At 35.0% G+C, this 288,358-nt stretch overlaps 16 protein-coding genes and 4 pseudogenes across 19 annotated transcripts; 8 read left to right on the top strand and 12 right to left on the bottom strand.

Moving 5' to 3' along the window:
* Positions 1–6,518: 6,518 nt before the first annotated feature.
* Positions 6,519–9,640, bottom strand: LOC143566456 (uncharacterized protein At4g28440-like; annotated as a pseudogene). Its single transcript, XR_013141232.1, has 3 exons — positions 9,600–9,640; positions 8,123–8,350; positions 6,519–6,935 (listed from the first exon to the last, which is right to left on the bottom strand). The product of XR_013141232.1 is annotated as an uncharacterized protein At4g28440-like (transcript).
* A 23,632-nt stretch (positions 9,641–33,272) lies between these two features.
* LOC143566455 (putative WRKY transcription factor 40) lies at positions 33,273–34,840 on the bottom strand. The gene is made up of 4 exons (XM_077053154.1): positions 34,732–34,840; positions 34,100–34,399; positions 33,780–33,896; positions 33,273–33,565 (listed from the first exon to the last, which is right to left on the bottom strand). The coding sequence occupies exons 1-4, from the start codon at positions 34,795–34,797 to the stop codon at positions 33,311–33,313; spliced, it is 738 nt and encodes a 245-aa protein (XP_076909269.1). The 5' UTR covers positions 34,798–34,840; the 3' UTR covers positions 33,273–33,310.
* A 45,025-nt stretch (positions 34,841–79,865) lies between these two features.
* LOC143566454 (putative phospholipid hydroperoxide glutathione peroxidase) lies at positions 79,866–82,025 on the bottom strand. The gene is made up of 6 exons (XM_077053152.1): positions 81,737–82,025; positions 80,952–81,028; positions 80,805–80,866; positions 80,528–80,646; positions 80,236–80,403; positions 79,866–80,086 (listed from the first exon to the last, which is right to left on the bottom strand). The coding sequence occupies exons 1-6, from the start codon at positions 81,989–81,991 to the stop codon at positions 80,057–80,059; spliced, it is 711 nt and encodes a 236-aa protein (XP_076909267.1). The 5' UTR covers positions 81,992–82,025; the 3' UTR covers positions 79,866–80,056.
* Positions 82,026–85,008: 2,983 nt separating this feature from the next.
* Positions 85,009–87,282, bottom strand: LOC143566453 (putative F-box protein PP2-B2). The gene is made up of 3 exons (XM_077053151.1): positions 87,121–87,282; positions 86,906–87,006; positions 85,009–85,458 (listed from the first exon to the last, which is right to left on the bottom strand). Exons 1-3 carry the CDS (start codon positions 87,277–87,279, stop codon positions 85,017–85,019), a joined length of 702 nt encoding a protein of 233 aa, XP_076909266.1. The 5' UTR covers positions 87,280–87,282; the 3' UTR covers positions 85,009–85,016.
* Positions 87,283–93,597: 6,315 nt separating this feature from the next.
* LOC143566464 (uncharacterized) lies at positions 93,598–95,735 on the bottom strand. The gene is made up of 6 exons (XM_077053160.1): positions 95,604–95,735; positions 95,352–95,464; positions 94,932–95,259; positions 94,645–94,830; positions 94,457–94,557; positions 93,598–94,137 (listed from the first exon to the last, which is right to left on the bottom strand). The coding sequence occupies exons 1-6, from the start codon at positions 95,727–95,729 to the stop codon at positions 93,648–93,650; spliced, it is 1,344 nt and encodes a 447-aa protein (XP_076909275.1). The 5' UTR covers positions 95,730–95,735; the 3' UTR covers positions 93,598–93,647.
* A 14-nt stretch (positions 95,736–95,749) lies between these two features.
* LOC143566471 (receptor-like protein kinase ANXUR1 pseudogene) lies at positions 95,750–96,638 on the bottom strand (annotated as a pseudogene).
* Positions 96,639–105,759: 9,121 nt separating this feature from the next.
* Positions 105,760–109,307, bottom strand: LOC143566470 (uncharacterized). The gene is made up of 6 exons (XM_077053164.1): positions 108,258–109,307; positions 107,997–108,112; positions 107,597–107,924; positions 106,885–107,052; positions 106,666–106,766; positions 105,760–106,261 (listed from the first exon to the last, which is right to left on the bottom strand). Exons 1-6 carry the CDS (start codon positions 109,305–109,307, stop codon positions 105,820–105,822), a joined length of 2,205 nt encoding a protein of 734 aa, XP_076909279.1. The 3' UTR covers positions 105,760–105,819.
* Positions 109,308–113,366: 4,059 nt separating this feature from the next.
* Positions 113,367–114,446, top strand: LOC143566469 (receptor-like protein kinase ANXUR1 pseudogene; annotated as a pseudogene).
* Positions 114,447–114,540: 94 nt separating this feature from the next.
* LOC143566452 (putative F-box protein PP2-B12) lies at positions 114,541–116,459 on the top strand. The gene is made up of 5 exons (XM_077053150.1): positions 114,541–114,653; positions 114,741–115,068; positions 115,171–115,356; positions 115,458–115,558; positions 115,887–116,459. Exons 1-5 carry the CDS (start codon positions 114,556–114,558, stop codon positions 116,374–116,376), a joined length of 1,203 nt encoding a protein of 400 aa, XP_076909265.1. The 5' UTR covers positions 114,541–114,555; the 3' UTR covers positions 116,377–116,459.
* Positions 116,460–130,942: 14,483 nt separating this feature from the next.
* On the top strand, positions 130,943–131,980 carry LOC143566468 (receptor-like protein kinase ANXUR2). Its single transcript, XM_077053163.1, has one exon. The coding sequence runs from the start codon at positions 130,943–130,945 to the stop codon at positions 131,978–131,980; it is 1,038 nt and encodes a 345-aa protein (XP_076909278.1).
* Positions 131,981–132,291: 311 nt separating this feature from the next.
* Positions 132,292–250,389, top strand: LOC143566450 (F-box protein PP2-B10-like). The gene is made up of 6 exons (XM_077053149.1): positions 132,292–132,399; positions 132,491–132,821; positions 132,899–133,093; positions 133,272–133,372; positions 135,890–136,374; positions 250,377–250,389. The coding sequence occupies exons 1-5, from the start codon at positions 132,302–132,304 to the stop codon at positions 136,326–136,328; spliced, it is 1,164 nt and encodes a 387-aa protein (XP_076909264.1). The 5' UTR covers positions 132,292–132,301; the 3' UTR covers positions 136,329–136,374; positions 250,377–250,389.
* LOC143566463 (protein RRC1-like) lies at positions 136,612–143,699 on the bottom strand. The gene is made up of 19 exons (XM_077053159.1): positions 143,632–143,699; positions 142,941–143,085; positions 142,720–142,852; positions 142,509–142,551; positions 141,089–141,146; positions 140,826–140,978; positions 140,616–140,732; positions 140,366–140,531; positions 140,054–140,166; positions 139,853–139,924; positions 139,548–139,769; positions 139,141–139,199; positions 138,920–139,001; positions 138,685–138,822; positions 138,381–138,605; positions 137,568–138,307; positions 137,282–137,445; positions 136,963–137,193; positions 136,612–136,808 (listed from the first exon to the last, which is right to left on the bottom strand). Exons 2-18 carry the CDS (start codon positions 143,013–143,015, stop codon positions 136,982–136,984), a joined length of 2,772 nt encoding a protein of 923 aa, XP_076909274.1. The 5' UTR covers positions 143,016–143,085; positions 143,632–143,699; the 3' UTR covers positions 136,612–136,808; positions 136,963–136,981.
* LOC143566449 (enhancer of rudimentary homolog) lies at positions 147,631–150,438 on the top strand. Its single transcript, XM_077053148.1, has 4 exons — positions 147,631–147,722; positions 148,371–148,464; positions 149,286–149,406; positions 150,254–150,438. The coding sequence occupies exons 1-4, from the start codon at positions 147,720–147,722 to the stop codon at positions 150,342–150,344; spliced, it is 309 nt and encodes a 102-aa protein (XP_076909263.1). The 5' UTR covers positions 147,631–147,719; the 3' UTR covers positions 150,345–150,438.
* On the bottom strand, positions 166,928–193,379 carry LOC143566448 (uncharacterized). The gene is made up of 6 exons (XM_077053147.1): positions 192,301–193,379; positions 169,073–169,179; positions 168,610–168,976; positions 168,333–168,530; positions 168,138–168,238; positions 166,928–167,401 (listed from the first exon to the last, which is right to left on the bottom strand). The coding sequence occupies exons 1-6, from the start codon at positions 193,348–193,350 to the stop codon at positions 166,930–166,932; spliced, it is 2,295 nt and encodes a 764-aa protein (XP_076909262.1). The 5' UTR covers positions 193,351–193,379; the 3' UTR covers positions 166,928–166,929.
* On the top strand, positions 241,246–243,655 carry LOC143566447 (cyclase-like protein 2). The gene is made up of 6 exons (XM_077053146.1): positions 241,246–241,623; positions 242,163–242,207; positions 242,523–242,595; positions 242,695–242,792; positions 242,924–242,994; positions 243,530–243,655. The coding sequence occupies exons 1-6, from the start codon at positions 241,269–241,271 to the stop codon at positions 243,653–243,655; spliced, it is 768 nt and encodes a 255-aa protein (XP_076909261.1). The 5' UTR covers positions 241,246–241,268.
* On the bottom strand, positions 245,622–247,360 carry LOC143566467 (receptor-like protein kinase HERK 1 pseudogene; annotated as a pseudogene). The gene is made up of 2 exons (XR_013141236.1): positions 246,316–247,360; positions 245,622–245,775 (listed from the first exon to the last, which is right to left on the bottom strand). The product of XR_013141236.1 is annotated as a receptor-like protein kinase HERK 1 pseudogene (transcript).
* On the top strand, positions 249,717–251,407 carry LOC143566466 (putative serine/threonine-protein kinase PBL28). Its single transcript, XM_077053162.1, has 2 exons — positions 249,717–250,625; positions 250,747–251,407. The coding sequence occupies exons 1-2, from the start codon at positions 249,717–249,719 to the stop codon at positions 251,395–251,397; spliced, it is 1,560 nt and encodes a 519-aa protein (XP_076909277.1). The 3' UTR covers positions 251,398–251,407.
* An 8,405-nt stretch (positions 251,408–259,812) lies between these two features.
* Positions 259,813–262,988, top strand: LOC143566461 (ubiquitin-like-specific protease ESD4). 2 transcript variants are annotated; one of them, XM_077053158.1, is made up of 10 exons: positions 260,299–260,330; positions 260,382–260,645; positions 260,710–260,789; positions 260,885–260,978; positions 261,062–261,160; positions 261,250–261,342; positions 261,417–261,533; positions 261,633–261,736; positions 261,848–261,920; positions 262,711–262,985. In XM_077053158.1, exons 2-10 carry the CDS (start codon positions 260,463–260,465, stop codon positions 262,771–262,773), a joined length of 906 nt encoding a protein of 301 aa, XP_076909273.1. In that variant the 5' UTR covers positions 260,299–260,330; positions 260,382–260,462; the 3' UTR covers positions 262,774–262,985. The 2 variants fall into 2 exon arrangements, with proteins under 2 accessions (XP_076909272.1, XP_076909273.1); XM_077053157.1 differs by having other exon boundaries at positions 259,813–260,645; positions 262,711–262,988.
* Positions 262,989–264,072: 1,084 nt separating this feature from the next.
* Positions 264,073–269,346, bottom strand: LOC143566460 (kinesin-like protein KIN-13A). The gene is made up of 14 exons (XM_077053156.1): positions 269,258–269,346; positions 268,233–268,502; positions 267,901–268,122; positions 267,466–267,657; positions 267,098–267,199; positions 266,940–267,017; positions 266,714–266,795; positions 266,449–266,611; positions 266,018–266,347; positions 265,708–265,926; positions 264,987–265,638; positions 264,815–264,880; positions 264,520–264,727; positions 264,073–264,346 (listed from the first exon to the last, which is right to left on the bottom strand). The coding sequence occupies exons 2-13, from the start codon at positions 268,440–268,442 to the stop codon at positions 264,545–264,547; spliced, it is 2,499 nt and encodes an 832-aa protein (XP_076909271.1). The 5' UTR covers positions 268,443–268,502; positions 269,258–269,346; the 3' UTR covers positions 264,073–264,346; positions 264,520–264,544.
* Positions 269,347–273,011: 3,665 nt separating this feature from the next.
* On the bottom strand, positions 273,012–277,475 carry LOC143566446 (bZIP transcription factor 16-like). The gene is made up of 12 exons (XM_077053145.1): positions 277,358–277,475; positions 277,213–277,269; positions 277,042–277,116; positions 276,005–276,094; positions 275,853–275,912; positions 275,596–275,768; positions 275,439–275,493; positions 275,310–275,352; positions 274,997–275,232; positions 274,313–274,390; positions 273,406–273,531; positions 273,012–273,291 (listed from the first exon to the last, which is right to left on the bottom strand). The coding sequence occupies exons 1-12, from the start codon at positions 277,433–277,435 to the stop codon at positions 273,229–273,231; spliced, it is 1,134 nt and encodes a 377-aa protein (XP_076909260.1). The 5' UTR covers positions 277,436–277,475; the 3' UTR covers positions 273,012–273,228.
* Positions 277,476–288,358: the final 10,883 nt, after the last annotated feature.

The raw sequence follows: 288,358 nt of genomic DNA, 5'->3' as shown, positions 1-288,358 counted from the left end.
AGCATGTGGTTGTTTCGACATAAATATAGATCGGATGGATCTTTGGAGCGCTATAAAGCGCGTTTAGTATGCGATGGTCGAAGTCAACATGTTGGTATTGGTTGCGAGGAGACGTTTAGTCCGGTTGTTAAACCGGCTACGATTTGTACAGTTCTTTCGTTAGCTTTATCTCATGCATGGGCTGTTCATCAACTTAACGTCACAAATGCCTTCCTACACGGGAACTTAAACGAAACAATATACATGTATCAACCCATGGGGTTCAAAGACAAGACACGTCCAGACCACGTCTGCTTACTTAAGAAGTCACTTTATGGTTTGAAGCAGGCTCCACGTGCATGGTACCAACGGTTCACTGATTTTGTACTATCGTTGGGATTCACACAATGTCGGAGTGATAACTCCTTATTTATATACCATCAGGGTCAAGACACAGCGTATCTTTTACTATACGTTGACGACATCTTGTTGACAACCTCTTCTGAACAGCTTCGTCTTACCCTTATGGATCAGCTCAGCTCTGAGTTCGCTATGAAAGATCTTGGACCGGTTAGTTACTTTCTGGGTATCTCTGTTAAAAGAACGGGTAACACAATGTTTTTATCTCAGCAAAGCTGCACGCATGATATCATTAATCGGGCAGCCATGACATCATGCAAACCCGTTGCCACACCTGTTGACACCAAAGGCAAGCTCGGTTCTTTCGGACCTGAATTTGAAGACCCTTCGTTATACAGAAGCTTAGCTGGTGCCCTTCAATATCTTACTTTCACCAGACCAGATATCTCGTATGGCGGTCCAACAAATTTGCATGCACATGCACTCCCTTCGTCTTCCTCACTGGGACAGTTTGAAGAGATTATTCGTTACCTGCGTGGCACGTCTGATCTTGGCCTCACTCTCGGTCCTGTGTCTTCCCCCACGTTACGAGCATATACCGATGCCGACTGGGCGGGTTGCCCAGACACACGACACTCGATATCAGGATACCGCGTATATTTGGCAACAATCTTATTTCATGGTCGTCAAAACGACAACCAACGATCTCACGTTCGAGTGCAGAGGCTGAATACCATGGTATAGCTGACGTGGTTGCTGATATTTGTTAGATCCAGAATTTACTTCTTGAGCTTCATCGCCCTCTTTCACGAGCCTCTCTGGTCTACTGTGACAACATCAGCTCCATTTACTTATTGGTAACCCGGTGCAACATCAACAAACAAAACACATTGAACTTGATATTCATTTCGTTCGTGAACAGGTTCATCGGGGACTAGTTCGCGTACTACATTTCCCCTCACGATATCAGGTAGCAGACATCTTTACAAAGGGCTTACCGAGGGCATTATTTGAAGACTTTAAAGCCAGTCTCAGCCTTCATAAACCTCCGGATTCGACTGTGGGGGTCTAATAGAGCATGTGTTAAATATAGAGTTTATCTTGTTAATTTGAATGTATATCTAGTTTATTAGAAACGTGATTTTATCCCAAAATAGAGGGATTCTCTCCTTGTATATATAGGGCAATTATGTTAATGAAATATTCAAGGTTTCATACTCCTATAGTTATATAATGTTTGGTAAATATATACAAGGAATCAAGTTTAGTGCAATCACTATCATTAGCATATTTTGCTTTTGTGGAATTTGTAGTATGCTTAATTGGCCATGAGTAGAATTGTAGAAAGTAATATTGTCGTGGGCATTGGTGTTGATATGGTTTAATTATTTCGTGCATGTCATGATGACTGTCGGCTATAGCCAACCAAACCTAATTAATGAACTTCAAGATCTAAGATTGCCACTAGTCTCATGCAAAGTTTCCAGCAACGGTCTGCCGGTCTGCGTTTGTAATCCGGGTAAAACATGGTTCATTGTTAAAACTGCTGCAGGATGTTCACGCTCCGTTTCGAGGGGGTTTGATAAAATTATAGACCGAACCACCAACCACACTTTTGGAAAAAGATAAGGGTTTGGTCTATTTTATGATGACATTGCAGTGAACGATGTTTGTGCCGTACCATTTATTTTTTAGGTAGAAGTTTAAGTATAGGGATGAAATCCAAACTGCAAATTAATTGAAATTAACCGAAAACCGACCAAATCGATTGGTTATGGTTAAGGTATTTTCGTTAACTAACTTCAACCGAACCAATCCCAAGAAACATTTATTTTACATAGAAGTATTTTCCATATTTAAATTTCAACTTTTGATCATATGCTAGTCAATGTAATAGATTTGTGAATAGTTGCTTGTCATACTTTGAATTTTTTTAGAGTTTATACCTTGTCAGTTTCCTTCTTTGTAGCACAAACTGTAGTTAGTTATGACTCATACGTTCGTAGTACCTTTGAGGTCAACCTATGATATGCACACAAGCTACATATCTAGACATTAACCTTGCAACGATTCTTCTTCAGGCCGGCTTGTCATTACTAGATCAAACAACTTCAAACTGAATCAAAGACCAGGAAATGAAGGACAAAATTAAAGTTCTAATATTTACACCGACCACTTTGAATTGAATCACCCTCATAATTGAAATATGATTCTAACCATCGATAACAAAAGTGGAAAACTTAGGTTTAATTATGCACCATAAACTCAACGCAGAAAAAAACCCCGAAATAGCCATAACCGCTCGTTTAACCGAACCATGGTTGACTGACCATCAATTATCGTTAAGAGTTTTCGATTAACCAAATCCGTCAATTAATCGAACCCACATTTAACTGAATTTGAACACCCCTAGGTTGTGATTAATGAATCGTTTGTCACTTTGAATTTTCTTCGAGAAAGAGATTAATTAGGTCGTGAGTTATAATTTAATAAGGTACAGAAAATGATGCATTCTACAAAGAAGTATTTTATTCTTTCGCGTTTCATATAATTATTAAACATGAAAAACCTACAAATAGTCGTTGCTGCAGTTGATTTGCTTTGATCGCTTAACTATCACCGATTGTGTTCCTGCTTTACTTGCAATCAAGCATGTATCTTCATATTTTTTTCCGCCTTTGTCTAAGTTTTTGTTTTCCTTCCGCTTGAATATTTGGGAAAATATATTATCAAAGTTTGGTGTTACATTATAATCATAGTTAGGAGATATCATTTGATTTTATTTACTTTATAATTATCTTTATTCTACTACTATTGATAGTTGAATAATACATAACTTATTAAAACACGTCCAAAATCATTTATTAAGTGAAACTGAAGCCTAAATCAGTTTTCGACGTACATCCGACAAAATAGAAAACACCCCCTTCTTTTCTTCTAGACCCAATTACAAATTTTGTCCTTTAAAATAAGACGAATTACGGTTCGTGTCCTTTTTTTAGTTTCCTTGCAGGCGGTGTACTTTAAACTTTTTTTTCCTACAAGTTTTGTCTTTTACGCTAACTGGGTTAGAAAAAGTCAGTTAAATCCCATCACGTGAGGCACATGTGAGGGTAGTTTTGTCCTTTCATATAATAGCAATTAAACAAATTGCACAAATAACATAATTAATCTTAATCTTAGAACAAAAATCCAAAATCCCTTTGAATTAATCAACGCATACTTACAATAACCAGATTATTATCATTAATTCATTATCACCATCTCGGCATTCCACTCTGTTCTTCAAATATCAAATTCCGGCTTCTTCTCGATGTAATTCGACCGAAAATCAAACTCGATAAGCTCCGGCTGCTACAGTCCGCCAGATCTAATTGAAGACAACCATAGTCCGGCTGCCATTACCATCCACCGGAATACCGCTACTCCTCCACCACCGTCCAGCTGTCATCGGAAACCTTGCACGATGCTTTTCGCATATATGAAATTTATTGAGGTCAGAGTTTAACCGTCCGGTCCTCACCATCGACGTCACAATTGATTTTCCGGCCACCATTACCATGGCGACCCACGCGCAGCCTCCACCACCACGTTGAGGTTAGAATTATGCCTAGGGTTCGATTTTTGGCTTCAATGGTTTTAATATCGATCGATCCATGAATCAAGCTTACCCCTAATTAGGGCTAATTTAGGAACTAGGGCGAGAGTTTGACGATTTGTGTTCGCTGTGGCAGTCGGTGGATGTCGTAGACGGTAGATGCAGTGGTTGTAAAGGGTTTTTTAGAGAGATATATAGAGTTTTAATGGGTTTTTAGCTGCAGTGGAGGTGAGATACGGTGGCGTCGTTGGAGCTGGGAGACGGTGGCGGCAGTTGAGTGGGGAAGACGGTGACGGGAGGTTGGAGACAGTGGGTTATATCTTGAAATATTTAAATTACATTTGATTTTGACATATTAAAGATGATTTTAGGGTTTTGATTGAGATATGCAAAATGAAGAAGAAGAAGAAGAAGAAGAAGAAGAAGAAGAAGAAGATGATGATGATGATGAAGTTGCAGGGTAGACGAAAAGACCAATATGCCCTCACATGCGTTTCATGTGAGGGTATTTAACTGAGTTTTTCTAACCCAGTTAGCGTAAAGGACATAACGTGTAGGAAAAAAATGTTTAAAGTACACCGCCTGCAAAGAAACTTAACAAAGGACACGAACCGTAAATTGACTTTTTTTAAAGGACAAAATTTGTAATTCTGTCTATACTATTTGTGCTTTTCATTTTCATTAGATGAAGAAAGATGGCTTATTCAAGTCAAAATATAGGTGAGTTTTTTCTTGTCGACATTTTCTTATTGTCTTAATATTCATTTTATTGTTTTTTTATATGGTATAGTGTGTCCCTAATAAATTTTGTTCGTTGAAACTTTTGGGAGGCACGATGGTCCTTTGTGTTTTTGTTTGGTTAGTTTTGTTTTTTTTACGGTCTAGCTTTCAAAATCTAAAAAATCGATGAAGAAAACTTTCATTCATATTGTTTATATATTTTCTAAAAAGGACATTTTATGAACATATGTAAACAATTTTAACCCAAAAAGAACATTTTAATTCATAACGAATTGAATTCTCAAAAGTAAATTTCTTGAAGTAATCATGGTATTCATACATTTAATATGTTAGAATTGATGAGTAACTCTAAAGCAGCATACAGATCTCAAAATGATTAAAAATTTTGTTTATGTTATCTTTTTCTCACACCATAAACACATAAATTAATATTGTCTTAAATTTTTCCGTCCATGACCACAAATTCTAATAAAAAATTATTCTTTCATCCCGTTGTATAGAAGTAAAGTTTGTCTACATCCATCTTTTCTCAGATTATACCAATAACTTTTGCTACTTGTGTGATTTATTGGGTACGGATGTTGCCTGCTTTTTCTTATGGATTATTGTTCTTCATGATAGCATGCAAGACTTGTAAGGCTTATAGTTCTTTGTAGGTTGTTTCGGTTGCTGATTTAATTGGCACTAGAGGTTTACAAAAGAACTGGTTCCGGACTTGGCCCGGCGGTTCATACCCGGAACCGGACCCGACCCTACCTTACCCACGGGTACGAACCGGGCTTTGGTTTTCCCCCAAGAACTTCACCCGGAACCAGAACCGACCCGGTGGAACCGGTTCCGTCAATACCCGGCCCTACCCTACCCGAAACCCCAAAAAAACCCGATGGAACCGGTCCATATGTTAATTTTTCAAACACTATTATATGTACTATATGAGCTTATTAAACCAGTTAGTTCATATGTTAATTTTTCATTCTATTTTAACAAAGGACATTTATATGTTTTTTAGTTCAACATTTCAAATCAAGTAAGACCAGATTGATCTTACGGTTCAACGGTCAAGATCGGATCCTATGCAAGGCGTGACCAACACGTTTACGTTTGAGAGAAACATAATATCATAAAAGATTTTAAGATAAAACCAAAATCATACAAAAAATAAATAAATTCCAAAACAAAATGTAACTAGTATTAGGATCCCGCGTTTCGCGACGGGACTGTTAAATTGACAAAAAAAGATATAAGTAAAAACGTTAAACCATAAACTCGTTGCAAGTCGACCCGAAGTCAGTCTGTATCAAGTTACGACATCGAAACTAAACAAAATAAATAAAACCACCGATGCTAAAATACAACAAATTACATATGTAGACCCAAAAAATTGGCACGTTACGGCTGCGAAATAACACAATTTCGGTTAGTATCATCGGTGCCAACACCAATTCATAAACATGAATTAGTAAGCCAAAAAAATATTTAAAGTTGAGGTATTAAACGTTGAAACACATATATAAAACCATGCGACGATTGATACTTTTAAATCATGAAAAAAGTTTCGTTCATTGTAAATACGAACAATAAAAAAAATATAAAAGCAAAGTTTAAGAAAATTGTTTAACTGACATATAAAACATGTAAAGTCAATCCTTATCCAAGTTTAGTGTTTAAAAATATAGTTTTGTAAAATATTTTAATTAGTTGAAAAAAAGTAAAATTAAGGAAATAAAAAACATTATTACTATGCTAGTGATTTAGTGGGTATAATAGTTAATAAAATATTTAAAAATTGAATAGTAATCTTGTGAGGAGGATTCAATTCTCTTTTTAATATGTATATTAATGCATAAACATGAAACTTTTAAACTAATCAAGTACTTTTACAGTTTTACCATCCTCAAACAACTATTTCTCAACTCATCATAACCATAATAACCACTACACAGTCATTGACTCTTAACTTCAAAAGCATAAAGGGTAAGTAAACTTACAGTAAGCCGTAAATAAACCACCCATTAACACAACACATAAGTTTAAAGAGTCGAGTACAAGGGCAAAAGGGTAAAATCTCACTCTTCCACTGTGACAATAAGTTCAAACTCGATAAGTGACAAGTTGTTGTCTTCCTTAACAGAAAAAGCAGCCGGCTCAGTTACTTCAACACGCCCCCATCTGTCCACTGCAAGCCTCATGGACCCTTTGTACATGTCGATTTTTGCATTTCGTAAAATTACAGTACTGCCCTCCTTCATGGCGTCCACTGAAAAAGTTGTGTATTTTATTAATAAGATAGTTAGGCGTGTAAACGAACCAAACGAACACAAACGAGGCAGGTTTGGGATCGTTCGTTTAACTTTAATCGAACACGAACAGATAAACAAACAAGGTTTTCGACTTTTCGTGCTCGTTCATTAAAAAAATCAGCGTGTTCGTTTGTGTTCTTTCACTAACAATATAAACGAACGCTTCAATAATATAAATGGACAAAGTGACGAACATAACGGAACATAGATGAACAAATATAAACGGACATAATTGACGAGCACTAATAAAAATAAACATGAACGTTAACCTGTTGAGCCTCAAAAGATAATAAAATTAGACTAAATTGTAACGACCTAAAAAAATTAAATGAATATATAAATTAGCAGACTTATGCAAACTAAATTAACGAACATTAATATATTTTAATAAACGAACGTTCACTAACATACACTAACATTCACAAACAAATAAACGAACAAGTTTTGACACCACAATTTTCCATATTTTTTTTAATAACCTTGTGATTGAAATCCAAATGAGAATTATTAGGGGTGCAAACGAGCCGAGCTGCTCGGGAGCTACTCGAGATCGGCTCGTTAAAAAGCTCAAACGAGCCGAGCTTAATCGAGCCGAGCCCGAGCTCAAGCCTAAAAGTAAGCTCGTTTAATAAACGAGCCAGAGCTTCACTTATCGAGCTTGAGCCGGCTCGCGGATACATATATATTTAATAATTATTAATTGGTATATATATATATACAATTTTAAGGAAAAAATAACTAAATAACATATATTATTTTATATATAAATTTATTATGAAAATAAATATACAAATATAATTATAAATATATAAAAAATTAATTAATAAATATTAAACCAGCCGAGCCGAGCTTGAGCTTGAGCTTGAAAAACTACGAAACGAGCCGAGCTCGAGCTTTATTAATAAAGAACAAAACGAACCGAGCTCGAGCTCGAGCTCCGTATAAGTTAAACGAGCCAAGCTCGAGCCTGGTCGAGCTCGGGCTCGGCTCGTTTGCACCCCTAAGAATTATAAGGTAAATAAACACGCGATTTTAATGCCAATAACATAGCAAAAGCTCAACCAATTAACATGTAACAATTCATACGCAATTAACACTAAACGTTAGATATTATATATAAACAGATTAAAGTAGTAAAACATACCTTGATCATTTCTAGCAGTGAAGACAAACAATTCCCGTTTCATCACCAACCAAACATTCAGCTAGACGCATGTTTCTACCTTGATTCCCGTTGTGACCTCGTGTCGTTATTGCTTTTGAGCTAACCACTGTTACAGTTAGGTTAAGACCAAAAGCATTGGGACAAAGCTCACTGATATTAACGAATGCTGGTTGTTGCTTGATTTGTTCCACCATTTTCCAACAAAGCCTATAGTAATATAGTGTTATATACATGGAGAAATCTAATAATAAAGTGGTGCAATAAACATTTTTGCGAGATGTAACAGTAACAAGAAGCCCTTTTTTCGATTCAAACACCAAAGCACTACTATAAAAAACTAAAAAAATGATCTTTTCGCTGTTTTGATTGCGTTAAACAAAACGGTCGTAATTGACTGCCAAATATATCTTACATGCATCTACTAAAACCACAACCAGTTTTTAGATTGAATGTGATATTGTGTATGATTAGTGTTGTAAAAAACGCGAATAGGCGCCGATTAATTGGTGATCAATCAGAAATCGGAGGGATAACGATTTGATCTCACCTAATCGGCCCCTAAAACCGGTACCGGTCAAAAATCGACCAACATTGGTCAAATTTGGCCAAAATCGGTCAAAAACTTATTTAAAAAACTATACCTTATTATTATTGAAATTTCTATATATAAAGATTTGTGTGTGTGTGAGTTTACATATAAAACTCCAATCCAATTAATCCCGATTAAGCGCTAGCTGATACCCCATAGCTAGGGGTGTAAACCAGCCAAGCAGCTGCTAGTGAGCTACTCGAGATTGGCCTATTAAAAACTCAAATCGAGCTGAGCTTAACCGAGCTCGAGCTTTGGATATTAAGCTCAAGCCGGCTCACGAGCTCAAACAAGCTTTTCATTTATAGCATTTTTATTCAATATATTTATAAAATAACTATCATTATGCATAAAATTTAGATAAAAATAATTTAAGTAATATATATTATATTATATTATATAAAAATAATAATTATATACATAAATAATAATTAAAGAATTAACAAATTACAAACAAGCCGAGCTCGAGCTTGGCTCGTTGCACCCCTACCCACCGCTGACTAGCGCCTAGTAAGTTCTACAACACCGTGTACCGTAATCATCAATAATAAAAATCATTAACATATAAAAACCTAAAATATTTAATCTTTCCCATTTTAACTCAAACTAAATCACAACTAAACACACAAATTGACTATTAACAACCAATAAGTTGACTTCTTCACGATTTAATTCAACAATTAACAAACTAAGACATAATTCAATACACAAATGCATGCATCACAGACTAATTAACTATTTAAACCTAATCATGTATTAATTCGAAACAATTCAACATTCTAATTTGAAGAATATAATTGAAAGCATATGAGATCGGATACATGTGAATTGAAAATTGGATCGGTTAATAGAATTGAATTTACTGACCTGAGAGATATGTGTACGGAATGAAATGAAGTTGATGAGAGTATAAATGGGTTTTTATAGTTAGGGTAAATGAATCTGGATCCTCAATTCGGATCCCCCGTGGATATTATTAAATTATTGATTACATTTGTTTAGTTTGATGCATATATAAAAAAGTTAAAAAGGTGTTTGCTGTTAAAAGTTATAAAATAAGTGTAATCCACTTTTTTAAAATTTGGTTGATTTGGATTATGGAATTTTTGAACATAATTTGCCAATGAGGTTGTGGTCGAGTGGTAAGAAAGGCATTTGGTATTTCATGTGACCCATGTTCGATTCATGTTCATCGTTATTTAGTTTCGGCGGCATCAGGTGATGATGAGGGACTAAACATGTAGGTGACGTTCAATAGTTGGATCTTTCAACTTAACTGGTTTATCTCACCACATTGTCGTGTCTCCGGTCGAGTATTCACGGGCGTTGGCCTTAGGTGAGGATTTTCTCCGAATCAAAAGGCTAGTGTATCCCCATATAATGAATTTAATCAGTAGCCAATTTGAAGGATTCGTTGGACGTTAAAAAAAAGAAATTTGTATATAATTTACTTTGTTGATAGTTAGGAATATTGTCCAATAATTGGTCTAAGTCACTATTATGAAATGAAACGTATTATCTTAAGATGTGTCCAAATGAGCTGGTATCAATATCACCACCAACGCTAACACCATCAACACCCCCATTAGTGTCGTTGTCACCGCCTTCTCCATCACTTACCATCATGGGCCATCACCATTCACCACCATCTTATAATGGTTATCACCACTAACTTGTCATCACCTGCCGCAATTATAGCACGTGAACTTATTTTAATATACTTTTTTCTACAACTACTTAGTTTGACCGAGTCCATTTTTGTCAGGATCATGTTATGACCCACACCAAGTTTTTACATTTTTAGACAACTTGTTTTGATGTTTTGTATTGACTTGGCTATGTTTTGGCCCATTGTCCAGCCCGCACGATTTAGCAAGTTTATAAGCTTTCTTGTTTTTGTTTAGTTGCAAATGCTAAATCAATAATCTTGCTTGTGAGTCTTGAAACCGGGTTTGAGTCATCTTTGTAGTCTCGAGTTTGGATCTTACTATAAACACATAAAGAAACTTGCTAAAATGGGACGTGCGGTTAGAGTATCCGGACATCCTCCAACAGTTAGGTACTTAGGTTAGTGTTCATACGAGAATAATGTATGGCAAAATAGTTTTAACGTTAAAACCTTAGAAGGTGTTACGGGGAATGGGCCAATACATATGGGCCGAACCTATGTGAACCCGGTCTAGAGCCCAAACCACCTCAACAATTGGCATTTGAGTGTAGGGGTGCACAAATCGGGTTTTTCAAATACCCGGTTTTGCAATGGAGTTGGGTTCGGGTATGACCGGGTATTGGCAACACCCGGGTCGGGTTTGGGTCCTTTACAAAAGATGGATACAACAAACAGAAACATACCCAAAACTTTACAAAGAAAGATAATAGGTGTAAGCATATTTATATAACTCTTTCTTTTGAGAATTACATGTGAGTAAAGTACTCTGATCAAAATATCGAAAGTTATACATAAAAGCAACATTATTCGTAACAAAGATAGATACAACCAAAATGAAAACAGATAAATAGAAAATATCAAAAACTGTAAGCATATATTGACATAAAACTTTCTTTAAGGGAATTACAAACATATCGGTAAAGTACTCCGATCAAAACAAGTTACACATAAAGCAACGTTATTCGTACCGAAAAGATAGATACACCCAAAACGAAAACACATAAACAGAAATATACCAAAAACTGTAAGCATATTATATAAAACTCTTTAAGGGAATTACATGTATATCGGTAAAGTACTCCGATCAAAACAAGTTACACATAAAGCAACGTTATTCGTAACAAAAAGATAAATACACCCAAACTGAAACCACATAAACAGAAAACATACTCAAAACTTTACAAACTTGATGCAACCCAAGACTTAAATTAAGTTTTTTTTAAGCCTCTATAGTTATTGTAAAGATGTAAACAAGTGTTGTTGATGAAGAGTGTGAGAATCCATTCATTTATATGAGAGATGATGAGATGCCAAAGTCAAGATTCCAAAGGTCAAAAGATCCATTCACAAAGTCATAATGTCCACCCTTTAGTGAAAGCTTTTTGTTCACCACAGCTTCTCTCACAAAGGGGTATGTTAATAGGTTCCCTAGAGATACATTCACAGCCTCCTGTGTTTGTTGCACAATACATTAAAGGTGGTCACACATTCATATTCTAAAAGGACATGAGCCTGATTAGGGGTGCAAACGAGCCGAGCCCGACCTCGATTAGGCTCAAGCTTGACTCGGGCTCGACTCGTTTATTATTTATTAATTATTTTTTATTTAATTATAATTATTTTTGTATATTTTTTCTATTATAAATTTATGCATAAAATAATATATATTATTTAGTTATTTATATTTATGTTTTCATAACATTATACATATTAATTAATAATTATTAAGTATATATTTTAAAAAATTATATAAATGAAAGGCTCGTTTAGGCTCGCGAGCTGGCTCGAGCTCGATAAGTGAAGCTCGGGCTCGGGTTCGTTTATTAAACAAGCTTACTTTTAAGCTCAAGCTCGGGCTCAATTAAGCTCGGCTCGATCGAGCTTTTAAACGAGTCGATCTCGAGTAGCTCGCGCGCAGCTCGGCTTGTTTGCACCCATAGTGCCCTGACATATATAGTTATTATTAATAATTTGAAAAAAATGGCAAAAGGATACTTGCGGGGCCGACCTTAGCCTATTGGTGAAGCTTATTTAGGGCCAGGGGCGGCCGGGGCCCTGTTTTTCTGCGCAATAGTGTAAATTTTCCCGTTCTAAATTGACCTACTTCAAGACGAGCCCATTTTCGTTACAGCCCGTTTTGATAATTTTTTTTCCAAAACGACTCATTTCAAGGTGAGCCCATTGTGGTCAGAACCCATTTGACCAAAATTATTACGAAGCTACTACCCGCCATAAAACAACCCGTTTCAAGATGGGCCCATTTTGGTATGACCCGTTTTAGACCGAACCAAATTGATGTTTCTTTAAAGCAAATCACTTTGACCCAAACACAACTTGACCCGTTACCAAACTTACACATTATGTTGCTGTTTGGTGTACTTATATGCTCTTTTTATGGTTTAATTTATACAAAGTTTGGTAAGTTGGTGTGTAAATACCTTCTCACACTTGGTGCAAAGCTCCGAGTACTCCAAATCTCTGCAATCTGCTTTCACTTTGCTCTTAGCTGGCAAACCGATTTTAACCCATTGTTCTATGAAATCACTGCCCATTCAATATGCAACACAAAACTGTTAGTTTGTACTTTGTATTAGTTTAAGTTAAGCAAGTTCAAGAATATATTAATTTCCTTTTTGTAGTCTAAACATACAATATGTATGACTAAAGTAAAAGTATGCAAATCTAATGGTTTTTATTTAGCTTTTCATCATATTGAGCTGGTAATGCGTCAGTCAAAATAATAATAATAATAATAATAATAATAATAATAATAATAATAATAATAATAATAATAATAATAATAATAATAATAATAATAATAATAATAAAGGAAAATCTTGATTATTTGTTTCATATATTTAAAGATCAAGTTTATTTCCTCAAACAATAAATAAATATTATACTGTTAGTTGTTGTCAATAATAACATATTAACATCTATTTGAAATGATAACTACTACTAACTACATGATCTATATGACATTCTATAACGAAAATATGAATACTATAATACTCGTCAATCAGTCAATGGCATGATCTATTAATATTATACTGTTACGTTGTTATCTGTTGTCAATAAACATACCTTTTTTTGAAATGATAGTTACTACTAACTAAATGATCTACATGACATTTTATAACGAAAATATGAATACTATAATACCCATCAGTTAGTCAATGGCATGATCTATTAATATTATACTGTTATATTGTTATTTGTTGTCAATAAACATCTTTTTGAAATGATAGCTACTACTAACTAAATGATCTACATGACATTCTATAACGAAAATATGAATACGATAATACACGTTAATCAGTCAATGGCATGATCTATTAATATTATATTGTTATCAGTTGTCAATGAACATCTTTTTTTGAAATGATAGCTACTACTAACTAAATGATCTATATGACATTCTATAACGAAAATATGAATACTATAATGTCTTTCAATGGTATGATCTATTAATATTTATACTATTATAGTGTTATCTATTGTCAATAAACATCTCTTTTTGAAATGATAGCTACTACTAACTAAATGATAAATATGACATTCTATAACGAAAATATGGATATTATAATATCTTTTCACAGTATGATCTATAAACATTATACGGTTATAGTGTTATTTGTTGTCAATAAACATATATTTGAAATGACAACTACTACTAACTAAACGATCTATATGACGTACTGTAACGGAAATATGAATATATATGTAATACCTTTCGACGACGATATGATCTATTTTTTGGATATTTTAATTGGTTGAAAAATATTTGTATGCAAAATAATAAAGTGACAAGTTACCTAGCAGTGGTTCCATCATCTGGTATGGACATGAGTCCTTTAATCCCACCACAACAGCCGTGTCCAATGACTACAATATTCTCCACCTGAAAGCACAATACCAATATTATTATTATTATTATTATTATTTTGAATGACCAACAAATATAATAAAAAGAACACTAGCAAGAAGCTAGCAAACCCAAGAACATACGCCAGTTCAGTTCACCAAAAACAAACAGAGACAAACGCAGACAAAATACCAATATTATTTAAGTCATAGCTATATTAGGGTAAAAGAATATTTAGAAATATAAAAGAATTAAAACTAGTAATTGAATATGATTCACCTCCCAATTGCTAGGATGACTAATACCTTTAGGTAATGGTTATTCGCACACCCTTTTTGGATATTCACACACCCTTTTAGACCAGGTGTAGTGGTCACGTTGTTGGCCAACGTTTTGTGAAAACGCGGGGTACACCGCCCCCCCGCGTTATGTTGAATTTTTTTTTTGTGCGTTTTAGATACAACGCGGATAATGTCAACAAAAAACAAGTGCATAACTCTGGAAACACTGCCCCCCTCCAAGTTATGGAGGCTTTATGACTACACTTGTTTTTTGTACAAAATCATAACTCTGACTGAACGCCACGTGGCGCATAACCCCTGGATGTGAAGCTTTACGACTACACATGGTCTTAACACACATATTATATCTATATACACCCTATAAAGGGTGGATGGATAACACATCCCTTCCTTTAATTGGCCCATGAATTTTTTTTATTAATAAAATAAGGAGAAAAGTTATTGGATTAGAAAAGGATAAGTAAAGAAATGGGCCCCACTGAATTATTGCAAAGGTAAACCGTTTAAGGCAAGGTAACACATTCTTTTTCTCTTTACAAAATATGTGAAAATGAAAAGATGGAATATGCTAATATGCTATTGCCTTATAATTTTTATTTCATCTATTACATATATTTACATGTATATAAAAAGTAGAGGTTTTATAATATGGTTAAATGTTGTTTTAAATAGCTTACTTTTTAAAGTTATTCTTTTATCATAGAAGTTATAATATTAATGCATCAATAAGGCTTTTTATGAAATAAAAAGGTAAAGTTTTATTTTCTCAAATAATAAGCTAATATTTTAAAAGATGCTTGTTAGGTATACTCATAATTTAAAAAAAAAGTAAACAAATATTAGATGAACAAAATAAAAACAAAACTTATATAATAATTAAATGAATGTCTAGATGCCCCTCCTCTTTGACTAAAAAAAATCATGTCTAGATGTCTTATATTCAAAAATAAAAGAGACATGATAATGAGATATGATGAATTTAGATACCCTTGTACCCATAATTTCATTTTGACTTAAGAGAATCTTCTTAAACTCCGTGATGAGCATATTCCAATATATGTGACTCATAAAGAGTTATGGAAATTGTAAAGTGATAGGTGGGCGGTTGCCACTATTCCACTAGACAAACCTTTTTTTTCTTTCTAAAGATGACACTAGAGAAAATCTCTCTCTTTTTCAGAGGTGGTTATTATTTATTTATTTTTTTAAGTAAAGCCAATCACCCCATTATTTAGATTTAGACGACAAAAATCACTGCTTTAAAAGTTTTTTAATATTCACCTTTAAGTGCAGTACTGCATATTCAATGGCGGCACCTGCTCCAGAGTGTTTAATCTGCACAAAAGGTATTTTGATAAGTCAACTAAAGTAATAACTAATCCCACAATTATTGATCCAAGATAACTATTATTCAAAGCAACCACTTGCTTAATAAGTTTAATCATTAGTTTCTATACATAGGAATCTATGAGTTATATAGTAGGGGTGTGCTCAATTTGGGTCGGTTTTGAAAATCTTTCGGTTTCGGTTCTAGTTTTTCGCTTTTGTCATTTGAGCTTAAAAATTTCTGGGTCGAATATTTTTTTTGGGGCTTTTTCAACCTAAATCAATTTGTTGATTAATAACTAATTGATTTTATACATTTGGGGAAAAAAAATACCGGAGTTACATATTTAATATATTTTATAAATTACTTATAATAAAATATAAAATGAAAATCCATAAACTCGTTCAGTTTTTATTTACCTAACCGTAAGTTCAGTCTTAACAAATAAATAAACCAAACCGTCGATTTTTGTTTCAGTTTGGTACTTTGGTTTTTTCAGTTTTTTCGGTTTTAGTTTATGCACTCTCAAACCCCTAGTTTATAGCATTTCAACATTATATAATGTATCCTTATGTGTATATAGTTTGACCATGTGCTGGACAACATGTTAGCAATTATGAATTTATGATTGAAAGATGGGTTTGACTTCTTAGAGAGAAAAAAAACTATATTAATTAATCAAGTATTCTAGAAATGAATATAGTATTGATCAGTTAGCTAGATCTATATGTAAAATCAAGATAATTAATTAATTGTAAAGTTTTGAGAGATCACCGTGTCATAAGGAGGAACCAAGTTAGCAATGTTTCTAACCACAAAGGCTTCACCAGGTTGAAAATCCAGGATGTGTGATGGGCAAACTCGAGAGTCCGCGCAAGCGAATACCAAAAACTGTGTTATAGTTAAACCAAGAAATTAAGAACATGGATGTAGTGTACATTGTCCCATGTAAAAAATTTTATGTTAGATTTCATCTGTATTAATCTCTTCCATTGATAAGCTAAGTTATACTGTATTATAAATAATGGAGGTAAATAATATGATAGGCATGTTTTCACTTTTCAGTATCATTTAACTATTTTTATTGTGCAATATTCACATGTGTTAAAAAAAAGAACTGGTAGTTTTTTAATAGGTATGAGGAAAAAATATATGAATTAAAAAAAGAAAGAAACAATTGAGAATAAAACAAGTTTTATACATTTAACACTTTAAATACTTTTAAACATAAATTTATAAATAAAGTGGGACATGATAAAAAGTAAGAGATTCATGTAAATAATTTTACATTTAAAGTAATCAATCCTTTTAGTTCAATTTAGAACAAACTTCAATTTTTATGTTTATTGAGTAAAAATTAAATTTGATACAAGTAATTAGTAAACTCAATGAAATATGCAAGCAGTCATTCTCACACATATAGTTTTAAAGTATCTGTCCTTTTTTAGTAACTAGATCAAAAGTTGATTATATGTATCTCACATAAACACTTTTTATACAATTTGTTAGCTTTTTGTGCACTTTTCTCAAAATCATTTACTTTATATATATATGATATAAAAAGATAAATGTAAATAATGTGAAACAACTAAAACTATAACTAGTGTTAATAATAATTGAAAAAAGAGGTGACCTTGGGGCTTTGGCCTTTAGCAAGCTCACCATACAAAGTGGGGTTTGTTCTGCACACACACAAAAAAGAAGCATTAATGTCAAGTGATAGGTAAGGGACTAAGGGTATATATTTCTTTTGGGATAAGTCCTTTTCTAGATCATTAAAGATCAAACTAAAACACTTTTAATGTAGACCCGATTACAAATTTTGTCCTTTAAAATAAGACGAATTACGGTTCGTGTCATTTTTTTAGTTTCCTTGCAGGCGGTGTACTTTAAACTTTTTTTTCCTACAAGTTTTGTCCTTCACGCTAACTGGGTTAGAAAAAGTCAGTTAAATCCCATCACGTGAGGCACATGTGAGGGTAGTTTTGTCCTTTCATATAATAGCAATTAAACAAATTGCACAAATAACATAATTAATCTTAATCTTAGAACAAAAATCCAAAATCCCTTTGAATTAATCAACGCATACTTCCAATAACCAGATTATTATCATTAATTCATTATCACCATCTCGGCATTCCACTATGTTCTTCAAATATCAAATTCCGGCTTCTTCTCGATGCAATTCGACCGAAAATCAAACTCGATAAGCTCCGGCTGCTACAGTCCGCCAGATCTAATTGAAGACAACCATAGTCCGGCTGCCATTACCATCCACCGGAATACCGCTACTCCTCCACCACCGTCCAGCTGTCATCGGAAACCTTGCACGATGCTTTTCGCATATATGAAATTTATTGAGGTCAGAGTTTAACCGTCCGGTCCTCACCATCGACGTCACAATTGATTTTCCGGCCACCATTACCATGGCGACCCACGCGCAGCCTCCACCACCACGTTGAGGTTAGAATTATGCCTAGGGTTCGATTTTTGGCTTCAATGGTTTTAATATCGATCGATCCATGAATCAAGCTTACCCCTAATTAGGGCTAATTTAGGAACTAGGACGAGATTTTGACGATTTGTGTTCGCTGTGGCCGTCGGTGGATGTCGTAGACGGTAGATGCAGTGGTTGTAAAGGGTTTTTTAGAGAGATATATAGAGTTTTAATGGGTTTTTAGCTGCAGTGGAGGTGAGATACGGTGGCGTCGTTGGAGCTGGGAGACGGTGGCGGCAGTTGAGTGGGGAAGACGGTGACGGGAGGTTGGAGACAGTGGGTTATATCTTGAAATATTTAAATTACATTTGATTTTGACATATTAAAGATGATTTTAGGGTTTTGATTGAGATATGCAAAATGAAGAAGAAGAAGAAGAAGAAGTTGCAGGGTAGACGAAAAGACCAATATGCCCTCACATGCGTTTCACGTGAAGGTATTTAACTGAGTTTTTCTAACCCAGTTAGGTAAAGGACATAACGTGTAGGAAAAAAATGTTTAAAGTACACCGCCTGCAAAGAAACTTAACAAAGGACACGAACCGTAAATTGACTTTTTTTAAAGGACAAAATTTGTAATTCTGTCTTTCTTCTATGGTCAAAATTATACGAAGTTAAAATGGCTAAAGGTTTAAAAGTTTGATCAAAAGAGCTTTTACCATTCGTCAAACTGATCATTTATATTATTTTCTCTAACCATATCATAATCATATATAGTCGTATAAATATAACTTTTTAAGAATATTTGTATATAATATTAGTATTGCGTGATTACGTATAGACATTATTCTTAGTTAAATAATGTTCTCTCAATATATAAATATACTTTTAATGGTGACCAAATCATAAAAATTATATATAATATGTGATTGTTTATTGGATTACATCGAAACAGAAGGCAAGCGGGCAACAAGCTGCGCCGCTACCCATTTTTGAATCGCAAAACCCAATCTTTTAAAAACTATATTTGCTGATCTTTGAGTCATAACATTACTATGCATGACCCGCTGAACACGGGTAAGTAGCTCCACAGCTTCAGGCGCGATGAAACCAAAAGTGTCAAAAGCAAAAGGAATAAATACATGTTGGTTGTCAAGACACGCCTTTTCATGTTTTGCCACCTTACCTGAAGCAGCTTTTAATGCGGCTTGACCGACCGCGAAACCACTACTCCCTAAGCCCACCAAAGGAGAAACCCCTGTTAAATACACACACACGTGTTTCCCTCCTATCCATCCAAACACCAAAATGTCAGCCGGTCAAAGAGATGATCTTCCCTCCGACGGGTCAGTCAGGAAATTCACAGGTGCTTCTTTCTTAACAGAAATTTCAGCTCGCCTGAGTATATCAAAGAGCACATCCCTAACCAGATCGTGTCGGTACTTGAACCCCGGGAGCTCTTTACAGTGCACCGCGTGCTCCCCATATGAGTCTAAACACACTTTACGACAAACAGGACATATCTCATCAACCGGAAATAGAGGAATCATAAGGCGATACTTAAGAATACTACGATACTCCACTGGAGACATATGCTGGCCTAACCCATCTATAAGGATAGCAAGAAGAAAATCTTGAGCATGTGGTGCTTGTAGACACTCAAAAATGGCTTTTTGTCTACTTGTCATGTTAAAGTGTGACTCCATGTCGTGAACAATTTTACTAAAAAGAGTGCTCGCCAATGCATGCTGGGCTTTAGAGGGGGCGGTCTCTTTGTTAGAGAAACTGCTAAAATCGAAGCTTGGAATCATATTACGAAGACAAGCCAGAGCACAAGAATAATCAGAATCCATCCCACATATACCACTGTCTCGCAAAATGTGATCCTGAAGCACCCACGATTGGGCTCTCGAGGCCACAAACGCATAAGAGGAAGCCTCTACTGCCGAATACAACCCCAAACCCCCATTCTTAATGGGTAAGGAAGCAAGTCGCCATTGGAGGTCTCCAAAGAAAGGACCTCCACAAACTACAATGTCCTAGATCGCCTCACGCAATCCCTTGTCAAAAAACACCGCTGCCTCCATCATGTGTACAGGTTGGCATGTTCTCAAACCGAAGAAAAGTTTAGCAATACCCATACATGATCGAAGCAAAAGTAACTCACTCTGCGGGTCACCAAGTTTTGGGAGAAGACGCATCAAATCAACAGCATTAGTAGCTCTCTTCTTTGCAAAACCCTTAATAAACCCGGTGTCTTTACTAACAGCTCCCCCAAGAAGCTTCACCCCTAATAATGGTCTCCCGATGTCAGCAGGGAATAAACCGTCACGAGACTTCGTACCATCACAAGAAGACCAAAATAGCTCAGTTTTCTTAATATTCAGTTCAAGACCCAAAGTTGGACCCGTCACCTTAATGATATCCAGCACTTTAGCCACCTCCATTGAATCTCCAATGACTGTCCCATCATCAAGATACCATGCATGAAGAAGAAGCTTGCAATTGTCTCGAATATGATGCACAAGGGGGTGTAAAACCAAGGAAAAAAGGAGTGGTCCCAATGGGTCTCCTTGTTGAACCCCTATGGTGGACCAAATATTATTATCCCCAAGATATAGTCTTGATGGCTGCCCATATAAAAATTCCACCCACAAGGAAATAGAAGGGCATCTGATCCTTACCTCATGAAGTAAAGCTGATCTATCCACCATATTAAATGCATTGGAAAAATCAATTGTAAGCATTGCAAGAGACCCATCAGTGTGGCGCTCACTCAATACCCTGTTGGCGCTATGTAATATGGCATCCGCACCACCCGACACACCAACCCCAAACTGGAAATCATTAAGGTATTTGGTCATTTCTTTGCCAACCCCTTTCATAGCCACCTTAGAAACCAAACGCCTCCATATAGTACCCACTGCAATAGGTCGGATCCCGTTGTCGGGTTTTAAAAGCGGTGTAAGAGGAGCAGACGCGACAAACTCTGCAAAAGTAGACGGACATCTCCCTCCTAACCATAAATTAACCACTACAGTGATAGCACATATGAGGTCAGTGGCAATAGCCGACCCTTCTCCACAAAGAGCATCCAAAATATGTTGCGCTCTCAAACCGTCCCTCCCACACGAAGTTCCTTTGGGAAACGATTTAATGCAACCAAGGACACTATCAACCTCTGTCACAAGAGGAGGCTCGGAATAAGTCATGTTAGGCATAGCCGACGGCTTCTTGTACGGGTGTTTAGCTTCTAAAGCCTTTGTGGTATCAGAATTGTAAGGTGCAACACCAGATGAGCATAACACCTTTACTGCAGCAGTAAAGTGACCATCCGCAACTTTTCGAAGACACTGTTTAACGTTATTGTTGACAAGATCCCCCTCCTTTTGAATATCCATGTCACCTTGGCCTAAGGACCTCAAACTAGAACCATTTAACAGATTTTTAATTAACATGGTAATACCGTCAACTTTCCCCCATGTGGCTAAAGAACTCATTATTGAATGATGTTGCATGGCTTTCCTATTCCCGGACCTGCTTTCGTGCCTATTTTTGGGTCTGAACACCTGTAAAGTGCAACGAGGAAGAAGTAACAGCCTAACCCACGCATCAACATAATCTGGTTGAGCAACCACTTTATAGAGTGTTGTTTTCAAAGCTTGCGAAAAGGCCATCCGACAACTATGAGGGATACTCTTGACGGTAACGATAGGTGCCTTAAGTAGACGATCAAGGAGGGAGACATCCAACACGAAGGACTCATGAACAGTTGTCTCGGGGCCCTTGATAAAAGGTTTCGAAATCCCAATAATGTGTGTATCCGAGTCAATTGCATGATCATTAAACTTCACAATGCCATCAGGGTGATGACAAGCACGTTTCAAGCTATGAAGGTTCATGCAATCCCCACACAACCATTGATCCAACACCTTCAATGTTTCATCCACTTTCAAAAACAAGCCATGGTCTGTAGAGACCGCCTCCCGCAACACACTTTTACGTTCTTCTTTAGTAAGGTGCACACTCTTGAGATGAGAGATCAAACGAGAAATCCCCTTATTTCCCGCTCCACCATTCGAACAACAATGAAACGCACGGAACGGACACGGCCATGAGCCGTTCAAAGTAGAGGAATGAGTTGTCATAAAATATGACAAAACGATACTAAAACTTAAAAAGACATTTCATCGAACACTTGGCGCGTAGTTATAAAGAAAACCCCGTTTCACATGATTGGAGGAAGACCATTTGGGTGCCTCTTGGGGATAAAATATGTTTTGAACATTAGTATGTCACATTGTGATGGTCATTAGAAGGAAGAACCACCATAAAAAGATTCTTCGTGTATCATTTGTAGCAAAATTATGCACGGGAGCTAGCAATCCGGACCGTATTGAAGAGGTTCCTGAGACACAGCATGGAAGAGTCATAATATTCAGAAACGAGGTCCAAGAATGAAGAAGGGGTAGAATTACTGAATGAATACGAGCTGTAGCTAATACCCGAGGCATAAAAGAAGCATTTTCCACGGGATCCCAAAACCACCAGCCACCCCGACTTAATTCATGATGAGCCCACCAACTTCCTGGCAAAATGCCTACGGTTAAAAACCACCAACATGTCAAGATCAAAATTCGAATTGGTTCTGGTCCTTGTCAAAACCACTGTGTTCGCGCCGACGATCCAACAAAAAAGCAAAGTAGTGGTCTCTTTCTTTCCATTACGAACGACACGCTTCGCCTGCTCCCTTTAGTGAACTATGTTTGTGTCATATATACCGTTTATTTGTTAGGTAGAACTTTGAATTTTGTTAGAGAGATTAGGTTTTGAATTATAAATAGTTTGTGTTTACGTCACATATAAAAAAATACGCAATTTACAAAGAAGTATTCGATTTTTCCTATGTTTCATATAAAGAGATAATTTTTGTATATTCCTGGAAACATGAATAATTCACATAAATAATGAAAAGGATACGAAGATTTAGCATCTTGCATGCAATTTTTAGATGTTCAATTTTAAGAAGCTTTCTAGATTTTTTGGTGCTATCATATAGAACTAACTAGACATGACACATGCATGTAATAATAAGGAAATTTAAAAGTTTTGTTGAAATTTTAAATACATATAATAATGATAATAGATAAGTGTTCAGTGAACTTGAAGTTGTATATCTAAATTTATAATATACTAGATTTTATTCCCCGTATTACGGGGGTTGTTTTACATTATTCGTTTTTAATATTTATATATGTATATTTGGATTATAATTTTATTTATTTTAAGAAAGTTAATAATTAATATACTTGAGGTTTGATGATGAAATTTAATATACTTGAGGATACCATGAAACAAAGACTAGATTGTCTAATGCTGAGACGAAAAACAAAAAAAATTGCCTAGTGAAAATGTATGATCCCTTTTTGAATAGGATGTATCGTGGAAGAATGAAGAAATTTTTTTCTTCTTCAATCATAAATGAAACTTCGATAGAAAATTGCACAGAAAAAGCTGAACTAAATAAAATTCATGGTATCCTTCTTCCCTATCCTAATTCTCCAGAAAATGAACAGAAAATCGAAATATCAGAAAAAAAACAAGTCAAAATCGATTCAAATAATAGGTTAAAGTTTTCATTGAACGCAATTCTAACTAACCCTAAATGTGAAAAAAAATATTTTGGAATAAACGAAATAGGTAAAAAACTCCCTCGATGGTCATACAAATTAATCAACGAGTTGGAACAATATTTTATAAAACGACGAAAAGAACAAGGCATAATGCAAGGGCTGGATCACCAGCTTCGAACAAGAAAATTTAAACATATAGCATTTTTAACTCGTTCCACACGAAGTTTTAAGAAGTCTAATTTCAAGAATTTTAATCATTTTAAAAAATTTAATAGAGATTCGGGTTTTATAAGTAATTTGGAAGAACCAGATTTTCATCGAGCCTTAATCAAAACCTCTGTTGCCGTCTTCAAAGGCGTAAAATGGTTATTTGGGGACCGTCTCAATGAAATCCCCATTCCCCGCTTTTTTTGGAAAAAACGGAAGATTTTTCTTTTCCTATATCTGACCTAATGAAACTTTTTTTTTATTAGAGATTGGTCGGGCAAAAAGTCAGAATTCGAGATTTTAAATCAACAATTCCAAAAAAAAAAACGACCAGGAAGATGCAATAGAATTCTGGGAGAACATTCCATATGCACAAAAATCAAGAAGTGTTCTGTTACTAGCTCAATCAATTTTTAGAAGATATATTAAATTACCCTTATTAATAATAGCTAAGAATATCGGTCGTATTTTATTGAGACAATCTCCGGAATGGTACGAGGATTTCCAAAATTGGAATAGAGAAATTTATCTAAAGTGTAGCTATAATGGTCTTCAATTTTCCAAAACAGAATTTCCTAAAAATTGGTTCAGCGAAGGTTTTCAAATCAAAATCCTATATCCTTTTCGTTTGAAACCTTGGCACAAATCTAAGCTACGACTCTCTGATAGAGATCAAAAGCAACAAGATGATTTTGATTCTTGTTTTTTAACAGTTTTTGGAATGGAAACGGAATATCCTTTTGGTCATCCGCGAAAAACACCTTCCTTTTTTGAACCAATTTTGAAAGATATAGACTATAAAGTCAAAATAAGAAAATTTAATTTTAGAGTTCGAAGAGCTTTAAAAAAAATAAAAAAAAAAGAAGAAAAAGCATTAGTATTTGTAAAACAAATACTAAAAGAACTTTTAAAAGGAAAGAAAATTCCATTATTTATACCGCGAGAAATATACAAATCAAATGAAACTGAAATAGAAAAGGATTTTATAATAAGCAATCCGATAATTCATGAATCACTTAGTCAAAATCGATCTACAGGTTTCACAAATTATTCACAGGCAGAAGATGAAATGAAACATAGAATTGATAAAAGAAACACAATCATAAATCAAATAGAAATAACGAAAAAAAAAAGAATAATGGAAAATCACCGCCAAAAATTTGAAAAATATTCAAAATAAAAAATATTGAATTATTAATTCAATTTTTCTTTGAAAAGATATACATAGATATCTTTCTATGTATCATTAATATGCGCAGAATCACTCTACAACTTTTTATGGAATCAACAAAAAAAATTATTAAGATATACATTGACAATAACGAAACAATCAAGAAAAGAAAAAAAATGGACTTTATTTCGACTATCAATATGAAAAAGGCTTTTGATAATCTTAGAAATAGTAAGGGGAAGTCACATATTTTTTTTGATTTATCTTACTTGTCACAAAAATATGTATTTTTCAAATTATCACAAACCCAGGTTATTCGCTTCAATAAGTTCAGATCTATTCTTCAGTATAATGGACCGTCTTTTTTTCTTAAGAATGAAATAAAGGATTTTTTTGGAAGACAAGGAATATTTGATTCCGAAGTAACACATAATCAACTTCCAAATTATGGAATGAATCCCTGGAAAAACTGGTTAAGAGGTTATTATCAATACGATTTATCTAAGATTACATGGTCTAGATTAGTCCCACAAAAAGGGCGAAATGGAAAAAAGAAATGCCAGAAGTCTCAAAATAAGGATCTAAACAAATGGTATTCCTATGAAAAAGACCCATTATTTGATTACAAAAAAAAACTCGAAAGTCTATTTATTACCAAATAAAGAAGATAATTTTCAAAAAAACTATAGATATGATCGTTTATCATATAAATATATTGATTCTGAAACTAAAAAGAAGGCCTATATTTATAGATCATCATTAGAAACAAATAAGAAGCAAAAAAATTCCACCAGAAAGAAAGCAAAAATTGTTAACATACTCAAAAATATTCCTATCAAGAATTATCTAGGAAAAAGCAATTATATATATATGGAAAAAAATAAAGATAGAAAATATTTGGGTTGGAAATTGAATAAAAATATTCAGGTTGAACCTAATAAGGACAAAAACAAAATAGGGGATAAAATTCATAATAATGGTCTTTTTTATCTTCCGATCGATTCAAATTCCGAAATCAATTACAAAAAGGTCTTTTTTGATTGGATGGAAATGAATGAAAATTATTAATCTTAAATCGCCTCATATCAAATCCGAAAATTTTTTCCTTCCAGAGCTTGTGATACTTTATCATAAATATAAAGAGAAACCTTGGTTTATCCCAAGCAACTTACTTCTTTTTAATTTGAATAGAAATCCAAATTTTAGTGAAAATCAAAATAGAAAGGGAAGGCAAGAGGAGGGTGAGGATTTTTTAAATTTTAGCCCATCCAATTCAAAACAATATTTTGAATTAAAGAATCAAAACAATATTGAAGAATCTTTTTTAGAATCAATTGAAAAACTAAACATATTATTTAAAGGAGATTTTCCTTTGCAAATAAGATGGACTGGACGTTTGAATCAATTGAATCAAAAATTGATGAATAATATCCAGATATACGGTCTTCTGGTTAGCCTCATTAATGTAAGAAAAATTACTATATCCTATATTCAAAGGAAAGAAATGAATCTGGATATAATGAGGAGACGTTTAAATCTTACACAATTAACGAAAATGAGAATTTTGATTATGTAACCTGGCCGTCTATCTGTAAAAAATGATGGACAGTTTTTTATGTATCAAATCATAGGTATTTCATTGGTTCATAAAAGTAAGTACCAAAGTAATCAAAGATACCGAAACCCCCAAAATGTTGCTAAGAATCATTTTGATGAATCCATTCCAAGACATAAAAGAAAAACTCTAAATAGAGACAAAAAGAATTTTAATTTGCTTGTTCCTGAAAAAATTTTATCGTCTAGACGTCGTAGAGAATTGAGAATTCTAATTTCTTTCAATTTAAAGAATCAAAATAATGTGCATAGAAATCAATTATTTTGCAAGGAGAACAAGATAAAAAATTGGAGTCAATTTTTGGATGAAAGTGAAAATTTTGACATAAAAAAAATGAATTAATTAAATTAAAGTTCTTTTTTTGGCCTAATTATCGATTAGAGGATTTAGCTTGTATGAATCGCTATTGGTTTGACACCAATAATGGGAGCCACTTTAGTATGTTAAGGATATATATGTATCCATAATAGAAAATTTTGAGTTTCCTATATATTCTGTTGTTCTATCAATCATCTTTTTTCATTTTTTCCGCTGTCCGTGATCTGTAAATATCCATGTTATATGCAAGTAACCCGATGCACACATGTACTGTCCTATTAGGATAAATAATAAGGAAATGGCGTATCAATTCAAGCTATAAATAAATAAAAAGATAAACTATTTGGTATCGTCTTTTTGTATCACTAGGCAAATGAACTCAAAAATAGGTTAATGATAAAATGAATATAAAGAAATTATGATTGTTGTGTATACTACATGAAAATTTATGACATTATTATTACTGATCAATAAAATCAATATCTGCAAAAAGGGGAGTATCAAATTATTTTATGGTAAAAAATTCATTTATTTCAATTCTTTTGAAAGAACAAGAAGAAAACAAAGAAAACAAAGGATCTGTTGAATTTCAAGTAGTAAGTTTCACCAATAAGATACGGAGACTTACTTCACATTTGGAATTGCACAAAAAAGACTATTTATCTCAGAGAGGTCTGCGGAAAATTTTGGGAAAACGTCAACGGTTGCTGGCTTATTTGTCAAAACAAAATAGAGCGCGTTATAAAGAATTAATAGGGCGGTTGGATATTCGAGAGAGAAAGAGTCGTTAATTTGAAGAAATTGAAGAGTTCATTTGAATTCTTCGCTTAAAGTTTGATGAACTTCTTTTCGCTTTCAGCAATTCATGAAAGAATGAATCAGGAAAAACCTATGACTGTACCATCTACAAGAAAAGACCTCATGATAGTAAATATGGGACCTCACCACCCATTAATGCATGGTTTCACAATTAAATGATATGTTATAATCCAATTTAAAAGCTATTTGGGTTTGGTGATACCTATTACCTCTTTATTTTCTTTATTATAAAATTGTTTCTTAATTATAAATAATATATATTTTTCTAAATAAAATAGGATATTAATTTTTAGTATATCCCTCATTTATAAGATTTTCATATCAAATATTTGATTAGATTAATTTTTAATATAATGAGATTATAACTTGTTTTAGAGCTATCTGGGTTTGGTGAGGCCTTTACCCGTGAATTAGGTTTAAATGCGTGAGAAACCTTCATTTACAAATAAAGCAATATGATGGCTTGAGAGAATGGTTGTTTTACATTTTTCGTTTTTTAATATTTATTTTTTGGATTTTAATTTTCTTTATTGTAAGAAAGTTAATAATATACTTAGGGTTTGATGATGAAAATGTTTCATAAATAAATTATATGTTATAACTCGTTTAAAAGCTATCTAGATTTGGTGACCCATGACCAGTTTATGTTTTTTACTATAAAATTGTTTATTAGTTATAAATAATATCTTTTTCTTTTTAAATTGAATATTAAATTTTAGTATATCCCTATTTTATAGGATTTTCATATCAAATAATTGGTAAGATTAATTTTTAATTTAATGAGATGTTATAACCCGTTTAAGAGCTATCTGGTTTCGGTAAGACCCATACCCATGAATTTGGGTTAAATCAATAAGAGACCTCAATTTAAAAATTAAGCCATTTGGTGGCTTCCATAAAAGGGGGGAGCGATCACATCGCGACACGTAGGATTTTAGGGTTTTTGTTTATATATATTATAGATATAAACGAAACTTTTAAAAGCTCTCTGGTTACTTGTTAAATTTTCTCAAGCCGTCAAATTGCTTTATTTGTAAATGGAGGTTTCTTATGCATTTGAACCGAATTCATGGGTATGGGTCTCACCAAACCCAGATAACTCTTAAGCGAGTTATAACATCTCAGTAAATTAAAAACTAATCTCACGAAATATTTGATATGAAAATCCTATAAAATAGGGTTATACTAAAAATTAATATCCGATTTATTTAAAAAAATATATTATTTATAATTAAGAAAAAATTTTATAGTAAAAAAAATAAGCGGGTAATGGGTCACCACATCCAGATAGCTTTTAAACGAGTTATAGCATATCATTTATTTGTGAAACTCTTTCATCATCAAACCCTTTTTTACAATAAAGAAAAATAAAAATTCAAAAAATAAATATTAAAAAACAAAAATGTAAAACAATCCACGTAATACAGGAGATAAAACCTAGTCACTTATAAAGTTATCAAATAAATTTATAGCTAAAACAATAATATCAATTAAAATTATATGATTATCTACCATGGAAATTTAATTGAATAATTAATAAGCATAATAATATTAATAGTTATCTAGTGAATGTTTATAGGTTTAAGGATATTTTTTATAGACCTAAAATATATGAAAACTTAGATAACTTAATATAAAATTAAGGAAAATAAAAAAATAACAAATTTTACACACACATATAGACAATATTAAGATAATCTTATAATTTTAAGACCATATGTAGTAGTAATCTTTTTATGGAAGCGTGTTATGTCATATGACGTTCATGTCATCAATAGGGTTATACCTAAATAAGTGTGTGATGGACAACCCTCATATTAATCTTGTAATTAATTAAATATAAATAAAATAAATATTTTATTGGTTAGAGGTGTGAAGAAAAACACGATTGGTTGGAGTTTGTGAAGGAAAACATGATTTTTTGAAGTGGGTGGGGGGGAGGCGCTATGTAAATAACACCGGAGACCAAAATTAGACCCATAACACCAGTTGGGTGTAACGTCAGTTGGGTTTGAGGTGGGGGTATTTGAGGCATTATGGAGCATCCAACACTTCACTATGCACGGTCTCGGTGTCAACTAGACTGGTTGTGATAATATTGCAGTGATCATCCGGCCTAATCTCCACAACCAATTTTTAATGCCTTGGGTGTATAGCATACGACCATCTAACCATGTCATGTCGAAATCTCCCCATCTTTATGTTCACTATTACACAAATTCTGGATCTATATATCCTTTAGACGCCTTCTCTTCGTGTAGAATTACTGTTATTCCTAGTGGCTTGAAATTGTGTCTCACTTTTGTGGCTTGAAATCGAAAGCTAAATATGAATAATAAGTTAGGTAGTTTAATGTTTGTGTTTGTAATAGTGAAAAATTTTTTAAAATAGGAAAGTGGAATAACATAAAATGGTTTATAGGAGAGAGAAAGAAAGTTGAGTGAATATAGGACATCCGCCATTTCAAATGGCGGATGTCAGATTGCACATAGGGGGTGTCAGTTATTGCCTGGTGATGTAACGAGAACCATGTGATCTGTCATTTGAAATAGCGGATCATGAATATTTTATTAGTGTTAAATGGCGGATTTCAGTTGAGAAGCTGACTGCCGGTCACCATTACTTTTTGATTTACATCCGCCATTTCAAATGACGGATGTGAACAGTAACTCGTACTACCCCTATGACCCACCTATGTATTTTTTATTGTATTTCAGTGACATCCGCCATTTGAAATGACGGATGTGAACAGTAAACCGTACCTCATATGTTCCACAAATTCTAAGTATTTTATTATATTTCAGCGGATGAACAGTACCCGTACTACCCAGGTTTGACCACTTGTTCTTTTAATATATTAATGTTTCTTAATTTTATTTATGATTCTTTTATATTTAAAAAATATGACTAGTAATATACTAATATCAATATGTTTTTACTTTTATTATTAAAAATTCTAATAATTAGTATTATTAGTAAATATTAATTAGTATATTAATATTACTTTTATTAATAAATATAAAAATTTAGTTCAACAATTGGATATGTTTTTTTTTTATAATATTGAGTTCTGCCATTTGCAATGGCAAGTGTTGTCTGGACATTCGTCATTTCAAATGGCAAGTGTGAACAGTAACTGTACTGCCAAATCTCATTTCCTCAAATTATAAATAGAGTCAAAATCAATAAGATATACCACAACTATAACCCACAATGCTTCCTCATACTTGCTCAATTTCGTGTAACAATTTCAATACTACACCATGTTCGCCTCAAAAACCACCTGATTATGATTTCATCTCATTTCATTGTTTGAATAGGTGGCCTCGAAAATAGGATGTGTGCCCTCTGGGTTGAGACGGAAAGTGACAGCTGACCCTACGGGTCATATTCTTAAGAACCATTACCGTTGGGTTGCCCGTTTTTTTAGCCGCTGAGGTTGTCTCCGATAATCACTACCGGTGGGGTAGGGTTTTAGCTAGAGTTCGGCTGTAATTATCATGTAATTTGCTAGAGGTTGTCTTAGAAAACCACTGTCGTGTATTATATTTGTATATTCAAGTGTAATTATCATGTAATTTAGAGAAGTCAATGTGTTTAACATTAGTGTTTTAGTAATATAATTATATTTAAAAGTTTGGTGCCACAAAAGTTTTTTTTAAATATTTGGTTCGTTGAATTTTATTTAACAAAAGTTTTTTCTAAAGTTTTTTTTTTAAAAGTTTCCATCAAATGTTCGTGGTTGTCAACTTTGATAATACCCACGGACCAAACTGTACGTATCTTAAATCAACACTTGAATTATTGAAGGACCACAACTTTGTAATAACTAGTAATTACTTGAAACATAATTTTATAGCAGTAATTACTTGAAACATAATTTTATAACAATTAATTTTATAGTAATTATTGAAAGACCATCATTATGTCTTAAATCTACACTCTTCAAGATTCTCAATAAAGAGCACTATTGTAAACTAGCGTCCATATAAAAAACATGGCTTAAATCTGGCTTCTCAACCACCCAACCATGTTGGCAGTTTAAAAAAAAACCGTCCTTTTTGTTAAAAGATAAAGGATTGTCATGTCAAGTACAGGTACTGTTCACATTCGCCATTTCAAATAACATATGTCACTGAAATGTAATAAAATACGTATGGTTTACTTTATCTTTTGTTAAAAGATAAAGGGTTGTCATGTCAAGTACAGGTACTGTTCACATCCGCCATTTCAAATGACGGATGTCACTGAAATATAATAAAATACTTAGAATCTGTGGGACATAGGAGGTACGGTTTACTGTTCACATCCGCCATTTCAAATGACGGATGTCACTGAAATACAATAAAAATACATAGTTGGGTCATAGGGGTAGTACGAGTTACTATTCACATCCGCCATTTGAAATGGCGGATGCCAATCAAAAAGCAATGGTGACCGGCGGTCAGCTTCTCAACTGAAATCCGTCATTTGAAATGGCGGAACACTAATAAAATATTCATGATCCGTTATTTCAAATGGCAGATCACATGGTTCTCGCCACATCACCAGACAATAACTGAGATTCCCTATGTACAATCTGACATCCGCCATTTCAAATGACGGATGTCCTATATTCACTCAACTTTCTTTCTCTCTCCTATAAACCATTTTATGCTATTACACTTCCCTATTTTAAAAATTTTTCTTGTAATAGTTGTACAAGTTTCTTATTCCATGCATGCTTGAAATACATACTTGTAGCACACAACTTAATATTTGATTAACTTTTGGTAGTTGGTACCGTAGATTATTTCTTGTTCCATCTGTATTATTAATTCCATAAAAATAAACTCAAAAAAGATGTTAATTTTATATTATATTCAATGATCTTCGTTGGAAAGATCCTTCAGATCGAATGAGTCCTGGTTAAATGAATATGTACCGGTTCTTCCACAGATAGCATGCACCTACATGGATGACAATAAAGATATCTACCCTCATATCATAGAACATTACATTTAATTTCCTAGCCCAAAATTTAAGGAGTGCTTGTCGTAAATGCCCTTTTGCGAGTGTTTTCTTACCGATTTAGGCTTAAATTTGTTCATGAACGACTTTTGTGACCAAGTTTTCAACCAGTTACTCTTAGCGACTGCAATTCGGCCAGAAAGAGCATATGATATGGCTAGGTTACGTTATCTCTGCAAGAACCAAGACCTATCCATTATAATGTGTCAAGATAAATCAATATCTTGTTCAAAAACTTTGGAGAAAATGGCCTCGGCAAGCTCTTCGATGAAATCAGGGTTTCTTTTTAAAGAATTAGCCATATTTTCAACAAAGACCTCATCAAATTTCTGCACATCCGTTGCAGAGTTGAAACTTTTGTTTATAGTATGATTCTTGTGTTCTTTCTCCATGCTTTCGTGGTTGTGTTCCCCTTCATAGATCACGACTAGAAGGTCGGCATCATCCACACTTCTCTGTACCTGAAATTAAAGTCTACTACATTTAGTTGTCTTGAAATCTTGATCAGTAAGTAACATGTTATCAAAACACACCAAGAATCATTTATTGATGTATAGCCATTTAACTATTTAAGTCGTTATTCATTAACAGTTTTTCCTGTCATCATGTCATATATTTAGTTTATTTAAACGAGGTTAAACAGACGATTGATAGACATACAGAAAGACATGCAACCTTCTTTTTGACCGGGCAGGATGGTGCAAAAGAACACTTGTAATAAGCTCTAGGAGAAGGGTTATCTTTGGTCACTTTCTGCCCATACTTTCTCCATTGATATCCGTCTTCTACGACCTACACCACACATTCAAGAAACCTAAATTTTGTTACATATATAACTAAAAATCTTTAGTGTTTTTGCCAGCTACGTCTTCAAGGGGTTAAAGATAGAAAACTAGTGAAATCTGGATTTGAACATGAGACCTTGCTAAAGGACTCAAGCGCTCTTTGTTGCCCTTAAAGATTGTAAAAGAAAATCATGAAAACATGTGAAGTACCATGCTTTTGTCAGACGGATCTGTCCGTCTATAAATTTGTGAGATGCCGTTGTTTGGCCTTTTCAACGATTCTTGATGATGATACTCCTTGCTTCCACTTGTGTTGCACTGATCGGCACACTCACCAAACTTTCTTTTAACAGAATTAGATGTCAGTAAATCATGGTCTTTTATTAATTTGTTAACTTGATTTTCGAGGAAATTGTTGTTGTCCCAAACAAGTGTTAGCATCTCCTTTAACTTCTTGTTCTCTAAGCACATTTTTTTGTTTAGCTCTCCAACCGGATCATCATTGATATTCTGAATTTATATACACACAAATTACACATATAATACCTAGATATGCATATGTATAAACCATATATGTAGGCTTATATATGATCACGTAACATGCTAAATATTTGTGAGTTGTGTAAGAAGTTGTGCATTAAGTGCCTCTTTTTCTGAATCCACTAACATAAATAATGTTGTGCATTAGTAATTAAGTTATTAATAACTTTGTAAAGCGGACACTTATTTTCGCATTCTTCTCACGAATATTTATCTTAAATTTGTATCTGATTTGGATTCAGTAAATATATTGATATGAATCATATGATCGATTTGCATAGACCGGATAGAGATATACTTACATGGGTATCATCAGTTTTGTGAAAGGGGGTGACGTTAAGATCAATACCATGAGAAGTCTCCACCATTGTTATTAACCAAGTCTTGTGTTGGTCAAGATAATGAAGAACCCAAGAAGGATATCTTGAAGTTTTTATAGAAAGATATGGATAACAAGTCAAGGTCTTCTTTTCCTTTTTTTTGAGGGGATTAGCTAGGGGATTGGATTGGGATGCACATGGAGAAAGTTCCAGGAAATTACTATAGTACTTATTTATTGTAAGAAAAGAACTTGTTAGTGCGTATACGGCAGGCATGTATAGGGTGGGTATTAACTATTAAATAAGAATTTTTGTTTTACCCGTATCCGGCACAAACAAACTACGATTGAACTTATTCCGGCCAACGGTGTTGGAAATGGCTCGTCGAATTCTATTATATTAGCTTTAACTACGATTGAACTTATTCCGGCCAACGGTGTTGGAAATGGCTCGTCGAATTCTATTATATTAGCTTTTGGATTTAGTTTTACAGTTTATGGTTTAACTTTTAAAGTTTAGTGTCTAGGGCTTAGCATATATGGTTTAGCACTATGATTTTAGCTTTAGGTTTTAGCTTTGGAGTTTAGGTTTAGAGTTCGAGGAGGTGGTTATGTTGATTAGTTTTTCATGTTGGTAATGGAAAACATGAATATAATATAATAAACTTATAACTAAAACATACATATTACAACAGAGAGAGAAGCCACGATTGATGAGAATGATCTAGACAACATGATTTATTAGCTTGGTCGAGTTCCCTTTTAGGATGTATATGGTATTAGGGTTCTTGAGGAAACCGAATATATGCAGAGAGAGAGGGGGGGGGGGGGGGAGAGATACGAAAATTTGTAAGTGCGTATTAGGGTTATGTTATGATGTTAAGTAATCTCTCTATATATTTATATACTTCCAAGGGAAACCCTTGATTAGCAAGAAATAGTAATATGGTTAATCAACAATTACCTAGCTAATATAATAATAATGTATAATTTAATTATTTTGATCTATTATTATAGAAATGATAATGATGACCATATATAAATATATAAATACATATATTTATTCTTACATGTTACACACCGCTGGAATGAGTTCAATCAGAATTCGTTTAAGCCGGTTTCAATCCAAAACCAAAAATCATTTATAAGATACTTAGATAAAATGGACTTTTTAGAGTTTGAGGAGCAATTTTTCCTAAAAAGTGTAGAAACGCTCTTGTAGCGATGCATAGCAAATAGTTTATTTAGAATAGAAGGCTTTATGCGTGTTTTATGTCAACTTCCACACGTCAATGTATCTTGATTTTCAAGGATCTAGTTTCTTTAAAGATATCAAACGATTCTCGTCTTCATATTGGCGTGTAGGTCCCGATACGGATCCGAAATATATGAACGATTCTATGAGCACATCGTAAGCGTGCGGAATCTGTTTATGGAGCTAATTGGTAAGAGAAAACGAATGATAATAAGCACGTGATGTAAATAATGACTCGTTGAAGCTCATTCATCAATTGGACAAAGCAACATCACAATCAGTTACAATGAAAGTGTGTTCTCTACCATATGCTTACAACGAAAGAATTATTTATAGCCATGCAAGTCATACGCCTCATAACATAAGTCCCATTCGCCTAGTTTTAAGCAAATGGATCGACCTTATTTTGCTTACATTTAAGCAAGTGGGCATTCAAGTAAGCATATGGCCCTCAAACTATAAGCGTATGGACATATTCTAGATCCTAAACATTATTAAAAGACCTCATACAAAGACTAAGTGACTCGTCGGTACAACTCTCAGCACTTGTCACATTTAGTGTGTTAACTAACTCCCCTTTGACAATTGCTGGAGCTCGTTAAGCTTTAGTATTTGTCGCTTTGCTTTTGGTTGATCTTTCAGTTAATCTTCACATGTGTTTTATATAGGTAATGACACTTAGAAAATTCATTAACATGGTGGACTATATGCCTTTTGCGAGAATAATGAAATTGGATGCTACCTTCCACGAGAATTGCTAGGAGTATTAACAAAACATGAGAATGCTATTTTATTTTTCGTTTCATCTAAAAAAAAGCCTTTAAATTTGTTGAATAAACCCATATATTAAACAGACATAATAAAAAAAAAGTAATCTGTTAACATATACAGTCGACAAGATATGTCTTTAAAAGATGAACTTTAACGTGATATTTCTAAATTATGTTAGAAGTTAATTTTTGAAACATTTTTTTCAATTATGTTATCTTGTTTTTATGCAATTGACAAATATTAAATAGTTCAAAGGGCCAAAGATGACGATGATACCACAACACCACCAACACCTTCACCACTGTCATCCTCCATCAATGATAACCTTTGCAAAGGGAGTGCATATCGTATACAACCATCACCAACAGCAAGATTTTAAAAGATAGAATGCGTAACTATCATAAACTGTTGTTTTTAGAAGAAACTAGCGATTTACCCGCGCGTTGCGCGATAAATCGGTCAGTAAAAATCGGGTGTTGCAGTGACGAATTTAGTTAATAGTAGCTACGTTCGTTATGGTATTGGAATTAAAACAAAATGAAAACAAAAAAATAAGAATAAAAATTGAGGTAAGCCAATGTGGTGGCGTCGGTTGGTCCCGGACAACAGCAGCGAGTCAACGGGAAGTTAGTTAGTATTATCTACGTGCGTTATGGTACTGTAACTAAAACAAAACGAAAACAAAAAATAAAAATAAAATTAAGGTGAACCAATGGGGTGACGTCGGACGGTCCCAGACGCCGAGGCAGTGACTCTACGACACTCGTATAACATATTATAATTTTTTTGTTAGCATATTTAAACAATGTTTATTTGGTGGGTAAACCCAGGCGTTGGTAAAACCTGATCGTTGAGACGTCGACTCGACTCGTCTGCAGGCGGGTGAGTCGGTAAAACTGGGGCGCTAGTAAAAGTCTGAGCTTTTCGGCGGTGGGCAACGCGAATTTTGTTGTTTTTGTTCACATTTGTTACGGTATCGATTGTTACAGTATCGAAACTAAAATAAAGTTTGGCAAAAACCGGGCGTTGTTAAAACCCAGGTGTTGTCGGTACTGGACGTTGCGCGGTGAGTCGGTAAAACCTGAGCATTGTCGATCCCGAACATTATGGTGGTGTATTGACACGAATTCAGTAAAACAAAAGACATAACGTTTGTTACGAATCTAAAAAAACAAAAAGAAAAACATTTAAACAATAAAAAAAAATTAAAAATAAAATTTTGGACCAGTGAGATAGTGCCACTTGGCCCAATTAGGGTCTTGCGGCACCAACCTTCAACTTTACTTCTATACTAATAATTTACCCGCGCGTTGTGCGGCTTCTGGGCGTTGAGGCATTAACTAGACATGCATTTGATCAGTTTCGGTTACATTCATTACACTACCATAACATAAACAAAACAAAAAATATATAAAAATCGAAGAGGACCAATGGGGTGATGCTGGTCGGTAAAACTCTAACATTGGTAAAGCCCAAGCGTTATCAGTCACGTGTGTTGAGTCGGTGAGTCTATGCAAATTTGGTCGGTTTCCGTCATGTTCATTACACTTTTTGTTACATTTGTTACAGTGACGTAACAAAAACGAACACAAAAACACAAACAATATAAATGTTGATGTGGGCAAATAAGGCGTGCCAGTCGGTAGAATCAAGTGTGGTAAAACCCGAGCAATGTCGGTCCCGAGCGTTGAGATGGGTGAGTCTACGTGAATTTGGTCGATTTCTATGATGCTCGTTACGGTATCAGAACTAAAATAAAAAAGTTTGTTCAGTTATGTTCGTTACAGTACCAGAAGTATAACTAAAAATATATATAAATTGAGGTGGGCCAATGGGATGACGTCGGTCGATAAAACCAGACGTTGGTCAAACTCAGGCATTGAGGCAATGAGTGTATGCAAAGTTGAGTTCCATCATGTTCATTACGCTTTTGGTTACATTTGTGACGGTGACAGAACAAAAACAAACACAAAAACACAAACAATATAAATGCTGATGCGAGCAAATAAGGTTGTGTCAGTCGGTAAAATCGAATGTTGGTAAAATCGAGCAATGTCGATCTTGGGTGTTGAGGCGGGTGAGTCTATGTGAATTTGGTCGATTTCTATGATGTTCGTTACGGTACCATAACTATAACAAAAAATTATATATATATATATATATAGGGGAAGGTTCATGTGCATTTTAATCTTAACATGAGAACGTAGGAAATAATACCAATTTATAAAAAAAGTGAAAACGTAAGATACAATATCAATCTACATAAACAATGATTTATAATAACAAAGAAAAAAACTAAAAATTACAACAAAAGAATCAAAATCAAGAACTAAATAATAACAACATATACCAACAAATACTTATAACATCAAAAGAAAAAATCTAATAATAACAACAAAATATAAATAAGCAAATACTTATAACGTCTCATAATCGAAAATTAGCAAATACGAATAAAAAATAACAGCAAACACCTATAAAAATAAATCTAATAATAACAGCAAATTGGTTCTCACTGTTCTCATGTTAAGAATAAAATGTATTTGATCATGTTTATTTATATATATATATATATATGTGTGTGTGTGTGTGTGTGTGGGAGATTTCAAATGAGAACCCTTTTGAGTTTTAAGAACTCAACGTAACGATTTTTTTTTCGAAATTTTTTTTACACATGCGTAATATATGTAGGTTACATATACGTAAAAAAATTACATAATTTTTTACGCACCGAGTCGATTTTTTACACATGTGTAATGGATGTAAAAGTTTGTGTAATCACTTACATATTCATTCTCTCTCCTACTTTGACTTTTTGGTCAGATTTAATCTCAACCATATATTCTAATCCATTTAATTTAATGTGTGGCCAAGAATTAAGTTCTTTAGTTCTTAAAACTCAACATGGTTCTCAAAATATCCCTCCCCTATATATATATATATATAGGATTGGGTTCATTTCAGAAGTATTTTTAGTGTGAGAAGTGCGAGAAGAGGTTCTGGCCAATCATAAGTTTTCTTTTTAATTTTTGATTATTTAATTGTAGAAGTATATTAGTAAAAAGTTTAGGAGTTTCTTTTGATAATTAATACTAATTCATGTTAAGTTACAAATGATTATACATTTATTTTTATTTTTTAATTTGATTTAATCTTTAAACAATTCATAAAACAAAACCATCATACTCATACTATAAAATATATACATATATTAACCATCATAAAAACAAATACCTACACAAATCATAATATTAACCTACACATACAAAAACTAGTTCATGTTATCACCTACACAGGTCCAATATTTATATACATGCACATAACTAGTTCATGTTAACCTACACAAATCACAATAATAACCTACATATACAAATTTACTTCATGTTATAGCCTACCAATTTGTATTTATCTACATATATCAGAATATTAACCTATACAAATAAACCTTGTTCATGATATCACATACAATTAATAGTATTAACCTAAACTTGTAAAATATTCACAATGTAGGAACACATCATATTTTTTTTATAATTTTAATTATTTTATAATCTATCTTTTATGTGTAGGCAAATACGAGTTATATGTAGATGAATATTATTTATATGTAGGTGAAAATAAAATGAACTAGCAAGTTGTGTAAGTGAATACGATATATGTGTAGGTAAATATTACTTATGTGTTGGTGAAAAAAAATAAAATTAGTATAGGAGAAAATAAGTTGTGTTAGTAAATACGAGTTACATTTCGATAAAAATAAAAATAACTAACAATTTGGATAATTGAATATGAACTATGTGTAGATTATTATGTTACTTGTGTTGGTGATCAATTTAATACAATTTACCTACATATACATTTTTTATACGTAGGTAATAGATAATTTAAATTTGTAACCTTCTACAAGAATTAATGTGGAGAATATTTTAGAAGTAATTAGAGGAATTAATGCATTGAACAAATCAAAGATAATCAATGGTTGTGATCGACTTCTCGCACTTCTCGCTATAATATCACTTCTCGCAGATCCATCCCACATATATATATATATATATATAGGATTAGGTTCATTTCAGAAAGATTCTTAGTACGAGAAGTGCGAGAAGTAATTACGACCAATCATATTTTTTCTTTTTATTTTTCCTTTAAATTATATATAAGGGTATGTTTGTAATCTAACCTAAATTTATATATAGTAACTCTTAATTGTTGGAGGTTTCAATTATTTTTTATTACTTTGTTAATTAAATTCTATTTATACGACGTCAACCAAACAAAACATAAAGATATCCCTGCTCACAATCCCAAATTTCTAGCACCACAATTGTTATCCAGTAGAAGATGAGTATTGAATCAAAGATATTCGATTATGCCTAATCTTATTATGCCCCAATTCGAGATCGGATTTGCCTAATTCAGTATGCCCTAATTTTATCACCATACATCAAATCAGTCTCAGCATAATCAGGTTTAATTCAATTCCTTTACATCAATTTCAAATTTGTAAACATTCATTTTTAGCCCAATAGGATGATTATGCTCATCTGCATTACCTTTAATTTGATATTTATAATGGATTATCACTTAAAATATAACTTAAAAAAGACATTTAATGTGACTATGTTTACTTTTCCATTTGATTTCTATTGAATTTCCCATTGATTTCTATTCTGATTTTTCAAGTCAGATAATACCCAAATCAAGATTCATAGATTTCGTTAATGTTATTACTACTTAATTCCATACAGTCACAACTTCAATTTCATGTTGATTCAAGCGAGATGCCTATTAACCATTATTGTATAATATTATGTAGTTTATTGTATTTTCTTCATTGTCAAGTTTATGTTGTATTTACACCGTTGATGTTTTCTGTAGATTATAATTGTAGACGGTTCTTTATGTTGTGTGGGATATATATATAAGGTGTGTATGTAATTCTATTATGTTATGTTAACTAGTGTAGTTAGTTGTATTGTTCAAGAGACTAAATAGCATCTTGTGTAGGGTGTTTCATAAAAATATAGGTATTAATCACAATTGTGTAGGATTTTTTTGTTTATTGTGCATGCTCTTTATATGACTTTCAACGATATTAAGTAAGAAGCTATGTAACTGTTTATTGTACTTCATGTAGGATATGGAACATATGTTATGTTATACATAACAGTTGCATATAAAAAGAATCGTTTCTTTTTTTATTAGCGAGTATATGTTCTGTTATTTTGTGTTTGTAGTTTCATTATTCATGAGAATAAATATTTATTTGTGTAGTCTGTTATCTACAGATTTAAGCATCAATCTAGTAAATTATGTATGTGTTTCTGATTACTGTGTAAACTGTCTAGGACTTTTGCCATGTTAACTAAGATGCAGTGTATGGGTTATTGTACATTCTGTAGGATTTGTGAAAGATCAAGGACAAAGTATATCTAAATACCCGAATGAACCGGCATATAGGAAGTAAGAAGTTATTCTAAAGTTGCGTGGTTACTCTGCAGTTGTTGGACCAGATGATATGAAGGTTTCGGTACTTGTCGTTGCATGATTGGCCTGGCGAAAAAGCTGCAGAGAGAAGCAAGAAATCAAAAACGTGTGTCACACATGCAATCTATATATAAACGCTCATTACTCTCGCAACTGCAAGAAAAGATAGTTTTACCTTTTCAAACTTATGTTACTATCATTGTTTTTGGGATTTTTGTTTGCGTGTGCTTATGCCTTTTTTTTGTTTTGAGCGTTGCTTGTTTCTAAAGATTTGACATTTATGACATACAATATTCTGTAGTATTTTTTTACTTGAATTCATTGGTTACATATTGTTTAACCATATATAAATCAAATAAAAAACAGAGATAATAATGTCAAAGTATGTAACGATTGAAAATTACCCGATTGAAAATTCATTAGTTACATAATAATGTGACTATTAAGAGTAACTTGTAATGTAACCATTAAGAGTAATTTGGGTATTATTAACTTTAGGATAAAATGCAGAAGTATGTAATTCGATTGAAAATTACCCAACTGAATTGTAGGACATCTTACAAATAAAAAAAATACCCTGCACAATCGAACATAAATTGTAGGGGCAATTGGGCACTGCAAATTATTACAGTGTAGGAACAATTTTATGTAGTGTATGGATAATTTGCTACAATGTAGGAAAAATTTGTTGCAGGAAAAAAACATACCACACTAGTAATGGATTTCTTTTGTTTAGAAATAAACTTTATAGTAATATTATGAATCCATCACATTAAAAAGTAATTTAACCAAAATATAGAGTGCAAACTTTTGTCTACATAGTTTAGCTTATTCACATACATAATTTAAAAATAATGGGAATAAAACTAAATAATATCAAATGTTCTTAGTTTCGTTTTGTTTTTATTGTCCTTAACAACGTGTGAAATCATATTTCTAACCAGAGCATCCCTTTGTGATTTGGCATACTTTCAAAGGCCAAATGTCTTCAAAATTGTTTTAAGTCAAAACAAAACAAATTAATTTACCACACAACTTTTTTAAAACAACTGATAAAATACCCAACATAAATGACACCAATGATACACAATTGTATTTACCATTTTATCTATATTTTAAATAACACCAAATAAACTATATAAGCGTACTAGTTATACAAAAAAACTATTCCATTTCAACTATAATCCCAAACTAGTTTTTAACCTGACACGTCGCGTCAGACAAGTTCTGTTTTCTGTTATGTCACAACAAAACTCAAATCAAACAAAAGTAGTACACTAAGAGTGAAATTCAACTAGGTATCAACAGAAATTGACCAAATTAAAAACTAAAATTTTTCAAAAGCAAACATCCAACTTCGAAAATAAAAATACCAAATCTAATTAAAATAACAAAAGCCAATAAAATAAATAAGATGAAAGAATATATGTTCAACTAAATTTCCTTTCTCAATTAAAATGTATACATTATCTAAAGTAACAGAATTTTCAAAACAAATGTAACTAAAAAGTAAAAACAACAAATAAGATCTAATAATAAAATTTTATCTACTATATGTTCTAAATCAAGAATAAAAAACATATCAAACAACAAAGAAAACAGTTTGCAGAAGTTGACTAAAGAACAACTTAACATGTTAAGTAACATCAACCACACTCCTAACCAAAAATAAGAACTAAGATTAACAGCTAACCTCAAAACATTTATTGCAAAGTAAAAAATAATAGTACTAAGCACAAGAATGCCTCGAACAACAAAACTGAACCCTAACATAAAGAACAACACATATATCGATTCAATCAAAATCTAAAAATAATTCGATTTCTCACACGGACAAACACAAAACAAATACGCCCGTTAATTTAAACATAGATTAAATATAAAAACAATCAGAATCGAAAATACCTAACCTGCGCAAAGGTTGTCGGCCTAAGAAAATGGTGCTATGATAAAGAACGCATGCAAAAAATTAAAACCAAAACCCGTAAATATAAAAGAGGTTAGTGGAGTAAGATGTGTGGCTTAGACACGTGCCACAACGGAAAAAGAACTTAACATCTTCTGACCAGTTAGGCGAAACCAAAAAACACATAAGCAAACAGGATTTGATCATGATAAAAAAAATAGGTCATACGATATTCGACAACCACCATCACGCCACCACATATAACATATTATCTGCCTAGACAACCAATACTTACACTCAAGTACTCAAAATGATGGCTTTAAAGTTTCTATGGCGCCAACACTTACTATTTATCTATATGTATAATAACCTACATCTTTAGAAAACCACATACACAATCCATAATGTTCCATAGATAGATAACAATGACCTAAACTAAAGAAAAATAAAATTATACATAAGTTTACAGTACAATAACCAAAGAACATATTTTCCTACACAAATCAGAAATAGGAATCTACAGATCAAGCATACAACACCTACACATAGCATCATGTATTTACACAAAGCATCATACACAAGCAACAAATTACTATACCACACAAACAATAAAATAGTAATCTACATATAAAACACCTACACATACAACTAGTACAAACCAATTGTCATCTACAAAGGTATGCAGGTAGGTATGTACCTATATACGTACGCTACTTCATGAATGTATGTAGGTACGTATGTCTATACATGCCTATGTATGTACGTACGTATGCACACAACACTGTTCGTATGTAGGTATGCACGCATGATGTTTGTATGTAGGTGCGTACTCACGCATGACTGCTTGTATGTAGGTATGCCTACGTATGTACATATATACGCATGATGTTCATATGTAGGTATGTCTGCCTACGTATGTAGGTATGTATGTCTGTCTGTACGTTCGTAGGGACGTACACACCTGGGTATGTCCGTGCGAAGGGATGTACGCATGTAGGGACGTAGGTACGTACCATGTACGTAAGTATGTCTTTATCGTTAATTATTTTATGGTTTAACAAACATACACCTATGCCTAATCCTTATTTATTATTATTATTATAACTACACAATATAAACCTGTTTTTACACAAAAAAAAACTACCAGATTCATAAACTTTGAAAAGGAACTAAATCTTGGCATCCTATGGATAAAATAGCATCAACCATTCACCTTACATAATATTCATGTTCTTTAAGTAACGAAGCATCCACCTAGTTATTTATATATTACTAACAACACAACACACACAATTTAGATGTATTAACTCTTTGTAAAAAACGTTTTACCTACTGTTGTGGTATGGAAACCTTATATTACTATTAGGTGTAGGGAACTATGATGAACTACAGCTAAATAATCTAATTGTATGCATTATTTAGTTTATATGCTACTTTGATTTTAAAAAAATACAAATTATCCAACACACCTTTAATTTCTTGATTAGGGTTTGTCAATATAGCATATGAAAAGCCCCCAATTAAACTTCAAACCACACCGATAAACAACATAGATGAACGATTTCTTCTTATAGACACCCAAACAAAATCAACTGACCTTAAACTCATCAATTCTGTGTATCAGTTTTATGTGCTGAGATGGATTGAATTCGCGTGAGAATTTACGTTGAGCAGTTTTGGAGTGAAAGCAGGGATATACCATACGTTACTTATTGTAAGCTGCAGGATATTGACAATCGTACCCTTTTAAACATAAAACATCAGTGCAAATGTTCAAACTATTTACAAAAATACCATTGTGTATCATGAACCATTGATTTGTGTAATGAATGGTTGAGACTTACTTCTCACACTTCTCTCTCTAATATCACTTCTCGCAAGATCCATCCCCAATATATATATATATATATATATATATATATATATATATATATATATTGAGGTGGCTCAATGGAGTGACGCTGGTCAAGCTCAGGCGTTGAGGCGGTGAGTCTACGCAAATTAGGTCGATTCTGTCACATTCATTACGGCACCGAAACTAAAACAAAAGAGTTCGGTCGGTTAGCGTAATGTTTCGGTCGGTTCTGTCAAAAAAATTTGTTTGGTTCGTTACGGTACCAGAAGTAAAACAATTATTATATATAAATTGAGTTGGGCCAATGGGGTGACATTCGTCAAACTCAGGCGTTGAGTCGGCAAATCTACGCAAATTCGGTCGGTTCCGTCACATTCATTACAATACCGAAACTAAAACAAAAGAGTTCGGTCAGTTCATCACATCCATTACTGTATGGAACCCACTTAAAAATAGGTATGTATAAGTCAAAGGGTGTATGGATAACCTGAGCCTTTATTATTTACACCCTAAACAAAAGAGCACGAATGGCATGACGTCAGAATATGCATCACCGGTGACGTATAGACGATGACATATACATGCACTTTTATAATTATTTCCCTAGACGATGACATATACATGCACTTTTATAATTATTTCCCAAGAGCCAAACAATTATAGAATAGAAGTATACATACATAGGTTGGAAACACGTTACCTATTGTGTAAAGATATTAACTTCCCTTTTCAACTAAAGTTGTAAAAATTTTTTTAGCGAAATATAACATCGAATCTTACGAAATGAAGCTGAAGAAACGTGGATCTACTCACTGGTAGCAGATCTACTTTCCTCGGGTGTGATTAAACTATTTCACCGATGGTTCTTCTGGATCCGAGTTCTTCCACCTACAAAATGAACAGCGCCGTTACTTACCCCTCAGAAAGGGACAGAGGGGTCCTCTTTGGGGTAACCCTCCGGCGTGAGAATCAGTATCTTTTTGAGAAGATAATAATGTTGTATGTAAGTGAATCTCAAGAGTATTGCTGATCGCTGAATACTCTTGATTTGTGTGACTGTGTGTTTTCTCTGTAACTGACTGTGAGTGAATATAATTCAATGTGATTGAATGTGATATCACTGCTTGTAACTGTCAATGATTGAGTGTGAATGAATGTCCCATCAAAGTGGAGTTGATGCTGTATTTATAGTGCTAGGGTTTCCACTGGTTGGGCTCAGCCTCGTTGGCCTCCTCCAACCGCACTGCGCCATGTGTCCTCTGGGACACCTGGCGCTTTCTCGTTGGTTGTAATTATGTGGTAGCACATGTGTCATGCTGAGTTGTCGACCTTTCATTTGGCAGCTGTCAATATCAGCATATTCTTACTCCTTAAAAAGATGCCTTCTAGAAGATTGTCTGACGTGCACAATCAAGGTCGCCCTAATCCTGACTTGAATAAGGACGAGGTTGATTATGTGCACGTGTGATATGCGCCCATCCTGAGGATGCGCGAAGTCTTCTTTTTATTCTCACGCGCAGATATTTCATGCGCAGGTGTGATATGCACGAGCGTGTGATATGCGCCGCGCGATTGTGCGCCGCGCGCATATGCGACGCGCGAGCATATGTGATGTGCAAGAGCATGTGATATGCGCCGCGCGTTGATGCGCCGCGCGCATATGTGATGCGCGAGCATATGATGCCTGAGCATGTTTTGTATGCGCCATGCGCCTAGGTTTTGGCTTTGTGCCTTGATAATGTCTTTATCTTGTGGGTTGACCCGCCTTGATTGGTGTTGAGGCGGGTACATACCTCTTCAAGCCCCCCCAGTCTAATGTGTGTCTTATCTCGCGCGAGCGTGGTAAGATAGATATTAGACTCACTGAATTGTCCTATTATAGGGGGTTTTGTCGTTTTCCTGGTTGTTTCCATCATCGCGCGAAGTTCTATCCACTTTGTTGAAAACCAAAGGTCCAAACACGTGGTTGGTTGGTGGTGACGTGCGCCGTAAACGTGTCAGACGTTTCGTGTGCTCGAGGTGCTACAGTTGCCTTTCACGTCCTCTCACAGCTGTCTTGAACACGTGTCGCGCTCGCATTGGTTAGTACCTGCGAGTGGGGGCGCGTGTCTGTTCCGTGGCAGGTCGGTTTGTCACCTCACACAGCTGTTAGGGACACGTGTCGCGCCTTCGTTGGGTTGCCCCTGCGAGTGGGGGCGCGTGGAATCCGATCAGCTGCCACTTTTCTCTCTCCTGGTCCTATAAAAGCAGGCCCTTAGGTAATTTTTATCCTCATCTTTATTGTTATTCAAATTCGAATTCCTGCTTTCACATTCTGATTTGAGTGTTTACATCGATTCGAATCCTCGATTATCGGCTATTACAGTTGTATGTCTGATAGTTCATACTCGTCTAGCCCTTCAATCACCTCCGTTGCCTCTCGAAGACGCCGTGTGAAGTCTGTGGTGATGTCGACATTGAAGCAAAAAGGAAAGGGGAAGAAGGTTGTTGAAACCACATCGGAGGAAGTAGGGAGGACCAAGGCGACCAAAAGGTGGAATGAAATCCCCTGCAAATTGAAGCAGGCGGATCTCGACAACCTCATCACCTCTCAGGGGTTTCCCACCCTGTTTGGCTGCATGTTGCCTAGGTCCGGGCAAACGGCGGCGAACCCGCCTGCCGGCTATATATCCCTATATAGCCACTTTTTCAGCCACTGCAACCTTCGTCTCCCGATGACAAGGTTTGTGGGTGCACTGTTGAAGTTCTATGGGATTCACATATCCCAAGTCCATCCGTTTGGACTCGTGCGCGTGACTCACTTTGAGTTCATGTGCAAATCCCAGCGCGAGGAACCCACTCCTCGGCGCTTTCAATATTTTTATAAGGCCAAGATCCAAGACAATTGGATATCTTTTATTCCTCGCAGTCAGAAGGTGAAGTGCTCCACTGTTTCATTCAAGAGCCTTCATGACTGGTCAGAGAGGTTTTTTTACATTAAGGCCGGTGTGATCCCCATCCGTATGACCATGCGCTCTATCACTTCTGCGCCTGCGGATGAGGATGTCCTCAAGAACCCAACTGGCGCATGGGTTAAGAAACTGACCGCCGAACCATCCCCCGCGAAGAAGATTTGCGAGGAGGCGCTGGTTGGGGTCGGCATGAGCAGGCTCTGGGCCGACAGCGCGCTTGAGCCCGTTATCCAAGTCGACGGGTTGTGTAAGTTTTTTTTTTTTTTTTTTTTTTTTTTTTTTTTTTTTTTTTTTTTTTTTTTTTTTTTTTTTTTTTTTTTTTTTTTTTTTTTTTTTGCGCTAACATCCTTCTTTTGCTGATATCATTTAACTCGTCTTTGCGCAGTCACCAAGGATTACATCCTTGCCGCTTATGATGAACATGTGGAGGGCGGCTCCGTCGAACTTGGCATTGGGGAGGTTGGTTTCCCGGATCGCTTCGATGACATGTTCATCCCAGTGGATCTGGATTTTGACTTTGACGGTGACGCGCCTGGTAAGCCTTCGCACTCTTGCTCATTCCTTTAGAAGACCCAAGCTTATTGACACTTCTGTCGCTTGTTTTTGTAGATGCGCTTGAAAACTACGAGCTAGAGCTCGCGGAAGAGGAGGAGGAGGAGGAAGAGGAGGCGCCTCTACTAAAGCGCAAAGCTAAGGGGAAATCTGGCGCAGGGGCCAGTAAGAAACAGAAGAAAGAGGACACCCCTGTCGCTCATCCCCATGCTCAAACGAAGAGACCTAAGGAAACCACAAAGGTTTCTTTAAGTTCTCTGCCTGTGAGAGTGGGCAGACCTCCTGTCCACTTGAGGTATGGTGCCGTCGCCTCCTCCGTTCGCGCTGCTGAAGAGATAAGCCGCGCCGCGCCTGCAACAGGTATACTTTGCCTATCTTCATCTGATTGAGTTATTATTAAACCGTTGGTTATTTGAATGTTTGCAGAGCCGGCGTCGGTAACAGATCAGCCGCAGGCGCCACAAGGTGCTACGGCTGCGCCGGGGACTCCATCGAAGTCCCCTGTTCTACCCTCTGAAAAGGGTAGAATGAACTTTATGGCGATGTTCGACGCGCGAACAGAGTTGCGCCAAGGTAAGTGTTGCACATTTGTCTTCTGAATTTTCCCTTTTGGAGTTAGTCATAAACCATTCCTTGTTTATTTGTTCATAGGAGTTGTAGCTGGTACAACAGTTGCTGATGATACTCCTGGCGCAGCTGCCGGCGCCGCTGGTTCTGGTCCTGCTCCTGCTAGTGCTGAGTCTCCCCTTATTGGGATTACCAAGGAGCAGGAGACGGTGTTGCGCGCCGAACTGGCGGCGTCTAGACCTCCTTCGCCTCCTCCTGCACGTAGCCCTCCCCGCGAGGCTGGTTTGGAGCCTTCCAGGTCGCAGCAGAAGAGGCCTGTTGAAGAAGACGAGGAGGACGAGGGGGTTCAAGGTGAAGACTCCTTAGGAGATCGCGCCAGCCCTGCGATGCCGCAAGTGTTTGCAGCGCAGACCTCTGGTGGGGCTGGCGCAGACATTCCTGCTTCATCCCCGCAGGTATGTATTGATTTGTTGGTCCGCTGCGCGTATCTCCCTATAAGTATGTTTTATGACTTAGGATTTTTCTTACATTTTTGCAGGAAGGTGACCACGTTTACCGCCCGAGATGGAATATTAATGAAGAAAGTTCCTTTCAATCCTTGGGCGTATGCGAGGACTTCTGGGCTCATGCCGTGCCTCCTACTGAAAGGAGGTATCAAGAGGAGCGCACTCGCGCGGACTTGCTGAACGAACATGTTTTCGCTGGGTCGGCTTTTTTCGCTGCTTCCCAAGAGCTGCGTCGTGATTATATTAAAGTACGCGACGCTCTTGTGGAAGCCCAGCGAGAGGCTAAGGTGGCCGCCTGGAACCTGTCTGATGCTCGCGCGCGAGCTGAGAAACTCCAGGCGGAGCTCAGTGAAAACCGAGCAAGTGCCAACACCGCATACATCAAGCGCGGGCATGAGCTCCAGGCTGCGCGGGAGAAGCAGCAGTTGGCGGAGGCCGAAGTTGCCAAGTACGCGCGCAGAGTGCGTGTCTTGGAACAGCAGGCCGAGGCGCGTGACCAAGCTATCATCAAGAGTATTACTGAGAAATCATCGTTGGAGAGCGAGGTCGCGCGCCTGAAAAGGGATTTGGCGGCCGCGCAGGCCGATAGAGATGAGGCCTTGGCCACGGCGGCGTCCAGCCAGGAAGCACTTGGTGCTGCGCAGGCGGAGAAAGAAAAAATTTTGGCGGCAGCAGCGTCTGACAAGGAGGAACTAAAAAAGGTTAAGGAAACTGTTGAGTTATTAAACTCTCAGGTTCCTGCCCTCGAGACGTCTGTTGCTGGCCTCGCGCAGGATCGCCAATGGCTGGTGTCACAGGGCATGGCTCGCTGCGCTTTGGCGATGAAATATTCCGCCGAGTTTCAAGCCCTTGTGATGGACTGCAATGCCGCCGCGCGTTTGGTGGGCCGAGCTGAAGGGTTTACGGATGGGTATGAGTATGGCATGTTGAGGAAGAACCCATCCGAGTACCCTTACAAGTTCGATGCGGCCTGCGCGGACATGGCCGCGGTGGGGGAAAAGTATATGAATACTCCCATCCCCATCCTTATGCAGGTACCTTGATCTTAATGAGTTTTACTTTACTAACTTTTCTAAGTGTTTGTACTCATTACTTTTCTAATGATTTACAGATAGCTGCGCTTGCTGACCAGCCCGACCTCGGCGCACTAAAGAAGTTGCTTGATGATTGCGAGAGGGCTGGTGGCGATGATGGTGGCGCGGGGGATGTTGCCCCTGCCAGCGGCTCTGGCGCGGCGAAAGAATCTGCTCGTGACACCGTTGTGATCGAAGACTCCAACGAGGAGGAAGAACTTGACTATGGTCAGTTCGGAGATGAAGAGCAGACCGCGCCAGATGCTGCGCGAGATGATGAGGATGATGAAGCGGCTGACGTCGACGTGGAGACTTGAGAAGCCCATCATCAAATTTTGTATATTTATCTTTTATACTTGTAGTTTGTAACTCATGATACTTGTAAATTTCGATCCAATGAAATGAAACTTGTTCTCTCCTTTTCGTATGTTGCGCATTTCCATTCATCTCTTCATGTTTGGTTGTATAGATATAAGATATGCTTGAACGTTAAAATAAGAACAAGGTTGTAAGGAAATTATTCACTTAACCTCTGTTCTATTTTGTTTGTGGCTCTCACAGTATCTTGCTCATGCTGACATGCGCGCTAATTTTTCGTTAATTCCTTTTCGCGCGTTGGTGTCACGCGGTATGGAAGTATGAGTTTAGCCATTACATGTCAGCTTGTGTTACTCAGATATCCACTATGGTTCCGCGCGCGGCCTCGACCTGAGACCTTAACATGATATGGCATGTAGTTTGCCTTAGTTTTGTTTAAGGATTTTTATGATCAGGCTGCGCGGGGTGTAAGATGGATGCATGTGAGTGTTTTGAGCTAAGGCTCTTTGTTTTGGGCTAAGGCCCTGACGATTTTAGAGTTAAGACTCATTAACGTGTTTGAGCTAAGGCTCGTAATTTTGGGCTAAGGCCCTGACGTTTTAGAGTTAAGACTCGTTAACGCGTTTGAGCTAAGGCTCGCGCATGTATGTTTTACTTCGCTTTATTTTGTTTTGAAGTCAATATAATGTTGTCATATTGTTCCAATTTAATAAAGGAAGTGTGAAACATGTATGCAAAGGTAATAGAACCAATATTGAAAGATAGCGCGACAAATATTGAAAGATAGCGCGAATCATCATTAATGATGGCTTAAAAGCCTTGATTACAAATTTGAACTTTTTACATGAAGCATTTTCTAAGCTGTGCCGCGTTCCACGCGCGCGGTATCTTTTTTCCGTTCAAATCTTTTAAAGCATACGCGCCTTTCCCCAGGTCTTCTGAAATTTGATAAGGTCCCTCCCAATTGGGGGACATTTTTCCTGGGGGTATTGCGCGACTAGCTTCATTGTTTCGAAGGACAAAATCATTTTTCTTGAAGTGGCACTCTTTAACGCGCTGATTATAATATTTTTCCAGCTTTTTCTTGTATCTGGCTTCATTAATGATAGCCGCTTCTCTGCGCCCTTCAAGCAAGTTAAGGTCCAACCTTCTTTCGTGGTCGTTATCAGTTTTGCTCATCATGAGTACCCTATGGGATGGGCATCCAATTTCCGCTGGGATCATAGCCTCTGTCCCATAAGTTAGGCTGAACGGGGATTCGCCATTGCTAGTTTTGCTTAATGTCCTGTGCGCCCACAAGACATTAGGTAACTCTTCGACCCAAGAATGGGATTCTCCCTCCAATCTTTTCTTCAGCCCATTTAGTAAACTTTGATTCGCGCGCTCCACTTGGCCATTCCCTTGAGGATGGTAAACGGACGTAAAGATTTGGTTGATGTGCAATTCTTTGAGCCAGCTTGACATCTTCCTGTCAGTGAATTGTTTGCCATTGTCGCTCACAATTTCCATAGGAAGGCCAAAACGGCAAATGATGTGGCTCCAGATAAATTGCTTCATCGCCTCAGCTGTGATTTTTGGTAGTGGCTTGGCTTCAACCCATTTTGTGAAATAGTCTATCGCCACTACCAAAAATTTCACACGCCCTTGCGCTTGCGGCAGGGGCCCCACAATATCAATGGCCCATTTGTGGAAAGGCCATGCTGAGGTGACTGGAATCAAGTTGTTTTTTGGACGCATGGTGTTTGGCGCGTAGCTCTGACATGCCTTGCATTTTTGGATTTCTTTTAGCGCATCCAAGTACATGCCTGGCCAATAGTAGCCTGAGCTCATCGCCTTGGCAACCACCATGCGCGGACCAGCGTGAATTCCACAGATTCCTTCATGAATCTCCCTAATCACATAGCTTGCTTCTTCCGCATCCAGGCATTTCATGAGCGGTCCAAGATAAGAGCGCCGATACACTGTACCATCAAGTAGTTCATAGTTCTGCGCCTTGTGTCTTATCTTTCTCGCCTGTGCGCGATCATCCGGTAACTTCCCCTCTTTCAGGAATTCCATTATTGGAGTTATCCAGGATGAAGGAGTTGTATGAATTACCAGGACCGATTGCGTTTGCACTGACGGGCTGCTCATTATTTCCACCCTGACATCTTTGCCAAAGTGATCAAAATTAGTTGATGCCATTTTACTCAACGCGTCTGCGGACTTGTTTTCGCTTCGCGAGATGTGTATGATTCTGAAGAAGTCAAACTGCTCAACGAGCTTTTTTGCCTGCTCTAGATACATAGGCATTGTGTTCTCCTTGGCGTCATATAGGCCGTTGACCTGAGCAGCTACCAAGTAAGAATCAACATGCGCCTCTAGTCTTTTAACCCCAAACTTGCGCGCGATGCGCAGACCAGCCAGCAGGGCTTCATACTCAGCCTCATTGTTGGTACTCTTGAAGTCCAACCTGATAGCATAAGTATATTCATGATTATCAGGGTCTACCAGTTTGAGACCTGCGCCAGACCCTTCGCTGTTGGAGGCTCCATCAGTGAATAGCCTCCAAACATCTTCTTCATCATTTGCTCGCGGAGGGTCTACCTCGCGCTGAGCTTCTTCAATCTTTCCCTCTGGGATTTCCGTGATGAAATCCGCCAAAACTTGACCCTTTATTGCTGGACGGGGCTTATAAGTGATCGTGTGTTCACCTAATTCCAGCGCCCACTTTGTCAGCCTTCCGGAGAGCGCGGGACGTCGCAAGACTTGCTGGATGTTGTAACCCTCCGGATGGCGCCAATGAAGAAACGTGGATCTACTCACTGGTAGCAGATCTACTTTCCTCGGGTGTGATTAAACTATTTCACCGATGGTTCTTCTGGATCCGAGTTCTTCCACCTACAAAATGAACAGCGCCGTTACTTACCCCTCAGAAAGGGACAGAGGGGTCCTCTTTGGGGTAACCCTCCGGCGTGAGAATCAGTATCTTTTTGAGAAGATAATAATGTTGTATGTAAGTGAATCTCAAGAGTATTGCTGATCGCTGAATACTCTTGATTTGTGTGACTGTGTGTTTTCTCTGTAACTGACTGTGAGTGAATATAATTCAATGTGATTGAATGTGATATCACTGCTTGTAACTGTCAATGATTGAGTGTGAATGAATGTCCCATCAAAGTGGAGTTGATGCTGTATTTATAGTGCTAGGGTTTCCACTGGTTGGGCTCAGCCTCGTTGGCCTCCTCCAACCGCACTGCGCCATGTGTCCTCTGGGACACCTGGCGCTTTCTCGTTGGTTGTAATTATGTGGTAGCACATGTGTCATGCTGAGTTGTCGACCTTTCATTTGGCAGCTGTCAATATCAGCATATTCTTACTCCTTAAAAAGATGCCTTCTAGAAGATTGTCTGACGTGCACAATCAAGGTCGCCCTAATCCTGACTTGAATAAGGACGAGGTTGATTATGTGCACGTGTGATATGCGCCCATCCTGAGGATGCGCGAAGTCTTCTTTTTATTCTCACGCGCAGATATTTCATGCGCAGGTGTGATATGCACGAGCGTGTGATATGCGCCGCGCGATTGTGCGCCGCGCGCATATGCGACGCGCGAGCATATGTGATGTGCAAGAGCATGTGATATGCGCCGCGCGTTGATGCGCCGCGCGCATATGTGATGCGCGAGCATATGATGCCTGAGCATGTTTTGTATGCGCCATGCGCCTAGGTTTTGGCTTTGTGCCTTGATAATGTCTTTATCTTGTGGGTTGACCCGCCTTGATTGGTGTTGAGGCGGGTACATACCTCTTCAGAAGCTGAATCAAACGATTATGATTTCGAAATTGTTACGGAGGATATGAATGTGACTGATAATGAGGTGTGAATTTGAAATTGATTGATAATGAGACAAGAATTGGCACGTAACTGAAATTGACTGTTGATTAACAATAGTATAAATGGATATGCATGGTACTAATGAATATTGTGGAAGAATAAATTTTGAATTTGATGAATTTTGATTTTCAAAATACAAGCTTGGACTTTTGAATCTGATGAAGTTTAGCGCATGTATTTGTATAATTAGAGTAATTGTTTAATCATAAATAGAGTAAGAGCATCCACAATACTAAACCTTCATAAATCGTCACATCAGATTTCAAAATCTTTCTTAAAAACCTTCACTTTTATTCATAACACCAAATCTCCACAAACTCACAAAAAGTTAATAAATTATGTATATGATATGTATGTGTGTATATATGTGATGTGAGAGAGTGAGAGCGGGGGACCGCCTTCCCCGTCTGCTCATCCGTCTACAGCAACAAACCCTCCCCTGCCGGACCTCCATCCAGATCACTTCCCTCACATTCGTTGCTTGGCCACATCCTTCGGACCTCGGGTTCGTAGCCTGCTGTGGTTGCTTTAAGTGTTTGCATAGTTATATTAAGGGTATGTTTGATATAAGGTAATGGATTAGATATGGAGTGAAATGGATGAGTCAATTAATGGAATCTTATTATTCTAATAAATAACTGCTACTATGTGTCACTTGTCAACCTCTTATCAACTCTCACAATTTTTAACCCGTTTTCAAAAAATGGTATCTATTTCGGATCAATCCGCCCTAATAATACTAACTAGATCCTTTTTAATTATTCTTCTTTCTTTTCCTTCAACACCAAAAGAGAAAAAAAAAAACCCTAATTCCCGTTCATCCCAACCGCTGTTCCTCTCTTCCATTGCCACCTCCGTCATCACCACCTATGATATCGCCATCGCCACCTATGATACCGCCATCGCCACCTCAGTCTCCTACTTTCAGTTGTTGAATCCATGTATTTTCCCCAACTACGAGATCGTCGTTGCCACCGCCGTCTCCTACCATCATCGCCACCGCCGTCGCCTACCGTAAGAGTTGTTACCAGTAGGCTGTGAAGTTTATCTTAAAGGGCAGTTTTTGGAAACTTCTTTGGTAATCGGGGTATATGTAGGTGTTATGTTTTTATTATTCTACAAGTTAGATGGGTTATCTTTGTTCATTGTATGCATATGTTTTTTAATCGTTGGTTCATTTTATTTTTGTGTCATATTTTATATTATTTTTAGGTTCTAATCAAAATTGGAGACTATGATTTGCAACAAGTATTTTGTTTGATCTTATTATTAATAATGTTAATTTAATAATTTAATATGATAAATTGTCAATCATGGTGATTTGATGATTGAATAACTTCCTAGAAGCTGATTGGAGTGTTTTTGCAGCTATAACAGAGTTAATTGATAATGCAGTGGATGAGGTAATAAAACCGCATTTGATTTCACATGTTTATATTAGAAATTCTATTCACATGTTTTTAAAAAAATATATATACTCTGCACCCCATGGATAAAAGAGCAAAAATATGTCTTCACACCGTACTAGAAACAAGTTAGCCAGATCGAATTGAAGTAAAGAAAATCATTAATATTTAATAGGAAGTAGAATGGACCAAAATGACAATTATGCCCCTTTTAGAAACTTTCACATTTTGTTCAAAGTTGAAAACTGGATGACCTTTAAGCATGTTTAAAAATTAAAACATTTTCCATACTTTGGTGTAGGAAAACATATTTATCGATAGATTTAAAAGTTCTTTCAAGATAGTCAGCATACTTAACATTTTCCATACTTAACGATATATTAAAACAATTTCAACCCGTTTACTAATGAGCCCGATTTGGCAACGGATCACAACCAAGATGAAAGATCTTTAACTATCATTGTTTTTAAACCCGCGAGAATCGGCCCTTTTAATTTTAGGCTGGGTTCGTTTATTTTGGTTAAGAGTTTGTTTCGATTTCACGCACATCTGTTAGAAGCTGCCCATTCATAAGTGAATGGTAAAAAAACTTATAATACTATTCTCTTTTGTTTACTCTTTTTTGTATCATGTTTTTTCTTAGTCTTGGATTAATCAACTATGATGACATCATCATGAAGTTATGAGGAATTCAACTTCCATCCCGGATGAACTTGGCAGTCCAATTACAGTAGAAGGATAGAAGGTATTAAGCAGGTGACGGTTTTACCCGTATTCAAGTTTTGAGTTTAGTTATAGGGCAAATAGTTTGGAAGTCGTCTCAGTTGTGTATTAAAATTCACGAGAAAAACTTATAAGATTGTTGTAAACTTGTAATTATATATATTATCATTAATATTTTTTGTTGTTTTTATTTTTTTACTAACCCGTGTATCACACGGGTTCTAAACTAGTATACAATAGAATGAAATAGATCACTATTATTAATTTGTCTTGTTTAGTTGACTTATGGGAATATAATAATTATTTATGTTATTTGGTATATGTGTAAAAAGACATATGAATGAAATACAAATGACAAAAATATCTCACCTCAAAACAAAAAATAAATGACAATGGCGACGAAGGTGGTGGCGGCGAGAACAGCGACAATGGCGTAGGTGGTTAGGAGGAGGCGGTGGCAGTGTCGAGAAAGTAAGATGAAACTAGATTGGAATTTTTATAAAAAAAATAAGGAGTAATGTGAATGAATAGTTTTGCTGGAATAAGATTCATTGTATAATCGTTGATTTCATTCTATTGACCAATATTATTCTTTTTTTTTTATCATTTCCTCATAATGGTCAATTCTATTATCTTTGTCATTAATACGTACCAAATGCCACCTAATTATTTGCATAAGTAGAGTCATTATTTAATCGTAACTTATTAATTGTATGTATAACCAGAAGTCCAGAACAATTATTTAATTGTAATTAGAGTAAATGTTTGTGTAACTGGAGTAATTATATAACTAAATTATGTAAACCAAAGTAATTAAGTTGTTTAACTAGAGTATTTGTTCTTTTCAAAAAACTAGAGTATTTGTTTGTACTATTATAAATTCTAAATTAGAGTTCTAAATTAAAGCAATCGTTCTTACGTAAATATATAACAAGAGTAATAATTTTGTTTAACTAGGGCTTTGTTATTTCGATTTATCGAGCACACTTTGTTTTATACACTTTGACACATCCCCCTTTTATCTTTGATTCGTGCACTTCGCCTAAAATATATTATTTGTATTTTTTTTTTAATTTCAAGTCTCTTTTATTTGTGTCAAAAACTGGGTTCCAATATGTAGAAACATAGATATTACATCAATATAGCAGGTAGAAGGGCAACAAGCTGCGCCGCCACCCCTTTCTGAATTGCAAACCCTAACCTGCTAAAGACATACCCCTGCCCCTTTGGAGTCGACACATTGCTATGCACAACCTGTTGGACCCTGGTTAGAAAACGGATATCTTCCGGTGCCAAGGAGCCAAATGTATCAAAAGCCAGAGGGACAAAAACATGTTGGTTCTCTTCGCAGGCTTTAGCATGTTTCTCCACCTTCTTCGTTTCAGCCATTTTCATTGCTTGCCCAGCTACAAACCCATTATCCCTCAAACCAGCTAAGGGAGATACCCCTGTGAGGTCAACACAAGCGTGTTTTCCCCCGGCCCAACCAAAGACGAGCAAATCTGCCGGTCGTAGAGTGGATCTCCCTTCCGTGGGATCTGTAAGGAAGTTTACGGGGGCTTCCTTTTTAGCTGATATCCCAGCTCGCCTTAAGATGTCCCAAAGAACGTCCCGCACCCAATCATGTCGGTATTTGAACCCAGGCATCTCCTTGCAATGAACCGCATGCTCTCCGAATTTATCCAGGCAGGCCTTACGGCAGATCGGACATGTTTCGTCTTCTGGGTACATTGGGACCATCAAACGGTACTTAAGAATGGCCCTATACTCGACCGCATACATGCTTTGGCCCAAGCCATCAATTGGGATAACCGTCAGAAGTAAATTGCAGTTTGTGTCAATGTGATTTGGGGCGGGAATCACTTGTGTCCCTCCCATAAACGGTTTGTCCTGTTCTATTTAAGTAAAATTGAAATATATGTTATATAAAGATAGAAAAATAAATGTCTGTCTTGATTTAATTAAATTTCAAAGAAATTCATTGCTAATATGATTTTTTTATATACTTATTTTTCTTGTCAAATGTTCAAATTAATAGAAACTATTTGATCGTTCGTCCAAAAGTCGATGCATGTTCGATGGTTTTTTCTAGGAGTACACGTGGATCAAGATGAAAAGTCGATGCATGTTACGAGTTTTCTACTAGTACATGCATGTTGATCGATATTGAAACCATGATCGTTTTACGTGTTGAATCTTTTAGACTTGTGACTTGAATACATGTGTTTGGATGTGTCTCGTTAGTCAATATACCCTTTATAAAAAGAAAGTTATAAAGACTATAAACCATGATCCATTATAAACTAGTCGCATTTAACTAATTATATATTTGCTACTCTAATAAAAATAGAAAAACTTTGTGTCATTTGTCACTTTTTCATCTCTTCTTATATTTTTTAAACCCATTTTGTTATCCTATGTGGGTTATTACCCGACCTAAAATAGCCTTATTCTTATCTATATAGAAATAACCATGTTTGCTTTTGTTTCAACTTTCAACATAATCTTAACCCTAGGTTCATCCCAAATGCCTTTGAAGTCGATTACTTCACGTACCGCTCCATTTCTTTTACCACGTAGATGTGTTGGGTTCCAGTGGTGATCAGTCAACGGTCTAACAATTAAACTCGGTTTTAATTAAAAGGTTTCATATTTATTAATCATATTAATAAAAGATTACGCGGCGGAATATTAAAACCAATAATCATCACTTTTAGGAACCGTACAGGATTCAGTTACAAATAATACGAGTACGAGTCAAACAAATAAATATAAAGTGTAAACTGACAATATATTTAAGTTTACCTCGGCTAATAAATAATCGGTTGAAACGCCGAGGGCTAACGAATTGAGCCAGGTGACACAACGAGACAAACTATCGGCGGTGGCGGTGCACGGTGGCAACAGCTGCGGCAGTTGTGGCTGGTGCGACGGGGTAGCGAGCAGCAGCGGCAGGTGGCGGTTGCAGTCGGCGACAGGCGAGCAGCGGCTGTCCGGTGGCTTGTGTAACATCTTGGATTTTTCAAACCCGTATTTGTTTGCGTTTAACCCGAACGAAACATTTTTTTAGATCTTTATTATTATTGAAAATCCAATATTTATAAGTAAATAAGTTTCCTAATGTTCACTTTAGGCCCCTGTATTTCAAACAATGTTCAAAACCAAATTATCAAAAACTAGTTCAAGTAATGCTCAAATAACAAAGTATAGGGACCAAAATTGTCAAATTTCAAACTTCTCATCCCCTACCCCGGAGCGCCGCGCGTTGGACTGCCTTTGGCTGGCCGCGCAGCGCGAGGAACCACCTGCACCAGATTCATTAACTTTAGTTCGTTTCTAAACTCGTTTAAGGCATAAAATCGTTTATTTTAAGATTAAGGACCAAGTAAACATCCTATAACTAAAATACAAATTCTAATTCATTATTTACTGCTCCATATCAGATCTTTATGGATCTTTTGACGATTCTTTCCTTGAAACTATATTTACTTGCTTAAACGGGCCAAAATTCCATAATTAGTTCGGTTTAGCTATTCCTATATAAACGCATCATAATTCCCTGCTGTAAACCTTAATCTAACCCTAAACAGCATACTCCAGCCGTCCCTTACCTCTGTTCATCCTCCAACCCTTCGGTTTTCGCGTATGCGTTAAAGATTCAAGACGTGTTCGTTAACTTTGCTTGCTTTGGATCTTTGACTTCCGTTTCTCATCAACCCTTTCACTTTCTAGGTAAGTTGTAAACTGCAAAATCGTTCATACATCTTCCCTAGTCAGTAACCTTCAATCAATTTCTGAGATTGAAGGGTATTGTCTGGTCAATTGCTTTAAAACCCAATGAAGGGTAAAAAGTCAACAAGTTTGACTTTGCGTTTTCCCATGCTTCTGGTCGGATTCAACGTTCGGTCCAGAAGACTTTTCTTCTCGTAATTAAATTTTAAGGGTTCTACCCAAAACCTGACTCCCGACTCGAAGTTCGGATTCTGGTCAGACTCTACTCGTTTAAACATTAAAATCAACATAACTAGAGTTCTACTCATCCGTTTGGATTGATTCCAGCGGCATTAAGTTCGTTTTTATTTATAGTTTCATATAACAAAGTTTTAGATTCTGATCATTAATCTCGTTGGACGCGTATTGGACGACTCGCTTAAATCATTAGTTCGTTTGTCAAATTTATTAATCACTTGCCTTCCATCTAAGGTGAGTTTGATCATTCCCCTTTTTATACACTGTTTTCTAACGTTTTGGAGACATATGCGTACTTACTCATATTTTCTATTCTATATATACACTCAAAATCACAAACATAATTATTGTGTGAATATCAGTTGAATGTTATTTGCTAATTGCTACATGTTTAATTATTTACTTGATAACGTTTCGGAGAGGTCCAACATATCCCCTTTTGTATAGGGTTCTCATTAGTATGATCATACGACCGTCTTAGAAACCAGAGCCCGATTCGCTTGGCGAAGGTAAACCGACAATATTGTCATTGTAATCAATGCCCGATTCGTTTGGCAATGATTCATTGGCACACGAATATACTTGATTTTGGTTTGTTAAGGTTTGATTGATTATTACCACATAGATTGGTTTGCGCATTTATCATTTATCAATTATCTATATATATATATATATATATATATATATATATATATATATTATTTGTTGTTTCAAAATTAGTGATCATCTCACTCAACATGTGTTGTTGATCAAACTCCATTTTCTACGCATATGCAAGTTGATTGAAGATTGAAGTTTAGACATTTAGAAAGACCTTAGGATTATAATGAAGACAAACTTGAATTTAAATGGTTGTATCTATTTATTTGAATTGTATCGTTGTATTTGATTATTGTGTGTGTTATTTGAACAAAATAATTAATTAGATATTGTCATTTATATTTATGATAGTATCTTCGAGCTGTGAGCAATTGGATCACGCCCCGACATTTCTGCCTTAAATTGGGGTGTGACAACTTGGGGTGGAGAAAGAGAGAATTAGGAACTTGTGTTCGGATCTTAGGGTTTTATAATATCATATATTATATAACCACTAATTAGGTTAAACTAATCTTAATTAGTTAAAACCCAACGTGCCATTAAGTCCATCTATAACTCCAAAGCCCACTCCATGTTATTTTGTCTCATTAAAGTGTTCATCCTAGTTAACTAACATAAGTGGGTGGATTTGTTCGTTACCTGTAACATCCTAAAATTTTAATGATGAATAAAGAAAGCTATGTTTAGTGATTTCGCGTTATTAATTGATATCGGGTAAGGAGCGGATCATGGACTTAGATTAATTGAGATGGGTTAAATGAGAATGGGATCTAAGGGATATAAATATCCCCTAAACCCAAGATATCTTTCATTCCTTTCATTTTCTAATACTCCAAAAAGAAAAACACACACACCACACACCACACTTCGCCGGCCGGACCAAGGGAAGAACCGGGCAGATCCGAGAGAGAGAGAGCGATTAGTGTGTTAACAAGTTAAACGAGATCCTAACAAGCTCAAAAATGTATGATTCTTGATCTTTGAAGTTTAAAGATCCAAGCTTTTTAGTGTATAAGCGACCGAAAATGGTCGGGAAGCGTAGTGGGTGATGTTGAACCATAGCAAGGGTGTTAAAATCGCTCGAAATGCTGGTCAGAAACCGAACAGCAGCTGATCTGGACAACTTCGCCTGCAACTGGGCAACTTCGCCTTCAAAGCGATGAACTTCGCCTGCAAGCTAAGTTCGCCTGATGAACTTCGCCTGCAAGCTAAGTTCGCCTGATGGCAACTTCGCTGTAAAGTTAAGTTCGCCCAACTGGTAACTTCGCCTGAGTCCAAGTTCGCCTAATTGATAACTTCGCCTAAGGCCAAGTTCGCCTAAGGCCACTTCGCTGTAAAGCTAAGTTCGCCTAGCTGGTAACTTCGCCTAAAGCTAAGTTCGCCTAAGGTTAACTTCGCCTAGAGCTAAGTTCGCCCGAGGGTTAACTTCGCCTAAAGTCAAGTTCGATTAGAAAATAAATTAAAAATCTAATGAAAAATGTGTTAAGACAGTTAATGGAAATAAAATTTTTCCAAGCTGACCTGGCAGCTCGACCCCAGCCAGGGGCGCTGCCCCCGGACCCCCGTTCGTTGTGGGTCATATAAAGATAGAAATACATTATGAGAAGTGATAGTTAATTGATACGTATACTTGTTATACAGTCAGCCGTGCACAACTGAAGAAAGGGATTACGATTAACGGTGAACGTAACCGTGTTCAGGTGAGTTTCTAGCCCCATTTATGTGTTATGTTTTCGGAGCTGTGTGCATACTCAATATGTTTGTTAATACACTTATCCTAAGAGATAAGTGTATGCCTTATGTGGATAATGTGAAATGTATGAATGATTGCTTGATGGCACGTGAACGATCTTCGGATATTGCACGTACTGTCAGGTTGTAACGCTATGTATAAGGTAAGTATGTTATGTATGTTTATGTGTATGAACATGATAGAGATAATAGAACAAAGAAATGATAATGTATGGTTGTATGGTTACGAAAAGGGTACCGAGCCCTACTAATACTCGAGGTATGATGTATGGTTGTATGGTAACGAAGAGGGAATCGAACCCTACTAATATTCGAGAACTAGGGAACCGAACCCTACTAATATTCGAGGAAAGAAGGAAACCGAGCCTTAATAATACTCGTGGAAAGAGGGAAACCGAGCCCTAATAATACTCATGGAAAGAGGGTACCGAGCCCTAATAATACTCGAGGAAGGAGGGTACCGAGCCCTAATAATACTCGAGGAAGGTAGGGCGTAATGCTCTTTATAACGTAAGATATGAAGGTAAGTTAATACAAAAGAAAGAATGAAAGTATGAAAGTATGAAAGTATGAATGAAAGAATATAAGTTTATGTGTATTGTATAGTGTATGATTAACTAGAACTCACTCAGCGTAGCTGACTTTTAGTATGCACGCAGGTGAGTAGGATGAGGCAGCTCGCTTGAGGAGACACGTGGCATTGAACAAGAGTCTGGCATCTGAAGACTTATGATGTTTTAATTTTAATGCTTTAATGTTGAAAGACAATGGATGTTTTGAGACAAGTTATGAATTATGTAATGTTTAATGAAAGTTTTATATTCCGCGTAAATGTTTTAATTAACTCTGATATTTAGAACTGTGTTTATGAGTAAATCCAACACGAAAGTAGGGCTACCGGTAACGGGGCCTTACATTACCTTACGGTGTAACTCTCACGGGTCATAACCTGGTTGGCTGCATTGACTTACCCGAACCGGTCCATATATCCAACAAGATGGAGACGAAGATTAAGCCGATCTATCCCTCTAAGTTGTTGCAGAAGTCAACGATCTTCTTCACATCATGTATCAAACACCCCTTAATCAATTCCGGTTTGAAATAGAACTGTCTGTTAGGTATATTGAATTAGGTTGTGTTATTACCGGTTGTGGTTTGAGATTGAAGTATATTTCCTTTTGTGATTCGAATTAGGGTTGATATTTACTCCCTCCGTCCCGGTCAAAGTGTCTTAGTTTGAAAAACACAAAGTTTAAGGTGGATTGAATGATTACTTTTTTTGCTAACCAAATGACAATAATGCCCTTGAAAAATGGGTCCACCATATTGTTTATTAATGCTAGTTGTGTGTGCTTAAGGGTAAACTTGGAAATTGACTAATAAATTTTGAAAGTGGACATTTGTAATGGGACAATTAAAAAAGGAGGTATAGACACTTTTAATGGGACGGGGGGAGTATTTGAGTATTAAGTTTACTGATTCATTTCAAGTGGTCTAATTGCTTTTGATTTGCAAAATAATGGTAATTTTTAGGCCTATTTGCAACAACAAAGGTTAGTTTGTAGCTAAAAACAAAATGATTAAACTATTTAAAATTTATGCTCTTAAATAAATACTTTTGACCCAGACCATGGTTTTCTTGTTATATAAAGCTATACATTCAATTTTTCTAACTGAAGGTTGACCATTTCCTCTATGTTCTTGGTTCGTATGGATCTTTTGTTTTAATTACACTATTTTAGCGAAATACACAGCTTTAATGCATGAGATATAGTCGAACAGGTTTATTTATATATTTCACACATATTAAATTATGTAGGTTAATAAATGGTTGACGTTTACAAATACAATATTTTAACAACAATATATTAATAGACTTCATAATTTTATCATGGAGGCCGTATGTACTAAAATTTAAAAGGATTTTTGCATATATCCCTTTACTAAGACCACTAATTACATATTTCCAAAACCTTAAAAGTTTAATTACATATTTCCCCATCTCATCTTAAGTTACCTGTTTACCCTTTTAAAAGGTTTAAATGTCCATTACAACCAATACATAAAAAAAACAAAGAAATTAATCATTAAAGAGTTTAACCACCACCACCACTTTCTCCAACCTAAGCTTTGGGGCTTGATTCTCCGGCGAGTTTCCGGCCATTTCACACTATCAGGCGCAATCATCATCTTCTCGAACCTACTCTCTTTACCTCCACAACCTCTCCTCTTTCACTGTCTCCCTCCACCTAACCCCACCGGTGATGCTGATTCGTCCACCCCTGCTACTGATTGTAGATCGTACAGTTGCTTGAATCTTGAGCCTACTAGTTGTTTGGAAGAGGTTTCGCTTCAGATCTTAAAAACTTGACTATGGTGGAGTTCGCCGGAAATCGGTTCGAGCAAAGCGGTAAAACGAGAAGGTGGTGGTGCTGGGCTGTGTTTTTTGGTTCGTCGTCTTCGGAGATGAATCAAGAATGCAGGAGAGTGGCTAAGGGAGCGGGTGAAGTGGTGGAGGTGTGGTGGTTCCTTGTCGGTGACAATATGTACTCCATTATTTATCCTTGTTTCTTTGGTTCATCTTTTTTAGCAAAGAATAGTTGTAGAATAAAGAATACCAACACATCCACATTCATATGTAATTTATATATTTTATTTTTATTTTTTAGTGTAAAGGGAAAAATAGGCAACTAAAGGTTAATTTTTATAAAATGGACAAATATGTAATATATACGTTTTAAAGAGGAGAAATATGTAATTGATTTTTATGATAGGGGATATATGTAATTGAAGATGTTTAAGAGAGAGAAATGTGTGAATACCCCAAATTTAAAATCACCTTTCTAATATTGAGAAAGAACATGACATTTGAAAGCAAAATTCATTCAACATCTCATTATAAAAGTTAAATTTGCAAATTAGTTATTTGGTACATTATGTTTGCAAATTACTATCTTACTATAAAGGTTGATTGGTGCTACTTCTTATAGAAGGTCAAAACAATGTTGTTAATTCTCATATGTCAAATAATCAACCGAAACTTAAGAACCAAAAAATTATAGGTGAAGTATTAATAAAATAATGTTATAAATAATTTTAGACTGTGATTAACTTGAGCTCTAACATATCAATGTTAGGTTTGAAACTCTACTTATAAAGTCTCTTATTACATATTACACCTAGCGTGCTACAAATTTAATGTATTTAGTTTTTACGTGCAATATTCGTTAAGTTTGAGAGGTAACTTTTGTTGTTTCACATTAGGCTTATTGATGTTCACTAGTGAAAGCTATGACTATGATCTTGCACTGCTGCTCATTGATGGAAGCTACGACTTTGAAATAGTGAGTCTTCGTTGTATATGAAGTTATTAGTTTTTATAATTCTTTGAAATGTGTAGCTTTTATTTTATGTTAAATTCATTTTGTAGGAGGCATTTGACTTAGTTATCATAATGTAAGTTCATGTATTTCTTAAGCTTATGGCGTTCTTACACATCTTGATAAATTCAAGATGTGCTAACAAGCCTAAAAAGACAAAACAAAGTCTTGAGCATCGATTCTAGACTAATACATGGAAGGCAAGTGTATTAATGTTTATTTATATCTTCTTCTTTTTTTCATATATATATATATATATATATATTTTAACGTCATGATTATCCTTAAGTAATAAAATAATACAATTTAGCTATAGAAAAGAACTTGTCAAATGGGATTGAAGTGGTCGGAACATTACTTTATTTTATTTTATTTTTAGTATTTTCAGGTTTATAAAATAAAAGTCAATTAAAATAACTTCTTCCTTAAATATTTTCATTATATATATTGACTTTATTGCCATAAATTTGTTTATCAACATACTAACCATTTAGTTTATTCTTTTTTTTTTATTTTGGAAAGCTAAAATCATGAAGTTTTTTTTAGCTATCATATAATAATTTAAAACATAATTTTGTTTTATTATTTATAGTTAGCTTGTACTTGAAAGAACCCGTCTTTCACACAGACAGCATGGACTAAAAATTTTGATTCTTGATAAACATGGTATATTGACCAACTAAAAATTTTGTACAAGGAAATTTGTTCTTATTAGTAAACTATTTGCGTAATATTTCTAATGTAAATTGTAATTTTATTAACAATATATGATATTTGTGTTGTCGATTGTATTTTGCTTAATGTTAAAATTTTAAAATTTTCATCAATTCTCCATACAATACACGAGGCTCAACCTGGTATATTATAATTTACAAGTATGGTATGTGAGGGAGAATCACTATTCATTCATTTTCCCGTGTTAACATATGTACACTATGTTTCATATGTGATCCATCTAGTTATATTCCTCCAAGATAGATCTCATCATCAACAATCTTCTTCATCCATCCATAATTTCAGTATGGTGACGAGTAAGGTCATACAATTGGTCTATAACTCTTAATCTTTACTTATCATGTAAATTTCCAATGAGCAGTCCATAATTACAATGTTTAATTGGAGGATTGCTATTAATGTTGACATATAATGAGTTTAGGGCTAGAGTAATCCATAATTTCAGTATATAATTGGAGGATTGGTATGCTACTATGCATGTATTGATCCATATCATGAATGAATTAAAAGCCACTAAATCCTTTAGTTCTATATGTGAATGTGTAACTAATGTTTTTTTTTTTTTTTGAACTTTCATAAAATTTTAGTTGTGGTCTCTGTAATTAGGCAGAATCAAAAAATGAAAATTTTCATGAAGATATTAGTAAAAAGTGGCCTCTTTCCCACAAGCATACACACACATGTGCGCGTGTAACTCTTGAACTTAATATGACATAGTGGAGATTAACGATTTATTTTTCTTTACAGGTATATTCAGTTTGTAAATGGATATTTTAGGCCAACCCTAACCAAATTATCACTATAAAGATCAACAAAAGAAAATCTAGCAACAGCTTCGACTGACGTGTACTGTTATTATTGACTGGATCTGGGCTGTTTGTGGTTTCATTCAATGGGTATGTGATCAGGTTCTAATTGGTCAAAACATGAATTTAAAACGACTTCTTTGTGGCTCTGTTCACCGGACTTGTGATACGATGCTAATGGGTGAAAAGCCTGGCCGTCTATGGCGTTGGCGGGCCTTCGAAACACAAATTCGGGGTAATTTGTCTTATAAATTGGTTCATGGCTGTGATGATTATTCGGGGTTTGGCGTAACAACTTTTGTTGCAGCCATGATAAGGTTATGAGCCTTTTTTTCAACTTTGGTTGTTACTCACGATTGTATTGTTCCTTTACAATGGTGCTTAAACAGTTGTATGGAGTGCGTTGCACTTTGTACTTATTCCGTTGTATTCGTTGGGTTACACGTGCATTAACATGTACAACCGACAGTTAATTGTTTGACAAAAGGTCATGACGATCATCCTACCCTCATCTGAGCCTCCAGAGCTTTTTTATGTTTCGGTTATTTTTGCCTCTTGAAAGTCAACAAGCTATGATGACAGGTTGCTTTATGTTCTTCTTAGGTTGTCGCTTAAATCTTCAGTACAAGCTATGATGATGCTCTGCTAATTGGCGTGACAACCTATATTGCAGCCATGGCGGAGACCTGCGCCTCGAGTAATTTCATTCACATTTTGAGATTTTTTGGTATTTATGCATCATGTAACGAGTTTCGATTACTGATTTATAGTTTGGTTATGTATTTTTTCACTTTGTCCTGAAATTTAATTTTACATATTTGATATCAAATTGCATTTAGTTTTGGCGCGGTAAGAACATTTGGCTCAAACTAATTTCAAGTTGAAATGTGTTGCATATGTTAGTTCATTCGATCAATGGGCAGAGACATAGTCAAACGATTTGGTTATACAGTTGAATTGGGCCGTGGATAAAATGTTACATAATGACAAATTATTTTTTTTTTGTTCCTGGTCAAACATGACACAAGGAATATCCAAAAGGTTTGGATCAATTCTGACAAAAAATCGAGAGCTCAAGCTAGTAGCAGCAGCAGCAGCGCGGTTAAGAAACAAAAAAAAAACTATTATGAATTTTAACAAAGTCACTTTAGAATTGCTAAATTTGGTAGGTTTGAATTTTACACACTTTTGTATTTTCGTATTCAATACGTTTCGATATTTAAAACCCAACCCTTACAACTTTGTATGATTCTCTTTACATACTTTACCAGCGCCACAACGTGTGGTTATTGTTACTTGAAACAGATCCATTTGATTGATTTTCGTATCAGTTTCATGGAGTTATAACATAAAAGTACCAATAATAATTTAAATATAATTGAGTATTCGAATTTTTTTATCACAACGTAGACATGGTTTACTTTACTTGTGTGCAAACTAAACACATCTTATACAATAACACCCAGCTTCGTGTTTACGGTATGTATCATGTTGACAAACCCCGCTGTCATATCCGCTTATCATGCATGCAGATTCACATTTGCTATCTTGACAAGACCCTGGCCATTTGAGAACTCTGCACATATCAATATGATTCAGCAGAATCTCTTCTTCCACAACTATATCAGTACATGTATACATACAAGTCAGATTATATATATAAGCAAAATACAAGTTATATGATAACCAAAAGAAAAGAAGACAAATGAATCTTCATTTTTCAATATAAAATATCTAAAAGTAAAATAAAAAGATATGCATGATGAGCGCGTTACCGGTATCAAAAATGTTTGGTATGGTATAGCTATACGGATCCTTAACTTCAAAATGTTGGTACCGAATTCAGTAACGATTCCCAGTACCATTCGCTTATCCATACATGTAATGATTATTGTTTCTTGCATTCCGAAATGGTTACATACACAGGCACAAACACGCTCACACACAAACACCAACAGACACACACATAAACATATACATATACACACACATACATCAAAAATTATTTTGAATGTTTGTTTTTATATGTAGATGTAAATATACTATATACAATTAAAACATATATTAACAAATTCATTTGATACACATGTGAATGTAAGAAACAAAAATTTTAAAAAGGATTACAATTAGTGATGACCATCAGATGGTAAAACACAAAAACTGTAAGTAAAAGCTTCAAGTAGAAGTTTGAAATCAGGGTGATAACGTGTGTTTTTTATGTTGAAAAACAATGGCTCTATTTATATGCTAGTATTAAAGAGCAACTTAAAATATGAACGCAATCGTGATTTATAGAATTATCAATAATTTGTTGGATTTTCTATAAAAGGATTAGTTTACACTTTAAGTTGATATTTAATATACAAACATTAGGGGGAAAGGTGTGGATTTTTTTCCCGTAGTTGTGTTCTCTTTCATTCACTTAAGTGACAAATTAATATATTGTTAAAAGGAAATTAAAATTAAAATCTCAAATCACAGTTATAGAAATCTTTATATGAAATTAATGTAATGAATATGAGAGGCAGGTAAAAGTAATATAAACGGGTGTCTGTGTATATGTCCATTTATTTATTTCCATTCATTTCTTCCCATTTTATTTTATCTTAAGTATATTACTATAATAGTAGTTTATTTCCATCATTCAAACTTAAATGATAATAAATTATGAGATCATTATACTACCACAATAGCTTATTACTTCCATCACTTCACACATAAGCATAAAGACAATTTCATATTAACATCGTATACAAAGATATCATAGTTTAATAAATATTAAATAAGATTATAACATAAAGTAATTTCAAAATGTCACAATACTTACAAGACGAACCCACTGTATTTTTTTTAACATTCTAAATGTTTATAGGGAGGAACTTTGTATATGCATGTCTGCAATATGATCTATCAAGACATGTATGAAATTGTTTGCAATATCAAAAGATATTTTATTTTGAATACGACTCTGTTTTCATTAAGGTTTACATTGGAATATTTGGAAGAAAAGTTAAATTTCATTGAAGAGGACCCAAAATATTAGTAATCGATTAATATGATAATACAAAAATAACTTGAGAAATAATAATGATAATAATAGTGTTAATAAAAACAATATCAAGGAAAAAATAACAATATTAACTAGATAAATGATTAAATATAATAATATTTTATCATACAAATGGTACAAGGTACAAAACAATCTGGACAAATTGATTCCATGTAGACATAACTAGTTATTTACCCCGCGCGTTGCGCGGGGCTGGGAAAAGCTAGGGAATGTGGCTGGTAAACATGGCGGTTGTTTCGCCAATTTGCTCTTCCAAGTGTTGCTGACACTCAATACCTGCGGGTATGCAATAGAGATTCATGTCGGGGTAGTTTCATCATTTTATGTGTATAGAAAAAAAGTCATAATCATAAACATAGTTAGCTTTTGTCGTATGCTGAGACTAATTTATGCCGCTACACATCTACACTAAGTTGAACTGATAAAGCAAATTTTGGGCGTAGTTTGGTTATTTCGCATATGCAATCCAGATTTGATTGCCATAAACCATAGGCCAAACTAATTATTATGGCCTGATAAAACAATAATAACTATAGTTGCACTTCTAAAGTAATATGACTTGGTATAAAAGAATAAAGTTCAGGGGTGATTTCTGAATTTTACTGATAAGAACTAAGTATGAAATTGAATTAGGAAATACAAGAAGATGGAATCAAATGTTTAAACTATATTATTATATTGAAGAAGATGATCTCAAAGAATCTACAATTACAATGGATAAGTAACCACCGAAGTGGTCCCGGGCTATGCCCTTCTAATGCTAATGCAATGAGCCTAACAAATTACCTAATATCTTTCTTATCCTTCCTAAATGACTATTGATCATTACTTATAGAAATAGAACTTACACTTACCCCCTCCCACAATTACAAACGACTATTAAGTATTAAGTAATAGAATAAGATCTCTATCATTTACATTATTACATATATAGTTAAAAGCAATGTTGTGAAAGTCGTTAGGCGGTCCTAGGCGGTCGACTGGGGAGTTTCGAGTACTCGGGAGTAGTCGAGGATTACTCGGAAAATACCTAAGGAGTACTCGATCTAGGCGGGGAGTCCTCGATCTAGGCGGGGAGTAATCGGGGAGTACTCGGCCGCCAAATCGGGAGTTTTACAACATTGGTTAAAAGTGAAAATCATAAAACAGAATCAGTCTTTACCTTAGTGTCAAGTCGGTTACAACAGAGTGGTCGTCACATTTGTAGAAATCCTTTGCTGCTCCGATCTGCTTTCCCTTGATTGAAGGGCTTGCTTCTATCTTGACACCTTTTATGGTAGCCATGCGGTTAAGTAGCCTGCTCTACATCAGAATATCATTTTAATGAGCTAAGCTTATAGGGGTATCGTATTGTGTGTATAGTTTAGAAGCGTGGCCATACCGTTGTTTCACTATTGAATAGATCCATAGTTGCGGATATTTTTACGTCTGACCCTTGTGCCTGATGTGGTTGGACACTGGGGATTGAAGGGGCGGGCTAGGTCAGCTCTTCCAATCTGTTTGGAGCATAAATTATAAACTGGTCACTGAGGTTGTTTAATTGTTAGGTAACATGTTAGCTAGAAGCGCACATATAGAGTCATTGATGGTTTCAAATTTGACTCAATGAAAGTCAAAACAATTTTAGTTAAACTGGTTAAACATTTTTAAAAATTAGATACAAATAAGAAATTTATTGCAGAACCTGTTTAACAGGATTCGTTTACTGATTAGTATGTTAATCTGAACCGCTTGGGCTCAGTTTGTTGTTTCGCTATGTTAAGCGATCTATGAAAAAATTGAATATGTTAGGTAAGAAATTTTTAGAGAAAAAAATAAAAAATTGGAAAAGTCGTTAACAGAACTGTAGCAGAGCCCTTTAGCAACAGTTTCACAACAGACTGAAAAATTACATCTTTGATGAAAGATGACTCTAAAAATTGGAAAAAAAAAATAAATAAATGATACTACATACCGGTTTATGAGCTGTGGCAAATTTTGGGATAGTTGGGTTGACAAATATTGTTGTTGCTGGGCTCGAGCTGAGTTGCATGTCATCTGCTATTCTGCTTTGAGAGTGTTAAAAGATCAGTTTCCAGTTTCCATGGATGCATCATGGTTTGTTGGAAGTGATTTTAAGAGAGGATGGCTATTGAGTGACTTACGGATGTTGATGGACTTTTGACAATGATTGGTGGTTCTTCAGCTGCTAGTGTTAATTCATCAAAGGCCTTGTGTATTATGAGGCCATAAAGTCACCCGTAATGGCCTGTTGCTGTTTAAGGGAAAATAATGAACACCTGTTAGTTTTTTGGGTTTGTTTAAATCTGATGTTGATACCTGTCATTTTCAGATCTAGGTAAGTGTTTTTGTCTTCTTCAGTGCCATAAGAATGTCGAATTTTTTCAGCTACTACTGCTTCAATTGTATCCCCCTGAAACCGGAATTTTTGTTATTTAACGTGAAATGAATTGGTAATTATTTCTGACATTATAAAGTGTACTTATGTTGATATCCACCAATAAGAAGCATGTTTCAAGTCGTCTAAAAGTTTGCTATTTTTTAACAATCTAACCTCAATTGGTGCTCTGTTTGATCCATCACGTATTTCAGTGATCTGGCTGCACAAAAAAACAAAGAAATTGAAAAACATAAATAGTTAAACATCTACGTAAATCAAATTGGAGTACATTTGCATTGATTACCTAATAATTGTTAACTAACATTTACGATATTATTGAATTTTTGTAGGTTCTGTAGACGCGCATGACTAAACAAAAAGACAGAGAATCTATTGCACAAAAACCCATAACACTCCTACTATTATCGACCAGCTGATCATGAACTTCTGAAGCCAAAACGTTTACTGAACACGAATTAGAATCTGAGCCCGTTCTGGACCTTTTTTGTGAAAATTGAGATTCGTTAATATCCATAGACAGCAACGATATTAGTTTACCTAAAACTTATACAAGAATAACTACAGATCACAATAGCTCATTCGCACATACAACATTAAAACTTTCAATAAACACTTGTCTTTTACCAAACCCTATGTTTCACATAAAAACCTAATGCATAAATTCTATACTACACCCTAAATAGCAGACATAATTAATGCACACACCGAAATACACAACCTTAGTACCTTACTGGTTAAATTTGAAAACCTTACCTTTCAACGGCAGCAAATAAAGCACCTTCGAATAAACCTTCTAAGATCATAACCTGCATATAACAACAAAAAATATTTTAAATATATAGCAAGCTTCTAACCTATAATCTGACAAAAAGAGTAACCACCTATACATATAATTAAATCTCTATTATTAGGCTTAATATAAAAGCTCATTAAGAATGCATATAAGTCAACAGAACAATTGTTAGTATTCTTATGCTTACTACATATCAGCTTTGCATTTTGTATACGCATTAAAGATTTAATAAATAATAATTATAGCAAAAACCACTAACATACTCTAAAATAGGAAAGACATTAACTATAATTACGGAATTACCAAAACAGATAACACATTACCTTCAACCTCTTAGTTTTTTACCACAGCTACACTAAGGAGCAATACTTAAAACGTAACAAAACTGCAGCATAAGACAAAAATTTTACAAATAAAAATCTCTAATGGGTCGAACTCGAGTACCGTATTCCTAACGGGTCGAACTTGAGTTACGTTTAACCTACAACTAACTGATTTGGGTTATGTTTTATCTTTACCAGGTACATTTCGCTTATCTCTTAACGGGCCGATTCATGTTATGTTTTATCTCTAGCGGGTCAAACTAAGGTTATGCTTAACCACTAAAGAGTCGAACCTAGATATGGTCTAAAGGCTTGAACTCGAAGTTGGCTTACCGATAACTATCGGACATTGAACACTTGTGTTCGAAGCTATCCTTGGCCGATCGAACACTAATTGTTGCCGATTTTCATACAAGCTTAATGCACCAAGAATATGAAACATATAACAGTTGTTACAACTTGCAGTTGGCTAACCTCAACTATTCAAAGTCCACCTAAAATGAGCTGCCAACAAATATGAACTGTTTATCAAAACTTAATATTTATATATGTTTATCAACAAACTACAGAACTAAAACGGAAAACCCACAAATTCACTTTCAGCTCATTAAAACCAAAAAATTAGCACACACTTTTAAAAAATGCCTACATTAACAACCACATAAAGCTAGCCTAACAAAGAATCCAAGCAATCGACCGGGAATTTATTAAAAGCCACCTGAAATATGTGGATAACAGCATCCATTAACAAATGTGAGAAGCTAGAGGACGCATTACAGACAGAAAGGAACAATAATTACAGCAAACAACACAGTCCAGAACCCCAAAAATGAAAGTTAGCAGTCCTAATTGACATTTTCAATAAATACATGTCATGTATTAGAAGTGTACAAGTACAAAATCTGATAGTTGACCAGGGTTAAAAACACAAAAGGCTGGTTGTATTATAGAAAGATAAATAAGCTTTGCTTTTTTTAACTTTAGAGATTCATTTAGCTTCAGAGGTTGTTGTTCATCAATGAAGTCCTAAAGTGAACATAACCTAATTTCAAATTAACATATTAGATCAGAAGGAATCAAAGATTTCTAGGGTTTATGGTGACCAACCTTGCCCTCTGGCGTATCCTCTGGTGAGTAGAGGTTGCAGGTATTCGTGCAGGGGAAGAAGCATGTGGACTACCTGTGGCGCATGTTAGCTTTCCCCTCTTAAACGGAACTGTGGCGCCAAATTTATCAATTGTTATAATTATTAATTAGATAATTGCCATTATTCTTTTCAAGTTTCTTTAATTTTTTTTAAAAGTTGATAATTTTTTTATATGACACTATTTAAAGAAAAACTACACAATAAAGTCGGGACCGACTTTTAAACAAAAACTCATATGTGTTGTGCACATAACGTTAATAATTATGTTCATACATGATTATTTTACTTCATGCATGTTACTTTTCTTCACGCATAATTATTGTAATTTATGCATAATTCAAGTCTATATTTACGATTATGCCACCATGTGGATTGATCGGATACATTTATGTCATTCCGTTGATATGAATGATGGATGTTCTCTTGTACGTACTCTTTGTGTGATAAGACATTATTGTACAATAACTACAAACTTATTAACTAGAGAGAACTTCAGTTTTGGTCCTTATGGTTTCTTAAAATTATCAATTTTGGTCCAATAGTTTATTTTAGGTTTTTATGGTACAATAGTTTCAATTAATTGTCACTTTTAGTCTAACCCACTAACGTCATCCACCATCCGTTAGTTATACAACTTTGTGGGGGCTTTTTTTATATATTTTTCACAAACTTTTAATTCATATGAATATTTCTTTTTTCTACTAAATATAAGTTTTATACTTTTGGTTATTTTTAACTATTACGGTTTATTATATTTGTTTATATATAAATATATACTTTTTTATTTTTAATTTTTTTTGAAACTGGAGCTTTTATGCAATTGTGTATTTAGTTATTTATATTTGAATACCTTTATTTTTACTTTTTATAGCCGTAATAGTATCTAGGTTTAAAAAGCCGAATATTTATTTTTTTAAGTTTCATTTTAATTCTACACTTTTATTACTATGAATGATAATTAAGCTTTTTGCTTTTATTTCTCGGTGGTAAAAAAAGCATATTTTTATTTTATGTTGTTTTTTTTTTTAACTTTGACGGAAGGTTGTTAAAAATCTGTTTATTAATTTTAATTCTTGGTTTGCATATTTTTTTTTGAACAACTAAATTTTTGTACTCTATATTTCATATCTTAATCACCTTACCAGCCTATCAAAATGGGAATGACTTCTTGGTTTGTATTAATAATGGTACATAATTTATCGTAAAAATCGTACTTCAAAATAAAACTAAATACAATATTTTTAAGATCGACATACTATTACAGTTATAAAAGGTTAAAATAACAAAAGTATTTAAATATAAATAAATAAATATACACTTGCATAAAAATGCCAGTTTTGAAAAAAAATATTTTTTTTAAATAAAGAGTGTAGATATTTATATATATAAACAAACACAAGAAACCATAATACTAAAAAATAACAAAAAGTATAAAACTTATATTTGGTAGAAAACCCAAAAATTCTTATGATTAAAAGTTTGTGAAAAATACAGAAAAACCTTTCAAAGTTGTATTAACTAATGATTAGTGGATGACATTGATGAGTTGGACTAAAACTGATAGTTAATTGAAACTATTGCACTATAAAAGCCTAAAATAAACTATTGAACCAAAATTGATAATTTTAAGAAATCACAGGGACCAAAATTGAAGTTGTCTCTATTAACTAAATGGTAATATAAAATAATGGTTAAATATAAAAATAAGTATATAAGATAAAATAAAGTATCCGATGCTACATTTTTTTTTGAACGTTATTTGAATTACTAACGGGCCACTGACGTACCTAATCATCTTAATTCCATCCTCAAATGAAAACCCATCACATGTAAGAAAACATCTTGGTCCAACTTGGAACCCCCTATTTATATTTTTATTTTTTTTCACAAGTGGGACTTGAAGCCAACTTCTTTCTTTTTTTTAAATGAGGTATTTGGGTGCGTCACCTCAGCTACTTGGACTGGGGATCATTGACGTATCCGATGTTACGTGATACCGCATCTGGAATTAATTTATACAGAAACAAGAAATACAAATATTTTAAAATTTTTAAGGTTTTAATTGCTATAAACGTATAAACAAAACAATAAGAACAACATAATTAAAGTTTTTCTCTTTGGGCCCATTTAATGATTTATCAATTATGATCCTTCCTTTACATTTATCTTCGTTCATAAAAAGGCCTAAGCGGCAAAGCCCAACTTTCACAATCCAAGTAAAATGGCTTCACCACGGCACCACCTACTTGGCTACTTATGCATCAACATTTCTACAATAAGGCTCGGGGGTATATCTTAACGTCCATGGTGTTAAAGCTGAGTTGACGAAGGTTAACAAGTGGCATACCACTTCCTTCATGGGTTAAGGGGCGTTAAATTCAAGGTGAGTTAAAATGTTAACGAGCTTTAAATCAACTACACACAAAATAATTTAAGAATCAATTTTACATTAAATAAAGAGAGGTAAAGGGAGTTAAACAATTTCCTTAGGGTGGGTGTGAAGTGAAACAAGGTAAAGTAGATGATGTGGTGTCTACGTGGAGTTGAGTAGCGTGAATATATACCCGATGGCCTAAACGCAACATATTCATCTGTATCATATTAATACTAAATTACAATTTTGGTTATGTAAACTAAAAGTCGCCTCGCTTTTAGTCCCTTACCCTAACATTCGTCCAAATTACAAATTTTGTCCAATGAATTAAAAGTTACCCTAACATTCATCCAAAATCTCAATTAAGTGATACCATGTGTCTAAGTGCATAATAGCAATTTCAATTTCAGGGGAAAAAAACAAGATACTACAAAAATAGTTATTATTTTGTAACTATGGTTCTTTTTTCTTTTTTCTTTTTTTTGCTAATTAAACTGCAAATATGGAAGAAAGGAAATAATCTACTGTTAGTTCTTAGACAAGAAATATTAAACAGTGCATTCATTTACATAAACATACAGATACAAGTATACTACTATTAGCTTTCTGTCACAATATCGAAAGAGAAGAATCATATGACGATGGATGTAAAACGAAAACTCGTATAGTTTGTAATGTAATGCGGCTTCTAGGACATCGAACATGTAATCATACTACGCAGTAAGAAGCTTCTTTATGTCCCTCTGCAACAAAACAAGAGTGAATTTGATAAAACTGACAAAAAATGGGAGAATTCCCGTTTTCTTTATCTTTAACGACTCAAACGAGTAAAAAAGATATCAAGAACAATGTTCTAAAAATTTGTAACTTGTTAAAAGTATTGTGTACGTACCTCGATCTGAAGCGGGGAAGTAGTAGGAGGATATCTTTCAACGACTTTCCCGTTTTTATCCACTAAAAACTTCTCAAAATTCCACTTCACCAAATCGCCCAAGAACCCTCCGCTGCTTGACTTGAGAAACTGATAAATCGGGGCAGTAAACGGGCCATTCACATCAATCTGAGGCGTATAAGATATATATTAGTCCTTCTGATTAATCGGTTTATTCCATAAGTTTGAAACTATTCCATAATAACATAACTTTGTACAAAATCATACATGGAAATAAGTAAAGAAAACCAACCTTGTCAAAGATTGGGAATTCTGCTTTGAACCTTGTACAAGCAAATTGTTTGATCTGATCGTTTGACCCAGGTTCTTGGAACCCGAACTGATTACAAGGGAATGCCAAGATTTCAAGTCCTGCATATGAAGATTATTAACATTTATTTTTGTATGTTACATTATGTTGGTGCCACTGCAGACCGATTTTTTTAATTAACTTAAGTTTCTGATCTAGTATTATGAAACTAACTATTGAAAAAAATGATAAGCTAGCCTCGGATTTCGTAGCCACTGACCTTGATCTTTGTACTTGTTATAGAGTTTAGTGAGCTCGGAGTAGTTAGATGAAGTCAAACCACTGAAACGAAAGTAAACTTTAGGTTCAAAAGGAATCACTCATCTTAACTGCATTTAGTTTAATAAAAACCATAAGTAGAAACTACCATTGTGACGCTACATTGACGATTAATAGAACCTTGTCCTTGAATTTGGAAAGAGGGACATCCTTTCTATCAATATCCTGCATTTCAGAACAAATATACCAAAGAAAAAAAAAATTGAAAGTATGATTTGAATATAACTTCTTTCATATTGTCACACAAAAGATGCATAGTCTAGGGGCGTGCATGAACCCAAAAAACCGAAACCAATATAACCGAACCAAAACAAAATCCGGCGCTTTGGTTTGCTTCGTTTTTGGTTTTACGTGTAATGAAACCGCAAAAACCAAACCGAACCAAACTTATCAATTTTCATTTTTATTTTGAATTTTAAGTAACCTATAATAATTTAATATATTTTAACCCAAATGTTTTAGCCCAAACTTAAGAAAAAAATGTAGGCTAAATTCATTATTTATTGGCAATTAATTTTTCGTCCAAAAAGATTTCAAGCCCAAAAAAATCGAAACCGAACAAAAACCAATTAAAAAAAAAATCGGTTTTTGGTTCGGTTTTAGCCAGAACGGAACAAAACCATGCACACCCCTATTGCATACAATGTAATAATTGAAACACACAATATCTTCATTACAATATAACATAATTTCATAAACTCTTTGGGGAAATTGAGGAAAATGGGATCATTAAGGAATGCAATTATAGATGAATATTGCAAAACTTCTCATTTCTCAAGAAATCTTTATTAACACATCCAATTCACCAACAAAAGAAAACATATTCAAAAACCTAAACAGGCATGAACAAACGCAGAGGCTAAAATTAATTACCTTTACAGTAAAATCATAAATACTCTTTCCAGTAGCAGCAGTAGCAAAAACCCCAAATTCAGATTTTCGAGAATCCAACGAAAACCCAGTAAAGATTCCAGCTTTTAAAGCAAACCCATGTTGCAAAAACCCAGAATTTGATGACCCGAATAAAGATTTAACAGACCCAGTTGAAGAAGGCAACTGGGTTCGGTGGGATTTAGAGAAATTGAAACATGTGGGAGTGAAATTGAAGGAGCAAGGCATTGATGCCATTGTTGTTTGTTTGATTAAAGAAATTGGGAAGAAGATGAAGCCGGGTTAGGGTTTAATAGAAGGAATTTGGGGGTTTTGGTGGAATGCTTTAATATAATATGAGATTGTGAAGAGGGGCCGGAGACAGGACATCCATAAGCAATGAACGGCGGTGAAGATGACAAGTCGTAGAAACAAGAGGTTTACTAAATTTTAATGTTGCTTTATTTTTAGCATTCTTGTTTTAAACATGACGTTAAAACGGTATGTAATGTCACGTAGGTGATGGAGCTTTAACTAAGAACTTCCATAGCTTATGCATGTTGGGAAGGTTTGCGGAAAGAACGACGGATGGGGAGGTGAGGGTGGCGATGAGGACAATGGTTTGTTGGGAAGGATCTCCACCAGTGACGAACTACGGATGTGGGACTGCCATCTCTCTCTCTCTCTCTCTCTCTCTCATAAATATATACATATTACGTATATAAATATATTATTTTATTTAATGGGGTTTGTAAAGGTCTAATGTTTTGGGGTTCTTAAACAGCGTTTGCATTTTGTGAGAAATCCTTGTCACTTATGGACATCAGAAAACACAAGAGATACTATGTATATGTGTATCCTATTGCATAATATGATTATTGAAGACAATGGAAGAGCAATATGTCAACATTATATACCAAGATGTTTCACAATTACCTCAAACGACTATGGAGCAAAGACTGCAAAATGAGTATGAGTTGCTTTCTAGTGAGATACATAATTCGCTAATGGCGGATTTGATCAAACATGCTTGGTTAGATTGGATCATTCCAATCGAAGGTGAAAACGTAGCAGACAAAGATGACAACAAAGGAGATGAGGAAAGTGAAGACGAGTTTGATGGGGAAGAAGGTGAAGGTGACGAAGATGGAGACGAGAAAAGTGAAGACGAAGACGATTAATATTTATTTTAAGTACTTTTTATTATTTTTTCGTATTTTTTTAATTTAATGTATTGTTTTAGTTTTAATGTAACTTTTTTACGTTTATTTTAATTTTTATCATTTTTTTCGTATTTTTTTAATTTAATGTATTGTTTTAGTTTTAATGTAACTTTTTTAGGTTTATTTTATTTAATGAAATGCGGGTTTGTTTTATTTTTATTAAAAAGATGAAAGGAATAATAATAGTGGGGTAATAATTGGGAGGGGCATTATCCACTACACCCCTTTTGTGTATAATGCTCCTATGGTGGCGTGGCGCCTGATGTTCGGGTATTTTGTATATATATTAGTGTGTTAATTATGTAGTTTTGTTCAGTATATTGTTAGAACTTTGGTACTTCATACGTGTTTTTGTATTTCAGGTCATTGATCATTAAAGATGCTAAATTGGAGACTTGTACGAGCATGGAATGATATATCGGGAACACCGGAGCATAAGTTGAAGTCTTGGGAAGTGTTAGAAGGATTCGGGAAGAGTTTAGATGAGAAACCTAAAGCCGATGCTAAAACTGAACAAGATAGGTTGACGAAAAGCGACCAAGAAGTAAAACGAGCATATCCTGGGCTAGAAAATGAGTTACGGAACCCATAATATATGAATTTTGGGTTTCTCGACGAGAGGAATCCAAAAATGAGGTCATCTTCCATCGCGTAGCGCGATGGTATGGGTATATGGCCATCGCGCTACGCGACGGGCCAGAAAAACGGGGAAAAAATGGGTTTTGACCTATATCTTCTATTTTACAAACCCTAATCAAGGAGGACGACTTCCAGCCGTTTTGGGACGACAAGGGGCGATTCCGGGAGCCCCGGATCACCTCCGATCACCTCAGGATTCGTAGTTCATCATCCTGAATCAATAGCTGAAGACTAATTGAAGATCATGAGCGGCTGAATCTTCTCGAATCATACCCGGGATGTAGAGTATTGTATTTTTCAGTTTTCTCATGTCTTTTAGAACGAATGCTTTGCAATTTTCTTTGATTAATCTATGAGTATTGATATTTAGTATTGCTGTGCATTCAGTCGGTTTAGGTTTTTGTCGATCAGAATGATTAGTTTGTCGGTTGCCATAATAATTGCTTATAGGGTTGTGCTGACTAGTTAATTGCAAGAAAGCGTACAATTGCCCTTAGTTGAGTCACACTGGCAGCGACCGTTTGATAACCAGTGCCGTGTGTTAGCGATTGTTGATGCCTAAGGTTTAGCTCGTTAAACAATCTTTAGTTAACCAATGATAATTAATCTGTTAAGTTGCATGAGAATACTGTTATAAGTTGTTAATCGTAAATTTTTGTTTACATCTTTCATATTAATGTTTACATCTTGCATATTTTTGTTTACAGTTGTATTCATTTAATCTATATTTGCAATATAAGTTGTTAATCGTGTATGTTTTTTGATTTACCACAATCAATCACCATATCAACACCTAAATTGCGAATAGGACCTTAAATTTTCTTATCTTTGGTCGGTACTCGATGTCGATCTATATGATGTAACCACTGTAGTTAATGTAAACATCGATTTCTTATAGTCTTATACTACATACTATAATAGTTTATATTCAACTAAAACCGTTCGATAGTTCCTGTCGACTTAGCTATAAAAAACTTGTTGACTTATTTTAAAGACATGAAACACGAGACATGAACGTTTCACAATCCAGGGAACTCTCTAAATATTGTACCATTTTGCAAAACCAAGAGACGATATCTTTCATTTCAACAATTTGGTCATAAGTTTCACAATCCAGGGAACTCTCTAAATATTGTACCATTTTGCAAAACCAAGAGACGATATCTTTCATTTCAACAATTTGGTCATAAGTGGCCCTTAGCGATAGATTTACGTCCTTTGTGGAGCACATTCCTGTTCTTGACGTTTTGTAGTTTGCATAGACATCCAACGAACGTTTCAATGAAAGAACACTCCAAAAGAGTGGAATTATGAAGCATACATACATACCATGATACAATAAACATTCTTGTTCACCTTAGGAAATTTTCAAGAAAAAAAGACAGGAAGTTATCATGTATAACTCAAATCATAAAGAGAATCTATACGGGTCTAAACTCAAGGCACTGCACAGTAAGTCCTTGAAACCCCATGTCATAGCTGGATAAGCTAAGACGCGCAGAGACCATTTTGATGTTAGGACGGGTTTGAAATTTGTGTACTTGTACTTCCATCCAACCATCGCTCCGCTCTTTTGGAAGGTCTTCCATTTTGGGCATATTCGATGGGTTCAAGGCTTTATTCTTAGCAGTATAGCTGATAACTGGGGTTTGAGGAGTTCGTAAAAATATATTGTGAACTTCCTTGGGATGTGAACCTTTATCAGCCACTAGCACAGGAGGCGGGTTAACATGCCTGTAGCCTTCAGATAACTTGTAGACAAGGTAAACTCCATATGTTGTTTGAGGTGATAAAAGTTTGGATCTAAACTTGCAAAGTATACCAAATTTGGGAAGGTTAAAATAATCAGCCACTTCTTCAAATCTGTAAAAGAACATATTGTGTGATAAACTGTTGGAATTGGATAACATGCATACCCAATAGGATTTTAAAGGCAAGTGTTCGGCATACTAGAATCCATCTCATATGACATGTTGATTAATTTTAACATGACGCCATTCTCAATTTTCTTTACATAGAAAAGTATAGGTAAAAAGACATTGTGTAATAAAATGTTAGAACGCACACGCATACATATATAGATATATGGTTGGGTTCTTTTTAGAACTCAAAAAAATTCAAGAACTCTTATCATATGTGCAAATAAACAAGTTAGATATCTATGTAAGAGCATTTTATCATATATTATAATATTAAATATTTTAGAACTCTTAACAACCAATTATTTTATTTATATATCTAATATTATTTAAGAGTGGTTTTATCATATATTATATATTAATTTATGATTGCATATATGAATCACAAGTTTGCATATGTGCAAATAAACAAGTTAGATATCTATGTAATAACGGATTTACACATTTGTAAAAAAAATTTACGTATGTGTAGAAACGAATTTTCCCATAATAGTAATTATAAAGTTACGTATAAAGAGTAGCAACACTACCCTCAAATAATATTAATATGCAAAAAAAAAGATGGTTGTTAAGAATTATTTAATTACTTAGGAGTTCATAAATGAACCTCATCCCATATAGGTATTATAATAGCACAAGTATAGATATTTAAGTGTAAGACCATGCGCAGTGGGGCGCTTTCCCCACCCAACCCCCCCCCCCCCAACTGCCTTGAGGTGTTTGGATGTGGGGGGCGCTTCCCTGGTGAGGGTTGTTGATGACTAGTGGGTCAAACATAGCCGTTTGACAGCAGCTAAAACTAAAAAAAATCAATTTTTTTAATATATAAACCATAACCCTCAACACAATGTTATAAATTCTCTCTACAATTCCTAAAAATCTCTATACTCAAATCACCAAAAAAATGGATTCTCCGTCTTCCTCCGAGATAATCAAGCGATAGTTGGAGAATAACGAGTACACGGCCGAGGAGGCGGCGGCGGCGGTTACGAGTGCAATTACGCTCGCAGCAAAGTATATGCAATCTATTCATTCTTCTTCTAGCCCGGTCTCGAGAAGAGATTATTGTATTGTTTTAAGTACTTTTATTAATTTTTTCGTTTTCTTTTTTATTTTAATGTAGCTTTTTTATGTTTATTTTATTTAATGAAATGCGGTTTTGTTTTATTTTTATTAAAAAAATGAAAAAATAATAATAATGGGGTATGATTGGGAGGGGCATTATCCACCACACCCCTTTTGTGTATAATGCCCCTATGGTGATGTGGCGCACAACGCCCCCATAGGGGCATTATCCACTACACATGGTCTAACATTGAGAACCTATGTTAACAAGCTCGCGAAATGTGCACATGCATACAGGAAAGGAGGATGAGAAGTAAGTAAATAACCTTGATTCAGCTAGATACGTCCATTTCCATTTGTCTTCTTCCAAAGCTTCTCTTGCTGACACCGTAACACATTTCTTGCCATCTCTGTCTATAGAAAACCACTGCAAACAAATGAATATATAAGTGCTTGTATTAAAATCATGAGTATATCGGTATATATCTTCAACAATGCTGATCTCAACTATGATAGAATGGATCATTCCGATAGAATTTACCTGTTCACCATCATTGAGCGAAAATCCCCTGCAAAAAGTATTGTACAGATCCTCTGTGGTTTCACATTGCAAATCGTATTTTGACCACTTGATCATGTCTTCATAATCCACTGGCAATTTGTCTTTCCAATATGTGTCTTGGTTCGATATGGGCTGCATGTGAGCCTTAGGTTCATTCAGCCCAAGATGTTCAAGTGCAGCCTCAAGTAACATCATGCCAATAGTTTCAGACATTAACTCTTCGGGCTCCTGATGTTCAAGTGCAGCCTCAAGTCCTTCCGCATCGCATATGGGCTGCATGTGAGCCTTAGGTCCATTCAGCCCAAACATATCTGCAAGTGCTTCCGCATCGTGTGGCATCGTTGACCGTTCTTCTGCAAACATTTAAATGCAATGATCTATTTATCTGTTGTTGTTTTAGAGCATCAAATATAATAATCGCTTGTAGTTTATTTATTCTGTTGGTAGCTTGCTTTCTTTCCACATAGGCACAAAAATAGGAGTTTAATCATTTCTATATTAATTCAAAGCATAATTTCCCGCAAACTATCAAATTAGAAACCCTAAAAACTGCTGCTGCAACAATTAGGGGAAAACTTACAAATTAAAGTGGATCACTGACGTACGGCGGATGAACGAAGGCTGTGTGTGTTGTGCGATGGATCAAAGCAATCAGTAGGAGACAGATAGTCGTACGCCCAACAAGTCTCTAATCGAGTAATCATGCGTGGGCTTCATACGCCCCTTATTTCTTTCCATTACTAACGCAACTACTAATGACTAATGATACGGTGCTCGCGCAATGCGGCGGGTAGTAACACTTAAAGTTGTTCTAGCCGAGTCAAGGCTAGCTCGAGCTTTACTCGAACTTTGTACCAAGCTGACTCAGCTCGACTTAAAATTATAGCTGAAATTTTAAAATCGAGTTCATCTTGATTATTGAGATATTTATATCATTTGAGTTCTTTTAATCATATTTTTGTAAAACGTATAAGAAAATACTTGTATCCTATAATTAAAATCTAGATATTGAATATAATTTACATCGAAACGTCAACAAAAATAAGCATGTCACCACAGTATGTTCGGTATTTTTTTTTAACATAATATATTCAACCATATAGAAGGAAAAAAAACTTATCAAATTTATAGATGAAGATTAGGGGCAAATATATAATTATTCATATAAATAACAAAAGTTTTGTAACTTGAAGTATAGTTATTGTAATTATCATTAAAGAATGAAAACATATTAAGTTTTAAATAATGCTTTATTGATTTGTACATTAATGCTCCACTAACTTGTATCTTATAATCTGAATTTCGATATTGAATAAAATTTACATCGAAACATCGAAAAAAATAAGTGTACGTCACAACGGTATGTTCAATTATTTTAAAAACTCAATATGTTTAAAAATATAGAAGGAATTAAAAAAAAGTTAATAATGTTTTCAAATAGAGGGTTAAAGATAAAGGGGACAAACTTATAAATGTTTTTAGTATTTACAAAAGTTGAGTAAAGTGTAAAGGACTGTAACTATTATCTATTAATTAAAAATTTAGCCTTTATCCTTGATGCACTATATGTGTTGATTAATTTATAAAACTTTTAAAAAATGGGTATCTTGATTTGCCCATATCTCATGTATTTTATATATATATATATACATATATATATATATACATATATATATATATATATATATATATATATTTATGTATGTATAGATAAATATTACTGCTACTAATAAACCACGTAAATATCAATGTCATTCTACGCATGCATCAATTTCGCTTTTCGTTCAGAAACTAAGGAAATAACACTAGTCAATATAATAAATCAAATATTACTAGGATCAATCTTTTAATTTAGTGAATAGATGTTTGATTGTTTTCCTTTTGAGGTAATTGACATGCGTAAGACTTATGACTGATGAAGAATGGTGGTTGAGCCATGTTGTTAACACTTGGATTTTTATTTTTAAATTACTCTTATATGTGTTTGTTATTATTTATATTTGTAAAGTTTATGATATAGCCATACTGATGCTAGGAAAATAACTAACAATAGTACCATGCAATACTTCAGCGGAGGATTAACAAACCAACAAAAAACAAGAATTGTGTTGTAAATTGTCACATCCATATCTGGCAGGTTTTTACTAGTAGTATATGACAAGTGGTAATTTATTCTTATAATTTCAATATATTTATATATTACTAGTTGTTATCCTCCGTATTGTGGGGGTTGTTTAAATTTTTCGTTTCTAATATTTTTGTTTATAATACTATGAATGTATTTTTTGGATTTTAGTTTATTTATTGTAAAAAGTTAATGATATACTTGAACATATTTTGATTAATTTATGTTGGATTATGTTCATTTTTTAATTAAACGTTGAATGAATTATCTACTTAATTTTTATATTTATTCGTTTATGTTCATTTGTTATAATTTGAATATTATTTTGTGAAACTTTTCATTCAAGTTAAACTTAAAAGAAAAAAGAATCGCTAATGTAACTAAATCCACATTGAGAAATTAAATTGGGGTTTGATTACGGAGTTTGTTTTACATTTTACGTTTCTAATATTTATATATTTTTTTGTATTTTAATTTTATTTATTGTAAGGAAATTAATAATATACTTAGGGTTTGATAATGAAAGGGTTTCACAAATAAATGAGATATTATAACCCGTTTAAAAGCTATCTAGGTTTGATGAGACCCATGACCCGCTTATTTTTTTTACTATAAAATTGTTTCATAATTATAAATAATATCTTTTTTTAATCAGATATTAATTTTTATTATATCTCTATTTTATAGGATTTTCATAACAAATATTTGGTAAGATTAATTTTTAATATAATGAGATGTTATAACCCGTTTAATGACTACTTGGGTTTGGTGAAACCCATACCCGTGAATTCGGGTCAAATGCATGAGAACCACCATTTTCAAATAAAACAATCTGGTGGCTTGAGAGAAAATAGAGAGGTTTCATGTATATATATTTAAGATTATTATTATTACTAAGTGTTATTATTAATTATATTACTGTTGAACTTTGATTTCATTTTATATTCTTCCATACATATGATTTTTATAGCTGAGTGTCTCTCTGGAAGCCACATCTATATTGAATAGAGGTACGGTGCGCCTACATCCCACCCTCCCCAATCCCTACTTATAGTTTTGCTATTGGTGAGATTTCCGCTGGGTATGATTGATATGATTGATTGAGAGCATTCTCAACCCGTTCCCTAAAAATATGCGAGGGAGATTTGTAAATATATGATATAGTTATAAGTGGTTGTGAGTAGAGGAGGGAGAAATGCTATATGAGAAAGTTAAATTTAAGGTTTCACCATTCACACCGTATTACTTTTTAATATTTTCTGAAAGTTAAATTTATGTAAGTGAAGGGATGAGAAAAGATAATGATAAAAATATTAAAAGTATTATTTAATTAAACATAAGAGAGAAAAAAATAGTTATTTTTAATGTAATTATATGATATATATATATAGGGGAGATTTCAATTAAGAACCCCTTTTAGTTTTAAGAACTCGAAAGAACTAAGTGTAACGATTTTCTTTTCGAATTTTTTTTACACATGCGTAATATATGTAAGTTATATACACTTAAAAAAATTACAGAATTTTTTACGCACCGAGTCGACTTTTTACACATGTGTAACGGACGTAAAAGTTAGTGTAACCACTTACATATTTATTATCTCTCTTACTTTGACTTTTTTGCCAGATTTAATCTCAACCACATATTCCAATCCATTTAATTAAATATGTGGCCTAGAATTGAGTTTTTAAGTTCTTAAAACTCAACATGGTTATCAAAATATCCCTCCCCTATATATATATATATATATATATATATATATATATATATAGGAGAAGTATAGTTTGAAAACCCTCTTGAGTGAGAAAACTCGTGTAAACCTTATGTAGCATCGTTTTTTTTGTTACATGTAATATACGTTGTTACATTTAATACAAAACATCGAAAACATAAAAAAAAATGTTTTGCTATTTTTTTTACATTTTTTTAGTAATTTATATATATATATGTTTTCAGGAGAGAGAAAATGTAAATAAACTTTTACATTTTTTATTAACTTTAATTGTGGACTACAAGATTTAATCTTTAATTAAAAACATGTGGTTGAGAATGAGTTTCTAGAGTTTTCACAACTCAAGTGGGTTTTTATTCTAACCTAACCCTATATATATATATATATATATATATATAGGGGATGGATCATGCGAGAAGTGAATTTATAGAGAGAAGTGCGAGAAATAGATCTTGACCATTCATTAAGTGTAATCAATGGTTAAAAGTAATGATGGCAATAGTTACTAATGGAATAAGATACAAGGTTTTTAAGCAAAAAGGTTACATTGGTTTTTTGATTAGCCTTAATTAATTCAAATGTATATCATTAAAAACCCATTTCCACTTACTATGCCTTATTTTTCTCTGAAGATAGTAATTGTCAAAATCTTTATACAAAGAATTATAATTTCTGAAATCATTATAATTCATTTAAAAATTGCTTCTTCGCAGGGATGTATGAATCAATGTAGTTTTAAGCTTTTAATATTGTTTTGGTTATAAACGACATTGGATTTCATATTATGTTTTTTAAAGGTTACAATGACATAAAGGTTAGTAAATTCTTTTGATTGAAGCTCTCTTAACATCACTGGTATCATACTATAGATTCATGTTTTGTTTTTCATAATTTTCATTCCAAGAGTTTATAATTTGGGGAAAAAATTAGAGTTTTTTTTATCAATTTGATTATATACATATATAATTTTAAAGATTATCAGCAACATTTATATTCTATTCAGTATACAAACACTATTTTGTTATTGCCTACACTATGATAAGTCATCCCTACACATGCAAGACGATGACAACATTTTTATTATATTTGTGTATGATTTATGTAGGTATACTTGGTTTACAAACACTATTTTTGTTTTTTGCATTTTTTTTGGTAGTTTACTAGATATGTAGGGGCTCCTTTTTTAGTTTAGTTGTATAGTTTTATGTTTTACATGTACCGCACGCATTTTTCATAGTGGAAAATGTGTAGTCACTTTACTAAGACTGTGTAAGTTCATACGTAAAATGTATATGTAATTTTTAATGTATGTAGGGCTATGTAAGTTCATGTCTGGTTGTGTGTAGGTAACTTGTAATTAGTGTAGGGTTGTGTAAGTTTTGTGTAGGGCTCTGTAAGTTCATGTCTAATTATGTGTAGGCTATTTGTAATTTGTGTAGGGCTCTGCATGTTATGTGTAAGACTATGTAAGTTAGTGTGTAAGTTCATGTTTGATAATGTGTAGGACTATGTGTAGGTAACCTATAATCTATGTAGGGTTCTATAAGTTTTGTGTAGGGCTCCGTAAGTTCATGTATGATTATGTGTAGGGCTCTATAAGTTAATGTGTAAGTTATGTATGGTGTGTAGGTAATTTGTAATCGGTGTAGGCACTGCAAGTTCATGCGTAAGTTTATATATGATTAAATTAGTTGATCATCATTATATTGTATGTTTTGATTTTAAAAATCAGTTGATGTTGGTTACTAGCAGTATTGATGCCGAGAAGAAAAGAAGAATGTTGAAAGCACAAAAGGCTAAACACGAAAAGAACTTTTTTTTTGGGGCGGGGGGGTTGAATCTAAATGAAATTTTGGTTAATCCATGATAGTAGATAGTCAAGATTTTATTTTTTGTGGTTTTAGTCATGTTTTCTAAACATTATTGGTTTATAAGTTTAATGATGAGATTATGGAGATTGGAAAAAGTTTGAACTCTTGATTTTATTTATATCATAATTAAGGATTTTGTAGTATTTTGAAGTATTAATGAAATGAGTTTGAAATCAAATTGTGAAATTTGTATCTCGTGGTCCTTTTATGAAATAAATAAATTAATGAACCTACATTATATATGGTTATATATGTTGATGGTTAATCAAATAAAAAAAATTGCCAAATTAGTGAAATTGGGCATTGTAATGAAATGTTTTACAGAAATCTCATGAATCTAAATTTATAATGATATGAACGAAAAAATTTAGTTAAAACAAAATAATTAATTAATAAAATACTTAAGTGTAACTTACCATTAATTATAAAAAGTTACCAAAAAAAGAGAAATGCACATTTTACTGATATAGCCTTCTAATTAAATAATTAAAATTTAAAAGAAAATTACGTGATTGGTTTAGATCTCTTCTCGCATTTCTCGCACTAAAAAACACTTCTGAAATAAACCTAATTCTATATATATATATGATCAGGGATAGGTTGGGAATGCTCTGATATCACAGGTAGCAAAATGCAAAGTACAAACAGAAATACCAAGTAGTATATCCACAATAAGGTACACATGTAAACTACAAATATCTACAAGTGGTATAGGCCACCACAAGTAGGATCCTCCCATAGATACACAGTACAAACTGTAAACTATAAAGAAGAGAATCTACACGGCGGGCCTAAACTCAAGGCCTTGCACAATAACCCCTTTGAGGGACATGTCGTAACTGGAGAAGTTAAGACGTGTGGAAATCATTTTGACAGATTCTTGTGCTTGTGCCTTCTTTTGCACCATTTTGATGGTGTCGCGTGTTTGGAATTCATGTCCTTGTACTTCCATCCAACCATCGCTCCCCTGTTTTGGAAGGCCTTTTATACCTTTTGGTTTACTCAACGGGTTAAAGGTTCTTTCTTCTTTTTCATTCCAGCTGATGACCGGGGTTTGAGGGGTACGCAAAAAGACATTGTAAACTTCTTTTGAATCTGAATCCTTATCGACCACTTGCACAGGAGGAGGCTGATCAACACTTTCGTGGTCATGTGGCAATTTGTAGACCAGGAAAGCTGCGTATGTTGTTTGAGGTGACAGCATTTTGGAGCTGAACTTGCAGTAAATACCAAACATGTCAAAATTGCAAGAAGCCACTTCTTCAAATCTGTGAAAACACATATTCCAAAAATGTTAAAATTTGATAACATATATACCCAAAAAGAACTTTAAACCGATCTCATATACATGCAAATTTGCTCAACCTTTTTATTTTCTATAAAAAAGATCCACTTCTCGTTGACGGGGAGAAACAGAACAACTTTAGTGATTCTTATATATAAATATTCATATTTGGAAACAAAACAGTTGTGAACCGTTAACAATAGGCGTCTGCTACAAAAATATATTACCGCTTGGTGTCACAAAATGTACACACACATGTATGCATATAAAAAAAGATGAGGATTGAGAAATAAGAAAAGAACCTTGTTTCTGGTTCAGAGTTCCATGTCCACCTATCTTCTTCTAAAATGGCTCTTGCTGGCAGCATTAGACACTTCTTCCCATATTTGTCTAGATAAAACCACTGTAAATCGATAATAGCATGTAAGTGTTGAGACTTAAGGGAATGGGCGATAACAATGTTGATCTTGAAATTATAGATAGAGTTTACCTCTTCACCGTAACTGAATTGAAACCCCTTGCAAAGGATTGAGAACAGATCCTTCTTGGTTTTCCATTGCACGCTGTCTTTTGATCGCTTGATCATGTCTTCATAATCGCTTAACATATCATCAAAATATGTCTGTATGTCTAATTGCATATCAACCTTATCATCCATTAACGCTTCATGGTCTGCCTATAAAGCATAACCAAATCAGACTTAACTAATGAAAAAAAAAATAAACAAAAAATATATGTGGCATGAATCTTTCTGCAAAGAAATACGAGTTCTCTTACTTTCTTCAGGGGTCTAAACTCAATGCCCTCGACTAGCATGGTCGGACAGCACTCGGTGTAAAACCAAATCTCAAGATCAGCAGTTCTCTGGTCACTGGTGAACTGATACAACTCAGCCGCCAACCATCCATCTTCTCTCTCATCTGATACGAATGAATGACAGCTGCTTAGCTCCCCTTTCAACTTGTATTCGAGGCCTATATATCGGCTTTTACTCTTGTTTTTGAACACAAGGTTCACAGCGTATGTGATTCCGGGAGACAGGAATTGAGCCTGGACACGCGTTTTGAAACTTGCTCCAAATGGATCATAGCAGCCCCCTGCAAATCTGCATGATTGAAGAAACAGCAAAAAATGATGTACTTGTGTATCACGATCAGAGAAAACAAGAGAGTGCAGAGCAGGATGAGGAAATATCACCTTGAATTGCATTCAGACGAGTGTATATAATGCGGAGGTTCACTTGCAGAAGTTAAACATCCTGCTATAGATATCATTTCACAGTGCTCTCCATCCATATTTAAAGAAAACCACTGTCCATAAAAACAAGGTCGGCTTAGTTTGTCTGATGAATTCAATGAAGAAGGCATCTTAGTTTTCAAGTTACAGTGTCAGAATTATAAATAGTTAATAACTGGAATTGGGAAACAGTGATAGTGTGTCAGGTTTTACCGTTCTGCCCCAGTTAATAAGAGTCCCTTTGAGGAGGAGCATCTTTAGTTCGGTCTCGGGTATGTTATTCAGAGGATCTTCCAGAGCGATCATATGAAGTTCTTTGTTGTTCCCAGGATCTTCCATATGCCTCTGCTTTGTCGGTTTCACTCCTTGATAAAGCATCTGGCAATCAAGTGCGGCTGCAAGTTTTCCCACAACCTGTGACATCGTTGGCCGTTGTTCACCAGAAGTTTGCAGACATTTAAACGCGATGTCCGAATACATTTTTAAAGCATTTCCATCTATCTGTTGTTTCAGATCATTAAAGACAAGCTCTTGTAAGTTATTCTTCTGTTTGTAGCTATTTTTCCACATGCGCACACGACTTGTGTCATCATTGTTACAATGTCTCCCACATAACACTTCAAATAAAACAACCCCAAAAGAGTAGACGTCTGACGCTTTGGACAGGTAACCCGTCTCTATATACTCTGGTGAAATGTAACCAAGGGTTCCGGCAAGGGTGTTGGGGACTGTCCTTGAGAGTCCAAAGTCGGAAATTTTAGCAGTCCAATGTTCATCAAGCAGGATGTTGGAAGACTTGATATCACGGTGGAGAATCCTATTGTTATTGCCCATGGCTTCATGAAGATATGCTAAACCCCTTGCAACACCAACGGCTATCTTGAGACGTTGGAACCATGTGAGATGAGTGGAAGTTATACGGCGGTCAAGGCTCCCGTTGGAGAGATACTCGTAGACGAGAACCCTTTCACCAGCCTCGTCACAAAATCCTACGAGAGAGACGAGATTTTGATGCTTGAGGCGGGTAAGCATGGCAATCTCGCTGAAGAACTCTCCTCGTCCAAAGTTAGGATCTCCGAGGCGCTTCACAGCAACCACGGTGGAAGAGTGAGGCAGCTGTCCTTTGTAGACGTGGCCGAAACCACCGGCAGTTTTTCCGATGAGCAAGGCGTCATGGAAGTTGTTGGTGGCTGATTTGATGTCTGCAAGTGGGATTTGAAGATGTTTTAAGTCGCCGTCCCCGTCCATTATAATTGTAGGTCAACAAGTGTGTGTGTGTTCTTTGTATGTTGTGATCAGACAGAGAAGTAGCTGCTGCTGCTGCATAAACGCCAGATTTATATATATATATATATATATATATATATATATATATATATATATATATATATACATAAATTATAACAGTACAGTTGGATCAAATTGTAACCTAAATTAGGCAATTTGGGGATGGAATATAATTGATTTGATTTGAGGGATAATAATCATAAACACAAAGAAATGAAAGAAACAATCAATCAATACAGAAGATGAGAAATGCCTGCGTTGACTTCCAATCAATAATCTTAGTTAGAAACCCTAACTAAATAAATAAAATTGGAGTTAGGGGAAGAACAGCTTACAAACTGTCAAAATTGACGACTACGAGGATTGAGTTCGGTTGAGAGGCAATGCGAATCGAATGTTTACAAAAGCAAGCGAGCGAGCGAGCGAAGAGGGGGTAATTTCACAAATACACAAAAAAGAAGGGGGACGGACTGATGGAAACGGCTTTGGCTTTAATTTCACTTCCTGTCGTCAAATTCTTGCCCACTTGCGGTACGTAATCTAATGTATATATATATAACTTCCCCATCAGGACCTACCCCCAACCTAGAGTAGCTAGGTGGGGAAGTAAAATTAATCCTTGTAAGCTAACCGAATGAACACGAACAAGGCCTTGTTCATATTCGTTTGTTAAGAAAATAATGTGTTCAAGTACGGTTCACGAACACTTACCGAATGAGCTTTTATGTTCATTTTCATTCATTAAGGAAATTAATGTGTTTATAAACGGTTCACGAACACAAACGAACACAAATAAAATCGGCAAAGCCTAGAGATTGAGACCGATGTATTCATCAATATGAATAATTCGTGGCCGTTCATTTAACTTTAAAAGAACACGGACACATAATTGAACAAATATTTATGTTCATGTTCGTTTAATTAAAAATGGGCATTTGTGTTCGTTTGTTTAAAATCTAAACGTACATAACTGAACAAAGATAAACGAGCATGTATGAACAAATGTAAATGAACACAAATATAAACAAACTTTAATGAACACAAATTAACAAATATAAAACCTTTAAGCAAATGGCCTATCCAGATAATATTTAATTATTTTCCATTAATACATAAACGAACATAAATAAACAGACATAAACGAACGTTCATGAACATAAATGAACGAACAGAACATGTGTTCATGTTCGTTCGTTTACTTAAACAAACACAATTTTTTTGTTCATGTTCGTTCGTTTATTAAATAAACAAACATAAATGAACTTCCAGCCGAACGGTTCACCGAACGTTCAGTTCGTTTACAGGCCTATGTGTGAACCCTTGGATGGACAAACGTGAAATTGCACTGATTTTAATGATATTTTACCAATCTTGTGAAAATAACATTAAAAGTGACGGAAGGTTAATCAGGCATCATGTGGTGGCGTTGATAGCAGAAAGACAAGGGTACACGCACCATCGGCCGGTGTCCCGGTGGTTGAGTGTTATGTGCCTTATGTCCAAGGCTTGATGCAAAACTACTATCAACCGGGGGGTCTCATCGGAAGCAGCCTCTTGATTTCTATGAGGTAGTGGTAAGACTGTCTACATCTTACCCTCCTCAGACCCTATCATAACTTTGCTATTGGTGGAATTTACCGAGTACGATGTTGATTCACTCAACCTCTCTCACTCACCCACATAATTTTTATTTTTTGTTTGTTTTCATGTCTTTATTTTCTATTTTTTTTAAATGGACTATTTGCTTGGTCCACTTCCTTAATTTTTCCAGTCAACGTCCCTACGCCATTATTGTTTGGTTGCATCCATCAATTTCATTTTTCGTCCCTGTTCTTCCAAAAATAATACCAATCTGTTATAATATAACAATAATCATCACTACAATTATTATATATATTAAATAACAACTTTTCTTAACAAAATCGTGCAATATAAGTTGTACATGGTGTATTATAAGTTGTGACTTTCGCATGGAACCTTTAGCCAAGGAAAATAATAGTGGGGTTTGCAGCTCCCCCTCAATATTGTATTCTGTATGTTATTGCATTCCCCATACATATCGCATGCCAATATCATGAACGTGCTTACTGAAAATTGTTATAGGGAGTGCTTTTATTATATGACCATTTGGATTGTTGCTAGATTTCAGCATATCTTGTTTCAACCCGTACATCCTTAATCAACTATTGCGTATTATATGAAAATGTAAGGCCTCAGACCCGACATCCTTACTTTGGCGTTGGATTTTACTCATAAACACAGTTCTAAATATCATAGTTAATTAAAATTTTCGTGGAATAATTAAAACTTCAACCATTCATAACATACACATTCAATTCTTGCATAAACAAACATTTAAAACTTGTCTTTAACAATTGAACATAGTAAGAAACATCTTTTCCCTCCTTAGATGTCAGTCTCTTCATTTCATGTCATGTGTCTCCATTGAGCTAGATGTCTCATCCTATTTTCCTGCGTGCATGCTAAAAGTCAGCTATGCTGAGTGAGTTATAGTTTAACAGGAAACATGTCATACGTTCACATTCGTTTGCATACACATACTTACTTACATTCTTTCTTACCATACTTATCATATTAGCACTTACTCATTCACAGATATTGTAAGGGTCCGTAACCCTAACTTTCACGGATATTATAAGGGTCTGTAACCCTACTTACTCTTACATACTTTCAATATATATAAATATATACATATAACATTCACATTCGATACACATTGCTAATTCAAACAAAGCATATTACTTTCTTACTTACGAGTATGCATGCAGCCCCAAAACATTTAAAAGGAAAGGGGGCTAGAATCTCATCGGATCCTTAACCGTTCCAAATTTATGGTAATCCCTTTCTTTAACTGAACACAACTAACTGTTTAACGTATAACCGTACAACTAACTAACATAACTAACTAAGTTTCTAATTTAAGTTAACTAAGCTTACTTGATAAGCTAGGCTTGTTTGTTAATTTTAACTGATCTAACAGGGTGACCTTAATTAACGAAGATTGTTAAATTAACTTAACCAAGCTAATGGGACATGCTAAGTCGAATTAGATAACGAACCATGTTAATTAGATCCATCTAACTTTCTATCTAAGTTAGTCGCAATTAACCGGACTTAACGAGATAACTATTTGATCCCTATTATTTTTATTTATCAATTATTTCTTTTTGTTAATGGGATTAACAATGACTTTTTAACTCATAAAATTTAATGAGTTGTGTCAACGAGACTTAACGGATTTGACGAGGCCGGTTAGTTCAGTTTAGTTTATCTAGAATTATCTTGATTATCATAGACTAACCCACGGTAGCTAGGCTTGGTCATTTCAGGCCTATGATTTGTAGTCAGACCCACCTAGGTTTTAGACGCAATCGGCTTGCATCTAGGCCCACGGGTCGCTGTTTGGGTTCTTATTCGTCGGTTGGATCCTAGGTTCGCTATTCAGGTTCGGATCCTGGACTTAGGGTGTTCAGATTTGGAGTTCAGGTTTGGATCTTGGATGATCGGTGTTCGGATGGGTTGGTGGATTTGCTAAAATGGGCTTTGCTTTGTTGAGCATGTTTGCTTATCAGACCTTGCTCAGCTCCAACTGTCGTTCGCTAAAAATAGTTTGTCAGATGGTGTTCGCTAAAAAGGAATGAACCGATTGATAGCGGGGTTTGGTCCCGCGTCCCGGGGCTACCAGGTCCGTGTCTTATCCACCCAGCTACCACTTGTGTATGCTAAATGTTTCCCAATCAAACCTCTTATACACAAACTAAGGCTGGTCAGTTTATCCTTCAATTCCTCATATGTTCGGAACCATCATTATTATTTGTCACGCCCCAACTTAGGACCTAGGAGTGTGACCAATAGTTGGTACCTGTTTTGTAAATATATCAGAATTTAAGGTTGCAAAGTGGAAGTCTTGATTAAAATATTAATATATTCCAAAAGTCGGGAATTAAACACCCGATAGTTGTTACAAAAGTGTTTAACTCATAAACCATAATTTACATTATTTAATAACAAAAACTTCATATGATCTTCTAATGGCTATCCATCATCTCCAATCGCCTATTCCTAATTATCTGTAAAATAGTTTTATAAAGTAAGTCAGCAATAGATGTTGGCGACTTTAAAAACATTTATGAAAATCTTTAGTTCATACTCAAAACAATCAGCGAACCTTTAGTTCGGAGTACCTATATCACATTAGTCCTTCCCTCATGGCCCTATATATTGGCTCAATAAGACGGGGACTTGGTACCATGTGCGGTGGGGTATGCCTACCCTCTGCCCACATATGTAAGGATCCACACGCAAGTAACTAGCCTAAATGCCAACAGATACTAAAGTTTTAGCCATACATTATCCCATGTAACCTTTGGTTTATGGGTAATTAACTCGAATAAAGAGTTTGATAAATATGAGCGTACTCACTTTTGTTCTGATCATCGCTTTCACTGATTATGTTCTAGAGTTGCCTCGGACCTATAGTACAAGAATAACCTTGTATAAATATCTAGATCTAAAGATCTAGCTTCAGACCTTTAGACTGTTTAGCATAACCATTGCCTTGATAAATCATTTGTTTATTTAAAGCGTTCGGACCTTTAGTCCCCTTTGTTTATTTATCCTTTATATGCTACGTTTCTTCTTCATGAAGAAACATATATATTAGGTTTCTTCTTTCAAAAAGAAATATTATTTTGACTATACCTTTCACATATAATATTTTATGTTTCTAATATATAAAGAAACATTATTTTAAACCCTCGGCTTATGAAAAGTAAATTTAATTTATATTTGATCAAGGTATGGGCTATACAGCTGACTAGGGTCTAAGTCGAATATAATAAAATAATCAGGTGGAACAGCTACCTTATACGAGCACTTTTGACGAAATGCCTAGGCTTAAAGCAGGCAACACTCCTACTTATTGTCGGGTATTTGGGAGACTTGAATCGTCAGAACCTCAACTACTTGTACGTACTTCGAGAAAACAAACACGTCGGACCGTCGGGATCATGGCACGACTTACAAGACTATGTGTGTGTAATGGAGGTGTGAGGGATGGATGGGACTTCACCCGTGGCCTCCTTTTATAAGCAAAATTTTGTATTCCATTGCCGTATTGCGACGGAGCTTGAATTAGGCCGTCGCGTAGCGCGACAAACCTTTTAACCACCTCTGAATATTATATTCTGTCTTGTACCGTGACAAAGGCTTGGGTTGGCCATCGCGTAGCGCAACGACGCCCACTATGTTTGATGATTCGACGGGTAGACCTGCCATGTGTCACCATGTGGTGACATTTGGCTTGTCCTGTGTTGCCACATGTTGACATGTGGTTGGGCACGTGCTGTAATGGCGTGGTGTCTATATCGCGTGGCGTGACGAGGGGATGAGTGGGTTCGTCGCGTAGCGCGACACCGCCCATTCTTGGGTTTTGTAATATTCTCGTCGCGTATCGGCGACGGGTTTGTTTCTGACTTGTCACGTAGCGCGACGGGTCCAAATCTTCAAAATTTTCACTTTTGTCCTTTGACTTTTAAAATTGACATTTTTGGCTAAAAAATTTAGAGATTTTACATTACTATTATTGTCACACCCCAACCTACGGCAGAAATGTCAGGGGTGCGAACTGATTGTTCACAGCTCAAAAGGTATCATCATAAAATAAAAATATGACAATATCTATTAAATTCATTTATTTCAAATTAAAGTGCACAAATATTCAAACAAGGCAAAAGCAATCCAAAACAATAAATTATCCCAACAAAATAGAAATAGAAATAGTCTTTATTAGGTTTCTTAAGGTCTTTCTATGCATTCTTCACGTCAAACTTCAAGTCAACTGGTAACCTGCATATGCATAGAAAATAAAGTAGATTTTGTCAATACTAGGTTGAGTGAGAATATCACCAGTTTTCATGATACAATAAAATAGGTAAATAAGCACAACGAAATAAATGCGGTAATAAACAATCAAACTGAGAGCAAATAATGTGTCTGTTGACCATTGCCATGCGAGCGGGCGTTGGTTACTGTGACAGTCGTATGATCATACTATAATGTGATTATAATGGACCTCTCCGAATACAATAAAGTAAACACGTAAGCAAGTAACAAGTAACATTTGATCGAATACATACAATTATACAATTATACATTTGCTAGTTTGTGTATGTATGTAATACAAAATAAGTATTAGTACGCATATGTCCCCAAAACTTTGATAAAATTAGTAAAATAGAGGGGAATGATAAATCTCACCTTATTTCTTAGGCGAGTGAGCAAAAATAAGAATAAATGGTGAGAAAATAATCGAATCATCCTTTAACGTGTCGACTGAGGTAAATCAAATATACCTGAAACTTTGAGACAAACTATTGTTAAAACCGAGAATATTGCTGCTGGAATTGATCCAAACGGATGTCTAGAACTCCGGTTGTGAGAAATTAAACGTTTAAGCGAGCTAGTGCTAACCGGAATACGAACAGCGAGTTGAAAGTTGGGTTTTATTTAACAGCCTTAAAATCTCGAAACAAATATAAAAGTCTTCTGGACCGAAAGTCGATTCCGACCAGAAGTACGAGAAATTGATTAGTCAAAGTTATTGACCAATATACCCTTAAAACGGGTTTGAGTTAAATTGACTTGTCAATACCCCTCAATCTCAGAAGTTGATTGAGGGTTATTGACAGGTGAGTATTAGTGAACAATTCATCAGTTAACAACTTACCCGGATAATGCTTGAGTTGACGAGAAATCGAGGTCAAAGGTCAGAAAAGTGTCAAAGTCAAACTGTAGCTTGTGATCTTCGAGTAATAAATAAAAAACGAGAGCGTAAACGTCCGGTTAGTGGATGCGACGGCTGGGAATTCAATATTCAGTAACATTCTAGAATTTGGAATTATGGTTTGTTTATATAGTTAGTATATCAACTTGTAGAACAAGAAACTGACTCGTTTTGGTAAACGAATAACATATTGCTGACGAAATCGGGTCTTGTAATCTTTGATATATCGACCAAAATACAGAGAATGAACCTAGACATTATTCCCTAGCAGATTAAATAACTTGTTGCTCAAATTTCGTGATTTAGGGTCATTTAGGGAAAGATTTAGTATTAAACGAGAATCGAACCCAAATTTGGCTGGTCTGAGCATTCTTCGCGCCGTGCGAAGGATTAGCCCTTCCTCCTTCGCGTCGCGCGAAAGAGGGGCGCCTACCAAATTTTGATTTTTGGCAGTTTTGGTCCATAAAGTTCCAAAAATGCGTTTTTAAACCATTTTAAACGCTTTTAAGAGTTTCTAAGGGCTATTTGGCACAATTGAAAGTAGGGAATTATAAACTAAGTTAAACACAATTAATTTACTAATAAATGCATCATTTTATTGATAAGAAAGATCCAAATTACATTCCCGAATCGGGTAAACAAATACGAATACGGAAAAACGAAAATGTTACAATTATTATTATTATTATTATCAAGAACCTAAACTCGATTAGATTAAAGCTTGAACCTTTATCGATTCATAAACCCGCCTTAGCTAACCTTAAGACACCTAACGAACCGAACATAAACGAAAAGGCTTTATATATATATATATATATATATATATATATATATATATATGTAGGGGAGATTTCAAATGAGAACCCCTTTGAATTTTAAGAACTCGAAAAAACTCAGTGTAACGATTTTTTTTTTGAATTTTTTTTACACATGCGTAATATATGTAGGTTACATACACGTAAAAAAATTACAGAATTTTTTACGCACCAAGTCGACTTTTTACACACGCGTAACAGACGTAAAAGTAAGTGTAACCACTTACATCTTTATTCTCTCTCCTACTTTGACTTTTTTGTCAGATTTAATCTCAACCACATATTCCAATCAATTTAATTAAATGTGTGGCCTAGAATGGAGTTCTTAAGTTCTTACATGCTCAACATGATTCTCAAAAAATTCATCCCCTATATATATATATCATTAGACGTACCTAAGCCAGGCTAGATCTTGAACATTTTCTTGTTTCTTGGATGATTATAACACAACAGGTTGGATTTGTCTTGAAATTTTTAGATCCAAAATTAGGAGAAGGATGTGTGTGTATTTTGAGTGTGTTTGGCAAATATGAAAAGTAGGGAATATGAGATATAGGGTTTAGGGAGAGGTTTAATGTATTTATTATTTAAATATCTAAGCCAATGAATCTTAGGCCCATAACAATCTCTAGTCCATATTTTAAATTCTAAGTCCATCTTTAACCTTATTATTATTATTATTATTATTATTATTTAAAATAGATAATAGTTCACACACTTATAAATAAAAATCCTTTTATTCATTAATTGCTAAAAGTAGGATGCTACAGAAAAGAATCTTGGAGGTATATATTTTGATATGTCTGTTTTTCATCAAGCCATGATATCTTTGTAGACTGCAATTGAACTTGCATCTTTCTCTATTCCACAAGAAGTTAATATGACCGGTGCCATATATCATGGCCAACCACACTCTCCAAAAGCTTAATGTAATGCAACGACTTCAACATGATTTGAGGGCGTTGCAACAAGATATGAAATTGCACACAAATAACCTTGCATATGCATAACAAACCCTTCTTTTGAATCGTTAGGATAAAACAAACCTAAATTAACAGTTCCTAAAAGGCATCATAAAACATGCTTAGTTCCATTCTAATGTTTGTTTTTCATGACCCTAGTTCATATCCTTCAACAACCCATGCTTTAAGAGGTTATTCTAATCTGGATTGTTTGATTGATTTGTGATATTGAAATTGATTACAAATAAACATATTTATAAACCAACCAATCCTAGATCAACACCAATTCTTATTAGAGTAAACAAGGAAAAAACTAACTCAAAAACCCCTAGATTTTGTAATTATGACAATTAACCCCTCGTACTTACGCAAGATTAGTAGTCTAACATTTCTTACTTCAAATTCATCGTAATGTTTTTAATCAAAAAACACAACACATCTATGTTTCCCCTATGCATTTGTGGCTTTTGCGTTCACAACGAGTGTAGAGTTTGTGTATCATATGTTCAATTTGAGTTCTATCATGTCTAAACTCAATCATAAAGATTAAAGAAGAGAATCTATACGGGCCTAATCTCAAGGCACTGCACTGTTATTCCTTGAAGACCCATGTCGTAGCTGGATAAGCTGAGACGCGTAGAGACCATTTTGATGGTAGGACGGGTTTGAAATTCATGAATTTGTACTTCCATCCAACCATCGCTCCGCCGTTTTGGAAGGCCTTTCATTTTGGGTATATCCGATGGGCTCAAGGCTTTATTCTTAGCATTACAGCTGGTAACTGGGGTTTGAGGAGTTCGTAAAAATATATTGTGAACTTCCTTGGGATGTGAACCTTTATCAGCCACTAGCACAGGAGGCGGGTTAACATGCCTGTAGCCTTCAGATAACTTGTAGACAAGGTAAACTCCATATGTTGTTTGAGGTGATAAAAGTTTGGACCTGAATTTGCAAAATATGCCAACTTTGGGAAGATTACAACAATCAGCCACTTCTTCAAATCTGTAAAAAGACGCCGTGTAATAAAGTGTTAGAATTGGACAACATATATACCCAATAGGAATTTAAAAGTGTTTCGTGTACTAGAATTCATCTCATATGTGTCACATGTTGATTAACTTTAACATGTCGGCATTCTCAATTTTCTTTAAACAGAAAAGGATATGTTAGACCTTTTCTTTTTTGGCAGCAAAATGTTTTAAAATCCAGTGACAAAATACAGAAAAGAGATATCTGGTTAGAATTTCCGTCCCGTAAAGTAGTAATAGAGCTGATTGTGTTACTATTGAACGAAACTTGTTAAAATATATTGTGTTACTATCTATATGTAACATTGAGAACCTTTGTTAACAAGCTCGCAAAACGTACACATATACAAGAAAAGAGAATGAGAAGTAAAAAGTAACCTGGATTCAGCAAGACGCATCCAATTCCATTTGTCTTCTTCCAAAGCTGCTCTTGCTGACACCATAACACATTTTTTCCCATCTTTGTCTAGAAAAAACCACTGTAAACAGATAAAAATGTAAGTGTCCGTTTTAAACTTATGAGTATATGCGAGATTTAAGTGAACAGGCACACAATATATCTTTCACAATGTCGATCTCAACTATGCTAGAATTTACCTCTTCACCATCATCGAGTAGAAACCCCCTGTGAAAAATATAGTACAGATCCTTTGTGGTTTCCCATCGCACACCGTCTTTTGACCACTTGATTATGTCTTCATAATCCGCTGGTAATTTTTCTTTCCAATATGTCTCTTTGTGCGACATGGGTTGCATATGAACGTGCTGTCGGAAATATTTCCCAAAATAAAAATGTATTTTAAAAATGACAAAACAGAGAAATAATTTCTTTGTTAAAATTATCGTCCCACATAGTAGTAGAGCTAATTGTGTCACTATCAAACAAAACTTGTTAGTATATGTTTGGTGCTTGATTGTTGTAACGTCACAAGAAACCAGCTAGTTGTATCTCGTTTTCTCTAACAACCAGATTGCTAAAAATCATGTTAAAGGTCCAAAAATGTTTAAGCTATTTAATAGTTCAGCTTGCTTAACTCTACATAGTACATACGCTGCATCAATGTATATAGGAAGTGATTAGCCCCAAACCCTATGAACAACATCTGATTAAACGGTGGAGCAAAATTGCTTTGAGGACAGTGTTAGCTTTAAGGGTAGAGAATACTCTCCTTAAAGCAATAAGCACTCTCCTTTTATATATATTGACACACACACACATATTTAATTTACATCTCCGAAAGCAAGACAGCATAAAAAACTTCACAGAGAAAAATAATGTGTATGAATAAGCTGGTGTTGGTGAGCTTACTTTCTCGGGTTGAAACTCAATGCCTTCTACTAGTAAATTTGGACAATACTTGGTGTAAAACATAATTTCAAGTTCAACAGTTCTCTGGTGACTAGTAAACCGATACAGTTCAGCCGTCAACCATCCATCTTCCCTCTCACCTGGTAGGAACGAATAAGATGTTCCCTTCTTCCCTTCACACTCGTGTTCAATGACTATATATTCTTCTTTATTCTTCTTAATTTTGAACACAAGGTTTACAGTGTACTTGATTTGTGGTGACAAGAAATGAGTTCTCAAATGGGTTTTAAACTTTGCTCCAGATGGTTCATAGCAGCCCACTGCAAACCTGCATAAAGAAACATCACAGAATTATATACGATCAGAGAAAACAAAAGGGAGTAGGGGTAGGAAATATCACCTTGAACTATATTCAGGCGACTTTACAAAACGCTGAGATTCATTTGCAGTTGAAGCCAAACATGCTGCTATAGATATCATTTCACAATGATCTCCATTTATATTACGTGAAAACCACTGTCCAATAAACAATTCAACTTAGTTTGGCCAATTTAGGATGAATTCTTCAAGATTTTCTTTGTTTTTAAACTGTTTTCTTATAAATATTGTTAGTGGTGATGGGATTGAAATTAGGAATAACTGCTATAGTATTTAGCTTTACCGTTTTGTCATTGTTAACAAGGATCCCTTTAAGGAGAAGCATCTCCAGTTCGCTTTCAGATCTATCATTCATAGGATCTGCAGCAGTCAACAGCATTTCTGTGTAGTCATTTGGCCGCTTCACTCTTTCATAAAGCTTCTGATATGTAAGTGCAGTCTCAAGTGCTTTCACAACTTCTGGCATCGTTGGCCGTTCTTCAAGATTTTTGTCCAGACATCTAAATGCAATATCCGAATATGTTTTCAAAGATTTTTTATCTATCTGTTGTTTCAGACAGTCAAATATAATCTCTTGTAGTTTATTCTGTTCAGAGCTTTCTTGCCACATAGGCACAAAACTATGAATTTTGTCATCTCTTATATCAAAGCATAATTTCCCGAATAACATTTCCAGTAATAGCAAGCCAAAAGAGTACACGTCTGACTTTTTCGTTAGGAAGTACGTCTTCAGAAACACTGGATCACTGTACCCAAGGGTTCCTGCAGGGTTGGTGACAAGGCCCATCTGCTGCCAATTGGCAGGCACTATCTTTGACAATCCCAAGTCCGAAACTTTAGCATTCCAATATGCATCGAGTAGGATGTTGGAACTCTTTATATCACAGTGGATAATTGTTTCTTTAGTGCCCTTGGCGTCGTGTAGGTAGCTTACTCCTATTGCAGCATCAAGGCATGTCTTCACACGTTGTGTCCATGTAAAAACAGAGGACTTTAAATAGCGATCCAAGCTTCCATTAGATGCATACTCATACACGATGATCATTTCATCAGACTCGATGCAGAATCCCAAGAGAGCAATGAGTTTTTCATGCTTGTGACGTGTAAGTACCATGATCTCTAACCAAAACTCATGGTCTCCTTGCCCAAACTTACGATTCAAACGCTTAATAGCAGCCATGCTACGCCCCTTAAAGTGGGACAGTTTTCCACTGTACACTTGCCCAAAACCACCATGCCCGATGACTCTGGCTTCATCAAAGTTGTTGGTGGCTAATAGTATCTCTCTAAGTCGGATTTGAAGATGTTCAAACTCCTTCATGAAGGACTCCATTACTTGTTAGTCAACTAATAATAAGAAAAATCAAAGAAAGTATTACAAGCAAGCATAGATGCAGCGCGTAGTTGAGCTTTAAAGCTGAAGCTAATAAACTTAATTTGACGTTAAAAATAGACTAACCAACAACAAAGGTGTTTGTAATCTCTGTAATGAAATGGAATTTACACCGTAATTAGCTAGGAACGTCTTACACCACTTAATTGAACAAGCTACTTAACTTGTTATGCTTTGCTTGTTTTTTCAGATGACATTAACTACCAGTATAATCCCCTGACTTTGTTTTTGATTACTCAAATGGAGACCCAATTACCATTCGCGGATCCAAGAAACATCTTCGAGGCGCCATAAACAGATTGGCAAAAACAAAAAAAGAGCAATAATTTATCGACGCCAAAGAACTATAACCTGTTTTCAGTATGATCGGTTTTGCCATTCAAAAGGGTGGCGGCGCAGCTTATTGACCGCTTACCTGCCTATATGTTGTAATTGGATATTTTGTTCAATAGTAAGTTAACTATAAGTTTGGGTTAAAAATAATAATAATAATAAAAGAATCATGAGTGTCCAACTGTCCATCAATAAAAAAAAAAAAAAAAGAAAAGAAGAATTGAAAACAACAAATAACTTTAACAATTATTATTTCCTATATCATCAATTCATCAGTATTCTCAATACAAGGTTAATCAAATTTAAAATCCAAAATAAATGGGAAAATAGTAGTGAAGATGATCAATAATTGATAAAATGAAAATACAAACAATTAACATTTTATAGAACATCAGATGACAAAGAAAACAGATCAGAAAATAAAAGTACATAAGATCAGTTGCGTTGACTTCATTAAAGAAAGGAAAACTTACAAAATAAAGTGAGAAGCGATATATGGTGTGGATGGACAACGGATGCAATGCAATCTATTTCTTTTTTCTTATTTCTTAATCTAAATTTCTCCAGCAACACAAGGAAAATGAAATTGCTCAGCAATAAGCGGGAAGTCAACCGGATTACCGACCAGGAATGGGCTGGCTACTTTTTAATGGGCTTATACGGCTGGACTGGATTTATCCAACCTTTTAAATCGATAATCGGTTAGGTTTCATGGTTGATTTTTTCTTTAACTTTCGGTTTCAATTCTCAATGGTTTAGTTTTTATTTTCGACGACAAATAATCGTAACTAACGGTTTGGCTCATATGTTTAACTTAAAAACCGTCAAAACTGACCCTGAACACCCATACGTAACATGCTAATTTTTTTAATTGAAAAAAACTTCAATAATATCATACTCAAATTAAAGAGAATAAAATATTTGTTTTTATGATGCAACCTTTTTTAAAAATTGTTAACGCATGAAAAAGTTATGACTGTTTAAAAACCGTAGGAGAGAAATTAGTTTAAAATTAAAATAAATAATAAAAAATTATTAAAATATGAGGAGGCAAAAATTGTAAGTATTCTTTAATTTAACAAAAGTTGAGGGTGAAAAGATATAAATATTTTAAATGAATTGAAAATGCACGTGAGATTATATGTTTGAAAGACTATATTGCCTCTCCTTTACATGCTATATAGGTTGTATCATGTGCTTGTTAGTTTGTATATTACTTAATCTCAAACTGTCTTAATTTGCCCTCCTCTTCTGTATTATATATATATATATATAGACAATGTTGCAAAAATCCCGATTAGGCGCCGATTAATCCTCAATTAACCGCTAGTCCCCACTTCACTAATTAATTTTAGGCTAATTGGCCAATTAATTGGTCAATGGTCAAATTCGGCCAAAATCGATGGTTTCTGGTGAGATTCCGACCAAAATTAGTGGTTTCCGACAAGATTCCATAAAAAAACCAGCGGTTTCAAGCCAAGTTATGGCCAAAATGTGTTTATGTATATATAAAATTGAAAATTACATATAAAAATGTGTGCATGTATATGTATATATAAATTGAAAATTATACATAAAAGTCTGATCCGATTAATCTCAATTAATCGCTAGTCCTCACCCCAATGCCCGGCAAGCGACTAGCGATTTTGACAACGCTGAGTATATATGTATGACTTCTATACCATATTACAAATTTGGATTACCATATTAAAAGCTTTTATGGCTATTTGTGTAACCTAATAAAACTTGATGGTTATTATTTTAAAAGGTTGTTTGTTGGTTGTGTAATTAATAGAACTTGAGGGTTACCATATTTAAAAAATTAAAGGATTAATTATGTAAGTAAATGAAAGTTGTGACGTACCATATGTAAACAGATATGTGAGGTTAAAGATGCAACTAAATGAAACTTGTGGAGTATAATTGTATAAACATAATATGGCACGAATTTCAAAACTACGTTTTTTTATAGTGACTGTTGTTATATATTATTACTAGTTTCTATCTCTCGTGTTACGGGGGTTGTTTTTACATTATTCGTTTCTAATATTTATATATATTTTTTTGAATTTGAATTTTAGTTATTGTAAGGAAGTTAATAATATACTTAGGGTTTGATACTTTGATGATAAAAGGGTTTTACAAATAAATGAGATGTTACAACCCAGTTTAAAAGTTATCTGGGTTTGGTGGGACCCAAGACCCACTTATTTTTTTTTACTATAAATTGTTTCTTAATTATAAATAATATTTAAAAAAAAAAATCATATATTAATTTAGTATATCCCTATTTTGTAGAATTTTCATATAAACTATTTGGTGAGATCAATTTTTAATTTCTTGAGATGTTATAACCTGCTTAAGGGCTATCTGGGTTTGGTGAGACCCATATCCGTAAATGAGGGTCAAATGCCTTCATTTACAAATAAAGCAATTTGATGGCATGAAAAGAAATTTGGAACAACCAGAGAGCTTTTAAAAGTATCGTGTATATATATATATATATTTAAGACTAGATTTTATCCCCCGTATTACGGGGGTTGTTTTACATTATTCGTTTTTAATATTTATATATGTATATTTGGATTTTAATTTTATTTATTGTAAGAAAGTTAATAATTAATATACTTGAGGTTTGATGATGAAATGGTTTCACAAATAAATGATATGTTATAATCCGGTTTAAAAGTTATTTGGTTTGGTGATACCCATTACCCGTTTATTTTCTTTATTATAAAAATTGTTTCTTAATTATAAATAATATCTTTTTTTAAAATAAAATAGGATATTAAATTTTAGTACATTCCTATTTTATAGGATTTTCATATCAAATATTTGATGAGATTATTTTTTAATATAATGAGATGTTATAACCTGTTTAAGAGCTATCTGGGTTTGGTGAGACCTTTACCCGTGCATTCGGGTCAAATGCGTGAGAAATCTTCATTTACAAATAAAGTAATCTGATGGCTTGAGAGAATGGTTGTTTTACATTTTTTGTTTTTTTAATACTTTTCTTTATTGTAAGAAAGTTAATAATATATTTAGGGTTTGATGATGAAAGGCTTTCATAAATAAATGATATGTTATAACCCGTTTAAAAGTTATCTGGATTTGGTGACCCATGACCCGCTTATGTTTTTTACTAAAAAATTGTTTATTAATTATAAATAATATTGTTTATTAATTATAAAAATAACCATTGACTCTCATAAAGAGGCGTTTGGTCCATCTGGATTTCTACAATAACGAAGGAGGAGGATGTTTGATTGACATCTTGCTTGCTGTGAACACTCGACGCACCTTGCATCTCCGCCGATCCTCTGTCAATCAATTTTAATTTGTAAGATTTTTTCCCAATTTTATTTTATTTTATTTAGGGGTTCTAATTTGCCCGCGGAAGTCAACATGGGCATTTCTGATCCGAATCATTATGTTAGATTGCTTGTGTTTACTTTTTATTTTATGATTATTATTACTATCCCTCAAATCAAATCAATTATATTCCATCCCCAAATTGCCTAATTTAGGTTACAATTTGATCCAACTGTACTGTTATAATTTATGTATAAATCTGGCGTTTATGCAGCAGCAGCAGCAGCTACTTCTCTGTCTGATCACAACATACAAAGAACACACACACACACTTGTTGACCTACAATTATAATGGACGGGGACGGCGACTTAAAACATCTTCAAATCCCACTTGCAGACATCAAATCAGCCACCAACAACTTCCATGACGCCTTGCTCATCGGAAAAACTGCCGGTGGTTTCGGCCACGTCTACAAAGGACAGCTGCCTCACTCTTCCACCGTGGTTGCTGTGAAGCGCCTCGGAGATCCTAACTTTGGACGAGGAGAGTTCTTCAGCGAGATTGCCATGCTTACCCGCCTCAAGCATCAAAATCTCGTCTCTCTCGTAGGATTTTGTGACGAGGCTGGTGAAAGGGTTCTCGTCTACGAGTATCTCTCCAACGGGAGCCTTGACCGCCGTATAACTTCCACTCATCTCACATGGTTCCAACGTCTCAAGATAGCCGTTGGTGTTGCAAGGGGTTTAGCATATCTTCATGAAGCCATGGGCAATAACAATAGGATTCTCCACCGTGATATCAAGTCTTCCAACATCCTGCTTGATGAACATTGGACTGCTAAAATTTCCGACTTTGGACTCTCAAGGACAGTCCCCAACACCCTTGCCGGAACCCTTGGTTACATTTCACCAGAGTATATAGAGACGGGTTACCTGTCCAAAGCGTCAGACGTCTACTCTTTTGGGGTTGTTTTATTTGAAGTGTTATGTGGGAGACATTGTAACAATGATGACACAAGTCGTGTGCGCATGTGGAAAAATAGCTACAAACAGAAGAATAACTTACAAGAGCTTGTCTTTAATGATCTGAAACAACAGATAGATGGAAATGCTTTAAAAATGTATTCGGACATCGCGTTTAAATGTCTGCAAACTTCTGGTGAACAACGGCCAACGATGTCACAGGTTGTGGGAAAACTTGCAGCCGCACTTGATTGCCAGATGCCTTATCAAGGAGTGAAACCGACAAAGCAGAGGCATATGGAAGATCCTGGGAACAACAAAGAACTTCATATGATCGCTCTGGAAGATCCTCTGAATAACATACCCGAGACCGAACTAAAGATGCTCCTCCTCAAAGGGACTCTTATTAACTGGGGCAGATCGGTAAAACCTGACACACTATCACTGTTTCCCAATTCCAGTTATTAACTATTTATAATTCTGACACTGTAACTTGAAAACTAAGATGCCTTCTTCATTGAATTCATCAGCCAAACTAAGCCGACCTTGTTTTTATGGACAGTGGTTTTCCTTAAATATGGATGGAGAGCACTGTGAAATGATATCTATAGCAGGATGTTTAACTTCTGCAAGTGAACCTCCGCATTATATACACTCGTCTGAATGCAATTCAAGGTGATATTTCCTCATCCTGCTCTACTCTTTTTTATTTTCTCTGATTGTGGTACACAAGTACATCATTCTTTGCTTTCAATCATGCAGATTTGCAGGGGGCTGCTATGATCCGTTTGGAGCAAGTTTCAAAACGCGTGTCCAGGCTCAATTCTTGTCTCCCGAAGTCACATATGCTGTGAACCTTGTGTTCAAAAACAAGAGTAAAAGCCGATATATAGGCCTTGAATACAAGTTGAAAGGGGAGCTAAGAAGCTGTTATTCATTCGTATCAGACGAGAGAGAATATGGATGGTTGGCGGCAGAGTTGTATCAGTTCACCAGTGACCAGAGAACTGTTGATCTTGAGATTTGGTTTTACACCGAGTGCTGTCCGACCATGCTAGTCGAGGGCATTGAGTTTCGACCCTTGAAGAAAGTAAGAGAACTCGTATTTCTTTGCAGAAAGATTCATGCCATATATATATTTTGTTTATTTTTTCTTTTCATTAGTTAAGTCTGATTTGATTATGTTATATAGGCAGACCATGAAGCGTTAATGAATGATAAGGTTGATATGCAATTAGGCATACAGAAATATTTTGATGATATGTTAAGCGATTATGAAGACATGATCAAGCGGTCAAAAGACAGCGTGCAATGGAAAACCAAGAAGGATCTGTTCTCAATCCTTTGCAAGGGGTTTCAATTCAGTTATGGTGAAGAGGTAAATTCTGTCTATCATATTTGAGATCAACATTGTTATCGCTCGTTCCCTTAAATCTCATACGAGCAGCACTTACATGCCTGCCTATTATTGATTTACAGTGGTTTTATCTAAACAAATATGGGAAGAAATGCCTAATGCTGCCAGCGAGAGCCGTTTTAGAAGAAGACAAGTGGACATGGAACTCTGAACCCGAAACAAGGTTCTTTTCTTATTTCCCATTCCTTGATCTTTTCTTATATGCATACATGTGTGTGCGCATTTTGTGACACCAAGTGGTAATATATTTTAGTAGCAGACGCCTATTGTTAACAACGGTTCACAACTGTTCTGTTTCCAAATATGTATATTATATTTATATATAAGCATCAGTATAGTTGTTCTGTTTCTCCCCGTCAATGAGAAGTGGATCTTTTTTATAGAAAATAAAAAGGTTGAGCAAATTTACATGCATATGAGATTGGTTTAAAGTTCTTTTTGGGTCTATATGTTATCAAATTTTAACATGTTTGGAATATGTGTTTTCACAGATTTGAAGAAGTGGCTTGTTGTAATTTTGACATGTTTGGTATTTACTGCAAGTTCAGCTCCAAAATGCTGTCACCTCAAACAGCATACGCAGCTTTCCTGGTCTACAAATTGCCACATGACCACGAAAGTGTTGATCAGCCTCCTCCTGTGCAAGTGGTCGATAAGGATTCAGACTCGAAAGAAGTTTACAATGTCTTTTTACGTACCCCTCGAACCCCGGTCATCAGCTGGAATGAAAAAGAAATAAAAACCTTCAACCCGTTGAATAAACCAAGAAGTATAAAAGGCCTTCCAAAACAGAGGAGCGATGGCTGGATGGAAGTACAGGTACATGAATTCCAAACGCGTGCCACCATCAAAATGGTGCAAAAGAAGGCACAAGCACATGAATCTGTCAAAATGATTTCCACACGTCTTAAGTTCTCCAGTTACGACATGTCCCTCAAAGGGGTTATTGTGCAAGGCCTTGAGTTTAGGCCCGCCGTGTAGATTCTCTTCTTTATAATATACAGTTTGTACTGTGAATTTATGGGCGGATCCTACTTTATTGTGGCCAATACTACTTGTTTGTACTTTTTCGTTGTGATATACTAATAACAGAATAGAAACTGGACTCGAAATAGCCTGAATATTGGTGAAATGCATGTTAATTGTTGATGAACACCATAAAGGAAAGGCCACTACAAAGTTGTCCTAACACAAAATGTTTCCTTCAGTTAATCAGCTTTAAAAAGAGGTTGGCGAAATTAATCTGATTGCATACTAACAGCCATGGTTTTCTTTTTATTATTGTTACTTTACACCATATATTGCATGTTTAATAGATAACAAAATATAAAGTTAATTTCGCAGTAAGACAAAAATAAATATAATTTGATAATAGCTGATTTTGATAACAGTCTCTATGTTGTTAAAAAACTGATTTATATAAACAATGACGACTGATTATGTAAGCTAAGCCCAATGGGTAATTATTTATAAAATATTTTTGAGAGAACTGCTATTTTCTTCTAAGAGCTTTTTTTTTCCCATTTCCATCTCATTTTCTAGTCTGTTCAGTCCAATTCACTAGTCCTATCGTGTTATGGTTATTGTAAATTTACCAAAATACCCTTTCTTAAAAATAAAAAACACCCATTATTGAATTCAACACATAGTGGTTGTCTCCTCCCCCACCAATCCACTCCTAACACAATAACCTGAAACATAAAGCACAATGGAAACTACATATTACACAATGACTTAAACGTAATACACAATGACTTGAACGTAATACACAATGAACGTAATACTATTTTTCTCAAATTAAGTGAACGGTACATGTCAATCCCAAACGAAAGACCATGAACGTATTACACAATGGCTACAACACAATGATAAGTAGAAAGACAAATGTTGAGCACAAAGACACAATGGCGAACAAAAAGACGCAATGACGTAATCTTTGTTTTAATTTTTATCTTTAATATGAGTACCAAATGAAAAACACAATGACCAAAATCAATAACGCAATGCATAGAAAACCCAATTAAAAAACACAATAAACAACCAATAACACAATACATAAAAACCCACTATTTTTTTTATTTTTATATAACAATATGATATTCATATTAAAGATAAAAAACGCTTATTATTATGGTGAATTTTTTTCTAAAAGAATATCGTATGAAAAAGTTATAAACGTTTTAAAATGATAGAGGAATTGATATGTGTCTTGCATGCGGAGAGAGAAAGTCATCATAAGCGGGTTATTACCTTTATTTCAATTTCATCAAATTTTATTCTTAAATTGATCTCAACAATTCAAATATAAGATCAATGGATTAGATTGCTTTTCACCATTCTCATTTTTGTTTTTTGTATTTTAACATTGTCCTATTATATTAAATTATTTATTCATTGTTTTTTATATAATACATATATTTTAATACAATAAATAGGACGTAAATATCAAAAACTTATAAAGACATAAATACCCTCAACTAGGGCTGTGCAGCAGTTAAGATTCGCGAGAATCGAACCGGAATTGAAAATGATTGAAAAATATAACCGGAACCGGAACCTATTATAGTAAACCGATTCAGTTCCAGAACTTGTAAAGTCAGTTCTTGCTAATCGGTTCTGGCCAGAACCTGTTCGGTCGTTTATTTATCAAATGGGCTATGCAAACTTTACAAATTGCAAAACAAGTTTATATAGTTGTATGTCTTCTTTTACGGTAAGATTAATTTAGATTACAACATGAATACCTGTTATATTTTTTAGGAAAATTGGTTTTAAATAATCCCAACTATGCCCTATTGGCAAATAACAGTCCTAACTTAACACTTGGCTGGTGGCGGTCCCAACTAAAGGTGTATTTGTTTCCAATGGTCCGCGACTAACGAAATGTTAACCCCGTTAGTTTGATGCTTACGTGGCACACCTAGTTGTCAAAAAAATGCTTACGTGGCAGCTTACATGGCATGTGGCTCTTTAAATTATTTATAAATATATTAAAATATTATTTAACCCAACCCAGCCTCCCGTTACCCCCTTTTGCAACCACAACTTCATCTCCGGCACTCCGGCGAGCCGTCACCGCCACCTTCACTGTAAAGCATATCTTCTGCATAAAGATTATATTAGGTTTAATCATTATAGTAAAGCATTAAACTATGCCTAAAAATTGGATTAACCTTACATCAGGTTCTAGTTTCTTAGACCCAAAACGAGTCGGCTACCAGTTCATCGAAGGAGAAGATGCAGAAGTATCAAAAACTTGAAGCCTATATGTTTGTGTTACACATAAATGCCGCGGCTAATCGAAGCTCCCCAGAGTTACAAAACCTAATTTAGATCTCAGATCGGTGATGGAACCATGCAACTCGATTTTCCGTTGACGTGGATTCAAAATTACGGTGATTGATTGTAGATCTTATGAGAGAGAGAGAGAGAAAGAGAAAGTGAGAAGGACTGTTGTGAATCGAGAAGGATAAAGCGACTAGGGTTCCGCCCCATGTTTGGTGGCTCAGCATTAGCCGACATTAGCGGTAGAAGGGCTGAGGAGACTGAGAGTGGTAGTTTTTTTAGCATAAGTGTCACACCCCGTTTCAGGGTTTAGGAGTGTGATCATCAGTTGATACCTGTTTTGTAAATTTATCAGAGTAGCGGGTTTATTTTAGCGGAAGTCTTTAAGTATTAAAATATTAATTTACATTATCAAAACTACTCGGGAATTAAACACCCGAGTTTCAGTTTTACAAAACCGTAATATTAATAATATAAGGATTTGTAATATTTAAAAACGAGCCATCTCGAGCGATCTTCTATGACTCCAATCCTTGTATATCATCTATTATCATCTAGTTACCTGCAAAGGGTAGGAAAAACACGTTAGCTATATGCTGGGGAAACGTTGACTCGATAAAACATTTATAACAGTCGTTAAATACAAACATAGTTTTCTGTTCACAATCTCAGCAGGAATGCCTGTCCATTCCCGGGATTTGTACCACTGCCCTACACACACAATTCAAAGGTTCCCCGAGTACATAGCCCCTGTTCGGAGACAACCTTCCCCTAGGCTATGTAACCCTTATGGAGAACTGGTTATGACTGATTTGGTTTTGTATGCCAATTATCAGTTATGTTTAGATCCAGACACATGTGTATTTGGTCTGAGTTGATTTTTATTATCTATTTTGTATTATAACGATTTTAGAGATTATATCTTATGCAAACATTTATCAGACTCTTTGTAATAAACAACCAGTCTATTACAAGAGTAAAATCAGTTCAGGCAGTAAAAGGTTAACGTGTTCACCTTATATTATCAGTTGGAAATATCAACCTTCTTGGCTTCAGTATGCTATTAACCTATATATCATAATAGGTTTGCATAAGTACCTAGTTGGTATTATTCAGCAGACTTTAAGTCTGTTTCAGTTTCAGCAGACTCGAGGTCTGATCAGCAGACTTGAAGTCTAATTCAGTTCAGCAGACTCGAGGTCTGATCAGCAGGCTCTTAGGTCTGTCCTAACCTTAGTATAGTTATAATTGTTTTATGAAAATACTTTGAATTTACATATGACGTTTGGAATAGCACGCTTTGGCCTAATAAAGGATATCACTTTGGCAAACTTCTCCAGGTAAGCAAACGGGTCCCGCGGTTGATCGGGATTTATACGAATTGCTTTCCTTAGGCAAGAAGAGTCTACTAATGATAACCCCCTTTCAGTTACTACATGCCCGTCAAAATAATAGTTTTGATAACATTACTTCACATGGAAGCAACGTCTTTACTTTATAAAACATTACTTGGAAAACATTAACAGTTTAACGACTATACTCTTAACTAAGTTATAACTAGGTATTTAAAGTAACTAGTAAAGTAACTTAACCCTATTCCTATCTTAATCGGCTTGACGGAACTTAAGAACTTTAGAAATCAGCAGCAATTCAGCTTGTACTTTCGTTACAAGATCAGCAGCTCGTTAAACAGTGTAACGACACCTTGGTTTTTCACGAAAACGACCCTCGACACCCTAGAACGCCCTTGGCATGATTACCTAGGTTAAGTATGTGAAATGATGGTGAAAATGAGATGCATTGGCTTGAACCCATAGCTGCCGTTTTATAGGCGAGTTTTGCAGACCATCGCGTAGCGCGATGGCCTTTTCTCTAAGGCCGTCGCGTAGCGCGACGCCGCAATTAATCAGAAGCTGCCACGTGTTGACACATGGTTGGCCACGTGTCCCGGGTTACTTAACCTGGTCATCGCGTAGCGCGATGGGCCAGTTGGGTTTGGCCGTCGCGTAGCGTGGCGCCCCCTTTTTCTTGAATTGTGTGATTCTCTGTCGCGTAGCGCGACGAAGTTCATTAGGAGACCATCGCGTAGCGCGATGGGTCTAAAAACTCAAATTCTTCATTTTCAGTCCTTAATCTTTCAGAATTGACATTTTTGGTCTTTAACTAGATGGGATATTTTCACGGTGTTACAATAAGACCAGTGATGGTGGTCGGAGGATTTAGATAAGTGGACCACGTTTCACTAATACCTGAACCGAGGTTTCCCATGGGGCTAGCAGTGGATGGAAAAATTAAGCAATGGTGGTTGACGGGTGATGGGTTGAAGACGGAGATGGTGGTGGTTGTGTGTTGAAGATGGTGTACGTGAGAATGAGAGATGAAGTGGTGGTTAAATAACCTTTTAATATATTATATAATATATTTATAAATAATTCAAAGAGCCACATGCCATGTAAGCTGCCACGTAAGCAATTTTTAACAACTAGGCATGCCACGTAAACATCAAACTAACGGAGTTAATATTTCGTTAGTCGCGGACCGTTGGAAACAAATATACCTTTAGTTGAGACCGCCACCGGCCAAGTGTTAAGTTGAGACTGTTATTTGCCAATAAGTCATAGTTAGGATTATTTAAAACCAATTTTCCAATTTTTTATTAAAACCTAATTGTTGAAGTTAAATAAATCATTAGCGGAAATAGATTAAAGCATGATCATATCATTTTATATTAAATTACCTTGAAAGCTTAAATCAAAATTGATCTTCGCTGCTAGGTATTGAATGCAAAAAAGAGAAGATTTGAATTAAAGAATGATTGAATGGATAGAAAATGGGGATTGGTAAATTTAGTTAAAACGTTTTTAATATTCCGGTTCTTCGGTTCCACGTCTAGAACCGTCGGTTTTACCCGGAACCGAATCGGGAACCGTTTAATGCAAATTCTGAGAACCGAGAATCGTAAGGTAACACACGTTAGCGGTTCTGAGTCACCGGTTCGGTTTCGGTTCCTTGGTTCGACGGTTCTGAACCTTTTTTTGCTCACCCCTACCCTCAACTAACATAATTGAATTGACCCCGCTAATGAACTATACTGAAATGACAAGAATTTGAAAACATAAGGATGGAAATGAAAAAAATTATTGGACGGAAATTGCAAAAATGACCAAGTCATAGGAATGAAGATGGCAGCTCTCTCAATGAATATCTTTTAACGTACATCTGTCCTCAACCTCGTTTATGAAAGGGAATCTTAAGATCAAAAGAACCTACAGCCCATCAATTAGACTTGTGATAAAAGGCCTTCCAAAACAGTGACACTGGTTGGATGGAAGTACACATATGTGAATTTCAATATATCACGTACTAAACATTGTCTAAAACTAAAATTATTACCACCATAATTGGATGGAAGTACATACCCAGAGTTGTGAAACCCTTTCAGCTCGAAATAATTCGATGTTCTCCTGAACTTTCAATCGGATAAAATTCAGACTTCTGACAAGAACGAGTGCCAGTTTCGTTTGAATTTCGTGAATTGAAGTGATTAACCGCATGCCTCGAGACGACCAAAATGACCTCGATCTATATATAGGGGTTGGATAGTGTTGGTTGAATAACCACCATAACTACCATTGGTAGCTATATAACTACGTTTGATAGTTATATAAATGTCATAACTACCGGAAGCGGTAACCGATGATGCCTTCCCGTACCCTATTGTTCAGTGAGTTTCGCTCAACACTAAGTACCGGAAATTTTTGATCAACTTGTATTAATAGGTATTCTAATTTCTTATTTTGTCTTAAGTGAATCCTAATTACCTAAAATAGCATGATGACACTGTAATCACACAAAACACAAACCAATAAGATTCGTTATAAGAAATAAAAAAAAAAGGTTACCACATGTCTTTTACAACACACATGATATATTTATCACACCAAAATCTCATAATATTATTATTATTATTATTATTATTATTATTATTATTATTTATCACCGACATACAAAATACCAAAAGTCCACCACCCATATGAAACTGTGGTTTGGGCTATCATCATCGTTGTCATCATCGTCATCAATGTCATCGTCGTCTTCATCCACAATTAAGATGATGCTGTAGGTTGTATGCAGGGCTAAACCATGAACAACCTGTAAATATGCAGTTATATCAAACATTAAGCAACATGAAAAAAAAAGAATTCCATCCGAATTCATCTTGATCCTGGTGTATAACAGAAAATTATTATTTTAATTTAAAAAAAATAGGAGAGTAAAGAGTGAAGTATGAAATGCTAGCGTAATCTTAAGTACACGGGTTAACTGTCGTACTTACAAACCTAAGAGGTTTTTGAGTTATTTTCATCCGTTCTACTTTAAGTATAATAAAGAGTTGTATAGGTTAAGGATTAAAGGGTTACAAATAAGGGCTATTTGTAATCAAGTTAATCATACCACCACCATCAATAATACAAACGATAATTAGATTCATAATCTCCTATTACCACTTTTACTCTTTTTATTGGTATCAGAGCTTCAAGGGAAGCTCTCGGTTGGCGCAAGGCATATCTTGAGATTGATCAAAACTAGGTACCATGCCAGGCGTGATAGTATTGGCATTTGTTTATTTTATGATAAAAAAACAAATTTAAAACAATGACTTCTAGGCGATTAAAAGGCTGTGCGTGGCAGTGCAACGAGGCAAATTGTGCCGCAATCGATGGTGCCAACACTAAATAATAAAAGGAAATTTGCGTGTTGTGGTGAACCGATGCAAATTATTTTGGTATCGGTTTGCAGCACCGAAAGCAAACTAAAAAAACAAATTCTTCAACACTAAAAAATAAACAAATTAACATATTAAAAAAAACAACAAAACAAAAAACGTGGAAAAAAGCCCTGCGTGTTGCGGCGACGAACCAACCAGAATTTGACAGGAATCCACAGTGTCAATACTAAATCAAAAACAAAATATTTTAACCAAAAAGAAATAAAAAAAAAACAAAAGAAAAATATATCTAAAAAAAAAAAAGAAGTTGAGCCAACCACCACCAAGTTACCAGTAAGGTCACTTGTGGGCTGTGGTATGTAGTATCAACTTTTAAAATTTATGTTATGTATTAAGAAGGTATGTTTAAATCTTTGTTATCTTTAAACACAAGAGGTGAACTTAATAGTTTGAAAAATACTTGTTTAAATAGATGTGTGATTAGCTAGAAAATTAAAGTTTTATCGTATAGTTGATCAACGATGCCACTATAGCCTTCGTCACCAATACATGTATAGGCAATTAGGTATATATTAATTTTGTAGTGTCTTTTTCTACACGTGAGTCACCAATTAAAAAAAAAACCCTTCGTCTTTTTGAATAAGCATTGAGGAAACGTGTCTTATCTCGAAATGAAGACTTTTTCATACTACGTTAAAAGTCATCATTTGTTTCCAAAAATTATGTCCGTACCACCGTCAATGAAAAAACCAAAATTTTATTTATTTTATTTTTTAAGTTCTCCCTTAAAAAAGTTTCTGCTTGAAGATTTTTCCATAAATTTTGTCTCATGTTCACTTTTATAAATTATGAAATATAAATTTACAAAAAATGTGTGTTTTGATTATAAATTTACTGGTGAGTGATTAAATATAAAGTAAGTTATATTGCTTTTATGTTATATATAGTTGAATGCCAGCTTTACCTTATGAAGTTCACACCATTTTAGAAAATTACAAGCAGTATCCTTAATTTAGTGATTAAATATATAATAAGAAATATGATAAATAATTTGTAGAAGTAGACGTGTCATTGGACCAAGTAAAATAAAATTCATATTTTGAGATGGACTGTGTATATATAAAATACAAAATAATTACTTGTGTCAAATCATGCACCACTTCCTCTTTCTTTCCATAAGTCAAAACTCAAAACATAGCTAGAGCATATAAGATATAATGGTATAAGATAGTATATGATACCGTTCCAAGGTGTCGGAGTATTTATAGTCGAAGGTAGGTTTCCAAGCAGGTACAGCCAGCTGTATAATATTCCTTTTCTACCAACTGTGGGCTACGCACGTGCCATGCTGGTGGTTGGTGGGTAGGCAGCGGCTGATAGTGACATGGCCGGCTGTGTACTATTCCTTTTCCACCAACTGCAGGCTATGTACGTGCCACGATAAGGGTTGGTGAGTAGGCAGCGGCTGATAGTGACATTAAGTACTAGAGCGTGCTCCTCGTCGTACTGTTGTCAGTGAGCTGTCACCCTGTGATGGGCTGCTTTGGTCAGATCTTGTCTATTTTGTCCATACCTTGGCAGGTATAGTACAAAAGATCCTCCAGAAGCGTACGGACTGGCTCATTTGGGCGGGAGTATTCCCGGCTTGTTATTTGGGCGGGAGTATTCCCGGCTTGCTCATTCCTTCTTCAGGTGACATTACTGAATTATTTGAGAGTTAGTGCCTTGTGCGTGTAGCCTTGCTATTAGTGCGGGTAGCCTTCCCTGATGGCTAGTATCCGCAGCTGCGGGGAACAGGCGGGGTACGTCACCATTGGGAGGCTTTTCCTGCGGGAACAGCTGGCGTACTGCGCGTAAGGTCTTCATCTCTCTGAGCATGGTGGGTCCTGCGGAACCAGTTGGTCTTTGCGCAGACGTCCCTCTTCAAGGTGAGTCTTGCGGGTCCAACTGGGCTCTGCTGGGACCTACCTCTTCAAAGACATATCGCGTGTTCACTTAAACACTTATACATATTGATTTACAGTGGTTTTCTCTAGCTAAAGATGGGAAGAAAAGTATTATGTTGCCAGCAAAAGCGGTTTTGGAAGAAAGCGAATGGGAATGGAAGTCTGAACCCGAAACAAGGTTTTTAAAGTTTGTTATTTCCCAGCCTCTTTTCTTGTATACAAATGTATGTTTTCAATTCTAACATTTTATTACATGTGATGTGTGTTTTCACAGATTTGGACAAGTGGCTGATTGTATTTCTAAAACATTTGGTGTTTTCTGCAAATTCAGCTCCAAAATGCTGTCACCTCAAACAACATATGCAGCTTTCCTAGTCTACGAGTACGAATTACCGGATGACTACAAAGATATCAACCCTCCTGTGTAAGTGGTTGATGAAAATTCGGATTCTGAAGAAGAATACAATATCTTTTTATGTACACCTCAAACCCCGGTTATTAGAGGTAATCTTAAGATCAAAAGAACCTACAACCCGTCAATTAGACCCGTGATAAAAGGCCTTCCAAAACAGAGGGACGATGGTTGGATGGAAGTACATGTTACCGAATTTCAAACACGTATTAAAACTAAAATGATTACCACGAATCTCCGATTCTCCAGTTATGACGTGTCGCTTGAAGGGATTGTTGTGCAAGGCCTTGAATTCAGACCCATATAGGTTCTCTTCTGGGAAAGATTTGCCATTTTGTTTTCTTTGTCTAGATCTCATTGTAGAAACTTTTTTCTTTTTTGTGTTAATTTTAATGAATTATGACTGTGTTACATTTTGAACATGTTTCGTTAGAATAATTCTACTTGTACTGTTAAGGATACCCGCCATAAATCTTCAATAATTTGCCAACAGTATTCATTATTTAAAAATCTTCATTCGTTCTCAACTTCTAGTGGACCACTTTAACCCGAACGGGCATAAATGAATCGAAACAAAGCCAAATTTACCATATAAAGTAGTACACTTAATTTAATGATGATAAATAATGTGTTTTGAGATGGAATGCGTGTAAATACAAAATTACTGGTGTTAAATCATGTATCACTTGCTCTAATTTCTTTCTAAAGGTCAAGACTCAAACTGTTTTAGCATTGAATCCGTTTACTAATAAACTAGAATAGTACCCCGTGAAACACACAGACAAAAAATAATAAATTTGTTAGGTAAATTTAACATTTAAACTTATAATTTGTAACCTTGAAATTAATAATTTTTAAACTTCTAATTAATTATAAGGTTAACCTTTAAAAAACATAAATTTTATAAGTTAAAAACCTAACAATTTGTAAGTAGTGAATTTTTTAAATTTTATTTATTATAAAATAATATTCATGAAACATTTATTTTATCATTTGTCATTAACACTAAAAATCTACTATTGATAACTTTAAACCATAAAATAATATTGAAAATACCATTTAGATATGCTTACTTATTAAAAACCATCCAAGTTAATAAATTTTTTCTTTGTAATAAAATCACATCTCCAAATCTCTATATTTTTTAAAACTAGCTTTAGAGCCCGTGTCACACGGGATGATTAAAATTACAAAACTACAAGTAAAACAAATAATTGCATAACGTATATGAAAAAATGTATTACATCTATGTTTGTGTCTATATTATGTGTACATAAATTAATTTTATTTATATCACAAAATAATTTTTTTAAATTAACTTAATAAAAAAAATGCACGTGCAGAAACGTACCCGAGAACGCTCTTTCTATTGAAAATTTCATTCTCGGTGTCATATATGTATAATTGAAAGAATTTTGGTTATTAACCAATTTTGGGAATAAGACTTCTCATACAATAGTAGTTCTAACCACTCAGCCTAAATACTAAATAAGTGTTTACCTTTATTTATATATTTATCAATTTACCACCCATCGAAGGAAAGAATATTAAATTGTAACGACGGATGTTTTTCAAGAACTATGTTTTTCTGAGCTAAACCATGAAAAAGATTTCGATAAGTTTCAGGGGGACTTCTTGACTTTGTCATAATGACAACATAAAAAATAGCATGTTAACCCATTCAATTTTATGAATTGTTTGATTCGTTTGAGCATAGTTTTGCATGACATGCTTCCCATATAACGTTCTGATCACCATTGAAGGAAAAGTTAATGCTTATACAAATATTTCAAATTTGATAAAAGTTAGAAGAATTGATAGGTTTGGGGGTGTAATGTCGAAAGTGTTCGCAATCTTTTCTTAAATTTTAATAGTTGAGGGAGAAATAGTCAATTTGCCAAATCCCGAACCTTTTGATTATTTCCAAAATGTCCTTGAAAATAATTTTGAAACCCGAATCATGTTTAAAATTCTACTTTCATCCGTTTGGCATTTTCAAGCCAACACTTTGAACCCGTAACAAACTTGATGATGAATTATTTGCATTCTCAAACTTTTAAAAATATTCAGATTTCTCATTTTTGACCTGTAACAAATTTTGATCTAAATTTAGATAACTTGTACCAAAAAATCTATTTACCAACTTTTGACCTATAAAAATCAAATTTAAGTTCCACAAAAAACCCGAAACAATCATTGATAAAAAAATAAGAAATTAAATATGATAAACTTTGTTATGTCTGAAAGTGATTGATATATATTATTCTTACATTTTAACATATATATAGTTTACTAAATTAACCAAAAAATAAATGGATAGATTTAAAGCATATATTTGTAATTTATTAATTTATATGACAATTTACAACAACAACAACAATAATAATATATGAATTGATTGATTTTAAAAAAATGGATCGACTTTTAAGCATATATATATATATATATTAATGATTAAAAAATTACTTTGTAAAAGGAAAGCATATTCGAGTTTTGTTTTTCTTTACAACTTTCTAAAATATACATAGTACACTATGTTAATGATAATGTTTGAAATTATATTCTTTTCAATATTTGACAAACATGGTTTGCTGATTTTTGGATTTCACCAATTAGTTTGGAATATGTAGTAAAATAATATGTTAATATTTATTTTTATAAAAATATATAGATATAATATAAATAGAGTATAAAAAGAAAGTGAATAATTATTGATCTATTACATATATTAAGGTAAATTAAGATATTAGTTTTGGAGGGAAAAGAATTGTAAGAATTAACCAAAAGATGACAAGTGTTTATAATTATTTTACTTTATTATAATAGGTAGATATCATACAACATTTGCAAAATTCAAAAACTAAAGGAACCTTTGAAATAGGAAAATCCACTGCAACGTTAGCTTGAATTTGATTCCCTTGTATTTAACAAAACTTAAAAATTAACTGGTGATAAACTTTATTTGAAATATGAAAAAAAAAATACTTGATTTAAAAAAAACAAGTTAGCAAGATCATGAATAATATATACGGAAAATAAAATAAGGAATCATCTAAAAAATGTAGAATATTATCTTTATTTTAATAATTACCATACACTATCGGAAATCTTGTTATAATGTAAAAAATTGACTTCGGTTTTATTATTATATTCATATAAATTGCACTGTTTAGAAGCAGTTTAAGCCTTAAGGCTTATATGCGGTTTATATTTGGAACTGCTCCTAATTGGGATCATCAAAACGCTCCTAAACCCGTCTTTTCTACTAGTGGTAGCACGTTAAAAATATAATTATCTCATTGATAGATGGTTATGTAAGTTTTATATATATATATATTTGAAAAATTTTAGATTATGTAATATTATCAATGTCTGAAACTGAGATTTTAAAGTTTACCCAATTACATACTATTATTTTTAATTACGTAATATTTAAACGTAACTTAGTATAACAAATATTGTAGTGGTTAAAATAAATGTAAAAACTGATGATGTGGCTAGAAAGCTGCTGGCACGTTTGTGAGTGTTCCTAAAAACTACATTGCATTGCACATGAGCTTAGTTATAAGTTATAACTACTTTGTTAGTGGGTAACAAACAAAATTTTCCTCTTTATGATTGAATTGGCTTAACAAAATTTAACCCAAAAAAATAATTCAACTTCATTATGAAAAATTCTTTCTCGTGTTAATCTTCAATATTCATAACGTGGTGTCAAAGTCTTGATAATGGGATAAAGAAGAAATTGGAGCTAGTTTTTGAACCGAGGATGGTTGGCGTTGATGAAGGTTGATGTTATAAAAATTAAGAGTATAATGGTTGGCGTTCATGAAGGTTGATGTTATAAAAATTAAGAGTATGTAAAAATCGAAAATTATTTCATTTTATGTAGAGTGAAGTGTGAATATGAGAGCATTATTGAGGCTATTAATGTGGTTCTGAGATGAACTCCTAATTAGGTGGTGTTCGTTTCACGGATTTGACAGGAATTCAAAAGGAAGGAGATTTAAAATCCCATAAGATTGTGTGTTTGTTTGAATAAAGAATGGAATTAGAATTTTAATTTGATTCCAACAAAATCCCACGGTTACTCGAATTTGTTTTTTTTTTTCAAAGGAAAGTTATGAAAACACATGATGTGATTTTCAAGCATTTCATTTCATTCAAATTCTAATTAAAATTCATTTAAAAAATTTCGCCAACCGAACGCTCCCATAAGATTATGTGTTTTTTATGCATGAGAAAGTTATTTGAAAATCATGAAAGCTTTAACAAAAGAAAACATGTAGGTCCTTTGGTTTAAGTAGTTTGATGTTAGAGGTGACACAATTGGGATTTATTTTCAATTAATACACTAAAATAGAAATATGACTTTTGATATTTAGTTGGTAGAAGTATCATTAAAACACTGTTGCACATTGTACGAACGACCTTAATTTCTTGCTAGTACATGGTGTGGGCACCTCATGATCCAAACATGTGATTCATAATTGCTTGCGTTTGGGACTTGGCTTCAAACAACTTTGTGTGTTCTAATTTCTTCTCCGACGACTTATTCGGCTTAAAGTTGATATTCTGGGCTCTTCATTTCGCAAGGTTGGCGTGCTCTGAATCATCTTTTAAAGAACACATCAAGTGAGTTCTCTACTTCTGTTTTTCTTGAATTTCCTATTCTGTAACAATTCTTTCACAACTTATTTGCATTATATATTATATAAACACACACACATTAATAGTCTAAGCCATCACTACAAGTTGATCTTTAGATTAAATTAATTGGTTTTATAATTCTAAAATAATGCCTAAAAGGTTAAAAACATATATCCAAAACAGCAATCATACATAGCTCCCATCCTTTCACTAATTGCTGTAATATTATATTTTGTAGATTAGTTATAATGTGATTTTAATAGGTTTTTTATACATTTTAAATACACTTAGTTTACGCAACTGATCTAAAGTTATTCAACCCATTTCCATGGTCACTATTTCTTTTTGAATCTTATAAAAAAACTTGTTTTGGTATCCAACTTGTAATTGTGTTATCCTTAACCTGATCAAGATTGCGATTTATGACTGGTTAAAGATTTTTTCGTGCTTTGTTTGATGTGTTTTATTATGCTTGATTAGGTACATTAACATCTCTTGTTAACGTCTGCGTTTGATCAACAAACAATGGAGTCCTTTATGAAGGAGTTTGAACATCTTAAAATCCAACTTAAAGATATAAAATCAGCCACCAACAACTTTGATGAAGCCAAAGTCATCGGACGTGGTGGTTTCGGGAAGGTGTACGAAGGAGAACTGTCTTGTTTTAAGGGGCATAGCATGGTTGCTATCAAATGTCTGGATCGAAAGCTTGGGCAAGGAAAGACGGAGTTCTGGAAGGAGATCACGATGCTTAACCGTCACACACATGAAAATCTTATCACTCTCCTGGGATTCTGCATCGAAGGTGGACAAATGATCCTTGCGTATGAGCTTGCATCTAACGGAAGCCTTGATAGTCATTTGAGCTCAACTAATTTCACGTGGACACAACGTCTCAAGACATGCATTGGTGCAGCAAGGGGACTAAGTTTCCTACATGATGCAAATGGCACTAAAGAAAGAATTATCCACCGCGATATAAAGAGTGCCAACATCCTAATAGATGCAAATTGGAATGCTAAAGTTTCTGACATGGGATTGTCAAGGATAGCCCCGGCTAATCAGCCATACACGGGTCTTATCACCGGACCTGTTGGAACCCGTGGGTATTGTGATCCATTGTATATGGAGACTTACTACCTAACAAAAGAGTCGGACGTGTACTCTTTTGGCGTGTTGTTACTAGAAGTGTTATGTGGAAGATTATGCTCTATATATAGCAATGGAGGAATTCAGGTTTTCGTGCCTATGTGGAAAGAACGCTATGAACAGAATAAATTACAAGAGATTATCTTTCATGATCTAAAACAACAGATAGATCAGATGTCTTTAAAAATATATTCGGACATTGCATTTAAATGTCTGAAGAAATCTCGTGAAGAACGACCAACAATGCCACATGTTGTGGAAGAACTCGAGACTGCGCTTGAACATCAGGAGCTTTATGAAGGAGTCACATTGACAAACTTGACTGTTGTAGATCCTCTGAGCAATAGATCAGAAAGCGAAGTCCTTAAAGGGATTCTTGTAAACAGGGGCAAAACGGTAAGCCGGGCACACTAGCTATCACATTCTTTCATATTCCCAATCACTATCACTACTAACAACACCAAAATATTGGTGTATATTATTATTAAGCATTACTAGTGTGACCCTAAGGACCACATTAGGTTTCTAGGGTTTTGTCGTAACGCCTAATAATAATTGAACACCAAAACATTGGACAATATTATTATAGAGATTATGACAAAACCCTAGAGACCTATGGTGTGCCATGGGCTCACACCAAAACATTGGACAAATTTCCTTTTGCTTGTAAAATCTTGTCATTAATACAGCCAAACAAAGTTGAACTTGTTTGATGGACAGTGGTTTTCACGTAATATGAATGGAGATCATTGTGAAATGATATCTATAGCAGCATGTTTAACTTCAACTAGCGAATCTCCCCGTTATATACGCGCGCCTAGATATACTTCAAGGTGACATTTCTCCTACTACACACTTTTGTTTTCTTCGAGCTAGTTAAGACCGTTCGATAAGCATAAAGTAATACATATCATTCTTATGCAGATTTGCAGTGGGGTGCTATGATCCATCTGGGAAAATTTTCAAAGTGCATGCCCGAGCTCAATTCTTGTCACCACAAATCACATACACTGTAAACCTTGTGTTCAAAAGGAAGAATAGTAATGAACAATATATAGGCCTCTCATACAAGTTGGTAGGGGAGGAAGACAAGTCTTATTTATTCGTATCAGACAGGAGAGAAGATGGATGGTTGACGGTTGAATTGTATCAGTTTAATAGTCACCAAAAAGCCGTTGATCTTGAAATTCTGTTCTACACCAAGTGGTGTCCAAATATACTAGTAGAAAGCATCGAGTTTCGCCCCCTAGAGAAAGTAAGCTCACAAGCAACAATTTATTTACTTGCATTATTTTCTCTATGATTATGTACTGTTTACATTGTGTTTTATAGGTTGAACATGAAGTGTTAACCGATGATGAGGTTGATATGCAACCCATATCAGACACGGAGACATACTGGGAACAAAAATTGCCGATTGATTATGAGGAAATAATCAAGTTGTCAAAAGACGGTGTGCAATGGAAAACCAAGAAGGAACTGTATCACATTCTTTCCGAGGGGTTTTTAATCAATTCTGGTGAAGAGGTAATTTTATCATATCATGTTTGCGATCAGCAATGTAAAAGATGTATCGTCGGTTTAAATCTCACAAGTACTTATTTTGGAACCTAGAATAATATTAGCATGGTACTTCTATCTATTCAAAGGGAAACAATCCTTGATTTTTAAACAACAACTTGTATAAATATATTTTTATTTTCAGTGGTTTTCTCTGGCCAAAGATGGGAAGAGATGTCTAATACTACCAGCAAAAGCGGTTTTGAAAGAAAACGAATGGAACTGGGACTCTAACCCCGAAACAAGGTTCTTTTGTTATTTCCTAGCCTAATTCCTGTGTTTGTGACTTGTGTGTGTCTATATTGGGAGGGTTCATGAGAAAACTATAGAGTTATGGGATGAATGAGAAAATTACTATCAAACAATCAAAAAAAAATCATTTCTTTGATTTATAAGGTTAGTGTTGTAAATATAAAAAAAATTGTATCTCAAGAAGTTACTTATATATGTATCACATAGAAGGTACATAATAATATGTAGTTTGAGTTACATATATATGTAACTAGCTAACTACATATAGTATTTATTTATTTTTTTCTTTTTCTCTTATTTTTTCACAAATATGTCTAAGATAGAAAAATAATTAAACAATTCTTGTTTAAAAGTGGTTTTCTCATATATTATAAGTTTCCCATGATATTCGCTACCCTATCAATTAGAAAAAGGTCTAACATAACATTTATCCTCTTTTTAGTGAGCATGTCCTCATATTAACTCAATCAACATATATCACATATATGAGATGGATTCTAACACTTGGAACACTTGCATTTAAAAGTTTTGGGTAGGCCTGTAAACGAACCGACTATCGTGAACCGTTCGGCGGGAAGTTCGTTTATTTAATAAACGAACGAACATGAACAAAAAATTTGTGTTCGTTTAATTAAACGAACGAACATGAACACATGTTCCGTTCGTTTATTTATGTTCATGAACGTTCGTTTATGTCTATTTATTTATGTTCATTTATGTATTAATATTAATAGAATATAATTAAATATTATCTGGATAGGTTATCTGCTTAAAGGTTTTATATTTGTTAATTTGTGTTTATTTAAGTGGTTTCATTTAAGTTCGTTTATATTTGTGTTCATTTACGTTTGTTCAAACATGTTCGTTTTTCTTTATTCAATTATGTTACTTTAGATTTTAAACAAACGAACACAAATATCCATTTTTAAATAAACGAACATGAACATAAATATTTGTTCGATTAAGTGTCCATGTTCTTTTAAAGTTAAATGAACGAACACGAGCATGCCCTTGTTCGTGTTCATTCGATTCGTTTACAAACTTTCATTATTCACATTGATGAATACATCGGTCTGAATCTCTAGGCTCTATCGAATTTATTTGTGTTCGGTTGTGTTCGTGAACCGTTCGTGAACACATTAATTTCCTTACTGAACGAACACGAACATAATATCTCGTTCGGTAAGTGTTCGTGAACCGTTCGTTTACACATTATTTACTTAACGAACGAACATGAACAAGGCTTTGTTCGTGTTCGTTCGGTTCGTTTATAGCCCTAGTCTTGGGTATATATCCTAGAGTAGAGATATCATACAAAACATTATTTCCATAAGAAACATAAGAAGCAATCCATAAATGACACATAGCAACTAGCAAATTTTACATTAAGGGTACTATTTTTATTTTTAATTTTGATTTGTTTGGACCGCCCCTACAATTATGCAAACTTAGTTTCCGTTATTTTTGGATGTGGATTTTGAATTAAATAATTTTAATTCCAGATTTTACTCTTATATGACTTTTGATCGATATAGTTATTATTTCTTTTCTTTTTCATTCACAGTCATACCAATACAACATTTACAACCAGGGTAACCTCTAACAGTACAAACAAATCAACACAAAATACACAACATGATCATTACAACCCGCTCAACATTTAACAGCACAAAACATCACACGGTACTTAACAACACGATAATTACAACCAGCATAGCATTTAACACAAAACAAATTAGCACAAACTGCATAATCATTACAACCAGCACAAAACAAATTAGTAGTTTAGAACACAATACTAACAGCACAATCATTAGAACCAGCACAACGTTTAACAACCTAAAACAAAGTAGCACATTATACATAATAGCATGATAATTACAACCAGCACAACACTTAAGTGTATATATTTGATAACAAACTCCAACAATCATAAAATATGAAGAAGATCGTTGATAAAAAAAAAGCTACGAATTGTGTGCAATTGGAAATTTCATCTAATTTGAACAAGGACATCATTCGGTTTTTCAAATTTTGATTATCCTTTTTGCTCCAACCGTTCACGATAGTCATGGAACGCAAAATTAGGATAATGTCGGCGGTGATTCCGACCAGGGTAAGCGATGGGAGTTGCGACGGAAATTCCGGCGATAGGAGTTTCGACAGCAATTCTGGTGATAGGAGTTGTTCGTTGGATTGATTTTTCTCATATGTGTATTAAGTGTTTCATTTTTTTATGATGATTTCCTGTATACGATGGAAGTGGGACGAGAAATCAGGGGATTCTAATTATAAAAAACTATAAACTTACAGAAGTACCCTTTATTCCATTTTTAGTCGCTAATTAATTAGATATGATTAAATTCAAAATCTCAGCCAAATGATGAAAATATGGATGGCCAAGATTTGTTCCTACTGTTTTTACCATATTCTTCATTTGTATTTGATCCTTCCTCATATATCCTATCTGTCAAATTCTAACATTTTATTAAATGCAATGTGGTTTCACAGATTTGGACAAGTGGCTGATTGTATCTCTAAAACATTTGGTATTTCCTGCAAATTTAGCTCCAAAATGCTGTCACCTGAAACATCATATGCAGCTTTCCTTGTGTATGAATTACCAGAGGACTACCATGCTATTAACCCTCCTTTGCAAGTGGTTGATGAAAATTCTGATTCCGATCAAGCGTATAATATCTTTCTACGTACTCCTCAAACCCCGGTTATTAGAGAGAATTTGGATATCAAAAAAACCTACAACCCGTCAATTAGACCCGTGATTAAAGGCCTTCCAAAACAGAGGAGGGATGGTTGGATGGAAGTACATTTATATGAATTTCAAACGCATCGTAACATTAAAACGATTCGCATGCATCTTCAATTCTCCAGTTATGACATGTCGCTTGAGGGGATTACTGTGCAAGGCGTTGAATTCAGACCCATATAGGCTCTCTTATGAGAAAAATTAATCACATATTGTTTTCTTTGTCTACGTCAAGTTGTAGGAATAAAAAGTTAGGCTTCAGCCGGATTGACTAGAATAATTCTATCTGTACCATCATTCAGAAATGATAAATCTTTAATAATTATCGACTCTATTCAAAACATTTGCCAACAGTATTCATCATTCAGAAACATTCGTCCATTGTCGACTTCTAATGAACCACTTTAACGAGAATGAGCATAAACTAACAGAAAAGTAGATGTGATATAATAATTTATCGTACGCAGAACAAAACATTCAGATTCATTACAAGATGCAAAAAGAAAAGGTTACCATGTCTTTTACAGCATATGATCTGTTGATCATACCAAAATCCCACATACTATTACTATCACCCACATAAAATGCCAGAATGTCCACCATCTACCAGAAACTGCTGTTCAGGCTTTAATCATCATCCACATCAAGCTGCTGTTTGCAGGGCTAAACCATGAAAAACCTGCAATTTTATCAAACATTAAGCACGAGATCAAAGAGAAAATTATGGTGCCAACTAGAGAATAAGTTAATTTGGGTTGTGTTTAATCTCTAACAAGTCAAAACAGGCAAAGATATTAGCTTACTTGATTCATCACACATAAGAGTTCCAGCTGAGTTCATCTTCTCCTGGTGTCCCTGTCTCTGTCTCTACGTCTATCTCTATCATGGTCTCTTTCAGTTTGTGGATCATAATTTCTACCCTTCTCACGGTCTCTACTTGATGATTTCCTCGGGGGGCTTTCACTGTCATGACGACTTCTATGACGCTTTCTAGAAGATTCACGTGAATCCTCTCTTTTCTCCCTTCTATCTGTAGATGATGCCCCTCCTGTGTCATTATATATAAATGTATTATCAATATGTTCAACAAGTCCCGAAAAAGGACAACCACAAAACACCAAATGCTAAAAACTCACTCTTGTTTGAAGCATCTTCACTGGCATTCGTTAAGCCATATTTATACTGCAAATGTTTCTGATGCGCCACCACTTTCTTTTCAATTTCTTCTTTCTTCATCCCCCGCTCTTCCAGGGATTCACGATACTCTATCAAAGCCGCCTCAATCTGCCTCAACTTTTGTCTGCACATATGGAACAGTCAATTAGCCAAACCATGATCATAAATCTAGTACAAATTTAGATGCACACAGTAAAAATTAAAATAACTAATAATGCTTTCAACTAAAACGAAGTATAAACTTACCTCTTTTCTTCACTTAGCCCACTATCAGAACTCGTAAGAACGCGTGTGGGCTCCACCGACTCCGTGTTACTAAAACCACCATCAGCATTCTCACTTCCAGAAGAAGAATAACCCAATGCAAGATTTTTACTACTTTTTTGTTCATCATCACTTTCATCATCTTCTCGGGCCCACTTAGAGGCAGGCAGTACAGAATCAGGTTTTGTTTTATTAGGGAAAGGTTTTAACTCAGGCTGTGGGATTGGAATCTTGGATGCTAAAGATGGAATCTTTATGTCATCTTCCACTTGTTGATTCCTTCCTGAAAATCCCACAGGCCCTGTATCAACACTACTTTCTCTCGGATAACTCTGTGAATATTTTAAATTATCGGCGAGTTCATAACCCCTTTGCTTTTCTGATTCTTCTAGATAAAGCAACCGAGCAACCATCATTTCTCTGCCACCGACTAAAGATAGCCCGTTATGGCGGCACCGCCTTTCCAGCTCAGCAAGAGGAAGACTCATCAGTTCTTTCATGGCTGCACTTTTTCCTATAGCCAATGCTGCATCTGGATTGATCCTTCCGTCATCTCTAGTGTCATCATAATGAGTCCTGTCCTCAGTTTCTGATGAAATGGAATGAAATGTGACAACACCAGAGTTGCTGGATCTAAGAAACGTTGATCGTAACCCGTTTACATATGCATCCGAAAACAGGAACCAATCAGCCCATACTTGAAGAACTTTCAGAACCCGTTCCTGGTAGACAAGAGATAGTTAGACTTGAAAACAGGTCAAAACCGATTCAGTTTGAAAACGGGTTGAAATTTACCTTTAGGGCCTCAGCAGTGATTCTTCCTGTGACGGACCTATACAGATCATTAAAGCTTTCAAGTATATCAGGAAGATTGGCTTCAAACTTGGTGCGGTAAGCAGATGCGTTCTTTACAGGAGCACTACTATTGTGAAGAATGTCTGAAACAAGCATGAGTCTTGCAACTTTAGTGGGTATTGGTGTTTCCTTAAGAGTCAAAGACTCAGTCAACACTTCAACTATCTGCAACAAATAGAGTTGCTTCAGCAACAGATGGACACTACAATATATCACAAGTTTGTAAGTTCTAATGTCATCTGACCTCTCCAGCAGCATCAGCATTATCTAATGCAAAGCCCATTGCTTCCTTTATTTGACTTCTTTCTAAAGTCAAGGCACGAAGCATATCTTCAAATTCATCTCTTTGTGCATCAGTTAGTGTACGTTCAGCCTCCACACGCTGTCCAATAAAAGATTGGTTAAAAAATGTTATAGATAATTCAGGGCATATAGCCGAATTAAGTTTAACTGAAAGAAATATGTTAACAAAATAGTACCCTGCTTCTTCCAGCAGCAAATGTGGCTCCAGTCTCCTCATCTTCTGGGCTTTTGCCTGCTGGCAAAGCAGGTGGGACCCATCTACACAATCAAATGGTATATCATCAATCATGATTTATAAGCCAAAATCAAATAAAGAAATAAAGATGAAGTCATGAAACACGTATATACAACTTATGAATGATTAGAAATATCAAGATATGTTCTGGACAATGATTACCTCCCACTACCAGTTATCATGATGAAGGGTTCAGTTCGCCACCTATGCAAAGTATCACCCTGCATTTGAGAGACCAAAAATTATTCTTTTATTCAACAAAATATCTCAAATTCCAGAAGCTAATAGACATGAGTTACACATTTTTACACTTCCCCTAATATATGTTCTGCTTGTTGTTTTACACATAATTAATTACATACATTAAGCCTTAATTTCATATGCATATTCTTCAAAGGGTAAAAAAGCACAAGGTTGCAAAGTAAGTTCTAAATCAAGAAACCGAGTTCTAAATCAAATAATACATGGATTTTGGTGTAGAAAGAATGTTTGGTGCGCTACTGTTTAGTCATTAAAAGCAAATAGTACTTCAATCACGTATGCAAGGATGCATCGACTAAAGTGTGTACCTGAGCAAAAGAATACAGCCTCCAAACATAGTAAGTATGCTCCTTAGAACCAAGTTCAAACAAGAAACTGAAAAGAGTGTTTCCACGAACCCTTTCCATTATAGCTTGCTCAAAGGCACAACCTCCATCAAGAACATAAAGAGCCATCGTATCAATTACTTTACGAAGACGAACATCTTCAAGCAGAACAACGTTTATATCAGGCACATTGGGGGTTAGAACCTGATCACCAAGGTTAATATATTATTACATTTGCAATAATTTTATTTTCTGCAAAGATAATGCAGCATAAAAGGTTAACCTACCAGCTCAGAGTTCTGAGTTGGGATGGAAGTTACTGGAGGACCAGATGGACCTGACAAAATCACAGTGGCACCCTGCATTCCACAAACCATAATCCCATAAGACCCATGCAAGTCATTGCTATTTCAAATCACTATCTCCAATAATCTGCATATTGCGTACTTGTGCTAACAAAACTTTTTTAGAAATATAAAATGTAACACCTCTTTACTCCTGATCGCCATTTGTCCTGGAGGAGGAGCAGGGAGTGATTGAGAGGGAAGAGAAACAGATTTACCCCACCCGATATTCAATTCATGATCATAAACGACCACTCCTGCAACATTAAATAACTTGTGAATACCATTGAAGCGAATAAAAGTTTGTGATTTAAATGCTGCATAAATGATTCAACTACTGAATTTTAAATGGATCTACAAATACTACAAATCAGGTCAGTTCTTCCTTCCAACAAGTATTTTCAGTTTTATCTTATGTGGAAGTTAAGATGCTAATAATTTTTAAAAGAACCTAACCTTGCATTTCATCTTTTGCAGCTTGTCCATCTGCACGGTTCATAAAAGCCACAAAACCACAGTTTTTTTGGCGCTTGCGCTCCTCTTCTGTTCTTGGCCACATTATCTTCACACTAGCAATGGGTCCAAATCTTCCAAATGTTCGCAAAAGAAAGTTTTCATCTACCTAGAACATGTTGACGAAAGAAACAAAAAGGTAAGCTTGCATTGCTTAACCAAATTAAGCACCGTGTTAGCATCACAATCTGACCTGAGGTGCAAGATTCCCAACATAAAGATTGGTGGTCTGAGGATCTCCATCATCCAAGGACCCAAGCTTCCCACTTGGATCAAATTCATCAGGCAACTCGTCAAAGCGACTAGATAACTGAAACAAAGTTTAGACACAAATATATTAAGTGTAAAAGCAATTATAAATAGAATACAAGAAAAAACTAATTTATCAAGTAATATATCGTACAGTTGAAGTAGCACAGTGACGCCCATCCGACCATTGTTCTCGCTCTTGGTTGCGCCTTTCTCTCATTTCTTGTTCACGTTTTAATTCCTCCATAAAAAAATCTATATTCCTAGCCTTCCCTTTTCCTTTGTCTTTTGGCCTCTCTTCCTCTTTCTGTTAGTAGTAGAAGATCGTTAGAACCAACTATAAAAAGTCAAAATCACAAATACAAGAGAGTCAACAAGGTAGCTAACAGCAAAAGAATGTTTCATCTGTTCACTAACCTTTTTTTCTTCTTTACCCTTGGTTGCCATAGAAGGAGGTATGAAAGAAGGAACATATCTGCAGAGGAAATATAACGATGTGTAATATTCAATACATGAGGCACGGTCAAGACCACATGTACATGTCTGCTTCTCAATGCTTCAAACATGCACACAATGATACCCCTATCTATTCTCCTTACCTATACCTAACAAAATCCCACATCTCGTCTAAATTCTAGAATGGTGGTTAAAAAAACAACAAAAGTGAATCCATCGTGATAATGATCCACATCACATAAGATGGTTATTACAGTATTAGTGTACTTTACATGTTATCACGTCCATACTTGATGCGATCTTCCTCAGATCCACATCACATTTGTGTAAACTATATTGCTCGATTGAATAAAACAAACAAAGAAAACTGTTAAAGACTAAAAGACCCAACTGAACTTCAGAATGCTTCATATGAAGACCAGAACTAAGGCATTTCAGCCCAAACACACATTCACAAGGAAAATGATACTTTAGGCTAGTCTGGCCAACCAATAAGCTCGACTTTAGTTATTTCTCTTAAAACATGCAGCTTTCATATTCTTGTACCAGTTACTAAAATCTTGATTTAAGATTGTTAAAAGAAGGTGGTGAAGAAAATAAGACTACACAGTAAAGTCTAGTACAAACCCAGAGTGGCTAGGTGTCAGTAAATCAGTAAGCATAAATGAGCCTCGCCTATAAAGCCTATATAAAATTTAACTGCAAAGTTATTTGAAAGATCGGTATGCAAAGTTATTATATAAACTGATATGAGCACAAACAAGCCAACCCTAGAAAAACAAAACAGAGGTAAGAGTCATGTTTATAGAAGCCCAAATTTAAGGTCTATGAGAACACAGCTTTTGCTCAAAGTTTCCAAGCTTGGTGAGTAACAAGCCAAAACCTAGCCTTCCAGGGCCCACCAAAAGTTTTCATGAGCAAAACCTGAACCTTACCAAACTCAATCTCAGTTATGGAAGATACCAATAGTTGCAAACAGATGGTCAAAAGCCAGAATCCAAACTTTACATATTATACAAAAAATTAATTCTTCGGTCAGGACTCGAGAGTGTGTACAAACACTTCAGGCCATGAAAATCCTATATGAGGGAAGTACAACTAATTGCACAGACTAAGAGTTGGATATAAAAATGTGAACTTGGTAGCTTGATTCACATTCAATATATTATTACGTAACAGGCCAAAAATTAAATCAATTTATGAGCTACATACAACGAGCCTCCTAGCTTCTTAAAACTATCATCCTAAACAAATAAGTAAACGTCTGATGACACCATCCTAAACAATAAAAGTCTGATGGCACCATCACCTTATAGGTTCTACATTCAGAACACCTTATAATAAGAGCATTGCAACAAAGTTAATCAAAAGCATTTGTTACCTACTCCCCTTCTTTGAACCAGATACATCTTTGGAATTTCCACCTGCGATTTGTGCATGAATAAAAGGCCCATTTGCTTATTAATGTGTCCATAAAAAAATAAATCATTTATTTAACCATATATATGCACAAAACAATATCACATTCAAAAACATAATATTATATAACCAAACTAGAAAATGCATGCGAGGATCTGTTAACAGAAACTGACCTGTATCAGACTTCACTTTCTCATCTGGGTTAACTGTTCCACCTCGAACAAAAAATTTTAACCCGGATGCACTATCCCCTTGAAAAGACTCCAAAAATTCAGCATATAGACGAGCTGTTTCATCCTCAGCCCTCTACATAGATAACCATTTAACAAATCTGTTAACATTCTTACTAACAAACCAACATAAACACATCAACAGATTCTCACAAGAATCTTACCTTTTTCTTCGCCTCTTCTTCTTCACGGTGCTTTTGAAAAGGTGTCTTCTTCCGTGTAATTGAAAAAGAACTCATCTTTCCGTCAAAAAAGCTTTCATGTGCTTCCCAAAAACTCAAGTACGAGAGTACACGTTAAGCCGTTAACCTGAAACCAGCATATAAGTTGTAGACAGATTCATTTCCTCCTTTCATACAACACGAGTTTCATTGCTTTCAACGAGTTAAACACTTTTACGATGACAATTACATTCTCCATATTATCCATAAACGCAAAAGGCAACAGTTATACGGAATAGGTAGAGTTTTACGACACGAGCTTCATTACATCCTTATATAATCAAACATTTCAAATGACAAATTAGACCTAAGCGCGCTCTAACGTCACAAAATGAGCTCAATCTGTAAAACTAAACCAACATATTGCATCTGTAACCTAGTTTTTATAAACAGAAGCAAACCCTAGCACATGACGCACTTATTTCAAGCCAAAGCTTCTACATTCTTCGAACGCTAGTTCTAACAATTTCAATCTAAACCGATTAACCGCAAAATAAACAGCAACATGCGTAATAATAAAGAAACCCTAATTTTGAACAAGTGATGTTTCATGTTTCAATTAACGCGATTTTAACCTAAATATCCGGATTCCAATAGACGAGTTATAGTTAATAGAATTGGAAATAAAAGTTACCGTGATGTTCGATCGGTGAAGAAAACTGATTCAAGAACCAATAATCCGGAGGTGGATGTTTTGGGTGCCGCAGATGTTTGTGCGTGAATAAGACCATAAATCATTTTTCTCTTTTTTGCATTTTTAATTTAATCTTTTTAAATTAAAACTAAACAAAAACAAAGAATTATTTCATTAAATAAATAAACATTACATTAATTCTCACTTCTTGTTAATTACGTCCAAATCGTTAACTTAGTCGGTTTTTTAACGTAATCTTTTGCCAGCTATTTTCATGTTTTTATGTACTTTGAGGACCAATTATAAACAAGTGAATATGAGAGGGGTGTTAAATGTTAGATCTCATCTTCTACCTTTTTTCATCATAGTAGACAAACAGATGAAGACCAAGCCCATACTTCGTTCGATTTGTCCAAATTCGGTTTGATTTTGGTCCAATTTTGGTTTGAAATGATGTAAGAACCATTTCCCCTTGACTGGTTTGGTCTAATTTTGTTCCGTTACGATTCAATTTTGATCGTCAAGGTCCGATTTTGATCATCACGGTGGTGCAAGAAGAGGATAGATATGGTGGTTGTGGTGGCTGCCAACTGTTCTTTTATGGAAATGTGAGCCATCACCAACGTTATGGAGAAAACGCTCATCCGGAAACCGCCACCCAAAACCCGGGAAGGGTGGTGTTCCTCGGCGTTTTGGCTTCAAAACGCAACCCACAACACTGCATTACGCTCGGTCTAACAAGAAACAAACAACTGGATAACAAAACCTGTTGTGTTCGGTTGGTAACGGTTAAATTTGTAACGGTAACGACAATGAATTTAAAAAATTTAATGCCCAGATTAGTGTTGGCACTCGTATAACTTATGATATAAAAGGCTTTTAAAACGACGTATAGTTGGTTAGTGATACCACTGGCAACAATGTTGTAAAGGATCTCGACACGTGTTTTAAATCGATTGAAACCATAAAAACTATACTGATACCGGTCCAGGCAATTCACGCACACTCATACTTATGTTGTTCGGTCGGTATCAGTTTGATTCGTCATGGTATCCGCACGCTTTGTGTTGTGTTGTATTCTCATATTATTAGGACTTGTGTGACATCCCATATCAGTTGGGAGAAGAACTAAGCCTTCTTTATAAGGAGGTGGATACCTTCCCTATCATAACACGTTTTGGGCGCTTAATGGTAGTGGATGAGAGGAGAACTTCACAGTTAAGCGTGCTCAGGTGGGAATAGTATCAGGATGGGTGACCTCGGAGTAGTATCAGGATGGGTGACCTCCTGGGAAGTCTTCACCCGGGCAACCAAAAGCAAATCCGTGAGGCGATAGTGGTACGTCCCGGCCAAAACAGACTATATTATGGTACGACGATAGCTGGGCTATTACAACCTGGAAGTTGGATGTACCTGCTTATCATCATATATGATTAAAAGTCACATATCGTGATTATCGTTAAAAAAACATATCTAAAACTAACCCGAGAATCAACTTGAAAAATAAATTATAAATATTCAGCTACATTTATAATAAACTTATACTTCAATAACTTATAAATTCTAACAATTGTATACCAATTATTGTTCCAATAGGACTGTATACAGTGTTATTAATATATTTAAGTTTTGATGCGAGCACCATATTTAAGATCAATTTTAGATAATCATGCATGCATCACCTAAATGCTAATATCATAACCGTCTCAATCCAATAAGTTTTTTTTTTTCTTTTTTTTTTATCTGTAAATCAGGGGGTGTTTGGGTGAGCTTTTAAAACTTGCTTTTTTGCTTGTTGAAAAGTAAATTGTGTTTGGCAAAGCTCCTTCAAAAGCTTCAAATTGGAGCTTTTCAAAAGTTGCTTTTGCTTTTCAAAAAGAAAATAAGCAAATTTTAAAAGCTTAGCCAAACACCCCCTCAATACTTGAATAGTCATCCCATCACATGTGCATTATGTTTTAAATTTTCTCGTCAGTTTGGATCAGGTATGTTTGATAGACCTGCATCTCTCCGAGGATATGGCTGATGATACGACTTCTTGGAGACGTAGGATGGTTAAAGACTTATACGGAGATGATATAGTTTGGTTTAGAAATATGTATTAGGGTCATAACCTAACCTACTTGGTATAATTTGTTTTTATTACTATTAGTGTTTATTTTTATTACAAATACTGTTATTTATTAAAATTATTTTATCTAGTTATCATCCTTTTTTTTGTTGTTTTACTAAATATTACACTTTTTTAATATTCTATTTTATACTTTATTTATTTTTCTACTATTATTTTGCTTGTTTTTTGAGCACGGGGGTCCATTGGAAGCAACCTCCCTGTTCCCTAGGGACAAAGGTAAGGTTTGCTTACATCCCACCCTCTCCAGACCCTACTAAGGGTATGTTTGGTATGCGGTAATGGAACAAGCAAGAGAATGAAATGGATGATGAAATGGAATGAACATAGGAATGAAATAGATTGTTACCATTCTGTTATCCTGTTTGGTTACCATGTGAGAATAAAATGAGTTATTAATTTTGTGTTGTTTGGTACGTAGGAAACAACAAAGGAATGGAACACCTTTCATTAAATTTGACAAAAATACCCTTGCCTCTAAATAAAGAAATTTTTTAACTTTTATAACATTATCCATTTAAAATTTATAATAACCATTGGTATTAAAAAAACACTTTTGACTAATACAATTTTATAATCATTCAACATTTATCAACAAAATAAAAATCATTCACCAAACGGTTTCCAACCATTAAAAAAAAGTTATCAAAAATTTGCCAAGCTAAAAAAATATAAACAATTCAAAAGCTGTGATATCATGCCAAGCAGTATCTTCAAGCATGTCCCTTACTCATTCAAGTTTGCGTTCTTCATCAACCTTAAAAAAGATAACCATCAACTCCTCATTATGTGCGAGCCCACATATAGCCTTGTTACACTGGCGAGTAGTCAAACCCACAACTTTGTTCATCTCTGCCCAAAGTTTGTTATGTAGTTCCTCTCTATTGCTTTCCGTTCCAAAAACTCTATTAAATGTATCTGTAGCCCCCTAATCTCCGAACCAATTATTTTTGCCGACTCTTTCAAGTTGTTCATTTAAGGATCCCAACTGTTGCGCCTTTTTCTCTTTCATTGTACACTTGATTCTTCTCCGGATGCAACATATGAAGGACTGTTTAAGTGTTTAGCGGCTGGTCAACACATATATCATCTAAGCCATCTTCAGCAGCATGTTGTTCTTCTCTATTTATGTCAGATATAATATCAGCAGCAGTTTGTGCATCTCTACCAGTTGCTCGATCCTTTCCAAATACAACACACATGTCCCAGTAGTGAGGAAATTTCTTTCCTCTCCATTTTGCTGCATTTTTTTGCACCTAACAACGCACGTCATCATAATCAGAGACTCAAAGTTAAGAAAATATATAAATAATAATGTAAAAGAAAATACTATACATATTCACACATTACCTTTATATGAAATCATTGGAGGAGGAATAATTGCCATGTAATTTTGGAGGGTGAACCAATTTTGGGGGAAAAACCAAGGATGAACGGAAGAAAATTGTTGAATGGCATGAGAAGGCAAAATAGAGAAACCACCATGATAAATGGGACGGAATGAAAATAAAAGAGGGGGGGGGGGGAGGAATGAAATTGATATGTTTAAAGGAATGTGATTCCATTTGGTAATAGATGATTTCTTTCCTTTCTTCAACCAAACACACTAATCTTCATTACCTTTGAATGACTCATTTCATTTCATCCTTCATTACCCCTTACCAAACACTACCTAATAGTTTTTGCTATGTGTGAGATTTACCCGATATGATTGTTGTTGTTGTTGGTCGTCAGTTCCGTCTTGTCTTCTTATGTTTGGATTTAACATTGCATTTTCAAACACAAGAGGACCAATTTAAACCATTTTAAAACGATGGGGTTATTACTGTATTTTCCAAAAGCCAAAAAGAACCCACACCGGAAGGCAGCAATTCTCCTTTTTCATTCATTCATTCATTGATACAAAAGACGCACTGCTCATAGCTCCGGTCAACGGTCAACCCACGGCGAATCTCTAATGGTGAGCTCTCACACACTCTCACTGTCAATATATATATATATATATGTATATATATCTGCGCATACACCTTCAATACCTAATTCTGTTTTCGAATCTCGTTGATTACTTGCGTATAATCTAATTCGTTATCGTAGTTAGGTTTTAATGTGCAATTTGATTATATGAGTTGATTTAGGAAGCGTTATTAACTTATTATGATGTTTGTGTATGCTAATTATTGGAGTCATGTAAACCCTAGCTATTGTATTGTTGTTACTTTCATTTTTTAATGCTTGAGATATACCTGATGATGTAAAGTATAAAATATTAAATGAAAATTTTTGTTTGTAGTGGTGGTTGAGTGATTTTAGATGAGTAGCTTGTTGTCAGTTAAGGAATTTTGTGTTCTGCACTAGGTTATAGCTTGAGTGCTCGACTACTGTTGATGCTTTTAGCTTTCACCTGTGGTTGGATGGTTGAGTAATTATTATTTGTAAGATGATCTGAATGATTTGTTCTAAATGACTGTGAATGGTTTAGGTGCCGATTTAATTTGTAGGATTTTGGTGTGGTAAGTTATATGAAATGCTAGCGAGCTGATATGTGATTTTACATTTCTGGTAGTTACTTACCCGTGCTGATTATTTGTTGTTCTTTGTCTGAGTGCAGGCTAATAAGCACACGATTATACTCATGCAGACATCTCATAACCGTGCAACTAGGACATTTATGGATTATGAGTCGATAAGTCAAGCAATGGATGGTATGTATACTTGTATAGTTTACGCACTAGGTTTTTAGGGGAAAAAATTGATAATTTGCTATTATGTTGTCTAAATTATAACCAATCTATTAGCAGTTAGGAGGACTGCTTATGATGTTGAAGTGTGTTTGATTCTATTGATTAGCAATCTCCCTTTATTCTCTTGTGTAATTCTTGCTAAGATTGATTAAAGTTACTCAATTTAATGCTTAATATTTTTGGAACTTGGAAGTACTAGGTGTACGTAGGATGTTTGTAATATGACTTGGAGATTGTTGGATGCTTCTCATTAAGGCCTTGTTTGATTAACTTTGTGTTTGAGGATTTGCTAAATGTTTTACAGTTCTTTTCTTTCAAATAAGAGGCCCACTGAGCCAATCAGAGGTCAAAAGCATTTAAACCTATTTAGATGCAAACCAACACCATTTGAATGCTACATAATAAGCCCATACTTGACTTCATATAGTTGTTTTATAAATTTCTATACTCGTAACAGTCTAACAGGTATAAATTACTTTGAATATCTAGCACCGTAATGACTGTAAGTTTATTGTTTTGGAGTATATTCACTCATATATTCATCAACTGCACCAGACCGCTTACGTGGTGCTTAACTGTACATTTACCAGGTAGAGATGCTCAATGGTATTAATAATGGAAGTTTTAGTTAAATCAGAGATAATTATATTAACATATCATGGATAGCAAGAATGAGAATATACTGTGTGCTAAAACATGTGCATGCATACAAGTTTTATTCTTACACATTTAATATACTACGGTGTGCAATAATGCCTAAATCTTGCATGTGCTATGTGCAGGTATATGTGCACTATATGAAAGGAAGCTTAAAGAATTGAATCCAGCTATGAGAAATATCACTTATGACATTGAAGATCTTTATAATTTCATTGATGGCCTTACTGACTTGAGTGCTTTGGTGTACGCTTTCTTTCTCTTTTTTACTTAATACTACTGAAATATACTGGTATATCAATTATACTTCAAATCCTCTAAAACCCTTTTTTTCCTTAGATAAAATCTTGAATTTTATGTCCTGCATATTTGAATTGATGAGACACTCGTTGGTTATATTTATGAAGAACCCTAGAAAGACGAGTGAGAATGTGCAACTGTGCAAGACATGTGAGGATATACGAAATATGTCTTAGGCTGTTGCTATTAAGAATATTATTCATCTACTCTCTATTTTCCATTGTAATTGCAGATTTTATTTTATTTTTTTGGTGATCTTTGAATTCAGAATTACTTCTTTCTTAATCCACATTGTTTCTTGAAATTATTATTATTATTATATATAATATAAGGTAATTTCATAATACCAAATCTTCACACTTTATGTTAGAGGTGACAGCATCACATGAAAACACCTTTTGTTCCTGTATATATAATATAATCAATATTACATTAAATATCATTGCAAAACAAGACTATTTGTCTGTTTGATTAATGGTCTACATCTTTGAATAAAGTGACTCATCCCCTAGGTCTATTTTTAATGCGTTGAATACGATTACAAAACCAAGGCCAAATCTTATACTGCATTAAAGTAATACTTTGGGGACCCATTAAAAATTTGTTATCCCTATATCATTTTGGATTAAAAGTAACCCAGATTGACCCTTTTATAAGTAAGTGGGTCAAAATTGCACACGTTTGGTGTATATTTGCTATGTGCAGGTTACATGAATATCGATCAAAGCTTTCCTTTTTCTTTTTACATGAAACGTCGCTTTTGTTGCTAAATAGATATAATTTTGGCTTGCAGTTATGATCACTCAATCCAGGCATACCTGCCAAATGATCGGCAATGGATCAGACAAAGGATGTTTAATCACCTTAAGAAATTGGCTCATTGATTGGTGACAAACTTGTTCTGTATATCATACCAGATTGTTATTGCACTTGTATTTTAACTTCAACTTCAAATGCACACTCTTAGGCTTGTAAAACTTGGCTTGTGCCTCTAGTGGGAAAATTATCGACAGTTTGTCATCTATGTTTTCTTGTTTTTTATGGGTGGTTTGTGAGTTTGCTCATTAATACTGCTTATATTAACAAAATGCAATCAAGATGTAGTCTTGTAATGTGCTTTTAGAGTGTAATACAGCTTGACTACATAATGAGTTTGAATAACTTACTGTGATATTGATTATATATCTCCTTTAGTGTGCGATGGGAATTATCTATGATGGAAAAGTAATATATACGTATTCTTAAGGGGGTTAATTGGAAATTAATACAAAGGGGCTAAAGTGTAAGATAAGATTAGTATAAGTAATAGAGGATAAATCTTGTTAGAGGTAGGCATGAGTTGTTAGATTTTTAGGGGTCCGATGTATGGAGAGAGGGCATAGCCCGGGATTATCGTTGTAACCTATCCTTTATGTTCATAATACAGTTGTCTATTTTGTTCCTATTATCTTTCTTATATCCAATCTATCACAATCAATTATTCTAGATCCTTATCAGTGTGAGTGTGTGTGTGTGTGGTAAGTTATGGCACCTTGAAGGTTGGTTGAAGATGTCCAAGTAGAGAAATATGCTATATTGGCTAACTAGTTAAAGCCTATGTTTCACGCGGGTGAAAAATATAATAAAAATAAAAAATTAATATCTGCAATACGTAAATTCAGTTGTTTCATATAATAATTTTTATTCATGGCTTTTTTATTAAGTTTTTGATATTATGCACTATAATTTTAAGTCGAAAACCAAATCTTGATGTTTGATTTATTTCAAATAAAACATTCATACCGATATTGTTATATTAAATATTGTGTGTATAAAAATGATATTTATAACAGAATGTTGTCACAGATTTAAAAACTAAATTTACAAAGACTAAGGTTTTGTTGTATAAAGAAAATAAATAAAAATATATTATATTTTAATATAAAAAGAGAAATGATAAACAATCTTAAATGGTTGTGTTAAAGAGATATGAAAAGACAATGTCATATTGTGAATTATGAAAATGTTAAATATAATTTTGGTTTTATACTTGAAGAGAAATCACATTTATATATGTTAAGTCAATAAATTAAACACAATTACCATTTCAGTGGAATTGGTAAGTACATTTGGTTTGAAACATGAGATCTTGGATTCCAAACATCACACAATAATATATTTTTCAAAATTTTATAAAGCCTTACGGGTCATGGGTTATAATAGGAAAACAGGTCATGAGTCATAATATAATAGGAAATAGTGACATATCTACTTGGCATCCGTGAGTGCCTAGTCAAATGACATGTGGATAACTTGTGTTGCTTTAATAGTATAGATAGATTAGGATTAGGATATAACCCGTGTAATACACGGGTGGTTAAAAGAACAAAACAATAAAAAGTTAAATTTAATAACATACCTTATGGATTGATAAGATATAAATAATGATAAATAAAATTTTATAATTGATAAATATCTAAAAACCTCATTTAATACAACATTTAAAGTTACATTTGTAACTTTGTTAGTAATTCTATATATGGTAATAATATCATTTGGTATTTTAGTTGGCTAGTATAGTTGAATAGTATAGATAGATTTTTTTTTTTGAAAATTGACTTTCATTAAAAACAAACACAACCAACGACTATCACCAAGACGGAGAAAGACGCTGAAATCCAAAAACCAAAAACAACAATCACGTTACATCAAATAAACACCATCTTTTCCAATCCACTACCCCTATCTTAGATCTATTTTTGTACCAAAGAAAACCCAAAGATTTTATATCCGCAACCATTTCTACCACCTTAGTGTTCTTGCCCGAAAAAATCTTTTCATTCCTAGCCCGCCAAATCCTCCAACAAGTAATGATGACAATTCCATGAATAATCAATCTCTTGTTCCCCATCGCACCACAAACCTTATGCACTTCCACCAAATCATTGACATGAAAAACAAAAGATCTAGGGATGTTGCACCATGAACCAATCGCATTCCAAACGGCCATAGAAATGAAACACCCGGTTAACAAGTGCTCGAGCGATTCCTCATTACTCTCACATAAAGCTTAACTATGATCATCACAATGCAAATGACGTCTAGCTAAAGCCTGCTTGGTTGGAAGACTATCCAGAACGGCCCTCCACATAAAAATATTACATTTTTTCGGGACCAATCGCTCCATTGAAAACCGAAACTCCCAGCATCCACAACGGACCGCACCATCCATCTTTTAATCGCCGAAACCTCGAACTCTTTGCAGCTACCAACCGCCCAAGACCATGAATCTTCACGGTTAGGTAAATAATCCCATCCAATTTGATTACCATTTCAAAGCCTTTCAATTAAGTCACCTTCAAAAATATTTAAACAAGTGCATATATGTTCTGGGCTATGTAAACTTAACTCACATGTTTCTCTTGTAACTTGTTTTTATTTTCACATTTGTTACATCGGTAATATTTCTTTTTTTCAATTAAAAGAAATCTTAATTTGAATCTTTTCTCTCATGATAAATAAGAGGGTATGTACATTTAGTGAACCCTATGTTCTTATCCCTTAGGACGTTAATTACCATCTTCGTAAACAAAATGTCATCACATTCACACCCTTATTATATATAGAGATAAAAATCAATGGTTCACGCCACATAAGTCCTTTTGGATGATTCTAATGCTTTATTTTTCTTTTTGGCATTTTTTGATTATTTCAATGTTCGTTTTTTGCTTTAAGGGGGTGTTTGGCCTAGCTTTTTTAACCTAGATTTTTTTTTTTTTTTTACAAAATAAGCTTAATTAGGTGTTTGTTTTAGCTTTTTAAGCTTATGCTTATAAGCTTATATAAGCTAATTTGAAGAAACTTATTTGAAGATGGTTTTTTAGCTTATTTGATGAATCTTATTTGTATAAGTTACTCATTTGTCCCAAATGGTGATGGATTAATCAATACTTATTGAAACAACTTATTACTCTAACAGATTAAAGAATGATGGATTTAACAATTTATTATCAACTTGTAAAATATAAGCTAATCCAAACACTTAAAAAGAGCTTATCAAATAATAGAAAATAAGCTATAAGCTACTTTAAAATATAAGCATACGCCAAACAATAAAAGCTAGGCCAAACACCCCCTAAATATGTGACCTTTTGTATTAGTTTTGGTATTGTAAAAAACATAACCAAAAGCAATCGAATTCGCGTTGATTTACCGCCACAATGCTCGGGCTTTACCAACCAAATAAACGATGTTTTAAATATGTTTTTTTTTCTATAGCATAAGCTATACGAGTTTTTAGAAAATTCTTACCAAAACTCGTGTCAAAACCACATCAAACAATTTAAAAAAAATTCTACAAAAGTTTAACTAACTTCTCACCCAAATGGGAAAACCAATTTTATATATTGCTCTTTCAATTTTTATTTTTTTTCATTCCTTTGTATGTTATTAATCTTTACTAAAACCAAAATAAAATAGAAAAATACTTATGAACTATCCGTTGGTGTCTCTCTACTTGTGATACGAGAAATTTGGTCGAGCATACAATCAGGTGTTGAGTTGATACTCATAAACACAACAAAGAAAAACACATAACCATGTTGCTAACTTGCAAATATTATTAATCTATAATTTGCATAATAAACTGATTACAAAGAAGAGTATTTATAAGAATTAGATAACTCCTAATTCTACTCAAACTCTACTACGAACTATCTTTATGTAATATTCTTAAATAGATAAGCCAACATGTTTACTTATTCCTAAATACTAGAACGAGTTTGATTATAATTCAAACTCCCGGTTTGGCCTAACTCACCGAAACCGGTTTGATAATTCCCAACATTTACCCCTAAACTTCTGAACCGTGTTCAGGAGTTCTTTAATTCAAAGTAAATCTCTCATTTCCTTTAACTACGTTAGTATATCAGCTCGTTGCTCGCTTCCGCTAACGTGAACAACATCTACTTCTTCAGCTTCAAAACATTCTCGAATAAAATGATATCAAGACTTTATATGCTTAGTTCTTTTGTGGAATACGAGATTCTTGACAAGGGCGATAGCTGAGGTGTTGTCAATATTCAAGTTTACTCGTTGAGGCGGCTCACCCAAGAACTTACTCAATAACTCGCGAAACCATATCGCTTGACATGCTGCTTTGGTAGCAGCCAATTACTCAGCCTCACAATATGAGAGGGCAATGATGTGCTAAAAGTAGTTATTTAATTTATTAACTAAAATTACACTAATCTAGATACTAAGTAATAAATTCTAGACTCTTAAACTTAACTAAACTACTAACCGACAAGTGAACCGATCGACTCTAATACAGCTAAGTAAGTCCGGATATCGAACCCATGAGACTCTTTAAATTACGTTTATTAGCTAATTAGACTCGACTACAAAACACGACTTATTATTTATATTTGTTTTGGGGGGTTTTTATTTAAAATACTAATTTAATACTATTATTAAAAACTAATTAAGAAAACAAGTAATTTAAACAAAAACAAAGTTTGTTGTGAAAATAAAATGATGATGAGAAAACTACCTAGGCTAGACTCCCCTAAATTTCAGTAATGAATTTACTCGGGAAAATATTTAGTTATGGACTGGGATCGTAAAATAGACACTTAAAATAAAACCCGAATAGGACTCCTGACCCTTCTCAAGAAAAACTATGGAATAATAACAATTAATCAAATAACAACCTATCATAATGACAAACAATAATCAGGGCAACTATGGAATAATAACAATTCATTGACCTAATGGCAACCTATCATAATGACAAACAATAATCATAATGACAAACAATAATCATAATAACCCTTCTCAAGACACAAAGTAATTGACCTAATAGCAACCTATCATAATGACAAACAATAATCAAGGCAACTATGGAATAATAACAATTAATCAAACAATCCTAAATATCCATACGCATCAATTTAATATAAGTAAACCTGTTACTAGTTCATAAAATCATAACGATAAATAAATCCCAAATCAAAACACAACGTCAAAATAGGTTCATCATAAGCCTAGGCAGTCTATAATGTTTAGCCTAACATCATAAAATCAAACAAAACAATAATAGACGAAACCATGGCCACCATAAATAAGAACGGAAGAATAAAGGCAATAAAACCCGGAGTCTTCGTCCTTGAATATTAAGCACTTCGCCGGCTGATTCCTCGACTCCATAGCTGCCGAAAACTGACCTCAGACGCCTCGGAACTCACCAAATTCGTCTGGACATCAAGGTTTGATTAAGGGTGAGTTTAGGGGTCTTTATATAGGCAACAGGGGTCCAAAAATAGGTTTAAGACGGTTAAACAGGAACATTTTGGAAATCCGGACACCGCCACCACCCGCCGCGCCGCACGACGAGCCCCTTTTCCTTGGCCGCGTGGCGCATCGGCTTGGGGGGGCTGGTTAACCTCGCTGGTCTGGTTCACTCCTGGTTCGGTCCGGTTCGTTTCCTGATGCGTCGGTTCTCCGGTTCGGCTTGTTTTTGCTCGTTTTTCGCCCTCTTTTCACCAGAATTATAACCCGAAACCTAAAACATAAAACTTAGTTAGTAGTATGCAAATCTTACGAGAAACCGCCAAAAACTAATAAAATATTAAATAAAATAAACACGGGATTAAAGTATAATATACGTTATATCAGGCAACGGTACCTTTCTTCTGCGAACACCACGAAACCGGCTTTTTTCCAAAATAGAATATGTCTCTAGAAGTACTCTGACCTTCAGGTCAATATTATGATTGTTGTCACAAAACCAACCAACATCTTCGTTCCTACTTGTTCATAATTAATCTCGAACCGTACGGTTCATTTTACATACCTCAGAATCTGTTTTATAGCTGACCCATGAGACACTCTTGGACTTTGCATGTACCGACTCACCACCCCGACCGAGTATGCAAGATTAGGTCGGGTGTGAGGTAAACATTTGAGGCAACCGACCACTTTTCGGTATTCGGTGGGTCGATATTGGCTTCATCTTCAGCTTTAGAAAACTGCAACCTGGACTCCATAGGAATGAGAATTGGGTTACTTGATTCCATCCCAGTTTGAGCCAAAATCTTCCTCGCATACGCTTCCTGCTTAATTATAATTCCACCTTGCTCTTGTGAAACCTCGATTCCGAGGTAATACGCTAAGTTTTTGAGGTCTGACATCTTGAACTTAGACGTCATTCCTTTCTTGAACTCGGAAATGATGCTCAAACTCGTGCTTGTTACAAATAATTCATCAACAAAAGCAGCAACAATTAGTAAATGTTTTCCGCCTCTCTTGCGGTACACCGACTGTTCTTTTGAGCAGCGAATGAATTTCATATCCTTTAATATGTGATCCAACTTGGTATTCCAATCTCTCGGAGCTTGTCTCAACTTGTTCAAGGCTTTAAGCAACTTATAAACCTTGTATTCCTCGCCCCGTTTTTCAAAGTCTTCCAGTTGAGGCACGTGCACGTCTTCTTTTAACTCGCAGTGTAAAATGCGGTTATCTCATCCAGATGGTGAATTTCCCATTATTTAGCAGCCGGTAAATCTATCAATAAGAAAATGGTCTCAATACAGGCCACGGGTGTAAATACCTCATCAAAATCAATCCCATGCTGCTGAACAAACCCTTTCGCCACCAAACAGGACTTGTGTTTATTTATTGTACCATCTGCATTTATTTTAACCTTAAATACCCATTTTATCCTTAAAACTTTAACATCTTTGGTGTCTCAACTAGCCTCCAAGTTTCGTTTTTCGTGATAGACCTTGAGTTCAGCTAGCATTGCTTTCACCCATTCAGACTTCGATTTCGCTTCTTCATAACAGTTTGGCTCTTCGTCACTCATACGCCAAAGCTCATCAAAGTCGAGATCGACATGCAAGACATAGTCATTCAGTTTTCAGGGTAAAAATGACCCGTTCAGATATACGATCCGGAGTATGAGCTTGGTTATGGTTCGTTGTTGCTGTTTCGGTTGCTGTTTGACGAGTTGAACCATCTGCAGGTGCCGATTTTGAGCCCATATTTATACCTGCAGAACTATGATCAGTTGCTGGGCTATTTTGGGCTTGACAAGGGTCTGTAGTTTCTGTTAACAGGGTTGCCGCAAGACTGGTTTGGGATGTTACTTGGCCCATCTCTTGTTACATGTATCAGGCATGTTCCAGAATCAACAATATTTCCCCAAATGTAAGTAAAAATACCCATTCAGTTTGTTCACCTGTTTTAATCCAACTCTAGCCCGCTCCTTCATTAATAATCACGTCCCGACTGACATGAATTTTTTTGGTCCTCGAGTTGTACAAACGATATGCCTTTGAGCCCGATTCGGTTCCGAGATGAACTAGTGATATTGAGTGACTGTCTTACTTCTTTAAATGTGTAGCTTCAACTGTAGCATATGCCATGCATCCAAATACTTTTATATGCTTTGTAGTATCTCGGATTTTTTCGTATTTGTATTTATTGGTACCTAACTTGGTTTAACTTATTTTATAATTTCATAAGTTCAATCATGCCAAACAGTCCTTAAAAACTTTTAAAATCGCTTAAAATGGCTAAAAATGCATTTTCGGGAACTACATGGACTAAGTTTGCTAATTCTTTCATATTTTTGACTAAATTAACGAAACTTAAGCTCCAAGTTATGTCAACTAAAGTTTTAAAATATCCAAAGTCGTTTTCTTGATGCTTAAGGCAAGATCTTTAAGGTATTGGACATGATTTTGTCATTTATTGATTATTTTGTTTCCTAAACGAGTTCGTTTACCAAATAAATGAATTTATGGACTTATTATTTAAACTTACATAACCTAAAACCCAACTACTGTCTTTGGTCATTCACAACGTCAAACCCACGAAATTCTTCTTCCCCATTATCATATTCTTCATATATAATCGAATTATTTCAAGACTAGTTGACTTTGGTGTTCAAGGCTTCTTTGACCATGATTTTCTCATTCTTCTATTCATCTTCGGGGTAAGTTGTTTGTTTAAAAATTGTAAGTTTTTATCTATAGAACAAAAGCCCTCAATAAATTTTACTGATTGATGGGGTTTTGTCGGTCAATTGCTTTCCGACCCGTTTAGGGGCATAAAAGTCAATATTAATGATTTTTCAATTAGTATATCTTCTTATCGGAATTAGCTTTCGTCCAGAAGACTTTTAGTTTTATCTCGATATTTTGAGTGTACTCACCAAAACCCGACTCCCGACTCGCTTTTCAGATTCTGGTTAGTCCCAGCTCGCTTATTTACTGAAAACCTCATAACTAGAGTTTTATACATCCGTTTGGATTCATTCCAGCGGCTATGTTCTCGGTTTCGACCCGATTTTATTTTTTATAAGTGTAGGTCTGGTTGGATCAGAAAACTTGTCATATTAACTTTACTCGTTTATTTTCTCTCGGTTTATTCACTTAATTGTCAAGGCGAGATATCACTCCCCTTTTTATTTTACTATTTTACGTTTTGGATACATATCTGTACGAATACTTCCTTTTATATTACACACATACACAAAACTAGCAAACGAATGATTGTGTGTATTCAATCAAATGTTATTTGTTACTTGCTTATGTGCTTACATTCTATCATATTCGGAGATGTCCATCACATTCACATTATAGTATGATCATACGCCGTCCTAGTAGCTATAGCCCGTGTTCGTGAGGCATGGTCAACAGACAATCACATTTGAATAATGCAGGTTCCAGGACTTGATCATGGTTAAAAAGGGCGAAAAAGAGCTAAAACAAGCCAAACCGAAGAACCGGAGGATCAGGAAACGAACCGGACCGCATCAGAACTGAACCGGACCGGCCCCCTATTTTTCCACGTCACGCTGCGCAATGAGGAGGTGCTATCCTCGTCACACGGCGCAGGGAGCATCAGATTTCCAAAATATTCTTTATTTTTTTATTAGTTTTGGGCCCAGAAAACCTATATAAACACCCCTAAACTTAACCCTAAGCATACCCTGCGAACCAGAGCCGAATTTGGAGTTTCCCGGAGCTTAGGATTGCGTATTTTGGCGAGTTTGAAGGCAAGGAATCAACCGGTGAAGTGCTCCTCGATCAAGAACGAAAACTACAGGTTTTATAACCTATTTTCTTCCGTTTATATTATTTTTCACCATGATTTCCTTTAAGTTTGTTTTGTTTTATTTTATAATGATAGGCTAAACGTTATAGACTATCTTGGTGTGATGAACCTTTGTTGAAGTTTGATTTTGACTTGGGATTTATTTACCATTATGGTTTTATGAACTAGTAAAATGTTTAATTATATTGAGTTGATGCATCTGGATACTTAGGATTGTTTGTTGAGTTTTATTATTCCATAGTTGCCTTGATTATTGTTTGTCATAAGATAGGTTGCTATTAGGTCATATACTTTGTGTTTTTGACTATTTTATGATTGACTCGCGATAAGATAATAGGAATAATATAATTTAATCAAAGAAACTTCTGCTAATCTAAATAGCTGTAAGGTGCTAGGTTATTGATAGGTTTTTGTTGATCAAGCTTGCTAGATTTAGGTTTTTGTAAGGAGTCTGGCTAGGTTTGATTGGTTAATTTTGTCTATCGAATCAATAAAATATATTAAACCGCATTTGATTTCCGCGCTGTAAGGTAGGATTTCGTTTAAAGGAACTAGTTCATAATTAATTAGGTGACCGTAAGGAAACTTGATTCTTAAAACTGGCGTGCGTTAAAACTTATTAGAAACTCATAGGCGTATTCTTGAGAAGGGTCAGGGGTCATGTTCGGGTTTTCTTTTAAGTGTCTATTTTACGATTCCGGTTCCATAACTAAATGTTTTCTTGGTTAATTGACATCTGAAACTTAGGAGATTCTAGCCTAGGTATTTTTCTTTTATCATTTGATTAAAATCAACCAAATTGTCTTTCGTTTAAATTAGTTATTTTTATTAATTAGCTTTTAATAATAGTTTAAATTTAGTATTTTAATAAAAACTACCTTTAAAACAAACAAATAAATAGTCGTGTCTGTAGTTTAGTCTAATTAGTTAGTTAACGTAATTAAAAGAGTTTCGTGGGTTCGATATCTGGACTTACTTAGCTGTATTAGAGTCGACCGGTTCATTTTCCGGTTTGTAGTTTTAGTTAAGTTAAGAGTCTAGAATTATTACTTAGTGTCTAGATTAGTGTAATTTTAGTTAATAATTTTATAAATACTTTTAGAACATCAATTAGCCTCCCGTCCGCATGTAGTTCTTCGTTACCAATTCGTTCCTCATAATCCTTCATTCGACCGACCACATCTTCATACCCAACTTCCTTTAAATTAACCGTTTGTTCAATTGAAGCAACAATGCGAATATACCTTTGGGGAAGGCTTGCAATAAACTCCTTGACGAGCTTCGTCTGATCCACAACCTCACCAAGTGATGCAGATCTTGAAGCAATACCCAACAATCTGCTGGAATATTCGTCAATGGTTTAAGTCTCCTTCATTCTCATGTTGTCAACTTCTTGAGTTAGGGTTTGTAACCTAGCGTCCCTTACTCAATCAGCACCCATCTGATGAGTTTTAAGTGCTGCCCACTGTCACACCCCGACCAAGGGCGGAACATGCCAGGACGTAACGCATTGATTGGACAGTAGCTCAAAAGACACTAATTAAATCGACAATCATTATTTAACTTCATTAACATTAAACAAGTACACAAATTCAATAAGTAAATACATCATAACTTGTAATTTGAATAAATATCCTAAGGTCAACTAACTTTATTCGATCTTGAATATATCAAATACTTGAACCTATAACACGTATAAAAATAAAGTTTGTCAACACGAATGTTGGTGAGAATAAATAAGTTTTAGTTGTACATAAATATACATACATACATACATACATACACACACATATATATAGGTAAATCACAATTCATATGTAAATGGTGAGCATTACAACACTTATGAAAATGTAAACAACCAAATAGATTTGGACCCGTTCCTATTGATACAAAATCAATGTACTTGGGTAAATGTATGATCATACTAGATGAGAATATATGAGGATGAGATACCAACCACCAAACATAAAATAAACACTTAAGCACATAGAGCATAATCACAAAGCATGCAATAATCACACATAAACATAAATTGAATTGACGAGGAAATTAAACACGCGTAAAGTTAATAAGGTATACATGCTACCCCCAAAATATAAAAGATGGAAAAAGGGGGTATGCAAACTCACCTTAAAGAGTGGATTAACGAAAACGAGATGGCGATATAAGTTACGATAAGAGCGGTTGAGTTCCTCGAGGTACGTCACCAAAAGTCCCTAGTTGTTAAAGATAATATTTATTAATTAACGAAACAATAATAGTAACAAGACCTATGACGGATTTGAGATTCGAAGGGGTTTAATTAAAATTGTAATTAATATTATTTACCAATCATTAATTTGTAAATAATGAAGGTAGACTAGAGAGTAATAACAATTAAAATAATGAAACACAACATAACGGTTACTTTTTTTTGGAACGACCAACTAAGTAACGCCGGGTACTCCGTACGCGGCCCCCATTAGCTAACGGTTACTAGCTGGTTTTAAAAAAAATGGATTAGAGTCTTTTAATGTTTAAACTATTATTATTATTATTATTACTATTATTATTATTATTTATGTTTGATTTTTTTAATAAATAAAATAAATATTTTATGTAATTATATATATATATATATATATGTGTGTGTGTGTCTGTGTGTGTGTGTGTGTTAACGGGAAAGTTCAATGAAATGTTTATTTTGAACCTTTAATATGGTTCGGTTCATTAAGTGGATGGTAAAATATTATTAACATATTTATTTATGTAAGACATATATTTTGTATAAGTCTTATATTTTGTGTGTGTGTGTGTATACATATTAAAGGTTAATTAAAAAAACAAGGGTTCAAGACAAGAACAACATAAATCCAGGGTTCGGTTTTGTTAAAATAAAGTTTCTTGGAGGATACAATATCAAAAAATGCTTAAAAAGAATAAATAAATAAAAAAATTCAAAACCTGGCCTGGGGAGGGGGGGTTCGAACCCGCACCCCAGGCCGGTTCTCAGACTTAAGATAACATGCGCTGGCCATCAGGCCAGCATCTTTACTTTGTTATATAACTGAAAAGGCTTTAATAAATATACATAGGCTTGTTCTTCCCCAAATCAAATACAAAAACCTAGAATTCAAATTAGTTGAAATGATTAATATTGATTATAATTGATAAGGGGTTATTGGTTAACAAGTAAATACAAACTACCAACGTGCTTTAATTACCAGATTCCATAATGAATTAAGGGCTTAATGGCAAAATAGCAAGCCGGCCTGAACTTGAACCAAACCATGTCTTGACGGCTTTGATTGATGCAATTGAGTTAGGGTTTGGCTTCGTGAAGGTGCAGGGGTTGGGTGGTAGGATTTAATTGAATTATAACTATGTATTTATAGTGTTTTAGGATGATTATAATCGCGGTTCACATTAAACGCAAAATTGATTTGGCTTAATTGTGATAGCTGTCGATTACTCGTTATTACCATAAAGATCATTGGCGTGAAGGTTATCAACTAATTCCTGGTTTCACGGGTCAAATTGAATAAAAAAAAGAAGGGGGTGGGTGGGTGTGCGTCGGTGGCTTCCGGAAGAAGGAGAGAGGAGGTAAAACTCTTAAATTATTTGCAATCTGGTCCCTAGGGTTTAGGATGGTGATAAAAAATTGTTGAGGTTTAATAAATAATTATGCTAAGGATTGAAAATGAAATTATCCAAACTTTAACTACTCATTTAGGAAGCAAGAACACGAGCGGTGTGCAACAACATAAATCTCATAAAGAAAGGATAAAAAAATCCGTTGTTTTATTTAATGAGCGCGGGAATAGTAACATTTTTAAAGTGGTCGGGTTTCGCATTTTAAAATTAACAAATGTTACACCCACATCTCCTTGGAGGTAGCCATGTTCCCGACTTGCATGTCACACCCCAACCTAAGGCGGAAATGCCGGGCATGAGCTGATTGCTCACAACTCGAAGATACTATCATAAATAAAATGTGACAATATCTATAAGTTAAGTATTTTCAAATACAGTGCACAAGTATTCAAAACACAAATATATAATTCAATACAAGTAATCTAATCAAGATTTAAATAATAACTGTCTTCATTAAAATCCTAAGGTCTTTCTAAGTGTCCATATTTCAACTTCAATTCAATGGCAACCCGCATATGCGTAGAAAACAGAGTTTGTCAACAACACATGTTGAGTGAGTTTATCACTAGTTTTTGCAATGAAATAATAATGTTAATATAACAAATGAAAGAAATAAGCAAAACGTAATATATTGCGGCAAATAAATCAAACCATGAACAAGTAAGGTGTCAATTAACCATTGCCAAGTGAATCAGGCGTCGGTAATCAACCATGAGCAAGTAATAATAAGACCGTTGCCAAGTGAATTGGGCGCGGGTAAATAATAATGAGAACCCTATACAAGGGGATATGTTGGACCTCTCCGAATGTGAATGTGCACATAAACAAGTAAACACGTAGCAAGCATATTTGATCAATCACACACAATTACACGTTTGCTATTTTTGATATATATATATATATATATATATATATATATATATATATATTATGAAATACGCATATGTCCCAAAAACATTTAGAAAACTTAGTAAAATAGGGATATGATAAAACTCACCTTAGATGAAAGGCAAGTGATTAATAAATATGATAAACGAACTACGATTTAAACGAGTCGTCTACTAACGTGTCGGACGAGATAACAATCAGAACCTAAAACTTTGAGATATGATAATGTAAGTAAAAACTAACTTCATGCCACTGGAATAGATCCAATGGACGTCTAGAACTCCGGTTATGTTAAATTAAACGTTTAAGCAAGTCAGTACTGACCCGAATCCGAACAGCGATTCGGAAGTCGGGTTTTGGTCAGTAGCCTTAAAATTTCATTACGAGAATATCAGTCTTCTGGACCGAACGTTGAATCCCACCAGAAGTATGAGAAAACGTAAAGTCAAACTTGTTGACTATTTTGCCATTTAACGAGTTTTAAACGAATTGACCAACTAACACCCTTAAACCACCGAAATTGATTGAAGGTTATTGACTAGTGACTAGGGAATATATATGAAAGATCTCTTAGTTTACAACTTACTCGGAAAGTGAAAGGATCAATCAAGAAGATGAGTCAATGGTCCAATTATAAGCAAAGTCAAAAGAACAAAGTTGTATCTTCAACAAATAAGCAAAAACCAAAGAGTTTGATGAGGATCAAAGGCATTTGACGGCTGGGATTAGTGAATTAGGGTTTAGGAAAAGTTTATGGTAGAAGAAATAAGGGCGGTTTATATAGGAAACACTAAAACGAACTAATTATGGTTATTTACTCGTTTAAGCAACCGAATAAGCATTTAATGACCGAATTAATGAAATAATCTGTAGATTTCGTGCTTGATCAAGGGGCTATGTATATGGACCTGTAGTTTTGTTATATTCCTTTTCTTGGACCTTAATTAACTCGATTTATGCCTAAAATAAGCGATTTTTATACCAAAAACGAGTTAGGAAGGAAATCGAACAACAACAAACTGTGCAGGCACCTGGTGGCGCTGCGTGACGGGCCTAGCCCACCCCACCGCGCGGAGCTCCGGTCAACTAAGGAAGATTTTCATTTTTGGTCAACTTTGGTCCTTGTGGTTTGAGAATTGGTTAAATATTGAACTTTTTATGCGCAAAACAAGAATTGAACATTCTATGAAGTACAAAGGGTATAAAGTGAACATGGTAAAACTTAAATACTTATAAATATCTTATTTTTGATTAATAATAAAGATCAAAAATATTCCCGGGTCGGGTTAAACGTAAATGAATACGGGTTTGGAAAATCCGAGATGTTACAATCTTCCCTACTTTAGGGAATTTCATCCCGAAATTAAGGAAAACCAAAACATCATCGTTTTGAAAATAATTAAACTTTTTAAGGAAAATATCATAACATAGAACTTTTAATAATCGAAGCAACGCTTCAAATGACAATCCGATAAGGACACTTATATATAGGATGTATCAGCGGCGTATCCACCATGTTCTTATCATCTCAACATTTGTACCGTTACTCAAGCTACTTTAGGTTCTAGATCATGATACACAATTGTACGTATTATGATTTCCATGCGAGGACTCGGATAATTATGTATGCATCCATAATTACTCTTATCGTCGGATGGTCCGCATAATCCGTCCCATCATGTGGGTTATAAAACATTGAAAACTAAAATTTTGAGAGAAAACATACGTTTTGATAATTTAAGTATAAATTCAGAAAAAACCGGTTTGATAATTTCCAACATACAAACCTAATATACATTTCTAAGTCCTTTAGAAGAAGTTTATGGAACTCCTTTTTATCCATTTCATATTCTCCTTTCCCCAACCAAAATTTTAGCTCTCTATTCATATACCAATAACATTCTTGTTATATATACACACACACACTAGTTTTTATTCCCCATATTACATGGTTGTTTTACATTATTCGTTTATAATATTTATGTATCTTTTTGGATTTTAATTTTATTTATTGTAAGAAAGTTAATAATATACTTAGGATTTAATGAAAAATGGTTTTCACAAATAATTGAGATGTTATAACCCCGTTTAAAAGCTATATGGGTTTGGTGAGACCCATGATCAGCTTATTCTTTTTACTATAAAATTGTTTCTTTATATAAGTAATATCTTTAAAAAAACGGATATTAATTTTTAGTATATCCCTATTTCATAGGAATTTTATATCAAATATTTGGCAAGATTAATTTTTAATTTAATGAGATGTTATAATCCGTTTAAAGGCTATCTGGGTTTGGTGAGACCCATACCCGTAAATTCGGGTCAAATGCATGAGAAGCCTCCATTACAAATATACATATTTTATAGGATTTTCATATCAAATATTTGGTAAGATTAATTGTTAATTTAATGAGATGTTATAACCCGTTTAGGGCTATCTGGGTTTGATGAGACCCATACCCGTGAATTCGGGTTATACACATGAGAAGTCTCTATTTACAAATATCTCTATTTTATAGTATTTTCATATTAGATATTTGATAAGATTAATTTTTAATTTAATGAGATGTTATAACCCGTTTAAGGGCTATCTGGGTTTGGTGAGACTCATACCCATGAATTCGGGTCATATGCATGAGAAACCTCCATTTACAAATAAAACAATCTCGTGATTTTAGAGAAAGTAGAGACTCAGAGAGTTTTTAAAGATTTCGTTTATAGATATTTAAGATTAATATATCCAAATGGACCACACACATGTACTTGATCACAGGTAAAAAAAAATTAAAAATTTACAACAGTAGCAAACTTGCTATACATATAATCATTGGCTTACTATTTACTAATCTATTCAGGTCTAAACTCAACACCTTGTACAGTGAACCCTTTCAATGTCTTTGGAAAGATAGTGTCCAGGTCTACACGCATCAATTTAGCCTCGGTGCTAGTACTGAGTTGGAATTCATATACTTGAACTTCCATCCAACCATCATCCCTTTGTCGTGGAATGCCTTTCAGTTTGGGTCTATTCAAAGGGCTATGCGAGTTTTGATCAACCTTTGGTCTAATAACTGGGGTTTGGGGACTAAGTAAATAGATAAAGCGAATATTATGTGACATTTCCCAATCATTTTCATCATGAAAATTTTCATCCTTCACTCTTAGAGGAAACTCAAAGTAGAGTAAATCATCCGAGTTTCTTTCTGGTAGTTTGTAGACTAGGTAACAGGCATATGTTATTTCCGGTGACAATATTTGGGGTATAATCTTGCATGTGATACTGAAGTGTTTAGCGGGATCCAAAGCCACTTCTCCAAATCTGCAGAAAAAAAATATCAGACCATCTGCAATAAGAACCCTAAAGTCATGCCTAGTTAGTCGTCACACCAATGAAAAATTGAAAACACTCATTATTAAAAAATATTGGGAACTCACCCTATAATAAAAACAAGAACATTGTCACATTATCACCATTTAATATACTTATTTTACTTAATTAAAAATATTTTTATTTTAATTTAAAGTAAAGTGTGGTATTTGTTTCTATAGTTCAATCAAATTTGCTATTCAATCCTATAGTTTAAAACTTGCATTTTAGTCCCTGAACTTTTATTTTTGTTGCAATTAATACCAATACGATCTAACAATATCCACTTGTTCCGTTATGTATTTTTTTTCCTCTAATACTAAAATGACAAAAAAAAGTTATAAATTAAAGGATTATAAAAATTTTATTATATAATAAACTAATTTTAGTGGCCCCACCAACTACCACCCAAACCACCCAACCCCCCTCATCTTCATACGGTTAACCTCAAACCCGATTCTCACACCTTGGTACTGATTCGCAATTCGCACACAGATGATCGCATTCTCCCCACTGACCAAATTTAGACAAAAAAAATGTCTATATGTTAGATTTTTTAATTGTAATATCGATTATCTATAATGTAAAAAAGACAAAACTATCCTTGTAATAGAAATATTTAACATGTTAACCTAAGTTGAGGGACTGAAAAAAAGAATTTTAGAGATGATAAATAAATTGAGACAACCTTGATTCGGATAGATTCTCCCATTTCCACTGTCCTCCTACTAGTGCTTCTCTTGCTGGTAGCATAAGACATCTCTTCTCACTTTTAGCAATAAAAAACCACTGTAAACCAATAAATATGAGAAGGAATAATGTACTTTGTTTACAGAGATAAAAAACTAAAAATAATAAATATAAATCATTTATACATATATACCACTTGACCATTACTCATTAGGAACCCTTTGCGAAGAATAGAGTAGAGCTCCTTCTTGGATGTCCATTTCACATCATCTTTTGACCATTTGATCAATATTTCATAATCATTTGGCAGTTTCTTTTCCCAATTCGTGTCATCTGATTCTAATATGCTTTGCATGTTCAGTTCATCATCCTCTAACACTTCATGTTCCACCTATAAATTAAACATGAGCAAGCTAGTTTGAAACACTAACAAAGATGATGCATATGATTAAACTCATTTGTCTGCTTACTTTCTCAACAGGTCGAAACTCGATGCCTTCAAATAGATAGCTAAAAGAAAAACTTCCCATAATACCCTCAAATGAAATTTTAAGATCAACATTGCTTTTTTCACTTTCAAACTGAAACAATTCAGCCATTGAACATCCATCTTCTCTCGCATCTGTGAGATATGAAACCGAACATTTTGTCTCCCCTTCTAATCTGTATTTGATGCCAAAATAACACGGGTTGACGGAGGCAGGCATTTCACCCAAATGTCTTAACACAAGGTTTACTGTGTACGTTATTTGTGGTGACAAGAATTGAGCTTTGACGTGCGCTTTGAATGCCCATCTACATCTATGTGTTCTACGATAGTGGTCTGGAGAGGGTAATCTGCAAGAGAAAATTGCAGAGAAGATATTGTTACATTACAATATACTTAAGAAATAGCCAAAAATACCTAGTTAAGAATGAGAGGAAGACAAGTACCTTGAACTTCGGACGGACATAAATACATCATGGTATTCAGTTCGAACGAGACACTCGACGGCAGATATCATTTCACAGTGTTCTCCGTTCTTATTTAATGAAAACCACTGATCATTAAATAAAGTATGAGTATACATTAGTTAGCCTATTATTTAAAATTAAACCCAACTACCACTTGTTAGAGCATTCCCAACCCATTCCCTACCCTATATCCATATATATCATATAATTACACTACAAATTCCTGTTTTTTCTCTCTTATGTTTAATTAAATAATACTTTTTATACATTTACTATTATTAGACCCATTTTGTATATCTAAGTCTTTTGTATTGAATATTTGTATCTCATGGGCTTTGATTGTTATTTTGTATATACTAGGTCCAAGGGAAATGTAATCAAGCCCATTGGGCTTTTGGAAATAAAATCATTTCTCATGCATGCTCCTCTATAAATAGGGAGCATGTCATGAGAAAGAAGAACCTTTTTGCCAAAAAATTCTCTAACTTCTTATACTCTCATTTTCTCTCGTTACTCTCTCTCTCTCTAAAAACCCGGACATAATACTCAAGATCCGAGACCTCTTAGGTTGTTTAGTGTGATTTCCGCTAGCACTAAGTTTGGTTGATCCAAGAACGTTGTTAGATCCACTCGCCACGGGACCTACAATTGGTATCAGAGCTTCAGCTCACTAGTTAGGGTTTTTGGATCACAACCTTGGGTTTTGATCTTGAGAAGAAGATAAGAAAGCTTCTTGCAAAGAAAACCACAAAAACAAGAAAAATAACAAAAATACAAAAATATTCGGCTTTATAGTTCATAAAATGTCTTAGATTGTGTTCTTGGTGAAGATAATAAGTGTACTAGCCTTAGATCTAAAACGTTGTGGGTTTAAAAGTGTTAAAGTTAGTGTTACGGTTTGAAAAAGTGGTTAAAAATTGATAAGTTCAAATTTTGCTTCTCATGGCATAAAAATCAGCCTTTGACCTAATACTGACAAGTTAGGAGAACAGATCCCTAGAAAGATTGCTTCTGGAAGCTTAAACTTTTTCGCATCGCATAAAAGTTTTTCGCTTCGCTTGGAAAATTTTTTCGCTTCGCTTGGAGGTTTTTCGCTTCGCATCACTGTTCACGTTTCGCCTCACATAGCATTTTTTCGCTTCGCATCGCTGTTTACTTTTTCGCTTCGCTTGAGAACTGTTTCGCTTCGCACAAGGTTTTTCGCTTCGCATCACCGTTCACTTTTTCGCTTCGCTTGAGAACTGTTTTGCTTCGCACAAGTTTTTTCGCTTCGCATCACTGTTCACTTTTTCGCTTCACTTGAAAGACTGTTTCGCGCGAAAAACTTGTTCGGCTTAATTTTTAACTGTTTGAAGATTGTTAAGTGTTTAAAACTGCTGAGACCATGACAAGCATTGATTCTGAGTTGTTAAAGGGTTATTTATTGTTGGAAAACCAAGTGGGAACACCTCAAAAACCTCCAAAGTATATGACTTTAGATGACAACTTTGCCGACTTCAAATGGAGGTTCATGAACTATATCTCATTGACTAAAACTGCATTGATGAGATGTTTTGAACAAGGTCCACATGTTCCCGTGACTGTTACACAAGCTGGGGAACAACTAAAGACTCCTGAAAATTATGATCAAAATGATAGGGACCTGTTAGCACAAGATAAGAAAGCATATCTCATCTTGACAGTTTGTCTTTCAAATGAGATCACTGAGACTTTACGTGAAAACACAAGTGCAAAGGGTTTATGGGATGCACTTGTTGAGAAGGTTGAGGGCAATGCTGAAATCAGGGAAAACAAGAAAGCCTTGTTGAAAGAAGAATTCAATATGTTCAACCATCGTCAAGGTGAAGCTGTGTTGGACCTGGTGAAGAGATTTGAAAAGCTAATGGTAAGAGTCAGAGCTGCAAGTGTCAACATCACCAATTCTGAGGTCAATCACAAGTTGATGAATTCGTTTCCTTATAGTTGGAGTACAAACACAATCACTATCAAGAGAACCACCAATCTGAATGCCATGACAAACAGTGATTTGATATCCACTATCAAGTCATTTGAAATGGACGAGCAAATGAGAATGAATAATCATCAAAGTTCTCTAAATCAAGCTGGGATGAGTACTGCATCCTCCATTCCAACTGCATTTCTAAGCAAAACCTAGCAAAATGTGTACCTTGTGAACACTCCAAAGTACTCCTCAAGTGTTCCTCCACAGTCTACTGCCTTTATCTCAACGGGAAGTCAATCTGGATCACCTGAGCCTAGCTCTTTTCAAAAGGCAGTCGATAGTGCAGTTGAGCAAGCATTGAAGGCCCATGGAATTTCATCGTCATCAAAGAATCAGCCAAGCAAAGACTCCAGCTACTGTGAAGCACTACCCTTGTTGAATGACTCAAACATCTCAATAGTTCATGCTTTTCTGTCAAGCCATGAAGAGTTGATACAAGGAAATCTATTGCCACCACAATTTGAGATTAGGGATATGAGAGACATAAATCAAAAGGATCTCGAAAAGATGGATATCAAGTACCAAATGGCAATGGCCGTGCAAAGAGCTACGGACTTCATGAAGATGTATGGGAATGACAGTTTCAAGGATTCAGACAGGAAGAGGATCGGTTTCGACAAGTCAAAGTTACGATGTTACAACTGCTGTGAGATGGGTCACTTTTCGCGAGAATGTACGAATCCCTCAAAGCCAGCCAATGATATTTGTGTGATCGAGGTGACTGAGGAAGAAAACAGTAAGGCTGCTGGAAAGAAGCATGAGGTGCATAAGCCAAGCAGCTCAGCTCCATGAATTGGTAATCATCCACACAAGGGCAATTCAAGCTCAAACACATGGACTCTTGTCTCCCAAACGGAGGTCCAAGTTGGTATGGATTGGGATGATCAATTTCAAGAGCTACAGAATCCTCTCAACATGGCATGCATGGCTTTCACGACAAACAATGAAGCGTCTTCATCCACAGCTGCAAGTTCTGATGCATCACCCATCGATGAGGTAAATCACAATCTTTGCACTCAAGCTTGCATAAATAAGGTTACATATTATAGATATCTTTAGGACGAAGTTTTAAAAGAAAATGCAAAACTTCGTCAATTAAATGCTGAATATGTAAAAGCTGACAAGATTTATGTTGAAAAGATTAAAACTTACCATGATGATGTAACAAATCTTAAGCTTAAAAATTTTATAAAGGAGTAAGATGTCATCTATTATAAAAATATAATTAATGAGTTAAAAGATGAAATTGAGAAATTAAAACTTGATGTTTCTGATAAAAGAGAAAAAGAAAAACAAGTTGAAAGATTTGAGTCGTCATCTGAGCAATTGGATGATATTATCGGAGCACAAAGAAGTACTAAAGATAAAGCGGGGCTAGGATATGATTATTCAGCGGTGCCTCCACCAATGAATGATAATTATACTAGCTTGCCCCACTTTAGCTATAATTCTTATCCTGATGAAGAAATGGCATATAGGGTTGGTAAAGTACCAAAACCAATGAAATTTGTTCATGCAGCATCAAAAACTGCTGCTCCAATTCAATCATCTGATAAGTCTAACGTCAACGTGTCTTGTGGAGCAGCTGATATAATCAATGGTGATTGTGGGAAGGTTAACCAGGGTTTTAAGCCAAATGGAGAGTTAGAACCCCGTTTTGAGTCTTGTGTGGGTCTAACTAAGTCAATTAATAATCCTGTTTGTAATAAAGTGTGTGAATCAATGTTAGGAAGTTTGATGTCAGGATCAAAAGTTGTATTTTGTGAAACTTCTAGTGATGAAAGTTGTACAAATGTTTGTAATGAAAGTGAATGTTCTTCTTCTGATTCAGAATGTGAGATTGTTTTTGATGAAACTATTGAAGTCAAGGTTGATGAACAGACCAGTCCTAGTTGCTCATCAATTAATTATAATGTTGAGAACTTAACAAAAGAGAAATCGAGTTTTGAAAATTTAAAACCAAGCACTTCCTGTAAATATGTGCCACCAAAGAAAACCTCATTTTCCCAAAATACAAATTATAACAATAGTTCTCAATATTATGATCAGGTTGATAATAACTATTACTATTATGAACAGAAACCTAGACATTCAAATTATTTTGCTTCAAAATTTTCAAATGTTCATCATTATCAGACAAATACAGGTTACAGACATGTTAACCCTACTACATCACCTTATCCCACGTATCTCAGTGATCAAGATATCTATAACTGCAACCAAAGAAAATGTTGCTTTGTTTGTGGCAATCCGTCTCATCTTGCTAGACATTGCAAAAACTGACATAAGCAACAAAGAGACTTCAACGGTAAGTTTGGTCTGATATTTCCTAAGTTTCCTGCTCAAACTAAGAAAATGTCTAACCAAACTTATACTTCAGCCAGTGAGACGGATTTCAGACCCAAAAGAACTGAGAAACCCAAGAAACCTTTCTGGCTAACCCAAAGGGAAATGAAGAGGTTAGCTAAGGGGTCTGAAGTTGAAAAGCTCAAGAACCCTTCAAAGGTTTTCACTAAGGCTAATCAAGAAGATTTTGTGGTTAAGCCTAAACCAAAATGAAGGCAATCCAGAAAACCTTTTCAAAATCGAGGAAATCATACTTCAAGTTCCTCGAGGGATTGCTCTTCAGATTCTGATTCACCAAAGGACTATATTTTCAAAATTCATAAAATTAAACTTTGTGATTTTGTGTTTAATTTTCCCGAGACAAGTACGTCTCGGGAAACCCTCCACTAACTGGTTTTTCGTGTGTGTAGGGTCAGCCTGGAAGGCATGTCAACAGTATTTGGTACTTAGACAGTGGCTGCACCCAACACATGACAGGAGATGAGTCGTTGTTGTTTGACATCAAACCATTCGACGGTGGACATGTTTCCTTTGCTGGTGACATTGGAGGAGAGATAACTAAGCAAGGCAAGGTCTCAAATGGTACTTTGACATTTGATGAGGTCAATCTGGTGGAACAACTCAACCACAACCTTCTCAACGTATCTCAAATTTGTGAAAAGAAATTCTCAACCCTGTTCACAGAAGATGAATGTCTTATATTGAAACCAGGTTTTAAAGTCCCTAAAGAGTGGATCATGTTGCGCACTCCGAGGCACAAAGATGCCTACATTCTGGACATGAGAAGCAATTATTCCATGCGTTCTGCTTCTTATTTGATGTCCAAGGCCTCGGAGAACGATTCATCATTATGGCATCAACGTTTGGGTCACGTCAACTTTAATAACTTGAATAAGTTGGTTAAAGGTGACCATGTGAGGGGTTTACCTGTAAAATCTTTTCATTGTGCTTAAAAATGTTTTTGTTCCAAATGTAAACAGCACAAACTCCCTCACAGGCCCAAGACTGTCAGTTCCATAAATTCCACTCTCCAACTGTTGCACATGGACCTTTTTGGTCCAATTCAACCATTGGCAATAGGTCGAAAAGCCTATTGTCTGGTTATTACTGATGATTTTTGGCATTTCAGTTGGACATTTCTGTTAGGGCACAAGGATGCGACATCACAATTTCTGTTAAGGTTTATCGTGCTGGTTGAAAATCAAACTGACAAGAGAGTGAAGTGTATCAGAAGTGACAACGGAACGAAATTCTATAGCAAAGTAGTGAATGAATTCTGCCAAAATAAGGGAATCCTTCGTCAATTCAGCGCACCTTACATTCCCGAACAAAATGGGGTGGCTGAACGACGAAACCGTACGTTGGTTGAAGCTGCTCGAACTATGCTGTCATATTCCAAACTATCATTGATTTTCTGGGGTGAAGCCATCAACGCAGCTTGCTTTACCCAGAACTGTGTGCTTCTGAATAAAAGATTGAACAAGACTCCTTATGAAGTCTTCTATGGAACGAAGCCAAGGGTGAATTTCTTCAAAACGTTTGGATGTCCCTGTACCATACTCCAAACCAATGCTGGAACAACTTCCAGGTTTGCTAAAAAGGCTTATGAATGCTATTTTGTTGGTTATTCTGCTGACAAAAGTGCTTATCGGGTGTACAACAAGAAAACTAGAGTGATCCTGGAGTCGTTCAACATTGATTGGCAAGAATTGAACCCCACTGATGCACACAATGCTCCTGACTGGATGTTTGATTATGAAAGTTTGTTCAAGTAGTTTCGTGGGATGTATGTGACCCCAGTTGTACCAACAGTTTCCCCTGTGGCTTCTGCACCTGTTCAACCTGCTGATGATCAATCTACCCTGATGCATGCTGTATTGAGAGGTCTTGAAGATGTTAATATAGCTGCTACACCCATACTTAATGTACAACCCGTGGTCAATCAACCAGCCCCGGTCAATAATGTGCAGCCTCTGCAGACACCACCGAGATTCCCGTTGTTGAAGACATCACTAATTCAGATACCGATTCATATATGTCAGCTGACAACGATGAAAATGTTCAAGTCGAACATGCAGAACCTAGTGTGGTGAATCTGTCCCCACACCTCCCTCAGAAGAAGATAATCAAGGTCCTGTAGTGGAGGTTGATGCATCAAACGTGCAGGTTGATCCCAGTACGAATGAAGCTTCTGGTAACACCGACTCAACTTCTATTCCAGCCGTCGTGGGTGCCATTCTATGACAACCTATGGGAAGGTCCCATTGCTCCAGAAAACTTGGTTGATCAAGAATAAGGTGAAATTGATCCTCAACCAAGTGCCTCTGTCCCTGTGACCACCGTTTTCCATCCCATAGAGAGCTTGACCGTTCAGCTAGAGGCAACACCAGTCGAGCATGTCGAGCAAATTCCACAGTTACCAATCCATCGTCGACATCCGACGGAGAACATTATTGGAGATCTGTCCACTGGCATCCAAACACGCAGCACCTCTGGTACTATTAACATATGTCTTTTTGCTTGTTTTATTTCACAGGTGGAACCCAAGGACTACAAAGTTGCATTGAAAGAGAACTCCTAGGTCGAAGCCATGAAAGAAGAGCTGTTATAGTTCAAGAAGTTGAATGTTTGGAGGCTAGTGAAGAAGCTAGAACATAAGAAGCCGTTCGAAACGAAATGGGTGTTCCATAAATAAGAAAGATGACAAGGGGGTGATCATTAGAAATAAAGCCCGACTTGTTGTGCAAGGCTTTTGGCAATGTAAGGTCTTGATTACGATGAAGTCTATGCACCGGTAGCCAGATTAGAAGCAATTCGTATCTCTCTGGCATATGCCTCATACATGAACTTCAAAGTGTATCAAATGGATGTGAAGACTGCTTTCTTGTATGGAAAAGTAAAAGAAGAAATCTACGTCAGTCAACCTCCAAGTTTTGAAGATCCAAATCATCCTGATCAAGTTTACTGTCTTGACAAAGCACTTTATGGTCTTCACCAAGCATCTCGTGCATGGTTTGCCACATTGGCTGATCATTAGTGAAGAACGGGTACAAAAGAGGCATTGTGGATAAAACTCTCTTTGTCAAGAAGGTCAAGGGTGATTTAATTCTCGTTCAAGTGTATGTTGATGACATTATCTTCGGGTCCACGAATGAGAATCTGTGCAAGGAGTTCTCTAAGATTATGCAGAAGCGATTTGAAATGAGTTCCTTAGGGGAGATGACTTTCTTCCTGGGCTTACAAGTTGAACAAAAGAAGGATGGGACTTTGATTCACCAAGAAAAGTACGTTCATGACATTGTTCAGAAATTTGGATTCAAGGACTCAACAGCTTTTATGACACCAATAGCTACATGACCTGTTCTCGCTCCTGATCCATCAGGAAAACCAGTCGATCAACACCTTTATAGGTCAATGATTGGTTCCCTGATGTATCTCACCTTAAGCAGACCGGACATCATGTTCCCTGTTTGTCAGTGTGCCAGATATCAGTCAGACCCGAGAGAATCCCACATGACGGCTGTCAAACGTATTTTCAGATACTTGAAGGGTAGACCTCGTTTGGGTCTTTGGTATCCAAAGGAGTCTCCCTTGGAACTTCATGCTTACACCGATAGTGATTATGGGGGATGCAACTTGGACAGAAGATCAACATCAGGTGGATGCCAATTCCTGGGAGATCGGTTGATCTCATGGTAGTGCAAGAAACAAGTCACTGTGTCCACCTCCACAACAGAAGCCAAGTACATTGCCTCATCCAGCTGCTGCTCTCAAGTGATATGGATCCAGCATCAGCTGCTGGATTACGGTTTGAATTTCTATGGAACCATGATCAAATGTGATAATGAGGCAACCATTGCAATTGTTAAAAACCCGATCCAGCACTCTAAAAACTAGGCACATCGACATCCGAATACACTTTATTCGTGATTGTTTTGATCGTAAGCTTGTGAACATTAAAAGGGTCCATTCTGACTATAACTTTGCAGATCTCTTTACCAAAGCTTTTAGTCGTGCCCGATTTTTGTTTCTTGTTGAGTCGTTAGGCATGATTTCTTTTGAGTAAATTTTATCCTTTAAATTTAAAATTGTAAATATTTTTCAAATATGTCACAATTTTAGAGGGAGAAAATGAGTTAACTTTAACTCATCAAAAAGATTTTAAATTTACTTTTAGAAAAACCAAAATCAAGTCACTTGACTTAACAAAAAGATTTTATATTACTTTTAAGAAAATCTAAAAGCAATTGTCCCGTTTAGAGGGAGCTCCTGCTTAGAGGGAGTCGGATAATTAAAATTTTCAAATTTTTAAGAATTTGATCCGACCATATGGAAAGTGATAGTACATTGGTATGTATTGATCATAGCACGTAAAAAAAGAGTAGAACAAAAGGCTACAAAGTCATTCATTGATGTGTAGATAGGCTTGACAAACAAGTAAGTGTTGGTTGATATAAACTTAAACTACTGCCGTTGCTAGTGGCTATACGTTTAAGAAGCAGTTGCATGATTCCGTTAAAGTCATATCAATAAAGGATGAAATGTAATTACACATGTCATACCCAAGCCTCTCTTTATCTAATCACATTCGTCTTATGAAATAAGTGTCAATTTCTAATTTTTATTTGAGTCAAGAAAAGCCTCATAGAAAGGCAAGAAAAAGAAAAAACAAAAGAGTCAAGAAAAGAAAACGAAAAACAGAAAAACAAAATGAAAAATCAAGAAAAGGAGTCATTTAGGATTTTTAATTCTGCTTTATTTCTTCATTTATTTTGATTCAAGCCTTGGACTTTCTCTGTTTGTAGTCATACAAGATCTGTTGTTAAGGCCCTGAATCTTCTGCTTTATTTTAACTTTTCTAGATCGAGTCAAGTGTGCAAAGTACAAAGTGTCAAGTATGTTAATAAGAGTACTGTGATCAACTAAGATAGGTTTAAGTCAAGTTGAGGTGATATGATAACACAAAGTAAGCTCGAGATATGATGGAATCAGTAACATGTCTGATTAAGTGGGGACCACATAAGTACCGTGCCTAATTGAACCTTAAATGTATCAAGTTTACACCAAAACATTTGTTAAGTTAAACAGGTGGACAATATCTACAGTCAATGATGAATTTGTGTCACAATAAATTCAAAATGGAAACGTGATCTAGGGCTTTGCAAACCAATATGATTCCATGTCGAGATCGTTCTTTGTAAATTAATCAAAGAAAAGATTGTGTATATATAGCTATGTAAATTAATTCAATATTAATTTTAATTTAACAGATATTTTAAATTTTCTCTTATTTTAAGTACTCGTATAGTTTAATATTTTAAGTTTTATTTTTTATTTTATTTTATTTTAATTTTTAAATTTCTATTTTCTTTTAAATTTTTTTATTTCTTTTACTTTTACTTTATTTTATTTTATTTTATTTTGTTTTATTTTGTATTGATGAAAATATCGATCTTGCAAAAGTTAACACTTAAGGACCGACAAAAAAAAATTAAGAAAAATAAACAAGTGTTTAGATTCGGTGGGTAAATGTTTTTCGGGTTTGATAATGCAAATATTTTTACAGATCGAGGACTGAGAGTGTATTTCGGTGAATACTCGCGATGTTTTGACCTTATCGCGAGATAGGCTGACCCTATCTAAATGGGGAACCTAACTTTTCATTCACTATTCACCAAAACCTTTCAAACTTTCACTCTCTTTTACTTTTCATCACCAACCCTAAACCATTCTAAACTCGTTCAAGATCCGGCCACTTTATATCACTTTTGATCATGAATCCAGAACATACTCCCTCGGTATAACTTCATAAACACCTTGGATCATCAGTTCATCCTTTCATCTTATGTTTTTGGGTTCACGGAGATCATGGCGGTGGTTCATATGAACCGTCAGCAAGATCTGAAATCAGATCTTCATACATGTTGTTATAATCTTTAATAGAAACTATTATTAAGCCGTTTAGATCATGTTTATGATAATTAGTTTTTAGTTCTAGGTTTGTGTGTACAGTTTGTAGATTTAGGTCTTATCCAACGTTTCAGGGGTCTAATTGACCATGTAAATCAAGGGGTTTTCAACCCAAAGTCTCTAGAAACTCAATTCGGGTCTAGGCGACCTTGGTAATATGAAATAGAAGCAAAAATAGGCTAAGTGTCAATTTTTTGCATGAAAGAGTTTTTCTATTTCGATTCGCTTGACCATGCGAAACGAAATAAATTCTATTTCACTTCGCATGCCCATGCGAAACAAGAAGTTTTTCTGTTTCGCTTCGCTTGACCATGTGAAGCGAAATAAATTCTATTTCGCTTTGCATGCCCATGCGAAGCGAAAGGGGTTTTTGTTTCGCTTCGCATGTCCATGCGAAGCGAAAGGTTTTCTGTTTGGCTTATCATGACCATGCGAAGTGAAATGTTTCTCTGTTTCGCTTCGCATGCACATGCGAAGCGAAACTGGCTCTCATGCGAAATTCTCATACTTAGAAAATTTTTCAGAAAGATCAGACTGAGGCTACTGGACTGTTTATGGACTAACGGACTGTTTGGACTCTTGGACTGTTTGGGACTTAATCTTTGTACATATTGGACCTAGAAATTTATAAATAGATTAGAATTAACCCTTTTAAATTAGTAAAACTAAAATAAACATGATTAATCAACTACAAGTTATAAATCAAATTATGTAATATGTAAATACTTAAGGCATGTGTATATAACTGATTTGTTTTGCTTTTACATTAAATGATGATTCTCATGATCTCAACGTCTGATTTCAAGGTCATAATCAATTCTGGGCTCTAGTGCTTCCTAAAACTAAAGAAGACAAAGTATACACATCTATGGTAAAGGGCTTAAGGCAGTCACCAGTTGCACATGCTATCACTGCAAACCCAGCTGTGTGCAAATGGGTGTTAGATTTCTGGGCATTTGCACAGCCTGCTGAAGATGCTATGTCATTTACTACAAAAGTTGCGGGGAAGGTACTGACCATCACTGAAGGGGATATTAGAAGAGTGTTGTAGATCAAAGACGAATCGAACTATACTTATGAGAAGGGTGACAGGGCTAAGTTGGAAGAATTTGTTGCTCAGATGGCTTATGATACTGAGTGGAAGAGCTTAGAGAAGAAACACCTCCCGCCATATTGGAGGTTTCTCTTTCACATAGTCACCCATTGCTTTGCCGACATTCGTGGAGGTTATGACAGCATGAGAGTAGACTGGGTGAGGATCATGTACGCCTTGACGACACGGGAGAAGTGTAACTACTCAAGAAGGATATTCTTATGCATGTTTGCTAATGCAAAGAACAACTCGAGGTGGCTTATGTATCCAAGGTTTGTGCATATGTTGATTGATGATCTGATGCCAGACATACCCAGACCTCCCCACAAGGAAGCCAAAGATAAAAAGTCCCTTCCCGAGCCCTATCATGTCAATGAAATCAAGCTTTCTATATTTGGTGTGTTGTTGAGCACCAAAGGGAAGGGACACCAGTATGAGGGACCGAGGCCAGGTCCAAAGTTTGGTGCCTTTTGGGGATGAGGCTGATGATGAAGTTGAGGTTGAAGATGTCTCATCTGATGAGGCACCAAAGGACCGCACAAAAGCGAGGCATGATCAAAAGAGGAAGGCTACCGACAAGCCTTCTGTTAGTAGTACTTCAGGGAAAGAAAAGGTTGTTGAAGAAGAGGAGGAAGAAGAAGACCAACCGCCCTTGAAGCGTCTGAGGAAGCTTGGAGACTCCAGAAGTCCTCCAAGCTCATTGTCAAGCTTCCCTCACAAGGTAAACCTTCCTCCACATCTGAACCACCCGTAGTTACAAAAGAAACCCTAGCCAAAGCCCTTAGGGACCTAGACGTGGCCAAAATCAAAATTCCAGCCTAAAAGAAATCCACCACCAGAGAGAAAGCCAAGGCCAAGAAAACCAAAACCTTACTTCATGACTCACCTGACTCATCACCAGATTCCCTACAAATGGACCAACCCATATCCACCTTCCTACCTCAAATACCACCCTCACCACCTCAAGACCAACCTCAAACCTCACCACCACAATCACAGCCACAACCAACAACACCAACCAAACAATCAACTCAGAACGAGCCCGAGCCCGAGCCCGAGCCATACCAAACTACACCACCACCCACACAAACTACCACTTAACCCACATTCACTTCAATATTCACATCTTCCATCTTCAGTTCACCCATCCAATCAACAAGCCTATGGAGCCAAACCATTATCACCTCACCACCAGAAAAACAGCCAACACTACCCACCTGCACTCCCTTATCACTACCTATCCAATCCATTACACTACCTACCCAGACCTCTTCACCATCCATCCTGTCCACCACCCCACCAACCACTATCTTTTCACCAAAACCCATTACAAGAGGGAAGTCTTCGACACCTCCAGTATACGCCGATCCTATCCTCGATAGGATCGTCGCACTGGAGGAATCAAACGCTAGAAGGGCCGAACGAGAAATTGTGCTCCTAACATTTATTAAAAATATAAAGAAAAAGGAGCTTGATGATGAAAAGGAGAAAGGGGAGTTAAAAGCAAGGGTTCAGGAGTTGAAGGAGCAGAAGGAACTGAATGAGGCCAAAATCGAGAGTCAACGCCTCCTGATCAACACACTCCACTCCCGAGTGCAGAATCAACATCTTCTGCTGGATCAAGAATCCACAAAAAATGCTAACCTCAGGGCTAACCATTTGAAGCTCGTAGATAAAGTGGCTACACTTGAGATGAACTTACCAACTGCAAGTGCTCTCAGATCAAGTCTCAATAAGAAAATCGAGGATGCAACTAGAAGATGGGATGTTGAGAATGAGGCCACAAACTCCAGAGTCTCGAGTATAGAAAATCAGCTAGCATCATCCGCCTCCCTCGATACACTGGTAGCTAAAAATGACAGACTGTGAAACGAGATGGAGGCCATTCAAGCCAAAGTTAAGGAGCATGACCGTCTACATGAGTTACAATTGAAGACAAATGAAGAGTTGGTGAGCAAGTATCAAGCTGCCTCAGACCTTATAGGTATTCATGAGGATGATTTTCATGGTCTGGAGGATAGACTTGATATAGTTTTCAGGAGTTGGAGAAGGTCTGGTGAGACTTCTCAGGCTGGTGGATCACAGCCTACAGCAGGTCCAAGTGTGGCTATACGAGGAGTTCAGGTTGTTGGTTCAGAGGGCGAGGCGACTGTTGATCGTATAGTACAACAGGCGGCCAAGTTGACAGTGGAGTTGGAACCAGCTTGGGTCCTGAACAGCAAGTACAACCTCGGGCCCAGGCTGGTGGTGATGAAGAAGGAGAAGATGATGACAATGAAGACAATGATGATGATGAGGACGACGATGATGTGGACGACAATGTTCACGATAGTTTTGATGAAGATGATGATGATAATGACGGTGGAGACGTTGGAGCCAGTGCAGCAGGAGGTGGAGGTGGAGGTGGAGGTGGAGGTGGAGTTAACACTCAATCACCTCCACATGATCAAGAACATGTACAAGACCCTGCTGCACATGACTCCGCCAGCAAAGTCAGGGAACACGATTCGCGAATCAATGATATGTATAAAGAACTATTTCCTGAAAATGTTTTTGCAGGTAGCGTTGCAGGAATGATGGATGAGTTCATTGAAGATGGGAAGGGCTTAGTAGACTTACTTGCGGGAACGGAGGAGGCAGTAGACACAACAGACGACTATCTCAACTACTCACCGAATCCTGACACGCCGCCGACTCAAGCTTCAGAGGTCCCTACTATAGATCCTGTCTCAGATCCAGATGCCGACTTGACACGCCATCCTCCAAAGAAAAAGAGAAAGACCCACATTGTGTCAAGTCGTGCATGTGCCCGCGTGCTCAACTACCCTTATCATGACGATACATTGATTGTCTATGCCAAGTATGATAATGAGAACAGCTGTTGGGCTATAAGAAAATACAGCAGACACCTGATCTATCTCAACCACCACGAGCTGAAGTCGTTACCAGAGCTTGATATTAACTATCTTCGAAAAGCTATAGGCTGTGGTGAGTATGAGGATACATTGGAGGGCTGGGTCAAGACTCATTTACATCGTCAATCAGAGTTGGGATACAAGGATTTTGAAGTCAATAAGGGTCACAGGTTCAAAAACCCACGGGAGATTGACCCAACCACCGGAGAGCCACGTACTATGTGGAGGTACAGGGCGCCAAAAGACTGTCACGAGATATATCATGGCGAGCCCTTCCTTCCCAATACTCTCCGAGACTTCATTGGTTGGGAATTTGACAATAAAACAGGTGAGGTCGTCATCCACTTCCGTGATATGTACGAGATTCGAGTGTTTGATGAGCATGAGCTAATGGGATTCCACATTGAAGATGTGAAGAAGCTCTACAACTCACCACTTGGGACCGTCGAGGATTTGGGTCGTCAGAATACAAACCGGATAGTTGAAGCCTTCAACAAATTCACCCGAAGACTTGTTGAACTTCCACTATCCGAAGACGAATGTTTAGTCTACGACACCGACGGATTTCAATACTAAAGACTAGAGGGAGATTGTTAGACCCATTTTGTATATTTAAGTCTTTTGTATTGAATATTTGTATCTCATGGGCTTTGAATGTTATTTTGTATGTACTAGGCCCAAGGGAAATGGCCCAAGGGAAGTGTAATCAAGCCCATTGGGCTTTTGGAAATAAAATCTCATACACGCTCCTCTATAAATAGGGAGCATGCCATGAGAAAGAAGAACCTTTTTGTCAAAAAAATTCTCTAACTTCTTAATACTCTCATTTTCTCTCGTTTCTCTCTCTCTCTCTAAAAACCCGAACATAATACTCAAGATCCGAGACCTCTTAGGTTGCTTAGTGTGATTTCCGCTAGCACTAAGTTTGGTTGATCCAAGAACGTTGTTAGATCCACCCGCCACGGGACCTACAATTATTATCTTTTCTCTTTCCTTCACTCACATCCACTTTTCAAAAATATTAAAAAAATATAGGGTATGAACAGTGAATCCTCAAATTTAACTTTCCCATATAACATTTTCTCTCTCCTCTATTAACAATCACTCATAATCATACCATATAATTTACAAATCCTCCTCACATATTTTAAGGGAATGGGCTGAGAATGCTCTTATTTGGTGAGATTTTAAAAACTACGTATTTGCTTATGTGTTTTTTGAAAAGCCAAAGAGTACTGTTTGGTAAAGTTTCTTTTTAAAGCTTTAAAAACTTAAAAATGAAGCTTATTAAAATTGATTTTAATTTTGTTTTTCAGAAAACAAATAACTAGTTTTTAAAAGTTCATTCAAACAACCCCGAAACAATTAAAAGTCAAATCAACTTAAAGGTTAAAAAGATAAACCTAATTGATATTTACTAACATTAGTGGCAATTAGGAATAGTAGTCAACCATCGAAATCGACCAAAGTAGAACTCACAGAATGTTAACGACATATTGTATATTGAAATTCGAACAAAAAGCATTAATTTCGGGTTAAATTTGAACAAAAATATTAAGGTCGTGTTCCAAATTCGAAGGCATATGAGTGGTATTAGCTGTTAATTGGAAAATTGGATTCCAATATCCAAACTATTTATTATGGGCCAATAACAATCCCTATTAGCATGGTAGTAGTAATAATCTTCGCTTTAAATTTTGATGCCAACAATCTTAATCTAACAAACCGTTAACTCCGTTAATTTTTTTATGACGTGGTGCATTATGTGTCAATTACTTGACTACTTATTAGTTATATTTTATTATTAATAAAAGAAAATTTGGAGTTAAATAATCTCAATAATACTTTATTAGCAAATAAGAGTCCTAGCTTAACACTTCGTTGGTGATGATCCCAACTAAAAGTGTATTTGTTTACGACGCCTTGTGACTAACAGAACCCTGACGCCATTAGTTACATGTCGTCGAAAAAAAAGTTTTTGGACGGAAAACTCACATTTTTCGCCGGAAAACTTAATCTTTTTGATCGAAACCTCTTTGTAACATTAGAGTAGATCTTTATGAACATTTTTCTAGTAAAAACTTTAGTTATTAAGGTTGTCATAACCCTAAAACCACCGCTGGAGTCAACTGGCGGTGCTCAAGTGGTGGTGGCAATTGGTTGGTCGTAAGTTAGTTAGTAGTGGTGATCAAGTTGAGTTTTCCAATGAAAAATGTGAGTTTTCACCAAAATATCGTTTTTGCAGCATTTAAGGCCAAATATTGTGACTTACGATATCAAAGTGAAAAAAACCCGTTAAATATATACTTGGTCAATCAATCGGTTAAAGTTAGCAAGCAATCCGAATTCGAGACGAGAGCTTCGATGCACGCGCTTAGCTTCAAGAAGGAGAAAACTTCTAGAATGTTAGGTTATTGTGTTTAGCTATTAATAGGACTTATTGTTTCTATTTTAGTGTGTGTTCTTTTTTTGTGTAAATCACCCACCCAAGGGGAGCTCACCTTGGGCGGGGGTCGATGTTTATTCGATATTTGAATCTCTCTAATTCAGATTACGTTATTGTTTAACCTTTATATTTACTTTATATTTTTCTTTGATTGTATGATTTCTCACACTCGTATCGATCGATTATCAAGAGCAAATTCGTTTGTTTGATAAATCCGATTTTAGAAGACCTACAAGTGGTATGAGAGTGGGTTGAATCATTTGATTCAACTTTGCTCTTGATATTTGGGTTCTAATTCTGCAATTACCTGAACCGAGATGTTAGTTTCTTAAACTTTTTGATGATTTGTTAAAGTTTTGGAAATAAAGTTTGAAGATTTGAGGAAATAAAGATGCTTGAAGTTCGTCTAGGGTTCGCATAGATCTGGATTCAGTCGTTTAAAGATCTAAAATTGCACGACGTTTAGAGAAGTTTTAGGGTTATTTTTGGGTGTTTTAGCTTTTGGAAACACAACTTAGATCTGATTCGGGTATGGCAAATCGCATTACCGGCCATCCTTGCATCCAGAAAGATGAAGGACGATAATTGATGGTTGTTGGATCCATCCTTGGTGGTTGCTAAGAACTGATTTAAGGGTTTTGTGTGCTGTGGGTAGAAAGAAAAAAGAAGAAAGCAAACTTGATAGCATCTGGATGGATATGGCACGATGATATTGTGATGATGATTGATAGTTGATGATAAGCATTGTAGCTTCGGATTCCAATTTATCTTGGGTTGTTAGATGTCAGAGCTTGGTTTCCCGGCGATAGATGGCTGGTGGCCTGTATGATGAAGAAGGCAGTGGTTTATGGTAATGATGAAGATGCTTGATGGTCACCAAGGGTGTTCAGTGAATGGTGGTCGGTGATTCTAAGGCTGACTGGTCGGAGCTCGTTTTTCCAGTGGAGGTCACCGCTGTGGTGGTGATGACGGCTGATGACTGACATTAGGGTTTCTAATATCATGTTTAAATTCATATGTTGGGCCAGATCACTAAATTTCTTTCGGAATATGCTAAACCTTTCTTTTTGGGCCTGGGTATATGGACCAGTTTACTTCATGTTTGATTTGGGTCAGGTTGTTTAAGATGTTGTGGGATGTACATATTCCGGTTGACCAAGGATACTCAAAAATTTATCGAGTCTTCGCATTATTTGACCGAGTGTTCAAAGCTTATTATTTATATATTACATATAAAACATTCGAGAAGTTTGATCTGTGAGGTGATATTTGAACAAATTGGATTTAGATTTGGATTTGAAGAGAAATTAATAAGTTTTGCCATTCGATCGTTAAAGCCGATAATTCGAGATCGATTAATGGATATTCGAGCTCATCTCAGCCTATATAGCTTAAGATCCGAGAGAAGGGATAAAGAAGCGAGAACTACTTCAAGATTAAAAATAGGTAGGTCATACCTTGAGGGGGTGACTTGTAACGAAGAGGCTGTCACACCCCGACTTAGGGCCTAGGCGTGCAACCAATAGTTGGTACCTGTTTTGTAAATATATTAGAGTTGCGAGTCATTTAGCGGAAGGCTTTAGTTATAATAAATTAGTAATTTATTTTGAAAACCTCTCGGATAATAAATATCCAAGTGTATGATTTACAAACCTTGCTTGATCTTGTTCGCAATATTTTTAGTAATTAAAAACTGAGCCATCTCCACAAGCGAGCATCTAACTCCATGAGTGACTATAATTCTTTGCTATCAGTTCTAAATCTGTTTCCCTGAAATTTGGGGGGAAAATACGTCAGCGATATGCTGGTGAATCGTTGCCTCTAAAAACATTTATTAAATCTTTGACTGATAAGATAGTTTTCTTGAACACACTCAGCAAAAACGTCTCTTATTTCTGGAATTTATGCCACTTACCACGCACACACAATTAAGGTTCTTCGGGAACTGATGCGCATTGGAGAACTATGGTTATGACTACTAGCTTGCGGCCACGTAGCCTTGCTTGATAGGCTAGACAAATATGTTTGGATCCAAACACATGTGTTTTCGGTCTGAGTTGCTTTTACTTTCTACCTTGTATCTTAGGATCATGTAATCCCTTAATTCAAAGATCACGTAATCTTGTATAAACATTTGACTGACTTATTAAGATAAACAACCCGTTTATCTTAATGACCAACTGTAAAGATCCAACGTATTCACCTGTGATTTTCTTTTCTGAATGATGTGGTGATCTCGATTGAAAACCTTTGTGAATGAATGATGTGTAACCTATAATAAAATAGGTTTATATAAACACCCAGATCGTCTCTTGATCCAGCTACAGACGTTTAGTCTGGTTTGAATAGCTTTAAACCTTGACTGATCATTTGTTTGAATAAAATATTTAGACCCGTAGTCTTTTCATTTATTTACCAATCATGTGCTGAGTTTCTTCTTCATGAAAAAACATCTATTGATAGGTTTCTTATTCAAGAAGAAACATTAATGACTAACCTTTGTATGAAAAATCTTATGTTTCTTAATCATGAAGAAACATTAATTTTAACTTTATCCCTTGCATATAATGTTTCTTAATCGTGAAGAAACTATCTTTGACTATATCCTCTTGTATGTAAAAACTTATGTTTCTTAATCATGAAGAAACATTAATTTTAACTATAACTTTTGTAACCATATTTATGATCAAGGTTTGGGCTATACCCCTGACTATGGTCTAAGCCATATAATAATAAAATAATAACTTAAGCAGAACCCCTACATTATACGAGTATTCGGAGTTGTACGCCTAAGCTTGTACGAGCAGCACTTCTACTATATATTACGTACTAGAGCTTAAACCGTCAGAACCTCAGGGCTTGGCATGTACTGCGAGCACCGATACACAAAACGAGGCTAAACGTGTGATTGGTGTAAGGATGAAGGTACCATGGACCTTCCTATTTATAGAAACTTTTGTGTCCCTTCGCGAAGGACAAAGCCTATGGCCATTCGCGTTGCGAACCACCTTACTTTTTGATGAGTCATCGTCGAGTTACCACGTGGCCTGTCACGTGATGCCACGTGTCCACACGTGTCACTCATGCATGGTCATCACTTCGCGTAGCGTGAAGTAATCATGTCTTGGTTCTTGGCGTAGCGCAAAGCCCCTCAATGTCGGTTTATGTATTTTGTCTTTCGCGTAGCACAAAGACTTTAACCTGATCCGTTCGCGTAGAGCGAAGGATCGAGATTTCAGATTTTACTCTTTTGGTCCTTCTACTTCCAAAAATACTAAAGGCGGCTCTTAAGCGGCGATGCGAAGTGCAAAGTGCGCCATCAAAGCATCACATTGCGCCTATCACTCGAGCCCATGCGTGTCAGGTGTTTCGCACCCTCTGCTAGGACCACTGGATGCATCTTGGCATATAAGAATATTACTATGAAAATTCTTTATCTTATAAAGAGCTTCCAATTTTTATAATTTTTCAATGTGGGAGGAAATTTCTCTTTCCTATTTATACCCATATGGAATGCTTCCACTTTCTTCCTTATTTCCATGTGAGATGAACTTACTTTTCTTATTTCTTTCAGTATGTGTGCTTCCACCTCCATAGTTTATATTTTCTATTTACTTATGTTGAAGTGATTTTTAAATCCCTCATATTTTAAAGTTGACATCTTTGGCCAAAAATTAATATGGGATTTTCCGGGATGTTACAGAGGCTTCAATTTATAGGGTGATTTGTAAAGATGTGTGGCACAGTTAAACAATTTGATATGGTCAAGGGGTAATTGTAAGGCCAAATTTGTGACTTGCGATATGAAAGTGGCAAAATCCGTTAAATATATACTTGGTCAATCAAACGCTTAAAGTTAGCAAACAATCCAGATCCGAGATGATAGCTTCGATGCATGCGTTTAGCTTCAATAAGGTGAAAGCTTCTAGAATGTTAGGTTTATTGTGTTTAGCTATAACTAAGACTTATTGTTTCTATTTTAGTGTGTGTTTTATAGGTGTAAATCACCCACCCAAAGGGAGCTCACATTGGGTGGCTTTGGTGTTTATTCAATATTTGAATCTCTCTTATACCAATTACATAATCGTTTAACCTTTATATTATCTTTATATTTTTCTTTGAAGTTATGATTTCCCACACCCATCTCGATCGATTATCAAGAGCATATTCGTTTGTTTGATAGATCCGGTTTTAGGAGACCTACACCGTAACCTGCAACTAATGGCGTTAGGGTTATGCTAGTTGCGGACCCCTGTAACTTGTAAACAAATACACCTTTAGTTGGAATCGCCACCAGCCAAATGTTAAGTTGGGACTACTACTTGCTAATAGGGAACTAAGATTATTTAACACCAATATTCCTTAATTAAATACCTACTAACTTCATCTTATTCAACTTGCAACCCCCACAAACCCTAACCCCATCAATACCCAACTTCTTATTTATCATCCATGGGAGGCATCTCCCACCGCAGACACTACCATCACTATACCACCACAAACCACCATAACCACCGTGGGCTAGGCTAGGTGGTCATTCCTGAATCGTCATTCGAATTTGAGTCATTAATTATTGTCCTGAATTTCGGCCATTCTTCAATTCTCAAATCCAATTCATTTAACTTTGTAAAATACATCATTTTGTTGCAATAAATTTGTTTTTCGTATTGTTATTAGAAGTATTATTGTATCAGTGAATATATATATATATATATATATATAGGGGGTGAGTAGAAAGTCTTCTTAAAGAGAAAACTTAAAAACTCCTAAATAATCATTTTTAACTTTTTTTTAAAATTTTTTTTGAAGTTTCTTTTTCTTTTTTTCATTATTCTTATATGTTGTTACTGGTTAAAAAAAAAATCTTGTCGGTAACCTCGTCGGTGTGGTACACATGTGTAATAGTGTGCATTGCATATATGCAAAAGTGTTGTATTGCATAGAATATAACACTATTGCACACATTTGTATATATGCAATATAAGACTAATACGCACATCGAATATACATTAGTACGTATGTGTAATACAACATTAACGCACATGTGCACTACATCGACTTTTATTTTATTATTATTTTGTTTGCATATGATACAAACTACTACACATATACAATACACAAGTATTGAATATATACAATTAAACACTATTAAACTTAAAAATACATAGTAATACACATGTGTAATACAACGGTTTCGCACAGTAATACGTATGTACATTACATTGGGTTTTTTATTTATTTTTATTTTTTTCAAGTTAATGGTAAGAAAATATATGAATAATGGCAAAAAAAAAAAATTTGAAAATATTTTTTATTTTTAATTAAAAATAATTCTTTAAGAGTTTTTAATTTTTTCTCTCTGAGAGCATTCCCAGCCCGTTCCCTACCCTATCCATATATATCATACAATCACACTAAAAAACACTGTATTTTCTTTCTTTTGTTTATTTAAATAATATTTTTTTATATCTTTATCATTATATTTTCTCTCTCTTTCACTCACAACTACTTTATGAAAATATTAAAAAATTATACAGTATCTACAGTAAAATCTCAAATTTAACTTTATCATATAAATTTTCTATCTCCTCTACTCACAACCACTCATAGCCATACCATATAATTTGCAAATCCCTCTCACATAATTTAGGGAACGGATTGAGAATGCTCTAAAGATGAGTGTTCTCTTGATCCTCCCCTTATATATATATATAGGGTTAGGTTAAAATAAAAACTCACTTGAGTTGTGAAAACTCTAGAAATCCATTCTCAACCACATGTTTTTCATTAAAGTTTAAATCTTGTAGTCCACAATTAAAGTTAATGAAAAATATAAAAATAAATATAACTTTTTCTCTCTCCTGAAAACATATATAAAAATTAGTAAAAAAATGTTAAAAAAAACAGCAAAACAATTTTTTTTTATTTTTCGATGTTTGTATTAAATGTAACAACATATATTACATGTACAAAAAAAAAATAAAAACGATGTTACATTGGGTTTTCACAACTCAAATGGTTTATCATTCTATACTTCCTAGTTTAGGACGACCTTTTGTACTAGTTCGCACATGGTACGCAAACTCTTAGGACGACCCTAGTTTAATGACATCATTATATCATCATATGTGTCACTATGAATTTTAGTTGAAATAAATAGGTCATAAGCATAATTTATTGCAAGCATGTAATATGATCGTTAACATTCAAATATTCAATAAACCACAATCAATTTTCTTTCACAACACGATTTATATTTTAAGTAGGCCCTTATATACATATATATATATATATAGAGAGAGAGAGAGAGAGGGGGGGAGAGGGGGGAAAGGGAGAGATAGAGAGGGACAGAAAGGGAGAGAGGGGAGAGATAGAGACAGAGAGAGGGGGAGAGGTAGGGTAGGGAGGGATCAACGAGATGGGAGAGAGAATTACCGTCTTGCCGTTGTTAAGGAGGATCCCATTGTAGAGACATAACTTTAGTTCCTCTTCGGATTGGTAAGTAAGAGGATGTACAGCAGTCTTAATTATCTTTTTATAATTCATTGGATGTTTCACCTCTTCATAAATTTTCTGAAGTTCAAGTGCAGTCTCAAGCCTTTCCACCACAAGATGCATTATCGGTCGTGCTTTACGTGATTTATGCAAACATTGAAATGCAATGTCTGAAAAAGTTTCCAAAGACATTGGATCCATTTCTTGCATTAGATCTTGAAAGATAATCGCATCCAACATCTTATGTTTGTATTTTTGTTTCCACATACGCACCAGAGTTGGAAACCTACCATTGCTGTTCTCAAAGCATAGTCTTCCGCACAATACTTCAAATAAGACAACACCAAAAGAGTATACGTCTGACTCTTTTGTTAGGATGCCCGATTCCAAATACACAGGATCAAGGTAGCCATGGGTACCTACAACATTGGTGACAAGAACCGTGTGTTGCTGATTAGCCGGCCCTATTTTTGACAGTCCCATGTCAGAGACTTTACCATTCCAGTTATCATCGAGTAAGATGTTGGAACTCTTTATATCACGGTGGAGAACTCTTTGTTGAGTTCCCTTGTCATCATGTAGGTAGCTTAGTCCTCTGGCAATATCAAGGCATATCTTAAGACGTTGTGTCCACGTTAAAGTATTGGAACCTATATGATGATCAAGGCTTCCATTAAATGCATGCTCATAAATAAGGATCTTCTCGCCATTCTGGTCACAAAATCCCAATAGAGAGATTAGATTTTTATGTATGTAACGAGAAAGCATCATTATTTCTTTCCAGAACTCTGGGTTCCCCTGCCCAAATCTACGATCTAGACGCTTAATAGCAACCCTGCTTCGGCCCTTAAAGTGTGAAAGTTCTCCTACGTACACCTTTCCAAAACCACCACTTCCGATAATGTTTTTGTCATCAAAGTTGTTGGTGGCTGACTTGATCTCTTCAAGTTGGATTCTAAGATGTTGAAACTCCTCGAAGAAGGTCTCCATTATTGTTACTCAGATAAATATAACTAGAATAACTGAATCAGATATTCGAAGCATATGCTAATATACTTCAAGTGGTGTTGAAGAACCAACAAAAAGGTGTTTGTCTCCTCCCTGATGAAAGAAAACTTTACGACTTTTTAATTGGATGATGACTAAGAATATTACCTAACCCGTGTCTTTTTGAGTGGTGCTAAGATGTCCATATCGCATGCTTACATTGAAAATGTTCCACTAACCTAAACAATTTGCAAATACGAGGTTATCACGTCTCTTTAGTTTATTTAGAAAATTGAATGCTGCCAATTTTTAACATTTCGTTGGAAATACTGAAGAAATTATAATATACCTTCTGGTTACTGTTGGGTTATGAAAGCCTTTGGGCGGTTTTATTAAAGGGTAAGGGGCACTCATGGGTGCTACTCCTTACTCATGCACCGACCAATTATACACCGTCATTTCATTTCTATCCTCAAATATCCACAAACCACAAAATAATTGGCAACACATACCCACAAGTACCCTAAAACTTTTTGTTTCTTGTTTTAAATAAATAAAACAAGTAAATGTAATTAAATTTAAAAATATTACATAATTGAAAACCAGAAAAGTAAAGTACGACAATAAAAAAAAATTACAGCACGAACATCTAAACTAAATGATCCTTCGACCAAGTGTATATATATATATATATAGGAGGGATATTTTGAGAATCATGTTGAGTTTTAAGAACTTAAGACCTCAATTCTAGGCCACACATTTAATTAAATGGATTAGAATATGTGATTGAGATTAAATCTGGCAAAAAAGTCAAAGTAGGAGAGAGAATAAATATGTAAGTGGTTACACTAACTTTTACGTCCGTTACACATGTGTAAAAAGTTGACTCGGTGAGTAAAAAATTCTGTAATTTTTTTACGTGTATATAACTTACATATATTACGCATGTGTAAAAAAAATTCGAAAAAAAAAATCGTTACAATGAGTTCTTTCGAGTTCTTAAAACTCAAAAGGGTTCTTAATTGAAATCCCCCATATATATATATATATATATATATATATATTTGCAATTTCTCGTTTGCGGGTTATAGCGGTTTCCTTCACCTCGATCTCTAGATGATTGTGTGGCCGAGTATACGTCTTAAAGTCTCTGTCATACATCCCTTTGGTTACACTCTCGCGTTGTCCCGCAATCAACGCTCTAGATTAATCCTCCACTTGCTGTTTTTTAGCATCCACCAAATCTTGATGCGTTGCTTCCTCCTTAACGTGTATGCTAGTTTGTCACCCAATCGAGTTTGGTTTAACGAACCAAAGGACTTTTTACCCTTTTTCTTCGGTTGCGTAGGACTGATTTCATTGTTCAAGTCTGGCATCGATGTGCCCGTTGTGTAAAAATCTTCGAATGCACCTTGTGTGTAGTTGGTAGAATTCGATGATTTTCTCTTACCACAGATATTTTGCTTCCACATCACCAACAATTTTTAAGAACAACCGTTTCAACATACGAAACCGGTAACGGAAAACATCGTCATTATATTGTGGTTCCTTCACAAAATAATCATTCAGTAGAACTTCATTACCTTTTTCACGATCACATCGAACAATTTTTTTAGAAATACGCGATGAAGTTGCCATGTCTTCCTCTTCGTCTTGCTCGATGAGATCTTTGAAAAAGCTTATGCTACTATCATTTGAAAAAAATATCGTTATCAGAATAGTTTGGCGATGTGAAAATCCCAAGATCATCGTTTGAGAAATTAGCCATTGGGAGTTTGAGTGAATAAAAATGATGAAATATTTGAGTGAATAAAAATAATGAAGAGTTAGTGGTATTTATATGTAATAAATAGATTATTAATAGGTGCTTTAATTTCTTCAAAGCTTTCCAATTATCATATAATCACGGTAAACATTTGCCGTGAATTTTAATTTGGCAATTTAGTGTGTTTGCCATGTGGTAAGCAACCCATGAACCTTACCCACACTAGTGCCCGGCCCCTTTTAGGTTCTCGATTTTGGTTCCCAATTGTGTTATTATACACACACACATACATATATGGCTGATTTCTTTTGAGAACCACTTTGAGTTTTAAAAACTCGAAATAACTCAACCTAACAATTTTTTTTTGAATTTTTTTGCATATATGTAATGTAAGTAGGTTATTTGTACGTAAAAAAATTACAACATTTTTACGTCTCGAATCGACTTTTTATATAGGTGTAACGGACGTTTAAATTAGGGTAATCACTGTACATCTTTATTCTCTCTCCTACTTAAATTTTTAATCTAATTTAATCTTAACCATATAATCTAACCTATTTAATTAAATGTGTGGTTAAGACCGGGGTTCTTAAAACTCAACAAGGTTCTCAAATTATTCATCCCCTATATATATATAGCAAGGTTATAATAAGAAGTAGATTTTTCCTAAGAAGTGTAAGAAGTGTTTTTAACCATTAGATCTAAATCTCCATATAATGGCAAGATTGTAAACAACCATTTCCTTTAAATATGTAAAGTAACTATATAATTTAATTATAATCATCGGTTATGATCTTTGTTTATATTTAATATTGGAACAAAATCAATCTCAATATATTACTACAACAACATCACGATTTTATATTGTAAAAAAACAATTGGTACATAATTATCCCTAAATGAAGCCTTCTTTTTCTTAAAAATTTGCATATCTTGAATTACAGTGTACGGTGGTATACACCAGAATATGCTGTACGGCAAAACACGGCGGTGTACGGCCGGAATATGGCGGAACACGGCGGTGTACGACGGTGGTGGAACACGGCAGTTATTGGACAGTTCTTGGTTGGATTTTACCGCCGGAAAAAGCGTGGTGCAGGAACATGGCGGTGTACGGCCGGAATATGGCGGAACACGGTGGTATACGGTTGGAATATGGTGTACGAAGGTGGCGGAACACGATTGTTATGGCGGAACACGGCGATTTACCGATGACGGAGATGGATGGTGGTGACGGTGGAGTGGGGGTGTACGTCGGCGGAGGCGGCGCTGGTGATGGTAGAGGCGAATGGTGGAGACGGTGGAGTGGGGGTGTGCGGCGGCGGAGGCGGTGGTGGTGAAGACGGAGGTGAATGAAACGTCGTTGGCTTAATATGCTATGCTCTAATATATATTTTTTGTAGGTAGAATTAATACTAATTATGTTTTAATTATTGGTGTTTTTTTGTAAAGTGTGTTTTTGTTCTTGGTGTTCTTGATGTTGTGTTCTAAATATGGATTAATATTTGATCTTGTGTTTTAAAACACACTGTAATACAGATTACGATGTCTTTTGGTGTTGTAATTTTATTTTGTTTCCATATATAATACAACACACTAGACAATTATGCCCTTAGAGTGTTATAAAACAAGTATTAAAATAAAACACACCCCCTAAAAAACACACTTTTCATCTAGACCATTAGATCACTAAATTTAACGCACCAGATTACTTCTTACACTTTTTAGATATACTTCACTTCTTATTATAACTCCACCATATATATATATATATATATATATATATATATATATAGGGAGGATCAAGAGAAAACTTATCTTTAGAGAGAAAACTTAAAAACTTCTAAAGAATTATTTTTAACTAAAAATAAAAAAATATTTTCAAATTTCTGTTTTTGCCATTATTCTTATATTTTCTTACCCTTTACTCGAAAAAAATAAAAAATAATTAAAAATAATTAAAAAAAGCCTTTGTAATGCACATACGTATTACCGTGCGATACCGTGGTATTACACATGTGTATTACTATGCATTTTTAAGTTAAATAGTGTTTAATTGCATATATTCAATATTTATGTATTGTATATGTGTAGTAGTGTTGTATTATATGCAAAAAATAATAATAAAATAAAAGTCGATGTAGTGCACATGTGCGTTAATGTTGTATTACACATACGCACTAATGTGTATTCGGTGTGCGTGTTAGTCTTATATTGTATATATACAATAGTGTTGTATCAAATATGTGCAATAGTATTGTATTCTATGCAAAAAAAATTTAAAAAATGTTAAAAATAGTTTTTTAGGTTTTTTAAGTTTATCTCTAAGAGAAGATTTCACTTGATCCCACCCCTATATATATATATATATATATATGGTTGGGATCTAGGGAGAACTTCTCTAAATGAGAGAACTAGAGAACTAATACAAAATTATTTTTAACTTTTTTTAAAAAAATATTTTGTGTTTTTTTTTTCTTTCCTCTTTCTAATAAGATGATGTTGCTCCTAAAAAAAGGTCGATATAGTGCATATGTGCACTAATGTGTATTGCATATATACAATAGTGTTTTATTGCATATAATACAACACAATTGCATTATACAATACATATTATTGAATACATGCAAATACAACACTAACAATTGTATGCAATACAAACTATCACATATACGTAATACAACACTAATGCAGTAATGCACATATGCATTATATCGATTTTTTTTTTATTTTTGTATATAGTATAACACTATTGTGCTAATACAATACAAACAATTGCATATATGCTATTCAACACTGTTGTACATATCAAAATACACACTAATGCCATATGCAACAAAAAAAAGTCAACGCATTGCATATGTGCACTACAACGAGTTTTTTTATTATTTTTTAAAAAAAAATATTTTTAATTTTTTTCTAGTGAAGAATAACAATATATAAGAAGGATGAAAGAAAAAAAATTCAAAAATATTTTTTTAATTAAATTAAAAATATTTGTTTATTAGTTCTCTATTTCTCTCTTTAAGGAGAAGTTCTCTCTTGATCCTCTCCTATATATATATATATATATATATATATATATATATATATATATATATATGTATGTATATATATATGTTTTGGCTCATTTCAAAAGTAATTTTATAGCGAGAAGTGCGAGAAGCCATTTTAGCCAATCATAATTTTTTTTTATTTTATGTATAATTAGTTAGATTGGCACATTGGTAAAATCTCTAGTTTGTTTTATTTGGTAAGTAATAAACTCTTTTGAAAGTTTCAAATTATAGTTTTTCTATTTATTTATATTATTTTAATTGTTTATTATCTATCACCTTGTATTATCTTGAAAGCTTAACATTTTGAAACATCATGATATCAAATATTGATTGAGTAATAGAAGTGTTTTTGGATGAAAATGCCTATCTTGATCATGCAATCACAATACTTAAATTTCCGTCCATTTATACATGTTTTTTTGTGAATATTATTACGCTTTATTTTATTAATTTTATGATTAAACATCACTATAAATATAAATATGTGTTCTATGATATACACGGCTTAATGAGATACATAATTATATCAGATTAACATATCATTATATAGCTAAAAGATCGTGAAATATACAACACATACTTATATTAAAATCGTGCCCCTACATTATAAAAGTGTCCCTACATAGCCATTAAATACTCATACACAAACATTAAATAACATATCCCTACACAGCCAATATATACCTACACAAATTTTTAAAGACCTACACAGTATATACATATTTTGAGAACCAGATTAACATATACCTACACAAACTTTTAACAACCTACACAATGTATGTATATTTGGAGAACCAAATTAACATATACCTACACAATCTTTTAACAACATATACAATGTATATATATATTTGGAGAACTAAATTAACATATACCTGCACAATCTTTTAACAACCTACACAATGTATATGTACTTGGAGAATCAAATTAACATACACCTACACAATATTTTAACAACCTACACAATGCATATATATTTGAAGAACCAAATTAACATATACCTTTACAAATTTTGAACAACATACATAGTTTATACATGTATATAGAGAACCAAATTAACATACACCTACACTAATTACAAACAACCTACACAGTTATATATTTAAAGAAATAAATTAACATATACCTACACAAAATATGAACAACCTACACAAATAAACTATTTATATGTATTATCATACCAGATTATACATATAAGAAAACTAGATTAACATAAACACACAAAATTATATGTATGGGCAAAACAAGATCATATATATGAGCATAACCAAATTACCAAATTAAGATAACTACATAAGCGTAAACAAATTATATGTAAGAGCATAAGAAAATTAACATAAACCTACCTAATATGTTTAACAGCCCACACATATTTCTAGAAGTCAAAATCGAAACCAAATTACTAATTGTCAAGGTCAATTATTAAAAAAGTTAAGTATATATAACATCCTAAAATTTTAATGATGAATAAAGGAAGTTAATGTTTAGTGATTTCGCGTAATTAATTAATATCGGGTAAGGAGCGGGTCTTGGACTTGGATTAATTGAGATGGGTTAAATGAGAATGAGATTTCAGGGATATAAATACCCCCAAAATCCCAAAATATCTTCATTTTTACCATACTCTCTAACACTTCCAAAACACACACACCACACACCTCAACCGCCGGCGGCCGGAAGAGAGAGAGGCGAGATCCGAGAGTGTGAGAGAGAGAGAGACTAGTTGTGATTAAGCAAATAAACAAGACCCAAACAAGCTCAAAAAGGTATGATTCTTGATCTTTGAAGTTTAAAGATCCGAGCTTTTAGTGTATAAACGACCGAAAATGGTCGGGAAGCGTAGTGGGTGATGTTGAACCATAACAAGGGTGTTAAAATCGCTCGAAATGTTGGACAGAAACCGAAACTGCGGCTATCTGGGCAACTTCGCCTTCATCTGGGCAACTTCGCCTTCAAAGCGATGAACTTCGCCTGCAAGCCAAGTTCGCCTGATGAACTTCGCCTGCAAGCTAAGTTCGCCTGATGGCAACTTCGCTGTAAAGCTAAGTTCGCCTGATGACAACTTCGCTGTAAAGCTAAGTTCGCCTGATAACTTCGCCTAAAGCCAAGTTCGCCTAAATGGTAACTTCGCCTAAAGCCAAGTTCGCCTAAATGGTAACTTCGCCTAAAGCCAAGTTCGTTTAGAAAATAAATTAAAAATCTAATGAAAAATGTGTTAAGACAGTTAATGGAAATAAAATTTTTCCAAGCTGACCTGGCAGCTCGACCCCAGCCAGGGGCTCTGCCCCTTGGACCCTGCTAGGGGCTGCCGCCCCTAGACCCCGCTGCCAGGGGCGCTGCCCCCGGACCCCCGTTCGTTGTGGGTCATATAAAGATAGAAATACATTATGAGAAGTGATAGTTAATTGATACGTATACTTGTTATACAGTCAGCCGTGCACAATTGAAGAAAGGGATTACGATTAACGGTGAACGTAACCGTGTTCAGGTGAGTTTCTAGCCCCATTTATGTGTTATGTTTTCGGGGCTGTGTGCATACTCAATATGTTTGTTAATACGCTTATCCTAAGAGATAAGTGTATGCTTATGTGGATAATGTGAAATGTATGAATGATTGCTTGATGATACGTGAAGGATCTTCGGATATTGCACGTACTGTCAGGTTGTAACGCTATGTATAAGGTAAGTATGTTATGTATGTTTATGTGTATGAACGTGATAGAGATAATAAAGGAAAGAAATGATAATGTATGGTTGTATGGTAACGAAGAGGGAATCGAACCCTACTAATATTCGAGAACTAGGAAACCGAACCCTACTAATATTCGAGGAAAGAGGGTACCGAGCCCTAATAATACTCGAGGAAGGAGGGTACCGAGCCCTAATAATACTCGAGGAAAGAGGGTACCGAGCCCTAATAATACTCGAGGAAAGAGGGTACCGAGCCCTAATAATACTCAAGGAATGTAGGGCGTAATGCTCTTTATAACGTAAGATATGAAGGTAGGTTAATACAAAAGAAAGTAAGAAAGTAAGAAAGTATGAAAGTAAGAAAGTATGAAAGAATGAAAGTATGAAAATATGAATGAAAGAATATAATGTTATGTGAATGGTATGATTATGTGATTATCTAGAACTCACTCAGCGTAGCTGACTTTTAGTATGCACGCAGGTGAGTAGGATGAGGCAGCTCGCTTGAGGAGACACATGGCACTGAACAAGAGTCTGGCATCTGAAGACTTATGATGTTCTAATTTTAATGCTTTAATGTGAAAGACAAAGGATGTTTTGAGACAAGTTATGAATTATGTAATGTTTAATGAAAGTTTTATATTCCGCATAAATGTTTTAATTAACTCTGATATTTAGAACTGTGTTTATGAGTAAATCCAACACGAAAGTAGGGTTACCGGTAACGGGGCCTTACAGTATATTACCCCCATTTTAGGAGTTTGAGCCTTACTATTTAAGCAATCCATATTATGAATTATTAAAAACTTTTACATGCATCAATTGGATTCCAAATGATTGACATGGTGTATTATTTTGTTAGCATTGATGATTTTAATAATTTTGGAATTATTAATGTTGAAAGATGAAGGTAACTAAAAGTTTAAATATTAATTATGATAAGAGGAGTTTCAAAATTTTCTAATATGCAAAAGACTAACATATCCTTTTGTCATAAAATCCATTAAAATGAGAAATCATAAAATTACAATATTGTCATGTTGATTGTATGTCATAAATCAAACATAATCAAAGGTCATCATTTACTTCTCACACTTCTTGCCATAAAATCACTTCTCATATGATTCATCCCCTATATATATATATATATATATATATATATATATATATATAAGGGTTCATATAAGAATAAAGAGTTTCCTAGGAATGGTAAGAACCAACCAATAGATTTTTGACATTTGGCATTAAAACCTATGGTGAAAGAATAATTTTAGGAAACTATGTCGGTTATAACGGTGAAAGAGTAATTCTAGGAAACTATGTCGGTTTTTGGTCATTTTAAATCTCAATCATTGATTAGCATGATCCAATGGCTATGATTTATTCCTAGTCTTTCTAGAAAACTATATCTTTTTATTTTAACCCACCCCTATATATATATATATATTAGCTTTTATCCCCCGTTTTACGAGGGGTTGCTTTACATTTTTAGTTTCTAATGTTTATATAAATTTTTTAATTTTAAGTTTATTTATTGTAAGGAAATTAATAATATACTTTAAGGTTTGATGATGAAAATGTTCACAAATAATGAGATGTTATATCCCGTTTAAAGGCTATCTGGATTTGGTGAGACTCATGACCCATTAGTTTTTTTACTATAAAATTGTCCATTAATAATAAATAATATCCTTTTTAAAAAAAAATCAGATATTGTTTTTCATATATTCCTATTTTATAGGATTTTCCTATTAATTATTTGGTGAGATTAGTTTTTAATATAATAAGATTTTATAACCATTTAAGGAATATATGGGTTTGGTGAGACCCATACCCGTGAATTCGGGTAAAATGAATGAGAAACCTCCATTTACAAATAAAACAATTTGGTGACTTGAAAGAATGTATGGATCAACCAGAGAGTTTTTAAAGATTTTGTTTATATATATATATGTGTGTGTGTGTGTGTACTGATTTCTTTTGAGAACCAATTTGAGTTTTAAGAACTCGAAAGAACTCAACGTAACATTTTTTTTTGAATTTTTTATATATATATGTGTGATATACGTAGGTTACATGTACGTAGAAAAATTACAACATTTTTTACCCACCGAATCGACTTTTTACATAGGTGCAAAGGACGTTTAAATTAGTGTAATTACTGTACATCTTTATTCTCTCTCCTACTTAATTTTTTAATCGGATTTAATCTCAACCACATAATTTAACCTATTTAATTAAAAGTGTGGTTAAGAATGAGGTTCTTAAAGTTTTTAAAACTCAACAAGGTTCTCAAATTATCCCTCACCTATATGAACCAATGAAATACCTATGATTTGATACATAAAAAACTGTCCATCATTTTTTACAGATAGACGGGCATTAATAAAAATTTGAGACCCGTATATTACACGGGGAATTAATAAAAATTATAATATTTAAACATTAAGAAAAATACAATCAATAACACATAACACAATTATCATATATTATTAATACAATTACAAATTACATTAAAATTACAGGAATTACAAAACAAACATTACGCAACTATTTTACAAATAAGAAAAAAATTCCTTGTACACTACATTTGTGATTGTATTGGTTAGATTACCTTGTTTATCAAGAATCAGAATCTTTAGCCCACACCTGCTTGTAACTCTTGACAAGGCAACATATAGCTATCCATGTGAGAACACGGGTTCTTTCAAGTACAAACCAACCCTAGATAATGATTGACCTTGACTTTTGTTTATGGTCATCCCAAAACATACTGCAAGGGGAAACTATTGTCTTTGAAACTTATATGTTATTTTGTTGTTTCTTGGAGTCAGTGGTGATCTATGGATCAAAACTCTATGTCCAATGTTAGTTCCAGAATTAATTTTTGCTTCAACTACACGAGTACCTAAAGATATAATTTGTAGTCGAGTACCGTTACATAACCCTTCTTTCTAGTTAAGATTTCTAAAGAGCATAATAGGAACACCGGTTTGAACCCGATATTACAAAAACCGGTTTGTAGTTATAAACCACCGGGTTAGGACCGGTTTAGAGTTTTTTTTTTTGCTAAAACTGGTTTGAAGCAGATATTTTGGTACCGGTTAGACAAAAATAGGTTTCATCCGGTTTAAAACCCCGTTTGTAGCTCAAAGCTAATTTATAGCTCACATATCATATCCATTTATAGCTCATTAACCATTCCATGTGATGCCTCATTGAAAAATCAATTTATTGTGAAGGAAAATATGATTGTAATTATAATTAATAATGATATTAACAATTACTTATATTACAATAAGAAAGATATTTTGAAACCGGTTAGTCAAAAACAGGTTTAACCCGGTTTAAAACCCGCCTGTCTATATACGTCAGCTTCAAAACTAATTTATAGCTCACATGTCATATCATTTATAGCTCATTAACCATTCCATGTAATGCCCGGTTGAAATTTGGAAATCAATTTACTGTAAACGAAAATAGGAAATATCAATTGGAAATCAATATATGGTAATTAGTTCCAACCGTAATGGCAGTATCAATACATAGATACCAACACTGATCGGATATTATCAATTGACGTAAGTGTTGGTTGACGTATGTGAAGACCCAAATCTATTGGTAGCATATGGTAGGTAAAAGATTCTTGGTAATGCTTTGGTTGACAGCTTCTCAAGGTTAATAAAAAAGATGATGATATATACAATATGTCAAAACTTCTTTATAAAATATAGGCCTTTAAAGTGTAAAGAACCGGACGTTCAATGAACTGCTCGGGTTTAAACCGAAAACTGGTTTGCGCACCTCTAGTAACAAATGTGTCAACTACTATTTTAAAAAGGAAGCGGTAAATAGCAAATGCTGTTTAATAATTTATTGCTATTGTATAATAAAGGAAAATAACTTAAAATGAAAAGTGACATACCTTTACACTAAATGTGTCAACGGACACACCAACAGTAATGGAGTCGGATTCTTGATGCTCGGGTTTAAACCGAAAACTGGTTTGCACACCTCTAGTAACAAATGTGTCAACTACCATTTTAAAAAGGAAGCGCTAAATAGCAAATGTTGTTTAATAATATATTGTTGTTGTATAATAAAGGGAAATAACCTAAAATGAAAGTGATATATCTTTACACTAAATGTGTCAACGGGCGCACCAACAGTAATGGAGTCGGATTCTTGATGCTATTGAATGAATTAAACAAACAAATTTAAGTAAGACTAAACAAATCAAAATATCAATTGATTTGAAATTGAAAATAATTCTTCATTAAAAAGGGTTGATTGGCCATGAAAAGTTTAAAATATCAATTGAAAAAGTGTTGGTTCACCATTCTTTTAGGCAATTAGCAAACCAAGGATAGGATAACAATAAGCTATTGACGAAAATAAAAAATCATTCCTTTTGAAAATTAAAGTTGAAATCTAAGCAATAGTGAAAAATAATTGAATAGAAAAATTCCAAAAAGTTAAATCCCCATAGAAAAAATTCCAAGCAGAACAAATCTAGATTTTAATTAAAACAGATAAAATTTATGTTAAAAGATCAATATTTTTAGTCGTCAGTATTGCTTTGACTTTTGAATAGTTATTAAGTCAAATTCGATACTTACAAGTTACAATCTTAAAAGTTAATACAATATAATTGCTAATATATTAAATACATAATTAAATTAAATTGATTTATGTAGTGGATATGGGTTAGAGAAAGGGGGAGTCATGAGAGCATGACAAGTGGCAAAACATGGTACTCTTTTATTAGAATAGTAAGATTCGCAAGGTAGTATTGCTAAATGTAGAACACATCATCTCCTTAAAAACAATAAAAATTTCATAGTTCTTCGAGAACAATCAACTAAGAATAAAAGTAATTCAAACATTGCATATTCGAAAACATTTACCCGTTAATCTATTAAACATTGAATCTGTACTATATCAACTTGCTTTTTGGATATTTTAATGTGTGTTTTTAAAGATAATATGTCTTTATTTAAATAATACTTATCGATAACTAATACATACTTTATTTTGTTTGTAATATATCTTTAAGTAAAAAACTGGTGTTATATAATGATCATTGAATTAGGATTTCAATTGAAAGACAACGGATTACATATAAATCAACTGCGTGAATCAGATTACATGATTCGGATAAATGAATCGCATTAAGAAGATTGATAGATTGAACCTGTGAATCGATTGAATCTGATTGAAAATGTGTAGGTGAATTGATTGACTCCGATTGAGGATGTTAACCCGATTGAATCTGTGAAGGTGAAACAATTGAATATGTGAATTTGATTACAAAGGTTTGATAGTTACCTTGAATACTGATGAATTTCAATGTAATAGGTAGATCGTGATTGCTAGGGTTAGAACATGTGAACTGGGATGAAAAAAATTCTGAATATGATAGGCATCGCAAGTTTGATTTTGAAATTCAATAAAAGTAATTAAAAATAATTAAGAAATGTCATGTGACACTTTGAAGAAATTTGGTGAAAATAAAAGGAGAATTTGGTGGAAAACCCACTTGCCATGTGCACTTTGAAGACTCCTTGTTAATTTAAAATAAAAAGAAAGATAGTAAAATAGAAAGAAAGATATTGAGTTTTGAATTTAAAATAATTAAAAAAAAATATAGGAATTGCCATGTGGCGCATTGAAGACTACTTGTTAATTATAAAAATGGAAGGTTTTTTGAAAACTCACTATTTTTTATATATATATATATATATATATATATATATATATATATAGGGGAGAGATTTTTTGAGAACCATGTTGAGTTTTAAGAATTTAAGAACTCCATTCTAGGCCACACATTTAATTAAATGGATTGGAATATGTGGTTGAGATTAAATTTGGCAAAAAAGTCAAAGTAGGAGAGAGAATAAAGATGTAGCTGATTACACTAACTTTTACGTCTGTTACACATGTGTAAAAAGTCGACTCGGTGCGTAAAAAATTCTGTAATTTTTTTACGTATATGTAACCTACATATATTACGCATATATAAAAAAAATTTCGAAAAAAAAAACTTGTTACACTGAGTTCTTTCGAGTTCTTAAAACTCGAAGGGGTTCTTATTTGAAATCTCCCATATATATATATATATATATATATATATATATATATATATATATATATATATATATATATATATATATATATATATATGGGAGATTTCAAATAAGAACCCCTTCGAGTTTTAAGAACTCGAAAGAACTCAGTGTAACAAGTTTTTTTTTTCGAAATTTTTTTTATATATGCGTAATATATGTAGGTTACATATACGTAAAAAAATTACAGAATTTTTTACGCACCGAGTCGACTTTTTACACATGTGTAACAGACGTAAAAGTTAGTGTAATCAGCTACATCTTTATTCTCTCTCCTATATATATATATATATTTCTGTATGAGATGTGATTAAATATGAAATTAGATGCTACAGTAGTGATAGAGCTGATGATGCTTGTGAATATATTAGTTGTGAATAATAATAATTGAATTCTTATTTAGCTTATGCTTGTATATTATTACAAATGAAACAGATACTTAATTTATTTTTATTACTATTATTATTATTATTAGTATATATTTATCGTTATTATTATTTTTTTAAATACATGTTTGAACAGCTAGATGATATTAAAATCTGATTTAGCTGATGATCAGTTATTAGGGAGAAAAGTATTATGTTTAGAAGCAAGTAAGAAACAATAATATCTGTTGAAGATGATACTTAAATTTTATTATTATTATAATTATTATTTTTGTTGTTTTGTAAATATTTTTTTGGATGACTAGATGATACTTTGAGTAGGATATAATTCTGATTTAAACATGTTCAGATCACTTGGCAACATTGGGACCGCGCAGTTACGCTGCTGCCCAGGGTGGATCAGCTGTGGTATAAGTATATTCACATGGAGGAGATGCTCGGCAACGTTGCAAGTATACCATCAACTTTAGTTTATAATATATATTAATGATATCGCTTTATTCTTGATATATGTTGTTTTAGTTTGAATCAATCCACATGAGGTTGTGATGACTGAGTGTAATCTGAGTAAAAATCAGGTCAACAGAGGGGATTCTCTGCAGTTTGGCGTGGTATGATTGGAGGACGGCAAGTGCATTACACATGTTGAGTAATTTATATTATATAAGCGAATAATTTATATTATTTTATATTAAAAATAATCATTATCAATATATTTAAATAAATTAATAATTCAATAAATAAATAACAAACGAGCCAAGCTCGAGCTAGAATAATTATTCATGAGTCAAGCTCGAGCTCTCCTAAGTTAAACGAGCCCATCTTAGGCTCCGCTTGACTCGTTTACGCCCCTAGTAGTAGTCGCTAATGCCTGTGCTAAAACATATTTTGGGTAGTATGGTCTTTTCATTTTCTAAATCAAGTAACTGTTGTATGTTTGAAATGAAAACTTATTATTATGTTCAAACTCTAAAATCATGAATTTTCTTGTCAATAAAACCACTGTATAGCTAACATTTATACCTGGTCTATCTTTATATATCTATGTTGGTGCTGAAGGAAATTGGGGTTACTGGTCTATTGCATTTTTTCAGCAGGTGGCTTCTTTTAGCAACAATATCGCCATTCAAATTGCTGCTGGAAGCAGCCTTAAGGTCAGCCAAATGGTCAACAACTCGACCGATAGATAGATAGGAATGGATAACCATTTTTTTGTTTCAGGTAGCTTGACCCGTTTTTCCTATTTCGGAGGAGGATATGAATTTGGAAATATGATGGTTGATTTGGGAAGACCTTGAAACTTTGTATTTGAGCTTATGCATTGTCAAGCTTTGAGAAAACTTATGTATGTATATCAATGTTAATTTTGTATTGACAATTAACCAATATATTTGTTAACTTGGAAATCTTTGTAATATTGACTTCGGATCTATAATATGAAATGAAATGGATACCTTTGCTATGTTTGTATTTTATGTTTGTCATGAGAATTTAATTATTAGTGTAAAAATTAGTAATTATGAAAAAAAAAGTAAAAATATGTTTTTTTTTAATATTAATACGATGACACGCATAAATGTTAGTCATAAATGCAATGTCGTAATTGTGAGTCATAAATGCGCGTCATAAAATATGATACGCGAAAGCGTGTCATATGCAATTTATGACAGGGGCTATTGAGCGTGTCATAAGTGCCCTTTAATGACACGCAATTGAAAGACTTTTTTCTAGTAGTGGCACCAATTACCTTAATTACTACACAAAGCACAAGTTACATAAATTACCCAAATTACATTAATAATCCAACAACAAAATATATAAAATTACATATTACAATTACATATTCTATACAAGGTATATAAATTACACAATACAAAATACACATATTATATAAAATACAGAGATTACATATACTACATAAAATGCAAAGATTGCACATATTATAAAATAAATGAATTATTATTGTTGTTGTTTGGTGTAACCTTTGTATGTATGAATATAATATTTATTACATTTATTTAAATGTTATTGTGTTTGTGTGATACCCTTTTACAAAAATGTAATAACCATCATGTTTCTCTCATTTTATAAAAGTCTTATTTTTTATAAAAACCTTTATCTTATAAAAAAAGATTTCTTATTATTTTTCTTTGTGAGTTTATTTATTATTAATGGCGTTTTAAAAAAATACATAAAATAAATAAAATAAATGGTTAATCAATAGATGGACTAATTTAATTATTGAATAATGTTGGTGGTTATAGAAAATGCCCATTATGCTCTTCCAGTCATTTTAATATACTTTTAGTCAACCAATATATTATTTTATTGTTGTTTAACTACAAACACAAGAGACAAAAGAATTAATTAAATGTGTGATTGTCTCAAAGTTCTAAAAACTTAACAAGTTCTCAAATTATTCTATCCCTATGTGTGTCTATATATATACAGGGGAGTAATAATTTAAAAACCTTGTTAAGTTTTAAAAACTTAAGAACTTTATTTTTAACTACACATTTAATTAAATAGATTAGATTATATGGTTGAGATTAAAAGTGATTAAAAAATTAAAATAGGAGAGAGAATAAAGATATACAATGATTATAATAATTTAAACGTCCGTTACATCTATGTAATAAGTCGACTCGGTGCGTAAAAAATTCTGTAATTTTTTTTACGTATATGCAACCTACATATATTACGCATGTTGATGTGCTTGAAGTAGTTTAATATTTATTAAGTATATTAACTAAAAATAAACACTAAGTAATACTCTAGACTCTCTAAAACTTGACCAAACTACTAACCGGCAAGTGAACCGATTGACTCTAGTAAAGCTAAGTAAGTCCGGATATCGAATACACGAGACTCTTTAAATTACGTTTATTAGCTAATTAGACTCGACTACAAAACATGACTTATTAATTATATTTGTTTGGGGGGTTTTTATTTAAAATACTAATTTAATACTATAATTAAAAACTAATTAAGAAAACAAGTAATTTAAACGAAAACAAAGTTTGTTATGAAAATAAGATAATAAGAAAACTACCTAGGCTAGATTCCCCTAAATTTCAGTAATGAATTAACTCGGGAAAATGTTTAGCTATGGACTGGGATCGTAAATTAGACACTTAAAAGAACAGGACCCCTGACCCTTCTCAAAAGACACCTATGGACTTCTAACAAGTTTTAACACACACCAGTATTAAAAATCAAATTCCCTTACGGTCACCCAATTATTTATAATTTAGTTCCTTTATACGAAATCCCACCTTACAGCGCGGAAATCAAAGACAATTTATTATATTTAATTGATTTGATAAACAATAATAAATAATCAACCCTAGATGGACTCCTTACGAAGAACTAAATCTAGCAAGATTAAATAGTAAAGACTTATCAATAACCTGGCACTTTACAGATTTAGGTTAGCAACATACTTAGGTTTATTTGACAATATTATTCATATGACCTTATCATGACATCAATCATAAAATAATCAAGAACACAAAGTAATTGACCTAATAGCAATCCTATCATATGACAAACAATAATCAAGGAAAGCTATGGGATAAAACTCATCAAACAATCCTAAGCATTCATATGCATCAATCAAATATAAATAAATCTTTTACTAAACCATAAAAACCATAACGATAAACAATCCCAAAGTCAAATCAAAACATCAAAATAAGTTCATCTTAAGCCTAAGTAGTTCATGCAATTTAGCCTCGCATCTTAGGTTTAAACAAAACAAGCAAACAAGAATTCATGGCGTAAAATAAACGAAAACGAAAGAAACAAAAGATAAAACCCGTGTTCTTCGTCTTCAACCAATATGCGCAACACCAGCTGATTCTTCGACTCCAAAGCTGCCAAAATCTGCTCTCGAACTCCTCGAAACTCACCAAAATCGTCTGGAACTTCAGGGTATGCTTAAGGGTAAGTTTAGGGGTCTTTATATAGGCAACAGGTGTCCAAAAATACGTAAAGTCGGCCAAGAAACGAAGATTCTGGAACTTGGCACCGCCGCGCGGTGGGCACTCCCTCCCCCGTCGCACGGCGCTCCGGCCTGGGGGGCCTAGCCTGGTCTGGTTCACTCCTGGTTCGGTCCAGTTCGTTTCCTGATGCGTCGGTTCTCCGGTTCGGCTTGTTTTTGATCGTTTTTCGCCCTCTTTAACCATAATTAAAACTCGAGACCTACATGTAATCAACTAAGTTAGTAGTATACAAATCTTACAAGAAACCAACAAAAACCAATAAAATAATAAATAAAATGTACACGGGTAATGTATATTAAGCGTTATATCAAATATCCCCACACCTAACCTTTTTTCGTCCTTGAAAAAGTCTCATTGCAACGGGATCAGAATCGGAGAAATACAGTATTACAAACATATAGGTTATCTTAAAAATTTGTAGAACAACGCAAAAACTGCGATCACCGATATTGTTGTTCACTTAAACCCATGCCTTTGTATTTACCGGGACAAGTAAGATCCGACTATTATTATTATTATTATTATTATTTTGTATATAATCTAGTGGAACCCACAGTTAAGACCCGCTTTATTTTAGATTTTACCGGATCAAACCACCCTAACTTGACTTAAACCTCATAATAGCAGATTAAAACATTGTTGCACATTTTTCATGAATAGCTAAGACGATCAAGGATATTGTTTATCCACCTAAATTTAAACATCAAAGTATACCAAGCAGCCATTAGATACGATTAAGGTTCAATTATTCAACTAACTAGCCAGTGTTCCCCACTACATGATATACCCCTGTTATCAAGCAACACCTCGGACCCATTACCACACGTGATTTTACAAGTTTCCATCTGTCGGTTTACATACGTCGTGTCTCTAGTTGATCCTGTTTTTAATGGTATGGGACGCAAGTAAAAGGATCACGTATGACTAACAGCGGGATGATCACTGGATCATCAAGATTTTACTTCACTGTAATTAATGTAAGTGGGTGTAATGATTGCAGTAAACTACGGGTTTATGCTTAAAAGTTTTTATTTATTTAAATATCCGAACATACCCAGATGAACAACCGTAAAAATACCCATGGTTTCCGAACCCGAGGCATCCCATCATACAGGATTTAAGGCTATAAAACCATACGCCTATGAAGTGTTAACCACTAAAACTAGAAGTACACGTTTTAAGTTTATATCACAGGCTACACGGTATACTTTAACGTTTAAACCTACCCAAGCATCGTATGATAGCGTATTCAAATTTCTATAAAATTCATAATTTTCTACAATCAAACTAAAAATAAGGCTTGAGTATGGCCGACCTTTCATCTCGTATTTTATACAGACTTAACATATATCCCACTAAAAATCATATTTATCGTTAAAAACCAACTATCAAACCGCCCTTTCATTCTAAAGGCTAAGCCTACCGACACATCCCAAGTTAAGTGCGTGTTCTTTAATTATATCTTATTATTAGTAGTTTGAAACACCGATTCCCGATAAGTATCCTCATCTCCCATTTATACGCAAAAAGAAACAAATTCAAAGGACCATAAATAAGTAAAAAACAGATTAAAAAACATGTGTTCCTATCCCCACACTTAAAATTTGCATTGTCCTCAATGCAGGGACGGAAACACGACTCAAAAATTTAGAAAACAAAGCCTAACAATACAAAAATAAATAAAAACAAAAAATATAAAAGCAAAGTAAAAAGGAAAAGACTTAGCTGGTAATATGGAAGACTGTCAAAGTGCCAGTCTCGTTGCCATAAATTCTCTCCTTACCGCTTCGCTCGCCATGATTGTTTATCTCATTCTCTCATTTCTGAACGGACACGGCCTCTCCACTCGACGTACCTAAGTGAATAGAATATCTAGAAAATAAAGTCTAATTAGGTGTCCTGGAAAACATCACACCAACCCATCCTCCCAGCCGTACAAGATTAGGTTAATAATTATACAGACCAACGAAAATAAAAACATCATAAAAGAAAAATAAAACATAAAAAGATACAACTCCCAATGCTTGTTAGGACGTCCCCACACTTATTCTTCATCCTCCTCCTCACTCTGCTCCAATGTCTGATACGGCTCAGCTTCCTCAAACTGTAAGACCCCGAATCCCGGGAATCCTATAGTTGGTAATCACATCCACAAATTCACAAAAATTTAAAACCAAACGATTCTTTGTATTTAAAACAAGTTCAGAGTAAATAACAGCGGAAAAGTTTAAGTATTAAAAATCTCAAAACACGGGTACAGGTGTCCAAAATCAATTGTAAATAAAATATTCGTTTTATTTGAAATCTTCATCTCATTAAAATCGTTTCAGAGTAGTAGACAGCGAAATAGATAACATCAAAATTCCCAAAACCCGGGAAAGTGACCAAAATTTAAATACTTATGGTAATAATTTAAAAGAAACAGTTTGCGCTATTAATTCTTCGACTAGATGTGCCTTCAACCGTCTGAGTAGTCTCTAGCACGTCCAAGCGGAAATCTCTAATCCTCAACCTGAAAGTCAATCTAACATACACACAAAGTCAGATTGAGCTGAATGAGTTCAAGTTTTCATAAACAATAATTCATACTTTATTTCAAAGCTATAGTTATACACAATAGAGAAGGTATAAATAAAATAAATTATATATAATTCATCAAGTAATACAATCATCGTGGAACACACGTACACGGGCCTCCCCACCCCAAGTCAAGACTCGAGTAATATATTTGACCCGGACGCGGTAAGACCTAAGCATGTGACACAAGCCTCCCCACCACGAGTCAAACCCGAGTAATATATTTGACTCGGTCACAGCTTATACATCCAAGCACGAGATACGGGCCTCATCACCCCGGGTCTTCCCCAAGTAATATATTTGACCCGATCCCGGCTCATACATCCAAGCACGTGTTACGGGCCTCCTCACCCCGGGTCTTCCCCAAGTAATATATTTGACCCGATCACGGCTCAACATCAGGGTCGAGCAAACGTACAACCCAAACACGTAACATCAGTGCATGCAAACACAAAGTAGGCATACACAACATCAGTAGTCGAAACGACTACAACATCGCCAAATATAGGCCAAGCAATAATGTAAATACACATATATATATTTATTTAACATCCCAAGGCCTACCATTCTAGCAACCCTATATAAATTCGTTTAAAAACATTTCAAGAGTTTAAATATCAAAACGGGATTATAAAACATTCAAAGAGTTTAAATATAAAAACGGGATTATAAAACATTCCAAGAGTTTAAATATAAAAACGAGATTATAAAACATTCCAAGAGTTTAAAATATAATACGGGACACGAACAGTTAGGCCATCATCAACACTAAGTATTCGTACTTAGACATCTATATACATCCATATATTTATATCCCTACAAATACCGTCCAAATAATAACATCAGGGGCGAGCACACTTACAACCCAAACACGTAACATTTCATCCAAGTAATAACATCAGGGTCGAGCACACGTACAACCCAACACGTAACATCTCATCCAAGTAATAACATCAAGGTCGAGCACACGTACAACCCAACACGTAACATCAGTGCATGCAAACACAAATAGGTCTACTCATATTCAATTACTGCCAAGTCCACTAACATCCTCGAGTCTAGACCATCAATAATGTACGTAACCTTAAGGACACAAGACCATGAACGAGTCTAAAATATCCTAAGGCATATAAAATAATTCAAATATAGCTTTCAAAATGCACCATCACGAGTAAGACCATGTAAAACTATTCAATTCACTGTAACGAGTAAAATCGTTTAAAATTGTATTTCGGTGTGTATGCTAGCCCGAAACGTAAAAGAGTAAAAAGGGCATCATGAACTCACCTGAATCAACCGAACACCTGCAATGAGCTAGGAAATCCCTAAGTGCACAATCACAAACAAGGGCCTGTAAATTATACACAACGCGTTACTAAACTAGACTGTAAGAACACACTAGCCTAATGGGCCGTTCAAGCCCAACAACTTGGCCCAAGGCCCAACACTTTGGCCCAACCACTTCGCCCAAGGCCCAATACTTTGGCCCAAGGCCCAACAACTTGGCCCAAGGCCCAACACTTTGGCCCAAGGCCCAAGACTTTGGCCCAAGGCCCAAAACTTGGCCCAAGGCCCAACACTTGGCCCAAGGCCCAACACTTTGGCCCAAGGCCCAACAACTTGGCCCAAGGTCCAACGATAATCAAATCGGGTCGAATGCGCGCGAAATAAACCTTAAAACCATTTGTTAAACGAATCAGCCCCGAATGGACCAAATTCCATTTTAAATCTTTTCATTCATCAAGATTATGTCACCCGATATGATAGGGTTGACGGTTCCTTTTTACAACTCTTACTTTAACGTTTAAAAGAAAATTCACGCACCGCCGACTCGATTGACGAAGCACTAACCCCAACAGCCCCGTGCATCAAAAATATAATTTTCCCACAGCCCTTAAACCACCCTAGGGCTATACAAACTGATTTGGTCGGTCATCCGATCGTTAAACGCATCAAACTCAACAATTGCCAATCCTACACCCGATAAACCCTAGTTTTCGAACTAAAATCGATTGACCGACCTAAACACCTCCATTGGCCATGAAATTTTAGTATATTGTAAGTGACATACCTAAGAATATGACGGAGTACGAACTTCAATTATAACAGCCCCGAAAGATGCGAGAAAGGGCAGCCACCGGTTAAGCCTAAAACGAACTTATCGATCAATACGAATATAACATGCAGATTTTAGCATGCAAAGATGTATTTTATTACATAGGAAAACCATAGAATTAAATTATTAAATTTTTACCAGTGTTGCATAAATATCTTAAGTTTATAAAAATATTTTTATTATATTTTTCTAGTGGACACAAATATCATAAAAATTCTTCTAACACAGAAAGGTATTTGCAGCTATTTCAGATGCGCAACAAAATGGTTTTATTTTTATAAAATTCATTACCCAGATAAATTAAACGATTCCAATTGGGTTTGGTTCCTAACTCAAAATATTAACTTCCAGAAGTGGAACCAACCAATTTAGACTTGTCGAAAAAAGGTTATGATGTCGGGAAGACGGACCAGAATCCGTCGTCCCGCATCATGTTTGACACTCGATTTTATAAAATCATAAAAAGTATTCAAATCTCATCCAAAAATTACGTATTATACCTTTCTGGAAACTAGACTCAAAGTAGAACATCATGGAATCAAGAATCGATCAAAAACAGTGGATTAACATCGCGTTACAGACCCAACAATAAACGTATACGAATCTGTCAGCAAGCTGTTATCATCAAAACTCAATCTTAACGACCAATAAGCGCGTTAATGTGATCAATTAAGGTGTAAAAGACATGGGGAATCATAAAACCGACCTTGAATTAAAGTTTCCATGGCTGAAACTTGGCTGGACAGAAGAAAAACGAGCAGGGGGGGGGCGTCCAGGTCCGACGGCTGCAAATAGGTTTAGGGTTTGAGTTTTCTTTTGTTTTATGATATAAAATAGTTACATCCAAGTCCCTCCAAATTGAAGTATGTAGCAACTTGGGTGGAAAGTTAAGTGAGAACGTTTACGAGGTTTGCAAGGAGCTCCTGGGAGAATGCCGGGTCAAGCCCGAAAGGTGTACATAACACTACAAGATTAAACCTTTTGTTGGAAATTAACGGGCGTTACATAAACTCAAGTGAACCTGGCCCATAAAATGGCGCACCATACCCATATCCATGACCATAACCATAGCTTCCCGAACCTGCCGGGAAACTCGAACCACTCGGCTCACTGGACCCTGACATAGGCGGCTGTCTCAAATAATCAGGCAGATCAATGTGCAACCCAGTCATCAAGTGCCTCATATTCTCATCTTTTCTTTGTTAACTGTCCCCCTCATCAGCTGTCTAATCCCATCACAATGCTCATTCATGTAACCCTGCATGTGGTCGAATCCCGACTCTATCCTATCATATAAAGAATCCAAAATAAGTACCTCAGGATGGGGCTCTCAGAATCAGGAAGTGGAAGCTCAGTGGGACCCATACGAGCCCCTTCCCATGCTAATGGATCAAAGGGCGCTAAAATCCCAGACTACCTCAACTCTCTCACGCCAATATACTCAACCACCGACCCGCGTGTCAGATATTCCGGTTTATATTTCTCAAAAACACCCAAATTCTTTGCCAACAATGTCACATATGGGCCCATATCTATCTTTGATCTCTTTTGTGTACCTCCCCTTCGATTTCGATGAAACGACCAAGCCAAAACACTCGCCACATTAACAGACCTTTGTTCAACCATAACCAATAAACAAAACAAATCCAACCAATTCACCTTGTTCTCACCCGACCCTCGTCCAACCAAAGTAGTACTTAAAATTTTATGAATGTACCTTAAAACCGGGTCACGAATGTCCGATGCCACCATACTTTCTGAAAATGGAAAAACCACAATCTTTACCCAAAAAGCAGCCAACTCCGTGCTGGTCAAACTAAAGGGCTTCTTATTTCTAAACACCCCTCTCAAACTCGTGTGAAACTCGACCGTATTAACTTCATCTTCTGTGTAAAAACCACTTGCTACCCCAAACTTGGCGATCGTCATCTCATACGTTTCCCACTCTAACGCAAACGAAACTGCGTCGGGTTGATCAAAATTACCTGCTTTATACCGAAACATACATAAAAACTCAAACGTCAACTCTTTATACTGTTGTTCCTTTAAGCATAACATCGCTTTAAACTTCGGGCCTAACAACTCCTCAATCCTACCTCTTTGCCCTATCTCATCCAAAGTATCCCAATTAATCGTTTTGAAAATCAGCATATCCAACCCCATAAGATCATAAAACTTCTCATATTCTTTCGAATCTTCTGTAAATCGGAGATACGTACAACCTCGCATATCCCTAGTCTTTCGCCTCAATGGTACCGCTCCTTCCTTGTAATTAATCACTCGCTTTGTTGTTCTTCCAACCATATCCTCCATTTCCGGCTCATCATCTTGCGGACCCGATGCCGGACTGTCACACCCCAACCTAAGGCGTAAATGCCGGGGCGTGATCCGATTGCTCATAGCTTGAAGATACTATCATATATAAAATGTGACAATATCTAACTAATTATTTAATTCAAATAATACACAATATTCAAATACAACAATACAATTAAAATAAATAAATACAATCAATTAAATTTAAGTTTGTCTTCAATATAACCCTAAGGTCTTTTTAAGTGTCCATCCTTCAACTCAGGCACCCGTCAACAACACATGTTGAGTGAGTTTACCACCAGTTTTGCAATAAAATAAGGATAATATAATAAAAGAAAAATGTAATAAATGCGGCAATGAAATCAAACCATAAGCATGTAAGTTGTCGATTAAACCATTGCCAAGCGAATCGGGCGCCGGTAAATCAACCATGAGCAAATAAGAATAAGACCGTTTCCAAGCAAATCGGGCGTTGGTCAATAGAATGAGAACCCTCTCCAAGGGGATATGTCAAACGAATGAATACAATAACACATAAGCACATAACAAGTAGATTTGATTAATCACACACAATTACACGTTTGCTATTTTTGATATGTATGTATATATAGATATGTATGTATAGTATTATATACGCATATGTCCCCAAAACGTTTATGAAAATCGAGTAAAATAGGAGAATGATAAAACTCACCTGATCGATTAAGCCAAACGGGAATGTTTACGACAAGAACGATAATCACTCTCTTCGAAATTACAGACAAGGATCCTAATTAAATGTTATTATGAGTAAATTATAAATGATATAATACATATAACGAATTTAGGATTTCGATATGATTTGAGTTACAATTATGTTTGGTATATTATGGATTGAACAATTGATCTCTACGAATTATTATTATTATTATTATTTAAGTATAAAAATCATTGTTTGTCATAAAATCGGGTTAACGAATAATTAATTTGAATAAATATAAGTTAAGATATATTATAATAATAAACATCTAAATATATGATTATCGTAAAATTTATATCTTGGAGTTTTTAACGACATCCGATGGTAAAAATATATTAACATGTTTAATGTGTTTATTCAATTTTATTTAAAACGAATAACGATATATATATATATATATATATATATATATATATATATAAGTAATTTTATAAAAATATTAACAACAATAAGCCTCAATATTAGTGTCGGTTTAAATAAAATAATAATGATTTATTATTAGAAATAAGATATATATATATACACACACGGAAATCTTGTAAAGAAACTAGTCGGCACGAAACGTTTAACATTTATGATGTCGGTTTAAATAAAATATTATTTATTTAATGTTTAATATTACTCTTAATGTATTATAAATTATTTAACATAAGTTTAAACAACAAATAAATAAAAATACAAAAAAATGGCATAGCTGGGACTCGAACCCGGGTACACAGCCGACCAGAACCTTAACACACACACCCTAGCCAACTGGGTTAGGGTGTCAGTTGGTTAATGGTTGTAAACAATTCATTATATACAGAACTTAGATAAACCCAACTTTGATTATGAAACCCTAAATAACACAATCGATCAATTCGTTTAGTTTTCGTTCAACTAATGTTTGGGTTTATGTTTAACGATGTTAGACGACTTATATCCATGTTTCAATTACCTCGAACATCGATGAATCCAAGGAGAACGAACGATCCTATTAGCCGCGGCTAGAATGAGGTTGAACAGCAGGTTACGGCCACCATCAATGTAATTAAGGTTAGGGTTTTGGTTCGCCAAGTTATAAAGGAGGTGTAGCTATGTTTAATTGAATTACAACGTGTCTTAGAATTTATAAACGATTTTAGGGTTAGTCGGCTCAAAATATAAATAAATTCGTATCCGATTCTGATCTCGTTTCCTAATTGTTTATGTTAGTTAGGCCGAATATAGTATGAGGAATCATAAACGGGATTCAATTCCTAATTTAAATCGATGATTGTGCTTCAAGTAATCTAAACGGGTCAAGATTTGGGTAAACGGATCATGGGTTTATGGATATGGGTAAATGGATAGTATGTAAAAATTGTATTTTAGTCCTTAGTGTTTTGAGGTGGAAACGATAGAGGGTAAAAGTTTACAATTGAGCTAAAAATGTACATTTTCGAAAGTTAAATATATATTAAATAATTATAATAGATAAATATAATTTATATAGAAATTCATCGGTAAACGTGCTACTTTTAGTGATAAATTTCCCGAATCATAAAGCGGGTCGGGTATTAGATATAAAATTCGTATGGGGAAAAACCCGAGTTGTTACACGGACCGCGTCTTCGCTTAATCGCTCCATGTGACGAACCTTCTCCTGACATCCTGAAAAACACAAATAAACAAGCAAACAAAGGGAGAAAGTTAGTATCCGGTTACAAAAATTCAAACGACCGAACTCGTCCGAATGGAGATTGAGTATGAACGAGCGGCCATTTTTTGCAAGTAAAGTTCAACGGATAATTAAAAACTCAAAACAAAGTGAAACTAACTAACCGACAAAACAACAATGACTCGATGTACAACACCCCCACCCGGCACATTAATTGTCCCAATTAAGTAAAAGTGCCACAAAAACCGAACAATGAGTTATAAAGTTAACGGAAATGCATGATTAAAACTTTGTATAAAAATATGTCAACACTCAAATCTCAACTCCAATAAGTCACAAACATCTTCAAACCAAATTTCACTTTGCAGTACCCAAACCGGCCCAACCGCAACAAACCAGAAATTTTGGAAAACCAAACCGGACCACCCGCAACCAATAGTGCAACAAATAACTTCAAATCGACACAAACCGGCAAACCAAATATATTTTCTAACTGAGCTTAGCCTGGTCATCAAAACCCACCAACTTACTTCAACAAACTAACAATTCCTCAAAAACCCGACAAACTAGTTTACTCAAACTAACAAAGAACACTTGCAAACTAGGCTAAAGATACAAAAAAAAGTACAAATGGTGACAAGAAATATTACCTTAGAGCTTGAAATGCAAGAATTAAGAGGTAAAAAAAGTTTGAAAATAAAGTGGTGAATGTGACTTGAATGGTGAAGAATAGATGGAAATTAATGGTGGGTAATGGTCATTTGATGTTATATTAATGATTTTAAGGTTTGATTTGGTAAAACTGATGAAAAAATGGTGGATTGGGTGGTGGAATGGTTAGGGTTTCGTGGGTGTTTAGGTGACGTTGAAAGGGGAAGAAGATAATAATAATAATAAGAATAATAATAATAATAATAATAATAATAATAATAAAATAATAATAATAATAATAATAATAATAATAATAATAATATGTATAATAAATAAGATAAAATAAAAAATGTGAAATCCAGAATACAACCCGCCGCGCCGCGCGACCGGAGGGTCATGGCCCGCCGCGCCGCGCTGCGGCATATATTATTATTATTATTATTATTATTATTATTATTATTATTATTATTATTATTATTATTATTATTATTATAGGGATAATGGGCTTAATTTTAAGGTCTAGGTGATTGAAGGTTTAGCATGATTCGATTTATACGCGTAAGACTTACCTGGTGCCCCCCTCAGGCGATTCCTCTTTTTATGTTGGTAATGATCCCTTGACACGACTCAAATACAGAAACGAAAACTACAAGACACGGTTAGTGACACAAAAACTAAAATAAAGAGACAATAAAAATAAGAATAGAAGTAGAGATAGAAATACAAACTCTACACTTGAGTTCTCACTCAAGAACCACGTGTGACAGTTTAATGCGACGAATCGAGAGGAGTTTTCTCCATCTAGATTGCTTCCTTCAGTCCTCCAAGATAGTGCTTTAAACGATGGCCGTTCACCTTCCAAGACATTCCATTATTTGAATTCTCCAACTCCACCACTCCATACGGGAAAGCTTCTTTCACCAGGTACGGTCCCGTCCACTTCGATCTCAGCTTCCCTGCAAACAACTTTAAACGAGAATTATATAACAATACCTTATCACCTTTCTTGAACTCTTTGCCGCCTTTCAAATGCCGATTGTGTAAAGCTTTCGTCTTTTCTTTGATGTTTAACAATCGGGAATATGCTGCATCCCGATGCTCCAACTCAACTGGCAAATGACAAGACTTACCGTAAACAAGCATAAACGGTGTAGAACCCAACAGAGTCTTGTATGCGGTTCGGAATGCCCACAATGCATCATCTAACTTCTCCGACCAATCCTTCTGACTAACCCCAACCGTCTTTTCCAAAATCCTCTTCACTCCTCGATTAGCATTCTCGACTTGACCATTCGTCTGAGGGTGATAGGCAGTAGAGGTACGATGAGTAACCCCGTAATGAGCTAATGCCTTCTCCATGACGGTATTACAAAAGTGGGTGCCCCGATCACTAATGATAGCTCTCCGAGTACCGAAACAAGTAAACAACTTCTTGAGGAACCTCACAACAACTCGTGCATCATTTGTAGCCAACGCTAGGGCTTCCACCAACTTCGACACATAATCAATCGCCATTAAGATATACTTATTACCGTTCGATGTGGGAAATGATACTATAAAATCGATGCCCCAAACATCAAAGATTTCAAGAATTTGAATGGGGTTTTGAGGCATCTCATTCTTGGATGAATTATTACCTGTTCTTTGGCACGCATCACAAAGCTTCACAAACTCTTCATCATCTTTAACAACTGTCGGCCAATAAAACCCACTATCAAACACCTTCTACGCGGTAGCATGCGCACCATGATGACCTCTAGTCAACCCCTCGTGAACATGCTTGAGAATATCCCAACCTTCCTCTTTCGTCACACACCTCCTCATAATCTGATCACCACCAATCTTAAACAAGAACGGGTCATCCCACACATACCGATTAACATCTCGGAAGAACTTCCACTTTTGTTGTGTAGTCATACCTTCCAAAACAAAACAATTAGCCAAATAATTAGCAAAATCAGTGAACCATGGCATACCTTGCTTCTCAGCTGCAACAAAATCAATCGACTCGTGAGGGAATGTATCTCCAATCTCCTCCTCACGCAACTCTTCTCTCCTCGGGTCTTCTAAGCGGGATAAATGAACGGCCGCTACGTTTTCTGCACCCCTCTTATCTTTGATCTCGATGTCAAACTCGGAAAGTAGAAGAATCCACCGTATAAGACGAGGCTTCGCGTCTTACATGTGAAAGAGAAAACGCAAGACTGCATGATCGGTAATGTAACGCCCGTTAATTTCAGATAAGTGATTTAAAGCATGTAAAGTATGTACATCTCTCAGGATTTATCCGACATTCCTCGGAGGCTTTCTCGTCATTCCGGTTCGTTAAACTAATTAACTTTTCCGCCAAGTTGCTACTTTGTTTCAATTGGAGGGGCTAGAGTGTAAGATTTTTATATCATAATTGAAAAAAAAAAAAAACCCCTAGCCCCCCCCCCCCCTCCTTTATGCAGTCCGATCGGCCAAGAGAGCAACCATCCCACCCCCGTTTTTCTTTTTTTGCAGCCAAGTTAAAGGTGTAAAACTCCAATTGAAGGTTAGTCCCATGTTCCTACAAGTCTTTTACACCTTAAACCATCCTTATACATCGCGTATTGATCGTTAAACCGCTTGTTTTAGGCTTACCGGGTGACTGTCCAATTGGGCAGTTTCGGGGCTGCTTTGGCTAAGGTTTTTGCACCACAATCTTCCTAGGTATGTCCCATATAACATACTTTAAAATCATGTGTGTTGGTGTTCGTTTGATTGGTCAACTAGTTGTAGCTTGAAAACTAGTATTTGGTTGACTAGTTTGTGAATTGTGATGTCTAGCGCGTTGTTCGAGGGAACTAACAACCAATTCGAATGTTGTAGCCTCGGTATGAGTTGTGGGCTATAAGAAATTGATTTTTAAAGGTAATGGGGCTGAATTGGTTGTCGGTTACTCAATCGGGTCGGTACAACGCGAATTCGCGTTTATTGAATAGTTGGTGCGTTGTGCTTGCGAGTTACCGACCCATCCAACTCGTGTAGTGTCGTGTGGGCGAGTAGGCTGTGATTTTTTCAAATTTGGCCCGCACGAGGCTGAGTTGGATGTTAAGTGCCTAAACAACTCTTAAACGCGCGTATTCGTCTCACCTAGCACTTCCGGGGTAATTTGGGGAATTCTTTGTTCTCGGGATTACCTAAGGGTGGTTTTGATGAATATAAGACCCCGTGTAACACCCCGACCAAAGGCGGATTATACATCGGGGCGCCACATATTGTTTCATTACTCGTGACACTATTGGGTGTCAATATTTAATAAATACATTCATTCGCGCACGCGCAAAGTAGACATAAGATAACATAAATCGACATAAATCAATATATTATAAGGCGAAATATTCGAACAACAATAACTTGTCTTGATACATTTTAATCTAGGTCCAAAAGTAAAAACGTCCTACGTGTCCACAAGCTCCAAATGTAGCTACAGCAAACCTGAACATGTGTTAAAATAAAACGTCAAACACTTGCGTGTTGGTGTGAAATCAAGTTTAATACAATACATAGATAATAATAAATCTGCGCGCAACACGTGTATGTCTGGTGTTTAACAAGGGTGTAATCAGATTGTGATCAAGCCTAAATAGATCATAGCTCATAGTTCAATCCGTGCTCCCAAATGAGCACAAAAACAAGAAAACATCTGTGCAAGTGTAAACAAAGAAAACCGTAAACGATAGGTCTCCCGTGTTCATCTAATGGATCCATGAAAACTTCGGAATAGGCCGAACAAAGCGGTTAATGATACACACATACAAATAACAGCCAAGTAAACGTCCTCAACACATGGGATACTGCGCGACTAAAGTTCATAAACAAGTTTAAGACTCTAAGTTTGTACGAACACATGAACATCCCAAAACATTAAAAATAAAAAGGGATTAGGTACGAGATTACTCACTTGATAAACGATGCGGTGTAAGATAAAGCAAGAACCAACTTTAAACAAGCACAAGTTAACCTAGAATTAAAGATTATCGTTTTAATGATTTGTTTTAAGTCTTGATTATAAGTTAGCATAATTAATAAGTAAATTATTATATATAATATATATATTACCGGAAAAGCAGGGCAGAATAGGGAGGAAGACGGAGGCAGAGAGGAAGACGGCAGAGAGAGCAAGGAGGAGGTTAAATTAAGTGTTTGTGTGTGATGTGTTAGGAAAAATAAGATTATTATTTATAGAGAAACCTTAGGGAACACAATCCCTAGAAAAAGGGGAAAAGATCTCAAAAAGCAAAAGATTCCAAAAGCAAAAGATATCACAAGATATGGCAGCTGCAGGGGGCAAGATAAAGCTGACAGGGAACAGTAAACAGGCATGGGCGGGTCAGATAAAGGTACTGGTCAGGCATGGAAAAAGCAGATCTCAAAAGATAATGTCAGTCACTTTTTCTGCCAACCAATGGGGTTGGTGCGCATGCTGCGCCGAAAGTAACTTTTCAGACATAAGATAGGTCAGGTCAACAGCACAGAAGATAAGACAACACAAAAGCAAACAGGCTGGATAAAACAGAAGAAAAGATAAGTCTAGCGCGAGAAAGCTGCGCGCGAGAAGGCTAAGGCGCGCCGCGGAAAGAATCACGATTCTTAGCGCGCTGCGGGAAGAACTACAAATCCTTAGCGCGTCGCGGGAAGAACTACCGTTCTTAGCGCGCTGCGAGAAGAATTACAATTCTTAGCGCGCTGCGAGAAGAGTTCGTCTCGCGTATCGCTGGAACAGATGGTCTTCACGCAGGCTTCCTTGTAAGGAGTCTGGCGCGGGGAGTTGCGCAGACAACCTTAGGCGGGAAGGAACAAAGGACAGTTAGGGGTTCAAGGCTTAAGGGCGGGACGGCGACAAGAGGGAAAAGAAGGCGGAAAGAGAGAAGAAGAGGGACGGGACGGCAGAAAGAAAGAGAGAAAGAGGCGGGAAGGAAAATATATTATTATTAACTAAAGTAAAATATAAGTATAAATAAATATTAAATCATAAAAGAAAGAGATCGGGTCAGAGAAACGGGTACCTGGGTCGGGTCGGATCGGGGCAGATGTCACAGTCTCCCCTACTTTAAGAAATTTCGTCCCGAAATTTATCTCGAAGTAGGTTGCGCAGAGAACAGGTGCGGGTACTTGATCTTCATTTGATCTTCCCTTTCCCATGTAAACTCGGCTCCGCGCTTGGACTCCCAGCGAACTTTCACGATAGGGATGCGACTGCGCTTGGTTTGCTTAACCTCGCGATCCATAATCTCAACAGGCTTCTCAACGAAATGCATAGATTCATCAACTTGAACTTCATCAAGTGGAATGTGAAGGTTCTCGTCAGCTAAACACTTCTTGAGATTGGATACATGGAACGTTGGATGCACATTACAGAGCGCGGGCGGCAGGTCAAGTCTGTAGGCAACTTTTCCTACACGCGCGAGAATCTTAAATGGTCCAACATATCGAGGAGCAAGCTTACCTTTCTTCCCAAAGCGGACAACACCCTTCCAGGGCGACACTTTGAGGAGAACAAGATCACCAACTTGAAATTCGAGAGGCTTTCGCCTGCGATCTGCGTAACTCTTCTGTCGGCTTCTGGCAGTCAGCAGATGATCACGGATCTTGGCGATTTTATCGGTTGTCTCTTGAACAAGTTCGGGTCCTGTGATTTGAGTTTCACCCACTTCGCTCCAACAGATCGGGGAGCGGCACTTACGACCGTAAAGTGCTTCAAATGGGGCCATACCGATACTGGAATGATAGCTGTTATTATAAGAGAACTCGATCAAAGGCAGGTGCGAATCCCAATTACCTCCAAAATCAAGAACACAAGATCGGAGCATATCCTCAAGGGTTTGAATAGTTCGCTCAGACTGTCCGTCAGTCTGAGGATGATATGCCGTACTCATGTCCAAGCGAGTTCCTAGCGCAGATTGGAGAGATTTCCAAAAGCGAGATATAAAACGGCCATCGCGATCGGATATGATGCTCAAAGGAGTACCATGGCGGCAGACAATTTCCTTGACATAAAGCTGCGCGAGTTGCTCAACACGGTAGTTTTCACGAATGGGCAGGAAGTGAGCAGACTTAGTCAAACGATCCACTATTACCCAAATGCTATCATGTTTGCTTGCTGTCAAAGGTAACTTGGTAATGAAGTCCATCGCTACACATTCCCATTTCCACGTAGGAATTTCTGGTTGTTCGAGCAAACCAGATGGGCGTTGATGTTCAGCTTTTACCTTAGAACAAGTCAGGCATTTAGCTACGAACACAGCAATATCCTTCTTCATACCGGGCCACCAATAAGTAATGCGCAAATCCTTGTACATCTTATCAGCGCCGGGATGAATAGAATACCGAGATTTATGCGCTTCACTCAGGATATCAGCGCGAAGATTCTCATCAAAGGGAATCCAGATGCGATTAAGATAACAGAGAATTCCACTCAGATTGGGCACAAAATGTGCTTCCGCGCCACACGCTAACTCGGCGCGAAGGTTACCATTACTGATGGATGCGCGCTGCGCGCCACGAATACGCGATTCAAGGTTGCTTTGGATCGGCGCAAAGTAAAGCTGCGTGCGCGGCAAGATACAGTTAAGCTGGCAGGGTTTTCGGCTGAGCGCATCGGCTACCACATTAGCCTTACCAGGATGATACCGGATCTCACAATCGTAATCGCTGATGAGTTCGTTCCATCGGCGTTGCCTCATGTTAAGTTCCTTCTGATCAAAGATATGCTGAAGGCTTTTATGGTCGGTGTAGAGGATACACTTAGTACCATAAAGGTAGTGTCTCCAGATCTTCAAGGCAAAAACAACTGCGCCTAGTTCGAGATCGTGAGTTGTATAATTCTTTTCATGAACCTTGAGTTGCCTCGATGCGTAAGCGATAACCTTGCCTCGTTGCATAAGAACACAACCGAGACCTTGGTTGGATGCATCGCAGTACACGACAAAATCATCATTACCCTCAGGTAGCGCAAGAACAGGAGCTTCACACAACAATCGCTTGAGCGTCAGAAAGGCTTCTTCCTGCTTCGAGCCCCAAATATATGGTTTACCTTTGTGCGTTAGAGCTGTTAAAGGCAAAGCGATCTTCGAGAAGTTCGAAATGAAGCGCCGGTAATAACCAGCAAAGCCCAGAAAGGAACGGATCTCAGAAGGAGTGGTCGGCGTAATCCAGTTCTTGATTGCTTCAATCTTGGATGGGTCGACATGAATACCCACCTTATTTACAACATGACCAAGAAACTGTATTTCATCAGACCAGAATTCACACTTGGAAAGCTTGGCAAATAGCTGCTCGGCTCTAAGCTTTTGCAACACCAACCGAAGATGTTGCTCATGCTCGGCCTTGGTCTTAGAATAAATCAGAACGTCATCGATAAACACAATCACGAATTTATCCAAGAAAGGCCTACACACCCGATTCATTAGATCCATGAAAACGGCGGGTGAGTTGGTTAAACCGAAGGACATGACCAAGAATTCAAAATGGCCATAACGAGTTCGAAAAGCAGTCTTCGGAACATCTTCATCGCGGATGCGCAACTGGTGATAGCCAGAGCGGAGATCAATCTTGGAAAAACAAGAGGCACCTTGGAGTTGATCAAAGAGGTCGTCAATACGCGGTAAGGGATACCGGTTTTTAATGGTGAGTTTGTTCAACTCGCGGTAATCTATACACATGCGAAACGATCCATCTTTCTTTTTAACGAACAACACCGGAGCACCCCAAGGCGAAGAGCTAGGGCGAATGAATCCTTTAGCGGTCAACTCTTGAAGTTGACTTGCCAATTCTTGCATCTCAGCGGGCGCAAGACGGTAAGGAGATTTAGCTACGGGGGAGGCACCAGGGACAAGATCAATACGAAACTCGACTTCACGAGCGGGAGGGATACCAGGAAGATCATCGGGAAAAACTTCAGGGAAATCACGCACAACAGGGATATCGCGAAGCTTCTTCTTTTCTTCAGCAGGTTTGACCACATGGGCTAAGAATGCAATACACCTTTTCCGCATGAGCCTTCGGGCTTCGGCGCAAGACATAAGTTTAAGACCGCGGGAGGGTTTCTCGCCGTAGATATGAAGATCACCATTTTCTCGATGTATGCGAATCATCTTCTTGGCGCAAATAACTTCGGCGCGATTATGCGTAAGCCAGTCCATACCAATGATAACATCAAAACTTTCAAGAGGCATGGGGATGAGGTCGATCAGAAAATCATTTTCGTTAAGGTTAAGCGTGCAATCTTTAATCACTGAGTTAATTAAAACAGTTTCGCCATTAGCCAATTCAACTGGAAAATTTTCTTTTAAATCGTTGCGCGGTCGCGCAAGCTTCTACTCAAACGCGCGAGAAATAAAACTTCGATCGGCGCCAGTATCAAAAAGTACAGAAGCATAAAATCCGTTAAGCAAAAATGTACCATTAACTACGTCATTATTCGCTTGCGCTTGGTGCGCGGTTATGTTAAAAGCTCGTCCGCGTGTCACTTGGTTCGAAATCTGGTTCACCGGATTCGCTTGCGTAATCTGAACTTGTAGTCTCGGGCACGCGTTCCGGAAATGACTGGGATCACCGCAGTTAAAGCACGATCTGGGTCGTGGGTTTTGGTAGGTTGGTTGTGGGTTCTGCGGGTAGACTGGTGGTGTTTGCGCGATTGGGTTAGCGGGAGGGACTCTACAGTATTCGGCAGAGTGACCAACGCGGCCACATCGGTTACATTGTCGACACGGGGTTTGGGTTGGGTGGTGAAGTCTACAGGTTGGGCAAAAGGGTTGATTTCCTGTGTAAGGTTTCTTAGGTGGCGGGGCAGGGAGTGCTGGATTGGTTAAGGCATAGTTGTGGACTACAGGAGGTGTTGGGTAGGCTGACAGTGGGTTAGGCGCGTAAACTGGAGGTTGGTAGATGGGTTGCTGGACAATGGGCGGGTTGGTAAACGCATAGGCTTTGCGCCTGCGCTTGAGGTTGTTACGGTTTGAGGGTTCTGGTTTGGTTTCTGCGGGTTCAGGGACAGTCTTGGTGGATTTGGTCTTCTCAGTTCCCCGCAGGAACAGGGTTCCTGCTCTGACATGGTTGTCGCTGAGCACAGCGGCCAACTCGATGGCGTCAGAGAGGGTTACTGGGTTTCTGGCCCATACAGAATCTTGAATTTCCATGGGGAGACCCCCAAGGAATTTCTCGATGGCTCGGCGGGAAGGGGTAACAAGGTGAGGGACAAGTAGGCTTAGTTCATGGAAACGCGTCGCGTACTCGCGCGCTTCGCCACTGTATTGCTTAAGATTCCAAAATTCTTCCTCCAGGCGCTTAACTTCGTTGGGAGGGCAGAATTCTCGCGTCAGAATTTCCTTGAATTCCTCCCATGTCATGCTAGAAGCAGCTTCTGCGCCACGCGCATGAGCTACTCCATTCCACCAAGTAAGCGCCCTTGATTCCAGGACACTAGAGGCATATAGGGTTCGTCTGTCAGGAGGGCATTGGGTATGGAGGAAAGTGTTTTCTATTTTCTCAAGCCATTGGAGCATCACGGTGGCTCCTTCAAGGCCTGTGAACTTTGGAGGGTTACCCGCGTTAAAGGACTTAATGTTGTAACCAGAGGTGTTAGCATTGTTTTGGTTTAAGGCTTGGGCTATTGCGGCGGCCATTTCCTGGGAACGTTGCAGCGAACGTCTGCGCGCGGCTTCTTTCTTCCTAAGATGGCGAGCTGATAGCGGAGGCATTCTATAAAAGTTTTAATTTTTAGTTAATATCTTGGTTTTAGCGCAAAGTATAACCTCGAAAAGCTTGGTTTCGCGGAGTCAGTTACTGTCAAAAGTTAAAGTAAAATAAATGACCCAAATGCAGACTTAATAAAGGTAACAAATTCGAATCAAGAATCGACAATTCATGTATCACCATGACTTTCCGAATTCCCAATTCAAAATATACGAGCAAACGAGTATTGGAGATTGACGATTCATGTATCACCATGACTTTTCAATCTTCAATATAAAATATACAAGAAAATGAGTATTGGAGGTTGACAATTCATGTATCACCATGACTTTTCAAGTCTCCAACCTCAGAACATAATCGTAAATGGAAATTGAAAATCAACTATTCATGTATCACCATGACTTTTCGGATTTTCAAATCCAACAAACGAATATGTAAGTAAAATCAATAAAAATCGAAATTCAACAAAAATCGAAATATCGCGGAATAAAACATAAAATCATATATTGCGTCTGCGCAAGCATATTTATAAACAACGAGTAATTAACAATAAGCGCGCAAACATGAGATTTCTCTCATGCGCGAGAAGGGACTCTTAGGTATCCTAGGCCGTTACATCTAACCACCTATCCTAAAGTCACGTAGCTCTGATACCAATCTGTAACACCCCGACCAAAGGCGGATTATACATCGGGGCGCCACATATTGTTTCATTACTCGTGACACTATTGGGTGTCAATATTTAATAAATACATTCATTCGCGCACGCGCAAAGTAGACATAAGATAACATAAATCGACATAAATCAATATATTATAAGGCGAAATATTCGAACAACAATAACTTGTCTTGATACATTTTAATCTAGGTCCAAAAGTAAAAACGTCCTACGTGTCCACAAGCTCCAAATGTAGCTACAGCAAACCTGAACATGTGTTAAAATAAAACGTCAAACACTTGCGTGTTGGTGAGAAATCAAGTTTAATACAATACATAGATAATAATAAATCTGCGTGCAACACGTGTATGTCTGGTGTTTAACAAGGGTGTAATCAGATTGTGATCAAGCCTAAATAGATCATAGCTCATAGTTCAATCCGTGCTCCCAAATGAGCACAAAAACAAGAAAACATCTGTGCAAGTGTAAACAAAGAAAACCGTAAACGATAGGTCTCCCGTGTTCATCTAATGGATCCATGAAAACTTCGGAATAGGCCGAACAAAGCGGTTAATGATACACACATACAAATAACAGCCAAGTAAACGTCCTCAACACATGGGATACTGCGCGACTAAAGTTCATAAACAAGTTTAAGACTCTAAGTTTGTACGAACACATGAACATCCCAAAACATTAAAAATAAAAAGGGATTAGGTACGAGATTACTCACTTGATAAACGATGCGGTGTAAGATAAAGCAAGAACCAACTTTAAACAAGCACAAGTTAACCTAGAATTAAAGATTATCGTTTTAATGATTTGTTTTAAGTCTTGATTATAAGTTAGCATAATTAATAAGTAAATTATTATATATAATATATATATTACCGGAAAAGCAGGGCAGAACAGGGAGGAAGACGGAGGCAGAGAGGAGGACGGCAGAGAGAGCAAGGAGGAGGTTAAATTAAGTGTTTGTGTGTGATGTGTTAGGAAAAATAAGATTATTATTTATAGAGAAACCCTAGGGAACACAATCCCTAGAAAAAGGGGAAAAGATCTCAAAAAGCAAAAGATTCCAAAAGCAAAAGATATCACAAGATATGGCAGCTGCAGGGGGCAAGATAAAGCTGACAGGGAACAGTAAACAGGCATGGGCGGGTCAGATAAAGGTACTGGTCAGGCATGGAAAAAGCAGATCTCAAAAGATAATGTCAGTCACTTTTTCTGCCAACCAATGAGGTTGGTGCGCATGCTGCGCCGAAAGTAACTTTTCAGACATAAGATAGGTCAGGTCAACAGCACAGAAGATAAGACAACACAAAAGCAAACAGGCTGGATAAAACAGAAGAAAAGATAAGTCTAGCGCGAGAAAGCTGCGCGCGAGAAGGCTAAGGCGCGCCGCGGGAAGAATCACGATTCTTAGCGCGCTGCGGGAAGAACTACAAATCCTTAGCGCGTCGCGGGAAGAACTACCGTTCTTAGCGCGCTGCGAGAAGAATTACAATTCTTAGCGCGCTGCGAGAAGAGTTCGTCTCGCGTATCGCTGGAACAGATGGTCTTCACGCAGGCTTCCTTGTAAGGAGTCTGGCGCGGGGAGCTGCGCAGACAACCTTAGGCGGGAAGGAACAAAGGACAGTTAGGGGTTCAAGGCTTAAGGGCGGGACGGCGACAAGAGGGAAAAGAAGGCGGAAAGAGAGAAGAAGAGGGACGGGACGGCGGAAAGAAAGAGAGAAAGAGGCGGGAAGGAAAATATATTATTATTATTAAAAGTAAAATATAAGTATAAATAAATATTAAATCATAAAAGAAAGAGATCGGGTCAGAGAAACGGGTACCTGGGTCGGGTCGGATCGGGGCAGATGTCACACCCCGGGGGCTGTTATAATTGAACTTGATGAGGTCGAGACTTTAGGCAACTCGAACCATGTTAGATCGTCTCGTAGGATAAACAAGTCCTTTTGGTATCATTAGTAATGATTGTATGTAAACTGACAGGTGTTTGATTTGTAGGGATACTTAGGAGTTCTCTAGCTCGTGGTGATTTCGTGCCTTGTGTCAGGTGAGTTCATGATGGCCCTTTTTACTCTTTTCAAGTTTTTGGCTAGCATACACACCCAACTGATTTTACATGATGAACCGTTTAAACGATTTCCCATAGAATTGTTTGTATTATGGTATGTTTGGGAGGTTAATTATGTATGTATACACATGTGCTACCTTATGGCCCATAGGCTTACTTGTATTGTGGTACATCTTGGGATGTTATGTATGTATGTTTACACATGTGTTACCATATGGCCTATGATTAGGGATGTTAGTTAGTCATTAGTGACTAAGGATGGCTTGCTTGTAGTATGGTATATTTTGGAATAATATATATAAGTATGTTTATACATGTGTTATTGTATGGCCAACGATTGGCGATGTTAATTAGTCGTTATTGACTAAGGATGTTTGCGTATGCCTACTTTGTGTTTGCATACGTTGGATGGAATGTTACGTGTTTGGGTTGTACGTGTGCTCGACCCTGATGTTAATTAGTCGTTATCGACTAAGGATGTTTGCGTATGCCTACCTTGTGTTTGCATACGTTGGATGGAATGTTACGTGTTTGGGTTGTACGTGTGCCCGACCCAGATGTTATTACTTGGATGCTATGAATAGGGATATAATTATATAGACATCTAAGTATGACTACTTACCGTTTATTATGGCCTAACCGTTTATATCCCATTTTATATTTAAAATTCTTGGAATGATTTATACAGACGTCAATTATTAAAACTTGAACTCAATCAGCTCAAACTGACTTTGTGTGTATGTTAGTGTGAGTTTTCAGGTTACGAGGAGGATGCTTACCGCTTGGACGTGCTCGAGGCTACTTGGACGGTTGAATGCATATCTAGTCGGAAAGTCTCTTTAATGAACATTGTTCTTTTCAATTATTACTAGTTATGTTTAAATTTGATTTTGGGCACATTTCCCGGGTTTTTGGGGACTTGTTTAGTACTTATGATTTTCCGCTTATTTTATACTCTAAATTGGTTTTATAAAATAAAAGAAGTGTTCGGTTTTAAATTTTTGGTGAATTGTGGATGTGGTTACCAACTGTAGGATTCCCGGGAGTCAGTAACCACATGTGCATTAAGTTGGTTTAGGTTTATTTCGTTCAGAACGATTAGTTTGCAGTTGCTGTGATACTTACTTATAGGGTTGTTTTGATTGGTTTAAATATGATGAAGCATACAATTGCCCTTAGTTGAGTCACACTGGCAGGAACCATTTGATAATCAGTATCGCATGTTGCGATTGTTGATACCTAAGGTTTAACTAGTTAGCCAACCTGATTGATCATTGACAATTAATCTGTTAAGTGAACATGATATTGTTGTTTTGTTACATACTTGAAACCCAGGTGTGATTTGTCTTTGTTGCTTGAATTTTGCTTAATTTACTTGTTTGAATTTAAAACCAAGTCTTTACTGGTGTGATTAGCACTCTTGATTGTTACTTCATAAAGTTAGAAATTGATTGCACATTACACTGACCACATATATACTACTTGTGGATACGATACCTGACTTACGCTAGCTACTTAGGCTAATTAGGTTTTTACATGACTCGAACGACAATCATCAGTCTTCCCATTGGGACCGAACCATGTAAAGTACATGTGTCGTGTATCGTTTATATTTTCGTTTCCACGTGTTTATCATTTGTGAATGTGTGTTGTCGCTTCCGCATCACCTTTGGTCTTAACAATCGCATGATTGCATATAACAAAGGGTGAATTCCGGCTGTTATGGCATAAGCAGTTTGTGGATGGTTATCCTGATAGAATAATTCCTTCTGATCTGGTGTTTTCTAATAAAGCGTGGGTAAGTAGGTGTGTGGTTATGATTAATTATTTCTAGTATTGTATGTTTAGTTTAAACAATTGTTGAAATGCAATTACTTTGAGTTTGTTACTGTTAACATGTAATTAAATCTTAAATGGTGTATTTAAGCTAAACAAATGACGATCAAACGTTCAAGTAGATGCACGTGGTGACTGAGATAATATTCAAATGAGGTTCTATATAATAATAATAATAATAATAATAATAATAATAAGTAAAGTCCACCAAGTTTAGAAGAATGGTTAATTTAGTTTGACTTTTATTGTGGCAGTTGAACGAAACTAAAATGCAATTGGAATTCATGTATTGGACTTAATTAAAGATGCCTTGGATGATAAACAAAGTGGATTAATCGAAGTAGCAAAGTCACGTATAGTGAAGAGAATGGATTTGAGAACTAATCTCGTTTTGTTGTTTATTCAATAAAAAACAGATTGATCAAAATAGTGCAGATACAACTTGTAACACGAAGCCGAGCCCGGGACGCGCCAAACGCGTAACCAGACACATACACGAGCAAAACACGTTACTGGGCTCCTCTACGTGCGAAACGCGTAATCAGGCCCTGTAAATACGAAACCGTAAAAAAAAAAAATTTTTCTTATTGCACGGTTAAAAAAAATTTTTACGCTACCCATGCAATTAATTTCTAGATCCGCAACTGGATACAAGATAAATAAATAGTTAACTAAGCTGAAGAATAGGACTACTCCAACGTCTGTCTACATGGCCAACTCTAGGGTAGTGCAAGCGGACGTTCAGCCGAGGCTCGTAATTTTCGGAAGCAAATGTGTGTCTGTATATTATATATATATATATATTAAAATTTTATTTATTTTTATATGAAAACAGATATAAATCATAATAATCTTAAACATATTTGCACCCAAAACTTTATTTATTCATAATCTATTTAAGCTACGAACCTTTTTTGTTCCGTCTCGACCAAGAAATTTAAATCATCGGCCCCGTCACACCTACTGAGTTGGTAAAAACATGACCAAGTAAAGCTAACAAACTCCAACATTCAAGGAAAATAAAATCAATTAAATAATAGACCAACCAAATAATAATAAATAAAAAACATTGCAAATGTACGTGCAGACTTCTGAACCAAGGAAAGTGAAGTTGTGTAACTTAACGTTGTTTAATAGAGAAATTTATTTATTGTGACAATATTTATTTCGTTGGCTGCTGTCTTTAATTATCACTTTAATCAAATCGTTTACAAAACCATGTCTATGTGGTTTCTAATTGGTTAAATAAGTTTGAATGAAATCATGAAGCATTGAACCGGATATTCGGAGGGGGCTACTTTCGGTTTACTTTAAATTGCATTTTAATCACATTTAAGTAATTAGTTTTTCAATTTTATATTATTCACTTTTTAAAATTTGTTTGACATCGACTGACCAGTGACCACTTAGATTAATGTTATTATAATTAATCAAACAAAATGTGTAATATCGACCTAATCTCGTGGATATGATATACTTACGCATCCACCAATACTAACCAGTGCAGTTCAATTTTGTTGAGCATAAACAAAATCAGCTTCAATTGGTATCTTATTTTTGCACTAATGGACTGTTGTTGACAGTAGACTGACGGTTGGTTATGCAAATAACCTAGATGAGGCTTTTAATAGTATTTACTTCTATCACCAGTTTCTATATAGAAGAGTATCCACCGTAGGTTTTTCTTGTTATACGTATATTTAAATAATTTACGCTTAGTGTCTTAAGTTATTTTTTTTATTTAAATTTATTATTAGTCACTCCCACTTTGGCGGATGGTAAAGTGTTTAAAGCGTAGAATAGGATGTGAAGGGTTCTCTACCTGTAAGGTATAACATTTAGCCGTTTATTATTATTTTTTTTTAATTTATTAAGGTTAGAAGTCTAGTAATTTAATTATGTTTACTAGTTTAAATTATCTTGTTACGTAAGTTATTAATTTCCTTTAAATAAGGTCTGGAATTTATTTTCGTTAATTATTAATAAACAGAGTCGGATGTAATATCGTGTTTAGTTTTTTAATGAGCTTGATCGAATAAGTTCAAGAGCACACTTGCTAATTGTAATATAACTATTGATATATCTTATAGATTGTGTTGTTTCCATATTTCAAATTCCTCATATCGAGTCACAAAACCATTGAAGTCAAAAGAATATGCAACAAATGCGATGGAATTGCAAAGAGTATATGCCAAAGAAGGTAACCCTGTCGATTCTCAAGCCTCAAGCCAGATTGTAGTTGCTGATGGAACTAAGCAACGAACGAAAATAATCTGGTAACCGGACTGGATATAAATCCAAAACCAAAATTAAATCGATCGAATTGATATAATTCACTAAAACAAAAAACGTATTTGCCAACCCACAAACACTTTATTGATCAAGAAATGTGACTCTATATCTTGATTACATTGCCCTTACCCTAAACACGATATATATAACAAACCTATACACACGCTGAGCTCAATCAAATAATTCCACAATAATTATATGTAGCTCATCCTATCATAACATGATTAGGATTCTAAGATAATTATTGATAAACAAATTAATTATTAGTGCTTATTGATTAACCTGTCGTTACGGGTCACAAGCCTTGAAGCCACGTCATCACCATAATCTCCATGTTGCCTTACTTTATGCATGCATATTACCTTTTCTTTAGTTAATTATCCATGTTTACATGTTCTAGATTGCATTAGTTTCATATTTCTATGTTCTCCACTTAGTGGATCTACACATTTATTGTTTTGATGTATTTAGGTTAATTTGAAGTAATGAAAAGTAGTAGAAAATTGATCAAAAATGTCTCCTCTTCCTCTCTGCTATCTTCTTATAGTCTTACCCGCTTAAGGGTTATATCATTTGATGTTTTCATTCTCGTCTCAATCCTCTGCCATGCCTCCCCGCTAGGACTCCACCACCTTCGATGACCTCCCTCCGTCGTCGACCAGCTTAATCAACTCATTGGCGTCACCACGGCAGCCTCCGCAACACATGCCAACATCAACAACCAACTAGCCACTCTCATCAAAGCCACAGGAAATCTTAATACCAAACTCGATGCTCAAACCGAACCACCGCCCCTGGTTAACCATGTTGCCCAACTCTCCGATCACCTTCGGCCGAGACTCCACCGCCGGGCAACAACATGCCATCCCCGAGTCCCTGACCATCGCTGACAAACCAAGTAAGCCAACACCCATGTCAACCTAAAATCACCCTACCTCTCTTCGATGGGTGCAACCCTCTTGGATGGATTTTTCAAGTAAACAATTACTATGCTTACTACAACATCCCGGCAGGGGGACGTGTATCCTTAACCGCATTTCACTTCATCAGTGATGCACTTTCGTGGTACCAACACTTTGCTAATAATGACCTTTTAGGTTCTTGGACCGATTTTAAAAGAGAGGTTAAACAACGTTTTGTCCCTTCGAAATTTGAGAACCATGAAACCACCAACTGTGAAGCCATCCTTTTTAAACTAGTCCAATCATCCACTGCCAAAGCCTATAAAACTGAGTTTGAGAAGATAAGCAATCGGGTTACCGGGTTATCTCAAGCGACCTTGAAAAAATCGTTACATTTTCGGTCTTAAACATGCAATTCAAACTGAGATGGCACTCCATCATCCTACCTCCCTTCGCGAGGCATATGGACTCACTTCTTGTAACATCCGGCCCCTCGTATCACCAATATTGTCCGCTTTTCTCACGAAGATCTAACGGATTTGTTTTTGGTTGCTGAGGTGGAGACTTCCCAGGAAGTCACCCATCCTGCTACTACTCCCACCTGAGTACGCTTAACTGTGAAGCTCTCGTTTCGTCCACTACTATTAAGCCCCTAAAACGTGTTGGTGATTTAAAAGGCGGGATATTGACTTATGAACCAAGAATTTCTCCTGCCCACGACCGATGTGACATTTGCCTAGAGTGTTACACCCCCCCCCCTTTTGGACTCATCGTCCTCAATGAGGTTTGCCCCACCATCCGCTCCAGAATGCAGGATTCGCCTAAGGTGTATCTTGCGACGCTCTCGGTACTCTCCATCCTTGATAAGGTTTGCCCCACCACCCCGAACGACACAAGAATGGCTTTGATACCAGTTGTAACATCCGGCCACTCGTATCACCAATATTGCCCGCTTTGACCACAAAGAGCGCTCTCACATATTTGTTTTTTGTTGCTTTGGTGGAGACTTCCCAGGAACTCACCCATTTTGCTACTACTCCCACCTGAACACACTTAACTATGAAGCTCTCCTCTCATCCACTAGCATTAAGCCACCAAAATACGTTGGTGATTTAGACAGCGGGACAATTATTATGAATCAAAAATCTTTCATGTTCACTGCTGATGTGGGATTTTCCTATAGTGTTACACTTCTTTAATTGAAGACAAGCTCAACAGTGGGCTACTTGCCTTACCTTCGGCAATCATACCGGAACAAAGCATGCCGACCAAATCCACTAGTATAGCCCCCCCCCCCCAAACTCTACCCCGCAAACGCTTAACATCGGCAGGAATGCAAGCCTGACGAGCTGAGGGTCTTTGTTACAACTGTGACAAGAGGTGTCAGCCGGGTTACCGCTGTCAACCCCCTTAATTCCTTTTGTTGCAATTTGCTGATGCTCCACCATGTTCTTGAGGACAAGCCCGTTTTCGAGGACGGGGAAATTGTTACGGGTCACAAGCCTTGAAGCCACGTCAACACCATGATCACCATGCTACCTTACTTTACGCATGCACATTACCATTTTTATTTAGTTAATAATTACCCATGTTTCCATGTTCTAGATTTGCATTAGTTTCAGGTTTCCATGTTCTCCACTTAGTGTTGTTATGTATCTAAGGTTAATTTAAAGTAATGAAAAAGTAGTAGAAAATTGATCAAAAAGGTTTCAGCTATCTTCTTAGGTAGAGTCCACCCGCTTAAGGGTTATATCACCAGCACACCAAACAATCAAGTCTCCAAACTGGTCCATGCTTTTAGCCACAACCGACTAAGGAATTCCTAACATAAGCTAGCTCCATGATTGGAAAAAAAGTTTGTAAAATTTGTTTTACCATCTTTGCCCTTTCTATTTGAGTTTAAGCTTATTGATTGATTTTAATTTTGAGCCATAGGAAAGAGATGGTGCTGCTGGCGGAGAAGCGGTGACCGTATTTTAAATTCCTAATCATCTATCAATGTTCACTGTGGAAGACAAAAGGCCTGGATGCAGCCTTTTAATAGTAAGGATAAAAATGTCATTTTGGGACATTCAAAAAATTCAAAGTAATTGATTTGGTCAGGATGTCAAGATAAAGAAAACGACCATAAATCAAAGTCCACCGAATCACTCATAAAATTTCTCAAATTTGAGATAAGTTTGACCACATACAATTATCTTCATCCATTATTGGACTTTTGTGACCTTTAGAGGAGAAAAATGACAAATATAACGAGGTCACAGATGACACAATCACAGCCGTCTATACATATATCTGGTTCGACCAATCTTATGTTGTATATTTTAACCCATTTTTTTGAAGATCCTATGAAACTGGAAACATGAGCCCTCACTTCATATTCCTCATATTATTATTATTACCTTATCTTGTTTTGTCATCACAAGATAGTGATGATCAGTTGATTCCTCCAAGATGGGATGTTTATGACAATGGTAAAATTTATGATATCACACACAGAATCACTGCAGAAACACCCACTGGGATCTCTCAAACTGGGATTGGGAGTGATTACCTTAGACTCCATGACAGCATGAGGAACGGGTCCGATTATAACTTCTCCATTATTAAGTTGCCTGCTCATTCCGGTACTCATGTTGATGCTCCTGGACATTTTTATGAAAATTACTATGAAGCCGGATTCGATGTTGATAGTCTTGATTTACGAGTACTTAATGGTATGATTTGTTATTTTCTGTTTATGAAGGTTATGTTGGGTGTAAACCAGCTGAGCCTGAGCTCGGCTCGTTTGGACTTACTAGAGCTCGAGCTCTTTTTTTAAAGCAGGAGCGGCTTGGCTTGTTTATTATTTGTTAATTAATTTATATACATTTTTTATTATATTTAGAAAAACTTTAAATGAGGCTAAGTTTGACTCGAGCTCGTGTAGTATCTTAAATGACCCAAAGCTCGGCTCTCGCTCGGTTGTGCAGTATGAAATTAATATATAGAAGTCCAAAAGTGGTAAAACTTAAAAATACACATGGCTCGACGAAAACGAGCTTCACCTTCAAGGCTCAAGCTCAGGCTCAAAAACTAAACGAGCTTAATCTGAGGCTCGGGCTTGGCTTGAGCTCGAAAAAGCTAGGCTTGTTTTGAGCTTTTTATCGATCCGATCTCGAGTAACTTGGCTCGTTTGAACCCCTAGTTTTATAGTTGAAACAGTTGTGCTACTAATCATCAAGAGCCTTAACACTTAATATTGTTGTATTTACAGGTCCAGCTTTATTAGTTGATGTTCCAAGGGATACTAACATAACAGGTATTTACTTATTTAATTATATATGGTCATCTACCTTTAATCTTTATTTGCTTATGTCGATCGGTGACACATACAGACTACAAATTATGTTCAACAGAGCACTCTGTAAGTCTGTTCACTGTTGGACCACTTTGACATGTTGAATGTGGTAACTAGACATTAATACTTACCTGATATTAGTATATTGTTTAAGCTGACCATGGGTGTTTTAATTAACTGGCTCTTGGCTGCTTGCATTTGTGTGTAATGTTCACACAACTTGTGTTTTCTAACTTCTCATCGGGTTAATGTTAACTATTTATTTTATAATTTCAGCTGATGTTATGAAGTCGTTGAACATTCCCAAGGGAGTAAGGCGTGTGCTTTTCAGAACATTAAACACTGATATGTAATATTATGCCACTTCTTATCTGTAACTAGGATTAATAACCACATGGTGCTTGCTCAACCGTAATTTCATCAATCTTTGAATCATAACATTTCTCAGGCGGCTAATGTGGGAAAAGATATTTGACACAAGCTATGTGGGGTTTACAAAGGATGGAGCACAGTGGCTGAAGGACAACACTGACATCAAACTTGTTGGTAATTAAATATGCTCATTTTATTTTAGAACTGCCTGAATGGAACCTATGTGGATTTACTTCACTAAAATATTGAATCAAGATTCTATCAGTCATTCACTCATTTGTTATAATTTTCTTTTAATTTTGCAGGCACTGATTACTTGTCAGTTGCGGCATATGATTATCTGGTTTCTGCTCATCGTGTCTTCTTAAAGAACAGGGTAAGTCATGCATACTCGCTTAGGTGACCTTGACTCGCAACATACATAGGAACGGTTTTTGATTGTTGTTGTATATCTAAAATACCCTTCAATAATGACAAAAGAACGAGTCAACTTAAGGTCAACAACCGATAACACGTCCAAGCTCAACACTCATTTTATTTCGAATTATAAGACGATATGGTTTGTTATAACTTACACGTGAAAAGAAACTGCTAAATGTTTTAAGGTAAAGTTGGTGGTGGTTATATATTTTGCCCAACAAGATAACCATATTGCGCCTTGTCGAAAACGTATTTTTTGTGATGACTAATGTTTGCATTTGTAATTCCAAAACTTCTTAAACATAGAACTACTTAAATGTTGTTAGGCATCTGTTAGATATAGTGAATTATCTTGCAACTTTATGGGATGTGATGCATATTTCCCAACCAAGATATGTTTCTAAGCAGACACATAGGGTCTAATGTTGTGTGAATTTCCTAGTTATCTGTCTCATTAAATTATTAAGGCTGCTATGTTGTGTGCTTTTTAGGAAATCATTCTTGTTGAAGGTTTGAAACTTGTTGATCTAGAAGCCGGAATATATGATGTCCATTGCTTACCGTTAAGATTATTTGGAGCAGAAGGATCTCCTATAAGATGTGTTCTCATCAAGTGATATGCAAAACATGAGAATAAATAAACTGGGTTGTATTTTAACTTATTGCTTTTTAGATTTGTTGTATACATCACCTTATATTTTACTCTCTATTATTTCATTTTTAGTTTATAACTGGCACCACTTCATAACAGTTGTGACAAGCAAAATAAAAGTTCTAATAGTTTCACAAGAAATCTATGTCGACTCACATCCTAACCACAAGAGACCCGAGGGAAAGAACCAACAGTGTATAGACATTTAGTAATCACAGACACCCCATGTTTGAATTCAGATAAAACCCCGGAGGTTCTTTCTGGTATTTTATAGACTAGGTAACTTGCATATGTTGTTACAGGCCACAATATCTGGGATTTAACTTTTTAAACAATACTGCAGCAAAATCATATTAATAAAAAGTTTAGCTATTATTGATAAATAAGTCAAAACAACCTTGATTCGGATTAACAAAGAATTAAACAACCCAAATTCTGATCGATTATCCATTTCTATTGTCCTTGTATCAGTGCTTCTCTTGTTGATAGCATAAGACATATCTTCCCACTTATGGAAAGAAAAAACCACTGTCAACCAGTGGCGAAAACTTTCATGAGTAACCTAAAATTATTTTCGGACCTAGTGGACAAGTGGCACACCTGGTGAGGAACTTTTAAAATGACGGTTGGAAGGTTTGAGAGGTCAATTGTCTACCACTATATATTAATTTTTTTCGGCCCGGTTAATGGGGCAGATTAAAAAAGGAGGTCATGCAAGATTGTGTAATGTTGTGCGTACTGACAGAATCGATGAGGACGGTAGGGTTGATCAAAGTACATGAGATGCAACCGAGTTAGGGTTTATGAGATTGTAATCAGTGTTTTGAGTTATATTTTATGATTAATGTAAACAAGAGTTAGTCGTTTAGTTCGTGTTGATATCGATCGGGACTTGAGAGTTTGCAGGATATCGATTTGAGCAGGGGTGGTACGGAAGAATGGTGTTGGACGTGAGCGGAAACGCTGGTCGTTGAGTTTGTCTTCAACCAGTTTTGCAAGTCCCATAGCTAATGGAAGGGTATTAGGTTTATGGATGGCTAACTCTTGTTGGAAACAGAGGTCAGAGAAAGTGGTGGTGAAGGTTTCGACTAAGTTAGCAATCGATTCTTCGAGGGAGGGGTTTTCACAGCGAGATGGCATGCGAGAGACAATCGTTAAATCTCCAAGAACACAAAATAGAAGAAGAGAGATCAAATAAAATTCACTGATTAATTATTAACGAAAAGTTCAGCGGTATTTATATTTAAAGGTAACAAGAATTAAAGATAAAGTGAGAAACATAATCTAACTAGGAAACAAATTCATAATGTAAAATAAAATAACTTGTTTGATCAAGAATTCAGATTCTTGATAAAATTGAAGATCTTTTAAATCTTTTAATTATCTTGACGCCTGATTCTCCTTTTGGTTTGGGCTCTTGTATTTTCCAGATCAGGTTTTGCTGTTGATGGACCCGAGTCCTGATTATGGGCCGTAACAGAACTAAGAACACCTGCAGGCAATTAACTACAAAACGAATAAGCAGCAAAGCGGATCGAATAGTAGGTGAAACTAGCAGACTCCCCTGAATATAATCACAATTAATACTTAGGTTATAACAAGTATGAATGAAATTACTTCGTTCCTGTACAATCCTTGCATTATGCATTCAATCTATTCACTATTCGATCAGTTTATACCATCTCAATTCTCAAAATATATATCTCGTTCACATTCTTTATCAAACCTGATTTTAAGTCTGGTTGATTCGAGCATCTCCTACTATAATATTTTTATACCAGTGATCTTTTTAGTAACTATTAAGTTAAACAAAATATTTAGGCAGTTGTATCAGTTGGTTCGGTACTTTGGTTTGCAGTTGATGCTTCGGGCGTACCTTTAGGCTTCTTAATGGTTCCAACCTTGACATACTTGCTCTGGAACTTGTATTCCTATTCTTGTAATGCCTCAAGCTCAAGCGACATTTTAGCAAGACAAGTAAGATCATCATTTATATCTTTTTCCTCAAATGACATTTTAGCAAGGGCCCTGCTGGCATCTTTTCCCGCATACACTGAATAGGGTCCACCTGGCCCGTAAAACATCCTGAAAAAGACAAGTTAAAACAAAACTAGGTGAACATGTGTTCAAAATGTATGATCAAGAAACACATATTTCAACATAACCATTCTTAATAATTCAGAAATTAGCATGAAATAATACCCACAAATACTACCAATTGTGATGCCACAATTAATATAAAAAAACTACTTATGTTAGAACCTAATAATATTATACTACAAAAAGCATCTAGAACAAAATTGCAAAGCAAAGAACAGGAATCAACAGCATCATGGATTACATATAGATTGTGTGGTCGTGCATCATTAATTTCATAGAGAATAAAACAAAAGGATCAACTGAAAACCGTAATTTTATCAACTTTTGACTTTACCAAGTTAATGTATATGCATTCACAGTGAATTAATGGTAAGAACATGAGAGCTAATTCAGAAGATTATAAGAAACCAAAACTTACCAAGTTTCAAGTTTAAAACTCTAATTTAAACTAACCAATAGATGAAGCATGAATACTGATTTTTTAACATAAAGGCACAAAAGTAATACTAATTGATAATAATATACCTGCTTTGACTGACATCGTAAATCTGGCCTTTGATGGCCATAAGAAGAGGCTTTTGAGGATCGCTGCCATCGTATTCTTTCAGCTTCTCCACAGAAAACTTTTCAGGTTCATCCTGTTGAAGTTCAAGGGCAGTCTCAAGCTTTTCCACGACAAGAGACATTGTTGGTCGGTTTTCACGATATTTCTGCAGACATTGAAATGCAATGTCTGTAAATGTTTCCAAAGACCTCGGTTCCACGTCTTGGTTCAGATCTTGAAAGATTATCTCATCCAACTTTTTTTGTTTGTACTTTTGTTTCCACATACGTACTAGACTTGGAAACTTACCATTGTTATTCTCAAAGCACGGCCTTCCACATAAAACTTCAAATAACACAACACCAAAAGAGTATACATCCGACTCTTTTGTTAGGATTCCCAACTCCATATACATTGGATCTAGGTACCCAAGGGTGCCGACAACATTGGTGATAAGTGCCGTGTATTGCTGGTTAGCTGGTCCTATTTTTGATAGTCCCATGTCAGAAATTTTAGCGTTCCAGTTATCATCGAGAAGGATGTTGGAACTCTTTATATCACGGTGGAGAATTCTTTGTTGAGTTCCCTTATTATCATGTAGGTAGCTTAGTCCTCTTGCGGCATCAAGGCATATCTCGAGACGTTGAATCCATGTTAAAGTAGTGGATCTTAAATGGCGATCGAGGCTTCCGTTAGATGCATACTCATAAATAAGGATCTTCTCACCATCTTCATCACAATATCCCATTAGAGAGATTAGATTTTTATGTGTGTAACGAGAAAGCATCATGATCTCCTTCCAGAACTCCGGGTCGCCTTGCCCAAATCTACGGTCCAGACGCTTAAAAGCAACTATGCTTCTCCCCTTAAAGTGAGACAATTCTCCTTTGTAGACCTTCCCGAAACCACCAGTTCCGATAACTTTGCTTTCATCAAAGTTTTCCGTGGCTGATTTGATCTCTTCAAGATGGATTCTAAGATGTTGGAACTCCTTCAAGAAAGTCTCCATTATTGTTGCTCGGAAAATATATAATGAGAATAATGAATAATATATTCAAGCAATTGCAGATGCAGCCTTGAGATGCTAATTTACAGCTCTCTAATTTGATGTGAATTGATGAATAAGAATGAGAAGAATAACTTCTATACACAAAATGTGTGTTTAACTTGATCATACTAGTTCAATGGAAAAGAATGCCTTTATATAAGCTTTCAAAGCACAATATTTAGTTGGAGTTTACCAGGGCCGGCTCTAGGGTAGTGCGAGCCGGACAACTGACCGAGGCCCGTAATTTTCGGAGGCCAAAATACTTTTATATATATGTTTCAAATTTTAATTTTATAAAATATGTATGGATGATCTTAATCATCTTAAGTATATTAGGGCCATAAATTTTTTTTTATCCTTACTCCATTTAAGTTATCGGGTCCAAAACTAAATTTATTGTTATAACGTTAATTGTAATCTAAAAAACTAGCTTTTATATTTCGTTACTCGTTAGGTTTTTATTTCGGTTCGGCCAAGGTATTTAAATTCTCGGAGATGACCTTGTAGTTTACACCACCAAACTCGCCAACTACATTTTATTATATATATTTATATGCGCGTCTCTTTCTGAGTATTAGCTGAGAAGTCCAGATCATACATGACTGATGATTGTATTAAAAATGTTTAAATCCAGCTATTATACCCTAAAGAACTTGCAACTTGCAATTGGTTGTTACGTCTCTCTAGTTGACCTAGAACATTGAAAGCTAACAATTTTTAGCATTATTCCAGGCAATCTCACATGGGCAGAACTTGAAAGGAAATGATAAAAATGCCTACTGAATTGAAGCTGGAATCTGTTACAAAAAAAATAAGACAACTAATGAAGTTGATTCCATGATTAAGTCAACCCTCTAATGTCGAAACTCCTCGAAGAAAGTTTCCATTATAACTGCTTGGATGATATATAAAGAGAAAAAAAATTAATCAAGTATTCAAAGCAATTGCAGATGCAGTACTTGAATGAAGATGCTAATATATATATATACGGTCTTGGAGAAGAACCAACAAAAAGCTTTTGTCTTCTCTCTAATGAAAGAAAACTTCGAAGCACTTTAATTGAATGATGATTAATAATATAAACTAACCCAAACGTATGTGTATGTCTTTTTCTGTGGAAGACTGGTAGCTAAGATGTCTGGATCGCATGCTTTTGAAATAACCGGGTGCTGCCTAGAATAATCTAGTAGCCGTCTGGATTTAGAAAAACGTAGTCGGACGCCTGCTTTTGAAATAACTAGACGGCGTCGAGAACATTTTTGTCGGACACACGTGCCGGCGGTTTATTGGTGTAAAATAACCAGGGGGGCCAGCTGGTTTTGCAAGGGACTAGATGAACCCAGTTGGATTTTGATGGACGTTTTAGGGATTGTGTTGGTCAAAATGGATGTTTTGGTCATTTTCCCTAAATATTCTAGCTTGTAGCACTCACAACTGCAGGAATTTACATATTTCCCCTTCCTAAACTTTGAAATTACATATTTCCTCAAACCATGCTTCATCATCATCATCATCATCGTACTCAGTATATCCCACCAATAGCAAAGCTATAGTAGGGTCTGAGGAGGGTAAGATGTAGACAGCCTTACCTCTACCCCATAAGGATAGAGAGGCTGCTTCCGGTGAGACCCCCGGCTCGATAGTAGTTTTGCATCAAGCCTTGGACATAAGGCACATAGCACTCAATCATCGGGACACCGGCTGATCGGTGCATGTACCCTTGTCTTTCGGCTATCAACGCCACTACATGATGCCTGATTAACCGTCCGTCACTTTTAACGTTATTTTCACGAGATTAGTAAAATAACGTCAAAATTAGTGCAATTTCACTTTTGCCCACCGAGGGTTCACACATATATACATCATATGTGCGCACCGCAAGCAGGGCTAAAGAGCATTATACATTTTGCATTAAAAACTTGTATTTTTGGGAAATATGTAATTTCAAAGGTTAGGAAGGGGAAATATGTAAAAATCCCTTGTTTTTTTTATTATATATAAAAAGTTGGGTCCTTTAGAACACATGCTCTTGAATTCATCCTTTACACGTAGACGTGCACATCTTTCTTTGATTGATTTGATTATGCAAGTTTCTATAAGTTGACTCATTCTGTGATGACGGTAACTTGAAAGCAGCCTATATATACGTGCATGCTCCTTGCCACATGATAAAACATATGGAATTCGTAGTTTTAAATTTCAATTCATCTCAACCAAGGGAGGCTCCGACAGGGGGCAATCAAATCGTAGAGATATATTTTAGCTGTTAAATACATCACGAGCTCCTTGACAACCCGATAATTAAAGTTTATTTCCCGTTTCTGTTCGTTCATAATGTCTGTCATAAAAGAATTCAAACACCTTAAGATTGGACTTCGAGCTATAAAATCGGCCACTAACAACTTTGATGACAGAAACTATATTGGGAAAGGTGGATTTGGAAAAGTGTACAAAGGAGAACTTGTTCATTCTGAGGTGCAGACCATGGTTGCTGTAAAACGCTTAGATCGTGTGTATGGTCAAGGAGACCTTGAGTTTTGGAAGGAGATCATGATGCTTTCCCTTTACAAGCATGAAAATATTATCGCTCTCTTAGGTTTTTGCGATGAGAATGGTGAGAAAATAATTGTGTACAAGTATGCTTCCAATAGAAGTTTGGACTTGTACCTAAGTAGCGCCGATCTCACATGGATTCAACGCCTCAAGTTATGTGTTGGGGCTGCTCGTGGATTAGAGTATCTTCATAATCCTAAGGAAACACATCATAGAATCTTACATCGGGATATTAAGAGCTCTAACATTTTGTTGGATGAAAATTGGAAAGCCAAGATTTCAGATTTTGGTCTTTCCAAACTTGGCCCAGCAAACCAGCAACACACGTTTCTTGTCTCCCAAGCGGTGGGCACTGTGGGATATTGCGATCCTCTATACGCAGAGATGGGATTTTTGACAAAAGAATCCGATGTTTACTCTTTTGGTGTTGTGTTGCATGAGGTCTTGTGTGGGAGGTTATGCATTAGTAACTGTAAAGATGAGTGTCAGCCCCTTGTAGGACTAGCGCGACAAAGCTTTGAACAAAACAAACTCAATGAAATTATTTTTGATCAGATAAAGGAACAAATAAATCCAGATTCACTGAAAGTGTTTGCATCAATAGCATATAGATGTTTAAAAAGAGATCGTGAAGAACGACCAACAATGACTCACATCGTGAAAGAACTTGAAATCGCACTAGAAATGCAAGTATGGTTTCTCATTCCTTTTATGTTCATTCCCCTGTTCTGATCTTGATTTGCTTATAAGTTACAACAATTTGAATATAGATTATAATGACTTATTAATCACATTTAATATATAATTATAGCTAGCTCCAGATTACAATGTTGGGAAAATGCTGCACGGGTGTGAGCACTACAAGAGGCGATGCAAACTCCGTGCCCCTTGCTGTAACCAATTATTTTCCTGTCGTAGCTGCCACGACAAATGCGCGAGCTCGTTAAATGACCCGAATGAAAGGCATAAAATGGTCTTGAAAGATGTTAAGCAAGTTGTATGCTTGATCTGTAACACCAAACAACAGGTTTCTCATATTTGTTCTAATTGTGGGGTGAAAATGGGCGAATACTTTTGTGCAATTTGCAAGTTGTACGACGATGATACATCAAAACAGCAGTTTCATTGTTATGATTGTGGCGTATGCAGACTCCATGGCCGTAAAAACTACTATCATTGCCAGAACTGTGGATGCTGTCTTAGTGTAGAGCTGCGAGGTTTTCATGTTTGTTCGGAGAACGCTATTAAAAGAGATTGCCCAGTATGTCATGAATATCTATTTGAATCTATTAAGCCATTGACAGATATGTACTGTGGACATGCAGTGCATTCAGATTGCTACTCAGTGATGATGGGAAAAAATCAACCCCTTTGTCCCAAGTGCTCAAAATCCTCATTTTATAGGCAAATGTTGGAGACACTGTTTATCATATTACTCATATTAATGGCTGTTACATATTAATTTATTATGTGTGCATGCGAGTATGGACCAAATTTGATTTAGAAATTTGACTGATTGAAGTACTAAATGTTGCGTCAGGCCAAGAACACGAACACAGAATTTGATCTCGTCCAAGATCGACTCTTTTCTTTTTATTATAATTCTCGACACATTTACAATGACTTCTAACCCATCAATTTTCACTAAAATAAACCATATATACTAATCCTACTCAAACTAAACATAAACTAGTTTTATACCTGTCCATGGACGGGAAGTTTAATGTCATAAACAGAACTATTAAAATAAATGAACAACGCATTTAACTTGTAAGTAGAAAGCCCATCAACTACACTAAAAGAATGACACCACAGCGAAAATGGTTCATTTAAAATAAAAATGGCAATTAACACTTAGTACTCGGTAAAATAGCACACTGTTAGTGCTACAAACAACTTGATGAATAGATAAAAAAGAACATAAATATAAAAAGATATGAAATAGCGTTAGGTACATCCAAACTTGAACCAAAATCACCCTCTCCTTCAATGAACATGTTGGGCATCCTTCTTTCCCTTAGCTTCCTGTTTTAAAAAAAATGGTATATAAAGAAACTTATTACAAGATTTTATTTAAACAATTCTTTTCGACCAGTGTATGCTACTGCGAGGGAATGAGACAGCCTCCAATGAATTAGATAGTCAATCCGCTATCCACATACTTATACCTAGGATGTAGAAGATCATAAAATGAGTGATTCGGCAGATTTTGATTCCTATATATCCACCCATGTGCTTGTTGTCCTCTTACTTACTCAATTGTGGAGGTCTCTCGGGTGTCTGATCCGATCAGTCTCGTGTGCTGGATTCCTGCAAACCTCTGGCAGGCATCGCAGCTCTTAGCATGTGCTACGTAATCTGCATGCAAGGACCGTAGGCCAGTAGTGGCCATGTCTCCGGATTTCAGACCTTGGCTGTCACAACAAGCAACCAATCAGTTCCAGTCCCAAGGGCAGGTAAAACGAGGCCAACCAAGTTATTCAGTTAGTACCTTCTATTTATCTAGCAGAAATAAGAAATTTTGCACCTATAGAAAATACATAAAATTGCAGCTTTTATTACCCACAATGCTGCTATTTTCCGGTTGGTCAGTTGGACTATAATGACTATTTGTCTTTATCTCTTGTGAACCAAAGTATTTAAGATCCAGGGCAGTGATGGGCAAACTGTTCCACAGTCCACACAGTGTTTGCATGTAGGACAGTGCTTGGAGCGGGTCTTATCTGAGCAAAAGAGCAAGGTCGTCTTCGAGAATTTATATGTCTTGGCCGAGCTGAAATAAAAGGCTCGTAGAACCTAACGAGTAACGCAATAATATAAGCAAAAAAAATTTTAGGCCTTGTGTAAATGGTTTTTTGTTTGGTTTAAACAATTAAATTTTTTAATGGGCATACTTAGTTATGATTTAGGTTGTGTAAAAAAACTTTTTGTACAAAAATAAGCTTAAAAATGTCTCAAGTGAGACTAGTACCCACAACCTTTTGATTGGGAGTCATACCCCTTTGCCACTAGACCAAGCTAGTTATTATAAAGTTAAGGTAAAACATTAATTATACATATTCTTTTTCATAAATATATATATATATATAAACAAAAGTTTATGCCCTGAAAATTAAGTGCCCCAGCCAGTCGCCCACGTTGCCCTATGCCCCGGCCGGCCCTGCAAAAGAGTCATTTAGCACAACTAAAGGATTATTGTATAAAGATTGCACTTATGGTGTGCTTTGTTAGTTTGTTATATTTATGTGGGCAACACTTGTTTTATCAATTAATTAGCAAAAGTACCTTAGCAATAGCATCATCAATATTTCTAGTCCCTCCATAAGTTTTCACAAAACCGAGGTCCATCCTCGGAGCCCAACAACAGCAGTGACCTTTAGAAGATAAAAACAAATAATCCAGATTAACATAATAAATTAAAGGGAAAATATAATAAAAAACCAACCAACTTTTTTAGTTTGCTCAGAAAAGTCCTTTTACTTTTTTTTGCACGTTAAAGTCCCTATACTTGATATTTTTGAACATAAATGTGAAGTTACTTGTGATAACATGTTAATGACCCGCAACTCATTTATTATATAACAAATAAAAAAATAACAATGTTCAATTATGTCTTCTTCTTCTACCACCGGCATCTGCATCACCGTGAAACCACCGTCACCGTCATACTGCCCGTCGATGCCGGCTACGTCAAATTAATATCTTTTTCACGGCGATGCCGACTACAATTCCGACGATTGTGTTCATAAACTTGGTTTTTGATGATGCACTGGAGTTGCTCGACGAAATGCTTGAAGGAGATCAGGGAATCGTTATTAGGAAACCGGCGATGGAGGGCGGATATCTGGAATCGGAAGAGACGTTGACGGTGACAGTGTACGGTGGTTCAATCGAAATGCTTGACGTAGTCGGCATCGACGGGCAGTATGACGGTGACGGTGGTTTCACGGTGATGCAGATGCCGGAGGTAGAGGAAGACGACATAATTGAACATTGTTATTTTTTTATTTGTTATATAATAAATGAGTTGTGGGTTATTAACCTGTTATCACAGGTAACTTCACATTTATGTTCAAGAATACCAAGTATAGGGACTTTAACATGCAAAAATAAGTAGAAGGACTTTTGTGAGCAAACTAAGAAAGTTGGTTGGTTTTTTTATGGTATTTTCCCTAAATTAAATCGTTAAGTGGTTATGAATAAATGCAAAGAGAACAAATTGCTAATTATTGATTTACCCACCAAAATGAAAAGAATTGATGAAGACTATCATATAGACAAGTATTGTGACCTGTGAAGACGGAGAGCATTAGACTGCATTAGTTGAGATTTATAAGCATCAAACAAATAATGTTTCGTGAAGCATTCAGAATAATCTAGAATAGCATATGACTCTATAATATTACATTACAAAAAAAAAAAAAAAAACTTTCATTATCTTGTTTTTCTATAAAAACGTCCCAAAAAAGAAGTAATCTAATTGAATCCGCAAATCCTTTATAAGCGACACCTAATTGAGCATTAATTGGAACATATTCTAATTCATTTTCAAAAACGTTAACTGAAATTTAAGTGATGTCCTGCTCATATCAGTTAATTGGAGCAAGAATCAGAGATATGCGATGCAAGTTTTGATGAGGAGGAAGAGGTTATTGATGCAGTGATAAATTGATTACAATTAGATTACTTCTTTTTTGGGTGATGAAGGAAGGGAAGTTTATAATGGGGGCCGGTGTTGACGGAAATTAGGACGACGTGGGTGGTTGGAAGCTGAATAACTGCAGAAACCCAAAATACAGTTTTCATATATATTATATAATTTAACATAGTTAAATTCAAACTCTAATTTCTAGACATTCAAACAAACTAGATAGATAGATAGATAGATATACTTGCAAAATATTCAAAGCTACACAAAAAAATACAAACTGATTCAAGCATCGATGACAAACGTCAAAAAGAAACCAAGTTGTTGCGAAAAAAAATTAGATTGTTATATTTGACACACTAATCTATCCACTATACTGTTAAAACAATAACTCTTTCGAAAAATAACACACATTTTTATAATTTCTTGCTAATAAAATAATCTACTACACTATTAAAACAATAACTCTTTCCAAAAATAACACACATTCTCCTAATTTCTTACTAATAAAATAATTCAAAATTAAATTAAATTACATTCAACTTAATTAGATTTAACATATTCTAGTATACTATTATATTAATGAGATTTTCTAATATATGCCCTAAGGACACATGTAAGAGACGTTAATTATATGGAATATTCTTATTAAATTAGCATTTCACATTAATTACATCAGTCTTGTAATAACCTATGCAGTCTATCTCGGTTATCGGTCCTCACATGAAATATCGGTCGGAATATCGGTACAATTAATATCGGCGATACTGACAGATATTTTACCGATATTTCACCGATGTTCCCGATATCATGGTTTAAATTTTCAACTTTTAGTGTTTAATGTTGGTGTTTTGAGTCTTAATTGGTTCCTTCTTGCTACAATTGTTAGTGTTTTGCAAGTTGCAAAAGGATAATTTGTTAATAGTATTAGAGTATACTGAATTGTTAGTGTTAAAGTGCTATATATATAAATTTTGCATGATATTTAAATTACAGATATCTCACCGCGATAACCGATATCTCAAATATCGGTCCTCGACCGATATCCAGTATTTTTCCGCATTAACTGCTTAGATAATAACTATCATATTTAACATTTTTATTATCCCCCCCCCCCCCCTCATGACTACTAATTAAACTTTTTTAATTATCTTTAAAATTACTTTTTCATCACATCTAATTTCCCACCATTTTTGTATTCATCTATATGTAAAGAATATTCACATATGAAAATGATTTTTTTTTCACGTTTTTTCCTTTCTCCTTTGTTCTTCACAAACCTCCCTTTTTGAAAGGAAAACACATTCTTTCTTGCATAATTTTGATAAAAACAAAAGTCTCTACTTCACTTAGAAAACATTGACCTACGAATGGTTCCTTACAATTTATTTTCTTGTTTTCACTTTGTTCTTCAATGGCATTTTCTTAACATGAATCTCATTCAGATCCAAAAGAACACGACTATCCATTTGCAAAATAATAATAATGTTTTATATCATTTAATCTTAAAAAAAATAGATAAAAAGGTAATGAAAGTTGTTTAATAGTAAATACTTATAGAAAAATGGTGGAAAATTAAAAGTGATGAAAGAGTAATTTTTTAGGGAATTAAAAAATGTAATTAGTAGTCAAGAGTGACGGGAAGATTTGAGAGTGAATAATAAAATTGTTAAATATAGTAGTTATTAAAAATTTAACGCAATTAATGTGAGATGGTACTTTTAATAAGAATATTCCATATAATATATGTTTCTTATATGTGTCCTTATGGCACATATTAGAAAATCCATATATTAATACATGTGTTCCTTAATGAAATCAGATTTTTCTTTTCAAAATTCATGGTAGTTATTTTTTATTTTGTTTTCATTTTGGTTTTTGGTTTTGGTTCGGTTTTAGCTTTTATAAATTTGTTTCGTCTCGATGTTTTTTTTTTAATTTTAGTTTCGTTTTAGATGGGTTTAACTTTATTCAGTTTTCCATTTCGAAGAACTTGTATCGGATCGTTTGCACCCCTTGTTAGAGAGAAAAATAAATTTGGTTTATAGCAAACAAAAGTTTTTTACTATAAATATTATTTTCATATCTTTTTTTAATTATAAATATATAAAAATTCATTAATAAATGGTAAGCGAGCTGAACTCGGGCCTGAAAAACCACTCATGAGCTAAACTAGAGCTTTAGAAATAAAGATATAAGCGAGTCGAGCTCGAGCTCGTCTCGGGTCGTTTGCACCCCTAGTTGAAGAGAAAAATAAATTTGGTTTATAACAAACTAAACATTTTCACCCCCATCAACTTGAAGAAATGACATGCTTTACCCAAAAACTAACTGGTTAGTCTCCATTAGGAAAATGCTCAGTGGAGGGCAATATGGTGAAAGTTGTGATTAACATAGGGAATTTCTTAAGTTGTGATTAGTGATGGCCGAAAGGCCAAAGTTTGGATTATTAAAATCCAATATTCCTTTTTTATATTGTGTTATTTTTTGTTCATTGTGTTTTTTAATTGGGTTTTTCAATGCATTGCGTTATAGATTTTGGTCATAGTGTTTTTCAATTGATATCCATATTAAAGATAAAAATTAAAACAAAGATTACATCATTGTGTCTCTTTGCTCGTCATTGTGTCTTTGTGTTCAACATTTGTCTTTCTACTTATCATTGTGTTGTAGTCATTGTTTAATACATTCATGGTCTTTTGTTTGGGATTGACATGCACCATTCACTTAATTTGAGAAAAATAGTATTACGTTCATTGTGTGTTACGTTCAAGTCATTGTGTAATATGTAGTTTCCATTGTGTTTTATGTTTCAAGTCTGTGTTATATGTATTCACCATTGTGTCTTACGTTTCAAGTCATTGTGTTATATGTATTCATCATTGTGTTTTACGATTCAGATTATTATGTAATATGCAATCATCATTGTCTTTTTTATGTATTAGATAATTTGTTAATATTTTATCATTCTAATTGCATATTATTTGTTATTAGTATTTAAAAAAACACAATGACGAGTTGAAAGACAATGACAAACAGAAAGACACAATGACGTAATTTTTGTTTAATTTTTATATAACAAAATCATACTCATATTAAAGATAAAAAAACGTTTGTTATTATGGTGCCTTTTTTAATATATATATATATATATATATATATATATATATCATATGAAAAGGTTCTAAACGTTTTAATATGATCGGAGAATTAACATGCGACTTGTATGTGGAGAGAGAAAATATGCACTATTACTTTTATACTCTATTTTTTTGTCCCACTTGACGTATGCCAATTAATTATGGTTTCTTACACTTCTTATTTCTGTTGGCCTTAATTTGTAGTATAGCAACCCTTCGATATCAATGCTCTAACGGCTAGTATTTATTTACTTTTTTAAATTGACTTTCATATAAATTACTATAAAACTAAATAAATTTTAACACAAACTATCAAAACAATTTATAAGTTTTTCTTTTCACACTCTCAAAATTAATATGGATTCATCATCATCCTCTAGTGTAGATTTTTATCTCTAAGCTCGAACAATAATAGCAGCTCGTTTGATATTACGAATAACATTGTGACAGTTATGACACAAATCATACCCATTATTTTTATGGATAAAAGAAATTCATATACGAGAAGTGTGCATGGGAAATATATCAGCTAGCTTACTGGGTTCTTGTCGCGTGTGATGAGTACTTAAAGATGTCTTCAAGAGTTTCATGTGAATCTTTTGATTTCTTTTGTGCTGTTGTTATTCAATTGTGCGGATGTGAATGTTTGCATAGACCTATAACTAGCAATGTACAAATTTATATGTGACACATGAATCAAGGCATGGATATCCGGGAATGCATGTCAGTGTTGATTTTATGCACTGGGTTTTGATAAATAATCCGATGAGACAGTGGGGTTAATTCATGAGAATGGATCACCGGCATCCTAGGATTATGCTTGAAGTGGTGACCTCCTGGTTTGGCATGTAATTTTTGGTGTTGTGGGTTCCAACCACGACATCGACGCTTTTAATCAATCGTCATTAGACAACAATGTGCTCAATGGAACAGCGCATGTTTGTTCATTTAAATTAATAACATTACAAAAATGGATATTATCTTGCAGACAAGATATACCCGAACGAGGCTTGTTTTGTGAGTACATTTTTAATTCCGGACAACAATAATTGAAAAAGATTCAAGAGAGCACAAGAAACGGCTCGGAAGAACGTGGAACGAGCTTTGGTTGCCCTCAAAAGTGGTTGAGCTATACTTCAAGAGCCAGAACACCCAGCGCATTGCGTGAAATTGTTTTACACGATAAATCAACCTTCATTCATTGTACGAAATTAAACTTTCCTTCGAAAGCATTACCTAATTAGTGTGATTAATGATTGCATCTGCACTTGTTTGATATGTTTTAGAGTACTGTTAAGTAAGGCTTTATAACCGTGAATAAGACGAATAATGAAAAAATGAACTTGATGGTATTACTATCAAAATATGACAAAGTTATCACACATCTAAACAACTTTGGACTCAAAATATACAATTTAACCCTAAGTTTCATAATCCCATAAAGAGGAAAGGCGTAACTCTATTCTCTATCAGTTATGCGAATCAATAAAAAAAATGTATATAATTGGAGTTTACATAATCACATGAGTAAATATGTGCAAGTCATTATATCAACGATTGACACTGATTTAACCTAAAAGCTTATAATACCCAAACATCCATGGATGGTTTTTGGACTTAATTATGTACAAAAATAAACATGGTACTAAATCAACATTTTTCAAACTGATAAAATTTCAATTTTCAAAACATTATTAATTATAACCAAAATATACATTTCAGCCTCTATAAATAATAATATAATTATATATACTATATGAGCAGTATTTTAGCTGTACTATGGACTTTTTCTAGAGGATGCTGTCAATTCAAGTTTCGTTCGTGACAAGATGCCGTGCACGAGCCAGAGCTTTTACCAATTACCACAGTGGGCCTACAGACTGTGGATTTTTCCTGAACAAATGTGGATGGTGTTTTGTCAATGAATGCGGTTTCCAAAATAATAAATATATAATATGTATTTCAAAATGTGACCGGCAACCGTTTCTTCACGTTACATTTGAGTCATTACCCTCCTTAACACATTACGAACATAATAATAATAATAATAATAATAATAATAATAAAACCAACCATCAAATCTCATAAACCCTAATTACGTAAATCAAAAACCTCATTCAAATTCACGATCAATTCTCATTCTACTGTTCACCATCTTCAATTCCATCTCGTTATTGCATGCTAACATCAACCAATTTCCCAATTATCCATCCTAGGGTTTACAAAACCCTAAATCGCATATATCCCAAATTGAATCACAATGGTGCATTAATCAGCAATCGAAACAAACGTGACGCATCATCTCAACATTCAGCATGTGGGTTTGATCACAATCTTCATATTAATAAGAAACTGAAGTCTTCTTCATCTCACAGTAACGTTTCAAGACTCAGTCTTGATCCCAAAACATGGGTTTTAAGAGAGATTCATGCTCCGTGTAGGTTTATTAGTGGGTTTACTGCGAAACTGACAAGACTTTATGATATAAAACTGGGTTTATTTGGTGATTTGGGTAATGCTCTGATTTCGAAATTTAAGAAGTTAAAAGAGCCTGCAATTAGAAGGTGTAAAAATGTGAAGAGTGATTCGGGTAGTTCAGGTATTGAGGTAATTGATGTTGATAAAGATGATGATGATCCGGGTGGTTCGAGTGTTGAGGTGATTGAGATTGTGGAGGATGAGAGGGAAGAACAGAGTAATAGTGTATCGGTGGAGAGACGGGAGATTGTGGCGAGGTATATGGAGTTGGATCAGAAGGAGGGTGTTATTGATTTAGATGATGGGTTGCCTTTGCATAAGAAGTTGCATAATGAATCGGTTGAAAAGCGGGATCCGAGTTTGAGGAGATTGCGGTTTGATATAAAGTTATTGGAAGCGAAACTAGCTTTACGACAACAAGTGCGTCCGGTTAAGAAAAAAGAGGTATGAAGATTGTGAATTTGTATATTTACTGGTTGGTTTGTTATAATTAGTTTGTTTTTTTCAGGATGTGGAAAATGACCCTTTTAGGCCTCTTACTGAGGAAGAAGAGGAAATGGTTACTAATGCGTTATCGTATTCTAATCGGTAAATTTTGATGTTTATGTGTTTAGTTTACTAGTTTACGTTTACTTTTTGCGAAAGGATTTTTTTTTTATTTAAACGTGTTTCCAAATTTGTAGGAATAAGGTTTTGGTCACTCATGAGAACTCAAATATTACGATCACGGGGCAAGTTCTGCAATGTTTAAGTCCTCATGCATGGTTAAACGATGAGGTGATTATTTATTTTAAATGCTATACCTGAATGCATTAGCATGTTATGTATGTGCGCTTACGCTGTTGATTATCTTATTTCAGGTTATCAATTTGTATCTTGAGTTGCTAAAAGAGAGGGAAAACAGGGAGCCGAAAAAGTTTTTGAAATGCCATTTCTGCAACACATTTTTCTACAAGAAGGTTGGTTAATCAAAGATTTATTTGGCTTTTTTGGCAGTATTTATATCTTATTAAGTTAATGTTTGTGATTATATGTTTTTATTTGGCAGTTGATAAGTGGAAGGAATGGATATGATTATAACTCAGTAAGAAGATGGACTACCCAAAAGAAGTTGGGATACGGTCTATTAGAGTGTGACAAGGTAACATTATTAACTACTTGCTATTTTTGTAATTAAATTTTTTTTCTCGGTTTCCTGATATTTGTTGTATTCAGATATTTGTCCCTATCCACAAAGAAATACATTGGTGTTTAGCTGTTATTAACAAAAAAGAAGAAAAATTCCAGTATCTTGACTCGCTTGGAGGAGCCGACAAAGTTTTGAGAATGTTGGTGTGTCAATTCTACATGTCTTTTTGTGCATAACATTATTTATTTCATTCTCTTTGGCCTGTTAAGATATAATATTATTATGTGTTGTTATATGTTCAGGCCAAGTACATAACGGATGAAGTTAAAGATAAGAGTGGTAAAAGCATTGACGTTACTTCTTGGGAGCAAGAGTTTGTCACCGACCTTCCTAATCAAGAGAACGGGTGCGTATACTATGAACTTTGTACGAGAAACTCTAATGATGCTTTAATGTTTTACTAAAAAGGGAATTTTAGGTTGTTCAGCGAAAATTTAATTATTCTGTTTCTGGGCAGGTATGACTGTGGCATGTTTATGATCAAGTACGCAGACTTCTATAGCAGGGACATAGGATTATGCTTCAATCAGGTAGGATAAACCTTCTTTAAACGAATTTACCATATTATTGTACTAAATAAACCTTCTTTATTTAATACAATAATAACTAAATTTCTAACATTTAAGAGGTTGTGCGTGTTAATGTATTACAACAAAAAAATTAGTACGGTAAATCTGATTAAAGAAGGTATATTTATTACAACAATAACTAAATTTCTAAAATTAAAGTGATTTAAAAGATATGTTACCGTTTTCTTTTTCGCTTAACCTTTTGAATTTACTCATTGACTCGATAGGATAAACGCAGTCAAAATCGACCTATCCAGAAGTAAATGGGTTGAAATTAGGGCTGAAAACCAAACATTGGGGTTCTTTTTGTTTTCAAAAACTGTCCGTTTCTGGTTTTCACGGTTTGGGTTAAATTCGGTCTCTTCGGTTTTACTATTTGGGCCTAGTTTTGTCGTTAGTTAATGATTAATAGATTATTATACATTTAGACTAATATATATGGGCTGCACTATTTGTTAAAATATGATAAATTACTAGCATTCAATATAAAAAATGAAATTCCATAAATTTGCCTTTGTTAGGTTTTTCCGGTTTAATCATATGCAAACCCGAAACCAAACCGAAATTTCGGTTTTTACACAAAACATAAATCCAAAACGTTGGTTGTTGTTTGGGTTTGGCTACTTCAGTTACGGATCCATTTAATTAATTAGTTTCATGCCACACCCCTAGTTAAAATTTCATTGAAGACATAAAGTTTGTAACAAGTATATAAATAAATGTTGACGTATTTTATTGTTTTTGTTTGCAGGAGCACATGCCATATTTTAGATTGAGGATAGCCAAGGAAATATTGAAATTGAGAGCCAACTGAAAGTTTCTATAAATAAGCCTGAAACATGTTGTTGGTCCATACAACACTAAGAGTGATTTGCAGCAATGGCAGAATTTGCTGTGTTTTTTTGGTTAGAGGTGAATTGAGGGTAGGAAGCCAATTATTTTTGCATTAATGGCTTGGTTGGCTTTTTTTTTAATTGACTACTGTAATATATATCATTTATATTACAAATTTTGAATTTACAAAGTTAAAGAAACAATGCAAATGTGACACATATATGTTGGTACATTGTTGGGGGTTAATGGAGACATGTAATTAGAGGTGTAAAGGAGTTGATCCGACTTTGAAACTTGGTTCGTGAGTGGTGTTTCAAACTTGGGCTTGGCTTGTTTATTGTTTGATAATTCTTAAATAATTTTATTGATGTACATTTTATAATTGTTCTCTAATAATATTATATATGCATATATATTTAATATAATAATGTGCTAGTTTAAGGTCAGCTAGGCTTGCAAGCCTTGATATACGAAGCTCTGGCTCATTTATGAGATGAGCTTCATATAAGCTTGAGTTTGATTTATGCTTAACTTGATTTTTCTTAGTTTGTAACTTTGTATTGAGTAGTTTATGAGCTGCTCGGCTTGTTTAGACCTCGTACATGAAAAATGTAATCAAATGGGCCCGTTGAACTATGTGTTTACCAACATATTTTGTTAAGATATAAATTCTATACATTTGGACATGTATTAAAATTAGACATTATTGAGTGCAAATGTTACAACATATTGTTAATGTCGATTGTTACGTTATATCATCAGTGTTGACAAGTTACACATAGTTGGAAATATACGTTGGCTAGAGGTATATTGATCTTGGGACATGTATTAAAATTATTGAGTGCAAATGTTATATCAAATTGTGAATGCCGGTTGACGGTGTTACATTATATTATCAATGGTGACAAGTTACATGTTTAAAATATACATCAGGTTGGATGTATGTTGATCCTCATTGTGACAAAGTTTAATAGCAGACGGTGTTACCAGCAAACGTCACACAGTTTTCAAGTTAAAAAAAAAAAAAAGGTGAGCACGCCTTTCGATCTTTTTCTACTAGGTCTCAAAAATACTCACCTACAGCGTTATAAAAATGTCGCCTACCACTTACTCCACCTTCGATGTGTTAGGATCGTAGTCCCAGCCAAAAAAATCACTTCATTACATGACAATATGTGTCAGGGGTTATGTTATGATTGTAGTACCCGCCAAAAAGCCTCTCATACATGACAATACAATTCAAAATGGAACGATTTGGGATATACGAAACTTAACACATTTTTCATTTATACATATAACAAAATAATAACAATAGTCTTGTAGTGAGTAGAACTAGTTTTGAGTTTTATGTTGGAAGCTGTAATTCAATATTACATAAAAACCACCACCAACACTAGTTTTTATGTTTCTATTTCTTTTCCACTTCTCTCTTGTCTTGTACAAGTCTTTTGCAAAATCCAAATCTCCCCACAACACCATTCAAACCAATACAAATCTTTCAAACCTCACCCAATCAAATATCCACACCCACATCATCCGCTATGCACTTGTTTCTGCAAACCGCAACAAATCAAAAACAATCAAAGCATAAAGCGTAGTTTCATCTCTAACAAGTCAAAGAGGTTGAAAGTTTCATGCATAAGTATAATAATCTACTTTTTTAAACAAATTACTATAATTAATTTTAGAAAAACCAGACCCATTTTGACCCGTAACATAGAATTACCAGTGCTTTGACCCACGCGTTTGTATTAACGAGGTGCTATTTTACGGCTGAGTATTTCCTGTGCTTTGAGTCGGTGCTGGAATCTAGCAAGGCGGGCTTGAAGGCTCACAAGGCTTGCTGCTTTGCGTGACAGCACGAAACTCAATTGGGTCACATAATTGTCAATAAGGCTGCCCGGTTTCTCAACTTCTGCCAGTAATTTCATTTCCTGGTTGACCAAAAAATCAAACTATTAATAATACGGTTTTAGATGAATCCAAGTATGAAATAGTAACAGTTAAATGAAAATTATTACTTCGCGTACTATCTCCATTGTATCTTCAATCTCTTTCCTGTGTGCTGCAATTAGAGCTTCTTCTTCCTACAAAACCATAAATCCCCTTAAAAAGCAGTAACTGAAAGTCAAAGTCAAACTTGTTCAAAGTCAAACATGGTCAAAGTCGATCATAGATTGACTGACCACATACCTCTAGTAATTCATTGACATTCTCATCCTGAAGCTGCTCAGATTCTGACTGTTTTGATGCCATATAATTGGGAATACTTAATCCTTGTTGCTTATTACCAAAAGACGGAATTTCAGAATTATAACCGTCTCGTTTTAACCACCCAAATTTGTCAGATTTTTCATTACCCCTTTCGGTTTTTTCTTCTCGGTAACTCTTTCTTCGTGGTGGTGATACCTTTTGCACGGTTTCTTCTGTATCAAATGAAGTTGGCATCGAATATACTTTCGGATTATTCCAGTCATTGTCATCCCTACTATTGAAGGAATAGTTTGAAGAGCTTGGAGGTGTTTGTTTCTCAAAGTCTGCTGTGGCGCTGTAAGATCTTTGTGGACCCCGTTTACCTGTATCCACAACCTTTTCCTCTTGATAATCCCTGGTATTGAAGGAATAGTTTGAAGAACTTGGGAGTGATTGTTTCTCAAAATCCGATGTGGCGTTGTAAGATCTTTGTGGACCCCGTTTACCTGTATCCATAACTTTTTCCTCTTGATAATTGTCATCTACATCAGAGGAAACTAGCATACTTGCTGATGAAGATTCTTTATTAATTGTTTGTGAGCTTCCAGCTTGATCTTTTTTGGAGTTTCCACTTTTTGAAAGACTTTTAACCCTGTTATTTCAATATATTAGAATCTGTTCTAATAAGAAAATATGACAACAGAATTTAGAAAAAAAATACCTATCAGCATATCTTAAGGTATTGAGAGTGTGTTCACAGGAACCAGCATTTGGTGAAATGCAAGATATCATTACGGTCCTTGAATTCCCGACAAACGAATCACGAAGAACTTCAGTTAATTTACTTCCACGAAACGGGATATGAATCTGGTCATTATCAAGTGCACGAATGCACTCTTTAAGAGCCAAAAGACTCTTATTAATTTCAGCACCTTCAATCCTATAATGGTCACATATCAAACATTATAGTAAGTAAACTCGACTCAAAAAGGGTAAAGGTGTAAAACAAAGAACTTTTGTGAGCATATTACCGTGTTTGTCGGTCATTATCAGTTGTATCAGCACCTCTTTCACTGCCAGCAAGATCAATGAATGAGATTTTCCCAACAACTTTCCCATTTTTGGATTCATTGACATCAAAAGTCCTTCTAGTTTCCTTTACTTCCTTGTGTTTTTTAACAACCAATTGTAATATTGCATGTGATCTTGAAGATTCCTCATTAGCACCAGTAGAGCCAGTACTTCTAGCATTACTCCCTTTTTCAATGTATTCTTTAACAATTTGTACATCTAAAACTTCAAATTCTTGCAATCCAACAATGCAAACTTGTTGTCTTCCATCTTCTCTCATGCAAAGTTTCCTACAAAAATAAAAGAAAAAAGTAACTCAAAATCAATCAATCAACCAATCATTAACTAAAAAGAATAAGTGTGTAAAACAGTTATCAAATATAGTACTGACTTTCTATCACTCAGAAGATCATATAACTTTCCACCATAGATCTCAAAGTAACTAAGCCATAGTTTGAACTTTTGATCACGGTAAGTTGGGTGATGTAATAATCTAACAAGATCTTCAGCAGCTCTAAGAGGTAATGGCTGCATTGTATATGTCTTACCACTTCCTGCATATAAGGAATATTCTCTTACTTTCAGCTTAATACAACACCAGAAAAGCAAACAGAAATTAATAATATTCAAAAAATGGATTAGAAATTCTAAGATACCTGTCTGACCATAAGCAAAACAAGTTGCTTTGGTCCTTTGAAATATTATGGGAATGATTGGCTGTACAGTTTCACGGTATACCTGTTTTAGGTAAACCATTAAATCAAGTAGCACAATTACATTTAAACATTTCAGCATAATCAGTTGCATTGCATAAAGGTTGTAAATAGTAATTACTTAGAAGAAAAGATAATACAACTTGAAGATAAACTTAAGAGATATTACCTCATCATTGGTTACTTGCTGGTCAAGAACAGCATCAAAACAGAATTCATGTTTCTCCACATATGCAGTCAGGTCCACCTTTATAAAAATTAAAAAAAAAATTATTTACCTGTTGAATCTGAAAACTATTTTAACTTCAAGTTAAAATATGTCCAAACCTTTAGCTTGGGTTCATGGACGGTTAGACCATTTCCAGATACACTCACAACATCATCCTCCTTGCGAGAAAGTTCCTTCTTATTCAGTGGCCTTTTGCGCACCTGATATTAGCATCAACTTGATTAACCAAATAGATGTCTTGGTTTCTCCTTTAAATTGAATTATCCCAGAACAGAAAATTGCAATCACTCAAAAAACATAAGTGGCGTATTCCTAAAGCAGTTGATCAATTCTAACTTTGTCATTCCATATTATAAGCATAAGCAACATGTTGGGCACACATAAGGCAACAATAAATAACTATATACTAATTATTGCACATGTGCTTAAGTGAGACTGCTGACCATAAGTGAAAGGAGCTACATACCACAACTTTAATCTTGGCCACATTATTTTCCCTTGAACTGCTTTCTTTTTCAAGTGTAGGCAATCCATAAGAAGCATCTATATCTGTTTGTCCTCTTTGCTGCCAGCTTGGCAGGACATCATAGTCATTGTCGACTGCGCTAGTCATAGCAGGCATAAAAGGTGAATCCTCAAATGGTTCTGAAGTAACATTCTGGCAAACAAAAAAATCACATGCGTCACCAAATGCAAAAGAAACTAATGTGAGAGGCATGTATTCACATCCATTTTATAACATACTTATATTTATGAACAATAACAATCATTGATATACTCAATGTTATTTATGAGTAAAACAAATACAATGAAAATAAACCATCAGCCCTCCTTGTGCTCATTAATACAATAGGAAACTTGTGTAAGGGATAAAAGATATTCTAAACAATGATATTTTTACCTCTGTAAGAAGTTCAGTGTCATCCATAGAATGTAAGTCCAATAGCCCTGCTCCAAAATCACCTCTGAACTCAGATGATAAAAAACCATCTGATGCACCAATTCCTCCCGAACCTTTGGATATTGGAGAAAATGGCTCAGAACCAGATTCACCACCAAAATTAAGGTTCCTCATTAGTTTGAAAAGCCTTTGCTTCTCTTCAGCAGATTGTGCTCCATATCCCTGCAAACAGAATAAGATAACACATTAAACATATTCCAAATATACACCACAAGCCCTTTATTATACAGACATTGTTTTCAGTTAAAATAACAATAGAATTTCAGAGATACCTGCATGAGCAGATTTGGCAGATGGCGTTGATCAACACCAGTAGACGCCACCACGGGTGAGGCCAGATGCTGTAAACCTGCAGATTGAAGCCACCTTGCCATGACAGCATCTCCAGCATCACTAGCAGGACCTGCATTCTGATGGTTCCCACCATCTGCAGGTTGATCATACAGAGAGCCAGTATTTCTCTGCTGCATCTGGCCGCCCATGTGGCGCTGCGATCGACGTTGGGGAGCCAATTTTCCTTTAAAATCTTTCCTCTAAATAAGCTTTAACCACAAAAGAAACAAATAAACAAAAGAGAAATTTAAAAAACATTGCAATGAACCAAATAGATTTCAATCAATCAGAATACATTCAATACGCTAATCAACACACCAAACAATATCATTTCCTATTCTCAATTTCAAAATCCTCAAACAAAACAAAGGTTATCACCGCAAAACAGCAAGCACTAACCGAACCGAAAACTGAAAATCGGTTATTGGTTTTTTTGTACACTTAATTAATTGGAATTAACAAACAAATTGCGCCATCAATATTTTCATATATTTCTAGCTTTTATCATGTTTTATTATACCTTCATTTCATGTATTAATACCTCCATATCATGCATTTCTATGCGAAAACTTTAGCCCAGGTTTTCTTTCGGTTATTAACCAAAATAAACCGAAAGCCGAAAAACTAACGAAATAAAAAAACACCAATTAATCAAAAACCGTTTGAACCAATAACCGAAAACCTAAATCCAAAGCAATATACTTATAAGATCATCAAATATAATCAGCATTCAACACAGCAAATGATAATAAAATCTGAATTTCAAAATCCCCAAAGGAAACCTACAAATAATGACGATTGAGATCGAAAATTGATTGGTTATCGAAATGCAGATGAATCATGGAGATACGATATGATATGATATGATATGATATGATACTAGGGTTGAAAGAAACAAACAAGCAATGCAGATAGAATAGAAATGAATCGGTAATGAAATAGAAACAATGGAAGAGAGGCATACCGTTTGAAATCGTTTTACAGATCTGGATGGAAAATGAAACCCTAAAATGAATTGATGATGATGTGGTTGTGAATTAAGGAGGAAGAGGATTCCATGTGCGATTATGATGGATGGAAGGCGTACAGCTTTAATGCCTTTTCTTCATTCTTAATTATATCATCATCATATATATTTATATTTATATATACGCAGATAGATAGATACATACATACATACATTGTTCCTCTCTCTCTTATCTATATCTATATATACATACATCCCTTGTGGAACGTGACTCACTTCAAGGAGTGAATTAAAAGTTATATAAGTTCTAACATTTTCTTTCTTTTAATTTTTTTTAACACCCTTTGAAACTAGAGGTGCATAAATCTGGTTTTGCTAATCTCTTGTTCTATATGGTTACCGGGTATTAACGGGTTTGGGTTTGGTATTGTTTCTGAAAATCATACGCTATGCATCGGGTTCAGGTCAGGTTTAGAACCAGATATTCTAAAACCGGGTATTTGAATACAATATTTTTGGGTATTAAAAAAAATCCTATATTCGGGTTTTTTTCGAGTATTTTTCGGGGATAGATTGGGTTTTTTAAGGGGCTGCACTTTTTGGGGTATTTTTGTGATATTTTTCAGGTATTTTTCGGTTAATTTCGGGTAATGGAAAAACCCGATTCTGGTTTTCGGGTTTACTTGGTATAAATCGGTTCTGATTCCGGGTACGGGTAGTAAAACCGGGTATAAAAAACGGTTCCGGGTTTTTTGTGCACCTCTATTTGGAACTAATCACAATACCTGAGTGAGCTTTCTTAAGATAGAATGTCAGTCGTCCATACTTATTTTGACATTTTAGGTCTAACTCACTCACCAAAGAATATTATCATCAAGGAGAAAGCCACCACTATCAAAAAACCTCCTTGAGTCAAGTTTCGAACTTGAAATCTTAAGATCTCAAGTCTTAACCATCACCCTCGTGTTGTCATTTGACCAGAAGGTCAATGACAACCTTTTATTTTAATAAATTTAATCTTCTTTTTAAATATAACTTTTTATTTGAGTTGTAAATTATAAAATATAAGATCGTAGAAAGAGATACGACCAGGTGTTTGGCAGCTAAAGAACTTCTATTTTGTGAAAATTGAGTTTGGGATGATAGTTCTGGTTAGTAACATATGTAAGGAGAAAAAGTTGGTTGTCACAATTTAATATAACTAAAACAATGATATAATCTATGAACACAAACTAGTGTATCGAGTCAAAATCTTGTATTAGTGTATGTAAAGAGTCCTTGAAACTTTTTCCATCCGAAAATAAGTATAATGGTTTAATGTAGTATCAAGTACAAACGAAAATATTAAATAAGTGAACCTCAATGATGTATAAAATAAGCAACCTTGGATATTTAGGATGCCTTTGAAATGACTGGAAATGAGTGATGATAATATAAGTAGGAATACGTTTATAAATCCAACCTACCTTTCTTTTTTCCAGAAAATAGATAAGGACACCACTTGAAGAAACCTTAAAAACCCTACAAGAGCCATTGATTGGGTTGGATCAATGGATGAGATTATAAGTTGTACTTAAAATGCATAAAAGTTGTTTTAAATGTTGCTCAAGTACAAAAAAGGGTATTATAGTCAACTAATGTATTGTTTATCTTTCCTCTTGTTGACCCTACTACACTATGATCGTACATACAAAAAGAAATGAAACAATGTTAAATCAATCTTTTGTCTTCATAAGAACATTGTTTATATTTTCCTCCTTTACAACTATTTTTAAATATGCAACAGATATGTAAATAGCATTTATTTATGTAAATGTAAAAATATTTTTATGTTTAAAGATGTTACCAATGAAGTTTACATACTTTTAAATAAGTTTTTTTAAGATGTTACCAATCAAGTTTACATTTTTAAAGATGTTATAAATTAAGATTACATATTTTTGAATAAATTTTTTTATAGATGTTACCAATTATGTTTACATATTTTTAAGTTTAAATATGTTACCAGTTAAGTTTACATATTTTTAAATAAGTTTTTTTAAAGATGTTACAGATTAAGTTTGCATATAGTTTTTTATATTTTTACATATTTTTTTTATATATTCACATATTATTTTATATATTTACATATTTATATTTATAGATTTACATATTTATTTTGTATATGAAAATCTACAAATTTACATATTATTTTTGTTTGTTTTAACGAATTTACGTATTTAAATATTTACATATTGTTTTTACATATTTATAAATTTAAAAAATAATGTTAAAAACTATTAAGGTATATTAATAGCAATCAACAAATTACATTATATACACACAAAGTAATTTATAAAGAACATGAATTTGTTCAAGAAATAAATAGAAACGAATTAATTTATATACATATAAATTAATCTATATAATATCTTGAAACAAAGTGAAGAAAAAAGTACAACAAAAATTTGTTATTTTTCTTTTTCTTTAATGTTAATAGGTAAGAGATATATTCAATACATTCATATGTTTAATTGGGTAATTGAACATTTTGGATACGTTTTGAAATAATGTATATATTAATTTTTTTAATAAAGATGAAACATAAATGTTTGTTTTTGTTAAGAAACACATAATAATTGGTAAGAAACAAAAAAAAAAGTTTGTTTTTGTTTTGACATAATAAATATATAAATTATCAATTTGTATTTCCATCCAATATCATTCTTGAAGTTCCTCGTAATTAAAAAAAATAATGCAACAAATATAATAGATTTATTCCTAAAGGAAAAAAAGAAATACAAGTTTTAATGAAAATAAATAAAAGAACACACTAGTCAAAGTTGAAAATAAAAGCATATTAGGCTGAGGGGTGTGGGGGCTTCAACGGGGGCGCTAGAGCCCCTCCGCTCGCGCCCCCAGGCGCTAACACCACACCACCAGGGCGCTAGCGGGGGCGCTAACGCGAAAAACAATGCATGCGTGAGCCGGTTAGCGGGAGAAGAGAGAGGGCTGCACAACTTTTGATGGTTTTTTGACCGTTGGGAGCCGAACAAACCAAAAAAAAAAATTCGATGGAGCCCCTGCTGGAGCCCCTCCACACCAGGGCCAGGGGCTCCAACGGGGGCTCCAACACCCCCCTTATCCAGTTTCTCTCTCTGCCACACGTCATAATATTATTGGTTGGAGCCCCCATTAAAGCCCCCATTAAAGCGCCCCACACCCCTCAGCCTTATATCTTATTGTTAACCCCTGCAGTCACGCTTCAAGTGACAGAAAGTACAAAGAAAAGAAAGATGTAACAAAAGTATAATTTCGAAAATACCCCCTAAGTATTCAAACTATTTTAGCTTCAAAAAGTGGATGTGGTCAAATTGTAGGCCACAAATTGGGTTTTTATGGTTTTCTAAGCTCATTTGGGTTTTCAATTTATACTTACTCTAAGGACACCATCATATTTATTTTCACAATTTTTTAAGGATACCATAATAAAAACAACTTATTATTGCCATTTTTATACTCATGATTAAAACCTAACCAAAAGTGGTACAAGTGAAAATAATTAAAAAAATAAAAAAAAACTACGACTGATTTGCCTTGGTTCAAATGGTACGCTCGGTATCAGCGATTTACAAGCACCCTTACAACATAAATCGATGAAGCCAAATGCAACATCTAACTAACAACAAACATATTTAGTACACAATGTTAAAATAATTATGACCAACACCCATATTATGAATACAAAGGGCATGGCATGAATTTCTTCACACTACAGTCTACATATCATCCGGGTTCACCGGGCCTTAAAAGACGGGCAGATCGAGAACAATGGATGATGACTTGATAGGTTATTTTGCTCATCTAAGACAGACAACAGGGTCAGTATTTGATGAACTCTTCACTAGATGCTTGTACTACTATGTACAAACACATCTTTTGTATTTGCTAGCTGTCGTTAGGTTAAGCATGGGAAAACCATAACGTCATTAATGATCTTCATTCCCAGCAGATGCCATTTCTTCTTGCCCTGAAGTTTCACCTAGTCGTTCCTATAAAGAGGGTTGTAGGCATGTTTACAAAAAATATATTACAATAATGATCTTTTTTTTAACGAAACGGTTTAGGAGATTGTATGCCTTAAAAACACATGACTTGTGTATTACCTTGAGTGATGCATTTTGAGCAAGAAGTTGCTCATACTCACTCCTAAGGCAACCTACTTCAGCTCTGAGAGAAGAGTTTTCATCCTTTAAAACTTCAGCTCGTTGGGCCAGCTCATCACATTCCGCCTGGCCCCACATACAGATATAATTATATTCAAATTATATAAGAAGCGGGAATGAAAAATCATGTTAGCAGGTAACATGTCAAATACTTTAAAAGTACCCCCAAAGTGTATTTTATAGAGAATATGTCACCCCAGTCGCCTAATTACTATTTTCATCATTGTTCCATTAAAGTTGGTCAAACTTTTTCCAATTATAAAAACCACTCAAGTTTCAATATTGTTCCATAATTAGTTAAACTAAGTTATCTATATGGGACAGTTACTAAACTTGGTTACCCTTTAGTGACTTTTTAAGTTTCACCTAAAGTCACAGCTAATTTTGAAAGAAAAAAAAAAGGTCACCAGATACTTGGGAGGTTTCATAACTAATTCCACTTATGTTACTCCATTTTAAGAAACTATATAAATTTTCACAATGTGACAGCATTGAAACTTCAGTTACCATGTTTCATGACTGTTCCATTTATGTCACCCAGTTTTCAAACTTCATATATTTTTTAAAAGTTGAAAAAAAGTTTAGTAAAAAATTTGAGATCCGATTACTAATGCATAAAACCTCCTAAATTATTTTATTAACAAATTAGATTATTATTGAAAGTATATGACCCTGCAGCATACTGGACAATGGACACACTAATTATTCATAAATCAATGATACAATATACGTGTTGGACATTTAAGTTTTCCGGACATGCCAAAATCATCCACTTTGATCCGGTCAACCCGCCCATTTGTCACTTTTAGAGAACAGTTTTGTTCTTTACTAAAGAAAAAGTATTTACCTGCTTGCGCAGTCTGGATCTACGAGCAGATTCCCTATTGGATTGCTTCCTTCTCTGTCGTTTTAGCTCCCTTTCATCCTGAAATAAAGCATTAATCAATAAGATAAGAAAAAAGCCATCAAAGTGTTTTCCCTTGTGTTCCCTAAATAGTTACATAATCCATTAAATGCATACAAGTGCCATACAAGAAACTTGAGAATTTGTTTCATGCGCTCCAAGGAGTGCAATTTGGATTTCAGAGTAGGTAACAATAAATTGAAAGCCACAATTAACAATCTTGGAACTATAAAAAAGTTTTTGGTGCCAAAAATGCAACCAAATATTTAATACCTCCTTCCCAAATAAAATTGGAGAGCAAATAAATTCTTATATGCAATTCACCGCAACTCATCGTCAATATAATTTTAAATCATAAACTGGGCATTCACTTTCATCATAAAATCCGACAAATATACCTTTTAGATATAGGAAAAATTCAGTTACAAGTCAACAAACAGGATGAATATATTGCTTAAAAGATTGAAAAAAAAGTGAAAAATAAAAGGGTCCTTTGACTTGGGTCAGACGGGAAAATTACACTGGATTGTGGTAAGCATTAAACTGTTCTTTGGTTTCAATTCAGTGTTCAATTATGTAGAAATAAAATATTAAAACTTTTACTAGAAAGAACAAAAAAAGGTGCACCTGTAGCCAGAGTTGTGACTGCATGTTATCCCTTGATCCAGCAGTAACTATTCCCGCTGCTGCAACTGGAGCAGCAGTTATATTTCCATGCATCGCAGGAACATGGGACGAATTTGCACCGTTCCAATATTCCATACCTATATTTAAGTTAGTGGCGGGACCAGGAATTGTTTGATTGACCACAGAAACAGGTCCATTTGGTGCTCCATTGGCAGAGTTTCCATTTTCACCTGTGGCTAATAATATCAGTCGCTTCACTACCACGAAGCACAAAAACAATAGACGACCTATTAGACACTCATAGAAACCAAACCTTCGATAGAATCTTGCCTTGATCCTGACTTCATGTGTGAATCCTGCAACAGTTAATCTTATTAAACATAAAAATAAATAATAAATTAGTAACACCACACAAGTAATTAGAATAATAAACAATACTTACATTTTCAGAATTTCCATCACTTCCTTCACTTGAACCTTCACTTCCACTCTCAGCACTGAAAATCCAAAACCAAAATTAGAGGCACATAATTTTTCTTTCTTTTTTTTTTTCGAATGGAAAAGACGCATATTAAAATTCAATAATTCACCAACTATACCTTTTTGGATAAGCTCCATTAGCAGATGCACCTGCTTTGTTAGGTTCATTATTCTTGCCAGTAATCATATTTAAACTGCCCAAGCTTCCTTTTGACCTCTTAATTGGAAGTTTTTCCTTCCCATCCAGTGATTTGCCATCAACTTCCACATTTCCAGGAGTATTGCTATTACCCTACACAACATTCACATTTTATTATAAATATATTAAGCTATAAAGTCCAGAATTCTATAAATTATACTAACTCAGGCAACTCACAGAAGCTTCAGCAACACCATTTGGAGAAGGCATTGCATATGGACTGAATGGATATGATCCCTGGTTAAATATGAAACAAATTTCAAAACAACTTTTTTCTAGATAGTAAAGAAGTTAGAAAAATAACACATTAAAATTAATAAGAAAAATACCGGGGGCATAGATGGATGAGCATAAATGCCACCAGGAGGATACATGGCAACATATGGATGAGGTGGAGTACCGTAAGGTGGCATAATCGGCTGCAAGTGCCCATAGATATCAGAAAAATGGACAATAAATCCATTGTAAAATGAAGTGGATACACAATTTTCAGATATGTATAAGTAAGGCTACTATCAACTTCTAGCTAAAAGAACATCACATATCCATCATACGTCATAAGAAATGCATATGATAGACTTGATATCGCTAAAACTAGAAAGAATAATAAAAGGAAGCTAATCATACACGTATCAACTGAAAGAAATGGACCTAAAATTATGAAATGCTTGAAAAGATTAGGAAAATCTAAATAAGTACAGCATGAAGTAAAAAGTGTGAGAACCAGAAATAGTGAATATCAATAACATAGGTTAGTTAAAGTGAACTAGTGAAGAAATATTTGAGTTTTTTTTAAACTTAGGCTCATGAATCCAACCTAGGCACTTATAGTTAAAGGATGCCCAGTCAGAACTCTTCAGTTTCAGCATTATTGCACTAAGGTTTAACAATCTTTCCCATTGCCATAAAACCATGATTACATATTCCAACCCTTCAACCAAAATGAGCAATTACACACAATGTAGTTTTTACATCTTAATTACTTCCTTGAGCAAAACAACTGATGTAAAAAATCATAAGAATATTGGTATCTATGTGTCAAACTTTAAACTTTCACACTTTTAACTACAAACAAATGCCACACAACTGTAATCAAATACAGTTAAGTCTGGTAGTTGATGTTGAGAGCACCACATATAGTTTGCTAAAGTGGCAAGCAAGACTGCGTATTCAAGTTTTAGAAAGCAATATGATAGTAACTAACATCATGTGACCAGCATATACAAGATTTATGAAATTGAGATCACATCATATGGTCAGATAGGAACATAACAATCGTCATTGCCAACTTCAAGGAGCTATATCTGTAACCTAAGCCTGTCAACTAGTTCAAAGATATAAGCTGCAAATCTGTACATAATAATACCTGAACCCCCCACATGTAGGGGTGAGCTTGAGGGCTTGATGCCATAAACCCATGTGGAGGCATATGAGGATAAGGCTGTTCAAGATTGACATACAACCTAGGATTAGTAAAATATCTCAAATCTTAAAAGAGGACGAATTTGTGCAAGTCCAAATGTTTTTGATACGGAACCTGAAATCCAGTCCAATCCGGATTGACTGTGCCCTTGGCAGCACCAGAAGTCTGCTCCTGAATAAAGTAGTCATATAAAACAAAAATATAAATACATATTATTAAAGTTCTAATAACTGACTGCAGACATAAGAGAGAAATTAACTTGAGAATTTGATGTCTTTGACTCCTTTGTTGTATCTTTTTCCTCCTTGGAGGATTTATCCCTCTCGCTACTTCCCATTACTCAAACGAGTAAAACTTGAAGTATCCTACAACCATCCTGCTAATGGATTTGAAAACACGTGCATTAATAAAATCAATAACAAAAAGATTATTTTGTGTCACTTTTGCACAAATGAATTAGTGTTCTCAGAACATGCCTCGGAGACTCGTATATAGACTATAAACTTCCTTATAGGGGTGAGCAGTAACCAAACCGTTAACCGAAAATCATTTGTCCTTTTTGTTTTTTTTATACCCTCGGTTAACCGAAATTAACTGAACTGAACATTAACATTTTCATATATTTCTAGCTTTTATGCCTCCATTTCATGTATTTATACCTTCATTTCATGTATTTCGAAGTAAAAGATTTAGCCAAGTTTGATTTTGGTTACTAACCGAACCGAAAGCTGACAAATCAACCGAATAACCGAAAACCGACTGGTTAATAAAATAGATTCGGTTGAGGCTAAACCGAAATTTGGGGATTTTCACAAATTCACATAACGTAAACACGATACAGCAAATTGACCCTACAATTCACCAAATTTGCATATAAAAACCTATCACACAAACATCACTGAAAAAAATAATCAAATTATGAATCAAAAACATTAAACGCAATTATGAATTAAAAGCTTCAGATGCGACAACCTACCGAAAATATCGCGAACCAATCAATCAAACGGGTGAGATTGCGAGAATAAGCTAGATCAAGCTCAAAAACCCTAATTAAATGAATTTTAAGAAGGATTTGTGGATAGATCACGTTCAAATTGGTTGTGTTGATTAGTAGAAAGTGGTTGTCTCTGTGTTCACGAGCGTGGTTCAAACTGATTGAAGGTGATGGTGATGGTGACTGAAAAGTGATTGATCAATTGGTGGTTTCAACGGTAGATTTGTGCTGACGTATTGGATGGAGGGTTGGTGTAAAGCTAACCAATTGTTTATTCATATGTATTATACTGAACCGAAAATTAACATGTCGGGTTAAGAGATATTCAAATATTGAAAAAACCGACTCAACAACCAACTTATAATAAAATTCAAGAGAGACATGACTAATTTCGAAGTTATCAACTTTAGTAAAAATGAATGAGGTTTTCAGTCAGATTACATGATTAATTCTGACCAATTAACAAAAATAAGCAAGCTTAAGTTCAAGCTTGATAATAGACAGGTTTTTAATCAACCTAATAATCTACAAAGCCTAGTTTCAAAGGTTTTTTCAAGAAAAAATAAAATCCTTTGCTGCTTTAATTCTGAATAATTTTCAGTAGACATAAAGGATACATCGAGAAAAGTGTTTTTGCCACTCTTAACAAGAGGAGAAATAACAACAAGACTTTTGACTATTAAACCCGAATTAAGAAAATCAATGAACATGGTGCATATATGAGCAGTAAAAATCCTACTTAAAGCACAATTCATATATGAAATTAATTTTCCTATTAGAATGGCTGTTGTTGGTAATAGAATCATTAACAGACAAGATGCTCTTTTAGGGGCAGTACAAGGAAATTTCGCATATGGTAAATTTATGTTTACCGTATATCCTAAATTTGCTTTACATCGAGATTCAAAAGATTTCGATAAAACTCTTAGTCTCATACATCACTGTGAAAGAATTGATCTTATGGAACCAGGAAATAAAGTATTTACGATTAATTACTTAATATCGTATGCTATAACCAACAGTACTCATTCTATAGAGTATAAAGAAAAAGAGAGTATAACAATCGAAGATATATTCTCATATATAGGAACAATCGAGGAAAGTAAATTTACTGAACCCTCACAATTACAAGAAAATTGGGCAATTAATATAGCTCGAAATAAACAAATCCTAGAGTCTAGACCCAGACATAGCTTTTCTGGACATACTATAAGAATTAGAGAACCAGCTTCTACTTCTACAGAAGCACAACTAATACGGTCTATGTCAGAAAGAATAGATAAATATGGAGAAATTCTTAAAGAGGTTACAGGAATATAATGTCTTTAACACCAATTCTAGAAGCGGTTAAAGCTTTAGATGATGCAATCAGCTTTGAAGAAGCTGAAATAATTTTAAATATTGATAGAATTAATGGAACAAGGTTTGATTTTATGTTAAAAGATAACAAGCTTAAAATATAAGATTCTTCAAACAAGAATTAGTTGCCGCTAGAAAGAAACTCTCTAAGCTTAAAGCAAGAAAAACTCTTATAACTACAACATGAGTTCTCTTGTAAAGATAGAAGAATTAATTAGAGATCTAATTAATAAGATAGAAAAACTATCTACTAATGAAAATCTAGAGGCTATAGCTGCAAAGGTCATTAAAGATGTCTTCGAAAAAGTTGATAAAATAGAGGAAGTTAAGCCTCAAAAGTTAGAACAACACACTAAAATCTTCAACGAAAAAGGAAGATTTCAAAAATACTCTTTTCCTAACTTTAATGTAGGAAATCCGTCATTGGGAAGTTCTAAATGTCCAAATGCATTAAAATAGCCTTTTGGTACAAAAGAATAATAAAATATTAAAAGACACAATTCTTTGAGATTTGTAAAAGACTCGACAAACATCCATGTGATAGCCTTTTAAAACCCATGTGATGTGTTTTAAAGCATTAATGACTAATTTGGAGATTGATCTGCAAATACAAAAGTGTCACATAATTCAAAAATTCAGCATAATTCAAGATAATTGGAATATGCATAACAAATTAAAAATTCTATCCGAACTAATAAAGCAAAAGCAAATGCTTGAAAAAGATTAAAGAGCTTAACAAAACTAAAAATGAGTTCTATCTTTAAAAAACTAGAAAAAATATTTGATAGCAAGCTAGAGTGTAACATTCGTTACTTTTCAAACCTGAAAACCCGACCCGTTTCAAATTTTCGGATTTTTGTTTCAAGTGTATATATATATATATATATATATGAAGGTATTATTAAATTCCCAAGATTTGTTTGACGTTCGTCAATGTTTTCCCGACTCGTTTATAGTTCAATGTATTTTTGTTCATCATTTACTAATAATAAAGTATTGTCGACGTTTAATGTTCAACGTTGTTCATTTATTACTATATTCGATTTGTTTATAAAAACCTGAGTCTTATCGTTAATCGAGCCTTACGGGTTAATGCGTAACTATCCAAAATCATGAATATTCAACATAAATTCTAATATCATTAAAGTTCAAGGTTTAAAATGAAAATGCATTATTATTCTTTTTGTTTTAAAGAAACTTGAAAGTTGAGGGACTGGCGTTGTAATTTACCCAAACTTAAAATAATTATACAAAATTAACCCAACCCGCCCCCCGTTCCCCCTCGTTTTCCCGATGAGATTCCGGTAGCCCGAATCCGGCGCCGGAGAGTTCATTTTGGCCGTAAAACCCGTTAGTTGACCATTTTGATTATATCAATGACCATAAACGTCCAAATTATACACTAACTAATATATTAATTATGTTATAACGACCACTAATCACCATAAAACCCGTAATCATCGCCGGATTACTAGCCGCGATCAAAGCACTGGAATTAACTCGTATTTGACCCAATTGATAGTATAAATAGGTTAACCCCGTAAGCCTAAACTCACACCAAACACCAATTAACATCTTAATACACTCAGTAGAAATAACCATGAAGTTTCCGATCGTTTTTCCGACCAGGTTCATTCTCCTTCATTCCAGCGTCATTAGAGGTAATACATATATGCTTATAATTCACGATTAACAGATTAATCAAACCTCTAACATAATTTAATAGAACATGGAACCATATCAGAGAATCAAAAACCGAGGGTTTTAACCTTGAAGATGAACTGAGATGTTTCTTTATAATTAATCGTTTTCATGACATCAACTGAATGTTATCTTGGTCCAATGGTTAATTCTCACACGTATTGATGGCCAGACCCGGGTTCGAAAACCAGGGTTTGCGTTTTTTGTTATTAATATGTATTTATAATGTTTTGAATAAGTTAATATATTTAATAAAAACCATACTTTAAATGAATATATCATCTAGTCCAACTGGTTAACTCTATCGAATGATAACACTCAGACCCGGATTTATCCGGGTCAACCCTTTATTTATTTATTTTAGATAACCTTTTAATATAATTTATTATTATTTGAATCTTTTAAATCTTTTTTTTAAATCCTAATAAAATCATAAAGATCATTTTAAATTAAATAAAAATTATATAAATTATATTTCACCCTTCCCATCTAAAAACCAACTTTCTTAATCGTTAAAACTGTAAGTTAGTTTCATAATAATACATTTAGTTATACCGATTTAAAACTAATTTATGTTTTCATTACTTTAATTTATTAGCTCTAATGCGCTAAACGTTAAGTAGATAATTTTAGTCGTTACGCTTTAAATCACATGTTTTAATTCGATAACTTATATTTAGCTAACCATAAACCGGTTGTTAATTCATAATAATTCATTAATCTCGTTTTGTTAACTTAAATTCGTTATCTCTTAATTTGTTAAACTATAGTTCGTTAAAATTCTGTTAAAACAATATTACATCAAAATGCCTTAAAACCGTATAGAATATATTAAAATAATGTAAATCCCTTTAAACTAAATTATCCTCTTTAACTTTAATAATCTCGTTAGTTAGTCTTTAAATATTCATAATTGTTTTATTTAGAGCTCGAGAAGTTCAATCGTTTCGGATTTTTTAACGCACTTTTGGTTGCTTTGGTTTCGTTATCATGCTTTCGGTTTTCATTGCAATGTTTATCTTCAATTTCAAGGTGAGTTTCTCACACCCCCTTTTTCAACGCTTTTATTACTTTTGGGGGTAGCATATGTATCCTATCACTTAATGATTTATCGAGTCATATACAAAACTACAATTAATTACATGGACTTGTGTGTTTACTTGATTACTTGCTCAAAATTACTTGCTCAGTGGTTGCCTCAATAAGTATGATCATACGCCCCCCTTTGCACTCAGGTCCATTTGTATCGAGTGGAAAAGGGACCTCATTATCCAAGTACGTTGGTAGCCCCAACTGGAAAGGACATTCGTTTGTTCTTTACACTCAGGTCCATTGCATCGAGTGTAAAGAACCCTTATGTGCTCATTTCACAAGTTTCATGGAATTGTATGATTTTTACGTATTATATCAAACTGTGGGAATCTCACCAGCTATGTTCATAGCTGACGTTATTTTATACATATGTTACAGGTGTAGAGCTACGAGGATAAAAGTTAGAAGACACATAGCATGCATATAGGATATTCAAAGAAACAACTTATCATTTTGATTATTTATTTGTTACAACTTGTAATTATTTGATAAACTTGTGTTACATGAAGATTTAAATGAAATAATGTTATTATGGTCACCTAATAGTGTCACGTGTGTTTGAGCAATCTGTACGTCACACTCAGGCGTTTCCGCTTTAGCCGGGGTGTTACATAGAGACATGCTCAGCTGAGCAAATACATGAACTAGTTCAATTAATGTCTCTAAGTGATAAAGAATGCGAACAAAAGTTTTATGAAGATAAAAGTCTTAGAGACAAATATTTTCCAGAACAGGTTTTCACTATAAAAGAACCTAAAACGGAAAAAGAAATCACTCCAGAACCTATAACTGAAGATGAAAATTCTTCTGAAGAAGAAAATCCTATGTGCAATAGTGGAACAAATCGAGCTAGTAGTAATTATACTCGCCATAAAAAGAAAAATGTAGAATTTTCTATGCCTTATCACAAAGGTATACCAAATTCTAATAATGGAAGTTTAAGCGCAATTGACACCATTAAAATACACTATATTTTCGATCTTGAAAAAAGAAAAGAAGTTATAGACAAATGGAATATTGAGATTAGTCTCATTATCCAATCTAATGTCGAAGAGTTCTCTAATGCTAAAGCATTATTATTACTAATAGAACACAAATCTTCCGAAATTATTCAAGATTTCATTAAAGGTATAACTTGGAATGAAAAAATGCATGGTATAGACCTCTTTGATGAACTAATAAATGTCATGTATATGATGTTCTTAGGTCTTGATTTCTCACAAATAAAGACCAAGAAAATAAAAAAATGCTGGAAAAAGCAAGGAAAAATCTTACAAAAGCACAATTATGTGACATATGTCTTTTAGACGATTTTACTTGCTTATTTAAGCAAAACTTGTACAAGTTAAGTACGGGTGAATATCATTCCTGGATAGAAGGCTACTTAATGAAAATCCCCATAGTAGGAGAAAAAGCCAAAGAAAGATGGAATAAAGAGAAAAATCCTTTAACTATGCATTCCCTCGGATTTGCTACAAGGATTGTTAAAGAAGAAATTACAGTTTATTGTGATTTCTCCAATAAACAAAAAAAGTTAAAAAGATTTAACAAAAAATGTTGCAGTACTTTAACTGAAACACCTCAATTATCCTTTGGATGTGACCCACCCAAAGATAAAAAAATACTTCAAAAAGAAGAATAAAAGAAAGTATAAAACAAAAAGAAGGTTTTGGAAAACCAAGAAAAGAAAATTTACACCTGGTAAATATTTTTTAAAAGAAAAACCAAAGATCTGTCCGCAAGGAAAGAAAAAATATAGATGTTGGATATGTTCTGAGGAAGGACATTATGCCAACGAATGTCTTAATCGACAAAAATTCCTAGAGAAAACAAAGTTCATTCTAGAAGTGAAAGAAGAAGGATATTTTCCTTCTGAAAATATTTACAATGGATATACTCATGTATATTTAGTAACAGTCAAATACAACGCTTTTGACGATTCTACTGACTCAGAATGACTACAACCCCTAAACAAGAGGAAAATGAAATAGGCAAACTACACTTTTGCCAAAATATTTTAAAACAAGAAGAATTGGTTTATGCTAACATAACCAATCCCTACTCTATTTATATAGAAGGAAAATTTTTCTTAAATGATATAAAACAATAACGTTGCATTGCTACGTTGACACCGGAGCAAGTCTCTGTTTAGTAAGTAAATTAAGTTATTCCTGAAGAACTTTAGGAAAACACACCTAAAGATATTAAAGTAACAATTGCTAATGAAGAAACAATTAAATTAAGTAAGGTTTGTAGAAATCTTATAGTTTATTTTTCAGGAGACCATTCCCTATTCCTACCATTTATCAACAGGAATTTGGAATAGATCTGCTTATAGGAAACAATTTCTGTCAGCTATATGGACCTTTTACACAATGGTTAGACAGAATATCTTTCCATCTTAATCATTACCATCTTAATCAAGAAATGATTCTGATTAAGAAAATAACTAAAGCACTTTGGGTAGGAAAACCTGATTTTCTTGAATCAATGAAAAAGGATTCAAAAATAAAACAAATCCCTGGTACAAATATAACTCAGGAAGTTATAAAACCAGAAGAAAAGTATTTCCTTGAAATACAAAAATACCAAAAAATAGAAGCAGTACTTGAAATAGTATGCTCAGAAAATCCTATTGATCTAGAAAAATCTAAAAACTGGATGAATGCATCAATAAAATTAATAGACCCTAAGACTGTAATCAGAGTAAAGCCAATTAAATACAGTCCACAGGACAGAGAAGAATTTAGCAAACAAATTAAAGAGTTGCTAGAACTAAAATTAATTGTTCCGAGTAAATCACCTCATATGTCACCAGCTTTTCTAGTTGAAAATGAAGTTGAGAAAAGAATAGGAAAGAAGCTAATGGTCGTAAATTATAAATAGGTTAACGCAGCAATAATAGGAGATAGTCATAATCTTCCTTGCATGCAAGAATTATTAACCCTCTTAAGAGAAAAAAAACCATATTTTCTAGTTTCGACTGCAAAAGTGGTTTCTGGCAGGTACTGTTAGATGAAGAATCTCAGTTATTAACTGCATTTACATGTCCTGATGGTCATTACCAATGGAAGGTAGTCCCTTTCGGATTAAAACAAGCAGCTAGCATATTTCAAAGACATATGAAAAATGCTTTAAGGGGATTAGAAGATTATTGTACCGTTTATGTAGACGATATTATAATATTCTCTAACTCTGAGGAACATCACTATTTTCATGTTTTATTAGTTTTAAAAACAATAAAAAAATATGGAATTATTTTGTCAAAAAAGAAAGACAATCTTTTTAAAACAAAGATAAACTTTTTAGGTCTTGAAATAGATCAAGGAACTCATTGTCCTCATAAACATATTTTGGAAATTTTGCATAAATTTCTAGACACTTTAGAAGATAAAAAAAACATCTACAGAGATTTCTGGGTGTTCTAACTTATGCAGAAAGCTACATCCCGAAGGTTGCAGAACTCAGAAAACCGCTACAGGTAAAATTAAAAAAGGATTACGTATGGGATTGGAAAAAATCTGATACATATTACATTAAAAAGATAAAGAAAAACTTGACAAGTTTTTCAAAACTTTATCTTCCAAAAGAAGAAGACTTCCTTATAATTGAAACAGATGCATCAAATGATTTTTGGGGAGGAGTCTTAAAGGCAAAAACAGCTGATAGAGAGAATATTTGTAAATATACCTCTGGAAGTTTCAAACCAGAAAAAAATTACCAGAGTAATGAAAAAGAATTATTGGCGGTAAAAAACACCATTTCAAAGTTTTCTATTTATCTAACCCTTGTAAAATTTCTAGTCAGGACAGATAATAAAAACTTCACGTATTTCCTAAAAACAAAAATTTCAAGAGATAACAAACAAGGACGCCTCGTCATATGGCAAATGTGGTTTTCAAGATATTCCTTTAATATTGAACATCTTGAAGGACCAAAAAACGTGCTAGCTAATAGCTTGACACGTGACTTTCAAACTGCATAAGCAATGACGTAATCTATTTCTATAAATAGGATACTTCTCTTTCACAAAACTCATCACAACCATAATTAGAAAAAAAATGTGATGGAAGAAGAGAAAGAAAAAATCGAGGCACTACGCCTAAAAGAAAAAATTCTTTTAATAGAATTACAAGCTGTGCGACAACAAATCGCATTATACAATGAATTGCTTAACGCCAAAACTATAAATTCTGTACAGGATGACGAAAGTATAAAAACAGAATCTATTCCTTCACAAACGGCTAAAAGTAAAGAAAGATCAAGCCCGTTGATCCCTGATGCTTTGGGAAAAAGCATACATATGGCAAAAGATGAGCCACAATCATCTTCTAGTCCGGAAGCAAATGGCTCCGGTAAAGACAACTCAAGTCCGTTCACGGTTGATTGTCAAAAACTATTAAAACCACCTATGCTCAAAAGGTGACATCTCCAGAAAATCAAAAGATGAGATTCTACGTTATTTTTTATGGAGACTATAGAGAAATCTATGAAGACTGGGCTATTGTCTCAAGATAGGTTCAGCATACTACGGTTCCCTACAAAAAATTCGGTTCACTGTTACAAGCTCAACAAGAAGCCACAAGATATCTGCAGAATTCGGAAAGAAAGAAATACCTTTAAGGATTGCTACCTTTCCCATGCCTATAACAAAAACAAAGAAAACCTCACCGGTTAGCTTTTCAAATTCACCCTTCGAAAAAAGAATGAAGAAAAGAATTGAAATCCAAAATGAAGAAATTGATCTAATTAGTTTAGACGAATTCCGATCGGCTTGGTCAAAAGCCAAGGCCCTTAGTCCTGAAGACTTTGAAGTCGAACATATATTCACAGAAGACAAAACGACAAAGAGTCTATATAACTTATGTCCGGGAGCGGATCCCCATTTAGTCAATCTAGCATTTTCTGCGGGATTAATTAAAAATATTTATCCTTCAGCAAACTTACAGGAAATCAATTTGTTTACAAAAGGAATGAAAAAGGCTATAAAAACCTTCAGAAAGAAAATAGCAGCAGCTAAAGATGCCAACATCTACATAGAGTGCACTTCTGCATTACCAGATTGGTATCAAGGAAAAAGCTTTACCGCCTTGCATCTTTTGGAAGTTAGAATAGCCAAAACAAGAAATGTCCAACCTTCCAAAATAATGGAAGAACAAGAAGACATTAGCAACTGGGTCTCCAATAGAGTTAATGGGTATCTAAAAATTTTAGAAACTCTTCAACAAATTACAGTTGGAAGTTTCAAGAAAGTTAATTACTGCAGCTAAAACTGCGTAATCATTAGTTACAATGGAACCCCTCTACCTGTGCATGAAAAGAATGCCATAGAAACCTGAGGACCGTCGTTTGAATCATGCAAAAACCTAATTAACCTAAGCAGCTAGGGTAAGTCAGGTATCGTATCCACCAGGAGTATGTGGTCAGTGTAAGTGAAATCAATTCCTAAACTTATGAAGTAATTCAATTAAAGTGCTGATCACACTAGCAAACGATTGATATGTTATAACAAGCAACCAAGTAATCACGTATTCAATCAATTAACAAAGACAAATCATACCCGGGAATTCAAGTTAGTAACTAACAGCAATCTCATGCAACCTAACATATTAATTATCTTGTGTCAACTACAGACTGACTAACCGGTTAAACCTTAGGCATCTACGCTCGCTAACACACGACACTGGTTATCAAACGGTCCCTGCCAGTGTGACTCAACTAAGGGCAAACGTATGCTTTATTGCAATTAACAGGTCAAACAATCATATGAGCAATTATTATAGCAATCGACAAACTAATCGTTCTGATCAAAATAAACCTAAACTGACTGATTGTACGAACATACTAAACATCAATACTCATAGATTAACCTCAAAACAATTTAAATTAGTTTTTCTAGTACATGAGAAATAAACTGAAAGATTACAAACTATACATCCCGGGTAAGACTCGAAGGAACTAGCCGCGCATCGGCATCTCTCGGGCCTCGGTTATGATCTGGTAGGCCATGTAGGACACTTAGAGACGATTGGGGATGATCGGGACTTGCTCTTCTGCTCTGGAAATCGCCTCGAAGGTCAAGAATGCCATCTCGGGTCGTCAAAACGTAATATA

This window comes from Bidens hawaiensis, unplaced genomic scaffold, assembly GCF_021521415.1.
Source record: "Bidens hawaiensis isolate Kalapana, Puna unplaced genomic scaffold, B.hawaiensis_p1.1 tig00022893_1, whole genome shotgun sequence".
Taxonomy (NCBI): domain Eukaryota; kingdom Viridiplantae; phylum Streptophyta; class Magnoliopsida; order Asterales; family Asteraceae; genus Bidens; species Bidens hawaiensis.
The sequence above is the reverse complement of the archived record's forward strand: the minus strand, read 5'-3'. Positions and strand labels throughout refer to the sequence as shown.

Excerpts from the sequence above, each read along its gene's own strand:
- LOC143566446 (XM_077053145.1), bottom strand. The coding sequence starts at position 277,435 with ATGGGAAGTAGCGAGAGGGATAAATCCTCCAAGGAGGAAAAAGATACA. Across the intron at positions 275,769-275,852 it reads ATGGTGTTGCTGAAGCTTCT|GGTAATAGCAATACTCCTGG; the intron begins GTGAGTTGCCTG and ends AATGTTGTGTAG. Across the intron at positions 275,494-275,595 it reads AATGGAGCTTATCCAAAAAG|TGCTGAGAGTGGAAGTGAAG; the intron begins GTATAGTTGGTG and ends TTGGATTTTCAG.
- LOC143566454 (XM_077053152.1), bottom strand. The coding sequence starts at position 81,991 with ATGGCATCAATGCCTTGCTCCTTCAATTTCACTCCCACATGTTTCAAT. Across the intron at positions 80,867-80,951 it reads GTCAATGTAGCGTCACAATG|TGGTTTGACTTCATCTAACT; the intron begins GTAGTTTCTACT and ends CTTTCGTTTCAG. Across the intron at positions 80,404-80,527 it reads AATTCCCAATCTTTGACAAG|ATTGATGTGAATGGCCCGTT; the intron begins GTTGGTTTTCTT and ends TATACGCCTCAG.
- LOC143566447 (XM_077053146.1), top strand. The coding sequence starts at position 241,269 with ATGAGCCCTCACTTCATATTCCTCATATTATTATTATTACCTTATCTT. Across the intron at positions 242,596-242,694 it reads AGAACATTAAACACTGATAT|GCGGCTAATGTGGGAAAAGA; the intron begins GTAATATTATGC and ends AACATTTCTCAG. Across the intron at positions 242,793-242,923 it reads CACTGACATCAAACTTGTTG|GCACTGATTACTTGTCAGTT; the intron begins GTAATTAAATAT and ends TTAATTTTGCAG.
- LOC143566455 (XM_077053154.1), bottom strand. The coding sequence starts at position 34,797 with ATGGTGGAGACTTCTCATGGTATTGATCTTAACGTCACCCCCTTTCAC. Across the intron at positions 33,897-34,099 it reads ATCCGTCTGACAAAAGCATG|GTCGTAGAAGACGGATATCA; the intron begins GTACTTCACATG and ends TGTGTGGTGTAG. Across the intron at positions 33,566-33,779 it reads CCTGCCCGGTCAAAAAGAAG|GTACAGAGAAGTGTGGATGA; the intron begins GTTGCATGTCTT and ends CTTTAATTTCAG.
- LOC143566464 (XM_077053160.1), bottom strand. The coding sequence starts at position 95,729 with ATGGAAGATCCTGGGAACAACAAAGAACTTCATATGATCGCTCTGGAA. Across the intron at positions 95,260-95,351 it reads TCGTCTGAATGCAATTCAAG|ATTTGCAGGGGGCTGCTATG; the intron begins GTGATATTTCCT and ends TCAATCATGCAG. Across the intron at positions 94,558-94,644 it reads AATTCAGTTACGGTGAAGAG|TGGTTTTATCTAGACAAATA; the intron begins GTAAACTCTATC and ends ATCGATTTACAG.
- LOC143566450 (XM_077053149.1), top strand. The coding sequence starts at position 132,302 with ATGAATGGAGATCATTGTGAAATGATATCTATAGCAGCATGTTTAACT. Across the intron at positions 132,400-132,490 it reads GCGCCTAGATATACTTCAAG|ATTTGCAGTGGGGTGCTATG; the intron begins GTGACATTTCTC and ends ATTCTTATGCAG. Across the intron at positions 133,094-133,271 it reads TAATCAATTCTGGTGAAGAG|TGGTTTTCTCTGGCCAAAGA; the intron begins GTAATTTTATCA and ends TTTTATTTTCAG.
- LOC143566461 (XM_077053157.1), top strand. The coding sequence starts at position 259,902 with ATGCTAACATCAACCAATTTCCCAATTATCCATCCTAGGGTTTACAAA. Across the intron at positions 261,343-261,416 it reads GTCTATTAGAGTGTGACAAG|ATATTTGTCCCTATCCACAA; the intron begins GTAACATTATTA and ends TGTTGTATTCAG. Across the intron at positions 261,921-262,710 it reads TAGGATTATGCTTCAATCAG|GAGCACATGCCATATTTTAG; the intron begins GTAGGATAAACC and ends TTTTGTTTGCAG.
- LOC143566470 (XM_077053164.1), bottom strand. The coding sequence starts at position 109,307 with ATGGAGTCCTTCATGAAGGAGTTTGAACATCTTCAAATCCGACTTAGA. Across the intron at positions 108,113-108,257 it reads TTGTTAACAATGACAAAACG|TGGTTTTCACGTAATATAAA; the intron begins GTAAAGCTAAAT and ends TTTATTGGACAG. Across the intron at positions 107,925-107,996 it reads TCGCCTGAATATAGTTCAAG|GTTTGCAGTGGGCTGCTATG; the intron begins GTGATATTTCCT and ends TTCTTTATGCAG.
- LOC143566449 (XM_077053148.1), top strand. Across the intron at positions 148,465-149,285 it reads GATAAGTCAAGCAATGGATG|GTATATGTGCACTATATGAA; the intron begins GTATGTATACTT and ends TGCTATGTGCAG. Across the intron at positions 149,407-150,253 it reads ACTGACTTGAGTGCTTTGGT|TTATGATCACTCAATCCAGG; the intron begins GTACGCTTTCTT and ends TTTGGCTTGCAG.
- LOC143566448 (XM_077053147.1), bottom strand. The coding sequence starts at position 193,350 with ATGGAGACCTTCTTCGAGGAGTTTCAACATCTTAGAATCCAACTTGAA. Across the intron at positions 169,180-192,300 it reads TCCTTAACAACGGCAAGACG|TGGTTTTCATTAAATAAGAA; the intron begins GTAATTCTCTCT and ends TTTAATGATCAG. Across the intron at positions 167,402-168,137 it reads GAGAATCTATCCGAATCAAG|ATTTGGAGAAGTGGCTTTGG; the intron begins GTTGTCTCAATT and ends TTTTTTCTGCAG.
- LOC143566453 (XM_077053151.1), bottom strand. The coding sequence starts at position 87,279 with ATGCAGCCCATATCGAACCAAGACACATATTGGAAAGACAAATTGCCA. Across the intron at positions 87,007-87,120 it reads CGCTCAATGATGGTGAACAG|TGGTTTTCTATAGACAGAGA; the intron begins GTAAATTCTATC and ends ATTTGTTTGCAG. Across the intron at positions 85,459-86,905 it reads ACGTATCTAGCTGAATCAAG|ATTTGAAGAAGTGGCTGATT; the intron begins GTTATTTACTTA and ends GTTCTTTTACAG.
- LOC143566463 (XM_077053159.1), bottom strand. The coding sequence starts at position 143,015 with ATGAGTTCTTTTTCAATTACACGGAAGAAGACACCTTTTCAAAAGCAC. Across the intron at positions 139,002-139,140 it reads ATGATAACTGGTAGTGGGAG|ATGGGTCCCACCTGCTTTGC; the intron begins GTAATCATTGTC and ends TTGATTGTGTAG. Across the intron at positions 137,194-137,281 it reads TGAAGATGCTTCAAACAAGA|GAGGGGCATCATCTACAGAT; the intron begins GTGAGTTTTTAG and ends ATAATGACACAG.
- LOC143566460 (XM_077053156.1), bottom strand. The coding sequence starts at position 268,442 with ATGGGCGGCCAGATGCAGCAGAGAAATACTGGCTCTCTGTATGATCAA. Across the intron at positions 268,123-268,232 it reads TGCCAAATCTGCTCATGCAG|GGATATGGAGCACAATCTGC; the intron begins GTATCTCTGAAA and ends TTCTGTTTGCAG. Across the intron at positions 266,348-266,448 it reads GATCTTCTGAGTGATAGAAA|GAAACTTTGCATGAGAGAAG; the intron begins GTCAGTACTATA and ends TTATTTTTGTAG.
- LOC143566468 (XM_077053163.1), top strand. The coding sequence starts at position 130,943 with ATGGAGTCCTTTATGAAGGAGTTTGAACATCTTAAAATCCAACTTAAA.
- LOC143566466 (XM_077053162.1), top strand. The coding sequence starts at position 249,717 with ATGTCTGTCATAAAAGAATTCAAACACCTTAAGATTGGACTTCGAGCT. Across the intron at positions 250,626-250,746 it reads AAATCGCACTAGAAATGCAA|CTAGCTCCAGATTACAATGT; the intron begins GTATGGTTTCTC and ends ATATAATTATAG.
- LOC143566452 (XM_077053150.1), top strand. The coding sequence starts at position 114,556 with ATGGATGGAGAGCACTGTGAAATGATATCTATAGCAGGATGTTTAACT. Across the intron at positions 115,357-115,457 it reads AATTCAGTTATGGTGAAGAG|TGGTTTTATCTAAACAAATA; the intron begins GTAAATTCTGTC and ends ATTGATTTACAG. Across the intron at positions 115,559-115,886 it reads AACTCTGAACCCGAAACAAG|ATTTGAAGAAGTGGCTTGTT; the intron begins GTTCTTTTCTTA and ends GTGTTTTCACAG.